Source organism: Ammodytes marinus, assembly GCF_949987685.1.
Source record: "Ammodytes marinus genome assembly, chromosome: 11".
NCBI lineage: Eukaryota > Metazoa > Chordata > Actinopteri > Uranoscopiformes > Ammodytidae > Ammodytes > Ammodytes marinus.
In genome coordinates, this window is record NC_137215.1 from 10,176,797 (window position 1) to 10,443,743 (window position 266,947).

General features: G+C 40.1%; 10 protein-coding genes across 16 annotated transcripts; 2 read left to right on the top strand and 8 right to left on the bottom strand.

The window, feature by feature from the left end:
• Nucleotides 1-1,405: 1,405 nt before the first annotated feature.
• On the bottom strand, nt 1,406-68,547 carry LOC307257731 (ryanodine receptor 2-like). Its single transcript, XM_080037031.1, has 104 exons — nt 68,447-68,547; nt 65,622-65,741; nt 64,981-65,085; nt 64,350-64,424; nt 64,123-64,201; nt 63,824-63,936; nt 63,301-63,424; nt 63,021-63,117; nt 61,538-61,612; nt 60,565-60,721; nt 60,249-60,413; nt 59,972-60,093; nt 58,902-59,085; nt 58,680-58,815; nt 58,320-58,415; nt 57,970-58,088; nt 57,500-57,633; nt 55,971-56,212; nt 55,342-55,534; nt 54,899-55,118; nt 54,573-54,677; nt 54,303-54,406; nt 54,035-54,118; nt 53,614-53,773; nt 53,364-53,511; nt 52,898-53,106; nt 52,190-52,364; nt 51,823-52,031; nt 51,471-51,663; nt 49,376-49,508; nt 48,971-49,085; nt 48,612-48,772; nt 48,194-48,353; nt 47,136-47,222; nt 46,644-46,870; nt 45,929-46,142; nt 45,183-45,794; nt 44,852-45,052; nt 44,544-44,655; nt 44,282-44,422; nt 43,642-43,918; nt 43,379-43,493; nt 42,979-43,111; nt 41,132-41,235; nt 40,449-40,584; nt 39,532-39,718; nt 38,785-38,893; nt 38,262-38,382; nt 37,760-37,929; nt 37,234-37,454; nt 36,555-36,645; nt 36,307-36,447; nt 35,378-35,535; nt 35,152-35,230; nt 34,825-34,914; nt 33,431-33,568; nt 33,212-33,289; nt 32,947-33,022; nt 32,707-32,830; nt 32,293-32,408; nt 31,863-31,939; nt 30,924-31,045; nt 30,641-30,690; nt 30,398-30,458; nt 29,668-29,915; nt 29,092-29,173; nt 28,475-28,605; nt 27,994-28,314; nt 27,656-27,893; nt 27,317-27,404; nt 27,110-27,196; nt 26,819-26,980; nt 26,623-26,685; nt 25,642-25,770; nt 24,464-24,576; nt 23,353-23,449; nt 22,315-22,439; nt 21,555-21,606; nt 21,178-21,231; nt 18,758-18,857; nt 18,130-18,209; nt 17,701-17,777; nt 17,491-17,564; nt 17,163-17,243; nt 16,852-16,940; nt 16,376-16,504; nt 16,106-16,210; nt 15,888-15,969; nt 14,500-15,767; nt 14,280-14,350; nt 13,573-13,717; nt 13,362-13,448; nt 12,493-12,702; nt 12,175-12,305; nt 11,921-11,963; nt 10,739-10,875; nt 9,815-9,875; nt 9,328-9,474; nt 8,922-9,056; nt 7,674-7,830; nt 7,401-7,465; nt 4,191-4,291; nt 2,599-2,650; nt 1,406-1,601 (listed from the first exon to the last, which is right to left on the bottom strand). Exons 1-104 carry the CDS (start codon nt 68,492-68,494, stop codon nt 1,506-1,508), a joined length of 14,841 nt encoding a protein of 4,946 aa, XP_079893157.1. The 5' UTR covers nt 68,495-68,547; the 3' UTR covers nt 1,406-1,505.
• A 2,677-nt stretch (nt 68,548-71,224) lies between these two features.
• actn2b (actinin, alpha 2b) lies at nt 71,225-86,751 on the bottom strand (the record flags this gene model as incomplete). Of its 4 annotated transcripts, XM_080036359.1 has the most annotated exons (21): nt 86,596-86,751; nt 82,348-82,462; nt 82,079-82,198; nt 81,856-81,942; nt 81,593-81,680; nt 81,137-81,215; nt 78,337-78,418; nt 77,731-77,816; nt 77,398-77,490; nt 76,847-77,077; nt 76,463-76,610; nt 75,922-76,072; nt 75,531-75,639; nt 74,601-74,741; nt 74,212-74,394; nt 73,781-73,915; nt 73,287-73,466; nt 72,678-72,824; nt 71,900-71,965; nt 71,626-71,784; nt 71,225-71,383 (listed from the first exon to the last, which is right to left on the bottom strand). In XM_080036359.1, exons 1-21 carry the CDS (start codon nt 86,725-86,727, stop codon nt 71,225-71,227), a joined length of 2,691 nt encoding a protein of 896 aa, XP_079892485.1. In that variant the 5' UTR covers nt 86,728-86,751. The 4 variants fall into 4 exon arrangements, with proteins under 4 accessions (XP_079892485.1, XP_079892483.1, XP_079892482.1 ...); XM_080036357.1 differs by lacking the exon at nt 74,212-74,394 and having other exon boundaries at nt 86,596-86,748; XM_080036356.1 differs by lacking the exon at nt 71,900-71,965 and having other exon boundaries at nt 86,596-86,748.
• A 369-nt stretch (nt 86,752-87,120) lies between these two features.
• On the bottom strand, nt 87,121-101,094 carry p4ha1b (prolyl 4-hydroxylase, alpha polypeptide I b). Of its 2 annotated transcripts, none has more exons than XM_080037304.1 (15): nt 100,927-101,094; nt 97,020-97,102; nt 96,727-96,823; nt 96,426-96,577; nt 95,721-95,858; nt 95,236-95,475; nt 94,395-94,609; nt 94,107-94,283; nt 92,723-92,793; nt 90,907-91,006; nt 90,654-90,707; nt 90,480-90,545; nt 88,987-89,055; nt 88,689-88,785; nt 87,121-88,503 (listed from the first exon to the last, which is right to left on the bottom strand). In XM_080037304.1, exons 2-15 carry the CDS (start codon nt 97,099-97,101, stop codon nt 88,433-88,435), a joined length of 1,629 nt encoding a protein of 542 aa, XP_079893430.1. In that variant the 5' UTR covers nt 97,102; nt 100,927-101,094; the 3' UTR covers nt 87,121-88,432. The 2 variants fall into 2 exon arrangements, with proteins under 2 accessions (XP_079893430.1, XP_079893429.1); XM_080037303.1 differs by lacking the exon at nt 92,723-92,793 and adding an exon at nt 93,771-93,841.
• Nucleotides 101,095-103,582: 2,488 nt separating this feature from the next.
• On the bottom strand, nt 103,583-107,064 carry LOC307257599 (serine/threonine/tyrosine-interacting-like protein 1; the record flags this gene model as incomplete). The annotated part of the gene is made up of 5 exons (XM_080036857.1): nt 103,583-104,235; nt 104,379-104,515; nt 106,471-106,639; nt 106,758-106,885; nt 107,045-107,064. The coding sequence occupies 5 exons, from the start codon at nt 107,062-107,064 to the stop codon at nt 103,583-103,585; spliced, it is 1,107 nt and encodes a 368-aa protein (XP_079892983.1).
• A 9,725-nt stretch (nt 107,065-116,789) lies between these two features.
• On the bottom strand, nt 116,790-124,076 carry ecd (ecdysoneless homolog). Its single transcript, XM_080036376.1, has 14 exons — nt 123,950-124,076; nt 123,547-123,772; nt 123,350-123,467; nt 123,130-123,217; nt 122,115-122,293; nt 121,128-121,320; nt 120,743-120,871; nt 120,482-120,607; nt 119,280-119,365; nt 119,077-119,180; nt 118,435-118,684; nt 118,078-118,145; nt 117,784-117,995; nt 116,790-117,687 (listed from the first exon to the last, which is right to left on the bottom strand). Exons 2-14 carry the CDS (start codon nt 123,749-123,751, stop codon nt 117,463-117,465), a joined length of 1,983 nt encoding a protein of 660 aa, XP_079892502.1. The 5' UTR covers nt 123,752-123,772; nt 123,950-124,076; the 3' UTR covers nt 116,790-117,462.
• A 554-nt stretch (nt 124,077-124,630) lies between these two features.
• fam149b1 (family with sequence similarity 149 member B1) lies at nt 124,631-134,573 on the top strand. The gene is made up of 15 exons (XM_080036420.1): nt 124,631-124,794; nt 125,905-126,021; nt 126,855-126,999; nt 127,678-127,826; nt 128,327-128,458; nt 129,032-129,184; nt 129,319-129,500; nt 129,577-129,719; nt 131,066-131,178; nt 131,782-132,006; nt 132,563-132,686; nt 132,875-133,000; nt 133,221-133,296; nt 133,422-133,559; nt 133,710-134,573. Exons 1-15 carry the CDS (start codon nt 124,748-124,750, stop codon nt 133,778-133,780), a joined length of 1,941 nt encoding a protein of 646 aa, XP_079892546.1. The 5' UTR covers nt 124,631-124,747; the 3' UTR covers nt 133,781-134,573.
• A 115-nt stretch (nt 134,574-134,688) lies between these two features.
• Nucleotides 134,689-137,494, bottom strand: dnajc9 (DnaJ (Hsp40) homolog, subfamily C, member 9). The gene is made up of 5 exons (XM_080037346.1): nt 137,174-137,494; nt 136,251-136,391; nt 135,316-135,570; nt 135,130-135,216; nt 134,689-135,023 (listed from the first exon to the last, which is right to left on the bottom strand). Exons 1-5 carry the CDS (start codon nt 137,345-137,347, stop codon nt 134,910-134,912), a joined length of 771 nt encoding a protein of 256 aa, XP_079893472.1. The 5' UTR covers nt 137,348-137,494; the 3' UTR covers nt 134,689-134,909.
• A 1,578-nt stretch (nt 137,495-139,072) lies between these two features.
• Nucleotides 139,073-145,808, bottom strand: ndnfl (neuron-derived neurotrophic factor, like; the record flags this gene model as incomplete). Its single annotated transcript, XM_080037432.1, has 3 exons — nt 139,073-140,520; nt 143,765-143,889; nt 145,630-145,808. 3 exons carry the CDS (start codon nt 145,806-145,808, stop codon nt 139,073-139,075), a joined length of 1,752 nt encoding a protein of 583 aa, XP_079893558.1.
• A 7,446-nt stretch (nt 145,809-153,254) lies between these two features.
• Nucleotides 153,255-160,123, bottom strand: sparcl2 (SPARC-like 2). 2 transcript variants are annotated; one of them, XM_080036336.1, is made up of 9 exons: nt 160,003-160,123; nt 159,438-159,546; nt 158,516-158,588; nt 158,048-158,159; nt 157,740-157,858; nt 157,498-157,652; nt 156,320-156,432; nt 155,101-155,195; nt 153,255-154,139 (listed from the first exon to the last, which is right to left on the bottom strand). In XM_080036336.1, the coding sequence occupies exons 2-9, from the start codon at nt 159,498-159,500 to the stop codon at nt 154,084-154,086; spliced, it is 786 nt and encodes a 261-aa protein (XP_079892462.1). In that variant the 5' UTR covers nt 159,501-159,546; nt 160,003-160,123; the 3' UTR covers nt 153,255-154,083. The 2 variants fall into 2 exon arrangements, with proteins under 2 accessions (XP_079892462.1, XP_079892463.1); XM_080036337.1 differs by having other exon boundaries at nt 159,438-159,586; nt 160,003-160,105.
• Nucleotides 160,124-161,815: 1,692 nt separating this feature from the next.
• ccser2a (coiled-coil serine-rich protein 2a) lies at nt 161,816-210,404 on the top strand. Of its 2 annotated transcripts, XM_080037227.1 has the most exons (11): nt 161,816-162,356; nt 175,999-177,500; nt 177,583-177,794; nt 187,470-187,563; nt 190,739-190,847; nt 190,964-191,144; nt 193,765-193,830; nt 193,974-194,096; nt 198,326-198,472; nt 204,369-204,453; nt 209,292-209,525. In XM_080037227.1, exons 2-11 carry the CDS (start codon nt 176,042-176,044, stop codon nt 209,381-209,383), a joined length of 2,568 nt encoding a protein of 855 aa, XP_079893353.1. In that variant the 5' UTR covers nt 161,816-162,356; nt 175,999-176,041; the 3' UTR covers nt 209,384-209,525. The 2 variants fall into 2 exon arrangements, with proteins under 2 accessions (XP_079893353.1, XP_079893352.1); XM_080037226.1 differs by lacking the exon at nt 204,369-204,453 and having other exon boundaries at nt 209,292-210,404.
• Nucleotides 210,405-266,947: the final 56,543 nt, after the last annotated feature.

A 266,947-nucleotide genomic window follows, 5' to 3' on the forward strand; every position in this document is an offset into this window, starting at 1 on the left:
CTACAGTGTTTTATTGCTCTGTTTAAGGGTTTTATTATATTCTAATTAAAATAGAAGTTTCCTTTTTCTGTGTAAATGGTGTGAAGGGGGCTAGAACTACTTGAGACAACCTTGTTTAGTGGTGAAAATGAATCTTAAATGAGTAAGGAAAAAATTAGATGTATAAGGAAATTCAATGTTGAGGTGCTATTATTGCAAACACTGCATACAATGCAGTCAACCCATCTTACATTTCAATAAAAGACAGTGAAAACACCCTCCGATTGTAATTATTTTGATGAACAAATTGTAGCCCATGCTGAAGTAGCGTGCAAAACGCTAATCTATTACAGCCAGATGATTGGCTTTCCGGTTTGGTACCTAATCCAAATCTACAATCCCAGGAACCATTCCCCTCTCCTCTCTTTCCTGCTTATCAAAGTGATCTGCATTTAGATTTGTTCTCTGATGAAGGTTTACTTGAGGTCAAAATTAAACAGTAACAGCCGCTACTAAGGAGACATCTTTTTGATTGACATCTCAAATGTATTCTTTCAATTATTTAATTGAGGCCAAATTCTGACATCATAGTTTTACAATGTATCTGTGACGAGAGGAGTACAAGCAAAAATACAAACACAGCAATCTCTTAAGTGCATTTACCAAAACTGTTCCAACTTTGGCAAAGCATTGTGTATTCAATAGAACATAAGAAGAAACAGGTTATTCATGAAACATTTGACTGTTTCACAAACATTTAAAAGCTCCTCGTAGGAGGTTTAAAGAGGGAAAGAGCAGTTATTGAGGTCCTCGCCGATATCTTGAAAATACCAGAAAAAAGCAGGATCTTTCAACTGTAAACCTTTTATTCTGCAGCGTCATTGAGTAATAACTATATGAGAAGATTAGGGATAGTAAAAAAGAAGGTTTGGACAAAGAGTGGAGAAGGATCCTGAAGAGTTGATCACAGCAGATAAGAGAACCTCTAGAAACAGGCAAGAGGAGCGTAAAAAGAACGCCAGAGGGAGAGTGTTTATCGGGATGTCACACAGGGGAAGGGATGCGAGGCTGTGATTAGAAAGACACATCACTTCATTCACAAAACATAAGCCTTTCAGAGACACAGCCAGCGAAGGGTTATGCAGAACTGAGTTTGGTTTGCCAGCTTTGACGGTTTGTGATAGTGATGTATACAACTGTCACAGCACTCTGAAGACGTTTGTTGAAGACCGAAGTATCCACTGGAATGAGTAATGTCCCAGTCCAAACTCCTTTAACTCCCAAAACAAACAGCAAATTCATTTTGTATATGAACATAAACAAGTGGGCCTCATTATTTAGTTTCCAAATAATTTAATCAATATAACTTAGAAAAACTGATGTGCATAAAGTATGGAAAATCACTCAACATCAATGTAGTGCAGACACAACACTCAAGGTAATTTAGTGAGTCCAAGGGTATCAATCAAAATGTAGTCAGTGTGATGCCATTATCAAGGGAGGCTTAAGATTTCTCAGATTTCCTTTCATCCCAGTTGATCCTCATATTGCTTACGGAAACAGTCTCCCACAGGAAAGAATTCCCAGGAACGCTCCTGGTACATTTTCCACACATAGGATTCCTGGCAAAGACAACAAAGGAGGTCATATTTCTTTAAAGTCATTAACTAAGCCAAACTTTTCTAATCCCCAACTGTGAGCTCATAAAAAAAAGGAAAACACCAATCCAAACTCTGTCTAGAGAGAATACAATTGCAATATTTAAGTTCTTCCAAAGTTTGTCTGGCCCGATGGAGACACATATCACACGTAACAGCTCTCTCTTTAATCTACACCAGAGCCAAATACCACACTGAAAGAATAGACACAGCGTACACAGATTCCCAGTCCCAGGACCCAACTCAATTTAGAAATAGCACCCAAGGGTACTAAATGTTTCAGGATGATAACAATTTTGGATTTTTCTTCCTTTTATCAATTATGCAGCATCATATTCATAATGTGTTCTGTGCCATAGAGATAAATCCAAATTATACCAGGGACTGGATTTATTATTTCTAAATTACACTGTGCAGCATTTAGAAATAAACATGTACACATCAATTCTAACGCACAGACAATTCATTTATTTAAATGCACTGTGTGAGACACGAGAGACAAAGATAAAAAATGCAGCTTTAAGTAAAGGTGACAGGTGTTAGATTTAAAAACACTGTTTATGCTGCTCTATGCAACAGATAATTTAAAATATGCTACAGCAAAAATATCTGAAGTCAAGTAAATTAAAATAATTTAAGAGTATAAGAAAAATCATATCCAAGAAATATGCATGCCATGAGTATTATAATAAAATGTGTGTGTCGGGACAGATAGGGCTTTCATGAGACGGAGTCTTTCTTAGTGGAAAAGGTTACACTACAGCTTTGTCATTACCATGGCAAATTTAGAAATTTAAAGGTCATGTCAAATGGAGGATGTGCTATTGAAAGAGAAAGATATACTGAAGAATGTGAAATGTGTCAATGGGAGTACATGCTTGTTAAAGAGCTTTTGAAATAGTACAATGTGTTTCTACTTTGATTGAATCATGCAATAAAACAGAAGAGATAACTATCATACCTGCCCTGTGTGCTCGGTTTCATCTTTGTTAATAAGGTACATCAGAAGAAATCTGTAAGGAAACAGAAGAGGGATTTATGTAACACACTTACCTCCCACACATACTTTAAGTCAATATGGAGAAACACCTCTGTAGAAAGTCGTAGCATTAAATGAAGAGCATGTGCACGTGCCACATGTCCAAGGGATGTGGTGATAATGGAAACCATACTAGTAAGGCTGAATAATCTCTTGTCAATGGCAATTATTGATGTGGCAACAGTGCACAAGACAAACACGTTTTTAACCATCCACATAGTGGAGAAAGATGTCATTGACCCAGTGATCAATTGTGCATCCACACAGGTAATGTACCCCAAAAGTGCGCAATACCATTGGGGAAAAACAAGAACAAAACAACAATGGTTTCCATTACATTATTGGCCAAGATATACAGTATGTAAGGTGATGTTGTATTGTGTGTGAGAGAAAAAGCTTGTGGACTAGGAAAGTGGATGCTGCAACATGTGTGAGTATCTTTGGATTGGTTTGTTTTTTACCTAGGCATGTCTTTATCTGTATGGTGATGGAGCCTCTTGACATTTAAAGCCTACAGATCAAAATTCAGGTTTTTTCTTTGCTTCCTCTCAGTTTACAGAGTTTAGTCTAAAACCCCTTTACCAAGACTGTGAAGTGTGCCGGGTCTTACCTGATAGTGATAACGAACATGAAAATGACATTAGTGAATAAGTGTGCATATTAGTAAAATATTGTCAAATATGATAAAACACATTTTAATATTAATTATATATGCAAATGGTGAGGTGCATATTGGGGAAGGCAAATATAACAGTCTTCAAAGCAGACGTAAGATATATTTATCGATTACTAAAACTTATTATGTTAATATACTATAACATTGCTCTATATTCATACAGCTATCACTTAAACAGTGTGCACGCTTCATAACACAGTTCTCTCAGTCACTCTGCTCTGCACGTAATGGACGGGGAAACTTTTCTTATATCCTACAACCGTTTATCCAATCAGAAGAAAAGAGAATAGAAGCTACATAAGGGCTCTCTGCCTGCGAACGCACAGAGTGATAGAGAGCTGAATGTCTACCCAGCTACAATAGCGGAGCAGGTAAATATCAAACCCAATGTTTGTTTTTATGGTTTCTATAATGTTTTATCGTTCCCATGGATGGAACTCGCTTCTTGAATACCGCTGCGCGTTAATGTAGTGACATAGGGACAAGGGAGGGGACTGCTAACTGCAGTCACTGACAGGAAGTTAGCTAAAATGACCATTTCGCTTACTTCTGCTTAATATATTACACATACTGCACTGTATACGTTTGGCAATAATGGTTAATATGGATAAACTGTTAAACAGGCAAGTGGATGAAGGATTAACCATGTCCATTTTTAGTTTCTCATGAATGTTTAGTGAGGGTGGAGCATGCAGCATATTAACAATTCATTTTATATTGGAAATGTAAAATAACAAACAGGGCCTCTTTAGTGACAACGTGTTTTAGTATTTTTGAAATGATTATGTCAAGACACTGGCAACCCCAGGCAAGACGGTGGGAGCATGACTAGACTCACAGGTAGTTGGCCAAATTATGCTCCTGCAGAGTGTGAATCTCAAAGCCATGAGGGGCCGTATCAAAGAATTCACTTCCTATTCCACATATGAAACATTTGGTCTGCAGGAGGAGAAATAATGGCATACAATGATTAATGAAACTGGCCTTGGAAAAACATCATGTTCTCTAGCGTAGAAAAAAAAGAAAGAAAACAAAACCCAGACCTCAAGTCCAGAGGCCTCACCTTTAAGTACTCTGTAACTCAAGTGTGGTCTGCTAACAAAACAATATGGCACCTTTCATGCCAGGTTTTCACAAGACACAGAGCAGTCTATTTTGCATTTTGGGGCTACTAGAAAGTCAAACTACCTTTGCCCATATTTGCTTAGTAGCTGGACGAACGTTTGCAATGGGATAATGCAATATATCATTCATCTTAATCTACAAATAATGGAAGTAGCAGCCGAAAGTGATTTATCTTTGCTGACTGCAGCAGAGTAAATTGCGCTTGAAACGTCTGGGAAACAACTGTAGAATTTGTGGTATTTAAAAAAAAAATATATATACTGTATATCACTGAATATTTAGCTTCAGCTGTTTCTATCTGCTATTTTGTAGTATAAACTGTTAATGTATACGTATACAGTATTTACCATGTGAATGCACAGTGGCAGATTCTGACTACTGTGTGTTTGCCTCTCAAGTTAGAGCGACAATAACTACTATGTGTTCAGTGACAGCGCATGTGTACCCTTTCTATTTAGAGGGTGGCTATTGCCAACCACTGTTTGTCAGATCCTATAAGCTGCCCTGTTGCCTCAGAAGTCCTGCCTTTGATCACCTGCCAGCCTCTCCTACACCTTTGTACTTATTTGCCTGTTCTGATTACATAACTATTGATTAGATTAGATTAGATTAGATTAGATTCAACTTTATTGTCATTGCACAAGTAAAGACAACCAGTACAACGAAATGCAGTTTAGCATCTAACCAGTAGTGCAATCAATAAAAACGTTTTTTTGTTATAGCAGCGCTATAATAATAATAGTACATAATACACAGATTGCAGCTGGTCAACAAAGTTAAAAATGACGAGATGATCGTCAGCCTGACTGACCACACAATAAGCATTTATTTTGATTTTACTCATCTTGCCTACATAGTTTGCTTTGTCAGGACTCTGTTCACAACTGTTTCATCGCATGTAGGGATCACTGTGGTACAACCTGGTAAATAAAGCCACTTCACAGGATCAAACAAAAAAAAGCAATGCAATTTTTGGAATTTGAATTAGAAAGAAGAAATGCGAAAGAGTCTGGGCGAAGTCCGCTGCGAATAATCCACACCTTTGTTTTCACACACCCAGCTGACCCAGGCAACCACTAAATAAATTCAAAGTCAGAGTGCACTAGGGCTGGCCCGAATGCCATTTTTCAGGCTTCGAATATTCGTTGTTTTTTCCGAGCGAATATTCGAATATTCGTTCCAGAAAAACACACCATCAAAAACAACACACATATATATATATATATATATATATATATTAGAGGTGGGCATAGATTAATTTTTTTAATCTAGATTAATTTTGGAATTAATCTAGATTAATCTAGATTAAAATGGCTCATTTGAATTCATTCATAATATGTGTGTGCTCCCTAAATAATGACTCAAAGTAAGTCTTTGAGAACGTGTTTCTCAAGCCAGGTGGCGCATCAGACCAGGGGCTCATCTCCTGTTTCCAACATGCATCACAAACTGCTTGAGGAAGCTGTTCTACTATGATAATTGGTGATGAAAATAAATAATGTTCAACAAGATGTTACTTAGTAACGCGTTACCGGCATAGGACCTCTTTTTTCAGTAAGTAATCTAACGCGTTACTATCTCCAAACCAGTAATCAGATTAAAGTTACTCATCAAAGTCACTGTGCGTTACTTTTTCTGTAATTTTCCTTAGTGAAACATTTTACATAACTGCACAAATGACTGCGATTGCGATTTTATGTAAATAAATGTGCACGCATGTGTCTCTAAACGCTCCAACCGCTCCTCTCGTCTTTTTGGTAGCGCCCCTCGTCTCTGTCATGCAGCGTGTGTGTGTGCGCCTGTGTCTGTGTCTGTGTGTGTGTGCAGCAGCATTACGGCCGAACTGTGGCGCAAAACAAAGTTTCCCCCCCGATGAAATATAGCGTCTGCTATGGGGATATTTAGGATTCGGGTACGGTGACGTTGACGTTGAAGAGATAGAAGTGTTTAAAACTTGGAAACTTATAGTCACGTGGCGACCGGTGGCCACACACACCCACCCTGCCTTCCAATACCCGATTGTGTCGTGGGCAAGTGATGGAGAGAGAGAGCGGCGGGTGTGTGAGAGAATAAAGGCTCCTCAAGTGTCAACAACGGCCCCCGGCTATTATTATCTCCCCTGAGCCGAACAGGAGGTGGAATAAGAGATTAACGGCGATATTTTTTTTATCGCCGATAAGAGTCTGGCGTTAACGCAGCACGTTAACGCCGATAACGGCCCACCACTAATATATATATATATTTTAATAAAAAAAAAACGTTAATAATCCCTATATACTCCCTGGAACCGATTTTGACAGTATCTGCATATTTTGTTGAAGATTTACGCGCTCGGAGGTGAAGTAATGGATGCGCTATGACACTTAGTGATGTAATATCCTCCTAAATGAGCAATACTACTACTACTACTACTACAATATTACTAACTTTTATATCCAAATATAAAATTATTTGATGACATTATATTGCAGTACTAGCTTCTTGCTAAACAAAATTTTGAAAAAAAAAAAAAATATATATATATATATATATATATAAAAAAAACTTTAAAAAAAAACTAAGCTCCGGATACTAATTTAAGCTCCGAATACTAATTTTCCGAACGAGTATTCGAATATTCGAATAATTCGGGCCAGCCCTAGAGTGCACGTGTGAAAAGTGCTCTCATTAAGGCTGATTACGATTGTTTCTGTAAAGCAAGCTTCCACCACTCAATCTATCTCTACGCAGTCATCTCAACAGACCTAAATTAAAACTGAACTAAAACTAACTTTTCTATTAACTATTCATCCATTAACATCCATCTAAATCTGACCAAACATTGCACAACATGTTTACAAATTGTTTGGATGGTACACAACAGTACTAAACGTCTGTGAGTAAAAGTGTCTAAATGTGTGTGAGGGAAACTTTCAAATATTACCTCCATATCCTCTTTCACCTGCTCCTGCTGGTCGCGCAGCTCGCCAAAAGCATCGATTATCAAGCCTGAAAAACAAATTATGATTGAGTGATTGTCTGGGTATCTGTTCACGTACGGGTATGCAAATGTAAAAAGACATGCTTGTCTCTCAATGTCAGATGTAATTGAGCCTTAAGGACTTTTTTTTAATTCCACATGAAATATGCATGTTCTCCAATCAAACAAGGTGAATAAAATGTATGTGCTGTTTCTTGGTAAACAAGTGTCACTCACCCTGAATGATGGCCAGGAGGATGACGATGACGAAGAAGAAAAAAGTGATATCGAAGATCATGCGTTCCACCTCAAACTCGTCTCCAGCAGGGTCTTCAATCTCGTCACCAATGCCCCCACCCGCACGCACTCCCACATACATGTGGAACATGTAGCACTGAAATAATATATATTTGTATTTATTCTATTGTATGCATTTCACCTGAGAATGAGGAGACTTTCTCCTCAAATGATTTATGTTTAACAAACTTTTCTCCGGCTAGATTTCACAAAAGTGCAGTATGAGGGAAGGATAGAAAAAAAAGTACTACACTTTTATTTCTCCCAACTCCAATGATAATACAGATTTTAAATATGTAACCAACTTTTATGTATTTATTTGACATTTTTTCAAGCCTGTTTCTACACTCATTGCTTTTGTGAAGGAATTTAAAAGTTTCAAACAGAAGGTATTTTTATACAGTATACAAAAAAATCAATATTCATACAGTATTTCCCAACAAGGAGTTTATGCACAAGAAAAAATAACATTCAAGTTGTCTTCCAAGGAGTGTTCTTCTAAGTGTCAAGGACGATTTTTTTACAAAAGGAACTTGCACATAAACAACTTTAAAATTGACTGCTAAACTTTCAGGGAACATAACAACTTAAGACTTTGTATTCATATAATTCTAGAAGACTAAACATAAGGGAATGAGATGTCGAGTGCTTTGCACTGTACTTGTCTAAAATGTTGTTGTTGTGGTGTTGTAATTGAAAATCACTGTTAAAGTGCTGGAAGAGTCAAGCATAAACAATAACAAAGTGAATGACAGAGGATTTAATAAAACATCTCCTGGCTCTTATAATAGTAGGGTTTTATACAAATGCTATCGCTTCTCATCCGCCTGCTTGTGTGAGTGACAGTGGAGTCTACATTGGAATAAAGCAGGCGCAGGGCTGTTAATGTTGTGAATGGCCAAACAAAGAGCTAAGCTGAGGCTTGAGGAGCTGTTTTCTATCCATGTGTCCATCATTTTATGGAAAAGTAGTGGAAGGACTAAGACGAGAGGCTGTTCTTACTTCACCAATAGGGATTACTCTCGGAATCCTCCTGTACGGAGGAGGTGCAATTTGAGGTTTGTGGCTGCGTTTGTGTTAGAAAAGATAAACAGAGAGAGATAGAGCAAATAGAGGTGGATTGATAGAGTATATGTGGACTGGAGGGACAGGAAACTGTGTGTGTGTGTGTGTGTGCACATAACTCACAGTAAGCATGTCATTGCACTTCATATCTCCGGCGTCCTTGTCATCACTCTTGTCGTAAAACTTCCTGAAGAAGTTGAAGGCCACGACAGTGTACAGATACACAACAACCGCCAACAGGCCTACGGTCAAGACCAACTGACACACACACACAATTACAAAGGGATAGGAGGAGGCATATTGGCATTAATATGCTTCTTCATCTGAGAGAAGCAACAATAAATCCCCTAAAGCGTGAAAGCAAACATACATGCAAACTTCACCTCTCAACACACATTAAAACAGATGGATAGAGAATTAAAGACAGGCTGACACACACACACACACACACACACACACACACACACACACACACACACACACACACACACACACACACACACACACACACACACACACACACACACACCTGTTTCCCATTGTGTGTGACAGATGTAAGGATGGTACGAAGTGTCTTAAAGCCCATGGCGATGTCCAAAAGGTGGGCAGCAAAGAAGAAGTTGTTATAATGACCCAGAACCGACATGGCCATGTACCAGGCTAAGTACAAGAAGGACTGGGTGCACACACATGAGGACAAACACATAAAAAACAACCATATATTACCAGGACAGATAGTGAGACAAATGTGTATTTAAGATAAGGCAGGATGACAGGATATTACCACCGTCACTTCTGCAGCATGTGCAATTGCATCAAACAAAGCCCAGCAGAAAAGAGCATTAAACATTAGGTGTCAGTCATAAAATAGCAGATGTGTTTTACACACACTGCTAGGTCATATTACATTATCTGTTATCACCTTTAACAACCTTTATCTAGTCTTTGTAGTAACAACAAGGCATACGCAAGAAAGCAAACAAGCGCCATTAAATATTTTACACAACCCAACTTACATTATCAGTGAACACAACTCCTAGTTTCCAGACCTGGTACTTTATGTCAATGGAGTTACATCTGAAATAAACAGCAGACACATGACGGTAAGAACCTGGCTAAGTAGGTCAAAATGTCCATGGCTAAAATAAGACCCTTGTTGCTGCAGTTTCTTTTTGTTAAAGAGCCTGTTTGTTATGTGGCTTCATCTAAAAAATGTCCTGCTCCTCCTCAAGTATGATATAATGTTCTTGGTCCCTCTTTTGCCAGGCCACCACTGTTAGGTGACATGCACAACATACAGCCTCACAAACACAATATTAGGGAAATGGCTATCAATAATGGTACGCTACAGGCTTTAAATAATAAACTGTCAAAAGGGCTATTTCAAGGTAATTCTAATGTGGCACAGATCAGATCCGGACATACAAGTAAATACGCCCATGGTGTTATTGTTCATGTATTGCCCTCTACAGTAAAATGCATAAGACAAGAGCAAAATCGATTTCTTGATACAAACATTTATTTTTTAAACTAGGTTTTCCGTTTGCGAACATACATGCAGCTGTGATACAGAAGAGGATGCCACATTGCTATTTCCATTGTAAGCTGCTTTGTGTACAGCCACCTGCTCGACTGCATACTAATACCTATCAAAGGCCGGAATGATGTATTAATTATTACAATCATGAACTGTAATACTACACTAAAGTAAACACACAATTGATGATTATTTGAAGATCTTGTATGTTGATATGGTATACTTAAGCGTATGAGAAAACAACCAGAAAAAACAATTTGAAACACTATCTATTTAATAATTCACCATATTTTGGTCTGGAACTCAAGGCAAAACAAACAACAAAATACATAGCTGCAGTCTCCAATGGATCCCTTTAAGAATGTAGAATGGCAAGGACTTGACTTTTTTTTCTTATACTCACAAAGCACTCCAGGCAGTGTCTCTCTTGAGCCTGTTCTTTTCTTTTCTCTCAGAGCTGAAGTCTAAAGCAGCTTGGTCCAGACCTAGGAGTTCACTGATCTTCTCACAGCCATAAAAGTCACCATACTTATCCATCACCTGACAGGGGAAGGAGACAGGTTTGCATAGTAACTAAAACGAGAGTTTCTTCACTGTCTTTTCATCAGAACAAATAATGAAAGGAGATAACAATAGGAATGCATTCTGAATTATATTGTTGTTTGAGCCATAATGATATTGCAGCTTAGTTCTGCAGACAAGATGACGGTGAGAGATTTTGAGGGGACATGGTGCTTGTAAAAATTACTCCAGCACATTTTATTTCCCTTGACTGCAATCTTAAAGGATATAGATAATCTGTATTGATGTGGGCTTATATATTACCATTACCTATTAACTAAATTGCATATGTACAGTGGACCTTGGCTAGTAAATAGTTACCTCATTTAAGCTAATATAACAGATTCAGAGTTTCTCCTAGTGCTGCCATGGCTCCAAGAAACATAATGCCACTTGATTTATCAACTTAAAAACTAGAGCCAACCAGAGTCTTGTTTAATTGCAGAGTCATTTTGTTATTACAATTATAAATACTTTAGTGTAAAGGGGGCAATATCTATAGAATCCAAACTAAGAAGTGAATTACCAGAAGCACTTCAGGGCATTATACCATCTATTTTACTGCAGGCTCTTAAAATGATGCAATACAGAGTATCAATGCAATGTGGCATTGCTAGATGTATTTTATATACTGTAGACCAAAGGCCACTGCAAAAGGCAAAAAGGCTAAGCAGAAGTGCCTTAAGATGCAGTGATATTAATGCCAGCTAAATGCTGACCGACCACCCCAGCCCCCCCCCAAAAAAAAAATTGTGCTTAATCTCTACGTTCACTTCTTCTATGGGTGCTTTTCCCTTCAAAGACATTGTTGCAATGTCTATGGAGACACTGAAATTGTTTTGATACCAGAGAGGCGAATAATTACACCTGCCATTAAATGGCTCATTACATTTCAGTTAGTCTCTCAATGCTGTCATTGAATGAAATATGAACACAATTGCATACATGGATAAACACATTTATGGTAGAATGGTTAATAGTTCAGCACTAAAAACTTATAGCTGCTATCATGTGAAAATCTTACTTTCCTCTTCACAAATTTATCCCAGTAGTTACTTGGAAATGATCTAAAAAGAAAGACAAGTAGAATGAAAAATAATTAATACCAAAATAATAATGTGAAAACTGAAGGGTTTCTGATTAAACATTTCTGTACTGTAAAACATGCATAATTTCTATAAAGAGGTGGCAATAGTGATATCCTAAACCCTAAAGTGTAACTAATGCTTTAATTTGATGTCAATATGATATCAGCACAATTGATGGCAATGAACATACGGTGTGTTAATGACCAGTCGGTCCCATTGCCCTTTAAAGTCGTCATCAGGAGGCTGCTCTGTCACATAAAGCCCGTCAAACTCAAGGCTCCTTGCCACTTCCTTCTCACGTTTGAAGATCACCAATGGCACCTGCCAATCAAATACAAAACAGTGATACCTTACTTGGAAAAACCATATATCTCAGAAAATAATTGTCTTTTCTTCTGAGGTTATAAATACTTGAGGTCCATTTGATAAAAACAAACATATGAGTTTAATATGTGAAATGAGTTCATTATAAATCTGCAAAAGTATGAGCTTGAGCCGGTATATCTACCTTGAGGCAGTAGTAACCGATAATACAACAGAAGGAGATGATTGTGTGTGCTACAGCCAGGAAACGGAGCGAAGGCTCCATGTACCCACTGCTCTCTTCCAACACAAAACAAACTCGGCCCTCGTTGTCGTCTTCAGCAACAGATTCCAGATCCTCACTGGAGACAGATGGGATCCTTCCTTCTTCTTGTGGTGCAGGCAGGGATGATACCTGGGAAGGAATTTAAGAGACCCAACAAAAGAGTGAATTTGCCAAAGACAAAGCATATTATAGACAAAATATTACAAACACAATATAATGCAGTGCAATTCAACAGCACCAAACTACAGCATACAAAAAAGATGGATCAAAAGTAAGATCAACACAACCTCTAGTGTTTTTTCAATCTTATCAAGGAAGTTTTGTTAACCTGTTACTTATGAATAGTTATACAAACTCTAGGGAAACTCGGCAGCATGTTTACGAGTATACAAATTAATCCACAAGAAAGGCTTTTTAAGCTTTTTTAAGGGAAGTACATTTAATTTTGTCCTTTCATACGTTTTTGAATGGACAACGTGAGATCATCAGAGTATGTAGGCTACAGGATCAAGTTGCAAATATTTTAAAGTGTGCTGTCATGGAATAAATATTTGGATCCTTAAATAAAAGTAGCAATACCAGAGCACATTTTCAAAAGTCAAATAATCTGTTATGCAGAAAAATGTCCCCTGTCAGTCTTGAAAGGTTTTATTATTGGATTAATGCTGTCAAAAGTACAATAGCTATAGTCAAGAATAAGGAAGCAAAACATAGTATAACTAACTTCATTACTTTTCAAATGCCCCACTGACATGGTCAGGTTATTTTTCTTTCACAAGCACACTCACCTTGTAGAAGAGGAGGATGAAGTTAATTAAAAAGGCGACAAACAGGGCCAGCAAGCGCATACTATAAAAATTCCTTGCAAAGCAATTCTGAGGAAAAAAGGGAAAATGTGTTTTGTGCCTGCATTTGTTGATGCCTGTACATGCACACTGATCCTTACTTATATGTTTCTTTATCTGTGTTGGTATGTATATGAGTAAGTGTATCTTTTACCAGCAGGCTCTTGTTATGAGTGCTTATCATGCCCCATAAAGCTGAATGTTGGCTCTCTGGTTCCTCTGATTTATTAGAACATCTCTTGGCTCTCCATTCTGCCTCAGCCTTTTCCTTCCTAGTTTTATTCTCAGATTCCTTCACTCTGTGAACAGCACAAACAGAGCAAAGGTCAAGGAGCTTAAACTTAAAATGGGAATATCAAGGATGATGAAATGAAACTTTTACTTTATTGAAAGTTCATTTAACAATGCAGTTTTCTATTGGTTTTAGATTATGTCAGCACCACCAAATGCACTTTTGTTATTATTTGTACTGACTCAGCATCTATTATAATAATTCCATCCTTGAAGATTTAAAACTATAGTTTGTAACTTCTGTAGCCCCACAAGGAATTCTGAGTATTTACAACAACGCTGTCTACGTATATCTACATGAGGCAAGCCTTCGGTGAACGCGCATGGATTTTATTTATTCTGCTGTAAATCCAGAATTTTTCTAAGCAGTAGAATCAACTGAAACATTTTGTGGGCACTTCTTGGGATTTTTCTGAGCTCCTGTGCCAGTGTCAGGGGACGATACCAGTTTGTAAATGCTGCCATACTGAGAAAATACAGAGAGATCTTTGTGGAGCTTAATCAACTTTGTGTAAACTCGACAATTTTCAGAAAAAGCTACTAACTATAGCTTTTAGGCCAATGACTCACTTTACATTCTCTGATTCAGGCATTTTCTCTTCTTCCGTTTTTTCTTCTGTGGTGGTGGAGGCCGGAAGTTGCTGTCAGTTACATTCATAGGGAGATCAAATATTAAGATGAATTGCACATTATCAAAGCAGAACAATATTAACATTATCAAAGTAGGACTAAAAAAAAGAGAATCAAAGGACAAATTTAAATTATGATAAAGATACAAATGAATCCATACAATTCCCTGACGCTTCTCAGTTTTGGAGGTTGTGTTGAAGAGGTCAGTCAGACTGGCAGTGAGGTCTTGTGTTATAAGTCGGAATTGACTTCCATCCCTCTTCACTTTGAGGCCGAATATGTCTGACAATACATCCACCTCCCTGGGGGTGGTCGCAGCTGCAACCTGTGCGGCCTCCCTCAACTCTCTCTGGGATGACAAACTGGCAGAATACTTCCTCAGCCGATCCAAACCACTTGGCAAGTCCATGACCTCATCGAGAGTTGGCTCGGGGATACCACCAAGCAAGTCCAATATCCTCATCCGTTTGGCTTCCTCTATGAGCCCACCACTTACAAACACCATGTACAGCACATACAAAATGCTGTGGATAACAACACAAATACACTGGACTTGAGCCATAACAATGAATCTGAGCAAGAAAACAGAGGACAGGAGGATATCCTTCAGGGTCATCTTCATCAATGCCTTCAGGTTCTTGACGGAAAGTACAGATATCAGCAATAACAACCAATGATGCATGAAAAACCTCCCTTTGTTGTCCAGATCCTCTTCTTCACTATTTTCCTCTTCTTCTTTTTCAGCATGCCTCTCTCCAATGTCGGAGCCAGATATCTGTGCAGCGAGCTGCATCTCAAAGATGGTGTCCTCACAGAAATTGACAAACATCTCCATTTTCTCCTTCTCTCCGCCCTCATTGACCACATCAAAAATAAACTGCCTCTTTGACTCCTTGACCTGAGGCTTCTCCCACTGTGTGCGGTTGGATTCACTGATCTCAAAGTAGACACGTTCAATGCGCTTCCCGCTGCCAAGGATCTCAATACGGCCTAGATAGGGCTGGAAGTAAGTCAAGACACACTCAGCCAGTTCCAAGAATGTCCTCAATCTTGAATCGTTTGGCATGTGTTCCGACAAATTGGTGAGGAGAACAGCGATGCTGAAGCCGATGTCTTTGGCTGGATCATGGAAGCGGTCCACAAAGGCCTCGTAATCCTCAATTTCACTATCATCACTGTCCATGCAGGAGAGGACAAAGTGGGTCTCAGCTTGGGAGAAACGCTTGCAATTCTCCATGGCTTTCTGGAAGTCCTTCCTGGAGATGCAGCCCTTACGATCAGGGTCAAACTCTGTGAAGGCATCTGAGGAGGTGAGGTCTTTAAGTTTGAGGAACATGTCAAAAAACTTGAGGATCATTTCCACATTGCCTGACGATTCCACCAACATATCCACCATCTGCTTTCCAATCGTTCCATTAACGACATTACCTGCAGGGAAAGAGAGACAAGCAGAGGAGCAAAGGATTGGATCTGGATCAATGATACCCTTTAAGCCATAATGATCAAAACATTTAAAAGAAAAAAAATAAGCATAAGGGGAAAACTTGCCTTCTAACATGGAAAGCAAAAAAACAACCATGTCCTTCTGTAAATCCATGAGCTCTTTCAGAAGCTCAATTTGCCTCGAATCCTGTATATAAGAAAATATATTTAGGTACATATTTACCTACAGTACACTATGACCTTCAGTATAGTCAATGTGATGTTTTAGCAGAAATCTAGAGAGATATACTGTGTTGTAAATGTAATGAATCCATGTGTAATACCTGAGAAAGCTTCATCTGCATGTGGGCAAAGACATGAAGGAATCCAACAACAGCATCCCACAGGCGACTGTGGGCTAGACTCTGTTGGTTCCCAGTACATGGGCCCTGGATATTAACACATTAAATATCAACACGTCTAGAAGGACAAGTTAACTATCAGACAAATATATATTTATATACATTCAGGCAAGTAACTGGAGGTAGATGTTGTAATGCTTAGGAGCTCGCTACCCACTATGCCACTATAACATGTAATGAAAACTGACGGACCTGTATGTACTCAGTTAGTGTGTTGAAGACTTGTTTGGCCACTTCGATGGCTTTCGAGAAGTTGTGTTGGCCGTGTACATCAATCACATCCTTCCCTGAGTGGTACCAGTAGAAGTCACTGATTGACTCCTACAGTGGGGAAAAGAACAATATCTGTTGGTTATAAGCTTAAATAAACCATTAATAAATGAAAGAAAAAATATCATAAGATAACAAACAAATGTATTTTCAAGCAATAGCCAAATAAAGAGTTGCAGTGATCATCAAACCATTATTGAGCTAAGGGTCTAAGGGCAGGGTGTTATACTGTATGGAATGTAAAGCCCACTGAGGCAAATGTCTATTTGTTATATTGGGCTCTATACAAATAAATAACACTGATTTATTGACAACAGCAGCTTTATACACTATATTTAAAAAACTATATTTGGTTTGGTTCATTAGTCCAGAATCACAAACACCAACGGTGGGCTTACCTGTACTCTCAGTAAATAGTCCACAGTAGATATTATGATGTTGACAGTGGTGTTGTTGCCTGTTTGTGTTCTCAGGTAATTCTGGAAATCTAAAAACGTCAGAATACTGTAAAGTAAATTTACAGTAAAGGGCATACTGAATAGAACATCAAAAGAGCATTGCAATGTGATTCTTTTTATGTAAGTATGTGTTACAGAGTGTGGTCTTATATTTGAATAGAACATGTCTATATTTCGTATATAAATTTACTATTTGTGATAGAAATTAATATAATATATTTGAATCTTTTCTACAATATAGGGCAGATAACCTGAGTTGTGTCCTTCACAGAGCAGCTGTAAAAATCGGAACAGGTCACAGGTTATGTCTTTGTCAGGCATCACCTTATCTCCTGTGAAAAACATAGGCAAAAAATACAAAGAATCAAGGCAAGAAATGCAGTAATATTGTTGGAAAAGGGAGAAGGACTTAATGAGTGAATGTACGAAGGGTTTACACAGGGGAAAAAGCAGAAAAACCTGGCCACAATGGAGTCAATATGGAAATCGTGAAAGTGTGAATTTTGAGTTAAAGGCCAGGGATCTCTCAGCTGGCTCTTCTCCTCTGACATGGCTTTAATTTCCATATGAATAGGGTACCTGAGCTCTCGTCCATGGCCATCCCTAATCCTTCTGCTTTGTTCTGCCTCTCAAATGCATTCAGATCCAGAACACTAGAAAGCAGAAAATCATACACATTAAAGGATAAGAAAAGCTTTACCATTCTCTCCATTTTCATCAATCATGAAGTCTGCCAGCCCTTATGACATATAACATCACGTGCTAGAAAATTATCCTAAATTCACTCACCTACATGACCGCATGAGTCCAGCCATGCTCTGAAAGAAGCCAACATCTCGCTTTTCTCTCAGATAATCCAGCATTTTCTAACAAAGCATCAAAGACAATATCTGATAAATGAAGGAGGATCTCATCTAGAGCAAATATGATTGATTTAGAAAGATTTGTTTTTTCATGACTGCATGTTTTCCTGCAGTATCCCTGTGTCAATGCACCATATTCATAAGAAGACAGAAAAAGATGCATTTTGACCTTTTTTCTAAGTGTTACCTAGTCTAATCTTTATTTTATTAAAATAATCTTTTGTTTCATGATATGAAAATCTGAAGACCCTTCCTGAGGGGGACAAATGGCCAATATCAGAGACTTGAGCATATGTAAACCCATTTTGGGGATCCCAAAGAAACAACAATTAGAGGAGCTAGTGCATTATTGTACCTGCTGAACAGTGGCATTCCCTCCACTGAGAACGGCAATTCCCAGCTCCAACGTGGGGGCAATCATTGAGCCCATGGCCCCTGATAGGAGGTGAAATTGCTCACAATCAGAGGATTAACATTATTGACTCAAAATTATAGTATTGCATAGCTGCTACAGATCATTAAGCACATTATAAGAAAGGGGAAAAGCATGGAAAACCTTTATGTTATGCTCAGGTACTGAGACAAGGAGTCAGCTCATCTTTGGTTCAGTATCAAGCAAACAAGTATGTTAAGACTGGCTCATCTAAATGGTAAACGGACTACACTTATACGTATATCGCTTTTACCTGGTTTTTCCACATTTGTTTACATTGTTTTCTACACATTCACACACACATTCATAAACCGATTGCAGCAATGCAAGCTAACTATCGGTAGCGGTTTGGGGTTCAGTGTTTTGCTCATTGACACTTCGACATGTGGCAGGAAGGCAGCGAATCGAACCACCGACCCTGCAATACAGTGGAAAACTACCCTAGCCGCTTTGCCACAGTCGCCTAATCAACAACTTGTTAAAAATAACCTTCTATGATTGGACTATCCTTAACATAAGTCATACAATTCAGTAATGAACCTTTTTCTACCTTTACTGGCACTTATTGTTTGTAGTACCATCTCAGAAGCTCCGCGACAATGCAGCCTGGCCTGCTGGTACAGCAACTTCTGTTTCTCTATTTCTTTTTCCTGAAACACAGAAAATAATAATTATTGATCTTGTAAGATTTTCAAATAATTTGTTAAACTTCTTTGCTCATTTAATATAGGGGAGAACGGGGGAATCTGAGGCATCGGGTAATGTGAGCCACCCCCTGTAACAAGGCAACGGAAAACATTTGTGGTCATGTAAGATATATGTTTTCAAGCCCCTCTCATTTCCCCATGGCCCTGAAAGAGAGGACCTCATGGTGCTGTGGTAAGCATGTTTTTTTCACCAAAATAGGTATTTTGCATGTAAAAGTAAATTTTCTTGCTGTCAACTTAATCAACTATTGTGCCAAAGCAAATGTATTCACGTAGAAAAACTTATATCATACGTGTTGATGAACTACCAACATATGAAACCATGTGATGCTGATAACTGAAGATTAGCCTGAAATGCTAAGAGAGGTAGTTTTTTCTCAAATTGTGGTGGTGGGGGAAAGTGAGCCAAATGCTGTGGGGGAAAGTGAGGCACTGTCTCACTTCCCCCCACCATGAGGCACAAGTTAAGTTTAGTCTTAAACATATTTCAATGTAATATTACATAACATATGTTTTATTTTAATTAGGGCTGTCAAGCGATTAAAACAATTAATCTAATTAATTACAGGCTCTGTGATTAATTAATCTAAATTAATCGCATACTTATATGACACTTTTATACCTGTTTGTAAACAGCTGTATAGCCTACTACAGTTTGTTTCTCTCTCTCTCTCTCTCTCTCTCTCGCGCGCGCTCTCCGTCTCTCGTAACTTCTGTCTCCTCCCCTCAGCCAGCTTTATACATGAACTAGCGCCGAATTTTCTCAAAAAAAAACAAGCAGACAAAATTACGACTTTCCATCTCCCACAACAGACAGCGCTGCACTGCCACCATTTCGTAGCCTACTCATAGGCAAAAATATTGACACACACACACACACACACACACACACACAAACACAAACACATACACACACAAACACACACACACACACACACACACACACACACACACACACACACACACACACAGGGCGGGTGCTAGACAGCTAGCAAACAAAATTGGAGGAAGATTGAGAGATATGGCCTACTACTGTTTTGAACCTAGCCTACATTGTTGCACCCACTAAATAAATAATGCACGGACACTGCGGAGAATTAAGTAAGATGTCTTCCTACCTTCATGCATCCCATAAACCGTCCATAGAGCCCTCGAGTTGGCCCCTTTCCCTTGCTTCTCTCTTTACCTTTCTCCCTTTAACCCACGTGCCCGGCCCGGCGAGCTACAGGTGCAGCTCCGCACCACTTTTTCACCGGGTCAAAAGGCATTATAGAAGTGCGATTAATCTGCGTTAATTTTTTTAATCGCGTTAATTTTTCTGTGATTAATTAATCGAAATTAACGCGTTAATTTGACAGCCCTAATTTTAATGTCATACACATTGTTGAAAAGCAATCATGCCAAGGAAATACACCAGGAAGACGACCTGGGGCAACCATACGGAAAGAGCACCTTCTCATCTTTCCCTATAACCTTCAGGGCTGGAATGTAGAGTAGGCCTAGTTGTAGAGTATGACAGGCTGATGTTATAATCCAGTTGGGTCTTCTCCTGTGTTCTGAGTCCCAGGCTGTTCTCGCTGGTTCTGATTTTCCTATGCTTTGACCCCCAGACACTAGCTGGCTTTAAGGGTCCTGTGTTTTGACCCCCAGACTGTGTTCTAATCTAACTGGTTATATCTTTCATTTGAATCTTATTAAAACCTTTTGAATTATAATATGTTATATTTGATTTTGTTCAGAGTTCCTTTCAAGTGTTTAGAAAATGTGCTTTGCTTAATTGACCAACCCCCCATCATTAGTTCTGGAATGTGTGGCTAGCTTTCAGGATTCTTACTGTTACAATATGTGTTGTTATGGTAGTTTCAGAGTGGAAAAAGTAAGTGGATCAGTTTACCACAGCTGGGGTAAAGTGAGCCACATGACAACTTTTTTTAAAACAATCATATTTTCACTGCCCTTTGTCTTGAAAAAATTCTGCTAATGCCCATTTCTAGGAAACATCCTGAATTAATGGGAAATGTGTAAATTTGAGTGATAAATCATTTTAGGTCCTTTAGAGGGGAGCAAATGTAAAAAGTGGCTCAGATTACCCCGTTCTCCCCTACATTTAATTTTTATTAAATATAATGAATTAATAAATGTATTATTGATATTACAATTGAAACAATTTAAATAAAATACTTACGCAAATAAGGACTAAATACTCTAAACAAAAAACAGTGGCAGTTAAAACGATTTTAAAACTTAGAACTCATTCACTCACGTTAAAGCTTTCCACCTCATGTTCGTCATCTCCATCGTCCTCTCTGTGGCAGCTCTAACAGAGCAAACATGCAAGCAGTGGGGTGATAAAAACAGGTTTAGAAAATAAATGAATATAGAAGAGATACAAAATGTCCAAGTTCACTGTCCCACACTTTGTTATACAGTACATTGCAGACAAGAAAAGACATGAAGGCAATATCAAAAGTACTATGTGAAATGTTTGGTCTCATCTCTTGTACTTATCATTAAGACTGGGTCTAGAACCAAAGTAAAACCAATTGTCACTGAATTATAATAACAATTGTGTGATACTATACATATTACAGGCTTAAATTAATATATTACTTTAACATTATAACAAACAAGTTATATTACCTTGGCCATAATAGCAGCGTATGATTGATAGAGACTGTCATTTCCAAGTTTACTGTGAACAGGAAAGATAGATGAGGGAATATAAGGGAATGTCAAGGTATGGATCCACATATACAGTATTTAAAAATGTCTAGTGATTGACAAGGTTCAGTCAATAATAATAATCAATAATGTGTCTACACCAGATCCATTAACAGCACCTAATTGATCCCATTGATTACACAGCTGCATGCAGCACCACCTCAGAAAGCCCATAAGCAGTGTGTGGATCTGGCATGTGACCATTTCAGGTGACATTTTCATTGACCCCACCAGCACACCTCAAATCCGGCTGATTTGTTCACATCTCTGCATTGACTGCACCATTGAGAGTGCTGCTCTCCCTTCCCTAATGTCTTTACAGTGACTTGGAGAGAAAACAGTTCTGTTATGCTCTCAGACTGCCTTGTGAGTTTATGTAGGAATATAATGAGACATGTCCCAGCAACATATCAATAGGATTGGTGCACGATTGGTGCAGGATCGTGCATGATTACATGACTACAGGAATACTGTAAGAATGAACTACTACGGAATTAGATTGACAAACAGATCAGGTTTCATGTTTTGAAAGAAAAATAGTTGCTGATGTTAAAAATAAGTAAAAGTAATCACACTTTTGACCAATTTAATATTGACTGTCCAGGTAATGGATTTGACCAGTCTTTCACTTCATGTGATCTTTAAGAATGAACACACACACACACACACATACACACACCTCATTTCTGTCAGGGCGCTTCGACTGAAGAGTGTAATGAGTTGCAGTAGGGGATCGATTGATTTGGCAACATCTTCCATGTCCTTTTCTTCCTCGCCTCCATACAGCTCCATCACTCCTCCCTTCTGCAGTCCAGGAAGAGAGTGAAGCCACTAATGGGTGATCTTAAATAATGTCACACACTGACCGACGTTTACACAGTACAGGGTTGCATAAACAGACACTATGTAGTATACAAGAAACATGCTGTACATAATATGATCAGGCTGTGCACAGCGAAGATACATCTTAAATATTTGAAATTTCTTCTGCATATACACATACCCAAAAGGCTTTAATGTTATAACTTTGTCCATACATTTTAAATGTTTAAAATATGTGATGGTGTGTCCTACAGGCAGCTTTTATTCAAGTGTTGTATCAGCTCCATCATTTCTCCAATCATGGCCAAATTCTATACAACAGTATGTTCTAATGGTTAAAAAAAAATCAGCGGCTTCATAAAGATATGATTGTATTAACAACTGTCAAAGATAATCTTGAATAATTTCCTATCAGTATGTTAATTTCATGTATGCTGGAAATAGATCACATTATATTATGAGTATACGTATAGTGTGAATATTGAGCAGCAAACAAAGTGGGATTTGTATTCAGCCGAGAGGATGTACTGCCCAAAAGGCTAAACTGAGGGCATGAAAATGCCTTCGCAGCTCATCAATTTAGCCTCAAGCTTAATCGCATAATCAGCTGGAGATACGGTGAAGCAGGAAATGGATAGCTAGGTGAAATGTTCTATTTTCAAAATGTGGTCTGGGGGCTTTGGTATTTGTGATCTAATGTAAAATAATCAGCATAATGCGCTAAAAGAAGTTAAAGGTGTGTCCAACAGTTAATAAATGGCAGATTTATACCAATGATTAAAAAATCTTGGTTATAAAGGCTATCACCTGCATAATTCAAACATAGGCCTGTTTTAACTCTTTGTTACAGAAATATTTTAAATTACTGATTGTAATGATTTGCTTTTCCACTCACAGATAAATCCTCCACAAGCTTCTCCTCAAAGCTGAGGTCCTCAGCAGATATCCAGCATTTTTTGTAGCCCTGGAGGAACAGGTTGACAGCCCTGTGCCTGGGGAGTAGGAGTGAAGAGATATGCATGTGACCTACTTGCAATAGGAAAATGTAAATAAGATACTGAAAAAGAGACAGCATTGAGGGAAACGGTAAAATAGCTCTTATTAGACCCATCATTGCTAATTCATTGAGGTCTCTTAGGCCAATCCAAGGTGATGGTTGTTACATCCATTAGGGACTAAATAGTGCTAAACCACAGCTATAATTTACAAGACACAAACACAAAAATACTCTTCCTTTATCTACAAACCACATGCAGCCACAAGGTTTTCATATGCTAATCGATTTGCTCCCTCTGGACCCGACACGACCTGTCCCTAATTATTCAATCAATACAATGCAACATTGTCCAAATACACTTTACAAATAAGATACAAAAGACCAGGTAAACATCAAACAAGCATCAACAAACAAATGAAAGCTTATGTTAAAATTAGGTTAAGCCAACAACCACAGACTCATGAAGACAGATGGATAGAGAAAAGTGGACTGGGAGAAATGCAATAAGCACAATTAGGTACTATATTACCTTTCCATTAAATTATTGTCATCTGCACATTATTTATTTGCCAGTCAAAAAGCTGCATAGATGTGTAATCCTATGGTGATCATCAGATCATATTCACTGTTAATACCAAAAGTTTGAGGCCAAAGAAAGGAACTCCAACAAAATGTGATTAAATGATTGTTTCGCATGGCTCATTTTGTTCCCATCAACAGTATCACTTAAAGACTAATTTGTCCATTACCGTCAATTTTATTATTTTTCCTCCCTCTTTCTTCACTCTTCAGTTTGAAGCATAATATAAATATTAAAGTGTTAAGGGTCAGAAAACATTACTCCCACAAAAGACGTAAAACCTCAGTGGCGTATTATTTCAAGAATATTTCCCTCTGACAAGGCTAATTAAGCACAAAATGTTCACAAATATTTAATAGGCAATTAACCTGGGTGGTTACAGCACTTTTATGGTTGCAAAGCTTTCATATATCCATAATGTGTTGGTACCTGGGTAGGTTGTAGAGGGGAGCCATCCTTAGGCAGGCTACCACTGCTCGTTTCCTCTGTTTGGATAGGACTTTGTGCCATGCAGGTTTCTTACTTCTCTCTGGGTGTTCCACCTCAACACAAAACCAAAAACAGAATATGTAACAAGAAAGTGTAAATAAAGGGGGTTTCAATGGTAGCTGTTATAGAGTTTAAACCTTCTCACATTGGTCTTGCATTAATCATGGATCATTACTGCATAACTACTTTAAATGAATGTAATACTGTATACTAAAAATAAATTAGTGTTTCCGTTTTTTCTTGTCTCTTATCCCGGATTTGTAATATCAAACGGCTGAAAAAAAGCACATCCTAAGTTGTATTAACAGTTTTAGAAAATAAATCAATAGAGCACCACTGTAGTACAGCAAGCACGCAATCAAAGTGGCCTTTTTCTAATTCTACAATTGAATATAGTTCAAAACACGTTCATAGAGTTCTGTCAAATTCATGCAGCAAAATATTCATGTTGGCAGAGGTTGAATTAGATGTAAACAACAATTCAGCAACACTTGTGTATCTACATCCAGAAGAGTCTTTACTTTACTCAACAAACACATCTTTCTACGCAGAGTCTAATGATGACAGAGAAGGGTCACACAGAGGACAAGAAGAAGAATCTACTCAGTCTTCATTTGGGAATTTATAGAATCAATAAAAGTCCATATATACAGAGATATACATCACAGAATGGCAGAAATTATAGATTATAGATGGATCATAACAATTCTGAACATAGATATTTTAAAATACACTAACAAGAAAATCTATAAATAGTATTCTTCTCTCGAATCCTAATTACTCCTCATTGGATGCAAGCTTCTAAATAAATCTGAATTAGAAGAAACCTCTTTCAGTTTCCTTGACTTTAACATCACCGCCTCTATGTCCAAGACAGATGGGCCTTTTTCACAACAGCAAGTTTTACAGTCATTGTAGGAAGACAACAGCTGTTACTAATAACATTAAGAATGGCTCCATTCTGTCCCAATAAGCCATGATTGTGACAGTGTGTTGGCATTCACAATACCAGGACCCTGAAACTGAATAGAATTCAGCCATTATTGTTCTTATTACTTATACCTGTGTACACCGTATTAACATGTATCATTCCAATCCCATCATATTTTAAAGTTCACCTGGTCTAGGTAATACAGGACTCTGGCTTTTTCCAGAATCCTGTCTACAGTCCTTTGCACGTCAGTTATGGCCCCTAGCTGGCTCTGGTGTTCATCATTAAGGCTCTTTTGCCTCAAGCAGTTTAAAGCCTATAAAGAGAGAAAACAAGACTCATACATACATTAATTGTTGCTGGTTTTTCATCCATTCAAATACAAATATTTTTAAAATGCTGCTGTAGAGGTCCTAAATCCAAGGAAATAAGGGTTCTGGCAGTGAACAAAGAGGATTATCAATTCAGAGCAAGCACCCTTAACAGGGCAGAACACATGAACAAACCAAGGAAAAGTCTGGTTTGATATTGGAAGGTTAGTAAAGATAAAATAGAAAACATTGCTTTCCTTATTGCCTTTTTCACTGCAAATAATAACTTATTTTCATACAATCAACAAAGGATGGAAAGACTGTGCAAAATGTCAAATTCCTGTTTAATAGTACATTTATGCTAATGATAAAACAGAAGTGATGTAATTTTTCATCACTGATTATGAATTAACATTTATCAATGACTCATTAATTTAAAAAAAAAAACAGGATGCATATTTGTCATGGTATTGTAAGTATGTTGCTATCTCTGGTGAACAACTAGTGACTGACACTGAAAACAGCTTGGGATTTTACAGTCTAGAGCATTCGAACAACAAAGACGCAGAATGTTAAAAAAGACATGCACTTTATTTATACTCTACGTCAAGGTATTCCAAACTGTCAGCATTTCTTACGATTGATACAGTATATATGCTTTTTCTTGTCATTTGCACTTATTTTGTGCTGTTATAGAAATTTGTCTAACCATGTCAGCCAACATTTCTACTGAAAAAAAATCATTGAAAGCTTGCAAAATGTATTGTAATACAACTTTTACACTTGAATTTTATTAAAAATACTCAAGTGGAGTTTATTTTCAGAATCCAAAATTCAAATGCAGTGACAGCTTTTACCTGACCCTGAGGATTGATGAGGCAGTTAAAAATATGCTCTCGAATCTCATCTTCTGGGTTTTTCTGTGGAAAGCAAACAACGGTCAGCATTACATACAACACAGACCTTTACTACATTATACCACATTGCAGATCCCCAAAGAAAGACCTCATTGGGACTACAATAGTGCTGTTTCTGTCCACATGTCCAACCGACCTGAGTGAAGCTATCTTTGGCCAATATGACAATGTTCTGATCGCTTGGAAACCCAACCCTCAGGCCCACAGCGAGCAGTCTCTTCATGGAAGCCACAATGAGAGAGGTATGTGTGGAATAACGATCCCCCTTCCTCTTCATCCTCCTGTTCTCATGGTCGATCTGAGTATTTATAATGAAAATAACTGAATTAACTTAACTTTTTTTTTAGACATAACAGAGTTGACAACTTATTTGTGATGACCATAGAACTATTAGTAGGGTCTGTTTTAAAATTTAAATATTACTGACCTTGGACATTTTTTCATTGTTGACCAAGAAAGCCAAGTTGTTGATTTCATTTTGGACCACATAGTTCTGCTCTTCCCATTTGAAATTCTGTTGCAGCAAGCACAGGTGAAGAAAAAATGACATGGCGTACATGGTATGATATTAATTTGAACAATGTTGATAATAGAAAAATAAGTAAAAAAAAACATTATTATGAGTCCTCCTCACATGAGATTTGGCCCAGAATATAAAGACCTCAGCTACCATGCTGTACAGCTGCTCAGCATCGGGGTTCGACTCTGTCAGCCAGCAGGCTCTGAGACAAGAAAGACCAAAACACATCACATTATTATTGCAAAATGTATTCAAGTAAAGCGAAATGTGCCTGGAATAATAGCTAAAATAAAGTAATCGTTTTTTCCTGTTTACAATTAACCTATAGTTGTTTAACTCAATGGATAATAACTGGTGATGTTACTATAGAATATAGTAAAATAAGGTTAACTTTACTTAACTTGAGTCAATAAATACTTCACATTCCCACATCTCCTTGGTAGCATGTCTTACCGATTGGAATCCACAAATGGGATGAGGACGGGATAGAAGGCATAGAGGTCCCGCACCAGCACAGTGAACTTCTCCTGAATCTGCAACTCTGTTTCGGAGGTATCACACACTTCTGCTTTCATCTGCTCCTCCTCTAGCAGCACACATTCAGCCCTCTTCCTCAACTTCTCCATAAGCGGTAGGAAGTGGCTCTTTAACAGATCATCGCGGGCTTTGCATATGATTGGCTGAGAAAAAACTGAAAGACATGACAGCGTCTTCATAGTGTTAAAAAAATAAGACTGAAAGAGGATAGAATGCATAACTAATGTGGACAGTATTGGACATGACCATAATACCTGAAAGCTGTTTCATCCATTCACCCTGGCTAGCACCAACATGGTGATGTATGATACGGAGGATGTGCCCAAGTATGTCACTAGCATGCTGAGGAGTGACAGAAGTGCAGATTGGTCTGTCATGCTGGCCCTCGGGGCCCCAGTGCCACCAAATGGACAAGTAACTGCACAACATGGGCAAAGTGACCTCCGTTACATGGATGTAGTGGGCCTGACCAGCTCCAGCACCAGCGCCTGCCAACTCCTCCACTACCTCCAGAGCTTGTTCCAGAGAAGGCAAAAGGGGACACATGTCTTCTACCTCATCTGGCAACCCTAGGTCTACAGGAGAGAGATATGGAAAATTAAACTGAGAAAACAGAGGGATTCAGATGTGGGGGAAATAGCCATGTAATGAGCCAAAGATTACGCACACACACACACACACACACACAACTGATCATTATGGTATCAGTGTCTGCAGTTTTTTTTGGTTTATTACCTTCTCTCTCAGTATCACTCATGGTGTTGTAGATGGAGTAAGGGTTGTTCTGGTTTAGGGCTGGCTCCAGGAAGCATACGGGAAAAGTCCCAGTCAGGGCTGCCAGACAAGCGCCTGCTGCTGTCCTCTGCCTGTATGGAAATGTTAAGCAATAGACATGTGAATGACTGGCGTCCAAATCATTTCAAGAGTTTTGGTGCACACCTCTTTGCTTATTTTAATTTACTTCCCAGGAGTTTTCTTTTGTATCTCAGGTTTACAAATGTTATTCAATCGACCCTGGCCTTAAAATGTATTTGTATGGCCAAAAAATAATGTTTAACCAATGCGCGTTTGCAATTTATGTTCTTAAAGTTTGTTGATTTCATTGATCAAGTAATGTATGTAGAGTATATCCAAACACTATCTAACTAACATTTAAGCAAGATTTTCCTTTTTCAACAAACAAAATAAATGAGACATGTAAGTCATTATTTGATACTTTAGTATGGTTGACATGACTATAAAACATTATAACAACATTTATACAGTAGGTCATAAAAGTTGAAAAAGTATAATAGGTGCTCTTTAATGTAATTTGTACAAACACTGAAATCACATAGCAAATTAGGCAATACCCCTCCATGTAGATGCTGCTACTGGTGCCAAGAGAGTAGAGGCTGTTGAGGATCCTGTAACAGGACACCTGGATACTCCCCACTGGATAGATAAGGGGTCATTAAAGTTGAGATTATTTCAGAAACAGCCAAGTAGGAAAGACGATAGCACACAATCAGATACATGACTAGCTGGATGGCTGCTGATTCAGGTGATGAATAATTCCTGGAAGGTTGGAGTGTTAGTGAAGTAGACAATATGCTCCTGCTGCTCTGTGTCATCACTGAGACGCCTAATGAAAGCTGGTTTCAAAGATGTGGAAGGTAGGAAGTAGAGGGCAGGGTGTCCCAGAGTGGTTTCAGGGGTGGGGAAACCAGCTGTTCATCCAGCTCCATAACATACAGATGGAAGCAAATGAGACTACTGAAAACATGTGCTGGTGATTTATTACTGCTATTGTGAGATTATACATGAAGATTTGTTCATTAACTATATTTGTAACTGTATATTTTGGGGAGAATTTTAAAGTAACATTCAACATACAATGATATGAGACATTCTTCCTTGACAGAGACCAACATCAATGCAGCACTTACCTAGGAGGTCCACTCCATAGTTTTGGATGCCAAGATGCTGGAAGAGGGAAGTGAGGGTTGGGACTAGTACGGTGGTTGTGTAACTGAGAACTTTGGCAACTCCTCTAGCTTGTTGACTCCTACTCTGAGGCAAACAGGCCAAGGTCACAGAAAGGTTTTCCACAGTCATCTCCAGATCGGCTGCAGATGCCTCAAAGAACGAATGCAGAGATACTTGGATAGACTCTGGGGATGACTTCATCAATGTCCTAGGGCCAAAGGGTGAGGAAATGTTCATTCCTTTGTGACAACCAAACATTTCTGTACATGCTGTATGTGTAAAGAAATACATACATAATAATTGATTTGTTTTTTCCACAAATAAAAGGAAACATTTTTAATGAAAAGTGTATACAATCAAAATATTAAAGATGTGGTGCTGCGTCTCTTTTGAAAAGCTATTCTAAAACCAGTTAAGTGGAGTAAATGAGTTGCTAATTTATACACCAGACAAGTCTGAATGCCATCAATCTCTGCAGAGCCAAGATTCTGCTTCTGGCGTCATGCTCCAAAGGCATTGTCCTTAGGGAGTAAAAGTGATATCAAGCACAATTAGATAGCATCAGCGTATCAGTGGCTCAATTACAGCAGTCATTTCATCCTCAGACATGGCGGTGTGACACTGATGTTACCGGAGGCAGAGTGAGGAAATCGATTTAGGCAGAGTGTGACAGTGGTGCCATCTAGCTACCTGGCATCCAGAGCCTGTGCCAAAACATGGAGGCAGCTTGCAACTGATGAGGCTTCGTTTCCTGGGAAAACAAACGTACACACGGTAAATACAAAATGTCAGTTCATATGGACAAAGATATGCTACATGACACACACAAACCCACAGAATTCCATGACTCTTTGAAAGTTACATCTTAAAGACAGAAATGGAAAATGTATTAAATTAAAGTCTGAATAAACTTAATTTCTACCCCATCCTTACCAAAGAGTGAGGTCCTGTGTCGTACTAAAGCCGCAAGCTTACAAAAGAGGCTGGATGTAAGGAGAGAATACAAGTGAAGTTAAGTGAGGAGAGGAGGAGTGGAGTGGAAAAAGTAATTATGATATACACAAAACTAGAAGAATGGCAGCATAGAACAATGAGGCTTCTTCTGTTCAAAATAAAAACATGTCTGAGGATTTGTCCAATAACACAATGATTTGCAATCGATAAAAACATTTTAAAATACAACTGATCAACATATGTTTAATTGGGTAACTCGTACCTTGCGATCATCTCCTTTTCCTTTTTTGAGGCATGGATTCTATGACCAGTTGAGGAGACAGAAGTGGACAGGAAATACTGACGGTGGCTCTTCATATATTGCTCCAAAAGAGGAAGGATAACCTGTTGAATGGATCATTAGCTATGGTCACATCATAAAACAACATGCTTTACATATTCTCCTTACATTTCCTATGACTAGCTTCAAAGTTTGATTTAAACAATTACATAAATAAATCACTCTTGTCTCAGGGATTCAATGAAGCTACATCAAACAGAGAAATATTTAATTCAAAAGCAATTTTTTTTATGACTGCAAAATTACATCAAATAGATAGTTATATAATAAATTGAAGCCCATCACTTTCTAAATGCATTTTCCCATGATCAGAGAGGATTCTATTGTGTGCCATGATTTTTCAATGAAGGACCAAATTATAAACTGTGGGGGCACAGGGGCTTAACATTTTTCACTCTATAAGCTCTTCTTAGGAAGCAATGGCAATGGATAGACAGAGACGTTTGTGGTTGTGTGTGTGCAGTTCAGTCAGAGGTGTCGGAATATAGAGATCACTAGCATGACTCTTCATCATCTTGGCTGGGACTGACTCAAGGGGTCTCATCATGGAACATAAACCCCTTTGACTTGCTGCCTCCTTGGAGGCAGAACTGTGTGGGAAGCTTTAATCAATGTCCTGATGGCAATCGACACGCCCACATGGATTTCCAAATGGTTAAATAAATTACACAGCCACAAAGGGTTTAACGTAGAGGGGTTGCCTGTGGCAACAGTCAAACAAAACTAATTAGATGACGGAAATTAAATAAGAAAAAAGTCTAAGTTGACAAAAGAAACGGCACAGTAAAAATTTGATTGAAAGGGGGCTATATAGTTTCAATATTAGACAGTGGATTTTAACTGTGTTGATCTGACGCAAACCTTGGGGAAAAAATGTATTGGTTGCTGGTTTGGAGCTCTCTCTGTTTTAGACATTTGTCCTCTGGCTTGCATCACCTCTGGAAGGAAAAGCACAGGGAAATACACAATCAAAGACTGACAAGATTATGATATGATACCACAGACAAAAAGAATATACTGTATATACTTTGTATGTTATTTTTCCGTAAGAAAGAGGTTCACATACTCAGACCTGGTTTGAACTACCTTGTTATGGTTGAAATCAGAACTACCCTGAGGCATACTTGCTGAATAGACTAAAGGGACTGGCCCAGTGATATGTTAAAAACATCACAGTATCAGGTACATAGTGTTCTCATACCTTTAGGATATATAATGTGAACGTGCTTTTATAGGTTTTATCGTATTTTCTTTTCTGGTCTCTTTATATTCATGAATATGTTAATATTACCCAGTTCCAACATGTGCTCTTGGGCATCCTCTGTGTGAGATAGCAGCCGCTGAAGGAGAGTGTATCCAAAGCAGTTAGCAATGGCTGGAAAGTCCATCTCCGCTGTCTTCCTATCCCTGTGGAGGGGGTGAAATCAAACATGGCTAATGAAACACTATTGCTTGAAAACAGAGTGAGCTCTAACCTGCTCTTAACTGATACTGTATAACCTTGACTAATGTGTGTGTTTTATTTACATAATTATATTGAAATAATGTCAAGAGAATGTTGGGGTAATTATTTGATTAACTGGTTTGCTCTGTAATTCAGGTTGAGAGAGACTGAGGTCTGGTAGCTGCTAAACGATGAGAGCAATGCCATTTTAACATGGACATGTAAACACCTTTTGAAACCTTATGCTCAGTGTTTACTCACCTCCACACAGTGTAGCCATTGAGCTGAAAGAACTTGAGGATATCCTGGGCTCTTTCTCTGAATTTGGTCTTCTCCTTGGCAGACAGGGTATCAAATGGTACAAGCATTGAATGGCCACCACCTCCTGAGAAGTAAATAGGTTAATAACCTTGCAGTTTTGTTAGCTGTTATGTGCTTCCCGAGTAAAGGGGACTTAAAAAATATATAATAGACTCGTAAATGACACCGTGGTGTTTGTACCTTTACTCTCAACTTCAAATTTCTTCCTCTTAACAAAGGCATTGTGGTAGTTTTCAGCCAACTGTTCAGCCATAGCCTATACAAAAGAAGAAAACATTTTTTTAAATATAGGTTCAACTGCTTGGTACATTAGCTTGGCAGTAATGTTTCTACAAATGTTTGAAGTGCAGATAATAGCCTAGTGGACCAGGAAGAGAGTTCAAGGCTGCTTTTACAGCAAGGAAACCACTTCTGTCAAGAAGAACAGAATACATATATATCTTACACACTGGTCCCAAGATAAGGTGATGCTGCTCATGTCCATAGGCTTGGGGCTGAACGTTGATGCTCCTTCAAAAGACAGCTATGAAAAACAACAAAGGGTTGATTACCCAATTAAAGAAATGGGGGGGAGTTTAGTTGTGATTAATACAGTATTATTTAATAGAGGAGACCCATTTGGTGCCCAGAGGCTATGTGAATGTGGCCAATGGAGTACAGATACCTGTCCAGCCTGAGAGACTCTGCGTGGACAGGTATGGGCGCCAAAAGCTTCTCCTTCCTTGGTTCTCTCTATGGTCCATCCAAAGGCAAGCATACTCCTTATCGTTTCTTTAATCGCCCAGCGGTATGACTCCTTCTCCTGGAAAACTCAGAAAGTTAGATAAACACTCATGTAAAATGGAAACCTGTAGGTCAGGGCTATTCAATTAGTTTTGAATGGGGGCCGGTTGGTGGAAATGATCCAAAATGAGGGGCCAGAAAAAATGCCTAAAATTGATGAACATCACATCAATAGCTACATATACTATAACGACATAGGAGTGCATATATTGTCTTTATTTGATCAAATAGAGTTCACCAGCTTATCAAAAAAAATCCCTATTTGATTAACATAGGCTGCCTGTTGTTTAAGTGTTTAACAATCTTATCAGTTCAGGAAAACACAATAGGTTAACTCTTCAAACCTTGAACGTTTATCAAAATACATAGAAATAAATGTACTTTAAGTGCAACAGCTTATCAAAATACAGGTAGGCCTAGGTTTACTAAGAGTGCAACAGCTTATCAAAAAACATAGAAATAAATGTAGACTACTCTAAGCGCAACACCTTAAAGTGTTTCCCCCCAAAAATGTATACTTGTCAAGGGGTCACTGTCCATGGTCATGGGAGGCGCGGCGCTGTATTTTGCTCAAAGATGCCAATGCACAGTACAGAAATACAACTGCTTATTTGAATGCAAAAAAACTACAGACACTGACTTTACGGTTGTGCAATTTTGTTTGCTATGTGAAGGTACAAATTTTGTGCAAACATGCAGACAGTACAAAGCAAAGTTCTACTGGTGCAATATTATGCAGACACACTAAATACAAATAATGGACCATACACTTACACTGCGGTACAATCGCGCGCGCAAAGCTGCATACACAGAGCAGCTGATAGAGAAACGCTTGGAGACACATGTGCACATTTATTTACTGCAGATCGCGGCCTTTCGCGCAGTTATGACCATGCAAAAGCACACATCGCGCGTGCTAGTACATTAATTGTGCACCAAAACTTTTTTGAGTCGGTCGGTAGTCAAGGCGGGGGCCAGTAAATATTCCTTCGGGTCCGGCCCGCGGGCCGCCTATTGAATAGCCCTGTTGTAGGTCATCACAGGACAGCAGAAGAGAACAACATGCTCAAACTATTTTTGATATATCAAAAACTTGAAAAGATAAGTTCTCCAGTGCAAATACCCAGGACCAAAAACCCAGGGATTTTAATCTTTAATATCACATCCATCACATTTAGTATGCAAGTGCTTTTGGGATTCTATCAGCTCACTGCTTTCTTTATTGAAGTCCATTCACACACATTCACACCATGAAACATTTACTTCTCAGTCTACCTTCTCAGCCAGAGCCCTGTATGGCTTGAGGAGAGGGTGAACCTTGGTGTGCTCACATCGCTGCTCCCCATGAACCCAGCCATTGGCAAACTGATAGAGATAACACAAATTCAGTCAATATCACACATACTAAAATAAGCATATACATATTAACGTATTAAACCACACAACACAGACAGGTGTTTATAAATTAGCGAGGAGATACATTAGTTATCTTAGTCAACTATTCCTACCTGGTTCAGTCCTGATAAGGACATTAAACACCAACTCTACTTTGTCAACTTTGACAGTCTGTTCAGATTTGAGGAATAATTATTGTAATATTACCTTGTCCATTGACCACTTCTCGTGAGTATGCTCTGCATACTTGTTCACTACAAACTCCAGGCTCTCTGGCACTGACACACTAGTTAAGGAAGAGGAAAAAAATACATAATTCACACATTTGGACATACCTACCTACACATTATTAATGGAAATTTTCATCAAGGGCATGAATATAAATGTTATAATGGCCTCTATACTGACACTTTTTCCCAAAGTTGTATCTTACTTTGACGTGTCTACAGGCTGGGGGTCAAAGTGTCCTTCTATGTCTATGGAGGCTTTTCTCTCCATATGCCAGTTTGAGTCCATGTGGTCAGGAGGAAGGGCCTTGGCCACTGCTGCCAGGCAATCTACACAAAGGCTAAATAACTGAGGCTCATAGGGCTGTGGAGTTGGAGAAAGATGGGTTGTTGTCAACAAAGTATGCTCCGAAGGGAAGAAGAAAAGGAGATAGCATGGGACTTGATATACGACAGGGAAAAGGGAGGCCAGACAATAAAATAAAACAGGGTTAAAATAAAGACAGTTTGTATTTACTGATTTCAAAGATAAATAAGACTCTACCTGAAACAGTCCAGTTCCAATTTCTGTCAATTAAGTTGGTACGATTGAGGCAGAAATTTATTATTTATTATCATAATAATGTTTATATGCACACATGAAACTCTGTTTTTAGGAACAAATCAAGAAAATAAATTACACAACAAGGTTACACACACTCCAATGACCTGGCATCCCTAAAACACTTGTTTATAATAAGCTAGTTAACCAAATCTGCCAATTCTGACATCCAATTGCAGAACTGGCACTGTAAGGCTGGATTTGGATGCTTTGCAACAGTAACAATGAGTGGCCTTTGTTTGTTTTTAACTCGCAAATGTGTCTGTATAACAAAACAGTGCTCAGCTAAGGACACCAGCTTCTTTATTTCAAATGTAATAAGACAATGGATATCATTATTTTTGATCATAAGAATAACCCTTGTTGGATGAATAGGTGCCCTGAATGAAGTCTATCTCATGGACATATATGGCAATCTAGGCCCACTGCTAGAGACAGAGTTAAGTGGTCAAGAAATCACATTTCTTAAAATGAAATCAAACTGTGCATCCCTTTTCCCCAATAAGACAGATAAGAGTTTCCAGTATGATGTACCTTCTTTGCCAAGGCCTTAAACACACCCCAGAACAACTTTCTAGAAAGCTGGAGCTCTTCTTCAGACGCAAAACCCTGGTCACCATGCCCTGCAGTTAGTGAGTAGTACTTCCACCTCTGCTCGTAGTGACTGGTCAATAGCTGGTAGATGAAAGTTATGACCAACATCAATATCATGTATAATTTAAACTTGCAGAACTTAAATATTTTCACAAATAGTTTTATGAATTGAAAATTCACGTATAAACCTTTATCGGCATTTTGCTGTAGTCTGTGAGATGGGGAACATCGAGGACGAGACGTCGAAGGAGAGGCTGCATCATAGATGGTTGGAGTTTACTGGAGACACCAACGATTACAACATTAGTCACATGAACAGATACATACCACATCCACTAACAGACAGACACATACGCACATGATGAATGATATGACTGATTATCATGTCTCAGAAGAATGACACGTTTCATTAAGAAGATGCCATGGGAAAGAAGTTAATTCATTTAGCATTTTGATTGAATTGGGTAAATTATATCTAAATTGGGCCAAAACAAGCTTTCTAAAGATTCATTAAAAATAATGAATGGGAATAAGATTGCACAGATTTTTCTGCTTCAGTAAACAATGATTTGTTGCGGTTTCTAATTTCTCTTCTCAACATGTGATTTGGTCAAACAGGAAAAATACAGTATAAATGGATTGAGGAAGCTTATGCTGAGAACAAATCATACATTTAAAAAAATAGCAGACAACAGAAGATGCAGCTACAAAAAAATTATTATGTAACATAAGAAATATAATCCATCAGAAAATGTGTGAAGAATATATATTGTATCTACAGACAGCAATAATTCTATTTAATTATACCAAAGTGGAAAGAAACGCTAACTCTATAGAATGCTTTGTCATTTCAACAAAAAACCCTACCTGCACACAGCCAGCAAACTATTTTCAATAGCGTCTCGCTGAGCCTTCGTCAAGCTAAGAGCTCTGGAGAGGCTGTAGATTGCCTGGATAAGTGAATCTACCAGCAAGGCATGGTCCTCTAATGCACAGAAGAGAGCTGAGCATTTGGTGAGCAGGGGAAGCACAGATGTGCACAAGTATCTGTTGAGATCCAGGGCCATATCCGTGGCTCTTAAGTCTTCCTACAATTAGAAAGAAAAATTTTACTTATACAGAGTCCAATAACTAAGATCGCAAGACAAAATTATGACCATTTCACGAAAATAATAGTGTTTTCTTACAGTGAACACAGGTATATAAAAAATAATGATTTATAATATTAATAATAAATATATACTGTCATAATTTTGTAATAATTATTGTGTTATTATTATTGTTTATTTGTGATTGGCTTCAGCTTCGATCAATAAGTAATCACATAATTTCTACAATATTGCACCGGGATTCTCAAGCACGTGAGCAGGGCAACAAAATAAAAATGTCTCACAGTGTCAAGAGCGACGGCCGCCTGAAGGTCAGGCAAAAAGCCAACGGCTACTAGGTGGAGAAGAAAGCTCTGGTTCTCAATTCCATAAACCCGATCCAGGAACAGAACCATAGCTGCCTTGTGGTCTGGGCAGAACACTGTGGATAAATCGGGCTCAACCACAAGACCATCTGGATAAACAAATGAACAAATAAAGATTAATATTACAATTAAAAGTAATTTGATATATTGAGTATAGAACATGTATATACGCTATGGGCGGCTAGCCCTGTCTGTGGTTGGGGATCCATCATTCAGACTCAACCGTTGCCACCATCGTGTACAGGAGGGACAGGAGAGTCAAACGAACATTGTAACTTCAAAATCTCGGATTGTAAAGGTCTTGAAGAAAATCTTCATTTCAAAGGCAGCCATAGCAGGCAAGCTATGTTTCCGTGAAAAAGCTTAAATATATATTTTATTTACTGTAGTGATTTAAGCATTAAAGATCACGGCATTAGACCTTTAGACACTGTGGGGATTTGAATGGTGATGCTGATGATTCCCTCAAGATCCTGAATGGGGATGAGTGACCTCAGAATGGCTCTGATGCGGATTGCTTCTCCTTTGCCTCCTTGAATCAACTAAACAACAATTCAGAAAAAAAAACATTGTTATTGGTCAGTCCTTTAAGGATTAAATGGATAGCTCATGGACATATTAAGCACTTCCTCTAATTGTTTTTGTACTAGAGAGGAAAGAAGTGTCTGTTTCGTGGATTTTAATTAGATAAATACTGCTATCATAGGTACTAAAGCGGTAAATCAGTTTCTGAGAAAATAATCACAGTTAAAGGTTATATTTTCCAGTGTAATGTCCAAACACTTTATGTGCCATTTGATGAAAACTAAAAGCAACAATCTGACATTTTTGGGGGACTCGTTCTTTAAAAAGCCATTTCAAGCCGTTCTTCATTAGGCCTCATTGTTTGAGGAATCAGTGGATATTGATGCGGAAGAGCTGCTGAAGGCTGGAAAGACACTCACGTGCATCTCTGGAGCACATCGGCCCAACAAGTCGATAAGGGCTGAATAGAAGGTCATGATGGCGTGCCCCATATGAATGAGGTCATCATCATTGTCCTGGACAACATCTCTGTGACAGGAAACAATCATAAAAGTGAAAAGGTTGTCACAAGCTTAAATAAAGAGATACAGGTTTATAATAGAATCCCATGATTGAGAATAATGTAGTCCATTAGCCAGGAAAATTCAGATATTTGGTCATTACTGTAATTATCTGTAGATAAATAGAAGAAATCGAGACCAGCTCCCACACCATACGCATTAAATCGCTAGCACACAGATGCTCACAGAAACAGTCCTAAAAACCTCCCTAGACTTATTTAAAATAGTCATAAATACATCATGTTTTACTCTTCCCATTGTCTGTATCTACACTAAGCATTTTGAAACCTAGTTAATAAATTAAATTTATATATATTTTTTGTTAAAAAAATCTAAATTTCACCACTGCTTGTTACAGAAGGTGGAGCATATAAATGAAATCCTTCTCCACATAAAGACGCTGGTTAAGTTTAATCATTTGAACTTTAAATACACCACAATTGAGCTTAATAAGTAGTAGTGAGAAATAGAAAATCATATACATATAGATAGTCAGTATTTCTTTACACTACAAAATAATATAAAATGTGATCAAATGAAACAATTGAATCGTTTTCAATCTGTAGTATTATCTACTGCATAGTTAAAAAGACATTAAATACTGACAGTGTTCTGTTGGACTGATAGGTGGTGCAAGGTCCGTCCATTGAGGGATCCTCTGAGATCCTGATGGCTTCCTCCATCGACGTGAGCAGACCATTTCCACCGTTACCTCGCAGGGCGGGGCCAAAGCACTCAGGCCGCCGAATCAACAGCCTCAACACCAGGTAAGCATTCTCCTCTACGCTCTCACCTGTGGTCAAAGAACGCACAAAAGATAAACCTAAACAAATATAAACGATGGATTCTGTGTGGAAGGGCATTTGTTTGTTTCACAAAATATTTCTCAGAGTTTCTCAATCAATTTATAGGACAGGACAATAGATTTATAAACACAGCAAGAGGATAAATAGAATAATTATACCCAGGTAAATATAAGCATGGACTATACAGAAAAAAGCTCAAGCTGAAATCATTGAATGGAAATCCAATACCATTTTAAAATATTGTCAACATAATTTGGACTGATGACTTCTGGGCACTGCTTTAACGTAAAACAAAATCAAAAGGAAAACCAGAGAGTTAGTTACCTCTATCGTAGCATACAAAATTGGGAGCATGTTCACTTTGTAACTTTGTGTTTTGCCCTTAGAATTCTGGCAGTGTATCAAATACCAAAGAAGTAATGAATGCCCTTAATAGGTTACAAGTCAAACATACTGTATAACTGACACATAAAGTGTAACTGACTGATACATTAACAAATAAATTATAGTAAGTTAAATCATTTAAATTTAGGCCCGTGATAAGGCACACTTAAAGACATATACAAGAGATACAAAATTCTTTAATGGAATATAATAATATAGACTGCCATAAACACGCATGTCAGCAGAAATGCTAAACAGAGTCTTGCAACCAACTGGCATTAGCTGGGATATTTTAAAGTTTTATCTCTCATGTGATGTGAATGAACCGCTTACCATTGCAGAAAACAGCAAAGCGTAAAAAATCCAGGTAACGCTCGCCTTCCACTGGGTTCCATCCGAGATCAGGGTAGCCTTTGGCCACTAGCATCGGACAGCTCTGGAGACCACAGCCGGCAAGGCACTGAATCACCTGGAAAATAGATTCTACTTCAGTCACTGTATAAATAAAAAGTACTGACATTAGAAAGTATTTTTTTCACCCAAGTTGAGTCTCTGTTGTTTTAACAATATGCCTTGCTTAGAGACTGAATAAATAAACATGAACTAATCGGTCTTCACTTGATTACAGGTAACTTGTAGTCAGGCAAGTGGCAACCTATTATTTACTATCTATGGTGGCAACACTAATTATGCAGTGTGTCGCTCAATATACTGTTTGCAGAGACATAACACCTACGTGTGTAGTCTTTATTGATATTTGTCAAATACTGTATATAGTAATATTGATTGACATGAAAAACCAATCACATGTGCACAGATTTCTTTCTTCAAGATTCCATGATAATTACTTTTCCATTCCATGATAATTTGCTGTATTACAATCAGAGAAATCTCAGGTTCCGGAGACAAATGAGTGAGGAAAACACTGCATAATAACAAGGAATGAAAGAGGATGTTAACTTCAGGTAGACTATTAACATCAATACTGCAGTGGAGGGCACAGAAGATAAACTCACCTTCTCTAGGTCAGGTTCCCTCAGCGCTAAAGCCAGTTCATTATTATCCATAACAGAGGCTGCTGCCACGTCTAGAGGAGTGGCCCCACGCATGGACGGTGAAGCTAAGGCACAAAGGTATAAAACAATGTGAACACCAGCTCATAAAGTCTGTATATTGCACTTTCTTATTGTTGGGACAAGATCCGAACACATTCACAAGGTTATTACAGCCCTAAAATCCAATTCTTTACACAACGTGCAAGTCGTATAGAACCATTTTCTCAGTATTCAAGATCATGTCCTAGCAAAGAGTGAAAGGGCCTGACACAATAACACATATCAATACAACAGTCATGCTGTGGATTTTTACTTCACATGTAATGCCATCCTAACAAAAGCACTATAGTATATGGCTTGAAAAATGCCAGAGTTAAATCAATACCTGTCTCAAATAACTTAGTTATAGGTTTGACAAATCGTGTTCTGTAGTGTACTAAAGGGTTATTGTATTATAGGGCATCTGGACGCTCCCAATATGTGAAATCTGACTGCATCTCGTCGCAACCCCTGTCTATTCTAAACGGCGTCCCACAGGGCTCCATATTAGCCCCAGTTCTTTTCTCAATTTACATAAATGACATAATCAAATCAGCTGGCAATTCATCTATCCATCTTTATGCCGACGACACAGTTCTCTATGCAACTGGCCCCTTACCTGACATTGCACTGGGAACACTTCAGCAGAGCTTCCACTCCATACAGGCTGGCTTTTCTGCCCTCGGACAGGCCATAAACCCCATTAAAACCAAGGTCATGTGGTTTGGTCGTAAGCCCCCCCTCCAAGATGGTACCATTCTGACTGCTACAGGCCAAAAACTTGAACTAGTGTCCTCCTACAAATACCTGGGAGTCTGGATTGACAGCATCCTCTCCTTCACTGAACATCTGTCCTTTCTGCAGTCGAAAGTAAAAGCCAGACTCAGCTTCCTCTATCGCAACCGCTCCTCATTCACTGCCTCTGTCAAACGCTCCCTGGTTCAGCTTACTGTCCTTCCACTATTCGATTACAGCGATGTCATCTACAGGTCCGCCCGTAAAGGAGCACTTGAGCGGCTTAACGTCCTCTATCACTCGGCCATTCGTTTTGCAACTAACGCCCCGTACAGGACCCATCACTGTGACCTCTACACCTTGGTAAACTGGCCACCCCTGGACATCAGGCGCAACATCCACTGGCTGATGCTGGTTTTTAAAACTCTTCTAGGTCTCACTCCTCCCTATCTAACTCAGCTTCTTCACCTGCGCCCCCACCCTACACACAACACCCATTCTGCCCCCCTCATTCTGTTAAATGCTCCTAGGGCATACTCCTCCCTGGGCCGTTCCTCCTTCCAGTTTGCGGCCGCTGACAGCTGGAACCAACTTCAAAAATCCCTAAAGTTACAATCCTTTACCTCTGTTAGACTCTTCAAACAGGCCCTAACAAAATGTATAAAGCACACCTGTAGCTGCTTCCGTCTAAGCTCACCGTGATCTAGTACATTTATCTATTGCTATGCTGTATGTTACTGCTGTTTGTCTAACTTCTGTTGCTATGTTGAATATGTTATTGTTGTCTATGTGTGATTTTACTGGCTATAGTACAGTGTTGTCTTGTTCTCTCCCTCTCCCCTTTCCCCCCAGGAGGTCATTCACCTCCTACCAGGCCATTGCTTAAATAAGACATTGTTTCTTAGCAATTTTTGCCTGTTTGAATAAAGGTTGATGATGATGATGATGATGATGATGATTACAGTACATCCTATAGGAGGTACTGTTTGCACACTGCATAAAGAAAGACAGAAAAATTAGAGAATAAAATTAACCTAGTCCAACACTGCTGTTTTCTAACAGGTAGCTGAGATGGTCAAACAGGGCTCCCTGATTCTGGCGGCTGATTCGGCAGAAATAGCACAGGAATCGACAACAGCTGGCCACCATCTTTGGAAAAGTAATCTCCTGCAAAAAGAAGATCAATGCATGGATATAAAGAAAAGCTAAATGTGAGGCAGTAGATGGTAACAAATAAAAAACTGACTGTGCTGCTGGAAATATTGTCAGTAAATGCACATCAGTTGGAACATATTATTTTACCTTTGGCATTTTTTAACCATTACACTTATGTGTAAAGGTACATATATGGAGCATCATCATTCCACAAATCTACATCTTTGATTGCGCACATTTTATTCAATTTATCACCATACACTATAATGCATCTTTCACCTTTGATTCTCCTTCTCCTAGAACATTAACCATCACCTCCATCACAGTCTCATGCATCCCTAATGCCCTCATTAGGTTAGGGTGCTGGTAGAAAACTTTATTATTCATGATGTCTCTGTATAAAAAACGGATACAAAAAAAGACAAGAAAAGTTCAAATGCTTTTCACATCACAGAGGAAATTAGCAATACAAATAATTGTACAATAATCAATGAGGTGTCAAGAGAAGCAAACCCTTGCTGTATTTCAAAATCTTGCCCTACCCTAGTTTTCTAATCATCAGCCACTCCTCTTCTTTCCCCATGCGGACACTGAGGAGGGAACGGATTTGGCTCAGGGAGGACAAGAGAGCCATGGTGTCGTCTATAGAAACCTGGCTGATTGTATAGGCTCTGCAGAGGGGACCTGCGATTTGGCCCCCAAGGCCTTGATACTGGCGATGCAGCAATGAGAAGACTGCTCTAACCAGTTCTGGGTCATCCATCTCCGTCTCTTGAGCCCAATGTACCATCGTCTCAGATATCAGCTTTTTGAGGGTCTCTGGGGAAGAACCAGTAGGGTAAAAGTTGTGATAAAAGTAGAAGAGTGTAGCCCTACTCATTCTGTTTTTAAATTATCATTGGGCAACAGGCCAACGATGTAATTGTATAGCATTGTGGGATATTTTATTATGTTACATTTTAGGTAGTTTTCTGAGACGTTTACCAAACTCCTCTTATTATTACAAACTAGCTATGTGTCTTTATAATATTGACCCTGAACTATAAATATTGCTAAATAACATGTACAGTTAAATATATAGGGCTTATCGAAGTGGTTAAATGACTTTGTTTTCAAGAGCACAGTATCCAAAATGTATACAGTGAGACAAAGAAAGAGCTTTTAAAACATATATACACTTACTGGCACTTGGAGGTCTACTCTCCTCCACCTCTTTGGGTGTCTTCTTTAATCCAATAACTCTTGCCACTAAACCTAGGAGTCGATCTTTTACAGACATCTCAGCATCCTCTTCCTCCTCTCCGTCACTGTCCAATTCAATGCCTGCACAATAAGAGCCAATGAGATTTCTTCAGTGGCAATCATGGGAAAGGGCCTTTTCAAAACTTTTCTGTTCTTTAGATCTGTGCAGTCTATTAATGAATCTGTCAAACAATGTTCCCACCACAGTGTATGTTGAGGAGGTGATGGAAGTCTTGCAGAAGCTGTTGAATTTCCATCGGACATGGACAGTTCTCCTGCTGCGCATCATCTCTGAAGCTCAACAGCATGTTGATCTAATGACAGGTAATTTATGACACAAACAATATAGACAGAATAATAAGAAATGCCACAGTTAAATTGTGATCCTGGGTGACCTAGCATTACGATATATTTCATTTGCAACATAGCAGACACCACAACTCAGTATTTGTTATCTTAATGTTCTTCGCAGATTTCTAACATTCACAATTTATTTGCAATCTATTCAACCTGCTCCTGTGGAGGTGAGCGGAACTCCTTGGTCTTGCGTGCAGTGAGGGCGGCAGACATGTTGAGTGCTTGCATGACCTGGTTGTAGCGAAAGCGTTGGTTCTCCTGCAGCTCACCCACAAAGCTGTCAGAGAAGGCAACCACAGCTTCTACCCTGTGGCGCACCTGGCAATCACATAGGTACGACAGCAGATGGCAAAGCTGAAGAAAGAAATGTATTAAATTTGTATAGGAAAACAATGACACCGCCTCCGTAGCTTATTCAAATTACATCCAATACAAGGAGGAGAAAGACAAATCTGCTGTCGAATACATTTGCTGGTTCATTTACCTCAAGTTTGACAGCTTCTGGAAGCTTCATTTGAAGAAGTCCTTGTTTAGTGGTGTCGTCTTCTTTTTTGTTGCTCTCTGTCAATTCTTTTTCATCATCGCTCTCTTCTTCTCCTTCCTCTTCTGAAGTTTCTGTAACTATGGAGAACACTCCCGGCTCTATTAGTCTCAGAACTTTCACTAGGTCTTCATCCCCGAATGCTCCTATAACGAGCAGGGTGTAAAACAGTCTAATTAGGGGAACCAGCAGGAGCTCAACGCTGCCTCCTACAGGATCCCTCACACTCTGACCCACAGCCCACACTCCAGCAGTCAACATCTCCACAGTCAGGTTCTTCAATATGTCCAGAGGGATTTCTGGGCTGTCTGTGCATGCTATTTCGACAGCACAATCTCCTTTCATTCCAACACTTTTGACAAAACAAGGAGATGAGAAATGCATCTGTGGTTTAAGCGATGTGCTAACACTAGAGCTGGGAATGCCTTCTGGAAGTTGATCATCACCACTTGCAGGGCTGGGATAAAGGGTGATTTCTCTGGTCTGGTCTGTCATAGGCACAATGTATTCATTGCTCATCATGAGGCAGGCCGTGGTGTGGCTGCTGAGGTGAATCTAAAAAGCAAAATTATTTATTTATTTACTCTCCAAAAAAACATACTGTTGTACTACTACTACATGGTGAATTGTACTACTACTGCATGGTGAATTTCACCTAAAGAAAAACATGGAATCGAACAGGCAATCACCTGAATAAGCAGCTGGTAAAATGATGAGCGCAGTGGGCCAGGGAGGTAGGGATTCTGAATTGCGTAAAGGAGTTGGGATTGGTCCACATGACTGCAGAGGGCATGGCACACTCTAGTGTTACCATGGGCACATAAAGAGCAGTAGAGGAGGAGAGTGTGGTAGTAAAAGGTCAGGAGGTCATCAAGCTCAGACAGCTCCAAAATGTCAACACACCTAAATGAATGGGATCAAAAAGACAATTACAGTCTTGTTGTTTGCTAAAATTCGAATTAAAAGGTGGTGTCAGGGATTCAGGAGAACGCTTGATGTCAAAATCACGTTTAGTCAAAATCCAGGTAATCTCCTCAGGATCAAGTCCCTGTCCGTACTGTGTGTGCGATGAAAAAAAGCTGGTGTTGATACACAGCCTAGGCTCTGTAAACAGGCATGTTGTTAGCTACGATGAGTTTACAGAGCCTAGGCTGTGTATTTACACTGGATTTTCTTTTCAGTGCACACAGTGCGCAGATTGTGAGATTCAGGATTCAAGACTTTTATTTGTCATATGCACAACAATTTCAGCAGCAGTCATTGGCAATGAAATTCTTAGGCCTCAGGCTCATATTAAGTACATTTAGAATGCAAAATTAATCTTGCATTAAAAATGTACTTTATATGTGAACTGAAATCTGCAAACCCATTTCCAAAAGCACATATTGATTCCTGCTCTTTAACCTGTTTTCATCAGGGATCTGAAGAGTCATGACTTGCAGGGGCTCAGAGCATTGGACTCTCCATCCATGGCACTCATCTGGCCGATCCACCAGCACCTTTAATATACGGTCCGGGACCCTAGCCCAGGAAACGGGGCTAAGATGCTGGACCTGAAACCTTGGAGGACAGTGAGGGGTGGCATTCCTTCTTTGGCTGCAAAGCAAACCTGCTGACAGTGGCATCACATTCTAGGTGGAGAGAAAGACATACAGGGAATGGCTTAACATTCCACCAAGTAATTAGAAATAATAAAAAAGGGAACTTTGCAGAGCAGAATCTTTCCACGAACACATCAAACTGCTACCTAATTAATTACTGTTCCAATCCGTCTACAATAATTCTTCACACCTTCTTAAATATGTTGCTTTTTTATATCATGCTGAAAAGTGTGAAACACATTCAAACATTTTTCTAATGTCTTTGACAGGATTAATTATTAAATGGTTGCTCTACCTTTATGCGCCCCAGTTCAAACTGAAACATGTTGCTGGTGGTGGGTTTCACGAAAACAGCAGGAAACAGCTTTGTACTGGCTTCCACCTGATTAGGGGTAAAATAATATCTCAGTTTAATATGCTAAATGCTCACTGTTAAACTGTTAGTAAGGCAAGGCAAGGCAAGTTTATTTCTAAAGCACATTTCGGACACAAGGCCATTCAAGGTGCTTTACAGATGCAAAAACAAAATACATCAAGTATAGAGGACGCATACATTTTTTTTTAAAGCGAATTAGAAACATGAATATAAATAAAACATAAAATAATTAAAACATTTAAAAAGAATAACAATTTAAAATTACAAATTACAAAATTTAACAGTAAAGTCTTCAGACCTGATTTAAAAGAGCCGAGTGTTGAAGCGGACCTCAAGTCCCCTGGAAGTTTATTCCAGAGCTTGGGTGCATTAAAACTGAAGGCTGCCTCTCCCTGTCTAGTCCTTACTCTGGGGACTGTCAGTAGCCCAGTCCCAGACGATCTGAGAGCTCTGACTCTCCGTAAGGGATCAGCAGGTCAGCGATGTATTTAGGCCCTAAACCATTTAGGGCTTTATAGACCAACATCAATATTTTAAAATCAATTATTTGAGTGACAGGAAGCCAGTGTAAAGACCTAAGAACTGGGGTAATGTGATCCACTTTTTTGGTCCTAGTGAGGACTCGAGCAGCAGCGTTTTGAATTAGCTGAAGCTGTCTGATTGATTTTTTAGGAAGGCCCGCAAAGACACTATTACAGTAGTCAAGTCTACTAAAAATAAATGCATGGACAAGTTTTTCTAAGTCCTGCTGAGACATTAGCCCTTTAATTCATGATATATTTTTAAGGTGGTAGTAGGCTGACTTAGTAATTGATTTTTTAGTACTCCAATAGGTTACTCTTCTAGGCGTAGTAGCTCAATATGAGGTTTCTTTTATATTACAATACAATTATAATAATAAATTAAGAAAAACAAATCTGAACAGAGAAGAAAAATATTGATTTGTAGGAAAAATCAAATACATTCCTGTGACCTACACGATAGAAAGGCGCCATTTCCACTCCACTGGACGTAAAGGTGAGCAGCCCAGTGGCTGTGTCGATTAAACAGCCAATTTCCAATCCAGCACTTCTCCGGCTCCGAGACAGGCCTGTTGCCTCTCCAGCACAAACCATGTAACAGTTAGACCGCTTGACACTGAAAAACATTAGAGAAAGCTTTGATTGGCAGTTTTCGAATAATTATTCCACAAGAACTCAAAAGGAGCAAAATTAATATAGAATTGCAGTTCAATAATTCTGTAAAACTGTAATGACAATTTCAGAAAATAGACAGTGATTATGGTTTGAAGATAATCATTACGAGCATAAATAACATCTCCGACTGCAATTAGTATATCCTTTCTCATAAAAAGTCACACAAACCCACAACATAAGGTTCTTTTAGTATACTAACCTTTCCTCCACTTTGCCACCGTCATCTCCGATGGTGACAGTGACGGTGTGAACATTGTCAGTTTCAAAGGTCATGTCATGTTGATGGAAGTCAGAAGTCACCCAGCCCACCCACACATTGAATGGCTCCTGGCCTTGAAGAACCCTCACAGAGTAATAATACTGAAACGGAAAGTCAAATTGGTGTCATTTTCTGATATTGGCATTCTATATTTTTACTGTGGCTGACAATGGATATGCATTTTGTCTTTTCCATTATAATGTATGGACATTATCAAAAAAACTAAATGATTTCTTTGCATATGCTATGGTAATCTGCTCATGAGGACATGAGAAAAAGGGCACAATTGAAAGCCTTACTCGGGAGCTCTGGATAAGGTGATCAAAGCTATCTTTGTCAACCACAACATCTTCTAGAAGCCGTGCAGATGAGTTGCAGTTGACGAGGCCTGGTTTAGTCTTCTTCAGCATGAACCTTACAGAACAGAAACACACATTCATAGTCAACTTTGCAGATTATTTATGACTGTGGGTTATGACTATTAACAATCGTTATTTCTTCTGTTTTCTGTCATTTCACCTTGAAAAAATCATGTTTTTTTCATTATAATCATCTGGGAGAGTATGGAGAAACATAAATTGCATTACATTCATAAATGAATGGTGCATTAATGGCTACTGATGACCGATATGTTGTTTACCCTTCCATATTCTAAATGATATGAATTTCATTTCATATTAAAGTTTAAATTTATTTCAACCTACCGTTGTTTCAACCTTGATGTTTTGTCATGACTGTGATCCTTATGGTTGAGCTCATCTCTTGAGCCAGCAAAGCTGTGGGCTGACTTCATCAGCACTTCAAAGTCAGAGTCCATCTCCTCCAGCTCTCTCCTCCCTGAAATAACAATGGGAATTAATTACATCAGTGCTTTAGGGATATTAAGCAGAACAATTTATCAATGTCATACTGGTAGAATATCAGTAATCTGGATATGGATAATCTCTAAACTGTAAAGAAATTGAGATCTCAGAATTAAATATGTCACTCAGAATTCCTATTGTAATGACTCTAAATTTCTAAATGCTGCATCAAAAGTTATGTCACTCTTGTTTGATTACAATCATATGAAAAAGTTTGGGAACCCCTCTCAGCCGGCATTATAATTGACTCTGCTTTCACAAAAAAAATATAAAAGTGGTATGTCTTTAATTTACCAGGAACAGCTAAGTACTGGGATGTTTTCCAAACAGAGATTTTTTGAAAAGCAGTATTTGGTTGTATGAAATAAAATAAAATGTGAAAAACTGGCTGTGCAAAAATATGGGTACCCTTGTGGTTTTGTTGATTTTAATGCCTGTAACAGCATGTAAAACTGATTAATTTAAACACAAAGTTGGTTGGATTATGTTGTTAAGCCTTGAACCTCATAGAAATGTCTGTTTAATCATGAGAAAATGTATTTTAGGTGCCTAAATGCAAGTTGCACTTCTCTTTGACTCTCTGCTGAAGTGAGACAGAATGGGATCATCAAAACTGCTCCCAAAAGATCTTAAAAACTAAGATTATTCATTATCATGGTTTAGGAGAAGGCTACAAGAAGCTTTCCCAAACGTTTCAATTGTCAATTTCTACTGTAAGGAACATTGTCAGGGAATGGAAGGACACAGGCACAGTTGCAGTTAAACCCAGGTCTAGCAGACCAAGAAAAGTACAAGAGCGGCATATGCGGCGGATTGTGAGAATGGTTGCACACAACCCAAAGATCACCTCCAAAGAACTCCAAGAACATCTGGCTGCAGATTATGTATCTGTACATGGTTCAACAAATCAGTGCAATTTGCACCAAAACATCTGTATGGCCAGGTGATGAGAAGGAAGCCCTTTCTGCGCCCACGCCACAGATACAGTTGCATGGAGTATGCAAAAGCTCATTTAGACAAGCCAGCTTCATATTGGAAGAAAATGCTTTGGACTGATGAGACAAAAATTAAGTTATTTGGTCTTTATAAAAAGCAGATGTTTTGGTGTAAATTGCGCTGAATTGTTGAACGATGTACAGATACACAATCTGCAGCCAGATGTTCTTGCAGGTCTTTGGAGGTGATCTGTGGGTTGTGTGCAACCATTCTCACAATCCTCCACCTATGCCATTCCTGTTTTTTTCTTGGTCTGCCATGCCTGGGTTTAACTGCCACTGTGCCTGTGTCCTTCCATTTCCTGACAACGTTCCCTACAGTCGAAATTGACAATTGAAACCTTTGGGAAAGCTTCTTGTAGCCTTCCCCTAAACCATGACAATGAACAATCTTTGTTTTTCAGATCTTTTGGGAGCTGTTTTGATGATCCCATTCTGTCTCACTTCAGCAGAGAGTCAAAGAGAAGTGCAACTTGCATTTAGGCACCTAAAATACATTTTCTCATGATTAAACAGACATTTCTATGAGGTTCAAGGCTTAACAACATAATCCAACCAACTTTGTGTTTAAAGTCATCAGTTTTACATGTTGTTACAGGCATTAAAATCAACAAAACCACAAGGGTACCCACATTTTTGCACAGCCAGTTTTTCACATTTTATTTTATTTCATACAACCAAATACTGCTTTTCAAAAAATCTTTGTTTGGAAAACATCCCAGTACTTAGCTGTTCCTGGTAAATTAAAGACATACCACTTTTATATTTTTTTTGTGAAAGCAGAGTCAATTATAATGCCGGCTGAGAGGGGTTCCCAAACTTTTTCATATGACTGTATATGGTGAACCAAACAAGTACACATTGTGGTCATTTGAGAATTCATCTCGAGATATCTGTGGCCAATTTAAACTTTCTGTATCTGATATTTGAGGCAATATCACCTGAAGCTGGAGAGAGAGAGTTGGAAGCCACAGGGAGCACTCCGCCCACAGGGCTAGTGAGGATGGCAGCACATTCGATAGACATGCTGAGCCGATAAAAGCCCATCTGACTGCCTCCAAGGTGGTGTGCAAACAACCGCTGAGAGACTCTCAGGCTGGATAAGGAATCCACTGAGCCACTGACTCTAGTGACCTAAAATAAGATTGGAACACGATTTCCAGGATCAGTGTTGTCATTTAACCAGTGCTATAAACGGCACTGGGTTCACTAGAGGACAACATACTACACGCTTGAAATGATGTATCAACCAAGCCACAAGGTAAGAGAAAGCCTATGGAATTGTAAGCTTACTTGTAAATTGTGATCATCTGGCATTATGGAGGTAAACTGAGGATGTTTCCAACTCATCCACAGAGGTGGGTCTCTTGCCATGTTAACAGCAAATGGCTTATAGCCCTCCTGTAGGCCACACACAGAAAAATACTGCAGAGAGTCCAGTTGTCGACCCAGGTTCAGCATACCCACCTGGTTAACCCCAACACTGACCACAGGCAGCAGGCCTGATGGTGTGGGGAGACAAGACCGAAATGATAGATATAAGAAAGGTATAGTATTGCCACATTAAAAATCAAGAAATTAATGTATTGTCTTTTGGTATAATAGACAATAACTACAAGTCTCTGCAGTACACTGTATTAAGTCAAAAACTCTTCCAGACCGTCTCCGATGTCAAAGTCCTTGGCAGGCAGCTCTGATCCTCTTTCGTTAAAAAGCACCTCTCCATTGAGCGTGACCATCATGGTGCATTCAGCCATGTCCACCAGGCAACTGACCACATCGCCTCTCTGCCACATACGTCCAAGGGGCTCAACGCCCTGATGGTACCACTGAGCCTGAAGGCACCAACAAGACAAGGAGGTAGACACACACAGAGTTAAAGCCTCACATAGGGACAGGAAAAGAACCAACAGAGGACATGATGAGATAAGACGAGATGCTAACAGGATCATCAGGGTTATGTCTACATACAGTATACTGTATCTTCATTACAGCTTTGCTGTGTTTGTCGAGAAGAATTTATATATTCTATTGGATTTCACCAATGCTTAATTGCAATTCATCTCACTAGCTGGTTAGTTTACAGGGGGGCAAATAGCCATAGCAACATCCTCTGGCAACACTAATGATAACACCAGGTTGTAAACAGATTTCGACTTCTTAATATAACTGGTCGGCGGACATATTGTTATCCCTATACTTTAAAAGTTCAATCAAAAAATTGTCAAAGAACTGGGAAAACAAAAAGCCATGTTGTTGTGGGGGCTTAAACCAAATCACAGTGGGATTTGGGCTAATTGCTTTTTTTTACAACAACATTATACTGTATTGACCCCATATACCAAACTGCCAAATTTGAATATCTCACCTCACATCCATCAAAGACATATGCCTGGTCATCTGAGCCGAGCTCTCTTTCTAGGGAACAGCCTGGTCGGGCCCAGCCCACTCTCATGTTCCCCGCAGTCACAATTTCAAATTCAAAGTACCACTTCCCTTGGGTTACAGCATATATTTTATCAGGTCTGAACACTCTGCCCTTTTCAGCAGAAGAGTGACAGGGATTCGATAACATGGCTGTAAGAAACAGAACAATATTGTCATCTGCTAAAATAATAACATATTTGCATTCAAGTTTCATTATATGGAGTGCATCTTTACAATACAACATTGACAAAGAAATGATGCAGCATAGTTAATATGTAAATATGGTGCTACTTATAATTTGCATTACTTACGTTAACAAACAGAGCCTTATCTCTGGTTATGATAAATACAAGTGATATGAGCGGATCTATAAGTGATAAGTTTAATGACATGGATTTGAGACATACTCTGTTCCTGGTTAAGGGGCTCCAGGCTGTAACCGTAGGCCAGCAGTGTACATACAGCGTCTCTGATACTCTCTTTGCCTCCTCTCCTACTCCGCTCTTCAAGAAAACTGTAGGGTACGAGGTATGGGCTCCGCTTCGCTTTCACATCCTGAAAAACAGATGCAAATGTACAACATGAGGACAGATAACAAGTTGGAATGCCTCCCCATGAGGGCCTGACCAATGCAGTAGTAAAGCACATAACATAAACCTGTTGGGCTCCATAGGTCCATCCCTGCTTGATTCGCTCTTTGGCCCATACATTGTGATCATTCTCTGCCAACAAGTATACCACTTCCTCATAGGCTGGGCTCAGAAAAACCTGTCTCAAGTCTACCGGGGCAGGTCTATAGCCACTGGGCTGCTCATACCTTAGAAAGGGAAAAATATTGAAAAGTAAGTGGTTACGAAGTCATTGTGCTATTACAGTATTCATCAAAAAGATTGTCATCACACATACCATGATTGTCATCCGACATTCCATTAGCCAACTCTTTATTAAAAATATAAACATGAGGTCACTCACATGTAGGACTACAATAACAAGGGCCCAACTGAACTCCCTCAAATATATTACATGAGCTAGGCTGAAAACAAAATACGCTCAAACAGTATTTTCAATATATACATACTTGGTGGCTAGTCTCATGTATTTGACTCTCTCCTCAGAGTGGACATCAGTCAAACCAATGTGGAAGCCAAAGGCAAGGAGAGTCCTCCAGTGGAAAAACAAACAGAAACATTCACTAGTCATACCAACCTCAGCCTACAGATTCTAATTAATTTCTCTTGATTCATTTTAAGTGTAACATTTCAATGGCAAACTTGTTGATTTTTCAATAAATAAATGAAAATAATGAAGTAGAATAAATGGTTTTGTCTGTAGATAGAAATGCTCACCTGAGGGTGACCTGGGCCACCTGAAGGTGCTGGTTCCTCTCCTGCTCTGAAAGACTGGAGAAGTCCAACAGACAAGGATCATGCCTCTTAACTTCATCTCTCATCTGTATGAAAAAAGCTAGTATTTTATGTACTGTATATGAAAAGAGTGAAGTTTCATGTCAAACTTAAGATATTATTCACTTAAGTGTGACAAGGTGATATTACGATTATTTGTTATTTTATTTATTCAGTGTTATTAAATTATTGACGTTGTTTTTATTTTCTTACAGGTCCATGTGTCCACCCAAGATCAATCTTTTCCTTTGCCCAGAGTTCATGGATATTCTCAGCCATTTTTTCTCGGACATCTTCAAGTTGTTGGGGCACAACCACCTATGAGGGTAAAATAAGTAAAGTCACTTATAACATCTATTTGATATACAATGTATTTCAACACAAAGGACAAACCTGATTTAAATATCTACATTTCAATCAAATGTCTTTTTTCTAAATCTTAACAAATCTAAGTCTACCTGTACATAAGCAATTCAAATGAAAATGTATAAATAAAAGTAAGGATTACCAAATTAAAATCTGTCTCTTCTGATTTTTACCTTGCTGATGTCTACTGGGTTTGGAGTAAAGGTCACTGGAGCTGCAGGTACTAAAGGGCCAATGAGTTCCTGTTTCCCGTGTCCATGGTCCAAAATGTATTTCTGACACGGCTCTACCTTCAGTTTTACTTGTGGGAGCAAAGCCTCAGAGCATGGATCAAAACCTGGTGGGGGCAGGAAGTGAAACTCTCCATGCCTTCCCCCAAACAGAAAACGAACCCTGATTTTCAGAAACGGGACAAGGTAAGCAATTACTGTACAAATAAAGGTCTTAATAGAAACAAAAGCATGAACTGAGATAAATAGTTTAAAAATGATATATATATATATCATATATTGTCATGCTAACTCATAACTATAGAAAAGAGACCGCAAACATTTTGAAAAAAAACACATTTGAGCAATTTAGGTCAGTTTAACAAAAACATTTAACCACAACTGACTTGACTCCAGCAGAGAAGCTGACCACAGGATAGAGAAGTCCGTCAGCGGTGAAGTTCTCCAACATGCCCTGCACAGGTAGACCGTTAACCCGGAAGGAGATGCATGGAGCACTGAGGTCAAGACAGCAGCTGACAACATCGTCATCTTTCAGCAGGTGAGGAAAGGGAGACCTCACTCTGCGCCCCACACAGCCTGACAGTCAGGAGACACAGCCTTTAATGTCATCGATGGTCAGATTTTTTGTTATTTAAAATGAGACTGCATGTAATAATGCAAGACTCATTTCACAAAAAACACACACAAAATCCCAACTAGTTACATGTTTTTGTGCATTATTTCCATATGACGTAAACATTTCTGTTATTCTGTCGTCTTATATTCTATCTTTGAAAATATACAGTAATTTAATTCTACTGTATGTGTGTATATCCACAGGATATTTATAATGTTTTGTGTAGTTTCTTCTGCCCTAAACGTTTAAAAATTTGCGACAGCTCACTATTTTGCGCACTGAAAACAAGACGGAAAAATGGTAACACGAGCAAAAGATATTTGGGTGAGTGAGGTCCTCTAGTTGTATTTGTACTGTAAACTGAATCTTGAATCTCTTGTTTGATCTCATCCTTACCTGACCAGAGGTGAAGCCCATCAAAGCCGTAGGAGCAGAGGTCGTCTCCCACCCCGTTCCCCCCCCAGCCTTGGCCTCCTGTGGGCCTGGGCTGGTAGCCCTCAGTGGAAGCCCAGCCAACACGCAGGTGTGTCGGCTCAGATGTGAGGAAGGAGTCCACATGATCCACAACCAGCTCATAGTACCACCTCCGATGCTGCGCTGAATCTTCCCGCATAGCCAAGAAGATGTTTGGTCTCATGCTGTGGTGGAGCAGCAGGCAGAGAGTACCAAAGTCAAATGAAAGAATACGGCGGCACCTTTCTTTGATGGGATTTATTTATATTTGGATGGATTTTTAATGACTTTAGTACAATGTTAATTGGGAGCAGAGAGAGTGAGAGAGAGTGAGAAAATTGGAGTATGACATGCAGTGCATGAAAATCTTGAAGAAAACTAATACCATCACTGTATGCGTGTCTAGTATGCATACATCTCATGAAATAAACAAATACTGAGCTAGAGGTCCTTCTTTTGCCCATGAACATATGTGGTTGGACTGATACATTCCTAGAATTAAGTCTCAGAGAATAAAAGCTATTTGATATAATGACACTAAGCATGGCCCTGACATGAAATACATAATTGACTAAATGTGTTGTGCAAGTTTAAAGTGAATAACGATTAAACAAAGGAAATGAGATTGAGAGCCAATGATTGTACTAATGCATTTAGTTAGAGGAGGAAGAGAGAGCTAGAGGATTCACTGAGTGAGCAGGTGTGAAAATGTGAAAAAAGTGATAACGTCTGGAGAGCCAAAATGGACTGCTGTTGGGAAAAAAGCATGATACAAGAAGACTGCTGAGGAGAAATGAGCAGGTGGAATAAAACAAAATTGGGAAATGGAAAAAGCCAAACAAATATCAGTCTAGCACAGCTGAAGAAAGAAGACAAAGGAGGAGAACAAGAAATATCTAAAAAGTGCCCAATACCGACAGCAGCGGGACGGGTCGATTCAGACAAACATAATTATTGCAGTGAATGAAGAAACGTCACTAAGGGAGCAAGTAATACTTCAGTTAAACCAAGTCTAACAAGAGAAAAGATGAGTGATGTACCAAGTGCTCTGAAGTACTCTCAAGGAAGTGGAAGTAATCAAAAGGATATGAAGGATCACAGCAGTGAAGTCACTACACATTACAGCTAAACAAATGCATGAGCAGGCTTGAGAGGAAGCCCTCATTAAGTTGTGGCTCCATGTTTGTATAAGAGCAAGGAAATAATATGGGAAGATGCACTCCATGCAACACGAAAGTGCTTTTCTGTCATATTAAATCATATATCAAATTATAATATGTTAACATGTTTATCTGTATTTGTCGAACATTTATTTATGGTGAATAACACTTGACAAAATTAGAAACCTTTATCAATGCATCAGAAATCAGAAAAAAAATAACAAAAATAGGATGGGACAAAATGGAACAGAACCAAATTATTCAGAGAAAAAATCAGTAGTCCAAATGAGAAAAAACATTCTAAAATTGTACCTGGTGACCTGATTAGCCAGACGTGATTGGAGCAGTAAGTCTCTGTCTGGCAGCAGGTTGTCACAGATAAGGTTCTGATTGGACCGCACCGCCACTCCATGGCACACACACAGAGAGCACAACACCTCCAGCACCTGGAAAACATCCTGTCAGCACTTCCTCCAGCTCAATAGCTCCATTAACACATGGAATTGATCCCATATTAGGGAACAGATTATAAACTGCTCTGATAGCCACGATCCTTGACATCAGTTCATTTCCAGGCACATCTAGATATGACGTTGACACTTCAGAAAATAACTTTTCTACATTCCTAAATTCCGACAACAATCAAAAAAAGTTCACCTACTGCATTATTGCAAAAAGTAATAAGAAAATAACCGTTTGTTCTGCTTCCATTATCGATTACGCATGCAATGGATTTCTTAGGATTATTTTTTAAACACACACTAAAACCTTGTAAGCGCTACCTTGTGGTTGCATCCATGCTTGTCTAGAAAAGAGATGATGGAATGAATGTGCCCTTCCTTGATGACGTTGAGGGCTTCAGGACTTTCCACCAGGACACACTGGAGAACATCCAAGACTCCTGCGAATGACAGCGTACTGTGTTCACTGTCTATACTTCTATATTTTGTGATGCTTAGATGACATAAGATGATGTCAAAAATAATGTTCATCCAATAATATACACAGCATAATCACTGAAGCAATTCAAACAGGTGTTTCAAAGATACAATGACACTAACATTTCTAATTTGAATTCTAATTTGAATGCAAAGTAAGAATGGGATTCTTAATGCCGGCAAATCCAACCAACCTGCAGAGGCCTCCAGTCGGTCTAGCCTGCTAATGAGCCAGTCGAGAGAACCTGAGAAATGTGCACAGTTCACACGGTTTCCCCGGATCAGAGCAGCTAAAAGGGGAAAAAGAGGACATAGCGTTAAGAATTCACTATACTAAAACCATGTTTTATGCATATATGGATACTTTTTAAGACAGGTATTTAAAGCAATATGCATTTTAATGGGTTATTGACAGCATTGCAGTCATCAAAAAGGAAGAATGTGTGTATTTTTGGCAACTTTATCTGTAAGTAAGCTATGATGGGGTGTCAGTATTGAAAATGAAGAAGTGTTGTTGAACCAGCTATACTTATAAGTCCAGTGTTAATTCTCACCCAATAGCTCGTAGAAACGGTTGAGCGTGGCCTCCCACTCTTCTCCTGCGTCACTGTGAGTAGCCTCGGCAAAGTGAGAGGCACTACTGTATTGGTGTAGACGGTCAATACAATCTAGGACCAAATCTATCACACCCTGAGAGGAAAAGGCGGTATACTTTTTGTGACTTATGAACATAACGCACGTCGGGTAGATATAGTAATTCACACTTATAGATTTACCTCTTCTTGAAACATGTTCTGACGATTCTTTACCGCGGTCATGTTGTTCTGTTTGGCTTCATGGTCGAGTTTCTCTGGTGGAGTCTGGAAATAGTTTATTAGATCCTGAAGACTACGTGTCACTGTCTCCATTGACAAGCTGACAGATGTGAGGTTTCCTTGTTGATTAAAACCATCCAGTTTCCTGAAGAAAATGTGAGTATGGTTAGTTTCTGGCCCAAAGACCCAAACTACCAGACTTTCATATCTTTCAGTTTATATTTACCAGTATGCAATCTATGATACGTAGGCTATGCTATCCTTCCGAATCAAGTGTTTAGAGGGTGTACATATTGAAAGCTCTTTACAATATATACACAATGCCCTTTATCAAGTACCATTCGTATATGATTGATTGTTTCAGAGAGAAAACAGAAATTGTGTATTGTTGAGTATCTAAGCTACAAATTACAGACAAAGGAGACTTAATTAGGCGTCCCCAACTTCTTGCAAGTGTGGTAGCATTCTCATGGTATTTTGAAATGTTCTGGTATTTTGAAAAGGTCGGTTGTAAAGTAACTGGGTCCTATGTGTGTGTGTGTATGTGTGTGTGTACACATACGCAACATCTTGTGACTATAATCTATCTATACAGGACAAATCATGTTTCTACAGGGACGCAAATGCTGCTGCCGACCGCCAGGTCACATTTAGGTGAACATTGGCTATAGTCAGCTAAGAGACACACACAGAGTTATCAAAGAAGTTCTGTTCTCCTGAAAACCTGCTTTAGTGCAGTAGTTGTGTACAGTTGGATCACAAAACTATCTTAACTAGCTACATTTCTGTCAAAGTGCAATTTCTTGTGACATATCTGCCACTATACTATACTGTACATATCTGCCTATCTCTAACAAGGACATGTACAAAGCTTGTGCAATAAACACACTCTCAGCAAGACATTTAGTGTAACATTTAGTGTTAATCTCTATTGAGGTGCACTGCAGCTGGAAACAACTATCATCACTAACAATGTCTCTATCAGTGTGGTATCCACAGATGACTGAGGGTTTAGATATGGTATCCAGTACCTGATAAAGCGAGTGAAGAGGAAAATAGCACTCCGGATGAGTCTGGCAGTGTGAGATTCTTCGCTCTGAGAACGGGACAGCGTCAGCCCATCGTCCATATGACCCTCGTTGTGCAAAATGGCCTGGAAAAACACCATTTGCAATCATTTTTTAATGATCGTTCACTACTAATGTGCCATTAAGTACATTTTCACAATCAATGTCCTTATATATTATATATCATACAGTATATTGAAGGACACAAACATTTTTGTATCTACGAATCTAAAAGTTTTACCTTTCGCTGAGCCGCTACCATGCGTGTAGATTTGGGATCAATAGCTTGGTAGGTGAGCCAGAGCCCAGAGTCCACATGCTGTACATAACAAATGGAGTCTCCATACTTGATTTCTGGGATCCCCATGCCATCAACATTAGTCCTTGTGCCAGTGTCCAGCTTTTCCTATAGACAAAAATATAGTTTTACACAAATTAAGAACGCATACGTTTCTCTCTTAGGCAATCTGATCCAAACCTGAAAGCTGTACTACATTAATGAGCATGAAGTCTCCGTCTCAACAAACAATGTTGAGTGTTCTCGTGTGACTCCTGACCTTTGATGATCGAAAGCAGAAGGAGGTTGTGTTGATGTCAGCTTTGTCCCGATTAACCAGATGCAGTCCTTTCTCCTCTGTAAGACCCAGGTACCTTCCAGTGGTCATATGGCAGAGTCGGAAAGGCTGCCCCCAGCATGTATGCCTACCGCTCCAACTGAGGAATACAAAGAACATTGTGTTCATGTTGCTTTCCTTTGAATGGAGCTGAACAGTTCACAATTAGGGCTAGGTATTGGAAAGGAGTTCACGATACGGTAGGCATCATGATATGATATATCACTATACATTGCGATACGATGCATATTGCAATATATCACGTTATTCGCCTTTGTATTTGGACATGGTTATCTTATTTTGTCATCTGTTTCGCCCATGCTGCTTCCAGTATTCACTTTGCCACAACAACGGGAATGGCACAGGGCAATTTGAGGCAACTAGGCAACTGAAACAGCTATAGGAGTGGTGGTTGTAGTTCACAACTGGTTAATAAGTGGATTTCCTTTTATATATATACATTTTTAGAGATGGAAAACAATACAGATATGACAATTACAAATATGATATATTGCCATATCAGTTTTTTAGTACAGCCTGATTCACAACATTTATAATCTTCTCTTTAGTGTTGAAATTGCTGGGGAGCATGCTGGGACACAACCCTAATTTAATTCTGGGACAGTGATAACAAAAATGGTTCCAGCAACCTCTTTGCCTTTGTGGGCAGAGCAGACAGCAGACAAGGAAAATATGGGCTGTGCTCTGGCAGTGACCAGCAGCAGTGTGTGCAACATGATACTGACTCCTTTGGTCAGAGGAACAGTTAAATACTTATTTTTGTCTTTCTAAAAAAGAGTCAATACAATATTTGACAAAGTTTTATTGTTTTCCTTCAAATGCATGATGTTTTATGAGGTTAAATAATACTTTAAACTAGGAAGCGAGTGGATCATCACATCTCATGTATACTTACACAACACGCAGAATCTCCAGCCTCCAGAGAGAACGGGCATGGCTGGAGACTGATCCAATCTCATAATGCATCATCCTAGATTAAGAAGATAGACATGAGTACAGAGGTAAAGGACGTTTCGTCTACCTCAGATACGTAGTGACTTGTCTTTTCAATAATGGATTGGATTTATATAGCGCTTTTCAAGGCACTCAAAGACGCTTTACAGCAGGGGTGTCAAACTCATTTTGGTTCGAGGGCCACATACAGCCTCTCTGATCTCAAGTGGGCCGGACCAGTAAAATAATGGCAAAATAACGTACATATGTCAAATCCAAATCTTTAGCTTTGTTTTTCAGTTATATGCTTTATCACTCAGCCTACATATGTAACCTACATTATCACGGATCACAAGGGATCTCTGTAGCCCCCAGGAAATGTCTTAGTAAAGGTTGCTGCTGGCCATGGGAATAGGAGGTGCGGCGCAGCAAACATTTTGGGGGTATTTTGCTCAAAGATGCCAATACGCACTAATGAAATAAACAACTGTTTATTTGAATACACAAATACAACAGGCACTGACCTTACAGTTGTCCAATTTTGTTTACTATATGTACAGGGACACATTTTGTGCAAATATGCAGACAGTACAAAATACAATTAAATAAAAGTGCAACTTCTACTGTTTTGATTTATTTTTAAATACAGAGGTTATTTGTTGTTTTGGAATACGTTTTTCCAAATTTAATTTAATTTAAATTTAACTTACTTTTTTTTTTAAATGCTCAGAAATGTGTACAAGTCGCGGGCCGGATGTTTGACACCACTGCCTTAGACACTTGACACAATCAATCATCAATATTAGCATGCTATTTGGCCACATATATTGGCCTATTTACAGCCCTCTAAAAACAGCTCTTCTTAGATGCAAGTTCATCAATTCATGGCTTAAAATCCTGAGCTGTAGAACTTTCAGCAGACATTCCTAGCTGTAAGCCACGTAAGTTTCCTAACAGTTGGGAGCGTATGCGACGTGCGGATATGGCACAGGCTCCATGAAGAAGAAGAAGAAAAAAAAAAAAAAAAAAAAAAAAAAAAAATGTTTTTTTTTTTTTTTTTTTTCAGAATTGATTCAAATCGGCCGAATTGATTCGCGGGCCATATCAAAACGTGTCGCTCTTGAGTTTGACACATGTGCTTTACAGGGTTCCAGGTTCCATTCATTCACACACAGTCACACTTGTGGTGGTAAACTACCATAGTAGCCACAGCTGCCCTGGGGCAGACTGACGGAAGCGTGGCTGCCATTCAGCGCCTACGGCCCCTCTGACCACCACCTCAAACATACAGCAGTCATACACATTCACACGAGGCAAGGTGGGTGAATTGTCTTGCCCAAGGACACAACAACCATGAGACAGGTGGCAGAGCGGGGATCGAACCGCAAACCCTTGGATCATTGGCCAACCCGCTTAACCACCTGAGCCACGGTCGCCCAACTGACCTTTGCAGCTCCTCTCCGTGCTCTGTTGACGGAACAGTCAGACATGCGTCACTATGGCTGTGGAGCAGGCGCACTGTGTCACCCCCCTTCAGGTATCCTAGAATAAGCAATAAACGCGGTGTAAGGTGTAATAAATAGTTAAAAATAAACCCCATTGGATATTTTTCAGCCTGTTAACCAGCCAAATCAACCCTATGTGCGTGGACATATACAGTATGTCCATCCAGACTAGATGGGTTGTTTTTCAAAATGCTTAGAGCAGAAAGTAAAGAAACCTTGCCTTGAGCAACTCCACCTCCTGAGCAGATAGGAGCAACACTCCAGAGAGTCTGTTGGAAGGCTGCATTCACAATCAGGCTGTCACTCAAGCTTTTGTTGTCAAATACAGTTCCAAAGGACAGATGCTGGGGGGAAAAACTACATTGTAACAATACAAATGTGCTCATCAACAATACATTCCCATTTCTGCTAAAATAGCACTTTTCAAAATCAATTATGCTAAACAACTCATCAGAGGCAGAACAAATTAAGATTGCCAACAATCAAATTAAGTCAGGGAATTAAACCAATCACAACAATTGTAGTTTCTAATTGTGTGTGGTCCAGAAGAAAGACACACACACACACACACACACACACACACACACACACACACAAGACTCATTTTGTGATCTGACTCTTAGTTACGTCATTGCATATGTTTGTGTCAGTTATGTGTGTTTTAGTCATTAATGAGAACAACTGCTATAAAACTGAAATTTCCCTTTGGGGGATGAATAAAGTTAAATAAAATGTTTACATACCAGATATCTCTCTGAGGACACATTGACCAATATGAGGTCATCGCCAACACGCACTTTCTCACCCTCTGACCTCTGCCTGGATGCTGGGTGGACAGTCCACCAACATGCCTCACCTAAGCCACGAACAGAGTAAATACAAGGTTATGTTTTTTTCTGTTCCACAAATAAACCAAATTGTAATTATAAAACAAAATAAAATATGTTTTAAAAAATGTAACTGTATAGATGCAGCTAAGAACAAAATCAAATATAGTCCTGTAACAATTATCAACTGTTTAAAAAGATCCATCACTAAATACCTGTCTTATCCTCCTGCAGACCAACATCAAAAGCTAGCTTGTCAGTTGAAGACTGAGATGAAGACAAGCAGCTGAGATACTGGGAGTAAAATGGGCAGTGGATAAACATGAACATATGTACAAGTTTGCAAAAATGTCTTTCAAAAAGTTGGAAAAGAAATCTGACATATTTAAATGTGAAACTAAAAACCTTTGATTTATGTCTGCATGATATCAAAATGACTCACCATGCCACTATACGAGTGTAGGAACAGCACTGCCTGGCCATATAGAAGGGTGCGATTGCTTCCTCCAGCTCCTACCTGTAAATCAAAATCAAAAAGCAGTATACAAACTTATAGCTTGAGTAAACTAGTACTGGAAGATACTCGAAAGAAGCAGAGACTAAATTAAAAAATATAAATTAATTTTATAAGTAAATGGGGGGGAAATATGAAGCAGAATAGAGCACATAAAAAGGTACAATCATCCTAAAATGTGTGCATGGTGTTTTTGCTTGTTACTTTATGTCAACCCCTGCTGTTCCAGTTTTACTTTGACTTTATTTCTCTGTTATTTCCTAAGATTGTGTTAACTTCCAGATAAATAAATACTGTCCATATCCCCCTGAACATAGTATCTGATAAAATCATGGTCTATATATTCAACAATTTACAAAATACTGTAAAAAAGAACAATACCATGTACATCAATTCACTTGAGTAAGGCTGATGTGAAGTCAGTTTAACCTGGAAACTATTTGTTTGTTTGTATATTTAAGTATATATTGAATGTCCCAGTGACTTGGATAAGTAGCAAACAATGTGTGTTTCTGAAATGTTGAGATGCATTTGGCAGTGTTGAAGAGAAGACTCTCACCTGTGTAGCCAGTTGCTTACTGTTGGCCAGCATCTCCTGCAGGGCCCGAACAGAAAGACACTGGGCCAGGACAAAGCCACACACAGACAAGTCGGGTGGAACATTCTGAAAAACACAGTAGAGTGTGTGTTATTGCGTAGCTTCATATCTATTTACTCCCTCCAGACCACAGCAACTTGTGAATTGGGCAGGAAAATAGAGAAAAAATCTGGCCCACACACAAAAATACAGATACATAAGTCATAAAAATAAGCTATTATATTACATCGTAATGAAATATTATTAGATAGTATATGGACAATAAGCTATTACTTGAGAGCTAAATTAGTAATAGAAAACTATAAGAAAATATTTTGGATATTAGCATGCTGTTCAGACATTCATTAAAGGTTAATGTAGAAAGTCAGGCAGAAGTGAACCTGTTTTATATGCTACTGTTACAGTGAGTGAATGTTTGATTACTAAATACCTTGCCGTTAAACATACAGAAGATACAGTGCTTCTGTTCAGGTGAAGTATTAAGACTTTTTAGGGACTTGTTTGCATGATTTCACTTGTTATTGTATTCCTAATCAAGTGTGAAATAGACTTCTCTTGCAATGAGAAAACAACTGTGCTATCATTGAAGTGGCGCTCTCTACCTTGCAGTTAGAGGTGGATTCAAGTCTACAGAGTCGGCTGCCAAATCCCTCGGCAGCGAGACAGAGTTTCACCAGTTCTTCCTGGGAGGTGAATGTACTCTGCAAAACCACTTCATCTCCCTGGGAAAAGCACACACACACAGAGATGACAGCAGTAAGCACAAACCGTCTCATGATGTGCATAAGATTTACAGATTCCCACAGGCTCAAACTGATTGGGATTAACTATGGATCCTCATCATGCCAAGAAAAAGTCCGGCACTCAGTGTTCCCCTCTGTACTCTTTGGTTCACCACATGTCATACTCATCTATAACACTGCATTTCATTTCAATACAATAATTTTAAAAGGGAGTAATAAATATCAACAGTTCAGTTACAGTACTATATGAATTTGGTTTGAAGGAATCCTGTAAAACATCACACAAGTACAGTATTTAAGAAATAAATGTCAAGAATCCTAAATAAATTACAGGAGAATATTCCGTATAGAAAATATTGTGCACACATGAAAAAAAAAGTTTTGAACGCAGCGCTATGCCCTTGTACACACTGCATGTTAATGGGTAAAAGAGAGATGCATTGATGTTATTTCTCAAAAATATATACGCCTATACACTTTTTTATATATCATAGTATCAGTCAAACGTTGTCCAGCCCTAGTGTAAATGCATAAACAGCAGATGTCTGTCACCTAAAATGTATCTTATCTTTTTAAATGTCACATAGACCAAGTCAAAGGAATTTGGCTATTCACATCTATTTAAGGAGCTGTAGAGAGGGACAACAGACAACGGGTCTCCACAGTCCAGTCAGGCCTACCAACACCTCTCTGTACACTGGCTGCATGCCTCCATATTGGGAAGATACTGCCATGTCTGACCCCTGATTCACCCTTCATATCAGCAGTACTCTGCAGTCAGTCCAAAAACACAGCCCACTGCTGAGGCACTGAGAGGCAGTCACATGGCAAGAGGGGTCAGCTCTTCTTCAAGGCACATTTGGAATGTGAAAATGCACAATGCCACAGGACTTCGACATTGTGAAAGCCCTGGCAATAGGAAGTGCACGCTTATTCGGCTGCAACAGGCTTCCAACACTATATGGTTTTGGATTTGAAATTGAAGATGGTCTATAAATTACAAATCTGTACATTTCCAGGTTTATCAGGTTGTTTTATGGTGGAGTTGACCACTTTTACCAACATAATAAAATACTAAATTGACCCTCAGTTATAAAGAAACAATATATATTTTACAAATGCCATATAGGTAACCACTCTGTCTCTGGCATATCTATTATGTAATTGATCTAGAAACATGATTTATCAGGATTTGGGTGGCTTCCCATCTTGGCTCAAAAGTTTCCCAGAGAGAAAACCCTGGATTTGATATAGGCTAATAATGTATGAAACAAATTTCAGCAGTTAATGTTGTATTGTGGAACGATTGAAATAACTTTGTCGTAATCTGGGAACCGGGTTCAGTAACCCATTGACTTACTGCCTGTACATGCGTCTCATATCCCCACCAGACACTCTCCCTGTGACATCCCTTATCAGAGGGCCAAGATAACAGGCTGTGCGACAACTTACAACTAGGGAACCATGATAGGATCTTGTAGTGAAGATGAAAAAAGCCATTTGCTTGTTCCCTTGTTGTCGTTGACTAAACAAAGAAAAGCGATGAAGATAGCAAAATGCGTCCGAGAGCAGCACACAAAAAATAAAGCCAAGTTATCAATTAATTAATATCATTATTACTTTATACATTTTATGTTGTTAGTTCAAAATGAAATCAAAATAAAACATTAGTATTAAAATAAAAGGTGCATGGTTTCTGCAGCTCAAGGCAAGTTAGAATTAAGACTTTTGGGACCTTTTGAATGCTAGTGAGAAATACATTAAATACCTATTTTATAAAAACTAAAACAAAGAGAGAGAAACTCAGCCTATTACTTTGGGTTAGGGAATTTTTTTTCATAAAACATGACTTCTTTCGTCCGGTTTGAAATTAAGAAAATACTTCCAATGTTGAACAATGTTTTATTTATTTATAAGTCATATTGCCAAGGCCATTCGAAATAAAATAAAAAATATAAAAGCTAAATAATAAATATTGTGTCACTTAAATTTCACAAAATAACCATAACAGATGATGACATTCTGATCTGCCTGAAGAATAAGCATCACATTTGGCTTTTATGAGATTTTAAATGAATGTTTCTTTAAATAAAATAAAATAAAAAAATTAAATAAATCCTAATCCCCATTTCTCAGCATTTTAAAGATTTTAGAAACATTGAATTAAGACATTTTGTTACTGGAATTCAATTAATGAGTCCAATGCCTTTTAATGGATCTGTAGGAATCCTAAAAGATGAACATGAAATTGACAACTTATCAGCATATGGTCACATTTTATTATCGAATACACATGCTTATTGATATTAAACTAGGCCTTATGAGCTGAAGTTAAAACATAAATCAAATACAAAGGGCAAAACTCCGGTGATACAGTAATAAAAGAAAACATCAGGGAGCTACTCAGGTTGGAGTAAAATCATATCAAAAAAATATATATAGCTATAATTAAAAAAAAGGCAGAGTTGGTCTGTCAACATAAACATATTTGTGCACTCCTGAGGGACCCAGAAATAGGAATTAAGTTTTCAAACAAATATAAAGCTTTGCAAGTTTACTAATAGTGGCCACTACGCTACTGCAGCTATGTTAATTAGCTTAGATAGTAGAACGGCATTCTTTTTTTGTTGACCAAACATTTTTAGCCATTTACAATAAGATAATTTGAAAAATGACTGACTCACCGTTCGCAAGAACTGGAATTCATCGTCGCCCTCTCCTGTGTCAGTCATTATTTACTAACACTGGTCACATTAGACAGACTTGACTTGGGCAGTATTTGTGGAACTGAAGGAGAAAGAGGTGGACCAGAAAGTTGGGAGCATGAAGGTTTTAGGCCATAGACCTATTAAGAGTGTACGGACGGTGATGTAAGGGCGGAGTCTGCTGACAAGATACAGACGTCGCGTGACTCGATTATATTTTTAAAGCTCTATTTTGGCGGGAGTGGCCTACTTTGTTGAGGTGAATTCAACATTGATGGGTAATTAAAATGTCAAAAGTACTAACATAAAAAAGTATAATATTAAAAATATACTAAAAGAAGCCTACACAAATTACAAGTTTCCATTAGCCAATGCAGAAGAAAGGCACATTTCAGGATATCACTAGCTAGTAGCTAGCTTCATTAATGCAGTCCTGTGCAAGCATCAGCAATGTTGCTACTATGCTATAGCCTAAAGATGAAGCAAATGTACAAATAAAATACTGCTCATAATTCATTCTAATATACATTTTAATCCAAATAGGCATAGGCCTACATAATACATGTTGTATTAACATGAAAAGTAAAGTGACTAATAAATATAGGCCTAGTGGAGTTAAAATTAGCATCCAAAATGCAGTGGAGGAGTAGAAGTATTAAGTAGCAAACTTGGAAAAACTCAAGTATAAGTTTGCTACTTTATAATTGTAACTTGGCTACTGTATGTATAGTATTTGAGTAAATGTAGGCTAATTAGTTTCTTTTCACTACTGTTTAAAAATGTCCTTCTTTTTTCTCCCACAGACAGGAATAAACTCTCTTTTGTTAAATGCTTCATAAGGCCATAATTTCCTAATCGTTTTCTAAGGAAAATTTCATTGAGGCAGTACGAAGGCACAATGTTTCAAGGATTGTTTTTGTAATTGATCCATTCAAACCCATGTAAATATTTATTAATTATTTCTTTATTACTTATAGATAGATGTATACCTTAAAGACAGATATCACTTTTTGTGTGTTTAGCTGGCCTGCTGAGACGAAACACTCTCTAGGTTGCACTCTGCAACCGATTGGAAGTGTAACAACCGAATACTGATTCATAATTAGTACCAAATCAGTCAATGACACACATTTTCGGAGAAGACGTCATAGAAGCTATTAGGAAAAATGAAGTATTACAGATCTTTGCATTGGATATTCATGCTCTCCCGGGGGCTATTCCTGCTTGATTTTATTTACCCTCGCCAAACATTCCTCCGGACACTACGTAAGTTAAAATCTTGGTTGAAATAATGCTTTAGAAGTCCCTTTTTTATCTGGAAAAAAAATTATTTGCATAATCATGGTGCACAGGGGACGAATACTAATGTTTTTTGAGATCCCCTGACATTTCTCAAGCACATCAGTTCTAATCTGCTAAATAAAGTAAAATTCTGTAGGCTTCAATATCTTGGTGGATTTCAATTACATAACCTTTCCTGTAAAGCACCTTTCCACCAAAATCCCACTTACACAGTAGGTGTTGCATAATGGAAATGGTTGATACACTGACATTTGCTAACACATTCACGCTCCTCAGGGACAGAATCCTTTCAGAATTTTGAGTTTCACTGACCTGTTCTGTTCAGTTATGCCATCTTGAGGTCCTATTCTATATTTCTAGCCCCGACAGGCAATGTTCTACGGAAAGCTCAATCATTACAGTCACTTGAACTGAACAGAGCCAGCAAATGTATTTAATGTGTCTTTATTGTCCGAGTAGATTTGTTGTCGTCATTTTGCCCGCTTTTAAATAGAGAATTAATTGTGTTCAGTTTGTGTCAAGTGTCCGATGATCCACCTCACTGAAAACTTTATTACTTTCACAATTTCAACAGTGGTGTCTTGCATGGTTCAAAAATTGCCAGTCGGTGTGGAATCAAAGACAATTTATCAGTCTTCTTCCATTTGGAGCATTTCATAAAGATGATTTTAGCAGCAAATGTTGGTTAAATGATTGCCACTATTGTATTTTCAAATAATGTATTTGTCTTTTACAGTATTGAAATTATTTAAATATTATATAAAGAATACTAACTGTATAGAACATGATTATCCTAAAAGGTAACATGTATCCAAACAGCTGGGTGGATTTCCAACTTTTACTGTATGGGTTTAGGTTTTTGAGAACCTATTTTCTACACTGATTATTGTTGGATGACAGTATGTAGGTCAAACTCTAAATTCAGTTTAAGCATTTCAAAAAGCCTTGTCTAAAGACTGTATTCCTCAAACAAAGGCACAGTGAGGAGACATGAAAATAACACATTGATGGATGAAACAGTGCTTTAATGTCTAATTTCTTCAAATAATAAGCTAGGGAAACACCATGATTGTGCTGTCTTTTAAATGTTAAATTTGATTTTAAATGATTTTAGCTTTGACTTCATAACAGAACCCTACTTTCTGCAAGAATACCACACAAAAACACAAGGTAAAATGTACGATACATTGTTTCTCATGATACAATTTAAACATATAATTTTGCATTTTTTTAGGGGGCATCTTGTATCCAAGGGGACACAAGACGAGTAGCCTGACGAGACACATGATAATGCTCAGCATAATTGCAGTTGGTTTAATGGGTCAAAAACAAATTAACAAAAACCTGGTATGATCACAAACACATTTCATTAACATATTTGATCCAGCTTATAGATTCATCAATAGATGAAGGGGGGAAGGTAAATGGTCAGTAGATGATTGGTTTTCTAGAGGGTTAAAGGTCGCTCTCTCCATAGAGGGCAGTGGAGAAAGCAGTGTAGTCCAGTGCCCCCGGTGGTGCTCCATGTCCGGCGTAAGGCGGCATCCTCATGATGCAGTACTCTGCTTGCTCAGGGGGAAGTTCTCTCCTCAGCTCCTCCACTAGTATGTAGGGCTGCAGTGGTGGACAAACAAAATCTGCTTCAGACATGTTCCCCTCAAGAATGATGCATCAGTGCATAATGTTAAGCCCATGAACACAATTGTAGATTATAAAATCAAAAGGGTATGGCCAATACTTGACAATAATGAGTAGATTAGATGACTCTCGGCGAAAAATATCTGTCCGTATGCTAGAAAGCCACGCTAACACAAACACACACACACACACACACACACACACACACACACACATACCTTGTCAGTTGCAAGGATCCGGAAGGATGCCACAACCTGCTCGGAAGTGTCTGTGTCAGCGGTCTCTCTGGTCATGAAGTCGATGAAAGACTGGAAGGAGACAATTCCAGTACCACTGGGGTCCACCAGGATCATTATACGGGCAAACTCCGCCTCTCCCTGACAAAGGCATGGATGGAGAATTAAAAGGGTTTTTACAGTACAGTGAACAAAAGAGTGTGAGAGCAACTGATAGCATGGCCCCATCCACCCATTCAAATTCAAAACACTTTACCAAGTCGTAACCCATGGAGATGAGGCACGCTCTGAAGTCATCAGTATCCATTGCTCCATTCTTCTTCTACAGTCAGAGGCCAAATTGCAGGTTCACCACACAGGAGATGAGGAGTAAAGTAGAGTCAGGGAAGATCACAGGAAAGATTGTAGCGTAACAAACAAGCTACGTGCATCAACAGCAGTACAACATGCTTGTCAGTGTAGCACTAAACATGAGAGAAATGTTGTAGGACATTATCGGGTGAAATGTGCAGTGTCAATATAAAATAAATAACTCTCAGGAAGAACACTTTTACTTTTAAGTCTCATCTTTTGGCTTTTGTGATAAGACATCAAAAAGATGTTGAAGATTTCAGGATAAAAAGGAGATTTGAGAGCTTAAAAACTTGTACCAATTCTTCTTATCTGGGACATAGCAATATTTTGCCAATTTTGTATTTGGGAGGTGTATTATCCATGCTTTTACTCAGGCATGGTGACACATAGTCAGTGTCTGGAATTCAATGTCTGCTGAATAAATGAGACACCGTACTTCATAAAGTTATTGCAGGTACTGTTAATAATGCAAAACTTGTGACAACGGAGAATTGTTTTATTTTCATCCACCCTCTCCATCGCTTCAGGTCAAATGTAAGGTCAGCTGCCAAACACTGCTCCAGGGTCTGTTAAGAATTCAGCACCACTAAACAACCACTATCCCCTGCTTTACTTCTGTATTGCTCAGATTACTTTATATAAAAAAATCCAGTTGATGTGAAAATTATAGAGAGCTGTACCCTGTCAAAGTGGTTGAAAGAGGATCTGAACTCATTCATCTGCTTCTGGCTGATGCCCTTGGCATCCCGGGTCAGGATCTGGGTTTCAATCTCATTGATGGTTCGAGCGATGGTTGTCAGGAGCAACTCCCAGCCGACACGGATGTGCTGTCGATGTGGTAAGAGAGAAAACATGTTAACACAGAGAAGACACACATGAGCATTTGAGTGAATATTGAATGTTTAATAAACTGGATAACAATGTATCTCTTTATGTATGTATTTGCATATTTTCAAAATTCAGTTTCCATACACAGTTGCAATGATTAACTTAAAAGTGTGTGTGTGTGTGTGTGTGTGTGTGTGTGTGTGTGTGTGTGTGTGTGTGTGTGTGTGTGTGTGTGTGTGTGTGTGTGTGTGTGTGTGTGTGTGTGTGTGTGTGTGTGTGTGTGTGTGTGTGTGTGTGTGTGTGTGTGTGTGTGTGTGTGTGTGTGTGTGTGTGTGTGTGTGTGTGTGTGTGTGTGTGTGTGTGTGTGTGTGTGTGTGTGTGTGTGTGTGTGTGTGTGTGTGTGTGTGTGTGTGTGAAAACAGTAGATGCATTTCCCGTCTGTAGTTGCCACTGCCCTGTACCTCCATAGTGTAGTTGGTGTGTTTGTTGTCGAACACCAGCGACTCTTGGATTAGCTGGTGGTCTACCTCCAACTTGTCGATGTTGGGCTTGTAAGCAACGATGATGTGCTCAAATTGCTTCAACTGGGTCATCTGGTCCTCCAGGGCGCCTCCTATCTCCAGGGAGCAACGCCCAATTTCCTGTAGGGATAAAACACGCAACAAGGTCAACTACATTTCTGGACCAATTTAGATCCGATGGTTTGCCCACCGATACTGCAGGGTGTCATTACCCTGAGACTGGCAGCAAATTCTGTCATGTCATTTGATGAAGAAAAAATGTATGTGTTTAATAATATTTGTCATTATTCAATTATCCTCATTAGCAGGATAGTCCCCATCATTGAACCTCCCTCCTGATCAATGCAGTTGAATATAATTATTTTCCATTTAAGCTCTTCATTAAATTAGATTGAGATAACTGTCAGATTGCTTCTGTGGCCTGTGTGTCTAACCTCCATCCTGGTCTGTATCCAAGGTCCAATGAGATTAGCCTGGGCAGCAAACTGTCGCCTCAGCCTCTCATGGGAATGCTGACGTGCCATCTCCTCCTGGAGGGAACTGTCTCTCTGAGGAACCAGCTTCTTCACCTAGAAAACACACGCATGCACACCCAAAGGGCTTACTTGTAATTGTGATAAATTGGCTCCTCCTTACAAAGGGCCAGTAGAATTGAACAGGAAGATGCTAGTACATTGGTGTTGTATGCTTAAGATTCATTAGGGCAGCACTTCCTCACCCTCCAGTCCTAATTCCTTTTCCAGAATTAATGCTATTATATGGCAAGACAGCCGCTATCTGAATAATGATTAATAATGAATAATAATAAACAAAGCTATCTTTGCTCCTTAATATGCGAGTCTGTAAGTAAGTTAGATGTAACTACCTTTTCCCACTTGTTGAGAAGCTGTTCAATTGGGATGGTGCTGTAGGGGTTGATAATGTCGGCCTTGATCCCGTAGCTCAGGGAAATCTTCTGCACCTCATTTTGGATTCCCAAGATGGCCTGTCTCTCAGCATCCGCCTCGGGTAGAGTAGCTTTGAACTGCTCATGAGCAGCGATAAGACTCTGCAATGGGGGGGAAATGGGAAGTCATGAAATGTATTAGAATTTTGATTTTTTTCAAGAGTGACAGCATTTCGTGGTTCGCCTTATCGAGAGTGAAAGATCTATCCAGTTCAACTCAAGATATAACATTAAACCATCAAACATGAACCATTACCATAGCAAATAGCACTACATGTGTGAGTCTGTAGTGCTGTGAGTAAGCCTACCTGGACCTCTTCAGTGGTATGCACTATGAACATGTCCTGTAGATCCTCCATGGCTCCTTCCATCCAGTTGTTGAAAGGAGCCGACCTCTTGGCAAACTCCAAGAACAACTGATCAATAGTCTCCAGCAGCTTTTCTGTCCGCTACAAGGATAACAAGATATGTTATATATTTTTTTTATCATTTAAAACCTGTAAGATCCGACATTGTATTATGAAGGAGTCATTATCTTCATAACTCACATACAATTCCCAAAAACAAACAACCCCTCACCTGTTTTGATAACTAATTCCAGTATGCATAACATTGGCATGACCTTGTTAACCCCCGACTATGGCTTGGTTCATGACAGTGTCCCTCTCATCAGCAGCGAATGGCGGTGAGTGGAGGATAGACAGAGAACAGGCCCCTGTCCCTGTCATTCAGACTTAATCCTTGGCCCTTTTCCCGGGCCCTCACCCATTTGCAGGTTCAGAATGGCGAGCATGGATCAGAGGAAGTGGCTGGTGGGCTTCCAGCCAGTCACTTCCTGGACAGGACTCTTGCATCTATTTCTCCTTAATCCCCTGCAACCTCCCATTTTACCACCCTATCTGGGTCAGGGATTTTAGAGGGGATCCAATTATCTCGTCGTGGTGTCTTCACTATACATATGTCATTGACAGACACCACAATATGCACACATTGACTTTTTGATTAAGTTTGTTTTTGGGTGCAACTATATTTTTAATGTATTGTAGCACATGTGGAACATTAGCGCGCTCTTGTGGGGACTTATCCCAGCATATGCAAAGTAATAAGTCTTTGTAGTTTTACAAATTCACAACCTAAAAAAAAAACACTTAATCTATGAGAAAAACGTGTTAAATGGATATGGATGCTTCTCATTTGTCATAAATTCAAGTCATATCAGCCTTGAATGTTGCTCTCACCTCAAGTGACTCTCTCCTCTTCTGAGTCAGGGTTCCCAGCTTGTCCCACAAGTCACAGATGCTCTGGCAGCGTTGGTTCACAGCAGCCACGTCGTGATAGTCCAGCTCACTGGAAAAACAAGCATGTACTGCTATTTGTTTCAGGTGTGGAAAATAGCTTTACAGTTTTCCCCAGGCCAATGGATAGCTAACCCTGTAGGTCATACAGTATCTAAATCCAAAATGCTATCAAAATAATATTTACTGGAGATAAACAACAAAAACAACAGTTCCCTAGCTGATTCTGTTATTGATGCCCCTTCCCTCTGTGTTTGTGTTTGCCAGGAGTGAAAACATGCTCCCGGGCCACCGTGCCACATGACTTTAAAGTCTTCTTAAAGGTAGTGCATACTTTAGTTCCTGTGCAATGGCTGCAATCTGCTCCACTCTGTCCTGGTGGGCTGCCAAGTCACTCTCGAAGGCCTCGTGTTTTCGAAGCAATGCTCTGATCTCTGTCAGGGTGGCCGTTTCGTAATCCAATTGGGAGAGGATCTCTTCTTTACCTGAGCATCACACATATGCAAAGAGAGAGCATGGGACGAGGTAAGAGAGAGGAACAACACGATGATTGGTAGGTTAGATGTAAACACAGGCCTTGTTCAGTCATTGCAGATGGAGAAAATTACCTGTTACAGTCCACTACAGGCTGATTGCATTAGACAAACTCTACAACCTTCAATCGAATCTCATTAGGAACTAATCTAAACAAACCCAGAGGGTAAAGGAAACACTTAAACACTGAAAGGCAGGCAGAGAAGCAGGAATACACATGCCTGTAGATAAACAGATAAAGATGTATGTTTACAGGTCTGTAGACATACTATGTACTGTACAATGAGAGATAGAAAGAAAAGCCAGCATGCAGACAGCTTAGAACCCAAACACCAACTGACCACTGGCCCAGTTCTCATGAGTGGTGGCTTTTTGGCGAAACTTTTCAGCCAAGTGGTCCAGCCTCTCCAACCGACGGATCTCTGTGAGGAGCCACTCCTCGAAGCCTTTCTCTGCCTGCTCCAGGCCCTGCCATGCACTGGCTATGTCCTGCAGACAACATATTAACAATCACAGTTTAAACTTACTCACTTCAAATGTTTTGAATTGATTCTACCCAGGCAGAAGAGATCATTTGATAAATATAATTTGAAGTAACAAATAAGTGTTAAATAAATCAGACTGCCAGTACCTATTAGTCATTTATCCTGTACAAGAGTCACCTTCCAAAACAAATACCTCACATAAACAGTGGTGCTGAAGAATAATTTGGAATCTTGACTTACGGACACCATCCTCCCCTCAGAGGGCATGTAGGCAGGGCGATTGCTGATGCGCAATTTGGTCTGCAGGGTGTTGAAGTTAATTTCCAGCTGGCACTTCTCCTGCACCTTAGGGGGCTTGTGCTGGCGTCTGTAGTCCCTAAAGTCCTCCAGCTTCCGTTGCATCTCCAACATGGTCTTCTCTGGGCTGCGGTTCTCCAGCCAGGGAGTGGTGCGGCGGATCCACTCCAGCAGCTGGGAAATGAAAGGACAACATAGTAATAAGTGGTGAGGCAAGAGGGTGCCATCCTAAGATATCCAGTTGTCAGGAAGTCTGTGATGAATTATAAAAAAATGTAAGCTTATCGCAGCACCGGGATACATACGTCAGATAAAGAATTTAAGTCTGTACTTTTTCACTTTGAACTACTTCTATTTAATAGGCAGAAGACACATTTAAGCGTAATGTGTACCGTAAAGTTTAGCTAAATTGCCATTTGAGAAAAACAAAGATTACTATACACAAAGTGTCAACATACATTTTTTTTTTAAATCAAATTTCAAATCGTATTTACCTCGCTGGCCAGTTTCTCATATTCCTCCATCATTTTTTCATTCTCCTGGTTCACACCGAGCACCTTGCAGATCCTGTTTGCTGCCGTCTCTGCCTAAGAGGACAAGTCAAGATAATGATGTCATTACATTAGAAAATAAACACAATGGCCCTTTTGATCCCGCCAATATATCTAATGGAAATTATAATACTTGTATTGCTTAAAGTGTCAAAATCAAACAATATACTGTACGTATTTATGCATTCGACTGTTCACAAAATGAATATACACATGAGGGATAGCTAAATTATCTAAAAATAGAAATTGGTGTGGGGGTAGGTTCAACCACTTTACCTGCTCAGCTCCAGCAAAAGCATGGTAAAAGCAGGACACATAGGTCATGATAGCTCTTTCATCAGGCTTGGGGGTGTTGATGATATCTACGCAACGAGAGGGGAGGACAAGTCAGGGTGGCAGAATGAAAAAAAGAGAAACATGAAGAAGTTGGGATATTATTTTGGAGAAATGTAGGAAGGACATAAGCTGCAGAACCATTTAAAGTCAACTTCAACACAAAAATAGACGAAATCCCCCCTCCCCCCATACAAACAAAATTAAAAGGTGCTACGAGGAACATCTAAATATTTCTGAAACAGTCAATGTATTCCTCTGTTAATCATAAATGACAGGTAACAGCAAATGAGACCATCCGTGCAAAGAATGCTAAATATTTTATTTATGCCTTTGTCATGGGTACGCTCACCCAGGAATTACAGCTGGCGTAGTAGAAATACTACCGCTTTTGTCCAAAGAATGGGCGCAATAATTAAGACAAACTGAAAGTCCCTCGGTGCACCTTTAAGGTAATATTTCATATCAATATTTTAAAGAATAGAGGACTTTTTTTCAATACTCTAACTCATATTGGGTCCTTCTACTCATTACTCATTGAAACATTACCTTCTGCATCCAGCATTTTGGGAATGTCCAGGTGTTTCTCGGCTAAGTCAAAAGCCAGGTTCAGGTTCCCCAAAGGATCATCCTAAATAAAGAAACACAATTCTTCATCACTGAACAGCAATGCTGGACTTAAAATGCCACTGTGCTGACCTCCATGCTATGGTGGACACAGCATACTCCCTGATCACATAATCTGTATGCTGAATATTACAATTATGTATATGTTTTTTTATTATTATTTTTACAATAAAGCAATATTGGCATTGCTTAATTGCTTGATGTTTTTTATCTTTTGGTCTGTACCAAAGAGATATGTTCTAGATGGAGATGACGACAGAAGAAAGAACATCTTCACATTCATGAATCCATATCAAGTAGATGTTTGTGATTTTGACCTCAGAATTGACTTGAATTAAGATTAAATAATCATAAATAAATCCGCTGGGAAAATGAAATCAACAAATAGATTACACAGGGGAACAATTTACCCTGTAACATATTTCTTGAAATGACATAATTAATCAAAGAAAAAGTGACTGTGACAGGAGAGACCAAGTGTTTTAACAGAGTGTGAGAGTTACGTTAAGCCAACAGCTGACAGTGAACCCTTCCCTGCTAATCAGGGAGGTGAGTGAGTACAATGTGGGGAAAGGGATCATGCCGTCATGCTGTTGCTGCTGCTATTATCCCTGTGTCTGTACCACTGTTCCATAATGGTAGGGGGGCTGACACAAAATGACAGGGCCAGCTGCTCACAGATCCAGGACAAATAGATGGATGGATTGGGTGGTAAATTGATGACGGGATGGAGAGGTATGGATGGGATGGATAGAAGAACACCACGAGGCCTCTGTGTGTGTCAATGTGCCTGACCAGAGCTGTCTCTGAAGGCTGTAAAACTGCCAGCTTAACAAACGCCCTCACCTGGAGCCAGACTCAACAGCTGCATGAGTGCCAGGGTACTCCCCGGGAATCGCCAGGTTAAATTCAAGACTTTTTACTACCCTTTTAAAGCCACTTAAAATGAAATGTAGTGCCAACATCAGGACGTACTGGCAAAAGTAGGAAGGATATAATGGGAATTCTGATCTTCTCTTCTGATTCTCATTTTAAAGTACTTTTAATAAAGAACATGTATTATAAACTATGTTAATAAACACATTGATATACTGTAACACTAGCTTTATGAAGTATATGTATACTCTTAATAATAAAATCTAAAATATTTGTCACAATGACCCCTCTCCAACTGTCTTCTGGTATCATAAGCAGAACTGAAAGTCCAGGTGTGCAATTGTACTGTATATCAAAGAGAATGAAAGACTGAGAAAAAAAACTATTGATTGTGTGTGCGCCAATTCTTTTCTGTGCCCTTTCCTACCTATGAAAATCCACACCACCAATGACACTTTCATCTAGGAAATATCACAGTAACCATTTCACAGACATCTTCCCCGACAGGACAGCAGCTTCTAACTGGGGAACATTACGTGACAATGCCAGAGGTTATGCTAAGCCTGAGCTCTGCAGGGACTAAGCTCGTGTTTCTGTGACTATTCAGGGTCAACTCCGAGTCAGGACAGTGAGTCGTGTGTTGAAAAGTGAGTGCTTCTGTTACCAAAACAAAATGAAAAATGTCACTCTTTGTATCCAGCCATGGTTGTTCCCCTACCATACATACACAGTATCGGGTTTGGATTCAACCTAGGTGAGGAATTTCTTTCCGTGTCCTCGATTTATTTTAAATACTTGCTCCAGGCATTCACTTGATAAAAATCACCACAAGGTCTCAGGGAAAAAGTCTCTATCATCAGTTTTCTTTACTTGCAGTGTTATGTCAGAAGCAGACTTGACAGTGGAAGAGAAAAGCTTCAAATTTTGCCCCCGCAACCTCTGCCATCCTGTCTGGCCTTCCTTTCTAGGAGGTAAAATGAAGCATTACTTGTGCAGTATTGTTGCTCGAACAAACACACAGGAGGCCTGTCAGCTGTGCTCTCTAGCTCTCCAAATAAGCAGTACAGCTCACTGAGGCCCTCACCTGTTTATACACAAACACTGACAATCCCGGCCATCCGCTAAGCCCACAGCATTCTAAATGAGCTGTGGGTCCGTTTGACTTGAAAATCATCTCAGCTCAAGTACTAGGCACACACGGGCACGCTGGATTAGAAAATTCCAAACCCTGAATTAATTTGTCTTTATTAAAAAAAAAAGGTACACACGCCTGGGTTTCAATATTTATAATTTTGGGTTTAAGTTATACATAAAAGGCCATGTAAATCCAATGTTGTACGGAGTACAGTGGGGAAAAAAAAACGTTTTTCATGCTAATTATGCTAATTTGTCTTAATTAAGAATAATGAGGCATGAGTTGTGACTAAATAAATGCACTTAGGGTAAAAACATTCCGCGGTGAAGTAGAAAGACATCTATATATTAAAGTAGCAGTATATCCATTAGCTTAATAAGACACTGTTTTCCATCTACAGCAGGCATTACCGCATTCCGCTTAATTCACCTCATATATTTTACACTCTAAACCCCATGGAGCCAGTCTATTGAAGGACATACAAGTGTATCCAAAAGTGCCATAAATAGTACCAAGAGTCCCTATAGAACTACTTTAAGTTCAAATTTCCATAAAAACAACATTCCTAAAAAAGTAGCTGGTGTTCTGTGAGTGTGTATTCATCAGCTCACACTGGGACACAGGAGAGTTAATTTTGTGGGGAGTTAACCAGTCTGTTAGTGTTCGGGGATGAACCACAGCAGCCTGGTTACTAGTGAAACCACACGACACCTTGTTGAGCTTAGAGTAGTCGAGGAGGTCGGGTCTGTGTCTATGAATCAGGGCGCAGAAAGCCAGGCCATCCTTCCAGCTTTACAGGCCGACGGGCAGAGAAAACCAACATGTCAGTTCAAAGGGGTAGGTAGTACACGCTTATTTGATTCAGAGGTGAAGAGAAGTTCTGCCTCGGGAGGAACTAAGTGCTGTCAAAATGCTTTCAGACGGACTTGTGAACTTCAAATATTCCTTTTTAACTGTGGTGTGTAGTGAAAAACTGTCCAGTATGTCCAAATAAAATATATTTTGGAATATGTGCAGACAGTTATCATCCCTTCACTTTGAATATGGCATGACTGTATAAAACAAGAGGACAACCTACTTTAGAATAGCGATCAGTCACATTAACTAGGCTATAAGCAAACAACATTTAAGACTATATGAACAGTATTTGATGTGTTGAACACTTACCTGATGTGGAAGTTTTGGACATTGACATTCCTGTAGGGGGCAGTCTTTCTCTGGCACCACAGAAGAAGACCTTCCTTGGCAGATGTTTCTAGAGGAGAAAGTGAAATCACAAGAATTGGTAACATTGTATACTGCCATTCCACACAGGTCACAGATTGCTCTGCATTTTTCATTACTGCACATTGTCCCTTACCTTCTCTGTAATTTCCCAATTCCTTCATTCATGTAACTTAATTTGAATTCTTTAAATTGTATGATCTCACCTTCCACATTAATGTCCTGAATGGCGAAGCGGAGGATGATGGTCCAGATCATTCCAAGAGTCATCTTTACATTGCCGTCAGTAATCTCTGAAAGGCAAACAGCCTGTCAACCAATCAATTTGTGCTAAAACGAATAATAATAAAGTCTTATTATTTGATGCTCGTTCATAGTTCATTTTGGAAACCAGATTGCCTGCAGTGCAGTATATTTATACGTATATACCTTCAGCTCCAATGGAGACCAGTTTCACTCCCTTGCTCGTGATGTAGTCCAACGCTTTGTTGACGTTAGCAATTTTATGAAACCGCATCTTCCCTCTGTCTGGCTTGGGTAACCTCTCTCCTGCAAACAGGACATGATGTGACTGAGTCAGATATATACAGTATGCAAACTTATAAAAAAAAAATATTTCTAACTGATACAATTCTATCACTTTTAAAGCAAAGAAAACATGAAGCTATAAAATAATTGTCCTCCTTTAGTGATCTGACCTGAGATAACCTCCAGAAGCAGCATGAGTTTTAGTCCATTCCTGAAGTCCTCCTCGATATTTTCAATTTGAGTCCCAGCTTTCCTCAGGTGGGAGTTACACCAGGCTGTGAAGGTCTGACAGGAAACAGGAGACCCGGGTCAGTTCAAATGGGATTTGATCAAATGTCAACCGTACAAATGCATGAAGGTGACGCAGCATGAACATTCCTGTCATGTATGCACTTCCTGTGAAGCTCTGCCGATACGCCCCAGATAATTGGAAACAGTTTGACTTAAATCTTAACTCAAAAATCTCCTTTGCATTATATGGATCACACTATAAGCATAATATCCCTCTCTGCAGCAGACCTAGACAAACCGTGACAGCCAACAGCTTAACAAGTCTTTACTATAAGACTATATACCCAATCAATGTTTAACCTCTTTGACCTCTGCTACATTTTCAGATTAGCCTTCAGTGACCCATTAGTGTCCAAGTCCCCACTTTTCCTTTCTGCAGTTCTGTAGCTAACAGCCTATCAGAACAAAAACATTCCATGTGGGGTGCTGGAATAAGGTAAATCAAGTTAAGACAGGATCATTGTCTTTCTCCTCCTATTTTTATAAAGTATCTCAATAGCAGACAGCACGGGCGCTCAGCACTGTATGGATGAAAGCGGGGCGCAGACCACAGAGCACATTCCAAACCGATATAAGGTGTTAAATTTAGCCTGCTCTGCTGTGTCTCACGATAAGAGGCCGGGAGGGAAAAAATGTGGAAACGTCTCGCCGTGTCAACATGGGTTGGAAATGTCACGTGGATACGGAGCAAGCTTTCCCTTTTGAGTCAATCTCTGTCACTATTTTACCACTTATGATGTCGTCGATTGCAGCTACCAGGAGATAGCTTTATCACTGTACATGTATGCTGCTCCTACAGGTCACACATGCTGTGCTGATGCAATGCACAGCAGGAATGGATAGAGGATGGAAGCCAAGTCAAAACCTCTATTTTGAATACATTTTTAAGGATGCCTCTCAAGGATGAATGAATGGATCTGTCACATGTGTAAAACAATACTGCCATAATAAACAAAAAACAGTCAAGTAGAATTGTTATCAATATTGAATGTTTATAAGTGTTTAAATCAACAAACTGATCAACAGATACCAGTCAGTGGTTGCAGCATGATGCTAAAGGTTCATGTTAAAGTGAATTTAGGATTCATGAACAAATGGAAGCACAAACTGGATTTCTTTTATCATTTGGCTTCTCTTCATTAGGAACAATTTAGCACTTTATTTTGGTGTTTTTTATGAAAATGTTTTGTGACTTCGTTTTTTCATTTTATATGATCTACTTTTCCATTGGTGTATTTTTACAAATAGGAGATTGACCATACATAAAGTACATCTAAGCCACATCATTGTTTCCTGTAGGCTTGTATACTCGGGTACCCAACCAGCCACTCAGGCTTCCACTCTGGGTGCCGGCGCAAGAAACAGACTTATTAGAGGCTTTAGAGTAAAGGCCATCACATTCCACACTAAGTGAGTCCCTAGGGTGGGTGTGACATTGAACTTCTGCCCTCCTTGTTAAAAAAACATGGCCTGCTGGCCCTCCAAACTTGACTCCCAGCCATGGTCATGGCACCCTGCTGCCCACTTTCCAAGCTCCTGTCTCCCTCTCCAGCCTCACTGACCAGTGACGATTAAAGCTAAAAATATTCATGAATCACATCCAGTGAGGACCAACCCTGTCACTGAACTGGCAGATGCCTTTGGGGCCTCACTGGGTCAGAGGCTGGCGGGCTATGCCTGGGACGATGGAAAATACATGAGTACCAAATGCGTAACATGTTGAAAAGACAGAGCCTTATGAATGGATCCTGGCTATGACCTCTATTTAACTTACATGAGAACATTTATCGCCTACTCTTAACACTGCTGCACTTCCACTTAATGTAACACTGCTCCCAGGCAGTGTATAGCATCGCTCTCTGTAACATGAATGGGCACTGAAGACTTAATCAGTCTCCTTGATAGACCTGTCAAGAGTCAGGTAATACATTTTTTTTTATTAGAAAATCCACAGAAAAACTGACACTTTCATATCAACTGAAGGAAAGATAACACAGCTGGTAGAAGGATTTTTAATAAGCCCACTGCACCATGGCTTGAGCTAGATGAGAGATTTGGGAAATAATTGGAAGACAGGTGACTAAAAGTGGCCCCTAGTGGAGAAACAAATGCCTTGAGGCAACACCACTGTTCACTGTGAATGTCAAGCAGGGGTCTGTCGCATATAACACGCTGTTCAGGCATAGACAGACTTCACCACCTCCAACAGAGCCAAAAACAAACAGCACACCAGTGTTACTGTATGCTACCATCATCTATCAATGCTGGCCATTTTAAACAGCTGCTGCCAGAAACAAACAACTCTCCAATGAGCACTTGTCAGCTCCAAATTCTAATCAGTAAAAAAAATAAACACTGGAAACTGGAGTGTAGCCTATATGAACCAGGGACCCCACTGTCGTGTTGCTGCCTCCTGTTACCAAAAATACACAATTTTTTTTATCCCTGTCTGGGGCCGCAGGAGGTTACAGGCTTGGAGCTGAGGGTCTCCAGTTGTGTTAAGAGCTGCCGTTTTAAGGCCCAGGCCAATTTTTAAAGCCCTAAAACCAACTAACAGTGTTGGGAGGCCGGGGCTATATTGAGTTGAGCTGATGCTGGTGTAGGCCTACGATATTTCTGCATGGTGTGTCTATAAACAAAAGAATTCCGCACCAAGGACACTGGATTAACCCCACAATAATGCCTTTTGGTCCCCGAGGTTAAAATTAGATGCAGCGTCCTTTCTAATCCCAAGAGCGTCATCATGTGTTGGAAGCATCTGTTGACAGCTCGCATTCCGCGCGTATCAGCGGAGAGGCAGCAGTCTGGAGAGCCGCTGGAAGGCACAGCTATTGTTAGATGCCTGGTACCCACCGCATCCGTCTGTCAAGCCTCCCACCCAGGCTCGACGGCTACGTAACGTCAACTCCGCAGTACGCACGCCGGAAGCTGGGTGACGCTTTCCTTCAGAATAAAACTAGGCCTATAGGACTACGTGACGGCGCCAAAAAAAAAAGACAAAATTCCTTCCTAGACAAAAACAATTGTAACTTTTGGTTTGTTTTCTAGTTAAGTCTACTTCCATTTCAGAAAGCTATCAAGCTAACCAAATGAAAACCGCATCTGCTCTGTAACACTACCTTTGTTGACTTTGACTAAAATAGTTCCAGAAAGTCTTCATATTTTTAAAATTTTCTAAGTTCAACCCTTTTCAGGTATTGTCTACCTGACAAGTTACCTACTGCAAGAACAATTCATAACGGTTTTGAGTCAGTAACAGCTAGGCCTATCAGAGGCTAACTAAATAGGGAGGTCATAGCATAGGCCTATCCCTTAGCCCTTTGTTCCCTAAGGCCTACATTCCCCCAGCATCATATATGATAATAATATGTTATAATGCATAGATGCATTAGAGTTAACATATTTTTCATCACTGAAAATGTATCAAAAGCATATGAAATTCTTTATTTATAAATTAATTAATCTGGGGAACACGGGGTAGAGGGAACATAGACAGGCTCCCATTAGAATGGGGTCATCGTACAAGCCCTGTGTTCCTTCAGCCTTCTGTTCCCTCTTTATATGAAATCACCCCATACAAATGGTCACTAATATTTTTTTAAACTATTTTATTTTTTTACAAATGTTAAGCAGGTCTGAGTGACAATAGGGTGGAGGGAACAAAGACATAGCCTACAGTATATATAATCGGCAATCACAAACAGAATAAAGTAGCCTTACAATATAGAAGACATAATATTAGAAGAGAAATTGTTCACCTACCCATACTTAAGTAAAATAAACAACTTTTTTTTTCACATTTACTCCAGGTCCATGCACATAATGCGCCTGACATAGGTGTTTTATTTTGAAACGGCTATACGGATGTTAAGTTTCTTACTATGTTGAGCTTGATGAAAGTCCCAACTGAGCTCAGCTGTCTGAAACTTCTGATGCTAGGCTACTCTAGATGGCAAATCACTGACAAACTATTATTTTTTTCCTTTATTTAGATGATTTGAATTTCTAAAACTAACTTATTAAGTAATAATTATAAACATAGGCCCACTCAGGTGTAATTTTCTTCTTTGAATGGGCACGTTACACACGAGAATTCAATCAGTTGTAAATTAGTTTTTCTGACTTACTTTCCTCTGCTGTTGTTCCCAGGCAGGGTCCAGTAGCATGTCCCTGTCCCACTCATCCTCCTGTAACATGTACTGCTCCTCGTAGCCATTATCATAGTGCACCACCGTGGTCTCCATCTGGGTCATCATCATTGTGCAGTTATACTTTCCGTTTCCCCCAGAAACTCAACTGCTTGTTGTCCTTTACGACGGACGGCTGGATTAGATAAAGTGTAATGCTGAGGACGGGACAGTTTCCTGACTTTCTCTACAATTCAAGCTGCTTCTTCTCTTTCTCGCCACCTTGTTCTTGTCCTTCCCACCTGACAGACGTCTGGCCCAGTTTGCCACAGATGAACAAGTGACGGTATCATTAGTAGGCTACTGGAGAGTCACGTGATGCCATGCCTGCATAACTTCCCCCAAATCCCCATCACTCCCTATCGCGCGCGCGCGCGCGACACACACACACACACACACACACACACACACACACACACACACACACACACACACACTGCAACAAGATAGGCCTACTTCATTAACTTGAGATCAATCAAACGTCTTTATTGTAGTAAAAAACAAAACAATTTTAGACTTTAAAAACATAACAAAAAATAACACAAACTTTGCTTGGGACATATAAATAAAATGTTTTTCCTTGGAAAACCCACGTGTTTTTACTGACAAGCTCTGTTACAAAGCCACCAGAATCATTTATTCTATCAAAAAAACTGGGTATTTGAACCTTTCATGGCACAATGTGGTGTTCAACCATGTCAAATATAAACATTAAATCCTATGCAGCATTAAGGGTATGTAAGTGTGCCTGTGCATTTGTGCACACAAATCTAATGTGACAATTAAAAAAGTTAAAATGTAAGGCAGACCAACAAGGTTTATTATATGAAAATGAGGTCCATAGTGGTGTTTTTATCCAAAACATTACCCTGGAATAAAGAAAAATTTACAATTTTCCTGGGAATTTGACCACTTTCGTACCTTCCGCACTGAACAAACTTTTGTTTTTGATATAAAGTTAATCAAATCAAAGATTTCTACAATACGTACAGAAATGACGGTAATTCTGTGAAGTTTGTTTATACTGTAGTAAAGTTAATGCAAACAATAGTCCCTGCAAATTATACCCCATCTTAAGAAAAAAATATTGAATTGTCCTGAAGGTGCTGAATATACATTGTTTAAAATGCTTTTTTAAAAACCCTTACATTTTCCAGAGGCCCAAGTGCTCTGTTATACAATGTATCAGTCAGGCCTTTAAAAAGTGTGAACTGTATCTTTAAGATTCAAACTGACAGGGACCAGGAAGCTGGTCCCTACATTCACTGTTGAAGCATAACCTCACCACTGAGCTAGAGTTCATACAGAGTGCAAAGAAGGACACATGGGAGCTTAAAGGGTGTGAATGTTTCTCAAAACCATCTAACAATGGGGGCACTCGTGGTGTAGTGGTAAGAGCACCCCCCCACCATAGAGTCTGCCCCTTAGACGCAGCAAACCCGGGTTTGAATCTGGCTCGGGTCTCGGCATGTCATTCCCCATTTCATCTCTGTCTTTCCAAAACTGTCTAATATAAAAAATATAAAATGCCAAAAAAGAATCTTTAAAAAAACAAAACACCCAACAACCTTAAGAATATGTTATCAGTCTCATCACACTAATACTGTCAGGTGGCTCGATGTTAACTGAAACAATCTCTGGACTGGTGGGTGAAAAAGGAGTGTATGTAGAGAGGGAGCTAGTTATTTGGACCCCATGTATCCATATGTATCATCTGTGATGTGCAGCAGTGTTCTTTGGTCTTTGGTGGCTCACAAGGAGGGGGAGAGAGGTTTTTTCAGTCAGTTTCATTGAGGTTACAAGGTCGCCGCCACTCCTGGCCCCTTTCATGGATCCATTTGTTTGATACTAAAAACAGGATGAAAAGAAGATAATAATCAAAACCTTTGATTTATTGGGACACAGTACAAATATCTACCCTTCTTGTCTTCTAAACTCAAGAGCAGGTCGGCCTATTTGTTATGAAACTGGTCTCATACAGTACTTTGGTCTATAGGTTGTTTTATTGGGGAACTATACAAAGAGGAGCTCACCCCACTTGTTGCCGACCAACACCGGACAAGCTGCATGCCGGGTGCTGTAGTCTCCCTCCCCGCTGGGAAACAGGTTGTACCAGAACACTGCAGTGCCCTGAAATACACACAAACAACAGGCAACACAGGTCAGCAGAGTTACAAACCCTCAAGGAATAGACAGGAATCTCTGGAAAGTCAACCTCAGTCTCCAAAATGAAGTTTCATCTCAAACATAAGTGGATATGGGGACTGGCTGATATAGCTACAGAGTCAGTTATGGCGTGTTGTAATCAGTGGTGGGAACATAAGATGTTACCTTTTGGGGATAAACAGCTGCACCAACATCTGGGAATACTGTGGCTCCGCCGGCTGATACATCGCTCATCTACAGCAGGGACAGAGAGAGGCAAAGAGAGTTCAGTCTTTATCTGTCGTATTGAATAATTCTGAATGCTCCTAGTAAGTACATTAGTCTCAGAGGCGATTTGACTAAAATAGTTACTATAAGATGTATTCCATGTTGCAAAACTCACATTTGCTGTTGTAATTTTGTCCCAACTGTCCTCGCGCAAGCTTATATAACATCCATTTTATTGCATCAGCTTGGCAAGTCCTGCTTAAAGCCAGAAAGCCCACTGCTTTTTTAACAGTAATGTTGGCCTTTAGATGAACACCGGCTGCATCTCTTCTTGTATTGACTGTATACAGTGTGTCCTCAGGGCTGCCTTTACCTGACACTAGGCCCCGGGGCTGAGAGGTTTCGTAGGCCCCCCGGGCGGCGGTCTTACAATACAGAGCCATGTTTGTCTACACCACAATATCTCTATTGATGAAATACAAAATCACTTAAGGTAACATGTAAATAACCCCCTCCTGGTCTAATGACTTTTAATAACCAAACACACATGGTTGGTTACAGTGTTTTTCCAAGTTATTGAGGAGACAGTGGTGGGGACCCAGGACCTTCTAGCGGGGTCCGGGGGCATGCCCGCCCGGAAGAAAAATGTGAACCCTTTAAAGTAAAATGCATCAATCTGGTGCACTTTGAGAAGAAAACTAAGGCTAAATCAACTGTGTCCTATGTGAGCTAGTTTCTGGAATCATTTGGAGACACAGAAATACCAAAAAGCAGAAACAGGTTTTAAAAAATCCAGTCAGTCAGCGTTCCATTTTTTTTTAAATAATCCCTTATCCTAAAGCTACTTCTCTCTTTGAATTCTTTGTTTTGTTTTTAATGGCTCAACTCAATATAGGCTCTTGATCTGCGTTGCCCCGAAACAATGTTAATTAAACAAAAATAACAAAAATGTACTGGTGAATGATAGGCCCCTTGATCTTCATAGGCCAAAAATAATGTGATTTTTTTTTTCCTTTTTCTTTACTGGTTCATGATGGGCCCCTGATCTCCGTTAGCCCCCCCCTACGAAGATTAGGGGCTTATCATGAGCCAGTCAATAATGTATTGTTTTAAATGACAATGTTCGGGGCCTTCTTAGATCAGGGGCCTATATTGACACAGTAAAAACAGTTTTTTTTTTTTTTTTTTGGAGAGGCCCCTGATCTTCGTAGGCCCTGGGGCTTCAGCCCAGGTAAGCCGTGCATAAAGGCGGCACTGTATGTCCTACAATAAATGTAAATACAAGTACTGTATATAATGACTCGATTTGACTGTTATCCGTACCAAATGAATACAGTGCTAGGACAAGCATTGAATATAGTAAAGGACATTTCAACATTTTCTTCATCTTTTCACGGAAATTGTCCTGCACTTTTGACCCATGGATATTTCGGTATTAAGAGTGTACTCACATAGAAGAGCCATGTTGCTATGCGGTTCCCAGTGCCCAGCTCTTTAAAGGCATCTGGCTCATCTTTCTGTGGAGAGAGAGAGAGTCAACATCACGGTTTCTGTGCTGCCATATTAACACAACTGTACAGTCTATAGAAAATAACGTGGGAATCACAACGGGTGATTTGACTTACCCTTCCAAAGTCGAAGTGAGGTTCGTACTGACCTCCAACGCCATAATTTGCAACCTACAGAGATAAATAAAAAAAAACATGTTGTAAGCCTCACAAATCAGGTTTCAGACAGACTAAAACACACACACACACACACACACACACACACACACACACACACACACACACACAGAGGCTTTTAGGAACTATGTGGATTATAAAATAAATAAGTGCGGGATATCCACAAACCATGACTAATGAAGTAAGTTTTTACCTGCAGCTCTTCAGCAGTGTCCATTTCCAGCCCTGTGAGATCTTCAATTCTCTGGTTGATCTTATCAATCATTGGATCTTCATAGCCAGTGAGCCAAGCACTGGAATACAGGAGGGAAAGCAAAACTAATTAGAAGGAAGGGTTAAGAAAGAGACAGAATGTATCAACATATTTGTCCACTAGATGGTGGTAAAGAGTTCTTCTGAAAAAGGCGACAGAGGCATGACATGCTGAAAACTTGCCATGGAATGCTCAAAAAAATAAAGTGAAGTTGGGCAATAGAATCAAAAGATAGAAAAGGGAAGTGGAGATTTGAAAAAAAGGAAACCGGCCCAAGATTCAGAATCTCCAGTCAGTTCAGGGTGCAAGGCTGGTCTGATTTCAAACTGTTTGGGCACTTGAGAATGTGGACATTTTGCACACAGAGTCTAGTTGAGGACTACGGCAAAAAATATTTTCATGGATTCAACTTCACTTACACTGCCTTCCTTTCATACTCACTCTCACACCCCAAAACTTCAAGAAGGCCCCTGATAAAATAAGATCCCAACCGAGTATGGCATTAACTCTTTTTTTGTGGACTCACATTCTACATCTGTAGATCTGTAGACAGTGTCATTAAATTCTATTTGGCATTTTATCTGGGAAATGCATTGAAAAGGTCACAGTATCCACATAAAAAGACTGTTGAACCACACATAACATTGTGATAAAACTGAAGATAGAATTTATTGAAAGTTAAAAACACATATTGAGTGTGAGAGATAAAGACACTCAAAATTAGGGGATTTCTTAGAAACACAGAGCCCATGGGATGACTCCCTCCCAACCCCCACATTCTGAGGACTTTGGCAGATCTTCTTTGTGATATGTGAGAGACCAGAGACTGGTTAACCTTTTTTATTGGGAGTTTGTTTGTAATTGGTCATATTTTTATTGGACACTTGACCACATGTGAGCCAGCACATTTTTTCCTGATGCGCCTTGCAGCCGGTTCAGGGGAGGTCAAACACATCTGAGTGCGTCTGTCTGTCTGTCCTCTCCCTACCACTTGATGTTTTCTGAATGTGGGAATGCTGACTAACACGTACACTAACAAAAACATCAAAGGGACACCACACCCTTGCACCAACTTGCGCACGCATCCAAACATCGATAACCGAGAACAGTAAAACCAAAGACACTTTGGGGGGTTTTGGTAGCTTGGTAAGCCTACTATTTTAAGTGTGGGTTGTAAGCTAAACTTGAATCTAGCAAAGTAATTTTAACTACAGAGTCATACATTTATCTGTGTTTTTAAGCACTTCAACCAGACTCAGGCTTTGGCAGTTTCTTTATCTCTCTCTCGCTGATATGGAAGTTAAATAAGCAAAGGAGAACTGCAGCAGCTGTAATTAGCTCATGTGGCACCGATTAATTCCTGGAAAGCTCAATGGGGAACAGAGATTCAGCGGTCTGGACCTCAACCTGGGAAGAGTGGAACAGCTTGTCACAACTGTGCAGTTCCACAAAAGTCCCTGAATCACTGAATAAACGGAAAGAGCAAATAATATTACAGACACACTACAACAACAAAAGAGGAATGATTAGCTTGGTTTAAGCTATTTGTTGGCTCATTTGGTGTTTTGACAGAAAGTTTGAGTTTCACTTAAAACAAAAAATAAAACCTCCTGAAGTGTGAGTTATCCAGGTGTGGCTTAACATTAAGAAAATGTCCATAGTGTGTAATGCGTGCAGGGCTTAGAGCACAGAGATAAGGATGAAGTGATGAAAAGAGGAGGGGCAAGGCATTGTGGCCCTCCTAGTAACCCCTTACCTCTTGGAGACTCTGTATCGGGCCGTGGTTAGTTTCCCAGTTCGGGGGTCATGCACCGTGGCTCGCCTTAACTAGAGTAGTTTCAGCAGCACAAGGAGACAGAGGACAATGGAAAGAATGTGGAAAAAAAGAACAGAAAAAAAGGACAGTGTAAAGTGATACACAAGAGGACGAGTGGAAAGTAAAGTAGAGGACAGAGGGAGAGAAAAGAAGCAGATCCGGTCACTAGTTGTCAATGTTTTTCTTAAAAAGAGCCAAGAAAGTGTTCCCCGAGGAAAGGCTACAGACCAAACTTCCATTTTAAAAATGAGAGTATTTAGCAGTAGGGAATCAATGGGCCTGTCTCTCATACACCTCTTGGCTCCAAAAAGCAAATATGTTAAAGTGCACTATGCAGTTCCAGGGGAGGGGGATTTGTTTACATTTGCAGAGCCTGCAGTTAGTTAACACATAGTTACTCTACATTTAATTCTTGGTATTGATAATTCTACCATAATAAATAAAAACTCAATAATTTTGAGGAACCTGGGACCAAACTGCTGCTATGAACAACAACTGTGAAACAGTTATAACTTTTCAGAAAGCTTTCTAACTTCAAAAAGTGTTCAAAGGCTCAAAGGAAAATTTTCACTTTTCTGACACACACAAAGTTCCATAGTGCACCTTTAATATCAACTATTAGAAGAGGAAGCACATTTTTCCCCTCCTGTATCTTCTTGTGTCACTTTTCTGTAGCAGAATCCTGAACAGAACCATATCTACAACAAATCACCCAAAATTAAATATCGATTAGCCCCAAGAATGCCTTTTGTCCCCTTTATTTATGTGGCATTGGTTAAAGCACCGTGAGATTATGTATTTGTATGAAACCTTGTATGAACCTTTCAGCTTCGGAAGGAGAAATTGAGTTACAAAGGCGGCGACGGGAATACAAAGGAGAAATGGGATGAGTTGTTGAGGGGAAAAAAGGAGGAGAAAATCTCCCTTCCTCCGTCTCAGCTCTATCTCCACTACCCTCTGTTCTTGGCGGCTCCTGGCTATGACTTACCTTTTGCTGATCCGGTAGGGAGCAGTCTCCAGCACTCCTGTGATGGGATTGGAGATGGTGGCCCTGCGCAGCTGTGAAGCCAGGGACATGATTTACCCACACACACAGCGACACACCACACACCAAGATGGGTGTGGCCTGTGTGCTCGCCTAACTAGCAGCATCACATCAACCAGCCTCAAAGCTTTGACCTCCCACCCACTCAACAGAATAAAAACCACATAACAGACACTGAAACGGCCTAATGATTGTTGCGACCACATAGCAGTACAGTAACTGTAAAGTGGCTAATGTAGCTTTATACATGCATCAACCAAGAACTGAAAAAGTGCATACTCGTGGTTTGGCCAGTTGCTTGATCTTCTCCATTTCGCTGTCGGAGATGATGTCAATGTAGCGAACAATGTAGGGGCGGTCCCATTCATCCTGCTGTTTGACAGGTGCAAGCAAATACCTGGGGTTGTGATTGTTGTCAAAGTAACGACAGAACAGCCGGCTCTGCCTGCGTGGGGTCTGATTGAGAACAAAAAAAGAAAAGAAAAGGAAAACAGGCAAATGAGTTGAAACTGAGGTATATTTAGTAAGTTCAATAAGTCTTGTGTGTTATCTCTTGGACTTCCTCACCATTCTGACGCCCTCCCCACGACAAAGCATCTCATACTTCTTTCTCTCTGGGAGCACATAACCGGACTCCTTCTTTTTGGGCTCCTTCTTTTTTTGAGTTATGTCTCTTCCACTCTCCTTCTGTTTTGCAGCTTCATCCTCATCTTCCTTTTTCTGCTTCTCCAACTGGAACTTAAAGTACTTGAGGTTGCCCTGGGCGCGCTGGTGCTCTGGGTCTAAAAATGGTTAATTGAGAGATCAACAGAAACAATGGTGTTGAAATCAATTAGTGAAGACAGCAGCAATGTCTCCTAAGAATATCAGATCCCCCCCACAATGAAAATAACTGTGGTTTCAAAAATATATAATTGTATGGTTTTATTTTAGCCTGACCTCATCCAGTTCTCAGAAACAAGATTTAAAAACAGTACAAATTCAATCAGGGGTTTATGTGAATAAAAATGTAGGATAAAGTCACCACCGAGGCTTAATCAGAACATTCATGCTTCAAGACAATGATGTATAATGTACTGAGTATCCATAAAAAATAAATGCAACTAATGGACTATTTTAGAAAATAAATGTGAGTTCACTGATTACTGTTAAGTAACTATTACCAACAAGTTAAAGTAGAAAAAAGGCAGAAAAGTCCCTAAACAGCAATACAATTCTGATTTGCCTAGAGTATCTGATCAAACAAATACAATTTAAGAAACTCTGAAAAGTGACCAAAAATGTTATGTTTACGGACAGGAATTTTAGAATCGAAAGTGACAATAGCACTATCACATTACAAAAACATACCTACTAGTATACGTTTAAAAATTGAAAAAGCAAATAATAGTGTAGTAGAGGGACTGACCCAGTGCAAGCAGCTTCTTGGTGTAGTCCAGGGCTCGGTCTAGCTCCCCCTGCTGGTAGATGGAGTAGCTGAGGTAGTCCAGCAATGTCACCTTATCTGTAGTGGACTCTTCTCCCCCATCCAGCTGTCTGAGGGCCTGGGCCATCCACAGCTCTGTGTGGTAGTAATCCACATCGGAGTAGGCGATCTTCCCCAGCTCATAACAGTCCTCCACTGTCATTAGGGTCTTGTGTTTCGCTCCTAGTATGCAGCGGACACAGGAGGCGAAGAAAAACTGAACTGAAGGGTCCTTTGTAATGCAAATAACACAGAAACCAAGAACAATCTTCCATCCCCACATGCTCGACTGTTTACTGTGACATTCAAGGAATTTAGTCGGTTTATGGCGGTTCATTTGAATGCTTTCTGAAGAAAAATAAAAGGTCTTTGGCTGAACAAACTTTGTGCCAGGTATACGGTGATATGTACTGAATCTGGGCTTTTACCAGGTAGGTCTCCTGTAGAGATGGTGTTGGCATCCAGCTTGTAAGTGTCTTGTAACCGGAGGAGAGCTTTAGCAGCCCCCGTCTGGTCCTCATCTGTGGGGAAGTACTGTCGCTGGATGGTCAGGTTGGAGATGAACCCTGAGAGAGGATGGACAGAGAAAGAGTATAGCAGGATGTTTCTATAAGTGATACATAACAACCAGATGAGTGGAAAATAAATACTCTTTCCTAATGGTTAGTGAGGCTGCTTAAGCCTTTAAGGTTATTTTAAGCCAGACATGAGACAAGAATTAATGAGTAACGTTCTCCTCTACCCCAATAACTCATGTTAAGTTGACTGAGTGAGGCACTTGATTGAGACTAAAAAACAATAAATATGAATGAGCACCACAGTGTTGCAGTAAAACATATCAGCTTTCCTGTGTCTTTTGAAATTCCTTTGCTTTCTTTTTCGCCAAACAAACAACAACAAAATCATGCCAGCACTCTGACACCGCTGACCAATGATTATTTATTAATATTATAATAATAGAAATGTAAGCCACGTGCAGAAATCTATACTAACCACACACATATACTTCCCTGAAATGTCCTAACTTTTGACCTAAACATTGCATCTGGAAAACCTGACCCAAAGACAGTATAAGCAAACTGAGTTGGTTATGAGTTTAAGCATCATTTAAGCCAGGTGTGCTCTATCCATACCATCAGTGGTGTCACTGAGTACAAGGCTCTCCAGGTTTCCCCATTCTGTGTTCAGCCTCTTCATCAGTTTGAAGGCATTGACAGGATGCCCCAGGAAGCCCTCGGGGTCCTCTATGGCTATGGCTGACAACAAGTCCAACTTATCAGCCCACCTGTCACAAACATGGTAATAGAGGGGATAGGTGCATCGCTTACAATTGATTCAACAAGCAATAATACATTATGAATCATGCATATTAAGAAGTGTGTTATGTATGTGTGAAATATTACATGTCTACGTGCATGTATGTGTAAAACTCACTGTTTCACCCTTTCCAGTTTGTTCTCCTCTGCCTTGATGTAGTCCTTTAGGGAGGTGACAAGGTCTTTTTCTGTGTACAACAGATCTGTCATCTGGCCTGAGGAACACAAATAAGAAATACGTACACCATCAATGATAAATCACAAATTAAATCACATTCTTATTATTTCAAAACATGATCCTACAATGTCACATACACATGTTTCCATTTGTGTGGTGAAATTGAAAATATAATCAGTGAAGCCAACATTCATTTACAACAGGAGTACCGTATGTTTGCTTTATGGTTTTACCTATGGAGGTGTAGAAGTCGTTGCCGGCTGACAGCGACTGCAGGTTGCTCAGCAACAATAAACACCAACATTGCAGCTCCATCCTGGGGAAAGAGTGAGAGTTATATATTTAGAAGTCTGCTAACGTCACAGCTCTAGCCAGTAGCCACATCAAACTCACTGCTACCAAATTGAGTTCCCGGCTTGTTTCCCTGGTAGACTCTGACCTCTCCGTCACTACTGAAAACTGTGGTGACTTCTGTCAAGGCCCTGTGGGACACTAGACAACTGACTGTCATGTCAGGCCCATATATTAGCCATAAATTCCTATTGCAGGCTGTAACATCCCTAAACTGAGACAGATCTTTAAGGTTCCTTTTTCAAATGTTAGTTGTATACTGCTCCTCCCAATGAGCCACATCAAACAGTCCAAACTCATCCAGAGTACCATGATGTCACAAACCTCCCTGCAATGTATGCCGTCTTTTACTCTCACCCCCTACAGAAGACAATCTACAGATCTTCCATGGGCAGTTTAACATTCATTTTTTCTTCAGTAGAAAACTGTTCCCAATGAAAACTGTTGGAAGAAAGGTCTTTGGATTTACTCCGTAACTAGGCCATTGTTTCTAGAAAAGGTGTATTGCCGTTAAGTGAGCAGAAGTCTCAGTAGCAAGAAAAACTATCTGCATGGTTAAATATTACTAGCATTAAGTGTGATAATGTTTTGTAATATGGGTTTAACTGCCCATTTAAGAAAAATTGAGACACACACTTAAGTAAAGTTTATTCAGATGCCAGGGATAAAGTAAAAAGAAGAATTTAAGTCTTTCTTTCATTTTGGAAGTGCAGTCTCCCATCCACCACACAAAGCCAAATATAAGTCTTTGGTTGCTGTAACCATGTCCGGTTTGGCATTGGAGTTGGCACAGCCATAACTACTACAGCGCTACTGGCCAAGAAGAGTGGCACTGTGGTCTTTCAACCCATACAGACAGGAATCAGAATAAAACAGTCAGGAAAAAATGTGCAGGCACGAAGCAAGGTGTGAAAGTCTGTACAAACTGCAATAATAATACGTTTGCTGTAAAAGGGTCGAATAAACAATAACGCCACACACGATTTAAGTTTTAATATTAAAGAATGTTATGTTTGTCTTACGTCATAGAAATGGATTAACTCTCAGTTTTGCACTCTGTGGGAAAAAGGGTTAGAATACTTTATCCATGTCAGACTTTGTAAGAAACAGAAAAAGTGCTCTGGGATATTTGGATTTAATTTCTTAACTCATATTGACTGTATAATAGCTAATGAATAAACACAAGTGGTGTGAGGTTAGTATTAACAATACCACTGCACACTTGCACACACAATAACCAATGCAAACACTCACTTACACATTCAGGCTTGTTTCACACACACATACACCTAGTGGAAAAGGTCAGGCATAAAACGTGCATCTATTCAGATGTGTAATGCCTTTCCCTGGTAGCAGACAACAGGCTCAGGCAGGTTCTGACTTTGCAAGGATAAGCCTTCAGTGCAAATTAAACTTCAATTTAGGTCAGCATGCAGCAGAGAAGAAGGAAAATAAATCTGTCAGAGCTTCACATATTTGATTAAAACACAATTAATTTGTATTCACTTCCAGTTTAATTGTATGTAGATGAAGAAAATGCAAGACAAGGTACAAGTTAAAATTACCTCTTACTCTTACTTCTGTATTTCCACTATCTGCGGGTGCCAATCCAAGATACCATCAAAGATACCATTAACATGTCTCTCTGCAACTTAGATTTCCAGGATAATAACTCAGTAGAACGTTATAATTGTAACGACAGGGTGACAGCTATGAGCCTCTCGTTTTAATGTTGTAAAACTGATTTCAAGATTAAAGCTGTAAGTACAGTTATAATTTAGCTCCATGTGTCAGGCCACACATGAGAATGAGTGGGAGTAAGAGAGTGATTGTGTGCATATAACGCCGTGGTGCATATGAGGACTCCAACACATTCCTGATGGCCCACTTTATCATTTAACCTGCCAGACAGTCATTCACGAGGCAGTTCATTTTAACAGGTTATATGCAAAACTATTTGGCATGACATTTTCCTGTTTTTTTTTCCTGACCTTGACTCAAACTATGTGTAATTTGGACTGCCATTCTGTTCAGACATGTTCATTAAGGAGACTCTTTTTCAGTAGACACCCTGACGTTCATTGTGGGAAAAGGGGGTAAATCAACTTAGAACATCCTCAACTGATAGATAATGAGTTGTGCTCATCTTTGCATACCAGGATTTTTTTATTTCATTTAGGCATACTAATTTACTGACTATGAGGACTTTCAACAAACCCTGTGACACCAGGGCTGAACCAGTTACTTACAGTTGTGGAATTCAAATGAGGTAGCAAAAACAATAGCTGAAAAGAGATGAACTGTTTATTCACTGAGGAAATACCCTTTTCAAAGTATAATTTCTCAAATTGAAGAATGCCTGAAGAAACCTTGCTCTTTGATTTTAAAGAAATTACACAAAGAAGCAGCGAAAATAACCTAAATTGTCAATTTGTCATATCATAAATCGTATCCAACATGCAGGATCTGCAGGGGAATATTTGGTCTCCAGTAGGGAAAAATCAGAAAACATAGAGCCATTGATTAAATAATGGATATTATATCCATAGATAGATTAATATATGGTTTATCCTGATGTTACAGTAGGCCTAGCCCTAGTACTATATTCTATTTTTTATTCAGAGACAGTATTCGTGTTGTGCCAACAAAAAAAGGGCAAATTACTAGGCTACTACAAGGCATGCCTAACAAAAAGTAACATTTACTATTTAAATACCCTTTAGAACCCCTTGTCAGCTTCACTGTAGTCGCTACAGTTTTGGAAGAAATGCAAGATTACTACTATCTGTTTGCAAAATAGCCTTTTTCTAGAAGCTTCGCAGAGAAATGTTCTTCATAAACTACCGTCTCCACGTTTTGACTGTGAGTGAAGCTGTGGAGTCAGATAACAGGATGTGGAATGGATGGAAGAGGACTGCCACGTCTTCGCCCCTCCCCACCGGTGAAACTCATGCAAGAGCTGCACAAACAAACTACACACATTCAGTAACTGTGCCAATGGAGAGTTTTAACCAGCAATAACCCGCCAATAACCCCTGGAAACTGAATGAACGGCAGCAGGGAGGGCTTTTTTTTGTTTCACGAGGGCATTTGTTTCTTTTTGTTGTACAATACTTCTTTAACTGACCAACACTACTATAGCGTTTAAAGTTTCCTGTGTTTGAGTGTATCCCCAAATACCCTCATACCGTCGGCTCACGGCAGACCACGTAGCTAAAAATGTACAGAATGCCTTCACAAATAAAATATGAGTATATTGTGTTCTCATTGAGTGAATGCATGCAATACAGAGCAGAGTGAATGCAGCAGCATCCTACGCTGCATTGCACAGGAATGTCACTCACGGCTTGGTTTTTCTTTCAACGCTCTTCTCAAACTTTACTGAATTGAATTCAGCTACATTTCCTCCACACGACTTGGTTCTGTCTTATCAAAGTATTGTATTCTGCCAAAAAAATTAAATATATAAAAGTTTCGTCCCGGTAAGCTAGTTTTTCGAGCCAGCGAAGCTAGCTTGCTAACGTAAACCCAGGTAATGGAATGGCTAGTAGAATGTTGGATTAGCTAACGGAATGTTGGGCTAGTTAAAGTTCCTGGTTAAACCCGTTAAACCCATGGACCTATAAGGTTAAACCATGGACCTTTAAAGAAAACCTGTTCCTGGCTTAACCAGTAAAAGTGGTTTACGGTTGCTACTGGCAACTGAAAATACGGTTAAAAAGGGCAGTCCATAAGTTTTTAGACCGAAAAGCTTTTGCCATCGTATCACATGCATGAGTTAACATTTACCTTAACGAGAGCACCCTGCTACTGAATATTGTCCCCGTTCGGTCCTCTGAATCTCAACCCCAACCCCGGCAGTTCACGGTGAGAAGATGAAGTGCAGAGTCAGTTTGACGGGTACGTCCTATCTGTGATGTTCTAGCGCACTGTTGGCCATCTGGTGGCTTGGTCTGAAATTTCCTAAAAGTCTGAATGGTACGTGCAGATCCTCACATGCACGCATGCAGCCTCCTTCTTTCCAAGACTTCTGGGGGCTGGCGTTTGTAAATTGCAAAGGGAGGTGTCTATGACCCGTGTGACGAGATAGACGTGCATGAGTAATTTGGGTTATAAAGACACAAATGGTGAATGCCAGCTAATGCCTCCTGCCACATGTTTAACATAGGCCTATGTTCTTTCTTATTTTGTTTTCTCTTCTCTCCGTTGCCCATGCTGGAATTTTATTTTTTATTTTTTTACTGTAGGTTATAGGCCTATTATACCATAAAGCGTGTACAAGCATGTTCCCTGGGGTCTCAATTGCTGTTTCTGATGTGTAATTTTGCTGTTTGTTTCTACAACGTCCAAGTGGAGTTTTTCACAATTTCACCTGCGGTCCCCTTTTCCCATTTCTCCCACATTCCAGACAATTCTTCCTCTCTTCGAACCAATACTGTGACTGGAGGGGAGGGAATTTCTGCTGCATTCTACTGAGTTCAGCAGGGTGGAGCTAAGCGTGCGTGCGTGCGTGCGTGTGTGTGTGTGTGTGTGTGTGTGTGTGTGTGCGTGCGTGTGTGTTTGTGTGTGAGTGACAGTGAGAGTAGCAAAAGTTGTATGCAATATTTCTTAGGCCTAAGAAATATTGCATACAACTGCCTGCACCAGATTCACTGAATCTCATCTTGCTCAATGGCATGCCCTATGTAAACACTAGACTGTATGCTATAAACATCGACTGTTTGCAAGTTTTTAAATACTTTTCCACATGAGTGCTGTTTGAAGGTCAGCATGACTATTGAAGACCTATCACCTCATGGAATACCTTTTAAAGCTATGTGTGCATAGTGTTTACATAGAAATGAATGACCTGAGTAACATTCAAGCCATTGCCAAATGAGTTGACACAAAGTTGATTAAGCCTATCAGCTCCACACAATTATCTCTGTATTTCTCAGTAAGGCAGCATTTACATACTGGTGTTGCCCCCAAGACCCTGCAGGAGCTCATGAAGTGCCCACAAAATGTTTCAGTTGTTGATTCTACTGCTATTAAAAAATCTGGACATACGAATAGCAGAAGGAATAAAATCCATGTGTGATCACCGAAGGCTTATCATGTAGATGTGCCAACAGTGTTGTTGTAATTACTCAGAATTCCTCATGGGGCGATAGACGTTACACATTATAGCTTTAGGAAAAGAAACATCAAAGGGACATTAGTCAACAATTCTATCTTCCTTTTTAGTTAGAGAAGTGGAAGGTGAAGAAATCATAGACAATGTAAGAACATGTAAAAGCAAATGTTCTGATTTGAATGATATTGATATGATTATAATAAAAAACGTTATTGAAGAAATTGCCATTTCTTTGAAACACATAAGGTTTTTGGTTGACAGTCAATATGGATTCCGGACAGACAGATCAAAGTCCATAGCACTAATGGAATTAATTGAGGAAATCACAAATTGCATATAGACAATACAAAACATGCATTGGGAATATAGACTTTAAAAAAGCATTTGACACCATAAATCATGACATGACATTTTACTCACTAATCTGGAAAAGTATGGCATCAGAGGGGTTGGATTGGACCAGATGAGAAGTTATTTAAGAAAAGGACCACATTTTTTAGAAATACGTGAACCTAAATCACTATAAACATAACTTGTAGAGTACATCAAGGGTCTATCTTATGTACACAGCTTTTCATAATACATTAATGAAATATGCAGGGTATCAATCAAATATACTGACATTTATTTAATTTGCTGATAAAACATACATTTCTTATTCCAGGAACAGCTTCTAGAGGTATCACAATAGCAATGAATACATTAAAACACTGGTTTGATATCAACAAACTGAAAGCAAAAACAAAGATTATGCTATTTGTAAAACATAAAACAAACAAAAGCACAATTGATAATAAATAACACGAGTCATTTGTTACAGACAATAGCGTTTTTTGTGTGAAAATCAAGACACATTCTGGTTCACAAATCATTACTCTTTATAATACAGTAATATTGCCATATCTGAGTTTCTTTGTTGAGATGAGGGGTAACGCCTAGAAAACAATATACAGTGGCACATTTACAAAAAAGAGCAATGAGACACATCAATGATGTTGGATATTTTGAACATACCAATTCATTTTTCACAAACAAAGAGAATCTAAACAAAGTGGGCCTGCTTTGTTTACGTACCAGTTTACAGAGCCTGGGTTGTGTATTTGCACAGAATTTGTTTTCAGCGCGTACACACAGTACGGATGCAGGTAGCAGATTGTGAGGAGCTATTCACAGATTTTGCCAAAAATTATTAGTCAATTAACATTCTCCAGAATGACCTAGTATGCATTTTAATTGACATACACATGTTTATGCTTTCTCTCAATATGAACTGCAAAAAGAAAACAACATCCAGTGTTGGCTCCTTTCCCTTTCCTATTCTTACTCAAGTCATCGGCGGATATCTTCCAGGGTAGTGAGTCTGCTGCCAAACAGCTGCTCCTCATAGGTCAGCAGCTGCTGCAGGAAGTTCACGTTGGGTGCCGTGCATGCCCTCCTCTCTTTCAACCAGCGCAGGGCATGAAGCAGTGACCAGTGTTGATGCTCCATGAGGAAGGCCAGAGTTAGTGCTGAGCTGCGACTCCGGCCCAGGCTACAGTGAACCAGCACGCGGCCGGCGGGCTCAGCCTTCAGCGCCTTGTTAATGAACCTGGAAGCCAGCGGCAGGGCCTCCAGCAGGTCCTGCTGGGCGTTGTCACTCAGACACAGCCTCAGGTAGCTCAGCGTGTTGGGGAAAGCATCGGGGCAGTTGGAAGTGGCGTTGACCACGTGTGTGATGTGCAGATTCTTGATGATGCGGTAGTCTGAGGCGTGGGAGACAGAGCCCTGGTAGAGAGCTCCTTCCAGGATCTCTGAGGGGTAGATGGTGAGAGTGTGCCGCTCAGCTTCCAGCAGGACCATACGTGGTGTGCAGAGGAAAGGGTAGAGGGCTTGGAATGCTGAGAATCCGCCCAGCAAAATGACAGGGTCCATTCCCAAACGACTGAGCTGGAAGAAACAGCGTTGGAGGTCTGGGGAGTCTGCCTTGGCTTTCACACTGCCCACTGAAACAAAAACAGAGAAACGCACTTATGATCATGCTGGATGAGGGATAAATCACGTTGACCAAATTTTTTCTTCTGCAAGTATGGACTTAAGTGTGTTGTAAACGTGTGTGTATTCTCAAGGCTGAGTGTGGATGTCTGACCTGGGCTGGATCCTTCCTCTGCATACAGCAGTATTATAGAATATTTCTGCAGTGCTATGCAGCTGATTAAACATCCCAGGTCCTGGTGGAGCACCGTCACACTGGCCCTCGCTGTCACCACATGGCTCTCTTTGTACCTAACACACACATAACAGATTATGCATCATAACTTCATCAGCCACTTTACTCAAGGTTCCTCTAAAGTAAAACCGATTTCATTGAGCAAAAGGCAGGGAATGTATACCACCTCTCAATACTTTCAAATGTATACATAGCCCTTCTGTGGTCCTGGGCCCATTTGGTCCTTGTGAAAGTTAAGCTATTTGTTAATTCACACACGCACATGCAATGTAAGTTGCACTCACATGGCAATTGAAATTATATTTTCGCTACATCTCTCTAACACACACATGCATTTGGAAGGGAATCATCGCTCAGGTTCTGCTGCGGTGTGCAGCGGGGCCGTGCCCCTTGAGCAGTTCTACAGTCAAGTGTCCTGCTCATTGGTAATAATTGATGACAAATTAAGCTGGAAACAACAAGTTAGCCATCTCAGGGGCAAAATATAGCCAGGAGTATTTCTATACTGTGGTGGAATGATTCTTTCTAAAGCCAAATTGACTGTCATAAAGAAGTTGATGTTTAGTAATGAATTCATCTAATCTATTGTTGAATAACTTTTACAGAATTTTAGAAAATTGTGGTAAAATTGAGACTGGTCTAATTAGTAAATGAATGTTCATCACCTTTCTTATGTAATATAACCTTAGCTACTTTCATGTTAAAAGGAAAAATTCCTGTTTCAAAAGACAAGTTACAGATATGTGTTAAGGGATTAATAATACTTTCTTGCACTGATTTTATTAATTTCATGTGAAACCCAAGCGAGTCTCTAGAGGTCTTTGTTTGCATTCCGAGCAATATCTCCCTTATCTCGTTGGCCTCGACTGGCTTTAAAAACATGGAGTGTTGAAGAGACGCTTCCTTCTCCCTAAACTCCCCTACACTCTTCTCACAGATACCTTTTGCCAAATTCGGTCCGATCATAACAAGAAATTCATTTAGTTTATTCACTGCAGTATTCATGCATTCAAACTTAACGTTATTTTCATGGAAATACTGGGGATAATTATGTATTTTGCTGTCATTTCTTAACACTGTGTTTACTATGTCCCACAATTTTTTGGGGTGATTTGCATTTATTTCTAACAATTTACCATAATATTTTTTTTTACAGTCTCTGAGAATGATATTTAGCTTGTTACGATAGGTTTTATATTTTAACTCAGCCTGTGGTGTCCTTGCTTTTATGAATCTTTTGTACAATGTATTTTTTTTTTACAAGCAATTATCAAAGATTTAGTTAGCCACTGTTTATTCTGTCTTTGCTTAAAGGCCCTTTTCTTTTGTGGACAATTTTTTTCATACAGCCTTTGAAATATCTGCAGGAATAAATCAAAACTTGCATTAACATCCTTCTCCTTGTATACAGAGTCCCAATTTTGCGTCAATAAGTCATTTTTCAGTGCTTCTATCCTCTCATCAGTTTCCAACCTAACATATATATCTTTGTGTGATCTCTGCTGCAACTTTTGTTTCCAATCGTATATAGCAAACACAGGTGAATGGTCGCTTATGTCATTTATCAGGAGTCCACTTTCTATTTCATCCCCCATAACATTCGTAAATATGTTGTCTATTAACGTGGCACTATTTATTGTAATCCTGCTTGGCCTTGTAATTAAAGGCTGCAGTCCCATGACATGCAGTGTATTTACAAATTCTTCAGTCAGTGAATTTGTATTATTAAGTAAATCAATGTTTGTATCCCCACAGATAAATATCTTCTTATGATTTGCCTTAGAAAATAATTCTCCCATGTATTCTATAAAGTCTTCCATTTTTGAATCGGGTGTTCTGTACACACAGCTGATAATTAAACATTTATATTTCATTAGAATTTCAATAGTCACACATTTCATTAGGTTATCAATTCAATTCACAGGATAAATACACATTAAGTATCCCCAGCTGCAGGACGCTGTGTGGGGGATTGGCTTCAAATATACTACCTCGGTCATGCAACACCCACCTCTCTGCGCTGCGACAGTCCAGGATGAGAATATAGTCAGGATCATACAAGGCGGGCTGGCCTTCCTCTGCGTTCAGCAGGTTGTACACCTGCTGTGGGGTGATATAGCCTCGCTCTACAAAGGCTGTTTCTGGGAAAGCAGGAACCAGTGTCTCCCCTTGCTCACACACTACTTGCAGGCAGAAGAGAAGATAAAAATGGTGCGTTTATGTCTGCATGTACATTTAGTTGTGTGTGCAATGTTCATACATTTGTAAGATAGTTAGAAGTAGAAATTCAACCTCTACCTTTGTTCTGTATACGTATGATGGAAGAATGGTCACTGTCTGAACTATTAACCTCTCTGTCACAGATGCCCACTGTTTGGTATGTGTTGACAGGCTCTCCGAAAGCCGCACTACAACTGTTATTCACTCTAAGACATACACAGAAACACAAACGCTCAGGCAAATGCAACCGCAACACAGTAACACACACACCGTTTTAGACTAAACAAAAAAACAATATATGAAGACTCACCATTGCACTGATTTTTTACAAAGTAAAAAGTACAAAAAACAGCAGAACTCATTACCTGGACAGTACTACGCCCATCTCGTATAAATCATTTAGCAGATGCATCAGCTGTTCCAACCAGCCCCTCATTAGAAGACCATGCTACACCAAGGACAAAAAGATAATGTAAAAAAAGAAGAGGTTCTTTCAAAAAAGGCCAATGATTAGTTAAAAAGATTAGCAGAAACAGTCCACTTTGCACTTTTAGTTGTAGCCGTGATACTTAGTCAACCTGGCTTCAGGCTTGCCTCCTTAATTTAGCTGGTCGTCTTGGAAACACAGCAACAGTTAAGGGCTCTAGAGGGCCACATGGTAGCTGGATGTGACAGGTGACTAAGGAGAGACCTGAATAGGAGTCCTACTTCACCCAGATGAACTCCCAATAGTTGCATTGTACACAGTTATTTGGTCAGTACAAGATTTCAGGTTTCTCTCATAAGCATCCTAAGATTAGGGCAGTATTTAGATATCATCATGAGGGAAGGAGGTATACGTAGTACACACAAAGCACGGTATACCAAGTAAAGTGATCCTTCAATACAATGTGGCTCCATCAACCCCTTTCAAAATAAATGTCCAATTACTGTATCGGAAGAAACATAATTAACAATATATTACACAAATGAACTTTCCACTATTGTATGTATCCCCCACACAATGCCACATTATAACTCCTCCCATGTTGCCTCATTGAAACAGTTGTCTCAATCACCTCTCCACTTAAAATTCACTTAAAGCTATAGTGCGTAACTTTTTATAAATGTCGGTTACATTCAAGCCGTCCTCAGACGAGTTGACACAAAGTTAATTAAGCCTATCAGCTCCTCACAACTCTCTGTATTTCTCAGCAGCGTTTCCAAACTGGTGTCAACACCTGATACTAGTGCAGGAGCTCAGAAATATCCCAAGAACCTCCTAATAACAAACAAGGAATGTTTCAGTTGTTGAGTATACTGCTAAGAAAAAACCTGGACGTACAGCAGAAGGAATAAAATCCATGTACGTTTACCAAAGGCTTACCTCATGTAGATGCACCAACAGTGTTGTTGTAACTACTCAGAATTCCTCATGGGGGTGACAGAAGTTAGGCACTATTGCTTAATATTCACTTTCCTTTAGACAAAACACCCTTCCGGATGCTCTTTGCCCCTCTTGCTGCTGATGATCATAACCAAACCTCATCATCCACTTCTGAACTCAATCACAGTCTTGTCTCTTGGCTATGAGTAAACAGGCTTACATGTATGTTGTTATGTCAACTAATCAAACTTAACTATGTGCCGCTGGTCTTGTTAATGCCCTTTTTCCATGACCCTGAGTACACAATGCACACCTATTTTTGTTTTAATTTGAATTTTATCCATTGCCCGGCCGTCGCTCTGTTGGTTTGACGTCACTTTCAAAAATACCTGTCATCTTATTTTATATTCTTTATACATTTTATTTCTTGCATGTTGATCCTATAAGCACGTGTCCTAAGCTTTAGAAAGGACTGACATAGGCCTACTGACAGACATAATAACAGAGTTTGACTGCCCCCTGTTGTACTCCTGAGTGAGTTTATTCCTGACAACCATTTTGAAAAGTCAGAGAGGTATGTGCAGACACACATCGTAAATCTTTATTGCTGGTGTATTTTCTTCCAAATGTTCATCCAGCCTAAGTGACTGCCAGAGCCAATGACATAAAGGCCCCCCTCCCTGCATCATTCAGGCTGGTTGCCATAGTATTCTGGATCAATCAGAGCCACCCCCTCCCCCTACATGCATGCTACTAGGCTACTATTGTGTTTGCCTGAGCTGCAGAGTGCAACGACCTCCATTCTTTCTATTAGATGAGTCTGTTTACTTAGGAAGACTTTCCCTTATGGTGGACTCCATGGTGTATGTGCAGCCACTAACTGGCTCCAGACAGAGGCTGGCTAGAGGGGACCTAAGGCTGGGGAAGAACTGTTAGGAATGTCTCATACACGTGCCACAGCTGGAAAGACACTCAGCAGAGGAGTGTCTACTCTCTCGTAAATGTGCAATTGTTTTGAATAGATAACAGGGTAACAGGTGAAATAACTCCTGTAGGGTTAGAGAGGCAGCTATATCTCACTGTAGCCTACATTGTGTAACCTGAAGTGTCAGCAGCAAACGGACTTTTTAAACGGATCACGTTACGTACAAGTTGTCTGCATCGGTTTCTGTTTATTTGGAAGATACAAAAAACTTTAAATTACTTTGCACCTAAGATGGATGCATTTCTTATCTTATTTCTTTGGTCAAGACAAACAGACCAGAACCAAAGTCCATCTGGTGGAAAGAGATGAGTTGCGTGCTCCGCAGCAGAGAGCGGCTCGTTCAGCAGAATGGAAGCAGGGACGCAAATATTAGACTATAATTAGCATAGTATCCTAGGCTAATAATATTATTACTAGGAGAAGGACTACAATTTAGGGGGATAGTGTGACGCTTGAGGATGAACTATGACTTCGAGAGGAGCTTTAGAGTGAGTAAGAAAAGTTTGTTTCTCGTGGTTGAAAAATGATTTCCGGCTTCAATCCTAAAAAATGTAAACATGTATTCACTAGATATGTTCATTTTAATAGCATACTTACTTTTAAAGCAACACCACGTCCACGGCTTTACCAGAGGTTAGTATGCCTACCCGACGTTATTGCATTTCTTACAGCATGCAATATAGCTTTTCGAAATATCTAATTGTGCTTGCATATTTCTTAAAAAGTCTCCAACTTATTTAATTAAGTTTATTGTATTAGACGGTTTATCATGTCGCCTACATTTTGTATAGGCATATTGATTTGATTCTAATCATGACTATCCTAAATTCCTGACTCACATTGATCTAGGTTCAGTTCAGCATCTATGGGATATGTGGCTTGCAGATTGGCAAAAACAGACACATCCACCAATAAAACAAAAGAAATACATAAAAAATATAAAGATTTTAAAATACAGCACCACAACATGCATTACTTATTTCCAATATACAGTGTAATTTTGTATACTTGTATACTCCCCCCGGGAGATTTTTTTTCACCTTTTTAAAGTGAAATGCATGAATCTGGTGCTAAATATGATGAATTTTGTGTGAACAAATAATTTGGAGACACTGGGTCTGATGAATTAGAAGCTATTGAAGTAAGACACATGGATTTTCCACAAAAATATTAATTAAAAAAAAAATTATGCAGGGTCCTCTGGGTTGGGCTTGGTGCTCTTTTTCTTTAACGAGACCTATTTCTCTGTAATATAATGAATGCATTTAAATGCAGTGAGAGGAACAAAGCAGAAGAAGTCTTGTCCAGCTATGCTGTGATTTTAATATAAAAAACCAAAACTTTTTTTTTTTTTCACATATTCATCCGCACCCCCCCTGCCATAACCCGCCCCACAGTTTGAAAACCACTGTATAGTATATAATAAACTACAGTGGCACTGACATTCAACATTGAGTAAAATTAGAACAAGAGCTGCCCAGTTTACGTCAGATGTTCTCTTATGTAGCCTACTGTATTTGATGAGTGGCCGAGCACATGTTGATGCAAGACACATTTTTGTTTGAATTAACAACACCGTTTTATCTGATCATATCTTAAGAACAAGTAAACAATAAGGTAGGGAGTGCAAACTGAGTCCTGAATATAATTTATGCTAACATTTATGTTAAAATATCTTCAGAAATCCCCTAAGGCCTACTAATATCATTAGAACGTAGCACAGGAATAAGGAGTGCGCATGTTAAGAGCATGTTGAAAGCTAATGATTGAACCAGGTATTTCTTTTACGATTGTTTCTTGAAGGACATATAGATTGTTCCAACTCCGGTTTACAGTCATTTGAATTCTCTTGTCCCCACAATGACTCTCGCAGACAGATTCCTGCGCTCCCAGCAGCAGCAGCAGCATATCTTTGCACAGAATGTCAGCATGTATTTTAGGTAATTCTACTGGCTTGTATAAATTATACATTATGTCTGTTCATCTGGGAACCAGGGCAAATGAGAAAGAGAAGTTTATTTATATGACCAAGCTTCATAGGCCTGCTCAGCATTACGGTGTTAGGTTTATTACAGCAAGTAACCTATGTAAATATGTCATTACTCAGTGCTATTTTAAGGAGGTTATCTGTCAGCCAAACAGGGAAATAATCTCTAACCGTTTAGCATCATACAACTGTATCTCTGCAAATGTGTTGCACCTAAAGGGACAAGCAATTAATTTTTTTTTTCGTTATTGAATCCAAAAAAACGGTTTTCACCAAACTACATTCACAGCTCTAAATACTGTACATGTCCTTGTTTTTTCCATGTCTGTTCCTGTGTGCAGTTCAGGGAGGTGGAGGAGGACATGTTGGGCCTCAGCGACCAAGAGTCTTTCTTCTAAGCATGTATTCAAGCCCCTGGTTCCCCTCCTCTTCCTGGGGGCAGTGGTGATATACGGCCTGGCTGACAGACTCCGGAACTTTGTGGCCGGCGTCTTCATCCCACAGTACCACTACCCCTATGCAGTGTCCCTCTACTTTGGCCAGGTTGGTTTTCCTGCTGCCTGGCACTGTTTCCAGGGGGGATTTCACATTTTAATTGGATTGAATCAAGGCATTGTTTGCCGCTGGCACCTGCTCATTTTAATAAACATGGAAGAGTCACAATGCTGCACGCTATTGCTTACCTGCTGATCAGTCTACACAGAGTATTCCTGACCACAGGGTATTTGCTTATGCTGCTGTTGTGCTGCAATTACATACACCCATCTCTGCAAACACATAGGAAAACATCACAACTTAAAGCGGCTACGAGTAACATTTAAATCTCTTTTAAACAGCCTCATGTTTCCTCGGATAATCATAAATTACCTTTAACAGCAAACGAGACAATCAGTGCAAAGAAAGACGTTTTTATATAGTTTTTATTACTGCTTTTGGTCTGGTCGCACACCCAGTCCGATTTTCGGTTCGCTCGTGCAGGCTCTATGGTCACATATCCGTATTGGTCGCAGATTTCAGTGTGGCGCTGCAACGCGATTTGAGAAGCCTATCTCTTCAGGTGAGGGAAGGGGAGCGGGAGCCTTGTTTGAGACAGTTATTTGTCGTCATAATGACTGAACGGGGCTGAACCATAAAAGAAAAAAAGAGAATGCAATGAAGAAAAGCTAAAAGGGAGAGTGATATAGGCTACGGGCAGGACAAGGGCGTTGCCAAGCAACGTGTATACAATTTCACGAGAGCAAAACTAGACTGCAGTGTTTACTCCTAAATGAATGAGCGGTTGGTACTAACACAAAGTTTGCTTTGCTTCACCATCATCAGATAACCATTATCTGAAATAGTCATTATTTACATCAACAACACAAACACATTACCTCATCGTGATCCATACTAACTGCCGTCTCTCGTTCATTCGCTTTCTGTGAGGACACGTAATATTTCAGCTCCGTGATAGAGAGTAGTTAGGTGACGCTGCTGCATCAACTCATTGCAATCAGGTGTGTTTAGCACTGACTGGCATTAGTTCATGCAGTGTCAAAACCACTCTCACAGAGCCGGAAAGAGTCCTCACACTTTCAACACACGGACATGCACTATATTGCGCCCTTCTCAGTTCACACTCGCACGCCTGGCACGAGCTAGAAAACAGCTTTGCGACAGCAGGCGTTGTAAAAATACTACCGCTTTTGTCCAAAGGGGACGCCAACGTGCCATGTTACTCGTAGTGGCTTTAATGTTGATTCCAGTGTTATAATGAAATAGACACACATAGCTTACACTTATCATATGACTGTGACAGTGTAACACAATAAAGGTTTTTTCAAAAAAGGTTTGTTGTAAAAGGTCATTGGTGCAGTTAACTTCATACCTATGCAATGAAGTGTTGGCTGCCGGCAGTTGTAACTGTTGCTCTATCTGACCTGCGTTTGTGCGTGTTTGTGTGTGTGTGTGTGTGTGTGTGTGTGTGTTTGTGTGTGTGTGTGTGTGTGTGTGTGTGTGTGTGTGTGTGTGTGTGTGTGTGTGCTAGTTTGAAGGACATGGCATGAGGTAGTGTTAGTAGTGGTGGTGGTGGGGACAGGAGGGGGTTTCAGTGTTGATAAACACTTGCGGTGTGATAGATGTTTAACCAAATGGCCAGCCAAAAGGATTGGCAAGTGACTTACTTCCAAAGGTTGAAACTAGACTGATTTAGCTTTGTGAAGGACATTCATGTACGTGTACAGATTAACCTTTACTTTTGGCATACATTCATTGTGGGTGTAGGTTAGATTAATTAAACATGCACAGTTCATGATTACTGGCTTTATTTTTATATTGCATTATGGGGTTTTAGGCAACTCTGAATATTTCGGAACACCGCTGCCAGGGTCCTCACCAGAACTAAAAGATATATGAGCACATTACACAAGTTCTAAATCATCACCCAGAGAATCAATTAAAATATTTCATTGCTTGTTTACAAATCACTTTGTGGCTCTGGGACTAAATACATATCTGACATTATTGTGCCATATAACCTGTGTAGAACGCTGAGATCATCTGGGGTTGGCCTTATGGTTATTCCAAGAGTTATAACAAAACATAAGTTACAGGGTTGAATAAGCAATATAAAATAGAAATGTTTTTTAGCTTTGACCTAAAAGCAGTCACAGTCTGGGCTTGTCTAATATCATCTGGAAGGCTATTCCAGGTCTGAGTTGCATAATAACAGAATGCTGCTACACCATTAGCTTTTTATATCGTTTTCTATTCAACTGTGTACTTTGTTGTTTGATTGATATGATTTATTGTAAATATGTGATGCACTTTGAGTTGCCTTTGTGTACAAAATGTGCTATACAAATAAAGTTGCCTTGCCGTGGCTTGGTTAACAATATACTATAAACACCTGCGATTTACAACCAGTGAAGTAGATACACAGAGAGAGGCTGTACAATCTAATTGACATTAGCTCTGTGACTAAAGGGGCATGGGTCCATGTGGCATATTGCCTGTAGCAATGTCAGTGAGTCACAGGAGTTGTATTTCTCTTTTCTTCTTCATATCCACAAATCTTTGTCCACCAGTTCTGTTTATTTTTGGTCATGAAAGATAGCCTACATTATGCATGAAAACAATTGGACATGATGGCATTCCTAGTGAGAGAGAGGGTCGAAGCAGCAAGTTAGCTCCAGTGATTTGATTGATGAAGAGTAAACAGAATACTTAATGATTAATCAATATGGGCAATAGAGCAGGATTTCCAAGGATTTTAATTTACAGTAAAAAGAGAAGCTGGAACCTGCTAATTTGTTTTGGAATATTTGATTGATAAATTACACAAATAATGGATAGAGAGATCAGCAACTCTTCCTGTTTGAGTCTTTAGTGCTTTGTTGTACACTATACAGTATATACTCCAACTGTTTTTATTGACATTATCTTTCCACAGGTTCTGGTCTCGCTCTTAGTCCTGAATCTCCTCCACTTCCTGGGCTTGGTGCCTCTGAAGCGTTACTCCAGGTCCCTGGGCGAGAGGCTGCTGGTGCCTGCTATCTGTACTAGCATCCATGGTGTGCTGACCATGTGGGCCAAAGCTAGCAGCTCGTACTCCGGCCTCTACTCCCTCACCCTGCCTCTGCTGCCCATGGTAACCATGGGCCTTAGTTTCTGCATGAGACTGGCATCCCCATCCCTGTCCGTACACATCTCTGTTCTGATTTCCATTCTGAGCGGGACGTCATTTGTCATCACAGGTAAAAAATATATATATATATATATATATATATATATATATATATATTATTATTATTAATATTATTATTATTATTATTATTATATTTTTTTTGCAAATTATAGTCCAAAGATTTTACATAGCAGATTTTGGTTGCAGCTTTTTTTTTTATAAATCAAAAAATACTATACGAGTCTAAAAAATGCCTTTTCTGTCTTTAAAAAAATATATTTTGGAACTTTTAGTTGATGTCAATTATGATTTAGAAGAGATTTTCTGTTTAGAAAAACATTTTTTTTTGTAATAATAGCCGTAACAGATGGTTGTATAGGAGAAATGAACAGATGGCAAGAAACAAAGTTTAATCAAATAAACACCTTAATATAAATGTTGGATCTTGTAATTGAACTAGTATGAAAGAATACACATAACACACCCATTCATTATTATAATCTTGCACTATATAGTTGAATTACAGCCGGGCTGTTACATAAGAATTTCACTACACATTGCCCTGTGCAATTGTGTATGTGACGAATAAATAAAACTAACTAACTAAACTAACATAAGGGAAGCAAATTAGCCAAAAATCACATCTCTCTCCCTCCCTCTGTAGCCTCCCGGAGCCTCCTGGCAGGTGTTGAGCCTCTGGAGTACGTCTATCCTCTGGAGTACGTCTATGCACCCCTGGCTTTAATCTTCCACGCTCTTTCTCTGACATGGCTGGCCAAAGTGTACGAGGCTGAGAGCCGCCAAGCCCCTGATACTAAAGCCTCCATGTTTGACATGTACTACACCCAGCTGCTCATCCAGTGCTGGGTGCTGGGCCTCCTGTGGCTGCTGCACCCAGACAGCCCCTGGCAGGTGTGGAGTCACGGCAGCTGGCACAGCCTGCTCTTCCATGGATACCTACTGGCCATTCTGCTGCTGGGGATGGGAATGAACCTCCTGGTCTGTGTGTCGGCTCTGAGCGTGTCACCTGTTGCCGCTGCGCTGCTACACTCAGCAAGGCAGGTGGTGCAGCCCTTTTTGCAGCTCTAAGAGAAGTTATGGACTGCTTTGTACCGTATCAACCAACAGCATTCACACAGCATTAAAGAAACCTAGTGTTAGACTATAGTGTTATATTATTCCGATTCAAACTCCAATGTTCCACTGGATGTATTTTCAAACGACGTTGTACGGACGTTGTCCCTGAATGATTCCGACATGTTTGACGGATGAGAGGGGATAATGACGAGCTGTGGTGGAAGGCCAAAAAGTACACTTAATAAGAGTAACTTGTACTTTATGCAAGTATTTTCATTTTCTTTTAACTTTGTAATTCTTCTCCACTGCAATGAAGAGAAAACTATTTCACATTGTATACTAACTTAATTTATTTGATAACTTATAATAACACAAAATATAATAAATTATGATGTGTTATTGTTTTAGAATTTTTTTATTTATTCCTGGGGGTAAATTTGTCAGCTACGGAGCAGTATATTAAAGTCATATTATAGTGTGGTTTACACACAAATGCATCATTCCGCATAATGAGTGTTTATTTTTCGTGCTTTCAAGTATGTTTTGATGCAAATACTGTACCATATAAGCTATTGAATGCAGGAAGTTTTCCTGTTTTGAGTTTTTCAAAACTATAATGCTACTTTAACTTAAAGTCAAAAATATTGAAGCTCAGATCATCTGAATACATTATGTAGAATTCGCCCTTGAGTGAATGGGACTGCTGATGTTTGTCATATGAGAAGGGAGAGGATCGAAGAGTTAAGTGGTGCTGACACCATTTTTTGGGAGTATACTTTGGTAATTATAAGAAGCTAAATGATGTATTAATTTAACAGTATTCTACTATGATTGAATTAGCTTCCTGTGTGTATGTACTGTATGTACGCAGTATGTGTATGTATTACATTTAACAATAAAAAAGCTGCCTATTTTTATTATCCCACATGCTTAAACAAGTTAATATAATGATGTTGAACTACTTGAACACTAATGATGAACTGAAATCACACTGAACTAATGAGTTTATTTCCAAAAATATTTATTCTGTTTCAAACAACCAAATGTAAGTGCTGTCAAATTCCATCATCTAGAAAAACACCATGTATTAAATGAATACGAGTCATAACGTCCGGTTGAATCTTGCGTCGTGATTTCAGTCAAATGAGCAAGGCAGCTTTTTCCTGTATTCTGCAGTAGAGTCCTGTTTCATCCTGCCATGGCCTTTACAGCTCTGATAGTAATTCTCCACATTATTCTTTACAGTATTATTGGATCATGGGACCAGACTGTCAGAGCCATGGTTTGTAGGATTAAGGAAGATAAAAAAAAAATCACACATCTGCATTTGCACTGCAACAAACTTGAATGTTATCTTATTTGTACACTGCCACAAACATGTCCCTTTCATACATTATTGTTGAAGAGCTAAATCTTATCTTAAGTTTATTATATGCATGTGGGTTTTTTGGGGTGTTTTTTTCTCCCCACTCCTGAAGAAAGCATGTTTACAATATACATACTGGTTTATAGTGAGAAACACTAAACGTAAACACCACCATATGTTTTTACAGTATGTACTTTTCCAACACTGATGACTGCTTTGCCAACACTAGTATTGTCAGTATTATGAAGGTATTCTGCACTGAGGGAGATGCTGCCATTTGCTGTGTGTGCTGCCAAATCCGGCCTCATTCAATATCCGAGCGTACTTGTTAATGTCCTTTATGAGGGATCGGAGTTGGGTGGTAGGTGTAGGCCTAGACTCTGCAGCAGGTTAGAAGCGGGTCCGGCCAGTCCGGCCTGGCAGCTCAGGGACTCCAGCAGGTTGGTGACCAGGTTTAGGTCCACGTCAAGGGGCTGGATCTCCTCCTCCCTCTCCTCTGGTAGGCTGCCCGCATTGGAGGGACGAGGGGAGCCATTGGAGTCCAAGCCTGCCTGGTTGTAATTCTGCAGAAAAAGGAACAAATATAGTCAGACTAAAATAGTTTCATGAGAGCATTAAGGATGATACGTGTGCATTATGTTATCGCAATAGTAGCGTACCGCCGCATTGAAGCTTTGTCCTATATTAGTGCCCATAAGCTCCTGATCCATTTGGTCCATGTATCGTCTGAGACCGTCCAAAGTCTCCGTTCCGTTCATCTCTGCATGACTAGGCGGCCCTTCTGCTTTTCTTTCTTCATCATCCTCTTCCTCTTCATCATCATCATCATCATCATCTAGATCATCTGAGTCCAGCTCTTGTTCTTTGCTTCCTATAGAAAAAAAATAAACATCAGATGAGATGGTGGCGAGATCCTGTTTTTACTTTTCCATATCTTTTCAACATGTACACACCTAGCAGTCGGTCCAGCGCAGTGGCCATGGAGTCAGGATCAAAACTGAAAGGCTGAGCTGAACTGCTCCTGGAATACAAAGAAAATAAATAGACCTGAACTATGACAATGCACATCTAAATAAATATGCTAGACAGGCTTGAGTGACAATGCATGGGTTACATCCAACTGCAAATCAGAATGTTTACCCTGGTTAGATTTATTGTGCTCCAACACCTGTGCAGGTGTGTTTTATACCTTTCAGTATAATATGGAAAATTAAAACACAAATAATCCCAAATCATTTTATTCATGGACCCAAATGTGTCTTCCACAATCTTATCTCAATATAATTAAAAATATCCATCATCTGTCTCACCATGGCAGTTCAGCGCCCTCGTGTGACGACATGGCGTTGAGGAAGCTCTTCATCCCATGACTGACTGCTACCAGGCTGTAACCGGCTTCCTCTTCCTCCTCCTTGTCTTCTTCCATCTCCTTTGCACCGCTGTCACACTGCGTCTGTTTAGTGGAACCAGAGCTTTGGCCCCCGACATGGGCTGTCTCCTGACCCCTGTCCTGCAACATACGCTCCAAATCCTGAGCCGTGATGTCCAGCCAGCTGTCGCCTAGACGATAGACACAAAGAGAAGATATTATCTGGGAAACTGTGAAAAGGGAGAAAAAGTAGGAAGATCGAGGATGAAAATAAAAAGGAAAGAAACTTAAAATGGAATTGGTGGTATGCAGAAAATCCCAGGTGGCAGAGGTGGTAAAGGCAACATTTATTTACTAGCAGAGTCATACAGGCTGACATTTCTCATAATTTTTCGTCAGAAATTACATACGAGTGGACATTTTTTTTATTCATGCTGTCAAGACCGGGTCACCAAAATGCAACTGAGAAATGTTTTGTTGTTAAAATCTGTCTTAAAGGAATAGTCAAACTCTTTTCTCAAATGCTGTTCAAGCCTGACGATGCCTGATGTCATTGCTGAAAAATATTTAGATTTTCACTCACTGTCCTTTAGGGGGAGCTGTGACTCTTGTTTCTTCAGCTCCTCCAAGTTGAATGAATTGCAGCTTTGCAGCAGCTGGAGAACCTCCTCGCCCGGGGACGAAGCACTGAGACAAAGTAAGCAAAGGATCCATTTAGTCAGACACACTTATACGTACACAACGTTAGTTACATGCACAAAAGCAAAAACAAATCACAGTCCTCACCTCGACTCTGAGGCCACAGACTGTTTGAAAAAGCTTTCTGCAGATCTGGTTAGTTCTCTGTATCGGGCTGATCCTTCCAGTTCTCCCTGGATTTGTCAAGGAGAAATATATGAATGAAAATGTACTTGATACAGTAGAGAAACACTTAGTTTTTTTGACACAGTTTGTGCTTTTATGTTTAACCCATTGATGACTATGGCAATCTAGGATGCATGTCCTTAATGCCTGAGGGTTTTCTGAAAAAATAGTACGAATTGTCAAGTCTACCAAAACCTTAATATCTAAGCCTGTGTAGCACATAGAAACATGAAATAAAATACATTTAAAAAGCTAAGGTTCACAGGTTTATTTAAACATGCTCCCTTAGCGCTTACAAACCAACACATTTTTCAAAAAATCGTCAAAATTAGATGGGGGAGAAAAAAAAATAATAAATAATATAAAATATTTAAAAATAATGTGCTAAATGAGGTTATAATCCTACTTCTTTTTAGCATGGATAGTAGTGACTGAGTGTGTAGTGGAGGGATAAAGATAGACAGATATAGGAAGGAGGAGATAGCTTTATTCTATAATTTAGCTCAGTTATCAATGGCACCATAAATCCAACTTCCCAGTACAACTGGAACGCAGACTGACTCCGGCTGTCGGGAGCCGATCAACTGGTCCAAACGGCTGTATACCACGGAGATGAAAACGAAACTGAAACTTAACTATCGCCTGGCTGGGCTGAATTTGAGTTGGAGCAGCAAAATATAGCCTAAATTATTAAATATTGTTTATAAATGTGTTGTGTGATTTTCGTCAGTAGCCTATAGTAGACCTTCATTCTGCGCACCAAACGCCACTAACTGTTCTGTAATACACTATCGCCGACACAGCTGGTATATTTTTATTATTATTATTATTATTATTTATTTATTTTTATTGACGTGATTTTCGGCAAACCACACAACTTTTTGGTGGTCACGTGGTCTTAAAAAAATCAACAAAACCCACCTCATGTGTATTTGAACCAATGACAGTGCATTCTATGCTGCGCATGCCATGAAAATTAGATTAAGTAACAATGCTGCGCTACGCAGCATCAGGCAGGAGATACAATGTGGCATCGCGCAGCAGCCGTCATCAATGGGTTAGCCTAATATTCTAAGTTTTGCTACCCATCCATTCCACCTCAACATTTAAGAAGTGGGACTTACCCGGAAGTAGTCGTTTCTCTTCAGACTTTCCATGAAGCCTTTCCACTGAGGGTTACAGCTGACAGGGGCGTCGGGCTCTGATGACGGCAGCCTGCACTTGGAGCACAGGATTTCAAAGCCATGGGCCTGGGGAGGGACACATACACAGAGACATACATTGGTAAAAAAACCCTGCATTACAAGCTATCCTACCAAATGCATAACAAGAGAGCACAATAACAAAAAAAAATAAGAAATATTAGAATTAAAATGATGTCTCACCAGTTTCATGCCAAGCTCATGGGCTTTGTACTGTGGATCAGAGTGAGCGGGCAGAGTGAAGCCGCTCCTCCGGTCGGGGGTGAACTGCTGTTGCTGCAACTGAGCGTACAGGCAACGCGTAAAAGTCACCTGCAAATATAAAACATATGTACAAGAACATAGCTCATTGTTTTCTGCATAAAGATTTTGAAAACATCTCACAAAAGCTGCAAAATACTCATCAATCAATCAGCGGTTGAGATGAGTATTGTGTGTGACCTACACGTGTTCACAACACAACATAGAAGCACTGTGAAATGAGAATATATTTCCTTTAAAATAGGTCAACCTTTTCCCATGGCCTGCCATTGGCCGCCACAATCATGATTCTTTCAGCGGCGCTTACCGAGGTGAGGACCCTTGTGTTGGGAGGAAAGGTCTTGAAGCTCCGACACGCCTGCAGATCTACCGGATCCCTCAGGTAGAACGCCGAAACAGCAGGGGCCACAAGGTCAGGCCGCTGTGCCAACACCATGGCAACCCCTGTAGGTATGAAGCAGTGGGCGCGGTGCAGGCTGACTTTACTCTTCTCTGGGTACCTGTGTGGAAAGTAGAGATGAAAACGTTTAAGTTTTTGTTTGTTTTTTGATATTCTTTACAGTATCTGCTGATATAATTCTTTTTTTATCCAACTACATACAACAAGGCTGTTAACAAGCCACTCTTGAGGCCAGGACACACCGGCCCGATAATCGCCGTCGGAGAGTCTGGAAGGGGCGGGGACACGAATCTGTCTGGTGTGTGCCGTGACGTCGGCCGTCGTATATGTCGTCGGGCTTCTTTTGACGGACAGTCTTTCAGTTGGAGCAATTTGATTGGTGGAGGGCTAGCGAATCATTGAAGCCCGGAAGTGAGGCGGGTAGCACAAAAAGCTAACAACAGTTAGCCATTGTTTTAATGTGTTTGTTTGTTTCGTTCAGCGAGTACTCACATGCTAAAAATTGTGCTCTTTATGGTCCATAAATATAAATACGTATTTCTATCTATGTTTATGCTCTAGAGATCTGTCCCATCATTTCCGGATTCCGTATTTTTTTGGGCCACAATACAGATTAGCGCCGCCTGCTGTTATGGAGACATTACGTCCCGTGCAAGCGCAGAGCATACAGAAAGTCAGTAGTCGGCTCGGTGTGTTCTTGGCACTTTTTTGACCGCGACGGGCAGACTGGAGCTGCCAGAAAGGCAGACTCCATTTTTGGGTAGTCGGACCGGTGTGTCCTGGCCTTTATGCTTCTGCAAGTGTTTTATTAGGTTTGTAGAGAGGAATTTTCAATTGGCCTTGAATTTTCAACATTTTTTGTATTAGATAAAACACACAAACACTTCAACTCACCCCGCTAGTCGCTTCCTGATGGCTGAACGAATCTTGGGGCTCGCGTGGCAGGCTTCTGGGTGGGTGGAGAGCAGTGCTAGAGCTTGAGCTACACTTGGTACCACGTCTTTAGAGAACCCCACTGTACTGGACTTGGAGGGAATGGGCAGAATATGCAACTCTCCCCTGTAGAGGAAGACCTGCGAAAGAGAGTGAGTGGCGCAATAATACCTTACTTAGTGGAGAATACTTTTATTTATTTATTTATTTATTTATTATTTATTATTATTCTTTCGGACAATTCCACACAATACACAATTATCTCTTTCACATCATACATCTTAATTTGTGTTGTCCGAAGGGTGACGGAAGAAGCCTAAGGCTTATCGAGTCCCGCCCCCAATTTCATCAGATTCAGAATCAGATACACATTTACTGATCACAGAAAAAAAAATAAATAAAAAAAAATGTTTTAAAGAAAAAAAAAAAAAAAAAAATGAAAATAAAAAATGAAAAATGAAAATGAAAAGGAAGAAAACAAAAAGGAAGAAAACACAAATTTGCATTTTTTTTTTTTTTTCTTTTTGTCTGTTAAGCTGCAGTCCAATACACAGTCAAATTTTCATTCTCCTTATCCATTGACCTTGCACAACTGACATGCTTTCCATTTTCCCGCTGAATTTAATTACACATCGATATCCTCTCCATCCACTGTAGCCATTTTTTGGATGTTTCCTTTGATATCTGCGATGTCTCCTTTCATGCCATCGAGGCCTTTTCAAAGTCATTATCTGCTAGTCTAAACACAACTGCAAAAGTATTCAAACCCAAACAAGTCATTCTCCTGACCTCTCTTTTACAATGATGTTATGATAGTGCCATTCACCTTTACTCCGCTTATTATTAATACATACTGTATGGTTTGTATTTAAAGGGATGAGACGTGCAAACACATTTGTAAGGCCCTTTAAAACGGACAAATAAACAACGACTGCTACAGAGATGGCAAAACAATATTATATCTTCCATCTCTCACCCTGTTTTCACTGTTGTCTGGATTCAGCCATTTGGGAATATAATCTGCTGCTTCAATCAGAAGAAACTCCCCGTCATTGTCCTCAACTCTTCACATAAAAGAAATGAACAGAAGTTAAAAACAGAGAAGCGGAAACTTGTACATGTTTATTCACTTCAATTAAATACTATTTATTTTATTTTATTATTATAACATATAATAAAATAACATTGTGTCTGACCTTGCTGCCAGCTCTGGGAAACCCTCTGTGATCTGCTGGAGGAGGTAAACAATAAACCACTCGTCCTCCACATTGTCCCCAAACTGAGTGCTGCCTCCGATGTGAGCAGGGACTTCTCCTGTCAATATATAATATAAATGAACATAAATCCAGCTATTTTAACCAATTCATATCTGAGGTGTTGACAGGACTATTACCTTTCTCAGGCTGATACTTGAGATTGAATGGCTGATGCTGCCAGATGTTTTGTATCAGGTGTGGAGCAACCTTCGCCAAGATCTCACGCAGTAAATGTGTGAGACGCTCCTCGAGCTGCTGTGAGGTTAAATCGTCCGACTGGATCAAGAAGAGTTTGTACTGAACCATGTCCTCCTGCAGTACTTTCCTCTGCAGGGCGTCCATTGTTGTAGTTTCTTTAAATAACTGATTTAATAAGACAGCAGAGCAAAGTGATGTTACATACATATTCATAATTTAAATGTACGGTCTGCATTATAATCTGCCTATGTAGTGCCGACAGATTCAAACAGTCATGAGTGAAGCACAAGGGCTTAGTACTGTTATTAAGGGCAATCTCTTGAAAGTGTCAGTCCAACTTACCTTGTTATTAAATGTGAGACGTTAATTAAATGTAATCCGGAGACAATTCAATACAATTAAACCATTGAAATACTTCTTATTTCTTCGTATGTCTCCTTACGTTTCCGTCACGCCGTCTCTGTTTAGGTCCTACAGTGAATTGTACCCGACTAACTCCGATAATTGAACGACAAGGTACCTACGTATTCATTTAATACATTTTAATTTTTTCCTATAGATTAAAATAAAGCAAATAATAAACGAAAATAAAACATAGCTCTGCCTTGAATTGAATGTAGAAAAAAAGTATTTATTACATAATGCATATTTTGCGTCTGACCCAAAGATAGTGGTGTGACCACAATCTACTACCGACGACCGGATACATTTCAAGAACGGAATCCTTTCCTCTCAATGCATTTTGGGAGTTGTAGTGAAACAGCCAGTAGCTAAACGGCAATTTTGCGTTAGCCAGAAATCCATTTCCCGTGAGTCCGCGGGGATACGATACGAAGCTGCGTATCCATGACAGCCGCGTTATTGTTGTCGGTAATGCTAATATTAGCACTGACCCTACTAACGCTATGCACTCATGTATTTTTAAGATGTAAACCTCATTTACAGGCGACTTGTGGGCTACAAAAGATGCGTATTTGATGCAGCAAGGTTAAGATAACCGGAAATGTCTTTTTGAGGGATTATACAATGATGTGCGTGCCTTGTTTGTTTATTTTTACATCCACGTAACGTAAGCTAGTTAACGCGCGGAGGCAATAATGAAAGACGAGGGCTTAAGCCTTTAAACGGACACGAAGGAGAATGATTTCACGGTACAGCAGGAGACCTGTATCGCACAAACTTGAGATGTGAGTACCATGGACACGAAGGGTCCGTGCTGAATGTGTTAATGGTGCAGCTGAGTTCTGTCAATAAGGTTTACGTCAGCTGTCAGAGGCTGGATACTGTTATTCAACACTGCAACTGTTCACCACTATCGACTGTAAAATAATATCTCTATTGATCCAGACAGTCCATCTGGCACATCTAAAACTGGACAGACATAATATCAGAATAAGAATCAGTGGTTTTATTGTCAGGTTGACACATGCATGTACAAGTACAAGTCTGTCGTCAGATGGTGCACATAACAGACATACAATTGTACATCAACAAAGAGAACACAAGTAAAAGGCATCGCAAATGATAAAAATAGAAAACTTACAATAAACTAAAATATGTGAGAAATATGTGGAATTGTCTATTTAAAACACACGAGCTGTGCAGGAGTGATCTGGATAAAAATGTGCAATGCAACACAAAACTAGACATATGTGGATGTGTGTTTGTGGGGATTAAGTTCATCAAATAAATAATGAGGTCCAGGATTTCAAATGTGTAAGCTAGCAAGACAGCCTTTTATTTGGAGGAGCAACACTTCCTTGTTTTCCTGATTTTACTTTAATTCAAATTGTGATGTAAAACCACCAGTGTGGCCATTTATAATAAAAAATAAAAAATGTTTTGAGTACATTGTTTATGCGGCTTGTAATTCTATGAAGTCTAAAGTCCAATAATCTGAGTTTAAAGCCTTACATTGTCTTGAAGTCGATGTTGACATATCTTCACACATTTTTGGATTATGAACATGTCTTGACTTTAATGAAACTGCTTTAAATGCAGTCTCGCTTCTAAATGCGTTTTGAGAGAAAACGTCTACTGATCAAGCTGTAAACAAAACTACAAAAATGACATTGAAACAAATAAATCATGTTGAATGTGAATATTGCTTTGCAAGGAATTCAGGGAGTAGATTTTTTTTATATGCTTACAGTTTTTTTTTCTTTGTTTTTTTTGCCAGTATGGACACAAGACTATTCTTAAATTGTATTCATTATGGTCTTAAAAAAGGTAGTGAAATTTCCTGCATAAACCCTGGACACTGAAGTAAATGTTCTCAATCTTGTCTGTTCATGCAGTCGCGGGTTGTCTCGAAGCAGCCTCGACCACCACCCTCTCCCAGAGGAAGCAGACGACAACCAGACCCCTCAGCGCTACCTCCATGACCTCCAGGAAGCCGTCTCCGCTCACAACAGGTAACAGAGCCCGGGTTCATTCTCCCTGTGGCTTGTTCAGCTGCAGCAAAAGGCGAAAGATCAAACTACTTGCAACTAGCACACGCACATGCTTTTTCCCCTGCGTGTATTGTAATAATACACCGTCTTGAATGGACGGCTGATTCTCCACGCTCTCACCACGGGAAACAAGACACCCTGAAGCAGTGGATTAATTGATGTCAGATTGCCTCCTTCAGATGTGCAGTTAAAAGAATAAATAATGAGGCAAGCTGTTGGAATATTCAATTACTTTGACATTTGCCCTTCATTTTCCACTTTGAAACCTTGCCCGTGATTGCCTGAAACCACTACTAGTAAGATTGTCCTATAGAAACCTGCTGTTATAGAGCATGGTGACATAGAGACTCAATGTTTGCAAACAAACATTGTAAGCTATTGTTGCATTCATATGGGAAGTAATTCTTCCGACTTCAGTGTGTTCCCGTGCTCTCTAGTCGGTAAGTCTGAATTTTGTTTCTGAACTGCAAACAACAATGATGCTACGAAAAAGATGTGTGGACTACTCAGAGAGCTTAAACTCAACGTTGAGAGCTTTTCCCAGTATTTCCGTGATAACAAAGAGAAAAATGATGAACACCATGTTGATGAGTCAGCAAGTCAGGCATTAAAATCTTTCCCAAGCTTCCGAGTTAATGGTCCGACTTTTGCAGGCGTGCACGTGCATTTTCCGACTCAGAAACACGTTTTTCCGATGTGTCGGACACAACATGAATGTAGCATGTGTCACTCACATGAAATGTCAAACTGTACACAAGCGCCCACAACTTCCTTCTTGGTCTTTTTCTATGTAGCTCAGAGACGTCCGCAGCCTCAGGCCACTCTGACTGTCCCACTGTCATCTCAGTAGACTCCAACCAGTGCTGGTCGGGCATCCACAGCTCCACTGGCACCGGCTTCTCCACAGAGAGGAGCTCTGTTTTCTCCTGGGGCTATGATGTAAGTCAAGTCAACCCTATCTTAATGACGCCAGCTTTGCTCTGTCCGTCACACAAGAAACATACTCATGTGCTCACACACACACACGAACGAACGAACGAACACACACACACACACACACGAACACACACACACACACACACACACACACATTCATATAATTTTTTTATTTTAATCACCCACCCCCCTTTTTGTTTGACTTACTTTCTTCACCTTTTGATGAACTTGTGGAAAATCCAAACAGCAACATGCAACCAGTATTTTATTGTATTGTAGATGCCATCTTTGTCTGCTATTGCTTTTCATATGCAAGGCCTGATTCCACTGGGTATTGGTTTGTTTTATGCTGTGCTTTCTAGCATCAGCTTGTCCTACAAAAAATGTCCAGGACTCAATGATTTATTTAGTTTGTTGTCCTCAAGGTGCTTCAGCAAAAAAAGCTAACTATACTAAGTTAATGCTAACTCACCTCTCTCCGTTTCTCTTATTTGTGTTTTTGTTAAAGCATAAGAACAATGCCTCAGCTTGACCACAAACACATACACACATCCCAAGGGGGCTGCAAGAGCAAATTATTATGCATAATGTTGCTGTAGCATGCTGTGAAATAAGCAGCTTTCAATCATAATGCCGGTGTGTGGGAACAGAGGAATGACTAAGTGCTGTTTTGTCCCATAGGAGTTCGACAAGGCGGCTTCACGGCAGGTGCAGCACATGTTTGAGGAGATCGACAAAGAGCTGTACGAGGGGAGAGGCAGCGGAGGGGGGATACTCCAGGGGCTGCACGATGAGTGTCAGCAGTGGGCCACGCGCTTCCCTCATCTTCGGTGCGTTGCCCACAGTTTCCTACCAACCTTCTGACCGGAACTTTCACATAGGAAAGATTTTGGATGAGAAAAGTGCCGATTGCGGAGAAAGAAATGTGAAAATAGAAATGTTGTAATGTAAAAAAAAAAAGAAGTTGTCTTTGGCTCACCACCCGAACCAGACTTGAAACAATACATTGAAACAGATAAACATTCAACAGACATAAAACATTGTATATACGGGTAGTCAGAGTCTGAGGCTTGCGTCTTATCTTTCACTTGTATGAAAAATATAATAATATTGATAATATGATAATATTGATTGCACTTGGGATAAATTATTTTTTGTAAATGCTATGTCTGAATAATTTATTTATTGATATTCTGTGTGTGTGTGTGTGTGTGTGTGTGTGTGTGTGTGTGTGTGTGTGTGTGTGTGTGTGTGTGTGTGTGTGTGTGTGTGTGTGTGTGTGTGTGTGTGTGTGTGTGTGTGTGTGTGTGTGTGTGTGTGTGTTGCTCAGGATCCTGGGGTCTCAGCTGGTGTGTCCCGGTGATGATGGCTTCCAATGGTATTCTACTTCAGGGACAGGCAGCCCACCAGCAGCCAAAGACAGCGGTGTAAAGTCCCAGGAGAAAGATAAGGGCGGCATGGAGTAAGTCTTAACTGCAGCGATGTACTGGATGAATGCTTCATTTCAGATGGACACATGAGGTCAAAGTTCACCAGTTAGACACATTTCGGCCTTCTTGAGTCTAGGTCTAAAAAAACATCATTTTTTGGTTGCGGTTTGAAACCTCAGTTTAAGCAGATACAAAGGCGGATTGGAATTTGTGGTGGTCAAATCATTCTGTATCAGTAGAATTGCATTGCTTGGAAACCCCCTGGACCAAGCTTATCAGGCCATTGAAATAAGGAAATGTGAGTGTACTTTGCTTTATTACTTAAAGAAATTGGTCAGAAATATTTGGCCTCAAGTGGCTGTTCGCTGTTTTCACAGTTGACTGGAGTTAGTGCATCAATTATAGAGGAGTCGTGGCTGACAAGCAGTGTGTTAGTCTGAACATGTGTATTGTGTAAAAGTGTGTGCCAAGATGCTCCTTCTGCTTTTAAGCCTGGAGTTGCTGCTACAGGTTTATGTATTATTTAGAGTGAATGTATAGCACTCGTTTATATGATTTGATGTTGAAAAGCTTAACTTTGTGTGTTCCCTTGTCTTGTGGGAAAGGTTAAATGTGCATGGCAGAAGAGCGGCACTGATCAAGTCTACGGCAGCAGAGCTTGACGGGCCTCCTGGGGTCTCCGGCGGCCAAGACAAGCCCAGAGTGATTGAAGTGGAAGGTCTAATGGAGGAGTACCTGGCCTATGACAGCAGGGACTTGTGAGCTTCTCACTTTAATCCTCACGCTAACACAGTTATGTTCTTATGCCAGGAACTAAATCCAAACCTCTGCTGCCATCAATGTGTTGTTCTTGTTTTTGTTGAGATCATTTGCTACCTGTTGTCTTCTACAGGGAAGATGAATGGGAGCAGGATTGTTCTGAGTCTATTCGGAGGCACCACTGCCTGCCCCCCGTCTCGCCGTACCGCTGTCGCCGCCAAGCCGTCCTGGACCTGCTGTTTGATGACGTGTGGCGGCAGCTGGTGGGCTGCATGAAAGAGCTTGTTCAACGCCACTGGGAGTGCTGCACCTCAAGTAGGTCTGAATTAAAAACTATTAACCATTCTTATGCACAGTATCTGGACATGATTGTATGTGTCATTTGATGCAGATGATGAGAAGAGTTGTGGGAACTTGAGCCCCGTGCAGCAAGACTCCCTGAATCCCTTCATGCTGCTCTCCATGCTGCCCACCATGTTGCCCAAACTTGGCCAGAGCAGGGTTCCTCCGGTCACAGCCGGCCTGCAGTTCCAGGTCAGTGGTCTGTAGAGTGGAGAGGCAGCCCAGTGCATCTTGGGTAGTAGACTAAGAGCCTCATTTCACTTTCTTTACTGGCAGCAGTTCAGGAGGTTATCTAAAATCTCAAAATCAGTTGTGTTGCTTTAAAAAGAAATGTATCTATGTAGGCTTTTTGACATATTTAAAGCTACAGTAACTAATCTTTTCATTTAAATAAATACAGAACGAGTTGACACAAAGTTGATTAAGTCATAGAGTTTGTGGAGCTCAACAAAACTCCCTCTGTATTTCTCAGTATGGCAGCATTTACGAAATGGTGAAGCCCCCCAACACTGGTGCAGGGGCTCAGAAAAATCCCAAGAAGCACCCTAGAAATGTTTCAGTTGTTGATTCTACTGCTCAGAACAAACCTGGACTTACAGCAAGATGAATACAGTTGTAGCATACATGCCTTACTCAAGTTAGTTGACCTTAAAGCTGAATCATTTTAGCCCAGAGGAGACTAAGCAGTATCACATTTGCATCCCTCACTGTTCCACAGTCCACACAGGATCACAATTTTTCCCACGCCTGTCTGTTGCTCTTTCAGTCTTTCAATGCTTCATGTTCATTAACTTGTGTCACTTTTTTCTTTCCTTCCCTCTTTACTCTCCGCCCCTCACCTTGCCAATGTGTTCTTCTGTGCGCCTTCTCTTTCTTTTATCTATATTCCTTTTTTCCACTTCCTCTCTCCTTTCATTCTTTTTATTTCTGTCTCACTTTCCTACCATATTCTTTACCCTTCTTCCAACATCTTCCTTTGATCGTGCCTCCCTCTTCCCCTTAAAGAACACAAAGTCAAGGGGCTCAAAGCACAAGTCCAGACGGAAATCCAAAAAGCAGAAAAGGCCCTCCGCTGTATGTAATCTATCTCTGGAATAAATGTGCCTGTGCCTGTTGATCAACATGAAAGCTTCGCCGCCGTTCATCGTCTTAATAAACTTCCAATCATTTTCTAAATGAACAAGACAATGAGAATGTTGGAATGCTTTTATTTTGCTAACTATTTATTCAATTGCATATGAAGTGTTGTGAATGTTATTTTTGGTTGGGGGCATAACTGATTGGGAGTCCTGACATCACTGCATGATGAATAACTGTTTATTTGACAAAACACTTTACTGTACACTCTACATTGTATACATATACAATACATTATGTTAACTATCTAACCTGCTTTACCTCCTATATTATGTATCATCCCCTCATTCAATAATTTTTATTTTTTTTGTTTATTTTTCTTTTCATCCCTTTCCTTTGCCCTCCCTTCCCTCTCTCTCTCTCATCACTTTCTCCTCTTTGTCTCACTCCATTCCCCCTAGGCGGGACGGGTCCCTGTAGGAGCAGCAGCAACCCAACACAACCTCAACGACCTCATTGTGATCCACAGCATCCCCCTGCAGCAGAGGAACATGGGTGTGCTGGACAGAAACCAGTACGGACATGTTTTCACTCTTACCAATGAGCATATGTGCCAAAATGATACATTACAAGTAAAAACAGCAACACATCCACCACACGTGTGTATTCCTAATATATGTTTTTGTGGTGGTGAGAATCAGTAAAAAATTATCAGACACGAAGATGTCTTTATATATTTGACGAAAAGAATAGTTGCAGCAAAAACAGAGTCAACGCTCAGAGTGACAACCAGCTGAAGACTAAAGATAACAAATTGTGGAGATGAATACATAGTAGTATATAAGTAGTATCATGTGGGGGCTTGGCTTGGTCCATTCTTGGCATGAACAACCTGTTCCCTACCTGGAAGGGATAAGCAGATATTTAAAACATGAAATTCAAATGTTATTAAATCTCTAAAATGTACATTTTCTATAACAATTATCATCTTTGAATTTGAATGAAAATAGGCATGGATGTCTTGTAGTTGTTGTCCGCCATAAACACATTTTGCAAAAACAATAGGGACACTCATGCCATGTTACTATCCCTGGTCTTAACACCTTGTTTGGCAGAGTACGCAGTCAGTTGGCAGTAACCGTTGTGATCCACACTATCTCTCTTCTCTCCCATACAGGGAGCCAGAGGAGCGGGCGTGTCACAGACCAGGCTCCAGCGTGGTCCCCTCCAGCAAAGCGCGGCCTCGCAGAGCCCTGGAGCAGAGCTCTTCCTCTTTGATCCGCCCCCCACAGTCTGCCCGGCGCAGGAACCCTCCTCCCCGCACCCTACTGCCCCTGGCCCCCAGCCTCAGTCAGTCCAGTGCCGCCGTATCCATGGACGAGGTCATCCGCGGGACACGCCTGTGAGTTTTTAAGAATCACAGGAAAACACTGTCACCCCACGCCACCCAGAACGCATGTTTTGCTTTTAACTCTCTACTTTTAATCTCTACTTCCCTTGCGCACTCTCTGTAGGGAGATTACTTTGATAGCAGACTTCCTTTCAACCCTCTGCCTTATGAGTCTGTGCAGCAGAGTAATGATAGAAGTGACATGTTTGAAACCAACTTCACATGGATGAACTTGTCATGAACCCCGGGAGAAAAAGTGACAGTGTATCAAAGTGTGCCACTTAGTTTTCCTTTCGTGTCAGTTCTCCCGCAAAATTCACCAACTACTGGATCCTTATCTCTGTGGTAATTTACTCTGATAGGACTTAGATGAGAAGCTCTAACACTGTAAAGTTCAAAACTTTCAAAAGTAAAATTCTAACTTTGACTTTGCTCCTCACACCTGTGAATCTTCACAACTCCCACAGCCTTTTTAGGGAGAAGTAGCCTATATGTTAGGGTCACATGATAGAACAAAGTATCCATCTATAGTTATTGTCATTATTAATGTGTGCGTCTTCGTCCACAGTCCCACAGCCAGCGACCGCCTGACGTCTCCGCTGTTGCCTCTGAGCAGGAACACGCTCCTTCCCCCCATCAGCACTGGAGACCCGGAAACATCTCACGCAGGGCCACAGTCCAAACCGACCCAGGTACTTTAGAACAACACTGAAACACAGCCACACGGACAATGAAACAACACTCGTTACAGCACCTGAACTGTAGATTAAATTAATACTTTCTAAATAGATAAAATATGTTTAAAAATCTGCCAGATATCCCAATGTCTATAAATGCTGCAAACCTGTGACCAACTTCTTATTTTTTTTTCTCTGACCAGCGTCAGAAAGGCCCGTCCAGCCGCGCCCACAGTGCTATAATTGACGAAGCTGGCAGTTCAATACCGAGGGATCGCCACTACCTGCTGGACATCTTCTCTCGCCCCAACACCACTCACACATACAGGGTAACATGCTCTTTATAAGCACAGAATCACACGGGAATACTATTACAAGTGGTAGGTTAATGTTATGTTGTGCCTGTTTTCTTGATATTAAAAGGTCAAGTTATTTTTCTCATCGGCTTTAGCTCAACTTTACCATAGTTTACATTCAGTTTTTTGTACGATCTGTGAGTTTATTTCGTAGTGGTTTCAGTGTCAAGACAGTTTGTGGTTTTCTTTCCAGTCGGACACTCCCTACCGTCGTTCCTTCACATTATTGGACAACATCGGGCGGCCAGGCAGAGCCTCTGTGGCTACAGGTCAGGAATGAATAAGATGAACACTGCTGGAAAAAGGGATGTTTTTATACTGCAACTCTTTTTCATGTAGGTTGGATTTTATTTCACAATCACTTATGCATCAATTTATTGGTTCATCTTGCCAGACTCTCTTGGAATCGGCGTGACCGGCGTCAGTATGGGCATCAGCAGCTCGTCTTTCCTGGACTCCTTTTCCCATCACCCCTTGGGTCACTCGCCCATCAAAGACGAAGAGGAGCCAGACCCACAAGCCCCTGTCCCAGGTCGGTAGATTAAAGACGTGTTCCTCAGATGAACTATGAATGAATACGGTTTCAGTGGCTGGCTTCAAGTCAGTTCTACCAACTGGTGAAATGATCCAAGCCTATGGATCAGTATTTTCATTAACTTGAGATTTTCTTCTTTTGCCATAGCGCCACTGGTGCAACCTCGGTCGTACACCCGGGGAGGCATCTCATCCAGAGCCAGCAGACCAGGCTTGTAGTGTCCTCCCCTCCCATCTCAGGACCCTTCAGCCATTCATTCATCTTTACACAGCACAACATTCTGCATCATCTGTGGCCACAAAACTTTTTTTTTTTTTTTAACAGAAGTAGCATATTTTTTCCCCCATATTATGCTGCTTTCGTAAAGTTTTTGTTAAAAGGCCTATTTTTGTATTTCAGATAATCAGCTTATGTGGCTGCCAAACACAAACATCTGTCAAGAGTAGCTCCTTCTTCGTGTACAGTGTGAGTTTAATGCTTGGACATTTGTACTATGATCTACGATCTGAATGTGTCTATTTATATGTGAATGTACTGTATATTGTCCTCATCCACACCCCAACAGGGATGAGAGGATAAAACGCACTTTTTCCCATCTCTGATGCTACATCAGAGAGTTTGGTACTGTATCTTTTGTATGGACACAATTTTCAACCTCTCATTGCATATTATTGCACACAGGAACAACAGATGCCACCTTGCAAGTTTTATGGTTGCCGTTCAAATCATAAACCTGAAAAGGGAATGTGGTGGCACATCTCCGCAGCCCATGTGCTTTTACTGCTGCACCTCAAGATAATGTAAGAGTACAACAGGCATATAGAAAACTATGTAAATAGGGATTTGTTCATACTCTATTTACATAGATGTATTTGTGGTTAATATTTTTTTGGTATTACCTGAGCAAAGCCAAGTGTTGATGCTTTGACAGGTAACATCAGGGTTACTGCACAAAGGGTAGTTTTCCCTTCATTCCTTTATTAAAACAATTTATCGGACAGCCATGCAACAAAGGTGACAAGGTGTCAAAGCTTGAAAAACAATCAAAGCTTCTCTTCGATGCATTTTCCTCGATTCCATTTTATACAAAATAATAAAAAGCTGTTGAAAAATGATGTATATAAATATGCTTTTATTCATGTTTTTATGAAGACTTTAACAACAAAAGGAACAATTACAAGAAATAACAGATGCATTTAGACTTTGATAAGTGACACACACACACAAAGGAGCAGTTAGGAAGCTGCTCCAACATGAACTTGAATGCTTTTTACCTATCTAAAAAGGTATTTTTCCGGACGCTAATTATTTACATTGTATTTGTTATAACAAGAGTCTATGCGCTTTTCACTTCTTTTTACCTCTTTTTGCTTTTGGGGATTTCTCACTTTTTTTAGAGTATTTTGCCTCCAAATCAGACAGGAAACTGTTATAATTCTGCTCTCTGGCCTTCTGTCTTTGCTGAAAAACAAAAAATAATAAGATAGTTAGTGAGAGAAAGAAAGAAAAAGCAAAGAGACAGACGACCTCCCCTTTCAATTACATACATGTGCGAATCATTTGTTACCTGAAGCATCATCACAAGACTGTCATCCTCATCGCCGAGCCCCATCTCTTTCTGCATTTCTTCCGCTTCTTGCCGCTCTTTATCAGCCTGGAAAGGTCATTGGCAATCACGTTACTTAGATTGAGTCGTAAGATACTACGGCCAAGTCCAGTGTCCATACAATACAACATCTAATATCTTTCTTACCCTTTTCCTACGAGCCTTTTTCTTCTTTGCGTCCTCTTTGGTGAACGCTGGGAATTCTTCCACTTCTCCGCTCTGGATGGCGGCCTGGATGATGCTGCAGAGCCTGGGCTCGTCTTCCTGGGAGCAGCACAAGGCCGATTCTGTGATGGCGTCCATATTTCCCTGGTGCTGGACATACAGCTGGATCAAGTCTGTCCGCTCCTCATCAGAACCCTTGTATTTCTTCTCAAAGTCGAGGATGTCCTGCTTTGTGATCTAGGAGATGGAAAGACGGAGCAGTTTAAGAGCAAGTCAAGAAAAAAAATCAATAATAATGTTAATGTGCATTTTTTTTTAACCTGCAACAAATAGATTAGTTTAAAAAAATATCATGTTTGCACTAAAGGTGGAGTCAGCAATCCTGGAGACACTTTTCGTTTTCAAAATCAGTCAATATCTCCTCACTTTCTGCTACCTGTCCGTGCTGTGTGTGCGTTGAGAAAAAAAAAAAACCTGGGGGAAATACGTACACAGCATATGCTCTGAAAAGTGATATGTAAACAAAGTGGCCAACAGTAGCTAGCAACATGCAGCCAGTTTACAGAGCCTAAGCTGCAACACTGATTTTTTTTCTCCAGCACCCACACAGTACGGACAGGTAGCGGATGGTGAGGAGAAATTAATTGATAATGACAACAAGCATTCTCCAGAATTGCTGACTCCACTTTTCATTCACCATCACCCCAGATGCATTTAGGTTGCAGCCGGCTTTTATTTGCAGAACCACGGCAGGTGCAGTGACATCATAAACCTTGATCACATCATCTTAAATGAAATTCCTGGAATACGAGTGACTCACAATCCAAGCATCACATCATTACATACATGTATAACAAAGCAGAGTGTGTGTGGCTCATTAATAAGGCACGTTAATAACAGCTGCTGTGCTCCGGTACCTTGGGGAAGAGAAGTCTCCAGTGATCCTCCCAGCTGCGGTCTTGACTCAGAATGTCACACTCTTCATCCACCAGGCCTTGTTCATCGTACACGGCTCTCTGTTCTTTATCGCTCAGTACCGCGTACAGCTTTCCTAACACCTGCATGGGGAAAAACTTTCAATGTTAACACACATCTGAAGCCCGTCACTGAAAAGCATCGTACATACCATTATTAGACACTTAACCGTGGTTATTATTTACCTTCAGCTTTAAGAAGCCTGAGCTATATTAAGCTTAGGCAATCTGTCAATAGACCTTAGAATTGTGTCAACGGTCAGATGCTATACCTTTACACATTTCTGTGATATGGTTATATTAACAAATTATGGGTTACGTCCAGGTTACTTTAGCTTGTTATACCTGATGACTATGTGTCAGGGATTTCATTCACTAGACTAGACAACAAAAAGACACATCTGAGTATTTGATCCATTCAGTTTCTCAATTATATGCAGATTATTATAATATATATAATATTTTGAAATTAAATTGGATTTAACATTACAAAATAGCACCAAACCGGCCTGCTCTAACCTGCATTATTTCACTGCTATTTTGTTGATGACAGATGCAGGATTAGAGTAATACAACTCGGAGAATCAAATCAGCGACATAATTTAATGAGCAATGTGTGTCTTCAAAACAAAGAATATATGGGATTTAGCCGTGGTGTCAAAGGGAAAACATCCCTGCTTCCCAAAAGATAACACAAATGAAAGAAAGTGTCTATGTGATAATATGTTTGGGAATAGGTTAGTGCTTGCACTGGGGGAGACTACTTGCTGCACCTGCGTCAGCTAGCTGTGTTAGCTAGCTGGTAAACCTAGCTCTTGTTCAGTGTGCGCGCTGTCAGACCGTTAACAACAACCAGGGCATTTGACCTGAAATTTCTCTGTGGCCTGCGGGTCCTCAGGAGCCCGGTCCGGGTGGACTTTGAGCGACACTTTGTAGTAGCTCCTCCGGATCTCTTTCTCGGTCGCCTCTTTCTTGATGCCCAGCACCTCGTACAGGTTTGAGGTCTTGAAAAGCTCCTCGCACTGCTCGAGCAAACCCATGATGACAACGAGCAGAGCCTGTTAATCCGGTAAGGTATCTACTCAAATTACGTGTAAATGTCTTTTACTATTTTGTTGTTCAGTACACAGAAGGTATAAAAGTCCAATCGTCTGTTTGGTTTTAGCTTTTCCCCTTTGTTGGCTGTATCAATTTGGCGCGCTGGAAATGTCGTATACATCCGTACGTACAGCGACGTGCCTACGTCATCAACACATACGCCCTCCTATTGGTTCCGTCAGACGACGTTTAAGGTTTTATTTATGACAGAAGAAAACCTTACCGTAGGCTACATCACAACCTTTTTATATTTGATCTATGATCACAACTGATATAAGTTGTTTTATTTTACCAATTTATCTACATATTTATTTGTATATAAATAAAGTCCTCACTGTTACGCACAACATTTTCTTTTAACTATAAACATATACTGTAGACTATATTGTTTTCATTTATGCAAATGTTTTTGTTTTCAACGTTGACTGAATTCATTCATGTAGTTAGTACTTAATCTATCGGCCCTTCTGTGGGGTCTACATATTACTGTGTTCTCTTGTCAAAGCACTTTGTAAAGTGTTACCAGAATGATTAACTCACATTGTTGTAAAATGTGAAGGTTAACTGAACTTAACTGAATATGATCAATACAATAAGCTACATTTCTAACCATACTTTTTACTGACAATGCACTTGAAGTATACTTTTAAAAAATAAAGCCAGATATTTCAGATAATGTTCATCCTAAAGTAGTAACTTGGTAGGTATATATAATTGATAGTACTTACTTCAGATCCAAAGGACAGATGTGTCTTCGAAAAGCCCTGTCAATGCAGGAATTTTGTCTTTACACCACAGCCCCATCCAGTTACCAAACTAAGCACGTTTAATCTCCTTACAATTAAATGGCACATATTAACATGCCACACTTAGCTGCACACAGCCTCATCCATTGCAGCAAGAGTGGCAGCTATCTGAAAACAATAAGTAGCAAGAAAATCTAATTTGACGCTCTAGTTTACACACATGCATCACTCAGTCAAGAACGTACAGATACCCTAGTGTTTATTGGTGCGTTTGAAGCAGCACAAGAATACATCAAAGACAATGAGGCAAGTCACAAAGTATTTTTCACTGCTTCATGCGAAAGCAGAACACAAAGATACACACTGACTTTGAACTAAGCATCTTTAGAATTTGTCCATCTGTGTTTATGAGCCTGTACAATATGCAGCACTGGAGATATACACTGCAAACCCCCCTTGTCTCAGATGTTATCCAATTATTGCCCCATCTGTTTCTGTTTCATATTTGGCACAGCCTCTGTTGATGTTGTTTCTGCATTGACTTTCTGTCATCACAAACCTCATCTGTCCTTTGTACTCAGACACAAAACAAGCACTTGGACAACTGGCACATCATTATCATGATCCACAATGGAAAAACAAAATGACAAAAGCACAAGAGTTGTTTTGTAAATGTAATGAACTTTTGCTGGTGTGCAGATCCTTCTCATATGCTTTCCATCGCCTTGCATGGATAATTCAAGTGCAGTTTCAATAAAAACCATTGCTCCCACTGAGGGAATGTTTCCTTGTCATGGTAACAATCTCGCTCCACAATAGTCTAATGGCTTCGTTCTCATGGCCAGTCTTCACATGTCCATGACTGCTGCGTCTTCCCCTTAAACCGGGACAGTCCAAAAACCTCCTGCAGGGGGCGGCAGCTCAGCATTCCTTCCTGGTCTTCAACATCTTGCTGGCGTACTTGATAGGGATCCCCCAGCGTCGCATTAGATAGACATCAAACACATAGGCCATCCCTGGCTCCAGGCCCCCGATGACAGCAGTAGTGACGGCCCGCCGAGGATTGAGCTCCTGGAAATACTTGCAGAGAACCCTTTCTGTGTCAGACCGGGACTCTGGCCCCAGACAGGGTGCAGTTAGGGACCCAGACTCCGCTTCACTGTCTCCCAGCTTTCTGCGGTACACACAGTATAGGCTTCTTTCCTCTGTGCCCATCCAGGCCAGGGTGACACTGTTGCAACCGCGCAACCGGTTGAAGGATTTTATCTGCAGGGTGGAGGGCAGGGATGGGACCCCTCTGCGGTGGTAGGCCGAGGACGTCTGCATTTTGACTGACGCCCTCAGACCTCCCGGCAGAGCTGGGTCTTCAGCAGCTGAGATCTTGCCTTTGGTAGCACCACCTTCTCTCTCCAAGTGGATAAGATAGGAAGGGCTTCCCTGGAGCCAAATGTGCTCCAAATCTCCTCCCACGGCATTGGAGGTCAAAACCTGACCTTTGCTGGACACGGTGACCTTGACCTTTTCGCCTCCTCCACAGCTCTGCAAGGTGAGGAGGCCGCTCTGCTGCGATCCCCGCGGACGGAAACTGTAGAACTGCTCCGAGCGGGAGCCTCTGTTGTCGTTGAAGGTCACCCACCTCAGCTCCCCTTCTTTGAGCGCGGTGACCGTCCGCCGGGCCTCCTCGTGGGTCCGGGCCAACGTCCCCTTGTACGCCGCGCTGGTCCCGTTCAGCCTGTCGATCAGGAAGACGTCAAAGTGGTACTGGGTGTCAGGCAGGAGCTCAGAGACGGTGCACACGCTCTCTGTACCCCGACACACGCACTGGAGATCGGTGTATTCGTCGGCGAGGGAAGAAGGTGGACTCTGGGGTTCTGGATAAGCGTCCCACTGCTGCCACCACCACTCTTTCAAAATGGGCCACACCGTCACCCTCTTTCGTTTCTCCTTCTTTTCTTCTTTCTGATCTTCCTCTTTCCTCATGCTCTGTCGCGCAGCACAAAGGCTGGGGTAGTTTCTCTGAGTGTTGACGAGGACACAGTATTCATAGCTTTTCTGTGTGAGCGGGAGGCCGGTTGTGGAGGCACTGGGCGCCCAGCTGAGGGTGACGCTGGTCATGCCGACACCCAACGTGTGAACTCGAGGGTCGGCTGGGAGCAGAGGGAAGGCGCCCGAGGGACCCAGGCCTTCATGGAGATACACTGTAGCTCTGGTGTTCTGCTGTTTGGAACGCAGCCTCAAGATGTAGATGGAAGCCTGGGGAAACGACGGACCCCTGTAGATGTCCACTGCGTTGCCTGCAAAGCTGTGCATTTTCTCCTCAGTGCCAGCACCTTGCCACCAAACCTCAGGGGTACTCTTTTTGGTGGTCCCTGCAAGGAAAGAGAAAAATGATTTAGAAAACAATACTAATATAAATGAAAGTATAACTGTGTCCCACTCCACTCAGACATTAGTTATTGTTGTAACTTCAGTTGAACGTTTGACCTTCACTGTGCATGATGTACGTGCTGAGAAAACTGTTTTCACATTCATCCAATGAATGATCTTTTAGCATGTTGTGTTGTCCCCATGACGTTTCTGGACAAACAGACCTCGGAAAGTGAGTCGGCCAAGAAAAAGCACAGCGTGTAACTTCCCATAAAACCACAAATTGACGGTTTTTAGATTTATGATTGAGTACAGATTAAACAAATCAGACAGACAATTTTTTTTATAAACTTCTAGCAGAGGCAACAACTGTTCATAATTAAGCTGTGGAAAGTATTGAGAAGACCTGAACTACAAAAATGTAAACTTCTTCAGCTGAAGAAGAACAAAAAAGTTTTGTTTCAGCACAGGAAAAATCTTATACTAGTTAGAAAACTATAGCATTGTTTCCTCGTATGTGAACACAAATCAAATCAAATCGACAAAGTTTGAGTACACACTGTAGGGAAGAACGGGGGAATGTGAGCCATCGGGTAATGTGAGACACCCTCAAGGCTATGGAACACATTTTTGGTCATGTGAGATATATGTTTTCAAGCCCCTCCCATTTCCCCTTGGCCATGAAAGAGAGGACCTCATGGTGATGATGTAAGCATGTTTTTTTTCACAAAAAATTATTTTTTGCATGCTAAAGTAAATTTGCTTGCTGTCAACTTAATCGATTGTCGTGCCAAAGCAAATTGATTCAGGTAGAAAAACTTATATCATACATGTTGATGAACTACCAACATATGAAACCATGTGATGATGGTAACTGAAGATTATCCTGATTTGCTGAGAGAGGTAGTTGAAGGGGTGTCAGCAAGGGCATGGTTTGGCACGTATGTGGGGGACAGGAGAGGGACCCTTAACACCAATAGATTCTAAGTAATATGTCTTTATTCAATGAATGATCCCAATAAAACAAATGCAGAAAAATATTAATCAAAGACTCAAAAGATGGAAAATGACAGCTGGGTCTAGTCCTGTGTTCTGAGTCCCAGGCTGTTCTAGCTGGTTTTGATTGTTCTTTGCTCTGACCCCCAGACACTAGCTGGCTCTAAGGGTCCTGTGTTCTGACCCTCAGACTGTGTTTTAATCTAATTGGTTCTATCTGTCATTTGAATGTTAATTATTGAATATGCATTTTATGGTGTATTTGATCAGAGTTACTTTCAAGTGTTTAGAAAATGTTTTTCTTAATTGACCAAACCCCATGATTCTGTTACTCATCCGACATTAGTTTTGGAATATTTGGTTTTCAAGCTAGCTGTCAGGATTGTAACTGTTACAACATTTGTTGTTATGGTAGTTTCAAAGTGGATAAAGTAAGTGGATCAGTTTACCCCCTTGATTTCTCTGGTGTGTCTCAGTTTACCCCACAGCTGGGGTAAACTGAGACACAAGACAACTGTTTTTAAAACAATCATATTTTCACTGCCCTTTGTCATGAATAAATTCTGCTAATGCCCTTTTCTAGGAAACATCCTGAATTAATGGGAAATGTGTACATTTGACTTATAAATCATTTTAGCTCCATTAGAGGGAAGCAAATGTAAAAAGTGTCTCACATTACCCCGCTCTCCCCTTGTGCCCCCTATCTCCTTTTTCAAAGTGTTTGGGGGGGGGGGGGGGGCGCAGTTGCAGGACACATACACACTACAAACTGCATGAAACAGAAAGCAGATAAGGGCGTAGAGACCTGCAGGCAACGAATCCCACGCAGCCAATAAATGAACAGACAAATAAATTAGTAAAATGTCAACTGCCACTTCAAAAATGCTTACCATTATTTTCATTTACATCTAAAGTGTTGTCATTTTTAAGTGCACACTCTTCACCCTAGTGATGCAACGGGCAAATAAACACGGGGAAAAAACATCATCGCCACAGCTCGTCTTTGCTGTTCATCTCGCCCCGAAAGGAGAAATCTCTCCTCAAATGAGACCAAATGTTACAGAATCAAAGTAAATAATTCAGGCTGGCAATGGGGACCCGTGAGCTCAGTGTCTGAATGATTAATGTGTAATTTTATAACTTCATAATGTTATTTTAAGTTATTTTACCAAGTAGAGAAGACTTGTTTATTTAACCTGGAAAAGTGCTCATGGAACCTTCAAAGTTCAAATTCAATCTTCCAAAAATATGCACAAGGTTAGAAATTTGATTACCTTACTGTCAGCACACATTGCCCCAACTTTTAGTTCTGAGCCATTTTGTCATTTTGCCGCTCTAGAGTAAGTTTTAATCTTCTTTGAGTTTATTTGATTTATTTGGTTTACGAAGCACAAAATATTGCAGTCGAAGGGCACAGCTTATTTTATTGTTTATTCAATGTTTGGATCAAGGGTTGGCAGCCACGTTCAGTTGGTGTGCTTGTGTGTGTCTGTGTGTGTGTCTGTGTGTGTGTGTGTGTGTGTGTGTGTGTGTCTGTGTGTGTGTGTGTGTGTGTGCGTGTGTGTGTGTTTGTACATTTGATGACATTTTGAAAATCTAAATCTAAAGCCTCATATTAAATTTATGACAATGTGACAACCAGATATGATCACACTCACTGCCTCAGTCCTTGTCAAAGAGAGTAGGTGTCATTTAGAAAAGAAAAAAAGGTATATAGCATTTTCGTCTGCTTTGAACTTAAACAAGCGGGTACAACGAGCTGATGAGGATAACAACAAAGGATAAAGATAATATATATGTCTATATATCTAATCTACCTGAGAGTTTGTGACAAAGAAGTTTGGAGACAATCGCTTTAAAAAAAAAAAAAAGAGAGACCTCAGCTGTGATACGCTTTTGGTTGCCGGGATTTATCGGACTATAAATGTGTGTGAACAGCAGCGTTAAATCAAAGCTATGACCTCCAGTCTGCAAACATCAAAAGACAGACAAGCAATGTAAAAACTTCATATTTAGACTGATTCCTTTGTATGACTCCCAAACGTTTCATTATCCTTACTGCAGCAGTACCCTTCTACAAACTCCGAAAAGTAAAGTGTTCTACAAACAACAAAGTTCAGTAAGATAAGAGTCTTTGTTAAGTAGTGATGACGATCTATTTAATTGATCGTTTCGGCTTTGCCAGAGATGTAGTGGATGATCTTAAGGGTGAAATGGGTATCTGGAGGATTGTGTGTGTGGTTCACTCACACTGCAGGCTCTTGAGGGGCTTGTCCTTGAGGGTGCGGGCGGCCAAGCTCCATTCTATGGGGAGGTCACAGGGGCTGACAGTCACTGACATCGCCGGAGCCTTCTTCTTCAGTGTGAAGTAGAGCCTGTGGAGGAAACAGCAGAGATAAACCAAGAGAAGTTGTCTGATTCATCATGGGGTTTCAAAAAGATAACATCTTGTTTCAATTCAGCTGCAAGGTGATGGATAGAGAAGATATCTTCCTGTGCACACTGTGCAACATCCTTTCACTTCGCTGGATAATTTGCAGATACGGCGGCCTGGTTCTAATCTTCTTTTCCAAAAGCCTGGGAAATGTCAACGTTGCAGCTGTTTCCAAACATCTGCCAGCCGCTGTCTTTTTTTTTTACTTCATTTGCCTATACACGCTGATCAGTCATTTGATAGCGTATCAGGAGAGGTGACCGGGCGAATCACATGATAAAGCCGCATTGGCGGTCGCAGATGGATATCTGCATGTTTGCTGTAACTATCAGGGATCGTGCTTCGCATAGAAACTATTATGTCCCTCACTGTGAGTTTTTAAGGGCAGCGTTGTTGCACGTTGACTTACAGATTTGCATATTTGCTGGAAGTTAAAAAGGACGTCATGCTGTTGTGGTCTGGTCTTATTTTGATTGTAATGATCCATGTTGTTAATCATGAGTCAATGTTAAACTGTTCACCTCCAATTCAGAGTTGAACAGATGAAGGTTATTGTTTAAACCCAACACTCTTCTGTTACATGTCATTTCTTCACAGCTAGTTACCCTTCATGAGAAATAAGCAACTGCTTGGTTATTTGTTTACCGATATGTGTTTTCCTTACAAACACCATTATTCATGATTATGTGCAGATGGTGGTTGCTTTCAAACATATGTGTAACTCTGTCATCCTCAGCTCTTTGCGGCACATTTTAATAGAGTAATTAATTTCTGGATCAGTGTTTTCACTCCATTATTTGCCATTATTCTGTTCTACGTGGACAGACTGCAGCACACAGGGAGATGCATTTTGCAATTTTCAGCTCACAGTTTCAGAAAGCATGCACTGGCACCGTTGTGTGCGGTTCAGGCCAAATGGGCTCCACTTCCTCACGCTCTCTCTACAGTGGTGCTGGAATCAGCCTCTGTCTAGAAAGGTGGTTGGGGTGATGGCTGTGACAAGTTACTGAAGTGGAAACAAGGGCAAATCGTATGATCACGCCTTAAGGTTATTTATGGATCTCCACTGACCTCCACATCTAGGAAACAGCTTCACCTTTTTACTTTAACAGGAGTCATTTAGTGTGTGCATGTGTGTGTTTGTGTGTGTACGTGTGTATTTACTTTTTTTTACTATAATAATGTTTTGTTACGATGTAAGGCATTCCTTTGTAAAAGGTTCCATTTTATAGTTTTCAAATCTAAATTCACTTTTGATAAGTAAGTTCTTTACAGTCATCCTATCATACTGTATATGTTGTTCATCCCATACATTTTCTTTAATTAAAAGGTCCTGCTAATGGTTTTGAAACCACTTATTGAAGTTTTTGTCTTGGATTGGCCTGCATTTTTACCTCCTGTCTCACAACTGCTGTGGATATCACTAAATTGCCTGTGCACTATCTGTCTTATTTGTTGACTTACTGTGACTGTGTGTTTACTGTTGAATTTGAATGGCTGTCCTTCAGTGGTACTAACATGGTTCTGACCTGCCTTGATCCTGGTTTTGATGGTCTCTCAACCCCTCAAAGTCCTGGTCTCGTCTCAGTCTAAATACACCTTGGTCTAGATCATGACTTGGTCTCAGTTTAGGTGGTCTTGAACACAACACCAATCTCCCCCAATCCTATTTTTCCCCTACCTGCGAGTTCGTCCTTTGCGCAGAGTCACAGAGGAGATCTTTCCTTCTGGTAACCATGTAGTCGGGCGAAGTGGTACCTCGTTCTCAGGTGCCAGGGCTGAGTGTGCCAGAGGCCATGAAGACCCACAAAACAGGACCCAAGATGCAGCCAGACACCAGGACAGGGACGTAAGGGCCATCGCGGGTTCTTGCTCTCTTGTTTGTTTCGCTCTTTTACTTTGACACACTCGCTACGTATTGGATATCTCCAAAGCTCTGAAATGCATGGAAAGGTCAAGAACATCAATCCGAGGCCAATCAGCAACATACACACATGCACTCACGCACATACACACACACACACACACACACACACACACACACACACACACACACACACACACACACACACACACACACACACACACACACACACACACACACACACACACACTTCAGTTTAACTTCTACTGTAGTGTAGCCTACCATTCAAACAGACACTAAAAGGCTGTAGCGGCTGATGATTCATTGATATGAAGAAACATCCTATCCTATTCAGACAGAATTATTCATGCATTGGAAAAGAAATTGCCATGCAATATTACTCTGGGATGTGTGTGTGTGTGTGTGTGTGTGTGTGTGTGTGTGTGTGTGTGTGTGTGTGTGTGTGTGTGTGTGTGGAAGCACAGCTTGACACTCACTGTAAAATAATCAACATTCACACATAGTTTTTCAAAGTGTGAAGTGGGTTGCTAATATCGCTCTGAAGTCGATTGCCTTAACAGCTACATTTCTATTTTTAGTTGCCAAGGTTTAAATGGATCTGTTCTCCAAATATCTGTCATCTTGGGTATCAGCGGCCATTTTAATCGGGAGAAAGTGGTGCTATGTGACACCTGGAGCAGTCAGATTCCATCAACATACCTAACAAGAGGAACTAGTATGATATTGTTTCTGTATCTCTGTTTTCTCTCTGTCTTGTCCCCCTTTCTTCCACACTCTATTAGTGTTTTCTGTACAAGGCTGTGTGTGTGTGTGTGTGTGTGTGTGTGTGTGTGTGTGTGTGTGTGTGTGTGTGTGTGTGGATGTGATTTAGCGATAGTGCGAAGGATGATTACAGGTCCCAGTGTTCCTCTTTCTCCCCGGGGAACACACATTTGTTCAAAGTCACGCAGTCTTCACAAACACACTCCCCGCCTTCCTCTAACAAGGTGTATTATGTCAGTGCTGTGCCCTATAGATCAGATGACAATCACAGTGGAACCATGAAGGCGGCTACAGAAGGTACATCTGAGTCTTTTTCGGGGCCCCGGGACGCTCCGAGATCCAAACTCACAAACCGTCGCACAGCTACAAAGTCGCACAGAGGCGCCTGCTCATTATCCTTGCAAAGAGCGAACGACCCATAAAGCTTTGACTGAGAGACATGCAGTGTGAGAGGGGCAGATGGAAATGGAGGGAGGGAGAGAGGGAGGGATGTGGAAATGGAGAGAGCAAGAAGAGGAGGATGTTGGATCCCAGAGTAATTAGAGGCAAGGGAAAGAAGAGAAAGTCCAAATGGAAAAAAGATAGGGTTGAAATCAAAAGGAAAAGAAAAAAAAACATTATTTCCATGCAACAAGGTTCCAATGAATTTGTTTCTGTGTTTAAGCCAGACACATGCAGCTGATTGGTGTTTGCTTTAGCTCCCATGTCAAATAGACTCTAATGTGTCACATATTACCAGACCCTCACCACCACCCCTCTCACACTCCCCCCTCATTCAATCTTGATGGAAGACAGAGATGCAAAAAAAAAAGAAGCTTGGCGGGCTTATTTCTTCAAAAACACGGCCGCTAATAAAATATGCATACGTCTCCTCAGCAAATTATGGCCAATTGAATTTTCATAAGGCAAAAAAAAGGCTGGGTCTTACAGAGCGAGGGAGCCAAGTGAACTTAACCACGACCTTCTATAAATAAATACACACTCCCCTTTAAACACAGGACCTCACGACTTTGATGGTCCCACTCACTCTCTGCTCAGCTCCCTTTTTTTTCTTCCTTCTTTTAAACGAGTTTCCTCTTTCCATTATGTTTATCCTAGACTTTCAACTGACTGCATATATTTGGATACTGTTTGGGTTTTAATTAAAGACACTTAACCCACGCTCTGTTTGCATTTTTCTTTCTCTCTCTCTCTCCCCCTCTCTTTGCCTTTCTTTTTCCGTCTGCTTTTTTACCTCATTTGGCCCCCTTATTTAGAAGTTGATGCAGGCTCAGTTTCAGACAGACAGGTTGAGTGCTGTGTGCACATTGTATTAGCTATCTTTCTATCTCCCTGCTCTGTGGCAGGACCATCTGCCTTCTGTTATCTGTGGGCAGGGACAGATTAAATGGCATGGGGTGGTCCCTGCAGGATCCGTTGTCCCCCCCAAAAAACTCCTGTGGGCAAAGAAGTTGCCTGTGGTTAATGGTGGGGGCTGACAAGATGACAGCGGGGCAACACACAACGTCCATGGAACCTGATAGGATTTTACGGCGGATTTTCTACCTCGCTGGCTGTACATTTGAATACATTAACCCTTCTCCTGTCCTGCTTACTTTCATTGTCCCTTTGTGCCTGCATCCCTCATTCATGTAGTTGTCCTGGTATATTTCTCTCCCCCACACCTTTCGTACAATATCATGCTTCTTCTTATTTTTACACACTTTGTCTGCTTGTCCCATGTCACAGTTGTATTTTTCTTTTTAAATGACGAGAAAACACAGGCACACTGCATGTGAGCAATACAATACACATGATAAAAACATGGGCACTGCTTTCAAACATGCACAAATGGGATGTTGTCAAGATGAAAATAACCCTGAAACAAATGGAAAATGGAAAAGTGCCATTGCATCTGCATCAGCTTTTTGATAAAAGCCATCAAAAGACCAAAAACCACACATTGACACACAGAGAAAAGAACTGCTTCAAAGAAACAAGTTGCTGACTTACACCTCCAGTTGAAATATGAGACACTGCTCTCTCTCTCTCACACACACACACATACACACAAACACACACACACACACACACACACACACACACACACACACACACACACACACATGCTTAGTAAGGAAAACAACATACATCCCCCTTACCTTCTCTCAGTGCACGCTCTCCCTCTCCTGCGCAGGGAGTGAGGGATGGGATCAAATGAGAGAGGGAGCGAGGATGGAGGAGGAGGAGGAGGAAAGGAGGAGCGACAGCAGGTTGTTGTTGGGTGTTCCTCTGACTCCGTTTCCCATGGGGCACTGCTCACTCCCTGCTAGAAGGTGTCTCTTCAGGGGCTCAGGTGTCCCTTCGGGGGCTGTCCCGGCTCTTATGTTGGCCCGGTGGTGGTGTGTATACTCTCCTCACTTTTTCTATCTCTTTCTCAGCCCTTCACACGTGGAGGCTTGTCCTGCTAAACACAGTGTGAATGTCATCCGATCAGTGAAGCCCTTGTCCTGTCTTCTCTGCCTTGTCTCTCTTGTTCTTTTCACTTGTTCCCCTCTGTTTTACCTTCTTAGGCAGTGAACACTTCAATTCAAATGTGTGAATGTGTGTGTGTGCAATAATCTATCTGTATGTGCAATCTGAGAGTGAGGGAACGAGTGGGTGAGTGTGATGGGGCTGGCGGTGAGGTTGCTGAATGGGGGTGGTGATGTGAAGAGAGAGAGAGAGAGAGAAAGAGAGAGTGTGTTTGTGTGTGTGTGTTGTGAAGAGTAGCGTTAGGGAAAAGGCGAGGCGATGCAAAAGTTAAATACATTAACCATTTTCCGGCTGGGCTGATAACATCTCTATTAGGAGAAGGCTGCAGACAGCATGTTAGTAGAGGTTACACTGTCTTTGTGCCCTTATCGCCTCTTCAATCAGCTGCTTAGACTGCCACTAAATAAACATAATTAAGCTGGAGAATGGCCTCTCGGACACCTTATGGATTTATGCAAATATTTAGTGCGTTTGCTAAATTGGACTTTAGATGTTATACTAACAGCATTATTTAAAATGTTTTAACCTTTATTTATAGAATGGCTATTTATAGAATGAGAACATTTGTTTTTTTATGATTTTTTTTAAAAGTTGATGCACAGGACTCTTGCTTCATCATCACTTGGTTATATCTGGATTCAGATTCATAAAATATGAATGTAGTTTTGAAAGTGAGGTGTTTTACTTTTTGTTTTGTGATTTCAAAGAAATTAGAAAAGTCCTATATAATATAACCTAATAAATAACATACATGATATATACTCATACATAATGTTACAGTAAACAAACATTTTGAACAAATTCTCTTACAAAGTAAATTAGATAGGCCTACGTGTTAAACGAATAATTAGTTAAATTCATTAAAGTCAGCAATTACAATACAATCGAATGGTAGACTCATTGATCATTTCGTCATGTTTTTTCAGATGAATAGTTTGACATTTTGGAATATAGTCTTATTCCCTTTCTTGCCAAGATTTAGATGAGTAGATCATCACCACCCTATGGTTAAATACATGGACCTAGGTTAAATATGAAGTTGGAGCTAAGAGCTAAGATAAGCTTAGCTGAAAACATTTGTAGCAGCTAGCCTGGCTCTGTCCAAATGTAACCAGCAATACATGACCTTTAATTTGTTTTATATGGACAAAGATGTGAATTTTACTAGTAGTTATGAGCCTACATGAAAATGTATTTATAGTGATGTGATGCAAGCAGGATAGCTGTTTTCCACTGTTTGTAGTATTTTTGCTAAGCTAAGCTAGACAGATGTAGCCTCATATTCACTGTACAGGCAGGCTACTATAACTGTTCCAATACATCTAAATAATATATAAAGACTTTGCATCTTTGATTTCAGTCTTGCGGAAAGTAGAAACATTGTAGCCTAATCATATAGGCTAATATGTTATGAGACTCAAGTATTTGCTGCCTGCGGCTTAAGTTTCATAGTGAATCCCTCTGTCTGTCTGCGGAGCTGAAATTAAAAACCTGTGCACCTGTTATGTTATAGTGAGGGCTTAACGTAATGAACCGTAAAATCTACCAGACAGAGATAAAGTCGCTATACAGGACTGCCATATTGCAAGCTTTACGTCCTCCACCTATAGGTCAAGTGTAGATCTCTAAGGATTGTAGGGAGAATGGGGGAGGGGCATTTATATCAATGGCTCTCTAACTCCAACCCCACCCAGCCCCTCTCATTTCTGCACAATGGTGGGCCTCATGTACCGTGCTTTCTCTCCTAAGCTCTTTAATCAATATCATCAGGAGGCCCGCCACTTTGTGTGCAAACTCCCCCTTTTCTATTCTGCAATGGGCCCTTTTTCTCAATCACCGCCAGGTACTTCAGTGAAGGACTATTGAGGTCTCTCTCTGAATACTCCACCCAGAGGGAATATTGTCTGACCAAAGGCCAACATCTGAGAGTTTCTCTGGGTCAGTGTGCCCGTCTCAGACTGCAAAATCACTTCAAAGAATAAAAAAAAAATAGAAATCAAATGTGGTTCATGAGTGCTATTAATAAATGCATAACTTCAGTGGCCCCAACTAGTCTTTTTTTGATTGAGAACCCTGGAATCTCTTTCAAAGCCACCAGTGTCCCTCTCCGTTCGCTGGCCCACTTTGCAGTCCCTAAGAAGTTCTGGAAGTCTGCAATCTGGTAGAGTGCGATACAGCGGCTGCTTTTGAAGATTGGATGGTGATTAACCTTGGAGAGATTTACTGAACGAGTGCAACTCGAAGTACTAGCTGCGTCGTGTCAACTTTTACGCTGCTGATTCGAGAATCAGGTTGTAGCTAGAGTGTAGTCCCTGAGTCTTTGGACATCTGTGTGACATCTGTAAGACCTGGAAAAGGATGCACGACCATGTGCGACATGCGCTCGCTAGCTCGGTTGCACATACACACTCCCCTCTCTGTTTCACTGCCATCGTGACTGGCCTGAATATTTCTTTTGATCCTGCAGCTCCTCTTCTCTCTTGTGTTGCCGCTTTAATAATTTATCGCCGCGCAGTCGCCGGACACACTCCATATCCGCACCAAAAGCGAGAGACAGACACTGTCTGTGAGTAAAAATTTCATTTGGCGTAATTGCATGAAAAGAAACTGCAAAACTGGTCTTTTCATCCATTATTGATGGCTGCTTACAAGCCATGCATAATGCAAGGGGGCCGTCTTTATGACAACCATGTATTAAATATCATGTTCTTGGGGGGTCCGGGGGGAGGGGGAGTTTGAGACTGCGTGCTTTCCCGCCACAGTTAGTTGGCTTTGGTACGGAGTAAAAGCCCTGACGGACAGTGTTGTAAAAGAGAAGAGAGAAAGTGGGATTGACAGCGAGGGGAGGCGATGGAGAGAGATCGACAAGTAGAGCTGAGATGAGATGGGGGGACACGAGGGAGGGAGGGGGTGCAAGCTGACAACGGGTTAACAGGAATCTTTATTTTTAACAACATGTCATCACCAGCCGCCCATCTGCTCCTGTGCTGTCAGAGTCCCTTGGGAGTGTATAGGCCTATATGTGTGTGTGTGTGTGTGTGTGTGTGTGATTGTGTGTGTGTGAGAGAGAGAAAGAGAGAGAGAGAGAGAGTGAGAGAGATGCAAGCAAGCCATCACAGCTCAGACCACTGATCAGCACCCAAAGGGGCGAACAAGGTTAGAGGGTTGGGGGTGGCACACAGCTATCTCTCTCTTCTAATATCCAAATGGGGTGTGACAGTAGGAGCGGAGGTGAACAGTATGTGTGTGTGTGAGAGAGAGAGAAAGATGGAGGTATAGGAGGTGGATCAATCTACAACTGCTCTCTCCTGTGTTTGGATGGGGGGATGGAAGGAGTTGGAGAGATGGTGGTCCAGATGTAATGAGAGTGAGATGTATTAGCACAGAGGTAGGGGGTTATGAAGACACACAAAGAAAGAGTAACAGTGAGGAGGAGGAGTTGCGTAGGCTATGCTGGACCTCCAGGGGTGGCCCACAACACAGCTAATTTTATTTATTTTTCAGGGAGAAAGGGACTAGTGTCTGGGGAAGAAGGGAACGTTTGAGAAGGGAGATGTTTGTTTTGTGGAGGAAGTGTGGGGTATGGACTTTACATTCAAAGCACTTTTTTTTGTTTTACATAGTGGAGAGACATTAGCAAATACAGTTGCCTACAGTTAATCTCACTTTTATTTTCTTCCAGTTTTGACCTGTTTTTTCGCTCCGTGCAGCATATGTACCGCAGCCTCTCAGTTGTCTACAATCTCCACTTTTATCTGAAGTTTTGAGTGAAAATCTAATGGAATGAAAACATCTTGTTTGGGTATTGATGTTGATGCGTTTTCTTTTTTTGTGCGACATGTAGAGCAAGCCGTTCTCGATCCTTTGCACTGACTCTGCATCTCGCATTGAAATCTCTCCCCGTTCCTTCATCCTTAAGGCATGGTATATTTGAAGGCTAATTAATCCAGAGAAACCAGTCATATACCAAAGAAGCCTCCCTAGGCCACACACACATCCTCCTATTGATCTTGAGGAACCAACAAAAGCAAAACCACGCACGGAACAAGTCAAACAAAACAAGATGCAACAAGATTTATTTTTTTATTGAAGACAAAAAGTCAGCAAGCTGGCATCATGTAAGCTGTCTGACCTTGAAGGAGGTCAAGTGTATCAGATATTCTGCATCATGCTCACATATGCTATTTACAGAGTCGGCTGCAAAAGGGGAAATATTTTGAAGCATCAAAACCCTTGCATTTCCTCTTCTCCCTCAGCCTTCTCCCTTCCCCCTCTCACTCTCTGTTCTTAGTCTTTCCCCCTCATTTCTGATCCATTTTTTATGCATTACTCCATTACTCTCAAGTCCCATTTACAGTGCATTACCTCCTCCCGTCTTACACAAACGCACTTTGTTCTTCTCTCTCCTTCGTTCACTCACTTTGCTTCCCTCCTTTGCTCTCCTCCATTGCATTATGACACTTCTTCCCCTTCATAATCTCTTTGTCTCCTCTCGGGTCACGTCATCCCATGCTAAGCAATTCTCCCCCCTTGTCTTTATTTCCCATATAGTTTGTCATTCTGTGCACTTCCCACTCTCTGTCTGCAGTGCATGTCATCCTCCCTTTAATTTGGTTATTCAAAGCAATGCCATACAATTTGGTAGTTAATATTGCCTTTGCTCTTTTATTACCCCAATGTACAAATGTCAGCGAATGTAATAAACAACACTGGCGGTCGGTCCTTCCAGACCTTTTATTTGTCCCATTTGAGCCCACACATGAATGCACAGACAGACAGGCCGGCGGATACTTAAGATTTGATGACGCGATAAATCACTATGTAACAAGCTGCAATATAAAGTGTAACAGACTGCAAGAGTGAGCAGTGTGTGGACTGGGGAGGCTATCCAGATCAGATAACTTTGATGACATTGTCTTCTGCAAGTTCTTTACAGTACAGGGGGCATGTAGGGGTTCATGGCTGTATTTTATGTCAAAGGTAGTTCTCTTTGATTGTGGGACACAGCTGGCGGGAGCCCATTTTCATTGCTGCAAAAAAAAAAAGACAAATTATTTTGGTTTGGAATAGCCTATGATATAAGTGACTTGACCTTGAAAACACATGTTTTAGCCAACTCATTAAAACACATTTACTGTTACATTTCTATTATTGTTAATTGTTGTCTTAAGTTGGCAGTTCATTTTAGTAATATGAAATATGAACTCTTTTTAAAAGCAAAAAATGTAAATAAAGATTTAAATATTTTTTGGAATTTAAATACAATTGAATTTGTAGCAATTGTTACATTGTCACATTACACCATCTAAATGTATGTGGTCAATATACAGTCAATATTCAGTTATGCATTTATATTAAAATTGTTCAATTTCCGCCAGCTAAATTTTGATTTAAAATCTTGAAGTTATGTCAAAAAGTCTGGTTGCTTGTGTGTTCAGATCTGGATATCCTGATCTGAAATCTTCGTGTCTGATTAGACAAATTCCAAACCTATTCAAGATAAGATAGTCTGATCTGAACCTACCAAGAACAACCAATCAAGTCTGAATCATCGTACTCAACAGGAAGAGAACTACAAATCCTGAGACAGCTGAGTGTCGTCCAGGGAGTACTTTGTAAGGTCTGTATGTTATCACGTTTAATTTACTTAATTAATTTTCCTCTAATATGCCTCACATATTGTAAGTCCAAAATGTTATGGACATGTAAAACCAAATGGCCCCTTTAAGGAGTTTAGTTATCATTCAGAAAATTATTTTTAGGTGTTTGATATTTTGGACCTAATTTTGGACTGCAAATTGTAGGGGGAATGATTATTCAAGAAAATGAAAACAATCTTGAATATTCTTCAACTGCATAATCACTTACAAATTGACACATTTTAAAACTGTTAGGTAAAAGGAGCTGTAAGTAATCTATAACCTTCATAAACATCTAGGCTACTGTATCTGTGAGGAAGTGGAGAAACATTGGGCAAAAGTTGTGACTAACACATGAAATGGTAGAACCAGGCCTCGGAGCGATCCACCAGACAGGCCGTCCACTCTCGCAGGGTCACCTTCCTGTTCCTGTTGCGGTCACACGACCTGCAAACGCAGCACAGTGTAGCACATGGTGACCTCATAACACGGCACCGACAGCCAAGAGCGCAGTTACAGAAACACATGCATTCACTCATGGGCTACTCTATAATCAATGAACCCATGCACGTTTTACATGCGCATAAAACCTTTGATGCACAAAACCACAGAGTTATAGACAGACGGTATATGAAGACATATTCATTGGTACGGAAACAACTGCATTGGGGCTCTTCAACAGCAATTGTCTTTCAGTTCACCCTGCATGCAGCGTTATCTCTGAAGGGTACTCCTTCAATTTGTGTTAATCCATGGACAGCGGGAGGCACAGTGGGTAATAAACATTATCATTGCTGGGAATGGCTTGACATTGACACAGCCAGCCCCATACTCCCACAAAACCTGTCACTGACTGCAGACTGGCAGGGAGAAAGATGGGGTTGGTTGGGTGAGGATGTGAGTGGATGGTAGCGAAAGGGGTGAGAGATGGAGGATCGAGTGAAAGTGAAAAAAATTATGTACGGATTGACATTGTGCGAGAGGCTGAGGATAAGTCTATTTGTGGGAAAGATGAGAGGGAAGTAGGAAGCGGAGAAGAGAAGCGCTTCAATGTGGAGGAGGAGTGAGATGATGGAGAGATGGTGTGGTCATTAGATCGGAGGGGAGGAGGACACAGGAAGCGGCTATTGGCACAGAGGATGAATGGATAGATAGCGTGCAGAGAGAACAGCATGGTGGGAGGTGCAGCTTGGTCACAGAGCGGGGGCGAAATGCATCGCGGCTGGTGTGACATATTTAACCCTTGGTGTTTCAGTAATTACATGAAAGATGACATTTTGCAGGAGACATAAGGTTCACATTATGAATCTTTGTGTGAGATGAGGTGATGGTGACATGAACATACTAAGCAAACCCGTCTTTACCTTCTTGACCACTAAGTCACAATCTGGTAAGTTAAATTTTTCAACAAATAGGCTAATAATCTTAAATATTAAGAATATGAGTCATTAGTTAATGTATAGCCTACTTAAGACTTTTCAGTCTACTTCATCATAAAATAATTTGCTATTGTTATGTAGATAATATTTTAAAGGAGCCTCGTAGCCTTAGCAGCCAGAGGTGGGACTGACTGAAAGAATGTCGTAGCACAGTGCTCCAGGGGCATCCTCTTGTAAAGCAGCTTCATCAGGTCCCTGCGGCTCAACTTGCCATCTTTGTTCTTGTCAAGCAGGCTAAATCTTTGCTAGAGAGACGGACACAGAGAGAGAGAGAGAGAGAGACCAAATAAATTGTGGATATAGGCAAATGCATCGCCAACTAGTGCTGTCAAGCTTTCATCTGTCCAAAACTTTGGTCTATGCCCAAATACTTGAAAAACTAATGACCTTCCAATCTGCCTCCGCTGTAGGCCTACTCTGTATTTAATGCTAGTTAGCAAATGTTAGCCTACTAATAAAATGGAGAAGCATGATACCTGCTAAAGGCCAACATGTCACATGACAATCTTAACATGCTGAGCATAGCATGTAGCTCAAAGCCTGCTATAGCCATGCCTTATTGAGCAATTGGCTAGGCCTATGCTAAGATAACTAGCCTACAACCGAAAAGTTCTAGTCTATTTTTGTACAAGCTGACTAAATCCTTAATCCACAAAGAAGGCATATTGTTAAGGAGAGGTATGAAAGTATATCACAAAAAATTGTTTTATTTTAAAAGTTTTTACTCAACCACTTTTTAATATAATCATAATAGTGCATGGATTTTATTTCATTTCATTTGAGACCAGGAGGTCAAGGTGGTTGGTGTCAGAAGATTAAGTTATCCCTTCATTCACCACCTTATTGAATAATTTAGCGATTATTGACCAGGTCCTATTTATACATGATGTTTTTGAGAGCGCCTATCTCATTCTGTGGACAACCACTCCACAAGCAACAGAAGAACTTGCCACTTACAGTAGGTTGTTATCATTGATTTCACGCTCAATCCATAAAGCAGTTTGTATAGCACAAAGATGGTGTCTGGTGTCAAATGCAACTTTATGTTTCGCGTTGGGTTGCGATGGGAGTAAAAGTGATCCCTTGGTGTGTTTTTCTTCTGGCTATGGTTTCTTTAGCATTAGGCCTAATAAACACTTTGTTGTGGATATTGATTCCAATTGCATCATCGTTAGCTGAGGTCATCTTAGAGCATACATCATGTTTACTATCGTCAACAATCATCTTCTACTTAGATTAGAGAGATTAGCAGAGTGTTAGTGTCTGTCAGTATGCTGCTCGGACTCACTTTAAGCATAAAGTTGAGCTACCTGGGCTAGTTGTGTCCTCTGGGTGTGGCTGAGGCAGTTCTGTGGCGGGGCAGCAGGTGCGTAGGACTCCCCCATACGACTCAGGAGCAGGAACCAGTCCAGAAGACGATATGGAAACTGGCTTAACTCCTCCTCAGTACATTTAGCCTCGGGTACTGATCAAGGAGGATGACAGAGCTAATTTGACAGGCCACAGTGGAAATAGTGTGAAATAGCCGAAATACTGTGTGTTTAGTTTTTACCCAGACAGGATCCTGTGTGGGCCAGTCTGGTGCGACGTCTCTTTCTGCAGGCTTCTTTATGCAGCAAGCACTCACTCCCATAGGTTTTTCCCAGAACACTGCACACTGGTGCCCTCTGCCTGATTGCATGAGCCAGTGCCCATACGCAAAACTATATGTGAGGATGGATCATACAATATGCAAGGCTGGAATAAATAAAACAGCTGTACTTTACGATTTTTTCCCCAAAAAACTATTAGGAATCACATTTACATAAAGATAAAATATAAATTTGAATACATTAACTGATCAAAACTGCTGATGTTTACCGAGGACAGGACTGCGGACAAACACACTTGGGGACGTGGACTCCATTTTCCAGAATGACTTGACACCAAGATCCCACAGGACTGTGGCACTTCAGCAGCTCACAAAGCTTCTCTGAAACATCAAGGAACAACCTTGTCACTGCAATAATTTTTCTGTTTCTGTAGCAAAATTAAAGCAAATTAATGATGTCACAACCATTTGATTTTGAAACATAGCTTTACATAAGCCTCTGTCTTTCCATTTTGGTTCACATATGTGCACACCATGGCATTTTGTGGTCCACTCCAAAATGCCATGGTGTGCACATATCCAACATCACTTGACATGGGAAACAATTGTTGGGTTTTTTTGCACCTTGAAGCAAATTCACTTACATTGCGTTTACTCAACAAGAAATATAGTCATATAATTATATATAATAATATAGTCATTAGTCTTCTTTGACCTGAAAAAAAATTAATTCTTACCTGGTTCTACTCTCCCAATATAAGGTCTCAGGCTCTCCTCAGCTTGTCTCTGTTTGCGCTGGGCTCTGCCTCCCTGACATACACACACACACACACACACACACACACACACACACACACACACACACACACACACACACACACACACACACACACACACACACACACACACACACACACAGTTTTAGGCAGAGCTGAAGAAATGAAATACACTCTTGTTTTATGTCATTCCAGAGGCATGCGCTTAACTCAGGTACAAACTTGTCTCTCGTTGTAAACACATTGTCTTAAGTTGGATCACGGTGTGTGCCCACCTGACAGTTATTATTGTTTTCATCTGTGTAATGCAGCACAGATGAAGAAGCTTATTATGAACCTCAATCTAAATAATAAAAAAAAACTCAACTTGATGAAAGTCAGTGAACTGTAAAGAATGAAATGAATCGCATGAAACCACAATGAACATGGTATGCGCTTTTTATCACATCCATACGACCAAATTCTAAACTTTTATTTTCAGACACTTTGTAGTTTGAGCCAGGTCCACATCTGCCCCAAAAAGTCTTCTGTGATCAGATGGGAAACAGGTGTATCTGACCCAAAATACCGAAGCCACACTTCCATAGCTCAGGAAATTCTGTACACCTATTATACAACAATGCAGATGTGTGGAACAGCTAAACAAGTGAGGGAAGACTATGTGCTCTAGGCAACTTACGTAACATTTCGAAACATTTGTTTACGGTTGCAAGCCTGTTCATGAAAAATTCTCAGGTCATAAAACAATAAAATTATCATATTTTTTTTACTTTTTAACGTTTGTGCCCTGCTATGTTTCCCGTACAAATTCAACATTATTGTTATCATATACCCACATCCATCATCAATTTGAGGCAGAAGCCACATATGAAGTTAGACTCACCATTGATGTACAAGTGTGAAGACTCAGGAGCAGGAGGAAGGCAAAGGTCAAGCTCAGGCTCATAGTTGAAACTTCCAGTGGACTACGAGGCAAAATCTTTCAAATGTTCCTGCAGGAGGAATATACCGGACTAATGCCTTCTGCTTTCTCTGTAACGTGAGTCAAAATAAAAAAGCATGCATATTCGTGTCTATTTCAAGCAGCATCGTTCCTTTACCTTTACAATTTCTTCATATCAATTACATCTGAGGTAAAAAACCTAAATAACACTGAGGGACTATCAGTTTACCCAGATCATGCTTTGCTAGAGTTAAATGTCTTTTTTTAAATCCACATTGGTGTTATTTTACCGTCAATTACTCTTTTTGAAGTCCTTCCGATAATGTAGCAGGAAACAATGCGGCTCATTGAGTCCCATGAAAACAATAATTCTCCATCACAGAGGAAACAGAGGGTTGAATTACACTGAGAGGGCATTCGGCTTTCATTTGAGGAAGTTATTATAGTCTAACAAGTCATTTACTACCCCATTGGCTGCATGGACAAGAAAGGAAAAACGTCTTACCAGGTTGTCTGTCACTCCTCTCTCCTGTTATTCCCTTGTTAGTGTTCTCCTTCTATTCCTTGATGCTTGATACCTTTTTCTCTCAGTCCCACCGGCGCCAGAGAGAGGGGTGTATTCTTTTTACAGCTTTCTTCAGCAGTCTTTAGTTTTTTCTTTTTCATTTGATCCATCTATTTTTTTTTACATTCTTGCCTCATCTAACCCCTCCTCCCTGCTTTCCCCACTGTCTGCCTGACTTTCTTCCCTTCAGATTGGCTCCTTCTTGATTTGCAGCTGTGTGCACAGGTATCTGAACTCAGTTCAACGTTGCTGAGAGGGAATATGGGTATAAAAAGTACACAAAAGATGTAGGCCTAATTGATAGTGACAGTAAAAGTGGGAGAGAAAGAGAGGAGAGATGAGTCTTTTAAGGATCTGGAGTGGTTTTCAATGAAGTTTGCACATGGTCCACTAAAGAGATCTGTATACGAGTGGGAGAGAATATATGTTCACACTGATATCTCTCTCAATTTCTCACATTCAAACTACCTTTGTAATTCAGACACACACATATGCAAACGGACACGCAAACAAGTCTATGACGGGCAAAGACACCTCTGAAAATATTATCTGTCAAGGGAAATAATATGGAAAAGGCTGCTCTCTGGTGGGTGTGGTGGTGAATAACAGTTTAACTAGGCTATATGACTGGCACAGTTTTTTTTCCGGGCTCATAGATAAAACTAGCCTACAGATAACATTTTAAATTAAACAAGTTATCTGTCAGTCTGTTATTGTTTTTACAGTTTGCTTCTTGACTCAGTCTCTTCTTAAAATATGTAATGAAACCGCGCCATAAACATTTTCTCAGAGTAAGCTCTTCTTAGGCTACGAAATAAGCTTTGCATATTAAATTGAGAAGAAAACACAACACAAAACATGAACAAGTAAAACATTAAAAAATCTTAAATGAAAATATATCCTTATCCTTAAATGAGTTTAGACTATTAGTAAGCTAAAATAGCATGTTTCTTAGTTCAGCAGAGTGCTGACCCTCTGGCCCTGTGTGATAGGCCTATGTGTGTTGCTAATTTGTTTGGGGACATAGCCCACCAACTCGGAATGATATCAGCCTTCAGGCAGGTCCTGCGTATTATTATTTTTTCACCGGACTTCACTACCTGTCCTCTGTAGGTTCCTTACTCACTGTTGACATTATAGTAAGCTAATAGTTAAGGCCCTCTGTGGGAAGATATCTCATATCATCGTAGGCAGGTTAAATAACCATAGCAGGATGAATTTAGCCAACTTAGCATGCTTTCATGCCACGAAAAATAAAAATAGGTATTACATAGCCTACAAAAACGGAAGGTGTTACCCAAACTAACACTCTATTAGCTCTACAAATTGCTAATTTTAAACACAAGGTAATAATAACTTAGGACCTATGAGTGAAGTGTGATGAGGATAACGTTCCTATCGCGCACGTGCATAGAGCTACAACAACTCTGCACGCACGCTCATTACAGTCTGACGTCACATCAACGGATCAAGCTAGTTTCTCTTCAGTGAACGGAGCTATTGAAAAGTGCGAAATTAATACTTTACATTCAGAAAATAACGAACAAACTGCTGACAAACACACTTGAAAACTGTACACAGACGTAGGAAAAGTGGCATTTTGAGATAAGCACGCGCTGTCACCCTTTGAGACCCAGTTGACATTCCCACCACAACACGCTCCGCCCAGCTGGAAGCGCGAGGACGATGTCGGGATGATAAACTGCTTTGGGAAAGTCAGGCTGTTCCGTGTGGTCGCTTTTTGTGGTGGTTAGTTTGTTTACAAGGCTGGGGACTGGATTTGTATGAGGATTTCACATCGCGTACATGGCCGGGTTTTGTTTACGTTCACCCGTCGCTTCACGGACAGTCTTGTTCAGTGAGTAGCCTAATTCTCGGTTATCTTCATCAATTGGTCGGTGTTGACAGTTCCAATAACGGCTCAGTGATAAAGCGTCGGGCTCTGAACGCTACTTTAACATTAAAGTGGAAGTACCCTACTAGCCTACATGGAAATGGGAGAAAATCCCAACATTTTGAGTGCTTACTTCACAGGCAGATCCTCATCGTACAGGACTCGGTGTAGTTTATTTTAGTTGACAAATTATTTATATTATTAGCGTAAAGCCTTTCATTGAACTTGTGTAGCCTAATGACTGCTGGCTATTGGGCTAGCTGTGGAAAGACTACCTCTAGGCCACTTGGCCGCTCACTTTACAACATATTGTTATCCGCAACAAGAAAATGATCAAGAGGACTGTTTGCTGACCCTTCGATGAAGCTGCAGCCTACATGGTTTTAACGTCATAATTCAGGTAAGTGCTTATATGTTACATATCAGTTCATACAAGTCCTAACACTGAAAGTTACTATGTTTTGATGCCTTTACATAGTTAGGTTACCTTATTTATCTGCGTGGGTTGTGTGGGTAGCATACAGTAGCCAAAGCGTATAGGTAGTGTTCTAAACTGTTGTAGAGCTTTTGATCAGTTATCCGGATAAGATTTCTTTATCATTTATGTGAGTCAGAAGAGGCCATGTTTTCAACGTCACAACCTCATCCCCCACTGGTCATTACACGCTCTGGAAGGATTCACTGTACCATGAATTAGGATAGCCTTTTATGTAATAAGCATATGAAAACCAACTTGTTATATAACCAATGATTACTAACAGAAATTGTGCTCACAGCACAGGCCTTATTACGTTTTTATAAAAACTCAGAGTTGTTCTGCTTGCCAGGTGACTCACATTTATGGCTAGTTAATACATGATGAAGTGAACTTTTTTCAGATACACAGCTGAATGTGTGTTCCTCATGCACATGTCAGGATTAAAGGGTAGCTAAAGATGACTCAGGAGCCCTCCTCAGACAGGAGTTTGAATTTAACCAGGGTTTTTATACCATGCAGTGCAGCCTTACATATTCATATTTTTATACCACAACTGAAGTTGCTGTCAGTCAAGTCTCATAACCATGTGTGCATGTGTGCGCGCACCATTTTAGGCGATGATCTATTACAGCCCAGACAGTGCAAAGCACCATGGCATCGACACGCCACTGCACATAGGATAAGGCATGACTGATTGGCCTTATAGTGTAAGTGAGATGGACACTCCTCGTGGTTTTCAAGTGTTTGGGTGGGGTTGCATTTGAACACACACACACACACACACACACACACACACACACACACACACACACACACACACACACACACACACACACACACACACACAAATGCAAAATCCATGTGTGTGTTCCTTGGCACCTGTTAGAATAGGTCGTGGAGCGCCACCTTGGCTGAGGGTGTGTTTACAATCTGATTCCCCCCAACAACAGCTGAATGTATCCGCTGTGGTCTGCCTGCAGAAGACCCCCCAAATTGCAGTTCAATATGTGAGGGGTTTTCCAGACTGTGTTAACGTTGTCTACCTGCCTTCATTTATTCCCTAACTGCCAGTGTCAGTGTTGTATGTTATCTATTATCTAACTATGTGTAAAATTACATTACCATGTGCATAGTTGTCATTCCAAGACATAGTCATGCCTAACCTTGAGGCATAGAGATAAGATGTTACGGGCATGCATGGTGGTAAAAGTGACTACTTACAGCACAGTGTATTGAGTCGTTTTATGACAGTGCAAAAGACTGCAGACTGAAGGAGTCTGTGTAGTGCAAGGTGAGAGTTTAACAACTTTAAGATTGTCTACATGCGCTTTCTGTAATCATCCTTTCACTTGTAGGCCTTGTTTTTACTGTAGGTTGTTGTCAATTCCTTATCTCATCTCATTTATTGTAACATGGCGTTTCTCTTTAATTCTCCTCTGGTTTTTCTTTGTTTGCACTGACTCACTCCCCCCACTAAATCTACTGTAGTTCAAAATCAATAATGGACCTAATAGCTGAGTATTTAAAAAGCCCAGCGATGAGTTCATTCAGGATAATGTATTGTGGATAATATGGCCTTGGGCATGTTTTGTGTTGTGTTTTTCTCCTCTGAGCTTATAGAGACTAGGTTTGACTTTGACTTTTCTCTGATCCTCCTTGCCCTCTACCCTCACTGTATGGGGCCTATCATTATAGCTATACTTAGCCATGCTTATCAGTTCTGTCATTCCTCTTATTAAGAAGAACGCAGATGTTTAAGTGCTTGGAATAACTCACCATTTGTAGCAGAGTGTACACAGGACCTCCGTTGCAAAGACAGGCTCAGAAATTCACATGTGCTTGGGGCAAAATAGCCCATCAAAGATCAGAAAATGCCCTTGGAATACTTAAAAATGGTGAGCAAATTTTTTTTGTTTAGGAGTGCTTGCATGTTACCTGTCAAATTTTCAAATTTCATGTGTTTTCGTGTGAACGCTTTACACATTTTATTGATCATTTCTATCTATAGTGATTTATTTTCAATAGCCTAATTTTTTTAACATACAATTACAAAAAAAATTACGTTTTTGTAGTTCGTATAGAACATAGCGTATCTTTTTTTGTACTTTTAATAAAAGCAATACCATTATATGGTCTTATCAGTGTATAATCCCTGTTCTTATGCTCCAGATAATGTGTTTACACAGGTGCCGTAATGAACACAATGCAGGGTGGTAGCAGCAGATGTTTGTCATAAATGGTCTGACAATTGCACTTATAGTCAAGAAGACACAATGAGCTGTTGCTGAACTGTCGGAAATCTTCGACTCAACATGGAATAGGCCTGTTTGGCAGCTGGCCTTTTGACTTTTTAGAACACGTGAGATAATTTGCATATGAGTCATATTTCTTGCCATTGCTGTCATTATTTTTCTATTGACAGTATGCTAAATTATGTTTTACAAGGCATGCTTTTTCTTTAATAGGAGTATAGAAGCTTAGTATATTCAGTATAGATTTAGCAGGTTGCAGGGCCACATGCCTTAAAATCTTTACATCCAATGCACTAATCTTTCCAGGCTTTTGAGTCATGTGATATTATATAGTATGTGCTTTGGATCTGAACAGCTAAATATGTTGGAGACTGAAAGCTTTGTTTTGAGGGTGAAATTTAGCTTTTAACTTATCTGCACAAACACTGCTTAGTCATGCTAATGCTAAACCATCTACGAACTGTGTGAATGACTTTGTTATTGTACTATTGTACCAGTTTTTATTTCGCCTTTTTTTAGTCACTCAATACTGCCAATCATCACCACAGTAAAAATTCCTTTGCGCCAAGGATAACACAAGAGTTTTTCTTGTGACATACACCTTTGAAGTTTAAGCTCTTGATCTGATGGCTGAGGTGTTGTGAGACCGTAGTGACATTTAACTCATTACCAATGTTCAAAAAGCAAAAACAAATGCTGTCCCAAATGTCAGTCCATGCGCTCACCTGCACAGACTTGACGTTGACATTCAAATTCTGTGTTTGCATGCTGAACTCCACTATCTGAAATGACTTAACCACTTCATTGTGTTGTGGTATCTTTCTGAGTTCAAGGGAATTTACACGGCAGGTGTATATCAAGCCTCAACCAAAAGTCAAGTCAGTTTATCCCAGAAGACTCCTGAAGGGAAAAGAAAGGTTGCTCTATTGTGTCACACACTCGTTTGAATAGGTTCCCGTGCAGTTTCATCGGTTGACTGAATTGCTCCAAACCCTGTGAAAGATTGCACACAAAGGCATGGCACTTGATAGATGTTAACCACCAACTGTGGCCTTATTTGATGTGAGGAGGCCTTGTTCTCCCTAGTAAATGGGGAGTTCTTCTTCTAATGTTCTGCCTAACAAAATAGTAGAGATTGGAGGGGAGCGTTTAGAGACACAGCCCGATGTGGAGAGGAATTAGGGACAGGAAAAGAGGGAAGTTGGGCAGAGAGGAAGTTGACCTAATAAGAGTGTATTGTCCATTCACAGAGGATAAATCCATTGGGAACATTGCATAGACTTAAGTTTTATATTTAGGGCCTTAACCAAGACTGTGTCATGGGATGCATCAGGAGTATTTTCAAACAGCCACATATCTCACTTCTCATGACTGGCCTGTGTTTTGCATTTTTAACATGTGTCAATAAGGCCCGTGTCAGAGTTAGCATCAAAATAAATTTCCCATGACTGCATAGCGGCTAGATAAGCTGGAGATGTTTCAAATGAATTTGATACAGCAGAGGAAAAGTGATGTAATTGTTCGGTTATCAAAGAACAGCTTTGGTTGAAGGGAGCCGGCTGCTGCAATGCCCATGTACTCGTAAAGTCCTAATTTCTGTGGTAAAGTTTGTGGTTGTGTTCTTGAGTCATGTGAAAGCACTACTCATAAAGGATTTATCTTTTACTCCAAGGGCCTTAATAGCAGTGGCTATAATCCCATACATGTGCCTTTACTTTTCATAATAAAAAGTGTGTGTGTGCACTTAAATCAAACACGATAATGTGCTTTGTAAAAAGTGTGACATGCTTTCACGGTTCATTTGGCAACAATTTTCACTTAAAGCTTTGATGCAGACATATCATGTGTGACATCTACAGATAAATTAACTGTACAATCTTAATTACACATCATAAAATGTGCTTTTCCAACAGCGTGAATTATTTCCTTTGTGCTCCCGAAACACGTTCAACTAATGAAGCAAATGTTATCTGATGCTCTGCTATGAATCATGGGCTGTTGATACAAATTTAGTCAAGTGTCACAGTTGTGTCGCTTCATGCAGCCACACACTATCACACTGCTGCTTACTCACTTCTCCCAGGCCTTGTTTGACCTGCCTTTTTTTCAAGCTGTCCACCAGATGCCCTCTGATTTTTCCACCTGTAAAATACACCTGTTTCCACTCCCGTCCTCATCCGCTCACCATGTGTACCAGCTATTGTCAATTGTTGTGTTTTGTTGACACAGTGTTGTTGATTTCTGCAATTCTCATATTTCCTTTCAGTTTTTTTGTCAACCTGCATGCATAACTTGGACCTGTCTCAAGGCTCCAGAACCACTCTTTTCATGCAACTTACTTTCTTGGTTTGGTCTCCATTTAAAAAAAACAAAATTTTTCTTTTTTAAACCCAGCTCATGTGCTCACACCAAACATTCTGTGCTATCTTGTCCAGCATGCAATAGCTCCAAGCTGATTGAAAGTAGGATTGGCAATTAAAGCAAGTCCAACATTGGAGGAAGCAAATTGACTCATATACTGTAGCTGTCTCAGGAGTTGGCAGATCATACTGGGTTGAAAGGATGTTGAATATTGGGCATGTGGCTGAAGGTAAAGAAGAAACAGGGAATGTTCTGCTGGATGTGAGCCATAAGTTAAGTGCCTGTTGAAGTGACCTTTCTGGCCCCTAATTAAAAATAAAAATAGACTGAGCAGGTGCTAGATGATTGCTAATACACAAATGTATTAAAAGGGAAATAATGTGCTTTATTAGCAAAAGGATGACTAGTTTAGTTATTTTGGATAATGTCACTTATTTCTTTATAGGCTTAAGCTAGGTAACCAACACATCTAAAATCACTTATGTGGAGTAAATGCTACATCAGTTATTTTCAGCCATTACAACATGGGGTCAGTTCATGTGAGTTGATTTGTCCAACTAAATTAATTTATTAAACTGTTGACAGAAGTTGTTTGAAATCAATCTGATGATCTGTGGTCTCAGTGAAGTTTTGATTATACTTTGATTGTAAAGAACGCCTCCGGTGCAGTGTGCCCTGCCTTTGGCTTCCTCTACATAAACGACTCTAATGACCTTGATGACAGTGATTGACACCCGCGCTGTTGCCTGGTGACACTTATCAAGCTTTTTAGCCCTTGTGGCCAATCAGAAGGTGAGAATGAAATGAGTCTGTCAGATGTAAGGCAGTCTGCTCACTGTGTGGTTCAAGTGAAGGTCAAATAGGAGATAGGGAACAGATACTCACATGTCTGTCAATGCATGCAGTACACACACACAGCTGTGAATGATATAGCCGAGAGAAGATTGGAGGAGTGGGATTATGGTGACGTAAATGTGGACATGTTAACAATGGCGTATTGGGGCCATTGTAGTTAAAGGAATACTTCACCCATACGGAAGCAGCGTTCTATCATTATAAAATCGCTATAATGATATAATGAATAAGGTTTTTCTTCCCTCAGTCTTTCCTCAGTCTTCCCTTGGCTCCAGCTGTCCTGTTAATCCTAACCATACATTTTTTTACTAGTGTGATGTCACACTAGTAAAATGTAGGGTTAGCCAGTGAGACCATAAAACACTCTTTCTGTCTTTTCTCAGGCTAGGATGAACCGATTTTTTATTTTTTTTGCACATTTATACTACATAGGACTTCAGAGTTCAATCTTTAATCTCAGATAGTATTCAATTTATTTATTGTAATTTTGTGAGTTGTTTCAGATAGTTTTATAACTTCAATCTAAGAAATTCTTTTTTCTCATGTTTTTGCTGTTTATAAACCCCTGTCCACCAGCTTCATACAGCCATTTATTAACCATCATACACCTATTTACATTTAGGATGCTATAATAACTGTGAGATAATTTATATATTGTCCTACCAAAACACTGCACCACACCTAAGAATAACAGCAGAATTATTCTTATGTATGAGTCAGGGCGAATGATGAGGACTTTTCGAGAGTTTTTCTGTGTCGTGACCCCCCTCCCCCTCAGTCTGGTACTATCTCTAAAAATAGTCTACTTTGAAGAACACCTATATACTGACATCTACTGTGCGTCATCTAGCTGATTTTGATTACAGCTTTGCTAATAGGGATGTACAGCATGACACAATTATAAAAGCTACAGGAGTCCTTTTGAAATCTTGTGTTTTAGCCTTTGATTTTTTGTTGTTGCTGAAGTGGGGTTTGGATTAGAATCCATGCTCTGAAATATCAAGGGCATGTGACACTTAATAAGCAGGCCGTATTGTGGAACTGGCAATGCTCGTAGGGTTTTACTGCTGGCACTTAACAGAAAACGGTTGAAGGATGGGGAACCAGTATGCTGTCAACTGTGAAATGACTGGGGGAAATTGAATTCATACTGAACCTCTACTAGAACCATAACAAATTCCTCTTTCCCGGAGTTCCCTTTAATGTGCAGCTGAGTGCCATAGCCAGGATCTGTTTTTCCTTTATTATCCCCTCTGGTGATCTAATGACATTATAGCACAGCAGCATTGCACACTGTACATTGTTACTTCTAGATTTTCTGGTGACAGGAGCATTACGTTGGTGAAGTCCTTAGACATTGTACTATATACTGTGGATAAATTATCAGAATTTTCTCACTGCAAACAACCTTATCCTGATGTTTTGTTCACTTCTTTTGTCGGTGCTATTTCACCCGAAAAGCCTCTCCTCTCCTCATTACTTGCGGCACACTGAAAAGAGCCTCCTAAAAGACGCCCTATCAAATATTAAACACACCCATGAAGGCGCTGTTTTTCTCCACCCACACACCCTTTGCACAACACACACACACACACACACACACACACACACACACACACACACACACACACACACACACACACACACACACACACACACACACACACACACACACACACACACACACACACACACACACACACACACACATAAAAGGAACGAGGCAGACGGCAGGCAGCAGACAGATCAAACTCTGAAGAGTGTCTTCCTCTTCCTGTGCTCTCTCTCTCTCTCTCTCTCTCTCTCGCTCTCTCGGGCACTATGCCTCACTTTCAGTTTAGATGATGGAGGTAACAAAGTAGAGAGAGTGACTTGGCAGGTCGTAGCTCTCATTTTAACGATTCCCCTAGGATGAACAAGATTGGACAAAAGTTCACTGAGTTAAGGTAATAGTTTTTATCTACTCTTTCCATGGTATATTATGAGTACAAATGGTAAATCCGGCCGCAAGATGGATTCATTTAATGTGATGCTGCGATGTGTGTGATGGTGGCGCAGTACGATACAACATGCTTCTTAATCTAGTTGATTACCACACCTTTAACCCCCCCCCACTGACTCCCTACTCAGACTGTTTCCTCTGTTGGTCTCCTGTCACTTGATCTACCCCAGTTAGTGTATAACATTACTCCAAGCGCCCAATGCTTTCTCATTGTATTAGTATCTCGTAGCATCAGTGCAGCTCTGCCCACTATTGCTTTCACTCAATACACATTAGCCTAGCGTCAGTGTTGCTTTCATCCCTGTCTCATTCTATTAGACTGCTCTAATGGCACTCTGTTAATCTCATCAGTGAGAGAGCTATGGCCTACTACTGCCGTGTCCAGATGACTAGCCCTGTTATTACTCCACTGAGACACTGGGCTTAGTCAACATGTAAATGAATCTGCTCTTTGGGGTTACATACAGAGGGAGTTGAGAATTCATTCGTTGCTATATGGTTATATTTCTTATCAATTATCAATTATCTGATTGGATACTGTGAATAACATAACATCAGGCCTACATATTTTCTCTTCTAAAAAAGTATCTGTTCTGCGAATTGGTCAACACACACCCTTTGATTGGTTTAGACCCTCCACTGACAGAGGCAAGAGGAAAACTTCTCCGAGATTGCCGTTTCTGGGTGTCTGTTTTGTTTTGGTCAATTGCCTTTAAAACATATGCCTTGTCTCAGAGTAGAGCCAGCTGGATGACAGACTAGGCTCTTCCCAAAAGGTGTTATATAACCAATGATCCATATCATTGATTGGTTTCGGCTCTATGAAAGACAGATGTTCCGGGATAAACCGAATTAGGGAGGTATACAGATGAGTTGCAGCTGCCTTCCACAGTGTGCCAAGAACAAACCATTTTTAATTTTTTTTTTTTCGCTTACTCCATCCATTCTTCCTGTCCCTCCCTCTACGTTTTCCCCACTGTATCTTCTTTCTTCAAATCTCTTCATAATGTGGTTTAGGCACAATCCATGTGGACTTGAATTCCTCAGATGTCCCTTTTTAATATTCAAAAGAGCAAGAGCTTTGTCTGTTATGTCTTGATGAAGCTACTTTATGTTAGCATTTTTCATTTGTGTCCAGTTGGAAGTTATAAACATTTATTTTATTTTAAGGAAGATATTCTGACTATATAAGCTACCGATAACTCTATACAGGAAACAGTTCACCTCAGCAAAAGTACCACAGAATAAGTCACTCTGTAGATTTTGATCTAATCGGAGGATGTTTTCTGTTGTTGTAGGGAATCACTTACTCTGTATCTTTCTCTGGGGCTTACCACACTGACTACAGTACATTCCATTTCCACCCTTTATTAATCTTTCAAATTGAATGAAGCAAAGGTATAAGGAAGGAGAGATGGATGTTTTCTGACTTGTTCAGATGTGTATTGAAGACTGATAGGTAATTTTGAGCGTTGGGAGATGGGGATAGACCGACTGTGAGGATAAACAGCATGATAGGGAATTGTACTGTGTGTTGTAGAGCACCGCCATATATGCGTAGCCCAAGTGACCCCATAGATCATTGCCCTGGGGCTGTCCCATCCTATCTGCATCCATCCTGTTACTCCTGAAGAATGCATCTCTGTAGTGCGTCAGCAGTTCAAATGAAAACGCTTTTTCAACAAGAGTTATGAACTCTCGCAGATACGATATTTTAGCCTGCCTGCATCACCGCCGCCAGGTGCTTTCTGTCTCAGTGTCGTTTGAGTGGGAAGCAGAGTACAAGGCCAAATAGCCTCGCTGGCCAAAAAGTTACCATAACCTGTACAACAGAGAGCAAGAAAATATGTCATCTCACTCTCCTGCTCATTTCACACACAGGGATCACTGCTGAGAGCTGTGATGTTGCAGGTCTTGCAGAGCATTTCTCGATGGGAGAAGTCTGCCTGAAGTCTTGTCTCACTGTCCATTTAACAGTATCTGTCTCACTGTCCATTCCCCTTTTTCTTTGTCAATATTCTCACTCCACCTGCTCTCGTTCATTTAGTTTTTTCTTAGCCGCTGTTGATGAGACGTGAAAACATGGGGAAACCGATATTTGATCTAGTCTGGCTGATCGGATGTATGAGTGTTGAGATTGGGCCAATGGCCAATCATAGGGCTGCTGACGGATTCTATCTGCAAACTCCTCAAACTCCTTCCACGCCGTAGCCTACCTTTTATGCTCTCCTCAGAGCAGAAGACAACAGATGTGTGCATGTGTTATTGTGCAGCTGCAGCGCCAATAGCATCTAGCACATAGACTTTATATAAAATAAATGTTGCTTCACATACGGTGTCGGTCTGCACCAAATTGCACTATTTTGAAAAGGCACGTTGCTGCATTGCACTATTTTGAAAAGGCACGTTGCTGCATCCTAGATGACCTAGAGCCATCCACGACAATTGTGATTGTTTTAAAGAAATGTAAACAGGCCAGCACATTTTACCACCAATCTCAGAAATGATATAGCGTGCTGCCAGACCATAGTATTACTAGCTGTAGTTTGGTCTGGCTGTGTGAGAATATACATGCTCTGGTTGATTGGTTGTTGACCTGCTATGCTGATAATCCCCTCCATAACATGGACGAAATCTTTGAAATATTACCGTTTTGGAAAGACGAGATGAAACTATTTTTGCTGTTGACCTATTCTCAGTGCAGTGAAGGATTCAGACAAATATGATAAATAAATATGATAAAAACATAATTTCAACTATTCTCCGTAGATCTTAATGTCGAACAGGCTATAATGAGATCAACAACCACTTCGGAATGGGAGCAATTTCTCCTGTCATTGCAATGTAAGTAATTTATTTTACAAACTTAGGATGGACAGTGTACTCTGTGCACAGTTTTCTTTCCATTATTCATCCCTTCACACTATCAAGGTTCCATGTTTTATATGCAGTGCAGAGCTCCAGAAGGGAAGCTGGTGGCCTTGGTAAACATATAGGTTTTAGTGTACACCTTGTGCTTGATGTTCATAAACCTCTGGGAGATTTATTTACACTGGTGTACTCTTGAGGGGGAGGGGGGCAGGCTTTCAAATATGAGCTTCTGACAGATGGCCTGCAAGGTTTACTGCCCTACCTCTGAATGTGTGTCAGTCAGTAAGGATCTCTTGTGTTGTTTATTTGTGACTTAATGTGTGGAGGTATTAGCCATACTGTGTCTTTGTCTCCTAGTAACAGAACCAGGCATTTACTGACGTTTGGTATGCTTGATCGGATTCTTTGTCTTATTTTCTAATTATTTGACAAGATTACATTAACTGATTGATATAATAATTTGTAGACACATTTGTTTATACTCTGCAATATAAGGTCATTTCATTTGAACATTGTCTTTGGCATTAGTACAACACCAGTATTGAACACCAGTATGGAAAAGTCAATACAGTTAATACCCAGTGTTAGACATTGGCTACTCCCAAAAGACTTTGTTGTTGTGAAATGACTAGGCTACTGACTTGCTATTATTACTTGCTATTTTATGTTTTACAACTGTACTTAATATCAAACTTGTATTTTGTATTGTGTTTTATGTGTAACTGTGTTCTGCTGTCCATCTTGGCCAGGTCTCTCTTGTAAAAGAGATTTTAATCTCAATGAGACTAACCTGGTTAAATAAAGGATAAATAAAATAAATAAATAAATAAATTAGAGAAACCCCCTGTTGTAGTGCAATACACAGTCACTTAATATGCAATACAATACAACAGACCATTACTTTTCCTTGAATATACCTCTCTATACAGTATATATCGAAAGTTGACTTTAATAAAAAACAATATATTAAAAAAATCGTTGAAATGAAATCCTTTTCCAGTAGCTGTGTGATGAGTGAGGTGACCCAGATGAATCAACAGCAGTGTGTGGATCTGCTGCTGCTATCTTACAGTGATCTGTCACTCTTGATGTGAATGAAACTTGAGAGGTTATTTGGCCTGTAACAGTAGTAAAACCTTTAATCAAATAGCTCCCCATTATACCCACCCACATTGAAATACACAGTCACCAACCCCCTCCCCGGGGCAAAGAGGCTTTGGTGGCCCTGCCTGCGGTGCTGACCTGATTCTGAGTGTGTGTGTGTGTGTGTGTAACTGTTTTTCGTGTTTGTGCCCATGCATGTTTATGAACCAGATTAGGATGGTGGCATAGCCAGACACTTCTGTGGCTGTGGTGAGTCTGTCTCTATGATAGTAGACACGTGTGTCTGTGCATGGGAATGTGGGGCAGTGTGGCACAGACATGTTTTTCTTTTTTCAGAATAGGAGACACACATTGTAACACAAAACCCCCTCCCCCAGCCCTTCAAAAGTTGAGTGGATTACTGCCCCAGTAACGGCCTTTGTGTCTTTGTGCCAGTTTGTCAAGGGATCCGCTCACATTGGAGGAACTGATTGTGGATTTTAATTGATGCAACAATAGGTTATTATCCGTTGGTGTCAAGAGTTTTTAGTAACTGCTTTGCATCCTCATGCAGATGGGTCGCTACTAGCTGCTAAATACAGCAGCCATCTGTATCTCACCAACTTTCCTATTGATAATCTTCCAGCACTAGCCAGATGGATGTAACGCGCAGGTGCACCACCAACACATGTAGACTTGTCACATGGCTGATTGGAATTGGATTAATCTAACAATGAGTGAAAGGAAACAGCCCAGTGTGTTCTCCCTCCATTGGTTTTACATGCTGTACATCCTCCATTCACTATTCACAGTATGCTGGCGACCTTCCCAGCACTGGTTTCCCCTTGTCCCCCTATCCGTTTTCCCTTTATTTTGTTGTCCGGGCATGTTGGCGCCATATACCCCAAAACCTGTGCCAGCTACAGGTCATGTCATGTGTGCAAGTCTTTGAAAATGTTAACGTCATTATTCTGTTAACTTCTAATCTTCTGTTGGGTCTTATCTACTTTGTATACAGTCACTAGTACTAACAATTACTTAAAGTTGGAGTCAGCAATTTTGGAGAATGCTTAATGTTGTCAAATCACTTTTTGTCAAAATCAGTGAATATCTCCTCACGATCCGCTACCTGTCTGTTCTGTGTGTGCACAGAAAAAAGAAATCCAGTGTTGATACACGCCACGGCATAGGCTCTGTAAACTGGCATGTTTCTAGCTGCAGTGGGCCCCCTTGGTTTACATACCAGTTTACAGAGCCTAGGCTGTGTATTAACACCACATTTTTTTAGCGCACAAACGGCATAGGAAGCGGATCGCAAAGAGATATTCACTGATTTTGAAAAAAAAAATATTTTAACATCAAGCGTTCTCCAGAATCACTGACTCACTGAATTAAGCAGATTTTCTATTTAGAATTGAAAGTTGTCTCTATTAAGCTGTGTATAGTTGCATAAAGAAAGAGACTCATTTAGCATTTGTGACCACGTGACAGCAACGAGGCAGACTTACCGTGACAAGGTCTCAAGTCACCCTGTAAGCTTGCCAGATTAATCACTAATGCTCCCGACAGTCAGCGATCTTTAAAAAGAAGCAGACATGCACCACTGCAGCAGGTGGACTGGACTAACCTCAGTACTATCACTGTTTATCATGGGAGATGATTGACCAGTGTGTGCTTGTCCATCTGTCTGCGTTTGCTAATATTAATTTTTTAACAACATTTGATTTTCTTCTTTCACCCAACCTCACAAGTAACTTTTATTTTGTCTTTTTTGTTCTATATTTACCACTCAAAGTAAGATAATGCCAATAGTATAAGTGCCCTATTTACAATAGGATTAGACAAGTACAGTAGGAGAGATCAGTAACTTTTTATATTTTATAGTGTACAAAGTTATTTAAATTTTAATCTGTATTACTTTGTATCCAATCAAAATCAGTATTAGTTTCATTTTATTTGATGTTGACTTTTACTTTGTATAACTAGAGCTGCAGAATGTGGCAGCTGTTGGCATTAATGAAGAGTTAATTAAAAACGTAATACAATTACTGAATGAGTCTATAAAGCTGTTTGTCCGTGTCCCCCATGTACACTTCAATTTTATCACCTCTTTATTCTGTCTTTCTCTCTCTTTCCCCAGTTTGGTGTGAGTCCATGTTTCTCCATGCCTTTGCGGGCATCTAATGGAAGAAAAAGCACCCGTCAGGTCTGCCATGGTTTCCAGACTGCCTAAGTTCGGCGGACGCTCGTCAACTGGTGGCGCCAGCCCCTTGACCAATGGTTCCACACAGCCAACTAATCCAACCCAGGATGGTAAGACAACTCCCCCGGGAACACGCCCAAATGGTGTGATCCGTGCCTCTCCCTTTTCACTAAAATGGAAGAGAGATGAGGGGATGACGACCCCTTCCAGCCCAGCCACCCCTACCTGCCCTGCGGATGAAGATGAAGACAAGCCTTACACACATCTTCCCTCATCGGCAAAGGAAGTCAGGAATAGCTCTCCGGGAACGCCCAAGATGCGGAGGTCGGGTTCATTAATGGTAGCCATCTCCAGTCCTAAGGCCATCCCCAAGCAGTCCATGAAGATGAGTCCCAAAGCAGGGACCAAGTTAGGCCAAAGCCCACAAAACGGAGCTCCTAAAATAGGCCCCAATGGCTCCAGCATTACTGCTCGAACTGGGTCAGAGTCCCGCCTCGTGCGTCCGAGGTTAGGCTCCAGCTCTCCCAGGAGCAGCTCTCAAGACAGCCTGTCCCAGTCCGGTGACAGCCTGAAGACCATGGCCCTAGACAACATGGTGCGCTCCAACAGCTTCACTCACTTCAAGCAGATTCCCTCGCCAACCAGCCAACCAATGACGCGCTCCTTCTCCTTTAACCGGGCTGTGGAGCTAGCCAAACCTCTTGCCAACACTCAGCTTAGGCCTCCTCGGAGTAGTTTCCTCAAACCGCCTCAGCTGAGCAATGGAAGAGTGGGTTTAGGACTGGGAGGCCTGAACGGGAGCCTCGGAGGTTCAGGTGGAAGTCTTGGAGGACTTCAATACGGTAAAACGCCTGCCGTTTCATCCTCTCTGCCCACCCTCTCCATCCCTCCAACACCCACTACTCCCAGTGCTCTTAAGAAGCCCCTGCTTCCCAGCTGTGTACTGACCAAGTCATTGGGCAGCAGTGGGGGGGCTTTAGGCTACCGACTGGCTCGGCCCGGACAGACCAAGCAGCAGAAACCTCTTTTTCCCGGAAAGGTCAAGGGGGATATCAGACCCTTAACTGCTCCTGAATGTGGAGGGCTATTAGGGATAGCAATAGACATTGAGCCGGCTGGGGAGGCAGACAAGGCCATTTCCCATAGTGACAGTGATGGAAGCTCTGGAGATGGAGGGGGAAAAGGAGGAGAACGTGGGGTGCTTAGGCAGAGCGCTGGCCAAGCAGCATGTGAGCCTCTGGAAGACATGTCCTTATCTTCTGCTTCATCTCTAGACAGAGGCGACACTAGTGAAGAGTTTCTAGATGACTTTTACAGTGTGGGAGATGTGCTCAGTGACGGAGACCTGCCTGACAACAGGACATGTGGCACCACTGCTCAAACCCGCCTACACAGCTTTCTCAATGAGACCCTAGACTGGGACACTATGGATTTGGCAGGTAAAAATGAATAAATAAGTTAAAATAAACATTTTTGTGGTCTATTTGTGTCAGACGTTCAGCCTTATGTTTATTTCTACAGAACATAAAGAAGAAAGCCCTATGCAGGATTCCCAGGGAGCACTGGTGTTGTCTCCAGAGCAGAGTGATGTTCTGAGGGCTTCATCTGTGGAGCTGTCGCCCTCCAACAGCTCTGGTGGAACCTACTTGTGGGATGAGGATGGTCTTGAGCCATTTGGCGGGCCTGGGACACATCCATGTGACAGCTATGATGATGCAGAGCTTAACAGCATGGTGAGTCCCAGTTTACATATTTGACAAATAATAAATAAATACAGGTGTACAATGCAACAAAAAAAAACGCATACTATTTTCAATTAGTTTATTTTGAAAATAAAAAATGTATCTAAAATATGTGCTTTCTTGAAATGTTGCCACTGGTTCCATTTCTTCCCACTGCTGTTTTGGGTTTAAAGTATTGTTATATATTGTTGATGCCAATTGGTATTTTAACTAAACAGTTATATTGATTGACCAATTGACTGTAACCAACAAGTTCAGTTGTTTGTTAAACGGATAAGGAAGTACACTATGCTTGTAGCGCCCTGCCAAGAAGCCCTCATGCTCTTCACTCCTTTACATTATGTCCACTTTCAGATTGCTCTGTGGCATATTTCACAAAAGGGAAAGGGGTGGAGAGCAGCCAAAACCCTTGAGCGATGATACGGTTACTAAGGCTAAAAATGTCCGAGAACACTTAAATCTGTTGCAGCTTTAATTGATTGATAGTTTGCAAAGAACGGGCTTGGGTGAACCAAGAAGTGGGTTCATTTTCAAGTACAGCAATTTTCTAAAAGTGAGGGGGTTGAAAGAAATGTAAAAGCTACGACACCTTATGAGTAGTGTGATGCATTCTTTGAACTTATTTGAATATTTCCATGCTCACCACCAACAAGAGTTCAAGCATCAAATTACCTACTCAAAAGACGTTTGCATTTCTCTACCACCAAATGTATGCCTACAGTATACATGAAACAAACATAATGTATTTAATGTAAGCATCAGGAGCAGAACCATGTATACGTGTGTAATTGAAAACAGTGGAAGTAGGTATTAGTGCATCCTAAGTATTAATTCAGGTCTGTTTTGGTGTGTTATTAAATTCAATTTCACTTCAAACAGATTTAGAGACGTACACCAAAGGCTTAAAGGAAAGGCAATACTGTGTTGGTTGTCTGCCAGCTCTGACTACCACGTTCATGCCAGAGACGCTGTCTCCCTGAGAAGAATGCCGACCTGGCCACCAACTGTGTGTTAATTGCCCTGTTGGCTTTGGTTCTGTGCGTTCCTGTACCAAGGCACCTGATCCCTGGAATGCATAAAGAGCTTAGAATGAGCTGGATTAGAAATGATATAATAAGCTTTGTGTGTTTACTACTACATGTGATGTTGACATAAGCTTCAAGTCACTAAAAGATGTCATGTGTTTATCTTACAACAAGGCCTATAGCAACTGCCAGGGCATTACGATTCTGTGTATATACTTTATACATGGTCTTTCTGTATTTGTTAGTTGCTGCTGCCATCACAAGCACACGTGCCTAAGTAATGTTTTTTATTTATTTAAAGAGTGGGTATGTGCCCATGTTTTTGTTTGATGTTTGGAAAAGGCGAATGAATCGCAAAAATAAGCTATTTTGACCAAAAATGCTTATATCACAGGTATATGAATTGGTTTAGAGAGCCAGAATTGCCACAGGGCTAGTATTTTGTGTTAAACAAGTGAATGTGTTGCCCCTGTGAGTATAACTGCAAGCTGTTATTTTATCACAGTCGGCCATTGACCTGCCTTTGAAACGCAACACCATTAGAAATCTGTGTAGAAATGAACGGATGTCTGCGGCTAGCATGGAACCTTTCTTACTTGATTTTTTTTTAAACAGCCTTCAAAATAATCTTGAGTATGGTCTCGTCCTTCCCCTCTCAGTATAGCTGTACTGCAGTGTGGCAGTAACGTAACTCTTTGTGAGGTACAAATCTCCTGTCTGAGAAGAGAATGAAATAGTGATTGCTGCAAGAGAGGGAAAGGTCTCATGATGGCTGTGGATTGAGTGGGAACTAGAGTGGAAGAGGACCTGCGAGCCAGAGAGCCATAGATTAGTGACTGATTGCTGATGTGTGAAGATCCGCTCTATGGGAAATCTGCCTTCGAAATATTTAACTGAGCTATTTGATTAGCGGAAATGGGCCTACTTACTGTAATTGGATTCGCTGAGCTTTTTTCTATCCCACCCCGTTACCTCTATTGCCTTTCCATCTGTTTGTGTCTCTCTCTTACTCATTCTTCCCTTGTTCCATGAGTAAATTGTTCCTCGACATGAACATGAGGGAAAAAAAAACACAAATACAAACCTGTCACACAGAGCAGTGTCTGTATCCAAAATGAATTGAAATCGGTGTGCTCCGTAATCTCAAAAATGTAACTATCAAACCATGTGTCTCACAGTTTGTTTGTTAAAGCTTCTTTCTTGTCTCACAAGGTTGATCATATAAAAAGCCTCCTAGTCTGCAGTGGCATGCTCTGTCCACTTGGAGGCGCTGTGTACTCTTAAGATAACACACCGTGCATGTGTTGCTATAGTGTTCCTGGTTCGTGTGTCCCAGTTATTTCTCTGGCTAAATATGTCTCTATCTGCATTCTTATGAATCTGTGCAAAAAAAAAATCAAAGAGTGGGCTACCTGAGCTTATAATGACATTCCCATGATGCACCATCCATCTCGGTACAAAACCAGCTTTGGAATATTGGCATTGTGAAATGGAGGGCCACTTCTCTCGCAATTACTGTGAATGTTTTTCCAGTCCTCGGCCCAATTTAGCATACACTGCAACAGGGCGCAAATTATACTGAAACAGTTGAAGTATTTTGGAGTAGTTGGGATTACTTATTTCACTTTTCCAGGCAACTCCCAGACCATCAGTAATTGATAGAATGAGGGGGAGAGCTGAAGCTGAAAAAGTAGGAATTGTGTACCACAGTCCAGATATATATCATCTCTGAGAAGCTTATGATGATCAATGTTTGTTGAAACTCGGTTACATGGTGGGAATTTGAAGTTTATTTTTTGTTTTTGTTGTGCTATTGGATTGATTTTCCTATCGGTACAAGGGGAGTTACCAAATATTTTGAATATGATATTACTCAAAATTCAAACTACCAGATGCCTTTTAAATACATCAACCATCTCAAATGTAGTATGCGTTTAAGGGTTATTATATTGTATTGCATTACATTACCCTCACAATTACGTTCAATTATGTTCAGAATAGGTTTTATGGTTGGATTTAGTTTGAACCTGCTTGTTAAATAACTGTTCTGTGGATTTCATTATGTCTTGGAGAAGAATTATATTATTTGTATAAACTCTTGAATTATGTCTGCTCTTATCCCTTACTCTCTTGGATTACTGTTAATTGCCATTTTCTTTATTATAGCAGTGTTTTTATGTTGTCGATGTTCTAGCCATTTTAAATTCTTTACCCCCTAATTCTCCTTTTGGGTTTACCATTCACACTCCTACTGGTTGCTTCATCATTCATCAGTTTAGACTTTTGTGGAGCCAGGTTGAGACAGGTCAATCAGTGTTTTAATTACTGTGGTGCAGCAGAGTGCTCGGCCATCTATGGAACATGATGCCAGGGAACCGACTATGGTTTTGCACTAACGAGAGTCCTATGTATAGCTCACATCTCTTCGTTTGTCTTGATATTAAATCGGCAGTGGAAGGTTAATACTAGTGTTCTGCGTGAGTGCTTTCAATAGGGACCTTCGCATAAGGTACAAGTTTCGCTTCTGACGACCAAGCTCTGAGTCATTCCCAAAATGACAGCCTATGTTTCCATCATTATCAATCATGCCTGCCTGTACTTTCCAACCACCGTTGTGGCTCGAGCATTAGCATGCTTCCTTTTTTAAACATTTCTCTCAACTGGCCTTCACATATTATAAATCTTAAATGGGCTGCTTTTTGGGCAACTACGGCTGAAAGATTGTCAATAACAATCTAACTGATTGGATATAAAAAAAAGCAAAAATCCCTTTACTGTAACATTTTACATTTAGAGTTGCTGTAGCTTTTTCCCCTAATTGTTTTATAGCACATATGAGTTCCAACAATATAGCAGAATTTGGCATTTCTTTGGTCTTAACCTTCAAATCATCAACAGAAGGAAGCAGCTTAACTGTCCTGAATCAAAGCTGCAAACAGCAGTGAGCAGGTTACAGACTTCACAACGCTGACTCACGTGATGCAGTGTAATTCTGTTTAAAGATGGAGTGAGACCAATCGCACCATTTATCATCACTACATTGTATGGAGCAGAAAAAATTCCTGTTTCCACAAAGCTGTCCCTATTGTGAATAACATCTTGTCTACCATAACATACATTCACTGGGGCTCAGTGATAACAGCTAAAACACATGCCTTAACACAGCAAGGGAATTGTTGGAGCCTGTGTCATAGATATATCTAGGTAAAAGCCACATAGTGGGAAATGCTTTTAGATAAGATAATGAAAATAAATGCCAAAATCAAGCAAATAGGATGTAATATTTCACACACATTTTTTTCTTCAATATTTTACTGTAAAACATGTTGATATATCACAGTCAGTTATCCCTCTTTTAAGTTTACACAACGTTAGGGGATTATTCAACAAATCTGTCACGAAAACTAAATTGTGAGAGTACCAGTCTGGTTCAAATAAGGACTTTTTGTCTATTGTTATAACCCAATTATTCCCCAAGGGAGAGTTATGAGACTAGTGTTGTGAAAGACCCATGCATTAGTTATTGCACACTGAAAGCATGCCATTTCCCCCTCTTTTTATGGGATATGAAGAAAGCTCAGTGTGTATGTTCAGGAGGACATAGTGCTGGAGGTCTCATGGCACTTTCCTACTTAGCCTCACCCGTGACAAAGTTATTTGATCGATAGTGGCCATGATTTTTCAAACAATCTTACTAATTATTACTAACTACTCAGACCTGCAATGCTGATTGTCATATATTGCCACTTTCATGGTCTTTTATTTTATCATTCTGAGTTGCTGCAACAGGTAACAAATGATAATATACCAGCACACACTCAACAATGAGTGAACAGCACATGACAGCTGGGTTGTTTGCATCATTGGCAAGAAGACGCCTGTGTTGTTTACACAGTCTGTTTTTATCTCGAAGGTCATTTTATTTATGGGTAAGGTTAATTTTCTTTATGGCAGTACATCTGTGGCTGTATATTAAGGTGGTATATACACCAAGGCGCTGACAGCACATTGTTTTCCTGAGCACCAATCGAAACAGGAAAAATATGGAGCTAAGAAAAAAATATATAATTTGAAAGCTCTCCATTTTGCTCTGTTCAGCAGCTGCCATTACTCATTAAACTATTGTATTCAACGTGACATCTCCGCACCACCTCTGTATATTTCTCTGAATGTTTGCCTTGCCATAGCTTAACCCAACAACAATAGCCTTGTTTACTTGTCAAATGTGGAGGAGAAAGTCATGAAGCCTTAAGCATAATATAAGCTTCTATAATCATAATAAAATGTAAAATATTAGTACCAGTGGCAACCAGTGTCAAGGGGTAAGTGGAGTGTGAGTGTGAATACAGAAGTAGTCAAATTGTGAACCTTTACTTTAATGCTACTATAAATTTTACTGCCCGGACTTTTATTCACTTCAACTGAAGAGACAGGTTATTATAATAAATTATTATTTGAGTATAATTAGAGACTATAGCTCCTTTTCTAATTTCCTCTTCTTTGTAAGTCTACTTCATCATATTTCAGTAAGACACAAACTCAACTCTCTCTCCATGAGTTTTTATAGTAAAAGCTGCCTGGTACTTTTGGGGGCAGTACCACTACCTTCCCATTCCTGGAATGTTTTTACCATCAAATATCTTCAACCTACATCATAGAAGTACACTTATTGACACATATTCCAAGTTTGGTATTTTAAAGGAGTAGAAGTAATGTCGGTTATTTCTTCCCTATGTTTCTCCAGCCTTCTTTTTGAAAGTAGTCAGTATTTGTTTCAGTGTTGCCAACACCAGTTTTAGAGTATATCTTGTACCTCTCCTTTAGCCCTCCAACACTATACTCGCCTATTCAAGCCATAGTTTTAAGGGAATATATTTTTTTAAATAAATAGATAATGAATATTTCTTAATGAGATTTTCTCGTATTCTGTATTTTTCGTTATGAACCAATAATTCATCCACTCATGCATTTCTCAAACACTAATTATCCCTGTAAAAGCCAATAAGGCATTACAGTGGGTTTACAAGTATAAGCTATTTCCACATTTCACACATCTTACAATGTTATATTTAGTAAAAAAAAAGGGCAATTGTTCATGAACTGCCAGTTCAGTCGGGTGAATGCATTACAATGGCATCTCGAAATGATCGGAGTAGAGGACATTTCCTCCATCAAAACCACCAGTGAGTCCCGAGATACAGAGTATAAAGAATTATACTGCTTAGCAGGGCTGCTAATGTCACACAGGAGATACATACTCTATACACTCACACATGCACAGCAGCAGATGAGCAATTCAGTCCCAAACACAGTCCATTTCTATGTAAAGACTCTGCATTAGCTATCACATTGGGTTCCAGTATTCCTTAGAACGTTATTGTGGAATGTATTTCACCTTGAGAAAGAGATCTCTGAAACATTTATATGTTTTGTTGATTTGTTCTAGCCCTCCTATCTGAGAGAGTAGCTCAACTGGGATTTCATTAGAAACTAATAGAGAGGCATCGTGTTGAAAATAGTGGCTTACTTCATGTGAGACAAGAGAGAGACCGAGATGTCTGAGATGAACTGTCAGTCTCATATCTAACGCTAACGTTTGTGATTTTGTTTTTGCTGGATTTATCCAAATAACAGCTGCCTCGTTTGCCATCTTTGCTGACCCGCTGAAACCCAATGTCTATACCAGAGATGTCAGAAGATACTCTTGAACAAAGAAGTGGGTTGAATTAAAGTTTCACTGCCACATTGAGTGAAGATCTGCCTTATAAAGTTTCAAATGTGATCACAAAGGTTAGATTCAGCCATGTTTGTTTGGGAGACTCAGCTGATGTTATGGTGGGATCAGAGAATGAGCCATGAAATAAAGTGCGTAGTATATATACTGCACCGCTACAAGTCAAATCATAACTCCCTTAGTGAGAACAAGCACAACAGTTACAGTATAATTGGCTTAAAGCTGCTGTTCCGGGGCATTTTGACAGTCCAGCTATTATATTCACAGTTGAATCCAAGGGTCCAGAAGTAATTGAATTCTTGGGATTAAATAATGGAAAAAATGGTTGCAATAAATATAGAGTAATTAGTTATATTTTTTTAGTTAAATGAAAGAGTGCAGGGGCCAAAAAAATAAAAATAAAATAAAAACAACAGAAATGCCTACTGAATATTTGCTGTTATGTCATTATGTAATCATTTAAGTTCAGTTATTAAATAGGGATTCAGGTAGCGTGGTTTGCACTCAGTCTGTGTGATGACTCATGGACCATATTGGACACGTGCCCTTACTTGGATCCACGAGTAACATGGGCATACACACACACAGCCTTACACAAACGGAATTGCTCACTTCTCCACCTATGCTGATTTTTCAGTCCTCCAATCAGTTGTGTCCTGCCAATCTGATATGTAATTTCCGCTGGAGCTATACACAATGGGACCAAAACAGTCACTGGTAGGCAGAGACGGAGAGTAAATTGAGGGGATTGCTGGAATTAAGAAAATAAAAAAAAGTGATGTTATGTTATTGTGTTGTATTATTAAGTGGTTTGGTGCTAATCTTACTGAATTGAGACGCTACAGGGAACAATACAGAACTACAAGGACTTCAGGGGGGGCTGTATTTAAGGTGGAGACACAAGTTTAGGCAGTTTCAATCCTACACTCCACCTGTCAAAATGTTAACATAAAACTTTCTCAATTTACTCCTGATTTGTGTAGAGTATTTATGCGGAAAAAATGTGAATTGCTTTGGACAATAGTAATCATGTTATGTTATGCAAAAAAGGCTTGAAATCTTTCATTTAACTCACAATACAATACTCTTACACTACTTTTTCCCATGATGATTTGAAATGTGTACATTATCAAAAAAAAAAGATTGCCATGGTGTAACCCTGCAATTTAATGTTGCAAGCAATCATTTGTGAAACTCTTTCTCTGTCCCTGTAACCGAAGAGAAGGAGAAATAGCAATCGTCACACAACATTTATTCACTGTCTTCTGTATAGAAATAATTTGTATCACACACACACACACACACACACACACACACACACACACACACACACACACACACACACACACACACACACACACACACACACACACACACACACACACACACATTCGAACTGTCACACTGCTGAAAAGTTCCAGACTAGAGGCCAAGAAAGGGCCAAGGATGAATGTACCAGTTTATCGCTAACATTTAACCAGAACTGTCTGAGCGTAGAGAGAGCTGTTTCTGAAGAAGAGAGCACTCCTCCCAGTGAAACTGCTCTGTTTGAAGGAATAGTTTTTCATCATCAAATATTTGTCTGACCTCCTTATCCTCAAAAATCTTTAATATTCAGAAAGTGAGGGAATTATTAGGTAAGAGAGGAGAGAGACAGATATGTGGCAGAATGAAACAGATGAGACAGGTTGATGTATACAACAAAGATTCCACAAGCATCTGTGTTGACGCTTGAATTTTGTTTTTCTCTATAGCCTTCATTATTCCTCCTTCATTAAGCCTGAAACACTGACATGAGATTTCCTATAATGAGTAATTTAATGCCTGTGTCTCCTATGCAAAGCCCTGTCAATTAAGTGTTGTGAAGCATAAAAAATCGCCCCGAAAAATATAGCTTTGAACTATCGATTCATTTATTTGCTTCTGGGTATGCTTTGAATTATTTGGTAGACAGCAACGTAGCAGTCGGACTTACTGCATATTCAGAGGCTTTTATGAGAAGTGTTTCTGTGGAGTTTTCAAAGTGTATATCATTCATTATAAGCATATCTTATTCCAGAGGCCTGTCTGTTCCTCTGTTTTGATGTAAGGGGCGATCTGTTGGTTGGTGTCAGGAGAATCATGTGAAATAGTATTACATAAAATAAATAATTAAAATTATTTATAATATGTTATGGTTAATGACTAACTTAATCAATTACAGGGAATTCAAATAGATAGGAATAAATGCATAACAGAACATGTATGTAGAATTCTCATGAAGTATTAAACAATGATTGCATTGTCAACATAACACTCTTTTCTCGATAACGTCTAAGTTTCAAAAGGTAGTATTTTGGAGAACATGTATGACAGCACAAAATATATATTTGTGTGGATTTTACATGTCATACTACACTAGTGTGCGGCAACAGAAAGCTGATTTGGGAGACTATGCTAATGCCAGATCAAGGACCGAAGGATCCTGGTATAAATGTCAAAACAAGATTTAAAAGGGTTTTGTGAAAAAACATTTCTGGCTAATTGGAGATTTGGGAATTATGGTAATACAGCAAATTTAAAATTATGTGTAACATGAAAATATGCTTTTGCCTGCATAATGTATATCCATATTTATTTGTGTGTGTGTGTGTGTGTGTGTGTGTGTGTGTGTGTGTGTGTGTGTGTGTGTGTGTGTGTGTGTGTGTGTGTGTGTGTGTGTGTGTGTGTCTGTATCTGTGCAGAGTAACATGTATCTGGCCCCTGATCTCAAGATATTTCTCTCCCAGCAGTTGGTGTTACAGAGCAACAACACTTTTGCCCAGAAGCAACAATACCTATGATATTACAGGCACCCATAATGTTCTGTAATAGTATTAAATGTCTTACAATGAAGTGAGTGTTCCCTGTGATTCTTGTGCTTCTCAGGATATTCTGAACAATCTGGAGCCTCCGGGAGGTGGAGAGTTGGACGATGAAGACCTCATGCTGGATGTGGACCTCCCAGAGGATGGCTTGCATGGTCAGCACAAACGTACACACACAAACTACAGATTATATAATTCCAGTTATCCCACACAGGATTTAAATTTGTAAGGGTTGTTCTATGGCCATGACAAATGCCTCAGTTTCATTGGCTGGAGGTTATCCATTATGTTTATATAAGCGGACACCTCCAGCAAAACTGCACTGATCATAATTGTAAATTTATGCATTTCCGAGGTCTTAACATTCTATTTCCAGCAGAACTCTTTTATGGCATATAATGGATTGAATAAATTGAATGCTGCCTTGCCTTGGGTGAAGATTTGCCACAGCAAAATCCATTAAAATCTTTTAATGGACACCTTGTTGTCAATTATGTACTGTCTCGCTTTGGCATTTAGTTGCTTAAGTTACAACTTCACCACTTTCACAGAACTGGCCTTAAATGACAGCTAGACAGCTAACTTGGAGCAGTATTGAGCCAGCTGTCTGTTTTTGGCTTTGTTTAAATGAACAGATGCACAACAGATGCACAACACACACACACACACACACACACACACACACACACACACACACACACACACACACACACACACACACACACCAAACTCACACACAGCAAACCCACTCGACACGCACGCACACACGCGCGCGCACACGCATGGTACTGGCCCAACCACATAGTTTACATTGATTGCCTTGACTAAAGTATGATGGCGTTAGCATGATTAGTTTAATAGCGCACTATTCCACATCTTGATATCACATCTTTTGAAGTCCCAGGAATTTTCTCACTCACTCATTTTCACTTTGTAAATGTAATCAACCACCAATCAGTAAGATGAGTTATTTGTAGGTGTTAAGGGTAATCTGGACACATTGTCACCACGTAATAACAGAGTTGACAACATTATTATGGATTCATCAGATAGTGTGTCACATAAATGAGAGGAGGTAGGGAGAGGGAAAGAAGGGCAGAGAAACACTGACCTCAACTGTCATGAAATCAAACACATGTAGGAAGTGAATTGTCCCTTGTCAATCATGAATCCACCAGCCCTATCACAGTAGCATTAAAGTAATGTAATTGATGCACTGGTGTGATGTGGAATGACACTGACAACGACTGGCTTGGTACGCACTAACAAGCAGAGTATGAAGAGGCCACGTACTATTATATGTGCACACACAAAACACACAGTTTACGAGCAACACTTTGTATAACAGCTCAATGCAATGGCCCTGCGATATATCCTGCCTTTTATAATGTTCAGTTTCGGTGTTGATTGAAGTTTATGGTCATTTTGGAGGATAGTGGTGCTGTTAAATTACAGCACCAAACAATTCTGTGTCTCTAATATTAAGTCTTACCCTTATTGATACAAACTGCAGCTTTCAAAATGACCATACAGTTGAATCAACGCCTCTCACTACAACAGCATCAACAACATAACCACCTTCACGAAGGTTGAATTTATTGCAGCTTGTTCTATTAAACTGCATTAGTCTTAACTAGGCGTACCTTTTCATAAACTCGAGGCAGCTTTACAACTCCGAAATCATTCTTTAGCCTGCAAACAGTGGTTGTGTTGTTTTAGAGAGAGAGCGAGAGAGAGATAGATGTTCACTCCAGACAGAGGAATGTGAATTGCGGCTTCCTACTCCTTTTTGGGTAGCGGCCATATTTATAGCGCTCTATGTCATTGCTAGAGCGCTAGAGTGTCAGAGTGAAAGCAAGACAGGACCGAGTGTCCCAGATATTAGACCCAGCCCACATCAGGGCAGGCCCTGCAGACACAGGACAGGGAAGGGTGTTTCCTCCCTCCCCAAAGACGCCCCGAGTCTGCCACGGAACAGGAAGAGGGGAATGGGGAAAGAGGAGTCACACACACAAAAAAGGGGGGGGGGGGTATTTTCATTCACTTGTCATGTCCCTTGACTAGAGCCTGAGCTGTTTGTCCCTTGCTGCCCCGTCTCAGCTGGTGACTTCCGACTGCAGCTTGGACACAAACAAGTCACATGAGCTGCTTTCCTGACACCACCACCACAGTCATCTGTCCCCTGTTCCAGTTCCTAGGGAGTTCCCAGAAAAACAAGGCTGTCAACAAAGACAGACCCAGAGTCAGGGTGGGAGCCGGGCTGACTTTCCCTCTCTCTGGCCCTTTAACTGCTCACCAGCTGACTGAGAGACAGAGGGAGAGAGAAAGAGAGAAAGAGTCATTTCTCTCCGCTGTCCGTCTTGAGTTGCTCTGCCTTAATGGATGTGTTTTTTTCCCCCAAGTTGGAATATATTAGTTTTAAAGTTTTAGTTTTTCTGAGGACTTTATTATTTGGGAGCTGGACAGGAGTTATTGGGAGCTCTTGAGTTCCCTGGAATGTAAAAAGTTCAGAATGAAACAGGCTGTCTGCTCCTGTGCTCTGTGGTGACACTCAGGGTAAAGTATTTTAACCACCACCACCACTGCTGCATTTGTTAGATTTTGCCTTTCAATCTGCCAACATCTTGTTATCTCTTTTTTCTTCTTCTAACCCTTCTCTCACAATCCCAATGAGATAGAAAGTCAAGGGGACCTTTTGATTTGCCGGGGGTCAGGCTCTGTTAGTTGTCCATTTTGTTGCTGTCATGGTTCATTTCACAGCTATATGCCGGAGCGTGTTGCAAAATACTGTGTCCTTTTGCCTCTTTGAAATGAAATGGACCGTCACACTGTGTGTGTGTGTGTGTGTGTGTGTGTGTGTGTGTGTGTGTGTGTGTGTGTGTGTGTGTTTGTTTGCATTTGATGGTGGAGGCACTTGAGAGTAATGTAGAACATGGTAGATCACATCATGATTTATATGCAATGCAGATATTCTTCAGATACTTTAGATTCTAGAGTCTAGAATCTAGTAGTATTCATTACCAAAAGGTTTGAAAAATGGACTCATAGTCAATGGTGTGTGTGTGTGTGTGTGTGTGTGTGTGTGTGTGTGAGTGTGTGTGTGTAGGCTCATGCGTCTGGTGGTAGAAGAAGCAGAAAAAAAGTGAGAAAAGCAAATGCCACCCTTTGGAAAATACCATTTATCAACAGCAGATGCACAGTTTTCTTTGTAACTATACTACAGTATATCATAAAGAGTGTCTTTCTAAATATCAGCTCAGATAACAGCACCATGTATTAGACTCTCATTATTCTGGCTCACTGTGCTTATTAATTCTCCCTCCTATATAGACCCTGACAAGATGTCCCACTTTGAGAGCTCGGAGAGGGCCGGTCGGCAGGGGCAGCGGCGCAGACACCACCGCTGGAGTGGACCAGATCACTTCCACAATGACAACAGGTCGGTTAGGAAATGTAAAAAATAAAAAAAATTACACAAAGAGGCCAAAATCACTCTCTGCGTGGCTCTAGTGACTGTTTCTCCCTAACACTCTGGTTATTTGTCTCTTGTTTCAGGGCCCAGGTCTTCCAGCACTACGATGGTCTCAAGGCTTCAAGGAACCCGTCACGGCCCGTCCCCTCTGAAGGCAGGCAGCATGGCTACACGGCCATGCTCAATGACCTCACTCTGGAACACATGACTCAGGACTGCAGCTCACTCAAGAACCAGCTGCTCAGGCTCAAAACGTTGCTACAGGTTCGGGCTAGATTTGCATCAGCATTGTTTTTGAATAGATACAAATGCAGAGGCTTGTGACAGAGAACATATGGTTAGTTGTTCTAATGGTATCGCATCACCCTTTGGTTTTAGACTTAATTTCAGCTGTTGTTTGTTCTGTTCAGTAAAGCGTTATATTACTTTGCTAGATTGTCAGTTTGAATATACTTCATAAGCTTGCCTGAAATATACTGTCATCAGGTGTACAGCCTTAGCAACATGATCAAACTGATAGAAGCTAAATTTAATCGTTAACGTGGTTCCACTTATAAGTATGTATGCATTAAGTATTTAGCCTCTTTAAAAGTTTAACTTTCATTCATAGAGCAAAGCTGGTCCAACAAAGAAAGATGTATAGACAGATGCACATACCCATCTAGAAAACTACTGAAAATCACAGTCACAAGCATTTCATACTGCACACTAGGGATGTAACAATATACCGCAAAACGGTCGTTCGTGATACGAAAAGGCCACGAATGTCAATCGTATGTTTTTTCTTGTAATACCGTGTCACGGTATTGAGGCGAGATTGCATGGTGAATGCGCTCCGTTATTGTTGAGAGTCTGGTGAGCAACGTTGTCATAAACGTAGCACTCAATCTAACACTGTATGGGTCACACCAACCAACAACACATTGACACAACATCCTTCTAACTTTAAACTGAACAGTCACGTCTCACGTGGGCCGTTGTTTACACTACGCAGAGCAGCGTGTGCAGCGTCACAACAATGAGTCACGCAGCAGCAAAGAAGAAGAGAGAGAAAGATTAGTTATATCATTATGAATCCAGGTGAACGTAAGGAAATGAGATACAGAAAAAAAAGCCTTCCGTGAAAGGCAGATGAAGGAAATAAGTCCAAAGATCCTTAATATGTTCATCACAACTTCACAACTCAGCTATACTGGTGTTGCGCCGAAAGCTGTTCTGGCAGGTCACAGCTTTTGGCCTAACACCGGCATGTTGTGCAATACTATGGAATCCTAGGTCAAACTTAGGTGACACTACTGTCAAACATAGGTGACGTTGCGAAAGTGTGAGGAAGGGAGGAGGGAGAGGAGTGCACTGCAAAATGATTGATTTTGAGACTGCAATTTTAATTAATAACAAATAAAAATCATAATTTAACATTTTACTGAGTTCATTGTGCCTGTCATAATTTAGGCCTATTAAGGTAAAAGCATGGCTTGCAAAAATAGTGTTGCATAAAATAGAGTTGATAAGCAAATAAGACATGGGAAAATTATCACACTATTGTTAAATAATTTTATTTTATGCATACTTTTACAGTTACAGACAAGTGCCTAAATTAAATTAAGTTTAGATTTAAAATTCCTATTTGATTTTAAAATTATAGGTGTAATGCTTCTTTAAAAAAGCAGTAGAGACGCAGTGTCTTTGTTTTGGTGATAAGTTGTTTAAATCTCTCAGAAATCTCTCCATAATAAGATATACAAATTTGAAATATTCTTGTGTGTTTTATTTAAATCAGCGGTACAACATTTCATTTAAGGGGGTATAAATTAATTCCGCGCTTAATATCATATCGTGATATCAATCGCAATATCGTATCGTATCATACTCAAAATGTCATATCGTTACATCCCTACTGCACACACACTCCATAAAATGACGTTTTCTCGGATGCCTTGACTCATGTTAAACCTCTGCAGCATAAAAGGTGACTTTTGTATTTGCACTTTAACCAAATGTCTCCTTCCTTCATTGTGCACAGTGCAAATAGCCAAACGCTTAGAGAGGACATATTTGTTGGCCCATTAGTAACTCTGTTCTTGATTGTGTTTTTCATGGTTTGATGTTGAGCTCAAGGCAGCGACTTTCAAAAGAGCCTCCAGTCTCGATGAATCACAATTGATCTTTTCTTCATTATACAAATAGTCAGAAATCCAATCCAACTCTGTTTACACATTTTAGTTCATACTTAATCAACCTGCCAGACCAGATTTACTTATCAACAACAATTTGATACATTTTACACAACGAAATTGAATGACAAGTATCTATTTATAATTGACACTGACAAGAATTCATTTATAATAAGTACACATTTCCAAACGTTTGCTGGTTACAGCTTTTCCTTTGTTTCCATCTCATGTCATTGTTAATTGAAGGCCTTTTAAAATATGCAATTTCAAGACTATGTTTAGGCTCTCATAACCTGCTGTGAGTGACATATATTTTCGTTTTTGTAATTTTAATCACCAAGTACTCAATCAAACATTAATTGGAACAATTATAGAATGTAATACTGTGTATACACAAAAGGAAATCTGACCCTGCTTTAGAACGAAAATACACCAGTGCTACACTTCTTTAAGCAGTGAGGATTTATTTAGTACATGATGAAATAAATGTATTGAAACTTCAAGAACGTACTCAGCAACGCTGCCTTCGGGTCTATAACATCTGTGGTTGACAGTTCAGGGTCAGCACAGTATATGTGCTGAAGAGCAAACTTATTCCACCATAGCAAAATCTTGCTCTTAAGGCATGTCCTGGGCGATTATCATTGATCCAGCTCACTGTGTACTCTGTGTGTATGTGTGTGTGTGTGTGTGTGTGTTGTTATTTCCAGCTTGAGGATACAGACTGTCCAGCTGACGTTCCTGAGGTGATTGAAGACAATACCACAGAATCACAGGTAAAAATCTTTACCTCATTGATTAAAAAAAAAAGAAAAAAAAAAGTAGGCTGTATAGGTGTCTTGTTTATTTTTTCCTCCATTCTCCAACTGAGGCAGTCAACTACAACCGGCAGCATACTGTATGTGTGTGTGTTTTTCAGTTGGCAGAGCTGATTAAGGAAGTGCAGGTGCTGAGAGAGGAGCTTAGGAGTCGAGACAAGACAATTGCTCAGCTCACAATGCAGTGTCAACAGCTACAACAGCAGCATCAGCGGGAACAAATGGTGGGTCGGTGTGAACAGAACGGACACAAGTGTAAAGTCTAAAACGGGGTCTGTGTGTCATGTTTGGAGGAAATATTGCTTCAGTGTAACCATTCAGTTTGTCTGGGACAGAGATTAGACAAGGTATAGGGCACGCTTGTCTAAAAGGGCTTCTATTTTACAGGTGCTGGATGAAAATAACAAACGGAAGGGAAAATACTTACACAAGATCAGCACACTGTACTGATATAGCACCTAGCAAATTTGACAATTGTCAAATATGTTTCACAAAGCCTGGGGAAGATCTCTGCTAGATAGAAATAAATTAATTTGCTGGGAGCTATCAGTACAATGTGCAAATCATTTGTTTGACTTTAACTCTGAAAAAAATTACACCAGACAGTTGATTTCTTTATTAGGTAGGTACTGAGGTAATAATATGTATACAATATTTAGATATGAGTCCTAATGAAATTAGACAAACACAATATCTGGATTGGCTTTTAAAAATCGTAAGTTTACCTTAAAGGGCAACACATGACACCCTGTATCCTAGGACCAATGACTCTGATAAAAAAAAAGATAAACTAGAAGAAAGCTAGAAATCCTTCGGTAGACACAAGATGTGGGATCCATTTTTCTGGTTGAACGGAAATGCAAATAGTATTGTCTATACAGAGAAGACAGGGGAAAGCAATATGGATAAACAGACGGACAATATAAGATGAATTAAGTGAAGCATGTGGACTAAACAAGACAACAAAGAGATATTCTGATGTCATGTTAGCTGGAAAATAATTGACTGCTTTGAGGATATTAAGGAGCTCCAGTGTAGGAGAAATAACAGCATCCTCCTCATGCCAAGATGAAGAGGCTGGACATTTAGTATACCTTTTTTAAAACACTCAACATGAATATCTTGTGAGTCTCAACACAGGCTTCTTAACTATGGTGACCTTCATTACTGACAGAAAGTAAATGATCAAGGCCCAAACACAGTGAATGTCAGTGCGACATGTAGAATATCAAAACATGTTCATCTTCAGTCTGGAAGCCTCTAGGCGTGTGTGTTCCTCGAGCACGTACAAACATGGTATAGTGGCCCCAGTGCTCATGTTTGCTCATTTGTTTCATATACGTAGCTTTCGTGTGCTGCAAGCCTGTGTCTTATTGTAGTTCACCCCCTTGACAACGATTCTCTGCACAGATCTTTTGATGGTTAAGCGTGTCTGGGCACACTACTGCCTTCCATAATAACTTGTTTACATCAGTTCCAGGTTCTATCAGAACTTCAAAACAGGAAGGGTGAAACGAAGGAATGAAATAACAAAGGGACTTAATAACCCTGTGCTTTGTACCATATTGAACACATAGAGGGATTGATTTCAACACGCAAGGGATAAATATATATATATATAGTATACCTATATGTATACTATGTACATATCTACCAATAAGCTTTCTCGTGTTCCGTCGAGCTTTCATACCCTTCGTCGTAGGTGGGAGTTTAGTTTCCGCTCGCTATGCTGCTGACCCCCTACATGCACTCTAGCGGGTGTACTTGCACGGTTACAACTGCCTAGCAATAACCTCCCTTCTGTTTGCTTTAAGCTGGAGCCGTCTCCACTCTAACATTCATTAGTGTCTTGACCGGGCTCCCTTGTTAGCCAAACAACCGCATGTTTGCCTGACATTATTCAAATTCCAGCCGTATCGAGAAATACCAAAATGTCAAAGCGAGGCCTGTCTGCCTGCCTCGCTGCCGCATGCCATCTCTCCAATTAGAATTAGCACCCACCCACAGCAGGTTCGTCAGTACAGCACAATGTTGTTGCACCCTCGCCCCCGAAAACAGGTAAAAAGGAGTCTTAAAAAAATCCTCCACATATTATGAGATTTAGTTGTTCAGAGTCTGTAAAGAATGCCAGTCCTCTGATTCATATGATATGGATATGTGAGTACAGACTTCTTGCCATTGAAATAGGTGGAGAGATAATATTGCATTTGGGAAAGAGTGAGTTGAAGTGTTACAGAGAAGCTGCTGTGAGACAGAAGGGGAGAAACCCTTGACTGAATTGGACATAATGGAGTAATGAAAAACAACAGAGGAGCTGTAGCACTACTGCAGTATTGTGTGTGTGTGTGTGTGTGTGTGTGTGTGTGTGTGTGTGTGTGTGTGTGTGTGTGTGTGTGTGTGTGTGTGTGTGTGTGTGTGTGTGTGTGTGTGTGTGTGTGTGTGTGTGTGTGTGTGTGTGTGTGTGTGTGTGTGTGTGTGTGTGTGTGTGTGTGTGGCAAAGAAGAGAGAAAATGAAATAATGGGAGTGAGAAAAGTGGAGCTTTCAACGTAAGAGAAAATGATTTCTCTGTCTGACTTGACAGAATGCTGTTCTGGAAGCTGCTTCCACTGCTGTTGAAGAAGGATGCTTATGAATATGCGCTCCCTTTGTTTGAGTTTTATAGAAGTTTTTTCACCAAGGCTGGATGGCTTTCTCTGGATGCTGGTATAGCTTTTGCAGCCAAGTACAAGTTGCTCTTAATTCACACACAAAAGTAGCCTGGCATTCCCAGACCTGCCACTAAGCGCTGGCAAATTAAATTTGCTGCGCCTGTTGAGATATCAGGGTCTGGATTTCCAGGCTAACACAAAAGGGTATTTATGACATAATAACATTAATGACATAATGTTTAATGCACATCATGAGTTGCTCTGGTGTTCTGTTCCAATGTCGGATTAAGTTAATAGTTTCAAAGAAAAGGCTCATAAATTCATACTTCGCCCCAAGCACAGATAACATCGTAAATTCACAAGGTTGTTTCCAACACATGCTAAGACCAGCGCATTCGGAGCCGACTGGCCTTGAGAAATGTGCTCCCCTGTGTGGGCAACCAAATGATTTTCAGAGTGCTGTGGGGCGATTCGAGGCGTTTCCGCGTCCAGTATGGCCCTGGCTTGATTTCTCTTAGGGGCACTTTACACAACAACACGAAACGGTGCATACGCGAAAATATTCTCGCGGTTGCACTATATCATTTACATGAAAACAGCAAACGCAGGCATGAAACCGCAGGTTTTTGAGATCACCTCCCAGGGAGGATTGGAAAACACAACGGTTTTGGTTTCTAGTAAACACCGAAACCATTTCCCCTGGTAACGCTGACGTCACGGCTCCACTTCACGTATGCGTAGTCTATAACGTTTGCTGTCAAAATACCCAAATAGCCAAATAAACGTGTGTAGCTTCTATATGCCAGGGACACGGCTCTCTCTACATTAAAAAACACTATCCATAGTTCAGCGCGCAGCGGTTAAGTTACTGTTCAACAAAAGGAGCATTAAGGCTACGGCTTCACAGTAAAAGCATTTCACTGGCTAAATATTAATAGCATTTCACTGGACAAACGTGAGTCGACTTTTATTTTGAAGTACGCCTAACAGGAAAGTATCCGCTCACAAAGCCCCTTCACTATCAGCATGTCTTCTGTTTTCACGAGTTCAGTGCGGTGAAATAAGAGGACAGAAAGCTTGTCATTTACAATACTTGTAACCCCAAGCTTACACCAAACGCTTTATGAACATTAATGGCATTACTTTTCGGTTACAATAAGGTTTTATGCATCAAATTGTACCAGAAGAGCTATCTAATAGGCTGTGTCACCGCTGACTATTGGCTTGGCATGGCTGCTACACTGCTACTACAGCGATTTCGTCCCGTTTCCTCTGAAAACATGTGTACGAGTGAATATGTCAGATAAATTGTGTCTGAACGGGTTTTTTTAAACCAAAAACGGGAAAACTGTCACGTTTTCACCTTGTAAAGTGCCCCTTAATTTGACCATCAAGGCATGTTATTTTTTTAATATTTTAATATTTTTAATATGATTTTTTTTTTGGCATTTTCAATGCTTCATTTATGGTGCAGAGAGACAGAGATGAAATGGTGCAGAGAGGGGAATGACATGCAGAGTACTCACCACGAGTCAGATTCGAACCAGGTCTGCTGCGAGGACTGAGCCTCATGGGGGCTACGCTTTAACCACTACACCACTGCCCCCAGGCATGTCATTTCTAATAAAAATAATAATAATATATAATAATATGATGTTTCCTTCTGGTCCGAAGTAGGGTACGTATATTGTGATATTTCATGCAGAGTAACACGCTTTTAAACTGAACTGATAAAGAAGGAGGTTAGTGTAGAAGTAGAAATTGTAATTCAGTACTAAGCTTCATTAATTTATACCCCCTCCAGCCTTCTCAAGGACGGCAGTTCAGGTGTCAGTGCCAACACCAGAGGGCTCCCTCTTCACTACGACTGGGCGACAGACAGGCGGACAAACGGATGCAGCATCAATACGACAAGGCCACCCAGACATACTGGAGACCACCCAGTCATGCTGTGAGTCCAAACATCCACAGCACCTATTACAGCACCCCACAGACTCTCTTTCAACCTATGTTCACCTTTCTTCTAAAATGATATCAAGAATATTGATCATATTCATTTACATTTGGATACACTGGTGACTAAGTTAATGTGTGTGCAGTATGTTGAGTCACTCCACCACTTAATTCGGTCGGCCATTTTCCCATTTATCTGCCACCTCTCTCGCTCTGGCCAGCCTTGTCTGAATTGTTGGATGACTACACTATGTCTTCTCCATGAGGTAGACTTTATTAGATTGTCAGTGGGCTCCTCAATCTGTCTCACACTCTTAATACCCACATCTCACACTGAACAGGGGCTGGTGTTCATGTTTGAGTGACGGAGACAGGAACATGTACAGTCTGGAGGGTGGGAGGAGAAGTGAGCGAGTGAAAGAGAGAGAGAGAAAGAGAGAGAGAGATTCATGGGGAATTCTAGGAAGTAGGCAGAGATACGGAGAGAGAGAAAGGTGGAAGATGGATAGATTCTGGTTCAATATGTCCAGTATCAAACCATAATAGCATGCTGCGTGGCAGCAAGGCATTGATTCAATAGCAGGAGTGCCACAGGCAAGGTGCCTAGTAAACACTCCCCTTAATTGACCTGCTCTCAGCTAAAAGGGTGACACACAAACTCACACACTAAGAATAAGACATAAAGAGATTACATCCAGAAAATAATATAATATGAAAAAAAAGGTACAGAGGAGGTTTTGTGTTATCAGTTTTATTGTAATAATGAATGATAGAAACGAGGCCTGGCCACACAGTGAAAAGGTGCTGGTCAAAAATATATTTTAATGTTATACACATCGACTACAAAGGGGAAAAAAGTAAAGGACAAAACAAGCAAGCCCACTAACTACAATTGGTCCCTGCTTACCACAAGAGCATATGGCTCAACTGTTGCTATGGCAACCATCAAAGCCGGGGCCAGCTGTGCTCGATGGGAGTCATCTCTACGGTGGGAACATATACCTGTGACCCATACTACCTGCTGAACAACAACACACTACTCAAAACACAGAAAGATTTAGTTTAGTGTTTCAACGCTGTATTCAGTCTATTTGTTTCCCGCCATCCTCCATATTCTCTTCCTTTAATCGACATTACTGTGTCACTTGGGACTATGTCTTACACTGCGTGCTGCAGCGCTGTGGGCACAGACACAATATATCCGTGACATTTTGCTTTTCAGAGCATACAATTGCTCTAAAAGGTAAACTGTTTTTTTCTGTGGGTTTATGACAAGGTTACAACAACAGAGTAAACAAAGAAGGAGGGATGTTTCTTTTTGTGTTTTCTTACTTTAGATGGTATCAAAGCTCTCGTTGTGCACACCGACAGACATAGGACCTTCAGCAAGCAAGCAGTGTTCCTCATACAATGCTCCAGTCCACATTTACCTCTTGTGTTTTGGTCACACCATCTTAATGGATTTCAGTGTTGCTTTCTGTATTCTCATTCCAATCTTTTCCATCTTTACACACATATTATTATTTGGTGGATATACATATTTTTTTGCAACTTCATCAAGCTTAACTCTCTTATCACTGTTTTTTCTCCTTTAATATGCACACAGACACGCACGCATTCATAAACTGGTGTGGCGTCTTCATAGTTTTTTCTTTCCCCTGCCCTTTTTCTGATGATTTTCTTCTTCCATGACATTTGAAATGCCACTACAGCAGAGCACTGGAGTAGCTCTTGGCATCTGAGAGTATTTTTTTTTAGTTTGAAGCTGAAAGGAACTGCCAAAAGTAATTTTGATGTCAAAAGCCAATAACTATAATCTCTTTCTAGTTTTAAGGCCAATATCTAGTTGTCTTATCAGTAGCACGGATGATGGAGTATATGGCTTCTAGAGAACGCCTGTTGATATTTGAACTAACCAGGGTGTTATTTGACGTGCTCGGCCGGGTAGATATTTGCTACATTTTGGAAAAAAGTGTTTTGGATTAACACACCGTCTATTCCACCTTTTAACTTTACACCCTGATACAGTCTTGCCAAATCCGTTTTTATTTGATTAATTTCACCTTTCTTTCTACAGGCAAGTTATTCAGTTATTCCAGGGCGCTGTGCTTAAACTCGACTATAAAGAAAGAGTAAGCCTATGACCCGTGGATGTAGATATTTAAGGAAATAATCTGTTTGATGTACAGTTTATAATTCATGCAGCATTGCAGTGATTAATTTTCTCAGGAAGCAAATAATTGTGGAATATATTGGTCTGTAGGCTGCTCTAACCTAGTGGTGTACACATCTCCTAACTTCAAGAGAGTCCATAGAAATAGCTCTGGCAAAATATCCTAACCAACTTATTTGGACACGGTCTCCCACAGCTTCCCAATTTTAAATTTGCTTACAGTCCAATTTTGAATCCAAAAGCATAGTAAGAAAGAAGAAAAAAAAAGTTTCACAATATGGTATGAATACACGCCTGTTTATGTTCGATGCAGGCAAATATTGGACACACTCGTTGCAGAAAGTTGTGCATGCAGTGTGTGACATTAAAAACTACAAAAAAAAAGAGTGAGATAGAGCGAGAGAGAGAGAGAGAGACATGTGCCACATGTTTCTCTTGTACTCAAGTGCAGGGCACATTCAGTGTGACTGAACAATGAGTTCAGCAGACTGAGGACCGGGGAGCTGACCTTGTTAATAACCCAGATAAACAAACGCGCCGATGAAGCAGCAGCAGTGAAACAATGGCAACACAATGGGCTGTGTTTCATCAGTGGCAGACAGAGAAGATAATTACTGCTCTCCTCCTCCTACTCCCTCTCTGGCTTTTAAACATCCCCTCCTTCACCTCTTCTTCTTTTCTCTTTTTGTCGCTCCTGCCCTCTCACTCTGTTATTCTATTTGTTTAGTGCCTGTTGCTTCAGGGATCTCTTTCTTTCATTGTATTTTTGTTTGTCCGTGTTATTATTTATTTCACATTACATCTCTACTTCTTACCTCAGATGTAATCAGATCAAATTGCCGTCATTGTGAGTGAAAGAGAGAGAGGGGGAGAGAGAGAGAGAATGAGAGAAAGGAGGACTAAACAAGGTCAGGGATCATTGTTAAGCTGTAGGTTGAAAGAACACGTTTTCATCACTCAGATCCTGACAGTACCTCTGCACTCACATACCCTCCGCCTGCCCGCTTGCCTCATGCCATCTTAAGCACACGGACACACACACAGACACAGACACATACACAGACACACACACACACAGGCACACAATTCATTACACGTACACGCTCATTAATACACGCTACACAGAATAACCATCTTGGAAAGGTGAGGATTTAATTGCCAAAGTCAGTCAAATGAGACTGTGTGTTTAGACCTGAGGTATTAGCTGTAGCCAGCCATGAGAAGCTCTGTGTAGTGGATTAGGGGATTCAAAAAGAGACAGGTTGATTTAGGTTTATTCTAAATGCTGTTGTTATTTGATGAAAAGGTTGTACGATTACAAGGAACAATGTTCACTTGAATATTTTATTCTTGTCCTACTTTGCCAAGGTTCACCTTTCTGCTTTTGGGAGAAAGTAGCTTAAAGAATTGAGAGATTCCATTTTACTGATAGGGTAACTATTTCTTTTGAACATTATATTTCAAACACAACTACTCTATTTGAACAATTTATTTTTGTTCGCTCCCTTCATCTTCTTTTATATTCGCAGCGTATTGTCAAGTTGTTGAGCCCATAACAAGCAAATACCCAACAAGTAGAAAATGTTTCCTGTTCTTGCCAAATTCCACAATGCACTTCAGGTCTTGCAACTAACTCTCCTGTTGTCCCCGAGAGTGCTGCAGACATAAATGTACTCCCTTTCCCACTACTTTGTGAGCTTTACCAGGTGGGTGTAATGCTTCTGTGTTCTCGCCCCAGCACCAGGGCCATAGTTCACCCCTATACTATACTATGCTGTCACCAGAAGGAGTTGTGTAAGTCCAGCGAATAAAGGATCCATTTGTGTACAGTTGCGTCATTTTGAAATAACCGGAGCCAGAAGTACTACCGCAAGGCATGGAACCCACCAGGGTCTCTTTGCTTGTGGATGAAAAAATGAAAATAAGTTTTGATGAAATATGAAACACTTTTTTTTACCCCCGCAACTTTCTGTCTCCCTGCCTGTGTGAAACCCTTCATGTCAGCCTTGCATTGGAGAGCCTTAACAACGATGGAGAGCTGTAAGAATTGACAGGCTAAGCTGCAGCCGAGGTCTCATAAAGCTGCCAGACCCAGTCAGAATAGTCGGGAGCCCTCCAACATATCTTCCTGTTCGCATCGCCTAAGTTTTCTTTTCTGCAAATAAGGCCTCGACAGGGGGCTTCTGCCGAGACCTCCCGCTGGAACAGTTGTTGTTTGTTCAAGGACGGACGAGACTGAGAGCAGATTTTAGAAAACGTATTCCTGCCCTCTCCAGCAGTGGCACTAGCAGAGCACTTAAATCACTTGAGCTGGACCTGCTGGGAAGTTACTACCATCTGATTCTAGTCTGCTATGTTTCTCTACATATATTTATTCTTCCTGCTGGTGTTTCTCTACTCTATATCAGAGTCCTCCTCAGAGTACTTAAAGAAGCATTTGATAAGGTTTTAGTCTGTCTGTTGGCTTTCACGTTTGTTTGCATAGGTACGAATGCTGGTACTGCAAAATGGTCAAGGTTAAGTTCAAGGTAGACTTTATCGTCCACTGAATTGTCCAAATGAAAAAAAAAATCTTTATAATCTGCATCCCCACAAACAACAACAAAGACTGAAAAGCAGTAATGATAACATGACAGAATGTGACAAAATGAGAAAGCAGAGCATGTAGACAGCAGATGTGGTAAAGGAATGGGCTGATATAGTCACAATGAGCCCCTCTAACAAGTACTCCAGCTGTCACATTGTCCATTAGTTAGATGCTGTGTTTTACCAACTATAGATTTACCTCTTTCTGTAACTAATTATACAGTAAGAGTGAATTTATCATCCAAATGCAAATCATCTTACTGTGTGTAAACCAAGGTGGCTGCATTAAAGCGACTCATAATATCAAATATCTTCAGCATATGCAGCAGGCAGGAATATATACTGTACATCAGCTTTCGAGTGTCACCTTGTTTTTTAGCTCTGCCTATGATGGAGTGCTCTTCTGCAATGGATAGGCGAGGCTCAAGGGACGGTGGATAATGGATCTGACTATATTCATACTAAATATATAACAATTACACAGCTTCAGAGGTAAAACAATTGTTGCGGTTCAGGGAGAAACAACATTAAGCCTGTAGGATGTCTCCAGTTTGAGGATGTTTTGTAGGCTTTTTGTGTAATATGTCAGAAAACGTGAGATAAAAAATATTCCCCTGGCAGATAGTGTGGAAACTTCATGGATGAAAGCTCAACAAGTTCCTACTAACAATACCTTAATGTGGTGGATCACCTGTTTGTGTGGTAAAATCGATTGGGTATAGAATAATTAACAAGACACCCTGAATTGAACATTGTAGGGAATAGTGCTGGCATAAAAATAAAAAGGGATATTTGGTGTATATATTAAGGGTTAAGAGTTTGATTTAGTCTTTTTTATGACCAAAACTCAAAGTAAAGATTCATTTTGATTTAAAGGGCTTTGCAAAACACCTCCAGGAATGATGGATTTAACATTGACTTGGTGCACAAGACTACTGATACAAGTGCATCAGTGTGAGTGTGCATGTTTGCCTGCGTTTGTTTAGGAGTGCCGTGTTAATCGGCCTATCCATATTCATTAACGGGGTGTGTTCATGGATGTGAGTCTTGAGTTTGCCACGCTGGCATGCTGCTGTGTGTGTGTGTGTGTGCTGGGATGTCATGCCTTTTGTCCTTTGTGTTTCTCTCTGCGTAGGGTGTGCTGCCCACCCCCTTGCTGTCCCCGTGGCAGGCACAGCACCAGGGCATGACCCGTACCAGCATGCCCCAGCGCAGACAAAGTGAGTCACTAACATCCTTTGCAGCCTCCCCTTGCATCTTCCCTATAACACCACATATCCATGGGTCGGTAAAAAGCCTGTAAAAGTTGAACTCCCTGTCCAATTAAAACCGTGTAACTACTGAAATACCTGCGTGAGTAGCACCCCTTTTTTCAAGGTGCAATTACAGGACTATAGCGGACTACGTGTACTGAAACATTTTCTTTATTTTCTTTGCAAGCACAGTCTGGTGTCTGGTCCATAAACAATTTATTATCTGTTGTCCTTTTCCTATGCTGCCCATTTAAAGCTTCAGTTTCCCCATTATTACCTGTGCTCAGTCAGAAACTTGCTTACTTTTCTAGACTTTCTGAAACTTGCAGATAGCTATCTGTTTGTAGAAATGTATTCAAGTATTATATGTTATCTACCATAAATTGCGGTAAACTTAATGTCAATATACCATCAAAAATTATAATGTATTTGTCTTTCTTTAGACTAAAACTGCGCAACATCATTGAAAGAAACTGAGCTGGAGAAACAATGACAAGGCTGTCCCAGAACAAAGCTTTTGCAATATATGCTTTACTGATGAGGTTGCAAGTAGGTGAGGCAGCTATAGGGGTAACAACAGGTAAAAGACTACAGACAATGCGCATATGTGAGAGAATACAAAAAATAAGGACGGTAGCAAAGAGAAAAACCCACGCATTGTTCCTTTGATCTGCCCCACTGGGGCTCGGCTTTGTATCAAAAGGGATTGTGAAAAAAACATGTGGCGCAGCTGTTTTTATTTTTTCCCCCTTCACTCTGGTTATTTAAATATCAAGTGCTTTTGTGTTTGTAGACTATTTTGACAAACATGTGCATCGGGAATCAGTCAAAGTGCATTTACTCCTACCAGTAAATAGAACGGTTTAATCAGGCAAGAATAGGGAGTATCAACAATAAAATCTGTGCAGGGGTAGAAAAACAGTAGGAGGAAAGAGGTAATGACTCGGAACATACCAAATGTTCAGTCTTACAGTATTTACATTAAATATGAGAAGCACAGTAGCGGTTAGCTCTGTCTGAATACAAACCAGCAAAGGGTTTTTGCCAGTAACAAAGGTCTATAGAATATGGAATAGAAATTGCCGGCTCTGAAATCATATAAGAAATTGCACTTTTCACACAGGATTTGCTGAGCAGAGAATGCAGTGGTTCTTTTTGTTGCATTAAATTGGTTTGTTTGTTGAGCTAATGTGTGACCTTTCCTCGCAAGCATGGCCTGGGTATTCATCAATCAAACTCTTGACCAAAATATTTGACCGTGTAACTACATGTCTGTTCCCCCCTTCCTTTTCTCTCTTTCTCTTTCTTCTGCATCTCACTCCAATCTCTCTATCCCGGTCTATTAACCCTTTGTTTTCTCCTCTTCTCATCTCTCTACTCCTCTGTACTAAAATCTGAAATTGAAACCCATGTCCCATGTTCTCTGATTTTTCTACCTTTTTTGCCTCCCCACATATAATGCCAATGACAAGGAGTGGAGAACCTAGTGCACTACATCTATGACACAGCTTGGTACAGTAACCCTTTCTTTAACACGCCCCGGCCCACCCTATGCACGCTGGGCTGCGGTTTGGTTTCATGGTGGCACGGCAAAAGCATGCTCTTCCTACATCTGCGTGTGCATGTTTTGCGTTCGATTTTAAGTTGTTTTGGAGTTTTGATCTTCTGTTTCTTATCTTGGAACTTTGGTCCCCTGTTCTTAATGGTCACAGTGATATTGTTTTTTTGTTGTTGTTTTTTCCTGTTCTTGGTTGGATTTTGAAAATACTTTAGCTTTTTTTGTTCTCTAACTGTCCTCACTTTTCTTTTTCTTTTGTTCCATCCTAGACAACTATTATATAGGAGCAAAATCGTTATGCATGCATTGTTTAATCTCTCTGTCTGGATTTATCTTTCTATATTTTATTCATTGAACGGTTGCTTCATTATTATTCTTGCTCAGCTTGAAGGCTTCGGATGTGAAGTGTTTTGAAAGGAATAAGGGACGTCTGAGCATACCCTTGTGTTGGATGTGAATTCATATTACCGCTGTCCTGAGCAATCGCCTTCAGTCGAACTCCCCTCATCAGAAGTGGTTAAGGCTGGCAAGCAGAAGACAGACCTACATAATCACACATCCACTCTTCTCGCGCTATTTCCAACCGACTAAATTCAATCACAAATCACCCTTTTCACAACCATCCTTATCAAACGATACCGTGAAATCTCATCTAGCCTTCAAATGGAATGCCGCCATCCATATTGCCACACTTATATTCTTGATGCGCTGCAATCATGTTGTCCTCTGACACACATAATGGGGATTCTGACATCCTTGTTCAAATTCATGTTGCCTTTCTAATCACAGTCGGATTTAAGAGAGAGGGAGAGAGTGACTCGGTTGGACTGGTGATTCTGTGACAGCTATCATTAGTGAGCTGAGATATTTACTTCCGGCAATCGGGCTCAAAATTGCTTCTAATTATTAGTATCTGTAGCAGCCAGCTGTAGATGCAAATAAGTACTGAATGTGACTATACTGTACTACTATACTCTACTATGCCATTATCACTGAGAGAGGCGTCTTCCAGCTATAAATATATGCACGCAATGCAGATGTGCAAATACATCTCTATTACCAGTATCCTTATCACAATTGACATTTCAGTTGTTCATTTTTTATCATTGACCGAAATGTCAAACATTTAAAAATAGTACCTAAGGCCTGTGTTGAGAATGTTTCAGTGTGTTTTGCTTTGTTGTTGAAAATAAGATTGTAGTAACAACGTCACTTTCAAACTTTTAGATAATCTATTCAGTCAATTTACTGTGGTGACACCTGTATTTTGAGGATTGGAATACAATTAAGTTTGAGTCAGTAGGGAGTGCTCTCTCTGAGACTGAATCATGATAGGAATTCATTCTTCTATGCCTAACCTTCAAGAAGACTTAATGGTATGCTAATGATTTGAAGCGGCAGACTATTCAGAGCCAAAGGAAGGAAGAACAACAGCTTTCTTTCATTTAAATGACAAAACAGTATTTTCTTGCTTGAAAAAACAAATTGACACTGAGAGGAGGGGGGGGGGGGGTTTGGTAATTGAGTAGTGTGGCAGGGGACCAGGAGATGGAGCTGTGGCCTCGGACATTTACTCCCACTCACAACACAAATGACTAATGGGAGAAAGACAAAGCTTGACCTGCACCGCTACACATTCATATCCTCTGAAACCATTTCCTGCTCCAAGGGCATTGATGAAAAAAAAAGATTTCTGATGGTAAAAAGTAGGCTAACCTGATACAACATAAGAGAATATAAACGATTTTGAGAGATGATGAGGTCATACGCTGTTCAGAAAATGTACTCACCTATCCTTTTTCCCGATATTCATATCTAGTACTATATTGCTGTTTTACTCCTCAGCAACGTGGCTCTGGTTGGTGGTTGTATATGGACTGATAAATACTCTTGTATTCCGCTGCTAATCTGGAAGGGCGGTCCAGAACAGTAGCGGTAAACAAAGTTCAATGGTATTTGATGGCACTTAACATTACTCGGGCATATATATTATGTTACTTTTAATAATCCTGTTGAATTCTTCAATCAAGATAGGCAGGGCAAGTCAAGTTTTTTTATATAGCACAATTCAGAAACAAGGCCATTCAAAGTGCTTTACAGGGGTGTAAAATACATCAAGATTAGACATTAGAAATTGCATTTAAGAGATAGTAAAAACCAAGAAAATACATCAAGATTCAAGATTCGGCTACATTTGACATAATGTAGGCCGATCAAATCCATTTCTGTTTGGACTGAAGTCTCCTTCCCCAAATTCGAGTGTGGATGAGGGTTGGCAGTTAAATGCCAGTTCACACAATATTCAAGTTTTCAAATAGTCTCTTCGTGTGTCCAATATAAGCGATTAAAGCATGTGGAAGGATTGGACAGATATATCATGAACGCTTGTACAAGCTAAAACAATTCGATACAATGATGAAATGAATGCTAACTTTGTTAAGTAATACTGTACTGGAGTTTTTGTTAGAGAGTCTGTGACAAAGGAGTGTTTGTTGAATTCTTTTGAAGCCATTGTTTGTTCTTTTGGCTCATGGATAATAAGCAGCTCTGTAACACAACAAATATTCAACATAATGAGCTTCATAAAACAGCAATTGTTGCAGGGCTGCACAGGTGTTCATGACTTTTTTTGTTGTTCCTAGCCAGTGTGGCCTCTGGTGGAGGACAACACCATGGTTGGTCTAAACCTCATGTGGTTAAAGGCTCAGCACGTTCTTACGCTGGCAGCGGCCATCGCAGCGCTCAGTTTGAATGTTTTGAAGCCCCTCCCCAGCAGCGATCACAATATGATTCAAAGACTTCAGTAGACTCCAGGCACTCACATGGCAAGGTTATTCTCCTCTCCTAGTTTTAAAGTGCTGAATCAGGGCTTCCTCTGTGACTTTGCCTCCTATCCTCCTAGCCTCATATCCCCAAAATAGTTCAGGGGACTGGCGGTGGAAACAAGCTGGGGTAAGAACGTTCAGATAAACAAGTCAAAGAGAGGCAGAATTTTCAGTTGGCCTTTTGATTCTAAATTTCCTTTGCAAAATATTCCGAAAGGCTGGATTCCACCAAGATCAAAGACACTGGAGAAGTGAGACGGTTATATAACCAGCCATTTCTGGATCATGATAAAACCAACACAGAGTCCTTCCCCATTATACACTGACTGTTCAATGACTTTTATACTTTAATGATTTATGTTCACTTGAAAATCTTATTGATATATCTTTCTTTTTCTTCTCTTTGTTCTTCTTCTCTACAGCCTCAAATACTACAGCCTTCCAACCCCTGCCTCAGCGAGCACCTCCACCAGGGAAGACTAGTAAAAACTCCCCCCACCGAGGGCCGCAGTGACCTCGCACGGAGTAGATCGGAGGAAGGAACCCACATATTGTCTGAGCCTCCTCTTGGAGACCTAATGGCAGACGTGTCCGGGCCAGCAGTACACCCCATGGAGCTGAGTCATCTCCTCAGCATCCACCTGCACCGCCCAGAGTCTGGGGCTCCACAGCAGGGGGGTACTGCCAGAGACGGTGCGGCCGCCTCCGCAGCAGCAGCTCAGTTTGCAACACAGCAGGAGTGGAGAGCCCCCGCTGCCATACTACTGCAGAACTCTGTCCCTCCCAGAACTGCCGGACAGTGTAGCCCTCGTATGCTGCAGCCTCCTCGGCTTCACAAGCGTGTGTCTCTCCCCGCGCTCAAGCCCGGAGGCGGAGGCTTCGCTTCCCTGAAAGCGGGGTGTACCTTGGGGCTTCTTGCAAACCGGACCAAGCAGCTTCCCCCTCCGTCTAGAGGCCTTCCCTGCTTTAACGCTGGACCGCAGAGTGTGTGTCGCACCTCACTGCTCCAGCCTCGCCGCTCCTCTGAGCCTTGGCTCAATCCACAAGGAACCAAGTCCAGCCTGCAGGAGCCGGACCAGGGGGCGTTCAAAGACCCCGGGTTAGGCAAGATCCTGATCCCTCTGAGTCGCTCATGTCTCCCAAAGCCAAAGATTCCCTGAGGAGCTTAAACCCAAACCTGTCGAAAACTTCCAAACTGGTGTCACTTTCCCATTTATTTTAACCCCCTTCTTTCCCCAGCCATAATAACAGTGGGATTGATTTCATTAACACATATGGACCATTCATGGGCAGCATTGGTATTGTGACTGTTGTGCTGTTTTCTAAATGAGTCTACAACTCCAGCCTGACGGATTTGTTTTTGAAATATAGCACAGCACAAATCACTTTTTCCTGCACAGCTGTGACCTCTGACACACAGGTTCAGTTTCAAACATGGAGGTTACATGAATGTAACCTTGGCAGTGTAATAGAAAGCCCAAGGGAAGATGGTGGTTAAAACAGGAATCGGAAAATAAATTAATCGTATCATAAAATAAGGGTATTGCTGGGCGTGGGGGGGCGCGGGGGGGGGGGGGGGTTAAGAGGGAAGACCTTCTGTGTAAATGCAAGTGCAACAATAAAGAATAGGTTTATAGAAGAGAATACTTTGCTGGGTTCAAGATGTGGAATGAAGAATTATAGAAGTATGATGAGAGAAAGGAGACAGCATGTTACAAACCTAACTTAATATCTTAGTCTTATCATTTCTGCTGTAAAATAAAACAAAATGTTAAACATGAAAACTTTCTACAAAACATTTTCAAAGTAAAGTCCCTCGGATTTTCTTGTGCTCTTGCCGTCAATAACTCAGATGGAAACATCAGCTCACAGGGACGTGTGAACCCGCTTCCTGGTGTGTGTGTGTGTGTGTGTGAGATAGCGAGAGAGAATGTATGTGATTGAGCGTATGAGTTGCCCACTCTCTCCTCCTCACGCTCTCTTGCACATCGCTTTGGGAACATCAAAGGTATTAGCGCAGTATTTTCAGGTAGGGAGCCTTCGGGGCTTTAGTGGTGTTTCTGTGGGAGTTTGGGAGAATTGTGTTTATCGCTCCTTTGCTGAGCCTTTTGCAGTCAAACGTTCACGAAATGTCCCCGAATGGAGAGCAGCAGTGTGTAAAAAAAAAAAAAAAAAAAAAAAAAAAAAAAGACTTGACAGCAACTCTGCTCCCTTCTCTGTCACGCCGCGTGACCACTTGGTGTACGCCTCTGGCACTGTCCGGTCTACTGCGTCCAATAATGCACCGTACATGGACCGAGTGAGACACACACACATCTCATCACACGCATACACATCCGGACACACAAGCTATACATGGACGGTCACACATACACAGCAACTCTGACAAAACTTAAAGAGACACTCTGACCAAAGTTAAAGAGACATGAAACTCAGAGGGAACACAAACATCAGTTTTCCCTCTCCGTGTAGCCACACAAGTGCACCTTCATGTGCATGTGCTTATATTCGACAACAAAGTACATGGACTTGCGTTTCAGTAGTTTTTTGGTAGCTCACACAAAATAAGCCTCTCTATGTACACATTGATCCATCCGTCTTCTGTAGCCAAAAAACATAGCCATCTCTAGATTACCCTGGAAAAATTGAAGCGTGTTTGTGTGTGTGTGTGTGTGTGTGTGTGCGTGCGAGAGCATGGATCCATGTGGCTGATAAAATGTGTTTACCTGTTGGACGGTTCGACATTGTGCCTAAGCAGCCAAGCAGTCAACACCGCCGTGCGAAGCCAAGAAAACCCCATTTATTTTAATAGAAAATGGAAACAGAGACAGAGGATGAGAGAGCTGCACAGGGAGATACAATAAGACAGAGGAAGGAGCGAGTAAAAAGAGATGTATAGAGTCTAAATAGCAAAGGCGCCACAATCAGGAGAAGCTGTTTCCTAGCACAGGAGGTGTGTGTAAGGGAGGAGAGGTAGACAGAGTACATAGCATGTTTGTTTGTGTGAACGCTGGTTCAGAGAATAGCCCAAATCCCCTCAGCTGTGTCACTCACTGCTTAGCAATGCCAAACAGGAAATCAATGTTGCCCGCTGTTTGTGTTTGTGTGTCTGTGTGTGTCTTTGTGCGTCTCCAGACACCTCTGGCTGCCAGTGTTACTCTCTTGGAGTGAGTGTGTGTGTGTGGGTGTGTGTGTTAGATGGAGAAAGAGATGTGTGTCCACAGGCCAAAGGCAAACGTGTGCCAGGCAAAGCAGGGCAGTACCATCCTTCTCTCGGTGTGCTGTATTCCCTATCTCCAAATCAATGTCCCTGCTCAGTTTAGCAGGCAAGCCAATCTGTCTTACTAGCAATGCTAAGGAGAATAAAAAATGGAAACCCACAACTGGGCTGCAGCGGCTTGGATCAATTCTAATGCAGGATCTTGATTCACTTTATTTTGCAAGGAGACAAACAAAAGAAATGATTAAGCTGCATTGCACAACAGAAATGAAAAAGTTTCCGAAGGCGCCAGGTCGCTCGATATTATTATTACTCTGGATGGCACAGGAAAGCATTTTGGCACCTAGTATACATTTCTGTTTTTCTCGCAATACAAAAGGAAATGCACAATACCTGAGACAAATCACTCGACTTGAAATCCACTGATAATAAGAACATGTAGTGTTACTGCAAACAATAAAAAAACAGGTATATTTGCAATTTCTATACTTTCGGTTTAACTTCAAAGCTATTCCAATGATATGTTTCACCTAATTCTGCAGTTCCCATCAGCTCTGTCACTCAGCAGTGAAACGATGAGCTACACCGCTTGACAAAGTTAGCAACGAGCGATAAATCACATGATCCAGGTTTAAGGCAGTTGTTTAGAATTTGTATCCTGGCCTCTACCTGCTGCTGCTGAAGACTTTAACGTGAAATACCGAAACTGCAAATATGTCTGTCTATTTTTTTGGAGTAACTACAGTATACCCCTATTACTTGACTTGACCTTCTGAATATTTGTTGTCCAAAGCAAAGCAGCCAACATAAAATGGTAGCCTACATTCCACTACTACATACCTTCATAGCATTTTCCAACCCACACTGCAGTGTTACAGTTGTCGTCTTCGTCATCGCGGAATTTCCACACAGAAGTGTTGGCAGACAGAGCACCGGGGGGGCAGCTGTTTACATTTACTTCCCGTAATATGCAAGGTCACATTATTTATCGCTACATAATCTCCAATATCAGCCGCTTTGGGTTGTTAAGCACTGTCTCCGGTGTACTGTGCAATAGTGTGTGAAGCTAAAGGATGAGGGAGGCTACACTATATTCTTAGCGACCTTTTATGCAAATGAAAAATGAGCAAATGAAGCTTTTGAAAAATGCAAATCTGAAGCACTTTAAATGATGTTAGTTGTTGATGCTGAACGAACATTAAACTGGATTTAGAAGCTGTTTCGGTAGCATCATTGTTGATTTATCTTAGTCTGTCTTCTCTCTCCAGGTGTGTCTCTGTTTGTACAATCACTTTTTTTCTGGGAAGCCATGTGAGAAGGCAATTGAAGTTTGAACCAAAAATCTTAAGGTTTTTTTTTGTGTGATAATTTTCAGTTCCTTTATTTCGGGATTCTTCTTGCTATGTTCCACCACACATTGCTTGCATGTTTATACCAATAACCACGTTTACCTTAAATGCTCCATTGAAGGTCAAGGGCACACATGTTAAAACACCGGACCATAATATGGTGTCATCAGTGAGAGGCCACAGACAAAAAAAAACAGGTCCCTGTGTGGGTGGTACTATTTTCAATGTTAGTGCTATTTATTGATGTTGATCATAAACCCTAAGCGACGGTCTCTCACACACGCAAACATAAAGCTGCTGATCTCAGTTCACAATGAAGGAGAAAACCTCATTTACAGTTTGTTTTCCATGTTTTCACCATGCATCTACTGGTTTTTATTTCTGTGGAAATAAAGTATGATTGTGAAACAAATGTGCTTCTGTAATTATTACCATTTCTATCCCTTTATTCTATAACTCCAACAAAGACGCAACACCCCTAGTTTTACATATGCACAATAAAGTTTGACAAAACATGAGATGTGAAATGGGTGAGGTAGACTTCTGACTTGACTCCATGGTTATCCTTGACAGGTAATACCTTGAAATGGGGGCTTTTATCTTTTGAGTAAATTAAACAAAGTAACATTACTCACCTCTATTCATTTCAAACCATGCAGCCTCTGTACACCTTACATACGGTCCACTTACTAATGAGGTTACGTGTTTCAGAGAGATGGGTGGATAACAGCCTGCCAAGCACAAGAAGTAGTGTGACACTGTCATTAACTTGGAAAAGAGGGAGATGGAGAGCAAAAGGTTTTCTCTTGAAAGGAAGCCGATCTCTTTTATTAGAGCTGTCAAGTATAAGTTGCTGCAGTGCTGCAAGTTACCAATCAGAGAACAGAGGTTTAGTAACTTAATGGACAATGTCGAGGAAAGGGCCCATTCATGTATGACACTTGTACAAAATTTAAAATTGGTAATCTTCAATTATGCAAATGTTTTACTATGAACTCTTAACAGCGGGGTGTTTAAAACCTTCACATTATTTTTTCCTTTTAATTTTCCCTTTATTAAGTAGCTTTGAGGTAGAAATGTTCTTCTTGTTCTACCCTGTCTGAATCACATCAATATTTTTTCCCCAGCTCTTAATTGAAGCTGTATCTCAAATATTCAAACTAAGACTACTTGAGTTTTATCACTGCAGCACTTAATAACATATACATTTAGTAAAAAAAAATTGCATATTTTTTTTAACCCTCCTGTTATCCTCAAATATTGCTAACACATTCACCCTTGGGGTCAGTCTGACCCATATTTGCCTCCAGAAAATTATTTACAGAAAATTGTTGACCAAGTTTTTGTGTTTATTTGTTGAATTCATACATAACCCCTTGATAATGAAACATATCAGTGAGTTGACCTGTTCTCTAGCGCCACCATCAACATATAAATGTTGTACTTGAGATGATAATTTTAGAGGGGAGGCATGTGTACTTGGGAAGACTTGGATGTGATCAACTCGCAAGCCTACATTGGCTTCCTCATTTTGTTGGGAATTGCTTGATTGATTTAATTTTGACCATATCATATATAAAAACAAGGACAGCACTCTGTCACAATTAAAATACATAAAAAGCCAGGGATAAAAACACAAAAAAGCCCAAAGGCTTATTTCCATTGTGGTCCCTATACACAAAACATAAAAAACACATACATAACAACTGCCTAAATTCCTGTCTACCTTGAGTGTTCCCGGTAACCTATTCCAAATTTGAGTAAAAAAAGGAATCCTCTCCCATGTTAGTCTTCACTCTCGGGGGTACAACATCAGTAGAGCTAACCCTAGTGGAATGCCTGTGAACTTCACTTACTCGATTAAAATAGTTTCTAAAATATTTGGGAACATCCCCATTTACAATCCTATGTACCATACACAGTTGCATCTGAGATACACGATCATCTACTTTCAACCAACCCAACCTCTCAAAGTGGGAAGATTCAAGATGAGTTCTCATGGGGAGGTCAAAAATAAGCCTAACCAACTTATTTTGCGAGGTCTGAAGCCTATGTTTCAAATGCACCGTGACGCCACTGTACCATGAGCCACACGCATAATCATAGTAAGGCTGAATTAAAGCTCCTGCTAAAATTAACATTGTTCTTTGATCCAGAAACCTTGAAATTCTGGCCAAAAAACGGATTCTATGATTTATTTTGGTGATTGCCTTTTGAGCCTGACCTACACCAGATAAGTTACAATCTAAAACCCAGCCAAGATAACTGAATCTCAGAATCTCCAGCTAAAACCTTAAAATCCAAGGCTTTTTTCAGTTTAATTTTTGATCCAAGCAATATGGACTCAGTTTTCCCCATGTGAAGTGATAACTTGTTGTCAGACATCCACCTGCTAACAGTTACAAGTTCTGCAGAAAGTGTTCTTTCAATAAAATGTCTATCTTTAAACACTATAGTCACACCACATAAGCAGCCTAAATTAACTACTTTTGTTGTGTTATGTATTTGTAGCGGTTCGCAAGTTAAACCAGATAAAAGCAAACAATTTATAGCTCCTATATCAGCTTAATCGACTTTTTGAGTGTAAATATTGGATTCTATTTTGATGAAACTGCCAGCGACGGTTCATCTGCAACCATTCTGCCAAAAATGTTTTGACATGTCTGCATAGTAGGAGGTAGATGTTTCCACTCGGCTGCTGCTAATTATGGTTTACAAGATATGACATGAACATAGCGATATGACAGAAACAAATGTAGCCTCAAGTCATAGCAGAGATGAGGCGTGCACCACAAAGGTCTGACAATAATGAAACTCAAGCAGAATAGTTTAATGGACCTCAACCAAACATAACACACAGACATGAAGATGAATAAAGAGTCAGCGAAAATACAGTTAATTAGATAATTTAAAAAACACCATTCTTAAGATTAACGACAACATAAGAGTACAACCAATTGATCAGTCTAGTAACTAATCAGTCCGTCCATGGCAGGAAGGATGTGACCAAAACCACTGGCTGGAATTAATATCTAGTGGACCCTTTAAAAAAATGGTGATATATTTAATCCATCAGTTCTCCTCTTACCTTTGATTTATTTTTTACTCTGTTGATCTACTCATGAGTCATTTCTTAATGATGCTGTTAATATTGCTGCTGACGCTCTACAGCTTCACACATTCTCATTGGATCAATGCAATTTTAATAGAAGATAATTATGTTAAGTAGCTTCAGATTATTATTATTATTGCCTGTCATATTGACCTCATGGCATTGCCAGCATGGCATTTGTCATGCATACATTACATTTTGTCCAAACACTTAATATACAGCTGAGCAATGGGGGGCAAATATTTATACCCAAATCAAAGATTTGAATGCCACAGCTTGATTTGCTGCTCTTCAGATCCTAATTATATTTCCTCTGTTGAGCTGCTGCCAACTGCTTACTTCCGCTGCAATCATTGCCAACCTCAAGCTAGGAAATGTCATGGCATTATCTCCTTAAAGCTTTGGATTTTCTAATTGTGAGTTTAATCTGTTTAAAGTACTAATACTGATCTGCTGCACAGCTTACATTACACGTCTTATATGGTCCTATTTTCCTTGTTGTCTCCAGTGGCCAACATGGGATTGACCATATGCTGGCTGGTTTACTCTAGGAACTACGGTATGTTTGACCAAACGAGAAGTTACACAATTTAAAACTAAAAATGTTTTGATACCAACTCCTTTGAAATACTTCAGGGTTGGCTTTTTTGTCTTCATCTTTTCCAAGAAAAAGAAATGGTCACTTTTGGGGACAGATATAAAGTGAAAAAATTATATTGCCATCAATATGACAGGTGCTGGACACCTTTTGTAGTGCTTTGTTGTATGCCATTGTATTTCCCAAAGGTTGTAAAATGAAATGAATTCAATTGGAAAGGTGTGCTCAGGTAAAGCATTGGTAAATGAGTGTGTTGCAGCTTAACTTGAGCAATACTGTAAAGAAAAAACATACAAATATATTACATTTTTTACATCATATTCAAATAGCGGGAGTGGCTTCTTCCATAGGATATACTGTAGCCCCAGGAAATAGTCGGCGTGGCTTAGATCAATTATGTAATTGCCACATCAAATAAGTAAATGGTTTGAAAGCGTGAATCCACACCTCTGTACTTTTTATCTTCCTTAAATTCATTTTTTTCATGTCGTAGGACGTCAGTAGTGGATTTAGTTTCAGAAAAGTCGGCTCACCTCTGATATGAGCGGTTGATGGATGTGGTTGTTGCTGTACTTTATTTTGCGTATGCTGCTTTAAAAAGTTTCTGTGACTATGCACGGCGTACCCAGCGGCTTATGGTGCATAAAAGGTAAACAGGACACTGTTAATTGTAACTGTACAGTAAGTGATTTTAATCCCTGGTGTGCTGTAACAGGGTTGATGTAGGGACTTTGGCTTGGCCAAATTAGTAGTGTGTACTCGATAGTGTTGCAGAATGCCTTTGCTGAGGCCGAGGCTGACAGCTGGTGCTTTGCGTCTCAGTCATTTTTAATGAGGCTAGTGCAATAATACAGCTCATTGTCTGTAGATGTCAGAGGTTCCTATGTTCCTCATTAACTCTCCTTGTTTGCAGGTACTTCATCTGGTGTGTGGGAGGTGTCTTTATAGTGTGCAGGTAAATTCCACCGCATGTTCAGTTGTAATTGTTTAAGACGTGACCAAGTGTATCAAATGCATCTTGATTCTTTATTTGGATTCCTATTAGATTCCACAAAGTGGTCGCTTGTCTTCCTCGCCTGGGGTTCACACAGTAAGTGACAGCAAAATCTTCTTTTGAAAGTTTTACATTAACTCTTTTGTTGTTTACTTCTTTAGGCCTATATAAACATGTTTTTTTGAACACTTGCACCATTTTTCTATTCTGGATTTGTATTTTGAGTTAATTCTCCAACTTTTTGTGAGAACCTGTAGGAGAGTTCAGCAGCGACAAAGGCACAGAGGGCTTTGTGTGTGTGTGTCTGCTTGACTTATGTCATGTTTCTAGGCAGAGACTCTTTTCCACCAGGACACCTGGCCACTTGTCGTAAAGGAGAAATGCCAGCCTCGTTCTCGTCCTCCGGCAATTCTTTCAAATATTCACAAACGCTGCGGGCGAGACGTCTTAACTGGAGTGCGGACGTGAAAAGGTTTGGAGGGGAATACACAACGTTGGAGCATGCACTGTGGTTATGCTAGAGATGAAACACACTCATAATTGGCTCCCCTGACAGCTGTTTGACTTCTCCCTCCTCTAGGACAGGACCCTCTTGCTCTGATGATTTTAATCGCACACAGACGCTCATTGCTATGCATAGCTGTCGTGATCAGTTTGAACTACACAGCGGTGATCACCTTTTAATGACCTACAGACCACCCGTCTACCATTTCACAGTGCTTGCTGTCAGGGTTATTTGTTGGCTTTGCAAGATGGCAGAAAAAAAATGTTATGCCGTCAGTAAGGTTGGTGGTAAAATATGTTTGTATGGGAAGGCTAGTTCCTGTACCCATATTAACATCTAGTTCCAATTCTAGTGTCTAATTCTATACGTTATAGTCTTTTAGGAGCACATTTTAAAGACTTGAAAATCTTTGAATTTGTTAGATACAAAAGCTTCAATTAGTTCCTCATGCAATTTATGATTATACCTTTTTTGAGCTCCAGTACTTGTTTCATGTTGTTTTGAAAATGTATGTGTAACCCTAGGGTACACAATTTTACTTTAACTGAGATATGTTTGTAAATTATATGTTATCGAAAAAATCAAACTGTAACAGAGTACTGGGCTAATAGGTAGGTTTGTCTCGTGGAGCTGGTGGAGGATTAAAGACACGACACAGATATTTGGTAACCGGTTTTGTATTTCAAATAAACAAAGAATAATCACTTGACTCAATCAAGGAAATATAAACAAACATAAATAAAAATGAGGCCTTCAATTCAATTCTTCAATTCAATTATCTTAGATGTTCACACTTGGTATGGGCACACTTTACTCCATACATTTAGATCCACAGTTCCCAGTTCTACTCAAACATTGATTAGACTAAACATAAAACAATGCATCCCACACACTTCATTCACTGCAGGTTAGATGTGTTTGTGGGTGCAGAATGTTCAAGGAAGTCAGTGTTTGTTTGGGCAGGGAAAATCCTACCACACTCCAGGCAGCCAGCTTGAAGCCTGCCTTTTTAGGGAATTGGACTCGAGTTTGTTCTTCTCCTTTAGCTCGCCATCATCTCGCTCCGGCAATAGGGCCTGACCAGTGTTCAGTGTTGGAAGCGTCCTCCTCAGCAGCAGATCAGCTCCCCCATGTTTTCAGTCACAGTCCAGGTAAGTACGTTTTGTTTCCAGGGTTGGTAAGTTTGGTTGTGTCTCTCCTGTGTTGTGCTTCTCTTCCAAAAGTTCTGATTGACTGGGGTTTTAACTGTGTCCTGCTGCCTGAATGCTTAATTAGCTTATTTGGTTCACCTGGGGAATGGGGGTTGGCTCAGGGGATTTGATTGACAGTTTGCCAATTTCAACAGTGTTACATATGTAAGATCTGAGTGTCAAGATATCCTATTATACAGGTCTGGTCTTGAATACAAAACCTACTTATTGGTATTCAAGCCAACATTTGTTCTAATGCTTGTATCAGTGATAAAGTTACTCAACCAGCAATAACTAACATTTTGTTTGCTCGATTGCAGGCATCGGTTAGAAAGCTTTGAACTCACAATTGATATTTCGTCATATTAAAATATCCAGCAGAGCAATGTTAGAATTCAGTTGTAATGTTTCTGGCCATCTGCTGAATGGATATTCAATATTCACTCTTTTCCTTTTAGGATCCACCACATCCTGAGCGAAATACTGTATCTGACTGTTTACCTGCTAAATGCTCCACTATTACCCCCTTTCTACCAAGAAGGACCTACGTAGTTCTAGTTCTGAGCTGGTGCTTGTGCCAGTTTGCAGTTTGTTCAACTTGCAAACCTTTTAAGAACCGATAGTTTTTCAACTTCATTATGTCACTTTGTAATGTGTCTACTCTCAGACTTCATAACAGCATAGTTTTTCTCTCTTTTTCTCTCATTCTTTCTTTCTTTCCTTCTTGCTTTTTTTCTTACATTTTTGAATTGTAGTTGTTTTTACATAAACCATATAAGATACATTGAAAAATAAAACCACAAAAGTCTACCACAACTCAAACCCTCCATCGGAGAGGAGCTGCAAAGGATTTCTTTCACATCTGTTTGTGTGCTATTTGCCCCTTTTGTTGGAAGTATTTCATCCTGTTTCTTTTGACTATGTTATTTACTCTTGACTGTGTGCATTAATAAATCATGATTGTGTCCATGTGAAGCATTAGGCTGAATGAAGAGGTTGCATGTGACTGTCTGGAACTTGGTGTTCGAGAATTGGGCACATAAAAAAAGCTTGCTTTGTTGCCTATGCTGCTGGTTTATTCTTCTAATATATTAGACATCCTATCAGGAAGTACACAGGTGAGAGAAAAACAGATGGCTGGTGGACTGTCTGCACAAATGATGCTTGATGAAAAAAACAAAAAAAAATGTGCATCATAATGCAGCTACCTGAAGTGAATAAAACCAATATCTGATATGAATAGCACAAAAACATAACTTTTCTTGCCTTTTAAAAAAGTCACCTAATAACAACAAATCTCTATTAGGGCTCACTCACACTAGGCTATTTGTGCTGTGCCCAAGTATGTTTGCCCCGTAAAGTCTAGTTAATTTGACCAGTGTGAGTGCTCCGTTCCGTACTCTAGCACACACTTCCACACTGTTGGGAGAGGTGTGCTTGGGCACGGTGCAGATGCTAATGAGCAGACAACCGCATGAGCACGACCATGCGTCAACTTCATTTATATAATTTATAATTGACAAGGCAGACCAAAGTGCTGTATAGTCAAATGGATAAATCGTACTTAGGCACAGTATGGGGCAACAGGGCCTAGTGTGAGTGCGCCCTTAGACTGGATGAAAACAGGTAGGTACAAAGAAAAACAATGGAAAAAAAGAGCAAGCGAGAAAACCTTGAGTGCTGATGCACAGCCCAGAAGTTGCTCCATCGGCCTTCAATTGCAAAGAATGTGTCAGAAAGATACAAGGATCAAACAAACCCATTGTGGGTTTAAGTGCGTCTGAGATTAATGTTGACATCCAGGGTTAAATCTACACTGCCACAAAGGCCACATTCCCCACACACTTTCAGAACTTGACGGTGCTTCTTCTTCACACTAAAGGTCTTCTTCTGCTGCAGGCAGTGCTGGGTCAAATGGGCAGCCTGGACCTTGGTCCCTTTCTCACCACTGGCAAGAGTTCACAGCGTGCACTCAGGACTTTGTGCCCAGGGCCCACACGTGTTTAACATACAGTCTATATGAATGAACAACAAATGCAAGGGGTAAAATGCCAACTGTGAATGGCTAGATAAACACTTTCAGAAAAAACTATTTTGCCCCCCCTTACCTTCTATGGTTTCAGATTGATTTTCAAGTATCTTGCATCCCAGGCTAGCATCATGTTGCAGGATGTTGTTTGGGCTATATGCAGCTTGATCTTATACCTGCTGACACTACTCATAAGGGGATGTAACGATAGGACATTTTGAGTACGATACGATATGATATTGCGATTTATATCACGATATCACAATATTGCTCAATCTTAACCTTCAAAGCTGCATTAATTAACCCGACTCCTCTATTTAAAGGATACATAACCAAGCTCACCCACAGCCAGATGGTGAAGCCCACACAGCCTCAGATTCCAGACATGCAAACACTTACTGCTCAAAGAGAAACCGTATAAGTACATCCAAAAAGGCTAAAGAAAGAAGCAGGGTTCACATAGAACCATAGAACAGTAGGTTGATTGCATATTCCTACGAATGTGCAATGGGGGAAAACAGTTATTAAATTAATGTATCAATACTTTAATATAACATAACAATGTTTGCCCGAATGACATGAATTCATTTTGGGGAGATTCAAAATCCTCCTGATATCATAGATTTTCAGTTAATGTTGAAAGCAGAGTCGGCCGACTTTGAGATGTTGCTTGAAGCCTTGAATATTGAGTGTGAGAAGAGATGAGTGCTTTTCCCTTTGCTCGTTTAAAAATCACAGTATTTCTTTGTAGGATGATTTATTTGATTTATTTGTTTGATAGGGCATGCTATTGCCTAATGTTCTTTCAGAGACACAGAAATAAGTCTTGGTTTTATCAAGCGTCTGTCTGTCTGTGCAGAACAGCCTGGATTCTATGGAACACGAGTCCTCTCGGTCCACTTTATGGCTATTTTTTTTATCATCCTTCTTAAGATGAGGAAATATGACTGAACAATAAAATGCAGGATGTTCATTTTAGGCTTTGATAAAAAGGAAATCTATTCTTGATCTGCACGGACTGAGCAGCAGTAATGTTCCTTTGTGCTACAGGGGTAAAGTTTATTTTTTATGATGACTTCAGCGATCATGACACTGATGCCACAGTTGGTAAAAGTGACTGAGTTTGAATTGGGCTTCTGCCTAGTTTTAACACATGGTTGGAAGAAAAAAGAAAAAAAAAATGCTTAAATGATAACATGTCAGTTAGGGCTGCAACTACTACAAGTTTTCTCCGTCATCTTTTTATTGTAAGGAAGTTGTGGAATCCCCAGAACCTGAGTTTACTTTCTTTTTTTTTACCTTGAAAAGTAGCAAATCCTTACATTTTGGCAAATCGAACCAATGAATGTCAGCGCTTCTTCTGTGATAAGTTACTGCAAGGACCATATGTCCTGACTGTCAACAGACCTAATCGATTACATGAGTTCAAGAAACAAACCTATGAACGTTTCAGTGATTTGATGAGCTAAAAGGAATTTATTTCCATTCAAAAATACATGCATTTGAATCATTTTCTACCACTTCCTATAACTGTCTGTCACTGGCCTGCAGGTAATACATTAAAAAAGGGATGATTTGATGCTAAATTGAAATAGTTCATTTCAGAAACAGATAGAAACAGCAGAAGATAATTCTAAATGTTTTGTTTTCAATAATTTTTTTAACATTTTGTAGCAACATTCTTAGAAGTATTGTGAGAGAAAAACAGTTTGTTAGTTTCCATTCATTGATTTTTCTCATCTCATCCTTGACAGGAGGATTTCAGAAGCTTGCTTTGCTGACAGCCTCGCTGACAAAAATCAGATGTTGCCATGAAAGGTATAAAGTGCAGACTATGTTTGTTGTATATTAGCAAAAAATAACAACGCAAAAAGAAAATAGCTTTAACACTGTACCCACTGTATTAGATTAATCCATCAACTTTGAAAAGTTCCCTCCTCACAAGAGCAATTTTGCTTTTGCCTCTAATTGGACGTTGCCCTTTCCAAGTGTGTGAGTATCAGGAAGCAAACTCCGCCAGAGGGAGAGCAAATGTTAAAAATACTGGCTGTAGAAAATACCACAAGCTTTTCTTATCCCAGCTCACCCCACGCTTTCACTGAGCTTGTTAATCCTCCCACACTGTTGATACCTACAGTTTGACCCTTCTGAACCGAGGTGGAGGGGAAGGTGAGAATGCTTTATGTGTGTGCACACAGGGTCACAGACAAAGACCTCAAATGGGGGGACGGTAAACTCTGTGATTCTTGCAACAAGGTGGAAACAAATGTACAGAAATGTTGTTCACCCATGGGAACAGGTTCTGACCTTACATCGACATCTTTCTCTGTAATTGTTGCATTGTCTTTAATATGTGTTTGACAATATTTGACATCCACTCATCTGGATTTCAACCTGATGCTGATCTCTGTACAGAAAAAAAGGGCAATAAAACAAAAGCAATTTACAATACTTTAAAAATAGATCCAGACGGATGATTAAAAAAAAAAAAGCATCCAACCTAAATTGAAACATCACAACTATTGCTGCTGTATTTTAATACAGGGGGCACACTAAGATGGGGACAATGACGTTGTTACTGTATATCTGTTAGGAAATCGGATCATGGCAAGTTAAGTTTCATGAGTTTTACTCAAAAAGTGATATTTTTTTTCTTATAGATTAATTCAACTGGCCCTTTCATTTCAACCATATTACACTGAAAATATAAATCCGACCTTGAAACTATTGATAAAAAAAGTTGGACACGTCTACTTTACTTTTTCTGCTAGTTATATCCTTTTTGTATGCCCCCCCCCCCTCTCTCTCTGTCTTTCTCTCTGCGGCTGCCCCGGCGCGGTTGGAGGCCTCGGGAGGAGATTCATGTCCCAGGGAGAGTATTTGTCAGTAACAGATCAGCCGGTGCTGCTGCGGTGGCAGGTATCTCCATCACCTTCCGTGGTGCCTTTTCTCCCCCTGCATGGATCAGCTCCCTGTGTCTGGGTAAGTGGGGTTTCTGGAAACACACTTCTGCTGCCTCAGAGACCCTCTAATAACTGAGGACTTGGTGGAGACCAATATTTAAAGCTCTGCGCAGGCTTGGCCCATAGCTCAGGTTGAGTACAGGTGCTTAATCTCCTGCTTCGAGGCTCAGTGAGGAGCATCAGCCCAAAGGGGGAGCACGCTTAAAAAAATAAAAAAAGACTCAGAAAATTGAGACCTTTTGTGTGATATACAGCCCCTGTCTGCTGAGTGCTACATGTCATTGCACAATCTTCTTCCGTCCCACAACACATAATAGACTTGTCCAATATTCAGGGACAAAGTCGTGTTACCCAGGGCAAACACACTAACGCACCCTGACACCAACTCTATAGCTCTCCCATATTCTCCTGAGTGAGACCAGGAAACAAGGTGTTACTTGATGGACAGACACAATCACAGAGTGTTTTCGTGCCAGTACACATCTGTCAAATGCTGTCCCATTTTTCAGATGCATCAGTATACAGCTTGACAGGAGAAGCGATACAGATCCTCCAGGTATTGGTTGAGGAATAGCTTTCTTGAAAAAAATATATTATCTTTTGGTCTTATTGACAAAGAGTTTTTGCTTTGAATGCACGTCTGTAAGAGACGATTATGTATCAATGCATAATGTAGTGAATAAATGTATGACATAATATAATAATCTTTATTAAGGACTCAGATGGTCCACTCACATCCAACATACACACACACATAGAACACATTAAAATACATTACTCAATAAAATACTGTACTAAAATAGGTGCAAGCTATCATGCCAATGCTTTCGAAGCCTGGATGTGAACCGATAGCCCATCATAGGGTTGGTTAAGCCCATAATGATGCCATTCTCTGACAAATCCAAACGACACATGAAACTGAACATCAACTTTCGCAACAGTGCCTGACATGTAGGTACATTTGAGGACACAAATAACTGGCTAGCACTGTGCCACCTAGGAACACGCAGCAACAACCTCATGGCATCATTATATGCCACTCTAAGCCTCTGCATACTTCTCACTCTGTAAGAGGACCACAGATGAGCTGTATACAGCGGCGTGACATAAGCCCTAAACAGAGCACACTTAACATCTGTGGAACACATGGAAAATTTCCTCAACATCATGTTGGCCTGTGCATATATTTTACACCATTGACGACGAATGTCACTGTCATCCATGAGATCATCTGAGAAGACATGTCCTAGATATTTTAATTCCCTGGATATTTCTAATAGTCCATTTGAGAGGTGGAAAACAGGAACAGAGGATTTTTTGTCCTCTTTAGATCTCACAACAACGACCTTACTCTTTTTGGCATTATAGTTGATGTCAAAATCTCTTCCATATTGTGTACATATCCTCAACAGCTCTTGTAACCCAACAGAATATGGACAAAGTAAAACCAGGTCATCAGCATACATGAGATGATTCACAACTTGATCTCCCACAATACATCCTGTTTTACATTCATTTAGCTGTCTTGAAAGGTCATCCATATATACATTAAAAAGAATAGGAGATAAGATTCCTCCTTGACGGACCCCATTCGCCACATGAAAATAGCACTCTTTCAATAGTTTTTTCTCTAATTCAAGGTTGGAAGTACTCTTACACAAGTCTGTGAATCAGAGGCTTGACTCTACATCATGCCGAGTAAACAGAAAGTGAGAAAGTGACGACTTGTGGTTTTAATGCTTTGATTTATACAGGTAGTGAAATGGAGCATGGAGACGTATGTTTTGCATACCAGCCTTTTCCAGGAAGTCAATTATCAACTGATTGCCTTATTGGTTTGTGTATGAACATGAAAAAAAGCTATTAAAAGAGTGCTTTTATTGTATGCTACATTCTACACTGAAGCAATTAGCCCTGTAATCCATAAATGATTGACTCACTCTATAATGTTATACATTATGACACTATTTAGAGAAAAACATTTTGCTCGCATCATAAGTTACACATAATGCAATAAGGCATTACGTTATGCGCTCAGCCTTTTTTAACATTATTGACAAGTAATAACATTTTTCTTTAAATGTTATTACATAATGCATTGTTATTACATTATCGGCCCCTGACCTCAGCAGAACGTCCTGGAAGGAGGAAATATCCCATGGAGACTTATTATTTTAAATTCATGTATACAGAGTTAAATAATTTGAGTTTTTCTGTGTTTATGTGCCTGAAACAAATCCGACATTTACCTTCATATAAACATCAGCAATGAAAAGCCTTTGTATCAGATGAGTTTCAGACATGGAGGTGGAGATAATTAAAAAGAGATTCAGTTGAAATTCAAAAAGGTTCTCGAGATCAAAAAGATTTTCACACAAAAGGGACTCGTGAAGAGGGAAGGGGTTAAGCCTCATCAAAGCTACCTCATTACCCGGCAGGTGCAAACATTTAGTTCCTAACTACAACCCTCTAATGGGAAGGATCGGACAGTGGTCTACCAGGGCCAAACAGATCGATGTGAGCCGCTCCAAACATGCTAAACTGGGCTTTGGCTGTAATGAAAGTGTGCTTCCCTCGAGGCCAACATATAATGTGGAGCGATGGCGGGGGAGCAAATGAGTACATGCACGAGCCGGCAAAGAAAATAACTCTCCCTTCAATGGCCTGGATACGAGGACAAACTGAGATTCTACAGTGTTCATATATCCTTGTACAAAGACTTGAATATAGTTCTTCAGGTAAAAGGAAATGGACCTTGCTGATTATCTTTTTCCTTTTCCTAACAAATGGATGATATTGTGGCAGTGAAAATAGCCTTCAAGATATTAATGCTATTCTAGTGCTTAGAAAAAGAAGTTGGAGAAAAATTAAATTATTCAGTTTAGCACCCCAATAACAGAGGAACAAGTGACATAACAAATCAATGATTGGTGTATAGGTATAGGTATTTTTGAAGACCTTGCTGACATTCAGTAAGTATGAAGGTTCTACTTCAGTTTCAATCACAGGCAGCAGCAACAAAAAATATTTTTCTTTTTACTGACACAAATGACAAAAACGCCCAGGCCATCACCGTGGTCCAAGGCAAGAGATGTTATACTTGTTTCGTACTCCAGCAGGAGACGTTTAATTTCTCATGAATTAATTTCAGTCGTACATCACATTCAGGTTTCAATTATTCTGAACTTGTAGCTTGAAGGCCAAGCTGTAGAAGATGACTGGATGTCCTCCGCTGTGTCAGACGTCACAAACACCATGGTAAATTTAGTCACGTGTCGGCTGAATGCACATCTTCTTCATAACAGTTCATGAATATTGAATTCAACACAGGGTACCAAAAGCTGAAATTGGTTCCCGGGGAAATGGCTGTAGTTTCTAACATTCATTTTCTCTCGCTCTCTCTGCTGTTTCACCCCAGATAGCCTATTTAGGGTTTAAGGCAGACTTTCTCAGTTGTCACTTTGGCCTTGGCCTACCCCGTTTTTGTCAATTACCAAGCAGTGGTTTCTAGGACACATTGGAGAGGTTGAGGTTGGGCCTTTTTTTTCTCGCAAAAGCTAGATCCACTGATGCAGACTGACGCTTGGCGTAAAGTGCCCTTACAGAGATGGCACAGAGGTAGAAAATGTCAACTCCATCAGGCAGTGGAGGAAATACCTATCAAGTCCATTTAAGAAATCACAACACCCTTCTTGTCTGCATGTGGAGTGACAGAGGAGTCACTCAGACATAGAAAACTTTTGATATGGCCGCCGCCTTGCAGGACAAAATGACTCAGCAGCACCTGTATACCTCCATTTTATAGTATTTTTCCATATTTTGAAGTGATATTGACTGCAAACCTCACAGTGCAGTAGATGATGCTGCCACATTTGCGAGTGAGTTTGATGACAGCAGAAGAGCTTGAGATCAGCTGAATGTCCCTTGCAGTATTGAGTTGAAACAGTCAATCGATAAATCAGTTAAATGATCGGCTGATTTGCAATCGGCAACCATTTTTGCATACCAATTATTTGCTAAATTAATTGTTATATATTCCCTGCCTCCATCTTCTTTTAATGTGACAATTTGCTCCTTCTTTAAAGACCTCACCTTGGACTCTTGAACATTGTGGTGTGATATATTTTGTGTTTTTGACATTTTATAAATCAAAGTAAAATGTGGGTAACTTTTAATTAGTTGTAGCTCTGTGTATATACAGTATTTGTTAATGTACAACATGTGTGACTGTGATTGTCTATACATGAATGGGCTGGGGTTCTTTCCAATTTTCTGTCTTGCTGTGAGGCGTTTCTATTAAAGCCTGTGCATGTCGACTGTTTAGCACAGTATATCATTTTCCAATTAATTTTGATGGCAGAACAATTAAACCGCTGCAGTGCAAATTATTGTTTGTGTTGCTCTAACATGCATCACTGGATATGATTTAGGAGCAGTGTGAGTAGAATTGACTAATGGCTCAAAGATAGAGCATCAACACAATTTAAAGGAGGACTTTTTGTGAGTGACTTTAGGCGTTTGTACTGTATTTGAGCAAGTACACAGACATGTCAAGAGTGACGCCCTACAGTTTAGAAGTAACTGTGCAATGTCTTTTATTGGTCAATTTGAACATACTGAATAATTTTCAAGCATTGTTTTCAAGACTGATTGATTCTCACCCTTCGGTAAGAAATCTCTTACAAAACTGTTTCAAGAAAATGTAATTTTTCCAACCTGTTTGTCCCCAATTTGTTAATATGTGAATAGTTTGCTCTCGCTTTACGGACTACACAATTGGTCGTTTTTTGATGGTTGATGGTTTTCATAATGGATGAAATGTTTAATTCCTATTGAATGTTAACATTTTCATAGCAAATCTTTCCTTTTCTTTAAACCTTTTTGATGTGCAAATAATGTGATTGAGTTGAAAATGTGCACTTGATGGCATCATGTTATTTAACTAATTTTTGACAAACCGCTTAAAAAATAAATAGTGACAGACATTTTCTGCATTGCTGTGTTCTGATATCATTGTTATTTTTTTACAGCTCAATTAATTAGCTGATCGAGACTTCCGGTTTAGCATGTGAAGAGGAAGAACGTGTTGCGCCGGGGGTCCGGGCATTCAATGCTTTTTTATATATCATAACACCACACATATTGTTATTGTTTGGTGATGATGGGCCGCAGCAAGCAGAAGGAAAAAGGGCAGAATTCACCAGAGAAAGAGGCAGCCACGAGATCGGACTGTCATGGCGGAGTCGTCTCCCTGCCGCCTGATCTATACAAGCTACGCGCGGTGCTGCTATCCGACCTAACAACAACTCTTACTACAACCATGAAAATGGTAGTGAGTGAAGCCTTGAGGCCCATTTCTGCTGCCTTAGATGCCATCAAGTCGACCACCGACTCGCTCAACCTGAAGATGACCGCCATGGAGACAGCCCTGTCTGACCACAGCGACCGGATCACCGCCCTTGAGCAGACATGTGCGCGTTTGCAGTCTGAAAATACACAGCTGATGGCTAAAACCGAAGATGTGGAATCACGGTCACGTCGCAATAATCTACGCGTGATTGGAATCCAGGAGAAGATCGAGGGAGCAGACCCAGTAAAGTTCATGGCTACCTTTTTCAACGAGGTCCTGGGCGCAGGCTTTTTTTCATCCCCGCCGGTGCTGGATAGAGCTCACCGCATTGGCCCAGCGCGCTCGGTGGAGGAAGGCAGGGAGTCCAGACCTAGAGTCTTTATCGTCCGATTCCACTACTTCAGCGATAAGGAGCGTGTTCTGAGACGAGAGAGGGATGCACAGCAGCTCAGGTACCATGGACAGAATGTTTACTTTTACCCCGACATGACCGCCAACATCGCTAAGAAGAGGGCATCCTTTGCCGGTGTGAAACGCTGCCTACATGAGAAGCAAGTCAGGTTTTCCCTCCTCTTTCCAGCTTTTATTTCCTGGGTGCGTTTAATATATGCCCATCCCACCACCTCCATTCTAACAAACCAGGAAAGATCCACACCCTTTGCCCTTCAGAGGGGCACGCGCCAGGGTTGCCCCCTCTCGCCGCACCTCTTTGTGTTGGCCATCGAGCCCCTGGCTATTAACGTAAGAACTTATAAAGCCAATATCACTAGGTGGGATGGACCATCTGTACGCAGATGACATCGCCCTCTTTGTAGCCGACCCCGAGAATTCCATCCCCCATCTACTCCAGCTAACTAATTATTTTGGCGACATCTCGGGTTACACCATAAACTGGCAAAAAAGTGAACTCTTGTCTTTAACAGCAGATCTGGACCCAACATTCCTAGCCAATACGCAGTTTAAAACAAATCTGGTCAGTATAAAGTACCTGGACATTAAATTATCTAAAAACCCAAAGACACTTTTTAAGTTAAATTTTACGGAAAGATTGAACAAACTAAAGGAGAACATAGAGAAATGGAGAACATTACCGATCTCCCTTATTGGCCGTGTGAACGCAGTAAAGATGGTCTCCCTGCCAAGATTTCTGTATCTATTTCAGAATGTGCCAATTTATATTCCTAAATCTTACTTTAAGTCAATTGATTCTATTATAATGCCTTTCATTTGGGGATATAAAGCACATACGATCTCAAAAGCCCATCTTCAGAAACCCAGGGAGCATGGCGGACTGGGGTTACCATGTTTTTTACATTATTACTGGGCTGCCAATGCTGATGGTGTATTGGCAATGTACATATGAAAAAGGCATTAGACCTGATCTGCCCCCCTGGTTGGCAATTGAAAAAAGCTTGACCCAAACACTTCTCTCACTGCCCTCCTTTTCTCTTCTCCCAGACCGCCTGCCTCCTTTAGAGGAGACCACTTTACCTTGTCCAACGGTCAGAGAATTTGGAACCAAATTAGGAAGGCCTGTGAACTATCGAGCACGACCATACATGCCCCAATCTGGCAAAACCATGCCTTCCCCCCATCGTTCACAGATTCAGCATTCAGAGATTGGAGTCGGAAGGGAATAGAAACAGTTGAGGACCTTTTATATAAATGGTCACTTTGCTTCATTTGATCAGCTAGTATTAAAGTGTTCACTGTCGAAAGCTGAATTCTTCAGGTATCTACAGTTAAGGAATTATGTCAGACAGAATATACCATCCTTTGAATCCCTTCCCGCAGATGATTCTTTGTCCAAAATTTTAATGGGCTCACCAGAAGCTAAAAACCTGATTTCATCTTTTGTGGGAATATTTTTAGACCGGCAGGACAAATCTACTTTAAAAATAAAGCAAGCCTGGGAAAAAGACTTAAACATTGGAATAGCTGACGATGTCTGGGAGGGAGCGCTAAAAAGCATAAAATCCTGCTCTATAAACTCGAGGCTTCAGTTAATTCAATTTAAGGTCACACTTAGATTGCACTATTCTAAAGTTAAACTGCATAACATTTTCCCAGATCTTTCGCCTTTATGTCACAGGTGTAAGATTGCCGAGGGTACACTTGCTCACCACTTTTGGGATAGTCCAAACCTTTACAACTTTTGGTGTCTTGTATTTCAATGGTACTCTAATGTTTTAAATGTCTCCTTAACCCCTGATCAGGAAACCGCTCTGTTTGGTAATTCCACAGCCCTGGAAAAATTGGACCGTAATGCACGTGTTAGCATAGTTTATGGCATGGTAATTGCGAAAAGATGCATCCTGAAACTGTGGAAGTCCGACCTGCCCCCTCAGTTCGATAATTGGCTGAGGGAACTGGTGGGTATTTTACATATCGAGAAGCTGAGATATAAGCTGTCCGACCACCCCCACAGATTCTCCGACGTATGGGGCCCAGTGCTCCAGCACATAGGGAATTAAAATGTGTGAGGTTTGCCCCAGTTTAGTTTTTGTTTTAGATTTGTTTAGTTTTTTGTTTATTTACAGCTTATTTTCTTAATAATTTTGTTTTAGTTATTTATTTCACTTCTGTTTATGTGAGGGAGGGGAGAGGGGGATGGGGGGTGTATGTATTGCATGTGTTTACTTATTCTGTTTTAGTTTTTTGTTGCAAAACTGCAAAATCATTAAAATAAAAGTTTAAAAGAAAAAAAAAATAGCTGATCTACAGAACAATTACCTGCAACCCCTTTTTTGACAATTATTGTTTATTAGTTTGGACAATTTCTTTAAACTGAAAGCATCCAACTGAGAATGTGACAGCCAAATGATTAAATGAGAACATAACTCACATATTAATCAATGAACATAATCGTTAGTTGCAGCCCTTGTGCTTCTAGTGTCTATTGATCTTGGGGCTGTGTTCGGGGGAAAAAAACAAGAATTTCTTTGTAACTATCTTTTGCCAAAATATGTTCATTGACTAAAAAAATGTCATATGTTATTGTAATTGTATTCTACCCTCCAGCTCTAACTGTGACTCGCTACAACCGGTGAAAAAGCAGTGAGCAGCAGAAAGGTTAGCTCTCTGCTGCAGCCCTTTAATACAGCTTGTCCTCTAGAGTGTGTTTGCCTATTTGTCTGTACTGGAAGTGCGAGTTTGTGAGAGGAAAAAGGGACACTGTGAGCTGATGCAGAGAGACGAGGCAAAGTTCCACCTCTGAAATATTTATCTGCGCGGGCCATGGGAACGACATCTCCTAAAACTTTCACACTCATCCTTTCCCACAAAGGGCAAAGGGGCGAAGTCGCGTCTTCCAGTTCAGCAACTCTCCTCTGTGTCATCTGGAAGTTTGATTTTAATTATTCGTCTCAACAGACCGAGTGCAGCTGAAAGGGGAAAGGTACATTCAGTAGTTCAGTGGAAAGAAGTTATCAGCTCGCCTCCACTGAGGATCTCGAGAAGCAATTCAGAGCAACAGCTTGAACAGTCTAAACAAAAAATACTGGAATCTTTTCTATTTAATTTTAGCTTTAAAAGTGACTCAAATGACAAATGTTTGCACGTAAAAGTAAACAGGCTATTTATAAATGCAGACAGGGCCTCACTGCAATTATTGGTTTTGACATGATGTTGAAAACATTTTATTACGTTTATAAAAAAAATGCAATTATATCACACATAAATAAAAATCCAGACTATATAAGGAGCTGCCAAAATGATATAGATAGTAAATACAGTACATAAATACAGTATATGTTGCAGTTGTAGCTCATGTTTACAAGTGAGAGTAAATCAAGTAGAGTGAGTTGTAAAGCAGAGGGCAAATTAATGTAAAAAAGGGAAAACAGACTGGGGCTATATGTATATATAGTTATCTATTATCAAGGATTCACTAGCGTACGCTAATTGGAGCATCTCACTACAACCTGCACACACACACACACACACACACTGTCTTGACACACACACACACACACACACACATACACCCTCTGGCCCGGTCGTGCCCCGGCTCCTCTCCCCAGCCGCTGTGACTGTATAGCTATTTAATGAAATAGTGAACTTCAAATGACAGCCTCCTGCTTTAATTACCAGTGTGGAAGTCAGATAATTCCAATTTTCATGGCTCTCGTTGATCATTTAATGCTCTGGCGGTTAACACTGCTTGCCTTGTGTTTTCCGTTTGATCTAATGGGTGAAGTACTGGAGGGAAGGAAGGTGGCTTGTGTAGGAGATGGCGGGCGGGTGGTGGTGGTGGTGGTGCGGTATATGGGGCTAGTGAGCCGTAAGCCACTTTGCCCCAGCTCAACCACGCCCGCAGGGAACACAACCAGGGCTGCTGTCGGCCCAGCCAACTTAAGTGGAGGGACAGATGTGGAGCGGAGCAGCAGCGAGCAATAATTCCAACATAATGATCTGTGAAGAGAGGGAATGGGAGGGAGGACGAGAAAGGCGAGAGACAATAAGAGATGGAGACTGAGAAGGGTATTGTCAGGGGAACGTGGAATGCAACAGCCTCGCTTTCCACTTCAAATGAATAATTTGGGAGTTGCTGTAACACACAACACAGCTCGCTGACAAATTATTGGCACCCTGAACAGACAATTTGGCTGCAGACATTTTCAGAAATCATGTGTTGTTGTTACAACGATGCTCTACCAAAGGAGTTTAACTCGGGGCCAGGCATCTAACACTGGCTCGCATAATGTGCCTTGCAAAAGTACTGGGTAATTATAACCAAACTGTTGCTTTTAAATTACCAGTGAGGCAATGAGATGGTTGTAGGCGACAAAGCGATTCTCATTATGCCAAGCGAAGTGTGTGGCCATATTTGTAGCCTCATCATCAGCAGAGCTCATCACATCTCCAAATGGTTGGAAGAAATAACTTGACAAGCGTTACTTCATCGACTTTAAATGGGGCCTACTAGAATTTATCGGCAGATTGTTTTTCCCCTGGAAGATTGTTTTGTATTTTAGTTCTCAATTCTTAATCCATCCCCTCATGTTTGCAGAACCAATTTTTTAACCAAAGCCCAGATGTAATTTAGGCAAATAGGGTCAGTAGTTACTCTTTTTAAAAGGATAACTACTCTTTTTTTGTGTACCTTATTGTAAAGTGTTACCCACAGTTTATTAATTGACTGTTTGCTAAAAGCCCCAACACCATCAATTTTCCAATAATCGTTTAGTAACTTTAAAACTTTGTATTTCCCCATGTTTAACTGCTACGATGGAAATGTGTCAAGAATCCTATCCCACTTTTAGTTTTTCAGCCTTTTTACCAACCAAGAACGAGCTTAAAAATCTGTCAACTGTCTGCTCTTATCTATGATAAGCCGCTAATATTAGCAAAGTTAGCTCTTTTCATTTTAGTCTGTCTGCACTGTAAAGCACTTACTAACTTTGTTTTGAAAAGTGCTATATAAATAAAGTTTATTATTTATTTATTTATTATTATTTTTGTCCACTTGTCTAAAATGACAAATTGTTTCAAGAATTATCAAGAAACCCAAGCCTCCCCACTGCAAGAAAGATATGGCATTCCCTTAATGGACTGCAGGCACGCAGGTTGTCACTAATAATTATTAGCACTAAGTGCTGTTAATTAAAATGACATGCCGATTAGGGGTGTGCACGTGTACACGTGTACACGTGTAACCGTTTAGTAAATCATAACCGTTTAGGAAAAATCAATAAACGAAAACCGTTTTTTTTTTTTTTCAAAATTTCAAAGTTTTTAAATATGTTCTGGAGACACGCGTTTATTGATTTTACATCACTAATAAACTAATTGGGGAGGATAAAAGCTAGTCTGCCGAGAATCTGTCTGTCCCTCGGCGAGTGTGTGTGAGTGAGTGTGTGTATCGGCGCACACACACACACACACACACACACACACACACACACACACACACACACACACACACACGGGGAGTCGCCGTGCTGGGACTCGACTCACAGCCATGGAAGAGTGATGAAAGATAACCTAAAGATTAAAGTTACCCGGTTGACGTGAACTACGCTCGTAAGTAGCCCGAACTTTATAACACCAACATGCATTTAACGTGGACATGTAGAAAGCGATAGGCTATATTAATCAGGAAATGAATGAAGCGCGATTATGACGGCGAACGTGTGTGTGTGTGTGTGTGTGTGTACCATGGACCTATTATAAGAGGTGTGTAAACGAGCGTAGTTCATGTCAATTGTGTGTTTACAGGCGAACGAACGCGTATGTGTGTGTGTGTGTGTGTGTGCGCGCGCGCGCGCGCCTACAAGACGGCGGGGGCACGAGGACAATGACGTCACGGTTAACCGTGTACACGAAAAAAAAGGGGTCGTGTAACCGTTTACAATTTTTTGTAACCGTTCACACCCCTAATGCCGATATATTCGACTTCTGACAGGTCTGGATTTTCGTGCCGAGCAGTCGAGGCACTCAGGTTGAGGTGATCTCTACTTCATGAAATGAATGTCTACACTTTTGACAAGTATTTTATTTATTTTTAAGATATTTTTGGGCTTTATTGATAGTGCAGAGACAGAGTTGAAATGGGGCAGAATGAATGAATACTTTATTCCGGACTCAAAGTTCCATATAAAAAGACAATACAAATACAATACAAATACAAGTCAACACAGATTAAAATACATACAAGCATCGATTCCAATGTTTCCACAGCCCAGAGGAGTACCTTGTATCACTCTGTTTAGTGTCAGTGAGTGCAATTATTACTTTGTTTTTTGACTCAAGAAGTCGACACATAAATGTATACATTAAATTCCTCAACACAGCATGAAAGGTGGGGACATTACTTGTCACAAACAAGGAGCTAGCACAGAGAGGGGAGTGACAAGCAGAGAACGACCGCGGGCTGGAATCGAACCCGGGTCCGCTGCTGGCCTAGGCTCATGGGGGGGACGCCCTACCAACTGAGCTAAGGGCGCCCCCTTGACAAGTATTTTTACTGCGGAAAAGTGGGGCAGGAACTGACAGAATCTCCAAACAGCGGTTTATAGTTGTGATAATGCTGCTTAGTCCCTGTATCGTGTGCTCCCACATAACTCTGTCAGTTGGTTGGTGAGGAACAAAGCAGGGCCCTTGGAGGACAGGGACTGTGACTGTTGCATTTTGTATGTTCATTTGACCTGATGAAAGCAGGGTTTCATTCTGATTGGTGATCTATCTAGTTGGGAAGTTCCAAAGCAGATCCAACATATTTCATGACATGTTTCTATTTCTAAATAGTTCCTGTTAGGTCCAGCAGTCTGTCTACATTTACATTGAGGCTCACACCTGACTTAAGCTCAAATTCACCCTACAGCCTATTTGTTCCTGTAATGTATGTGAATTTATGTGAAATTTCGGCAACCTTCGGTCAGGGAGCCTGGCATCATTTCATTACTATCCGGAGGATTCAATTTGTGCGCTGATTGAGTTATGTGGCACCAGCAAATTTCACATGACGATACAGTTAATCCATCACAGTGTGCAAAACTCTGTCAATCACAGTACGTGGAAAATGTAGCCAGTGAAAGGGTCACAGATTTGCCAAACTGGAACTGCTACATAAATAGGATTGGATCGGGGTGAAATTGCAAAAGGGGGATTTTGTCACTTAGTTATCATTTTGTCACATTGTCATGAGCCATTACTGAGCAGAAATTAAATTTTAGTCTGTTTGCATATTTGTTATTTGCCATTAACAAGTCAAGTTAATGTTATTTTTAATCCCAAAATCCCCCAAACAGCATTGCTTACAATCGGTACAACATATGACATGCTGTCTGTAGACACTTGATTTTGATGAGAGGAAGAAAAATCATTTAACCGGAATAAAGTTAGAGCTTCTGAGGAGACATGAAATAGAAGTCATCAAAACACACACACACACACACACACACACACACACACACACACACACACACACACACACACACACACACACACACGCACACACACACACACACACACACACAAAAATCAAGATTCTTTTCACAGGAGTGGAGAAGAGAGGAGAGGTTAGCTTTGTATGATGGCCTTTAGAGGAAGGATTTTTTTGGAAACACTTATATATACGTAGAAAAAAAATCTTGTTTGAAAGAAATTTGTCCAAAAATCTTAGTTGCCATGGAGTCAGAGGCAACACATTCATCTAAATCAGACAGCAACTTCCTGTAACATGGGCTGCTCGTTCAGTATTTATGGAATCAAACTGGAACGCGTAGAGCTTTGTGGATCTTGGGTCACCAGAGTGTTGGCTGCTGAAATGTATTACTAACCTTATTGTTGTGCTGTATCTTCTGCAGATGCTGAAATTACACTTTCTTCTTCTTCTTCTCCTGCACTTGTTTGAGTCCAGATTAGATTATAGTGACATATCGGTCATACGATGTGGGATGACATTCTGGGAAATTCACTTATTTGCTTTCTTGTTGAAGTTTAAGAAGATTTATCCAACTTTCACATACGGTATAACTGTGTAGCTGGATCCAGCCACCGGTAAGTGTAGGTTAGCATGAACAAAAGGACACAAGGGTAAACAGCTAACCTGGCTCTGTCCTAGAATAACAAAAACATCTAGCAACCAGCTCCCCTAAAGTTCACAAATGAACACGCTATGCTTTATGCTTTAGTTTCCTTTTAATGTGTTAACAAGCTGAAGAACAAAACATAAAAGAAAACTTTGAATAAACAATGGCATGTATGCAGGAATAATTTACCATGACTTCTGTTGTGACTTCTACTGTATGTGCTTTATTCTACTCATGAGTTCAGTTAAGCTGTATTTATCTTGAAGATTGACAGAGTATTTTGTTGCCCCAGTGTCCCATGGGCTGCCTGTTTCATATTCAAAAGTGCATGAGAGAAATAAATGTTAATGTTGATGGATGGGCTTTCCCCTTGCTCTGAAACAAAGATTTGCTTTGGATGTTTGTCTATTTTGTATATTCAACTGACAGTAAACAGAGCTTGCAATGAACGGCAACTACTGCCCATGAAAATACACCCATTAGTCGACGACCAACAATGATATCATGGGATTGTGCTGTAGAAAAAAATTGGAAGTAATTGTAATGTTTTAATTGCAATTGTGCTGTTGCTAAATTTGCTGGCAAACTAGACATTGTTGAAGTTTTCCGATTTAAATATTAGAATTTTTATTGAAATTATTTGCAAAAGCCTGCAGGCATTTTACAATTTTAATTTCATCCTGACTGCTACCATAAGACCCACATTTTTTTACTTTCAGGTAGAATTTAAGAGGTAGAAACATTGCAAGTGAGATTTGAATGATAAATTGCAAACATTATTAATTTTCACTGCTTCTTTTTACACCTTGTTTTTTTGGGGCATTTTTATGCTTTATTGATAGTGCAGAGAGACAGAGGTGAAATGGGGCAGAGAGGGGAGTGACATGCAGAGAACGACCGCGGGCGGGAATCGAACCCGGGTCTGCTGCTGGGTCCGGCCCGGGGGGGAGGGGGGAATGCCCTACCAGCTGAGCTAAGGGCGCCCCCCTTTTACACCTTGTGACTTTTTTTCTTAGTTTTGGGGGCTTTTACTGTAACTAAAATAAACACTTTTAAAGAAATTAAAAGGACATGTGGTCAGAGAAGGTCATGTTCCATCCCCAGGTATTATTTTTTTTAATTAAAATTCACACATTTGCCAGTTAAATGAAAGCATCAGCAAGACACATTAACATTAGCTTTGCATTTTTATGCTGTGAAAGACTATGATGTATTTTCATGTTTTTGAGAGAGAGAAAGAGAGAGAGAGAGATTTCAGTGTTTTTTTAAAAAGTCCCATTGGTTTGATTGTGATTTGTTGATTAAAAAACAACGTAGATGTCAGTGAAGTGTATGCCTTATGGGCTAATCAAAAATGTTATGCAGCAGGAGTGAACACTATCAGAATTAAAATAATGGGAAATCACGTCAATATCATTAGAGTTTAAACCACAGCCTCAGGCACACATACATTTATGTAATCAAGAAACCATCAGCTACCCTCTAATGATTTCTGGCTCAGTCAATATGCAAATACCTTTCGGTTGCCAGTGTTTCTGCCAAGAATGAAAAGACTAATTGATTCCAGTGATCTTACTCATGTTTATCCTCAGATAAAGCACACTCGTTATTGTCCAAACATTTCTGATATTTTCTTGCAAGCTGAACTTTTATTTGTGTAACATGGCATCAGTTGTAGCACCAGCTCCAAGTAACAGCTTTCAATATGCCAACCACATCAAAGCCAAATAAGGTTACACTTTACAATAAGGTTCACACAATTGTAGTAAGTACTACATAATTATGCATTACCTACTATATAAGTTTAAACAAAAAAAATATTTTTAGTAAATACTACAGGTTTTCTTTTATTTTTTTTAGTAACCAATCAAAGTTATGAATTACCTACAGAAGAGGATTAGGGCCACACTTAAGAAATTGAGTTCTGACTTTATTCTCAGAGTTCTGATATTAAACTAAGAATTCTGAGTTTAAACTCAGTCAGAGGTAATCCATAACTATATAGTAGGTAATACATAACTATGTAGTACAATTTGTACAATGATGTGCACCTTATTGTACAAATTGTTACCAAACCAAAAATCCACACCTGATTAAACAGATGCTCATGGAATGGAATAATATAAAATGGGGCTCCGGGTTGAACCTGTGACCAAAAATCAGCCAAGTGAGTATACATCTTAAGCAGTTTCATAGGAAGGCCTGAAATGTATCAGGTCTGAACAACCAATTGTATTCCATATCTGTGTATATGTGCATGTTTGAGAATGCACCATGTAGTCCTCCCACATTCCCTTCACTCGAACAAGACAAACTTTAAGGGGCTTTTAGTTCAAAATAAAGAGAAGTATTGATTATTTTTTCGTCAAGAAAAATGCTGCCGTATCGTTATTATCCCTGAAAAAAGGACTATATTCAGAATTCCTACGTTTATTTCATCATAGTCGTGAAGCACCAGAGGCAAACACAGCATGTAAAACAGTATGCCATTCGCAAATAAGGGTGGTCCAATGGCCATAGCTCAGATATGATAAAACAATATGCATGTATCTATAGCAAAGAGAGTGGCCAAAGCATGACAGGGAACAGTAAATTGAAACGTTAAAAAAGCACAATGTCTCCAAGGACAATGTCCAGTGACAGCTGCGTGGCTGGCAGAGCAGCCCCCCTCCCCAATGGAGTGAAGCGGCAGAAATGATAATACAATTTTACAAAGCCAGAGAAGAGCTAACTTCTACTAAGTCCTTAATCATTCTTATGAAAAATACCAGATTATAGGAAAACCAGACCGACAATGACACTAGATAGCTGACAATGGGTTTTACTTGAAAAATTATTGGAATGTAAATAGCAACTCTGTACATCTTAGTTGAATGATGACAGACAAAATTAAAGACATTTTATGTTGTGCAAAGGGGAACGGCCAACACTAAGTTTGTTAAGCAATTTATACATCAGCATTGTTTTAGTCTATGGGTGTAACAGCTTTCAATGTAAGTATACCGTGATTTAAATAAAGAAAATATTGTGTAGTGTTTTTGCGACACCAGCGCCTGCTGTCGTGAAACTCTTTGCTCGCGCGTGCCAGCAGCTTGTGCTTTGTTGAGGAAGCGAGTGAAAGACAGACTGCATGAAACATTGCAATGAGGAAATTTATTCACTATACGTATGACTATGTTAGATTATAAATGGTATTTTATTGATTGTGAAGCAAAGTGAACTTTGGTTAAGTACGGTTCGGTGAACACTGGTCTGCCTGCCGTATAGTTCATCTGAGTTAGCATTGATTTGGACCAGAGCAAAGGCATTTATGATAACTCTATGAAACTATCATTACTGATTTGTCATGTTTACTGTTACAGGTAATTTATAATCATCGGCGGAACAATCAGAATGTTTCATAAAAATTTCAAATGTATTGTTAGTTTTACTACAACACAGTATTGTCTTGTCTTTCGATATGACACTTGAAACGAGGGAATGCAAATATTGTCAGGTAATGAGATAATTATTTTAAGCCGGTATCATTTTCACTCTTGGACTATGCTGTTTGATTGTCATTAGCAATGAAAATAAATCTTGAAGGACTTTAACATATATCTTGTTAAGTACAGGCCCTCAAGCATTGAGAGTCTTATTGTTATCCACCATACTTCTAGATTCTTCTTATTTCTCCCACACTGTAAACTTACAAATGCAAATATTTCACAGAACGTGCGTCCCCACTCCACGGGGTGTGCTGTTATTCCGTTTTTTGATTTAGCTCAAAAATGCAATGGTTGACAGGCCACACCCCTCGCCCCCTGACTCTGATTGACTTGAAATTCCTTACATATGTACAGCTCATGGTGCTCCACAATAAAGCCTCTTGGACCATAGGGGTCAGCCATGATTTTTTTTCCTTCCTTAATTTACATGACCGCTGATGCGGGGCTGGCAGTTGGCACCGGGGGGGCCTGTACTTTTAAAATCTCCGCTGGATTTTCTAGTTGCATGATACTATATACATTCCATAGCATTTAATGGATATCAAACATTCAATAATAATTATAGTGTTACATAATCAAAGACTCTGAATATCAGTGTTTGATAGATTGTCATCAGTAAATCCCATAATTTCCTTTCTATCGGCTGTCACCACTCAACACCTCTGCTTCCGCTGTATATCAGATATTATACTTTTCCTTTTTTCTTAAGCACCTACACGCTCAAAGCAAGAGTACATTAGATTTTTGTAACAAGAGAGACCGTTCCCATTTTCCCACTGGATGAACCGTGACCATCAGAAATCCCAAACAGGTACACAACTCAAAGCCTTTATCTGCCTGACGGTGCCCTGTGCAATCTAGCCCACCACTCTGTAGAGAATACAGTATGTGTTGATCTAATTGAATCTGCTGCAAATAGAAATAATCGCCCCTGGGCACTCTCTGCCTGACACCTCTCTAAATGCGAATTGCTTGCGCGACTATTCAGGTATTGCATATAAAACTTTGGCTCAACACCACAGGTGTATTGATGTACTCTTGAGTGATTGGGAATTGGATTGCACATCTAAGGGCACGGGGCTGTCAGCCTTGTCAGACAGCCCACTTCCTGCAGTATTCTTCTGCCATTTCGGTGGCCAGTGAGGTGCAGTGCGGGTTGAGTATCACCTGAACAGCAGGGATTGAAAGCTGTGCATGTTTTCCAAGGGAAATGACTGTGTGCCTAGGGACTCCTGTCAGTGGCACTTGCGTCTCCCCTATCTGATCTTTCATCAGCTATCAGAGGCCATTAAAGCTTTTAGATGGGGAACGTTTTTTTAAAAGCAATTTTATACTGCTGCTGATGAGTCCAAAGCATGTCATCAGGTGTAGAAAAAAATACATGACTACCTAAAAATCCTAACCCATTTACCTCAGCTGCAGAGAGAGAACACGCCCTTCAGTTTATACATATTTGTATCAGAAACGGCTCCATGATTCTTATTTCACCTATTTCAAGAATATGTTTTCTGTTAACTGTCGCAGTAAATCTTCTACAGAACTAATTCCATTAATCTGGACAGAAAATTAATAACTATTTAAATTCTTCTAATTATCAAAGAAATGTTTAAGTCTGTTTTTAAGCAAAGCCTCCAAACATTCACTCCATTGCCTATGATTTGCTAACTACATTTGATGGGGTTACGGGCTAAGTAAGAATATAAATGCCCAGTTTGCGATCATCATCTTCCTCACTGGCCCTGGGTGCTTTGTGGTTCTGATTTTCTCCTTTTTTTGCGTTGAAACTTTAAAAAAACTGAGATAGAGTCATGCTCGCAGTCATTATTCCTCATCCTTAAAGCTTTTTCTCTGATAAACTAAAAGATGAATCATACGGTTTGAAAATATGTACGATGAAGCATACATCTAACTTCTTTCTCGTTTGTAAGTTAAGAGTTCAAATATGATTATGCTAGAATGAAATAACCGTCCCATCTTACCTTTTTTAATCATACTTATAATATACTACTAATACTAAAACTACCTAGCTCTAGGACAATGTGGTAAACCCATCTGAGTTTTAGCTATGGTTGTTGATTTATTTGGAGTCTTATAAGCCTTTAAAGTTTTACACACATTCATATCTGTTAGAGATGTCTCACAGTACCTTAGGGCGATTTTTGGTGTGAATCCCTACAGCTATACAAGCTACTCAATAATCTCAGCTGATAAAATAAATGCTTTTTTACCATGGCCTTCATTAGCGCCACACCTTTGTTTGTGCAGGTCATGACATGATAGCTGAGAATATTCACAATACGTGTTGATGAACACGTTGCAGCACTTATGCAGATGGTGTAGGAGAAGTTTTTCAATCAGCAAAGTGGCCTGTGAAAACAGTCAGTAGCTGTGAAATGTCCATGCTGTAAGAAATGCAGTTTAGGATATTTGGTTCTGTGTTGGGGTCTTCATCTGTGCACTGCTAATTACCAGAATGTATGTGTTCATTAAGCAGCACCGCTACTGGTTCCTTATACAGACAAAGGAAACCCAATGCCTGAGCAAAATTACCTTTGAGGTGATAATGAGGATAACATTAACTATGGCTGTCTCTCGCTCCATCAGTTGTCTAGACTTTTTGTCGTATCAGCCTATTCTCAAAAGGTATCCTTTGTCTGTTTTTTTCCTTCTTTTTATGTAAAGATCTGACCTCCGCTCTCATCAGTATTTAAAAAGAAGTTGGCAAAACCAACCTTTTCAATGATCAGAAACTAATGAAAGCTTTCTTTACTGAAAGAGGTATTGTAGGGGTGGTGATTACATTTCTGAAAAGCTGCTATTGTGTTATCATTGCCCCAACATATGTTTCTATAATTGTGTTTTATCTTTTATCTTTCAGCGAGTTGATAACTACCAAAAAACAGATATTATTATTTATTAATTATTATCTGTTGATTCTAACGTTGTCATCTTAAACCTCAAGTGTATCTAGGCGTGTTGCATTAACCATACTGCACTCAGCACTTGCAGCAGCTGGTAGGAAAACTGTGGGATACATTTGAAGAAACAAAAACAGCCAAAAACTAATCGAAGCAAAAAAAAATAAAAAACAAGCAAAAGGGACCTCATTTGAAGCTGCAATTTAAAAACACGGAAATACACATAGGGAAGAACGGGGTAATCTGAGCCACTTTTTACATTTGCTCCCCTCTAAGCGAGCTAAAATGATTTATCACTCAAATTTACACATTTTCCATTAATTCAGGATGTTTCCTAGAAATGGACATTAGCAGAATTTTTTCAAGACAAAGGGCAGTGAAAATATGATTGTTTTAAAAAAAGTTGTCATGTGGCTCACTTTACCCCAGCTGTGGGGTAAACTGATCCACTTACTTTTTCCACTCTGAAACTACCATAACAACACATATTGTAACAGTAAGAAAGCTGTAAAGTCCTGAAAGCTAGCCACACATTCCAGAACTAATGTCGGACTAGTAAAAGAATGATGGGGTTTGGTCAATTAAGCAAAGCAAATTTTCTAAACACTTGAAAGTAACTGAACAAAATCAAATACAACATATTATAATTCAAAAGGTTTTAATAAGATTCAAATGAAAGATAGAACCAGTTAGACTAGAACACAGTCTGGGGGTCAGAACACAGGACCCTTAGAGCCAGCTTGTGTCTGGGGGTCAAAGCATAGGAAAAGCAGAACCAGCGAGAACAGCCTGGGACTCAGAACACAGGAGAAGACCCAACTGGATTATAACATCAGCCTGTCATACTCTACAACTAGGCCTACTCTACATTCCAGCCCTGAAGGTTACAGAGAAAGATGAGAAGGTGCTCTTTCCGTGTGGTGTCCCAGGTCGTCTTCCTGGTGTATTTCCTTGGCATGATGGCTTTTCTACAATGTGTATGACATTAAAATAAAACATATGTCATGTAATATTACATTAAAATATGTTTAAGACTAAACTTAACTTGTGGGGGAAAGTGAGACAGTGCCCCCACAGCATTTGGCTCACTTTCCCCCACCACCACAATTTGAGAAAAAACTACCTCTCTTAGCATTTCAGGCTAATCTTTAGCTAATATCATCACATGGTTTTTATATGTTGGTAGTTCATCAACACGTATGATAGAAGTTTTTCTACGTGAATACATTAGCTTTGGCACAACAGTTGATTAAGTTGACAGCAAGGACATTTACTTTTACATGCAAAATACCTATTTTGGTGAAAAAAAACATGCTTACCACAGCACCATGAGGTCCTCTCTTTCAGGGCCGTGGGGAAATGAGAGGGGCTTGAAAACATATATCTCACATGACCAGAAATGTTTTCCGTTGCCTAGATACAGGGGGTGGCTCACATTACCCGATGCCTCAGATTCCCCCGTTCTCCCCTATATATATATATATATAGCTATATATATATATATATATATATATATATATATACCTATATATGGGTATATATATATACGTATATACCTACAGTATATAAGGTATAGGCCTATAACAGGGAGAAAAAGGGATAGAAGACAGTTGCCATGGAGATGCTTGGCAATCAATAGAGAGCTTGTGTGTGTGTGTGTGTGTGTGATTTTTATCTTTCTGTTTTTTGAAAGCTTATTGAGTTGACCAGCGTGTAGTGGAGCAAAATGCTAAGGACAGCGCTGATTAGTCTTCCACTCTGTTTCATCTTTCATTAACTCTAATGTTGATGCTACAGCCGCCTTGCTTTCTTTTGGTGTGTAACTGCTGAGGAACTTCAAAATAATAGGCCTATATAATAGGCCTCTGGCATCAGCTTTGTTGCAGCAGTGGAGGTAACAGCAAATACAGAAATGTGAATGTGAAAAATCTGCAGCCTTAAAGCTGGGGTACTATATGATTTCTGATTGGTCAAAGTTAACATGAGCTGACACTTTGACCAATCAGAGCGAGGCTCCGATTCTCTGTTCTTATTGGCTGTTGGGACTGTCCATTCACTTTGGCATGACTTTGTTGGTGTAGAGCGTGTCAGGGAGGGACCATAGGATGGACCAAAGAGAACAAGTGGAGCGGTTGATTTGGATTCGAATCTCTATCCCAACTGCCATTTTCTCCCCAAATCCTCCACCCCAGCTTTAAAGAGGACCTATTATACTACTTTTCTGGTCTTAATTTCTTGTTTTACACTGCTATAGAGCAACCTGACACGAATCACATCACAAAAAACTATGTAGATTTTCGGGAAGCTCTTTCTCTTATTTTGGCGATCCAGCACGTCCTGTCAACACTTGAGTGTGTGTGCTTCGGCAATCTCCGCTCCCTCCGCCTGTGCATCGGCCATCTCCGCTACCCTCCCCCCCCTCCTGCAAACCCCACTCCGTTGTGATTGGTTACCTTCCTTCCGGAACACTTTCAGTGGCGGGAAGCGCGAGCATGGACCTATAAGGGCGCGAGGCAGACGCGAGGCAGACGCGAACAGGGAAGTGACAGCATTACCATACATGGAAACATCCGCGTGGTGACTTCACAAAGTTACATGCGACGTCACAAAGTTACAAAGGGTAGACCGCTTTGAACACGTGACTTCTCGACTGGCTAGAATAGTGTTTAGTGCTCGGCACAGACAAAAGTCATTATTTGATAATTTAGTATGGTTAAGCATGACTATGAATCATCATAACAACGTTTATAGGTCATAAAAGTCAAAAAGCATCATAGGTCCTCTTTAAGGGCATATTTAGAGAGCAATTGTTCTCATGCAGTTTGAAAGAAAAAACCTATAGGTTCTGGAATGATTAGTTGATTAAAATAATTCCTCAGAAAAATAATCTGCATCTCTTTTTATAGAGATTCTAATAATTTGTTAAGCAAAAACACCTAACAATGTCTGTCTCCAGCTTCTCAAAAATGACGATTTGCTGCTTTTGTTATCATATGTGATAGTAAATTGAATATGTTAAGGTTTGGGACTGCAATTCTGACAAAACAAGCAATTTAAAGTTCTCAGCTTGTTCTCTGAGCAATTATTTTGGGCACTTTCCCAACATGTTTTGACTGTTTATTGACCAAACCATTGAACGAGAAAATTATCAGCAGATTGGTCCATGCTGAAAATAATTGTTAGCTGCAGCACTACACAGAAACATTAATCAACACCATGAACACCGAAGTTAGATAAGAATTTAATGGATTATTTCATCAACAGAAAATGAACAATTTCGATTATCAACTTTTTCAGTTATTTATTAAGCAAACATGCCAAACATTTTCTTTATACAGCTTGGCAAATGCAAGGGTTTTGCAGATGTACTCTGTTTGGATTTCTTGTAAAGTAAATAATTTGGAGTTTTCGACACTTGTTTGGAAGGACTGGATAGCCTACACAGGGCCTTGAATTCAACCCTATCAAACACCTTTGGGACAAAATGGAACACCAACTGCGAGCCAGGAATCATTGCTCAAAATCATTGCCTGAACTCACTTATGCTCTTGTGGGCATATCTCTGCAGCCAGGTCCAGAAATGTATAACCTTCCAAGGAGAGTGAAAACTGTTATTGTAGTATATTAATGCCTATGGATTTGGATGAAATTCTCATATGGCTGTAATGTTCAGACTTTGAAACATGTACCGTATAATAATCTGAGTTTCCACTCAAACTGTGGCTCAAAGTCTACAGGATCTTATCTTGTCATTGTCATCCACTGAATGTGTTCAACTCATACTTGCTGCAAATATTTAGGTTATCTGTCCTGTCAACTTAGATTTGAGTTTGTTATATAATGCTCCAGCCTCCACCCAATGCAAAGAGGTGGAAAACAAGGCTTTAAGATTTGTCGTTTAAGACTTTTCCTTTTAGACAATGATCAGTATTGACATGACTCATTTTACCCAGTCAGGATACTGTAGAAGGCTGCTGTTTGTACCCATGTTGCTAAGCATTCATGCAGTTTAATTGTTTCTCATAGCAACACAATCTTCATATGATGTATGTTTATATTATAATTGTTTTGGCTTATAATGAGAACATCCAAATGAAATCGTTTTTTAAGCTATTACAGTGTTAAACAATATGTGTCAACAAGACATAGAGTCAACAGCTATTCTAGCACCTCTGTGAATCTGTGCTAATGCCCAACGATAGTTTAGCTTTATGCTCGTCAGCATGATAAATGCTTATCTTCATTTAATATAATGTTAACCATGTTCACCATTTTAGTTTAGCGTGTTAGCAACAGTTGATTTTGCAGGTATTTGGTCATAATCAAAAATATTGGACACATTTCAAACGTGACCTGATAATCAGAAATTATTGAAAAGCTAAGCGATAACCAATTCGGTACAATTCATGCTGATGGGGTCATAAATATCTGTGGCTAGTCTGATGACAATCCATCTAGACGTTGTAAAGACTTTCCACTTAAAGGGGTAGTTCGGAATTTTGGACATAGGACCTAATTTCCAAGTTGGCATATGTAATTTATCATTGGAGACGTTTTCAACCAATTTCATTCAGTCCTTCTAGTTGTAGTGTTCGCTGGTGCTAGACTTGCTTAAGTCAACAGTTGTGGCTAGCCTGCTAATAAAAACCCACTCCACAGTACACCCGAGGCGATGCGATGTTAGTTTTATTTCTAACATTATTCTATCAACACAGACATTAACAACGACAGTCTGGCATTATAATTGATTTGCCTCGGGTGTAGGCAACTGTGGAGTTGTTTTTTATTAGCAGGCTAGCCAAAACCGTTGACTTGCGCTAGCCTAGCACCAGCGCACTCTGCAACTAGAAGGACTGAATGAATTTCAACTGGCAACCTCATCGTGACTCTAGAGGAAAATTAAATGTATCCCCAAAGACATTAGGATTCATACAGAACATTAATGTACTTACATTATTCCATGGGAACCCTCCAATAGTTGCATTGCACTGATGGACTGACGGACCGACAAACACACGAGCTGACTTTGCCATCTGTAGTGCAAAATGACCTACAATGATCAAATTTTTTTCAGATTCCCTTGGATATTGTTCTGATATCTTACTGACATTTAGTTAGGCACATCACCTATTTCAGCAGCCTTCTTCGGGGTAACTTACTGTCTGAGGTCATATGGCATAATAAGATATGACACTTTCATATTAGAGTTAGAGCAGAAAATACAGTTTTTGCTAAACTTCAGTTTCACGGTTGCCATGAGGCCTGTTAAAGAGATGTCAAATACAATTCATTTACACAGGTTATGATGACCGAAAGGACTGGCTCAACTTTGGATAAGCTTCTGCCCTGAACCATGTCAGATGTTAATTATATGGTATACAAATCATGTGGAATGGATTCTGCTTCCTTTTGCCAATTATCTTGCTGGTTTTGAGGCAGTTTCTTTCGACAGAAACGGCATGATCTTCTCAAACTCATAACTTCATGACACTATGGAGCGATTGTATTATACTATAGTTTCAGTAACTGATCGTATTTATTATTTTGCACATGATCCGGATTATAACGTCAATTGTTAAGAACACCTCAGAAAATAATAGAAAATGCTCATGGGAACTCAGCAGCAAACTTTGAATTGCTTGTTATGTCCACACCAAACTCAGAAACCCATTTCTTTATGGACTTGGCTTTGTGAATAAAGGCATTACCACCTCTTGACAAAGGTTTCTCTTTTTGGACTCAAGGGTACTAATCCAAACCATCAGAAGGTTATAAGGTAATGAGGTTTGGGTGTCATGTGAAACAATAAAAAGGCTAAATTAATTCACACCCACTAATGCATAGCAAGGACACCATAGCCAGATCAGATAAGGTGATGGAACAGATGGTAGGAAATATCGCAGTAATGAAGGAAACAAATAGATTATGACTCCTGATTGCATCAAAAGTAACAAAGAAAAAGAAAATTAGCATACCAAAAACGAGGGCAGGGGGAGTATGCTCACTTGTGAATGTTTAATGTTCAAAGATGGGACTGTGTACCAAATGCCCTCCTGGTGCTGCTGCTTTTTGATCAGAAATTGCTTCTCCATCACATTACCTCCCGGTCCTCCTGAGGCGTTAGTACTTGACAATCAAAATCATCAGCTGTGACTTGTGCATTCCCTGCTTTGTAGCACACACAGCTCTTCAAAGGCTACTCCTCACAATACCAATGCCAAAATTAAAATAAAATGTTGTTCTGGAATTCTGGTCTTTCATTGTAGGCTACGCAGCCAAGTTGGGGCTTATAGTCGTGCTTGCCCAAACTCCCTGAACTCATTGGTTGAGGATCTGGTCTCTTCCAAAGGTGCAGAAATATCCATTCTTCGCAAGGTCTCTTTGACTCTGAGCTTCACAATTGCCTATCTGAAATACAGGAGAGGAACACATGGCCCTCAAGAGCTTCACATACTTTGGCATTCATTCATCATTCAACCTCATGTGGTGGAGAGCTAAGGCACCCAGAAACCTTGGAGGGGTTTTTGAGTTGACTAACACAAGGATCTAGGACCCTGGAAATTGCAACGGGATTCCTTGAGTTTAGGGAGATACAGCTTGGCTGGGATTGATACTCTGATTATCTGTAAGAGGGAAGGTTTTACACATTCAGTAATACTGATATCAAGTCTATAGTATCACAACACCTGCCTAATTCTTGCACACCCAGTTTTTAGCTACAAGATATTTGTCTGGGAAATATTCACTGAACCCCAATTGAGCCAGCCAGTTGACTGTCAAAAAGTGGTTGTGCTGACAGCACCCAGTAGTTCTGGACATCAAAATTGACAAACTAAATTGCGCGTTTGGTTATACACAAAAACGACTAAGCGAAAGATCATAGTTGGGTTGGTAAGTATTAGGTTAAGGTTAGGGGAGCATAGTGATCAAGGTTACAATAATTAACATCAAGTTGAGATTTGAGAATGATGGTGGCACTGATTCTAATTGAATAATGTTCAATATATGTTGGCAATGGGAAATATTTGTATCCTATCTTAAAACCTGACTTTTTTGTAACACTTTTCAAGAGCAGTGAGCAGACAAAAAAGGATAAACTGACGGTTTATCTTTCTAGGAACTTCTCTCGTTGATGAAGACTAAATGCCACAAGAACTATTTTGGACCATTTCGGGTGCCTACTTAGTGAAGTCTTTTCACTTTGTAAAAAATGATGTGCTAATACAATACCTGGGTTTTGGTCAGATAGCAAGAACAATTGCTCTGAAATTTGAAGTGAACGTTCTTATCCAAGACTAGGTCAGATTGATTTATAACCAGTCCTTTTTTTAAACTGTAGTGCAGAATGGACATGTGCATTGCCATTATCAACCTTCACATTCATTGTTGCCACTAAAAACTAGGGAATATCCTTGATGCATGGTAATATATTTGAATTATTTGATATATTTAATTCAACAAAGTGCTTTGTGACAGCAGGTTATGTCATGGTACAATATCAAGGGTGTGTACGGATATATCCTCTTTTTCCAGAGAAATGTATTGTATCATAATAACCAAAATGTTCTGGCCTGAATGATATCCCTCAGAGACTTAATCCATCACTGCATATGCAAGTAGTGTATACAGTATATCTTTGATCCGATACAGTTTTTTCTAATCAAACAAATTACCTTCCGAATTGAAATTGTTGGCCTGCATGAAAATGTGCTTCTGGAACTGCCGGGAAACAATTTCCTACAAAGTTTGCAACACCAACTGCTGTTCAGAGAAATCATCCACCGATTCAAGCGCTGTGGGACTGATGAGTGAATCTAACAGCAGCACTCTTCTGAAAGTGCTCAGAAGGACATACGTATAAATCATATTCTGCTGTGTTTTATTCAAAGCATCATCGTTGCAAATATTGCATTCCGCTTATCCCATCTACCCTAAGTCCTTCGAAACACATGTCAGAAATTCTTTCACACATCCCACACATTTTGTGTTTCAGGTCAAAACTGCACACGAAGGAGAACCGTTACTTACTGAATCACAGTATGAGATCCTGCTGAGCCGTCTCTTCCTGTTTCACTCTCATTCAACAGGGGTTTTCTGGGGTCAGCATGATAGCGTGTTTTTGGACAGTTTGTTTGTTGTTGTATGAACAGAAAAATAAGCTGATGTGACAATGTCGCCACCAATCTTTGAGTACCTTCAGTCCTGTAGAAGGGACCAGGTAATTTACAAAGGATGCAGCAGAAAAGTATTGCAATAACTTAACACAATTACCTGTACATCCCAAATATTTACAAACTAATTTGTCAATGTATATGCTATACAGTATATAATGTGCATTATATAACTTAGTTATGTATGTTTAACTGTACTTATTGATGTGGGTTGGTATGTGTGTATGTATGTATAATATCTGATATATAAATTAGACATACTGTATAGAAGGGATGAATATTGATCAATTACTGAGTGGTGGAGAAGGGGCAGGATAACATAATTGTATATTTCCTACTCCTTTTACGACATTGAGTTAATTAATTTTTCAAAGAGCAAAAACAACCATTGTATTCTTATTTTTATAAGTTACAATATTTGTCTCAATAAGCTAGTTTAGTCTGGTAACCAGTGAAGGGAGCAGGAGAGCGGTGTACAGTAGTGTGAGAGAACGGTGTAGTGTGGTTGATGACCAGTGAAGCTGTTGCATTCTGGATGAGCTGCTGAGGTCGGAAGGCAGACTAGTGATGCTCTGAATGATTCAGGTGATCCCCTCATGTCAATGTCAGTGGTGAGTGTAATGATGTGTTGACACACACCGCCACTGAGTAGAAGGCAGTCTCATAAAGATTTAGTTGTGTGTGTGTATGTCTAATATTGTTGTCATTTATTATGTGTATCTGTGAATGTATTGACTCACAATTGCAAATATCTGTTTTATCAGAAGATATTGATCACTGACTGCAGGAGCTTCTTGTTAAGGGTAGTGGAGAGATTTCTAAAGATTGTGTATTGTCCCATGGTATTTATGGCAGTGATTTACAGTAATGTTGACCTCATAAATAAGCTATTAGTTGAGTTAGTTACATGTGACTAAGCTGAGGACAATGCAGTCATCAATCTGCTGTTATGTCAGTATCCAACTTAAGTGAACATACAGTAGCTTCACACAATGTTTAAATTTACAGTGAAACAAGCGAGTTTGTTTACAAGTACAACCCAAGTGGCGAATGATGTTCCCAAGTTGTCATACAGAGAACATTCTCAATTTGTGAGAGGATTTGTAACCAGACTGTCATTAAAGGTCACATATTATGCAAAACACACTTTTTAAACTATGGGTCCACGGTGTGCCTATAGGGACTGCCAAAGTAAAAAAAAAAAAAAAAAATCTCTCCTTTCCTCACCCTCCCCCTTTCTGAAAACCTCTCCAATATACTCCAGTCAGAATTCTCGCCAACTATAACGTCACAGTCGGCACAGCCACTTCCCCATATTTTCTTTATACTGTATGTCCATGCTTCCCCCCCACATTAGTAACCAGAAACTTCCATGGACATATAAAGAAACTTCCACCGTGCAGTAGTCTATGATAACCCCACCCCCCCATTTCTTATTGGTCCACGGCCCCGAGATCCGATGGAACATTTTCCGAGCGACAGCCATGTTGTTTTCCCCGCTAAGCGACAAGATGCCTGTAGTCCAGCATAGCATGCTGAATGTTACATACACCAACACAGAATTCTTTTGCTCATTCCCCACTAATTTATCTTAACCACAGCAGTCTATTAATGCCTCGTTTTTAATAACACAACGGATAGGAAGCTACTTGTGCTTTTTTTTAAACGGTGAAACTAAAAGAATAGTTTTTATTGGTATTTTTGCCTGCCTGGTGTATAGCTATTAGCTTTGTACCAACCAGCTTTTGCTCATAACACGCTGTTTATATTCCCCACAGCAGTCTGAAAATGCCTCGTTTTTAGCAAGACAAAGCATAGGAAAGTAATAGAGTCGAAGTCTAACTTTGAAGCTCAATTTTTCACTGATTTTCGTGATATTTTTAGCGGTTAGCTTCCGAGCTAGCTTCGGGATAAGCATTGATCATTTGCCCATAACAAGCTCTTTATATTCCCCACAGCAGTCTGACAATGCCTCGTTTTTAGCAAGACAAAGCATTGGAAGGTAATAGAGTCGAAGTCTAACTTTGAAGCTAATTTTGAACTGATTTTAGTGATATTTTTAGCCGTTAGCTTCCGAGCTAGCTTCGCAGTAGCCTCCATCTTTTGCTGCATTTTTATTGTGAACATGCCATTTCCATTAGCTTGTGGCTGTCAGTGCATCTGTATGAACATAGTCTTTCATGTAGACAAGGATCGGTCATGTCAAACTGTTCAAAGTGCGGGTGAGTTCCTGCGTTACTAGCACTAGACATGGTTCTTCTCAGGGTAAACCTAACCGTGGTAACAGAACAGGCATTGCAAGCTATGGACCTATGGGCAGACGCCAATGGCTTCACTTCCAGACAGGGGCGGGGGGAGCTCATAGATTGTATATTTACGAGGGGAGCTGCAGCTCGGTTTTAAAAATAGGCCACCGTGAGATTAGCTGAAAATCAGGGTATAGAGGCATACTACAATAAATGATCTGAATGGTTTTTTCAGCAAACAACTAAATAAAAACGTATTAGGGACCTCTTAGACCATATAATATTGACAGAAAAGTGTATAATATGAGACCTTTAACATTCTTCAAATGCACGTAATAGTGGTCAAATAAAATAAATATTTCATTAAGGCAACTAGAGAATTAAAAGTTTTTTAAGAAAGACCTCATATAAAAAGTGCCAATTTGGCATAAAAAGGCTTGTTAGGACACAAACTAAATTTTTCAATTCCCACATCTGATGAATTGTTTATGAGACTATGGGTACCATAATTAACCGAAGCACTGCTTATTCAGAAAAGAAACAACAAATGAAAGAGTGTAGAGAGCTGTATGCTCACAGATGTTGTCTTTCTAAGCACTCAGTAATGAATTATAGATAGCGTTTTCCACCTGTGCTGGTGTACCTAAAAGCTAAGCTAATTTCCCCATTAAAGTTCTGACATGTATTGCAGTTGAAGAGGAACTCCTAATTGGCCAGGTCTGCCTGCCCTACCTTTACCAAAAACAAAATTATTAACTCTCAATATAAAATACCATAACACTCTGGGTTGCTGAAGGCCTGTTTCTACAGCTACAGGAAGTGCAGTTCCTGGATTGTATAGTTTGCCAGCTTTACAAACAGATCTATGTGTGTATCTGGCTTGTCAGACACCAAAACACTACAGAGCAGTTAACAAGGCTACAAAACAAGATTTGAAAGGATTTTACAACTCTGGGAAGTGGTTGGTAATGTCATCCTTTGTCTTTTCTTAATGTGTGTTTGCAGAACGTAGGATTCATTTTTATGGCCGGATGACCTTCATTCCTTGTTGTTTATGTTTTAAACTGGAGCTCTGTGTGTTGGGACCACTGTTGTGCCAATGCAATAGTCTCATTGAAATGAAGGAGACATAAATGTCTATCTTAACACTGCCTAATACTGCCCCTTAATCAAAACAGACCTTTGCACATTTACATCAAATGATTAATTGTTTTACAATTCATAAGGTGACATAAGCTGGCATATTATTGAAAACAGGAAACGTTTGTATGATGAGCTGTCTTGTTGGTATTTGCAGTGGTTTTCAATGGAAAGAAATTTGTTACTTTATCATATTTTGTATGTCGAAAAATTTCTCTACACTTTCAAAGAAAAACTCTTGGATTTGATTTAGAGATACATTTCCCAGATATAATATGCTCTTTCTTCATAGTAATTATAAATGCATATTTCTCCTTTCAGCCAGTGATATATGCTTCCGTGTATCCAAAATGCAGAAAGTCCCGACCTTTTTACTGCTCTGAATATCCATTGAGTATGCTGCTCTGGGCTGTTACCCATGACTTAGATTTATGTTTCAAAATCCAATGAAAACAAAAAGGTATAGGCCAGCTCTTCACAATAATGAGACTTTGGAAAATGCTCACAGGGGAATACTTTTGACTTTTTTTCTTTTACTGTTGATTGTGTTCTTTGAGTGCTCCCCTAATGCTTAGTCATTTTAAAGATTGTGTGTTTGTTTTCAATGGGGAAAAATGTGGCTTGCAGGTTTAAGCCTAATGCTGGACAATTGATTTCACACTAGATGGAAGCTCAAGAGAACCTAATCTACACTGCTGATTCAATTGCGTTAAGTTAATTAAAGAAATTAGTCATAACTTTGAACCAACACTTGAAAATAGGAGCAAATGCAATCTTTATAAAATGTTTGAATCAAAAGTAATTAAAATCTAATTATATTTTGTTGAATGAGTCTGGTAGTGTGTTACTGACATTTTTTAATCATATCATTTTTCTTTTTTTCCTTAAGCATGCCTTTGGGTAACAACAAGTTAAACTCAACTGTAAATCGCAATTCTTTTTTGCATAATTGTGAGGAAAGACAGCAGGATGGAGGATGTATGTTTGGCCTATTCCTGACATTTTGGTTCCAATACATCTGGCAGCCCCCCTGAGGGGATTGCAATTTTAATTGGCTATTAAATTAATGTTGTTTTAGTTTAATTCAACTTAATTCAGCCTCTGGTTCTGTCATGCCAGTAACAACACAAAGTCTGTAAGTTGGTAACTTTACATGCACACCAGCTTCTCCGTTGTGACATCTTTTGGTTTTAATCATGTCAGAACGTTATTCACTTTTTCCATTTTATGGTTAATCATTGTTTTTACAACTTTAATTTATTTCCTTTTTTAACTTGCAGTGTATATCAGTGAGGAAATGTAGATATTAGACGTACAACAACATAGCTATGCATTTAAAAATGTTTATTTTCCCTGAGGGTTTCCTACAATATTTTGTATTATATCTGGATTTTGGTGTCAATCTGTTTCCACTGTAATATAATACACCTGGATCTATACCCAACTTTAGACAGTAAAGTTGCATTGTTGGCAATGTAGGCAACATATTTTTAGAAAAGGAAGATACATAAAAAAATAACCTTTGTTTCGGCTTCATTTGACACGTTTCACCTACAAAATGCCACAGTAAAAGATGCAACTCACCCAAACAACTATTATTGAAAAGACAAAGTAATTCTCTAGCTGAAAATTCTAAAGGTATTTCAGGCCGTCTCTATTTCACTTTTGTGGCGCCCCTAAAGCTGACGTCGCCCAACTTGCTTACACCTAAAAACAGCCTTGTACACAATGTACACACAAACATAACAATCTCCTTCAGAGAACATTCCCTTTTAGAAACCTCATTGGGCTGAATTGTGGAGTGGTTAAGACTGCCACGGATCCATGTCTCAGTCACAGATGAGGACGCTTTCTCTTGGACACATTATTTGACAGGATGAGACAAGTTAGGTTTCCTAGCGGATTGGTTAAAGGAAGGTACGATTGGAGCTGCCAAGGCTTCATTGATGGGAAGAAAGAAATCGATGTTCAGCTTTCATTGGTCACTGAAGATAAACATCTCAAATGGATCACAGTCATTTAGGATCTGCAGGGAGGAAATGTTGTTTGGCTTTCTTGTAGCTCACAAAGCCTCACACGGGGCGCCCTTAGCTCAGTTGGTAGGGCGTCCCCCCCATGGGCCTCGGCCAGCAGCGGATCCGGGTTCGATTCAAGCCCGCGGTCGTTCTCTGCATGTCACTCCCCTCTCTGCCCCATTTCAACTCTGTCTCTACACTATCAGTAAAGCATAAAAAATGCCAAAAAAATAAAGCCTCACACCTTCTGTAAAGAGAGGTGTGTCCTTCCTCATGTACTTTTGGCTACAATACTTAAAATAAATAAATAAAATAAAGACCTAGTTGCTTTTTAGAGTCTACAGGCCAACTCACAAAAAAAGAAAGGAACATCCCTCATAAAGAAATCTGACATGATTAATATATTACATTCAAATGTGCGTGACCCCTACACATCTGCAGTATATAGGAACCTTAAGCCCCCATGTAACCCCCACTCATTAAGATTATTTCTGTTGTTTGGTCGACGGCTTACCATCTGCTAGTTGTTGGTGACCCTAATTTGTGAGGCTGAGAACTAACATATTGAGCTGTTTCTATGGGAACAACTTCCATGCCTCACTTGTCAATAATCCCTGGAAACTGATTGAAACTGGATATCCGAGAAACAAATTAAACTAATTTAAATCATATTTTGTTAGACTACCCTTTATGCAAATTGCTAAATGGCTGATCTGATAATCGTGGAAGAACAGGTTTCGATTTGCATGCTTGATGAACATTTTGTTTGGCGTTATGGTAACACTTTACAATAATACCGGCGTTATGAGCTCCAGATCACAGAGCAACAACAACAACATTCTGTAAAAATTTTAATTGTTGGCATGTATGGAGACATGTAGTGAATTACCTTGTAAATTGGCTCACATCTTACATGTACATATGTAGTGTGAATGATTGCAGTCATGTAAATCTCAGGCACACAGCTTTGTGTTTAGACAATAGCATTGTCGTCATAGATACTTTCTTAGAAGTGCTTCCTTTCGTCAGAAAACTGAAATTTAAGTGTTCTGTGTACAGTTGATTCTCCACAGCCGGCGTATGAGCATAAACACCATTACAGTCTCAGTTTATATGTAGTATTTCTTTTAGCTTGTTTTTGTGTTTTTATCCTTTTTTTGAGAGTAGGTTCATTTGTGCAAAGCTCAAAAGCTTTATTGAATGTGAATATGTGAATGTGAAAAATATGAATTTGATCATTTTAGGTTTTTCTGCTCATTATATCAGTTTGGCAAACTGCATTGAGATAAGGCAATTGTAAGTGAAATGTCAGTCTAAGCAGAAAATCAGCACATTCTGTATTCCAAATCCATTAAAAACAAAATAAGTAATTCAGTTTACCACACATTATTTCACGTTTACAGAAGAGGGCTCACGGAGTAAATGATTGTATCATACTTATAGTTTGTGTCTTCAGTTATCTTTTTTTTACCCAAACTTTTGTAAATAAGTAAGTGACTTACAGAGGCGGTGTGGTGTGCACCTGCTGGGGCAGTGAGCACGCACATTTACATGCTTGTTAAAGGCAGGATAACATTAATTATTCTGAGCATATGTGCTTCACATTGCTGCACGCAGCACAGGATCAAGAATAAAAAGGCAAGGCATAAAACGTCTGCTGTGCGTGTAGATTTAAAGAGAGATAGAGAGAGAGGTATTGCGCCAAGGAAACAATTCAAGACACCGGTCATAATAAGAAAGGAGCTTTTCAGTATGCAAGCAGAAAGCTCCTGTCACTTGGATTCAGTCATAGGGTGGTGTTCTTCTAAGAAGCATTAGATCCCTGAACAAGGGCTAGAACTGTTGATGGGGAGTGGGAGGAAGAGCCTGAGGCTGCTTCGTGGTGTGGATGCTGATGAACTGATGGAGTCAATTTCTAATGAGATCAAAGCCGTCTCTTCCTTTTGCTTTTGTCCATACGAAGGGACATCTGCCCTGCCATGGGCACCATGACATAAGTCTCAAAGTGAACAAACTGGTCAGTGTGTGTGTGTGTGTGCCTTTATAAATCATATATCGTATATGTGAGAGGGCATGAGTCCCTCTGCTTGAGCTGAAGGAAAACAGAACTTGAGAAGGTGGTCTGAACTCACAGAGATGCCGACACGTTCAAATCTGTCTCAACACGTTTATAAATACCACTAGGGACTGACGCATGGACGTTTGGCAGGTCACTTTCTTCACTCTGCTGTTGTTAATGAACCCTTTGGCAACTTTAAATGATCTGTGTGCAATTGAGTGTAGCACAATACAGTGCCAAATTGAATTGTTTAGGGGAAAAAACAGGATAACATTTAAAACAGTCTACGCCATTTTTTCTGTGGTATTTCCTAGTGTGACTAATTTCTTTTTTTAAATCATTGTTAATATTCAAAGAATATAAGAGAATAAATAAATTAGCATCTCTGCTTCATGCAGATACATTTTTCATGTTAAGTGACTAATCGATGATGATGATGGTGATGGTGATGGTGATGGTGATGGTGATGGTGATGGTGATGGTGATGATGATGATGATGCCAGAAACATGCAAAAAAAGGAGCTCAGTCGCAAACATGAACCTAATAACAAAACAAAACAAAAAATCTAAACGTTTTTCAAATGTTTTATTTATCACGTTCAAGTCCAATTCACATTACCATTGCGTTTCACCAAGAAACACATCATGTAGATAACATAACTCTTAAGGAAAGAGTTAAACACAGACACCTAAAATATTTTAGATGGATCAAATACAAGTGTGGCCTTTGTGCTCCTGTGTCCGACCTATGCCCACAGAATGTTTCAAAGCAGACCTGCATTTTAATTATTGATCAGTCATTTATGTGAGCAGACCAATTTTGTGATGAGAAGCCCATATTGACACTAATTTACAGTTCACCATAAGTCCACTTTTGAACTCACTTGGCCGAGCAGCTACTCAAGCAGTTTAGTTCTGCCTTGCTGACACAACTTGCGTGACAAACACACATACACACACACACACACACACACACACACACACACACACACACACACACACACCCAAACTGTCAGCATGAACTTAAAAAAGCAGAAAACTTGAACTGAGGACATTAACGACGAAGGACTCCATGTGCGTGTTGTGGTTTATATTCTATGAGTGTGTGTGTGTTTGTGATAACACACTGTATGTGTTTTTGTTAGGGGACAGTGTGTGTCCGTATCTCTTTTGTTCTATCATTTTGTTCACTCCAGATATAAATTGCTGTTCCGTACTTCTAACAAAGTGACCACATCTGCCACACTTTTGAGATTAACATTCAAGCTACGCAGTCGTCTGCCTCACACCATTACTCATCTGGCATCTGTGCGCTGCGGTTCGCACTACAAGGCCTAACAGCACTACCCAGAGTATACCAATTATTTGTAGAACTTCTGTCTCCTTAACACAATTCATCAGATGGAATAGAGTCTCTAATACGAGATAAATATCGCTTCTGACTTCATGTAATAAATATTTTGATTCGCCCGTCAAGTCTCACTTGGCTGTGTACTCTGGGAAACTAGCGTAGCCCAATTGGTTCATGGGTTCGTTTGATACTGATTCCCTATAGTCATCTGCAGGTGAAGTTGCAAGTTGAATAGATAATCAGAAAGATTGGCACTCAGAGATCGATACAGCTGCTGTTTTTGTAGCCGTTCTGTCTCCTTGATGGCCAAACACTTGTCTGTTCACAAGCACACAAGAAAACGGGTCAGCGGGGGAATTCTGGGCCTCTGTTTTGACTTTTAATTGTACTGGCTGCAGTGGGAGAAAATGTGTATTAGTTAAACATGTACACATAAGTTTTCCAAAACAAAGCTTAGCATCCTACTCTTTTTGCTACTGCAGAGAGGGTTAATTTGACCACATAGTTAGTTAAGCGGTTGTTTCAGTTAGAAAACAGCTTTATGGTTAAAAATGAACATAAGGATCTGTGTGAGTGGGTGTTTCGGGTATGGGTGAGACAACAACATATGATCCAAGAAGATGTTGGATTGAAAGCTCTGTCAGCTTTAATGCATAATAGACGCCAAAGCAATTGACAGCAGTTTGAGGATTTAACATCTCTGGAAAGTTATCAAGGCTGCAATTATATAGAACAAATTTCTTTTTTGCCTTGAGGTAAACACGTAGGCGTCTTTGTAGCCCAGTTGTTAAGAATAATCACAGCGTCCCCTGTTTGAAAGCAGATGGGAACCTTTGATGCTTGCATTCCCGCATCTCACACCTTGTCAGTCTGAACTGTTGCTTATCTATAAATTTTCTCTAAATAATATAAAGCACCTTGCTTATCAGAAGGATTTTTCACTGTGCTGAGGCGAAAGTTAAGCCAGGTTAAATTTTTTTTAATGCTATTTTTTTCCTCATGCAGGGCTTTTTGTCCTTCGCTGCCAGTTTTCAATGTTTGTTAATTTTTGGATTACATTATTTTGGATACAAGAACACGGCTTTGCCCTTTTCATGTGTTTCTAAAGGTATCCGATTCTCTCTTCACTCATGTGTTCCTGCCCTCTTTATATTATTTTTTCCATTCTTTTTTAGATTGTATTGCTGTAGGGCCTGACCCTCATGAATGTCATTGCCAGTGAGTACTCCTGTAATTGTTGTGCTGTGCACATGACCAATACAGGCTCCTGATCTTGACCTGTATAAATACAGTTTTTCACAATTGCTTAAACACATTTCCTGATAGACTACCTCACTTTTTCAAAACCCTAAACACAAATCTCAAAACTCAAACTCAAAATGCAAAATCCTTCACTTCTCTTGCAAAAGCACACTTTACCCTCAAAACAATGTTAACTCTTCACTAAATGGTGTTTTCTTTTCAAATGACAAACACATACATCATTATGACTAGACATTTCTAGCACTCATTGAACACTGGTGTGCGGAAAGGAAAACACTATAGTATAAATGCAAACCACTATATGAATGTTTTATCAGTAGAATTATGCCTTTGCATGTTCATACACTTTCACCTACAGTAACAACAAATAATTTACGGTTTTTGCCAAATGCTAACACACATGTTGCAGAATAGTTTATTTTGCCATTTCAAACAAACACAATGAATAGGTAGGACTGCAGTTCAAGCAATTCAGTGTTTCAGTATAAACTAAGAAACAATTACAGTAAAATTAGGGAACAATGGTAAACAAAAAACAGCGTTGTAAGGAATTGGGATTATGAATCCTTTTATGGATAACGCCTCCTGTTTGCGTCTGGCCACATCGCCTCATCAACATCACACTCAATGTCATCTTTTGAGAAGCAACAGGGAAATGATCACCTGATATCCAGTCTAAATCTCCTAATTATGGAGCGACTCAGGTTGGGCTGCACTCTCTGTCCAAGCTCCCTCATTGATAGGCCATGATCTATAACATAGTTCACCATAGTGTTCCTGTTGTATGTTTTCTCTGTCTGTTGCCTTATTTGTCCTCGTACTCCTGTCACTCTCTCTCCTCCTCTTCCCCTGACTCTTACTGTTTCAGAAAGGAGCTGAACTCACCTGTGGTCTATTTGTAGTGCTAAGGTTTAGACTGATTGATATTCAATTAGTTTAATTTTTTTTCAAGAAGTGTGTTGGAGAATTTCAAACACAGTGCGAGGCATATATGGTGTTTGTAGGGTTGGTGCTTTGGTTTAGGGCATAGTTACAAAAGTTAGAGGTTGTGGTCATAGCAGTCACTTTTAGTGTTTACAGTATTCGGCAAAAACTGTATATGTACCAAAATGTGCAGTCTACTGTAAATCACAGCAAACAGGAGCTCATCTCTGACCCTTCTATAGCTAACTGCACAAAAGCCTTTTGAGTTTAGAAATTTGATTGGCAGTGTGTTCTGTGTGAATACCAAGAGAGAGAATTCAGGAAGAGTGTGCAAGATATAGAGAATTGTGTGTAGTGTTGTGAAAAATGTGTGTTTTCGAATGAGAATATGAGTCTGAGGCAGGAAATGTGTTTGGAGTTCAGCAGAATTGGTTACGCAGTTGGTAAATTAGTTTCAGATTGTGCACATTGTGTCTGATGTTGCAAAAAATTGTTTAAACAATTGTGAAAAACTGTAATATTACCTCCACATTGTTGGACAGCTGCCACAGGAATTCTTTTATGGTGTTTGTCATGAAAAAAACTGATTTCTAAATCCCCACCCTGATTACAATTTCTTGTTAACATGACGTTTAAAAATCATTTTAGCTGACAACCTGGGACATGTTCTCATGTACAAGTACATGTACTAACTTTGATGAATATTCATAACGAGTACAAAGCAGGAGGGCAAATGCACCAGATTCATACTTTGTGAACATCAGATATGTTTTGACAGAAACATTATTCAATATTAGACGATTCAAAGTTTGACTAATGTCTCCTCATACATTCAATGTCACTTCTGAGCAGACAGGGACATCATCAATAACTGCACTCTTTGTGTGAATTTATAAGCAAAAAATAATAATATCCACATTTCAAGCTAACCATTTAGTTCAACATGAACCCTTCATCTTAAAACTAGACAAACCTCAGCCAGTGTGGCATTTTAACCATTTTCCAATACAAATGTGATTGAATATGTACAGTCATATGAAAAAGTTTGGGAACCCCTCTCAGCCGGCATTATAATTGACTCTGCTTTCACAAAAAAAATATAAAAGTGGTATGTCTTTAATTTACCAGGAACAGCTAAGTACTGGGATGTTTTCCAAACAAAGATTTTTTGAAAAGCAGTATTTGGTTGTATGAAATAAAATAAAATGTGAAAAACTGGCTGTGCAAAAATATGGGTACCCTTGTGGTTTTGTTGATTTTAATGCCTGTAACAGCATGTAAAACTGATGACTTTAAACACAAAGTTGGTTGGATTATGTTGTTAAGCCTTGAACCTCATAGAAATGTCTGTTTAATCATGAGAAAATGTATTTTAGGTGCCTAAATGCAAGTTGCACTTCTCTTTGACTCTCTGCTGAAGTGAGACAGAATGGGATCATCAAAACAGCTCCCAAAAGATCTGAAAAACAAAGATTGTTCATTGTCATGGTTTAGGGGAAGGCTACAAGAAGCTTTCCCAAAGGTTTCAATTGTCAATTTCGACTGTAGGGAACGTTGTCAGGAAATGGGAGGACACAGGCATAGTGGCAGTTAAACCCAGGCATGGCAGACCAAGAAAAAAACAGGAGCGGCATAGGTGGAGGATTGTGAGAATGGTTGCACACAACCCACAGATCACCTCCAAAGACCTGCAAGAACATCTGGCTGCAGATTGTGTATCTTATCTTTACATCGTTCAACAATTCAGCGCAATTTGCACCAAAACATCTGCTTTTTATAAAGACCAAATAACTTAATTTTTGTCTCATCAGTCCAAAGCATTTTCTTCCAATATGAATCTGGCTTGTCTAAATGAGCTTTTGCATACTCCATGCAACTGTATCTGTGGCGTGGGCGCAGAAAGGGCTTCCTTCTCATCACCCGGCCATACAGATGTTTTGGTGCAAATTGCACTGAATTGTAGAACCATGTACAGATACACAATCTGCAGCCAGATGTTCTTGCAGGTCTTTGGAGGTGATCTGTGGGTTGTGTGCAACCATTCTCACAATCCGCCGCATATGCTGCTCTTGTACTTTTCTTGGTCTGCTAGACCTGGGTTTAACTGCAACTGTGCCTGTGTCCTTCCATTCCCTGACAACGTTCCTTACAGTAGAAATTGACAATTGAAACCTTTGGGAAAGCTTCTTGTAGCCTTCCCCTTAACCATGACAATGAATAATCTTTGTTTTTAAGATCTTTTGGGAGCTGTTTTGATGATCGCATTCTGTCTCACTTCTGCAGAGAGTCAAAGAGAAGTGGAACTTGCATTTAGGCACCTAAAATACCTTGTATCATGATTAAACAGACATTTATATGAGGTTCAAGGCTTAACAACATAATCCAACCAACTTTGTGTTTAAAGTCCTCAGTTTTACATGCTGTTACAGGAATTAAAATCAACAACACCACAAGGGTTCCCATATTTTTGCACAGCCAGTTTTTCAAATTTTATTTAATTTCATAAAACTAAATACTGCTTTTAAAAAAATCTTTGTTTGGAAAACATCCCAGTACTTAGCTGTTCCTGGTAAATTAAAGACATACCACTTTTATCTTTTTTGTGTGAAAGCAGAGTCAATTATAATGCCGGCTGAGAGGGGTTCCCAAACTTTTTCAT

Excerpts from the sequence above, each read along its gene's own strand:
- LOC307257731 (XM_080037031.1), bottom strand. The coding sequence starts at position 68,494 with ATGACTGACACAGGAGAGGGCGACGATGAATTCCAGTTCTTGCGAACG. Across the intron at positions 35,231-35,377 it reads CAGCCTGTAGACACGTCAAA|TGTGTCAGTGCCAGAGAGCC; the intron begins GTAAGATACAAC and ends TTCCTTAACTAG. Across the intron at positions 18,210-18,757 it reads AACAATAAGTGCCAGTAAAG|GGGCCATGGGCTCAATGATT; the intron begins GTAGAAAAAGGT and ends ACCTCCTATCAG.
- p4ha1b (XM_080037304.1), bottom strand. The coding sequence starts at position 97,101 with ATGGAGCTGCAATGTTGGTGTTTATTGTTGCTGAGCAACCTGCAGTCG. Across the intron at positions 96,578-96,726 it reads AAACTGGAAAGGGTGAAACA|GTGGGCTGATAAGTTGGACT; the intron begins GTGAGTTTTACA and ends TGTTTGTGACAG. Across the intron at positions 90,546-90,653 it reads CTCACTTCGACTTTGGAAGG|AAAGATGAGCCAGATGCCTT; the intron begins GTAAGTCAAATC and ends CTCTCTCCACAG.
- ecd (XM_080036376.1), bottom strand. The coding sequence starts at position 123,751 with ATGGACGCCCTGCAGAGGAAAGTACTGCAGGAGGACATGGTTCAGTAC. Across the intron at positions 119,366-120,481 it reads AGAGAAACGACTACTTCCGG|GGAGAACTGGAAGGATCAGC; the intron begins GTAAGTCCCACT and ends TGACAAATCCAG. Across the intron at positions 119,181-119,279 it reads TCTGTGGCCTCAGAGTCGAG|TGCTTCGTCCCCGGGCGAGG; the intron begins GTGAGGACTGTG and ends ACTTTGTCTCAG.
- fam149b1 (XM_080036420.1), top strand. The coding sequence starts at position 124,748 with ATGATTTCACGGTACAGCAGGAGACCTGTATCGCACAAACTTGAGAT. Across the intron at positions 126,022-126,854 it reads GCCGTCTCCGCTCACAACAG|CTCAGAGACGTCCGCAGCCT; the intron begins GTAACAGAGCCC and ends TTTTCTATGTAG. Across the intron at positions 129,501-129,576 it reads CTGGGAGTGCTGCACCTCAA|ATGATGAGAAGAGTTGTGGG; the intron begins GTAGGTCTGAAT and ends CATTTGATGCAG.
- dnajc9 (XM_080037346.1), bottom strand. The coding sequence starts at position 137,347 with ATGGGTTTGCTCGAGCAGTGCGAGGAGCTTTTCAAGACCTCAAACCTG. Across the intron at positions 135,571-136,250 it reads GGAGACTTCTCTTCCCCAAG|ATCACAAAGCAGGACATCCT; the intron begins GTACCGGAGCAC and ends TCCATCTCCTAG. Across the intron at positions 135,217-135,315 it reads AAAAGGCTCGTAGGAAAAGG|GCTGATAAAGAGCGGCAAGA; the intron begins GTAAGAAAGATA and ends TGACCTTTCCAG.
- sparcl2 (XM_080036336.1), bottom strand. The coding sequence starts at position 159,500 with ATGAGCCTGAGCTTGACCTTTGCCTTCCTCCTGCTCCTGAGTCTTCAC. Across the intron at positions 158,589-159,437 it reads TTCACACTTGTACATCAATG|GGAGGCAGAGCCCAGCGCAA; the intron begins GTGAGTCTAACT and ends TGTGTATGTCAG. Across the intron at positions 157,859-158,047 it reads TGTCCGCAGTCCTGTCCTCG|GCAGAGGGCACCAGTGTGCA; the intron begins GTAAACATCAGC and ends TCATGCAATCAG.
- ccser2a (XM_080037226.1), top strand. The coding sequence starts at position 176,042 with ATGGAAGAAAAAGCACCCGTCAGGTCTGCCATGGTTTCCAGACTGCCT. Across the intron at positions 177,501-177,582 it reads GGACACTATGGATTTGGCAG|AACATAAAGAAGAAAGCCCT; the intron begins GTAAAAATGAAT and ends TTATTTCTACAG. Across the intron at positions 194,097-198,325 it reads AGCATCAGCGGGAACAAATG|CCTTCTCAAGGACGGCAGTT; the intron begins GTGGGTCGGTGT and ends TACCCCCTCCAG.